Source organism: Leopardus geoffroyi, chromosome D3 (genome assembly GCF_018350155.1).
Source record: "Leopardus geoffroyi isolate Oge1 chromosome D3, O.geoffroyi_Oge1_pat1.0, whole genome shotgun sequence".
In the NCBI taxonomy this organism is placed as follows: Eukaryota; Metazoa; Chordata; class Mammalia; order Carnivora; family Felidae; genus Leopardus; species Leopardus geoffroyi.
In genome coordinates this window covers 5,549,225-5,828,683 of record NC_059339.1, presented here as the reverse complement: position 1 = coordinate 5,828,683, position 279,459 = coordinate 5,549,225, and the positions used below count along the sequence as shown (strand labels likewise).

The window sequence follows — 279,459 nt, the reverse complement described above, 5'->3', positions numbered from 1 at the left end:
TCCCCCATCGAGCAGTCAGGGCTGCTGAGCGGAGTAATTTCCACACGAGGCCTGTGCCACAGCAGGGCTTTGGAGCCCCTCCCCCCATGCCGAGCTCCCAGGGCAGGCGGGGTCACGTGTGGCCTGCCCTTGCCCACACGCTGGGGGCCACATGGGCTTTGCTCAAGTCCAAACGGGGACTGGGAGAGAATGGCCATGTGGGGATACCACCCTGCACCCCCAAACTCCTGCTACACCTCCCTTTCACTGGTACTGGAGATCTCAGGGTCCACCCTGTCACGGGTTGAAAAGAACCTTCTAGGGGCGCCTGGGTGGCGCAGTCGGTTGAGCGTCCGACTTCAGCCAGGTCACGATCTCGCGGTCCGTGAGTTCGAGCCCCGCGTCGGGCTCTAGGCTGATGGCTCAGAGCCTGGAGCCTGTTTCCGATTCTGTGTCTCCCTCTCTCTCTGCCCCTCCCCCATTCATGTTCTGTCTCCCTCTGTCCCAAAAATAAATAAACGTTGAAAAAAAAAAAAATTAAAAAAAAAAAAAAAAAAAAAAGAACCTTCTAGAAGGCATGCTCAGCATCCCCTCACCACTCGACCTGGAGCCAGGCGTGAAGAATGGTGGTGGTCAGAATGGAGGCTGCTGTTGAGCCGACTTTGAACTTGAACAATTTCGAAATCCAGCTCCTAGGCCTGCGGCTCGGCATATGGGGGACACGCCGTCAGGTCTGGGTGTGGAGCTCGCAGCAGAGGCCTGGGGTCTCTGGCACAATGCGGCATTTACAGAACTGTGTCGTGAGTGTGTGTGTGTGTGTGTGTGCACGCGCGTGTGTGTACCTGGGGACACAGTGCTCTGGCTGGTGCTGACGGGAGGGCGCCGTGCATCTGGAAAGTGTCAGGTTTAATGCCCAAGCCACGGGCCCGGGTCAGCTAAAAGTACATGTTTGCTCCGGGCTGCCGCTGTGCAAACTCCCGCCACTCGGGCTCTGCCGGGCTCATGTCAAGTTCCCTCAAAGACAGTGGCCCCTTTGTCAGATTCCATTCCAATCCGTGTTTCAAAGTCGCTGGCCTGCCACGGGGCCCCCCGCCTCAAACAGCTGCGGGCAGCATCTGTCTGAGGCTGCATTCATTCTGCAGCGAGAAGGAAAATATCGTAATTTAGGGCGCACGTCTACGGCTCGTCCGCCAGACTTCAGCCCTCCTCCCCGGCTCCAGAAAACTCCATGTCCCAGCTGATTGCGCACCCATCACCTCAGATGCTGTTAGGGTCGCAAGCAGCCCATAGTACGTCCGACTCTGTCCCTGGGGGCCTGGTTCCGCTTCATTTGGGTCTTCGTGGCTGTCACGTGGGAAATCCTTTCCGTGTCGATGGGGTTTGGTTTGTGTCCTGGAGGACGGTGGGAACACAACAGTGTGTGTGTGTGTGTGTGCATGCATTTGTGTGTAAGAGGCGGGGAGAGACTGGGGATCATACTATCTCAGCCTGGGTTCAGCCCTAAAGCAGAGCTTGAGATCGAGTCTTGCGTGCAGGGAGTCTGGGAATGTGGTCTCGGAGACCAGGAGTGTGGGGGAGGGGGAGCGGAAGCAGAGACAAAGGGGCACCAGTGAGGGTCCTTATGAACTGACGGGCCATCCTACAGGTCCTTCTGACAAGTCATGAAATGCAACCTCAGAACGGTCCCCCAGGAACATGGGACGGGCAAGCATTTCCATCAACAGCTGACCCCACTGGTGGTCCCGTGATGCTAACTCACCCACAGTCCTGGGGTTCACATGCACGAGGGCCAGAAGGTTTCCTGCATGGGCCCCCTGCACCCGCGCGCCGCTGGGCGAGGCCCCTGCAGTGCTGATCACTGCGGCGGCAGCTGGAGCAGGCACAGGGGCTGAGAAGGTTCTAGAAAAACCGGCGTGGGTCCCGAGCCCGAGCTTGCCTGCCCTGAGTCATCCCGGGGTTCTGCCCTTTGGGAACGTCGCTGTCGGCTGGCCAAGAGCGTGTCCCTCTTCAGCCAAAGGGAATGGGGTGCTGGGGCTTCCCCAGTCTTCAGCCCAGGAGGACCAAACAAGTTCCCATCTCTTGGGGAAGGGAACCAGAGAGCAGGTCTTAGTGGTTCCCCAGCCCTGGGAGCCTGGGGGGGCTCAGTCGGTTGAGTGTCAGACTCTTGATTTGGGCTCAGGTCATGATCCTCAGGTCATGGGATCGAGTTCTCCGCTGGGCATGGAGCCTGCTTCAGATTCTCTCTCTCCCCCTCTGCTCCTCTCCCCTGCTTGTGAGCGCTCTCTCTCAAATATAAATTAATTAATTAACTAATCAATTAAAGAGGAGAAGAGGAAAATTAAGGCTGTCCTGAAATCTCAAAAGATCCCTCAACCAGCTGGAGGAAGATGGGCTGGGGTCAGCAGGAGGGGAGACAAAGTCCATTAAGAAGTGATTTCATGAGTCCAGAGAAGGGGTGATTTGATTTTAAGCTCAGGCATTGCCACGGTGCTGGGGACAATGGGATAAAACTTTGAGATGTTTCAGAGAAAGTCTACGGGATCTGGGGGTCAGTTGAGGGAGGCAGCCAAGGGGGGAGTCTGAGGTCTCCGGTCTAGCCACTGGGTGGAAAAATGGAACACGATTCATCTGCCGTGAATGTCCCAGCAGGCCAGAGTCTCACATAAATATCCACATCATGCTGTGGGGTTCTCAGAATGTTGATGTATCACATGACCCAACTGTTGTGCGTTTGATAATTCCAGAAAAGTAAAGTAGTGGGGAAAACCCGATTTTCTACGGAGGCAGGAGGTGGGTTCCGCTCTTGACAGAGTCACGGATGGTATTATTGTTCGAGATAGCCCTGCCCATCCCTATGGCGCCTCACCCTATACCCCTTATGCCTTTGACCGCAGCTTGGCCACGTGACTTATTTCAGCCAATAGAGTATAAGCACAGGAAACAGAGTTTGCCCCTGGGTGAAAACCACTGCAAAGTCCTCCACTTTTCTTTCCTGTGCAGCACAAGCCTGGTTGCTCAGAATGAAGACTGCAGCCTCTGACGGACATGTAGTGTGATCAATAAAGCTCGTTGTAAGCCACCGAAATCTGCAGGCAGATGGTCCTGAAGCAGAGCTTAGCTTAAACTGACGGATACCGGAACTAACAGCACCGTTTCTGAACTTATAAAATAAATGAGTGAGCTCTGGAAGCGAACATGGGTTCACTTAGGACAAGTCCTATCTGACAAAGGTGTTTGAGTTATTTGCTAGGTTACTCTGGGTCGCTCGAGTGATACATCCGAGGAATTCTGTGGCTATAAGCGCACCTGCATTTCAGCAAGGTATTGCAAAGTCATTTCTCCTAGGCAAGATGGGGAACAGTGAGCTCGGTGAGAGCATGATTTGTTCCGTAACCATCAGACTGATGAGCCTGGGAGGTCTGATTTGATATGGCTGATGCCAACCCGCAGAAAGGTTGCCAGCGGTATGCCACGGCACTCTGCCTTTGTTCCATTCAGCTCAGCACTTTTGTCAGTGATTTCCCACAAGGCCTTCAAAGGTGTGCTGATTCCATTACACGCGGATCCAAAGCTGGGAAAAATAGGCTGATGAATGGTGAGCTATTTTTGGCCGAGAGCAACAAGATGAATCATAGGAGAGACCAAACCACATTTCAAAAAACCAGAAGGCCCAGAAAGGGGAGCTGTGACAGCATGTGCAGAAAGGACAGGACTTCGTTGGCCATGGGCTCAGTGTGAGTAGTTATTAATAAGTGCCAACCCGGGTTAAGCACTCGCGACGTACCAGACATTTTGTTAAGCAATCTACACGATTACCTCATTGTATTCTTCACAATGACCCTGGCTATTTCATGCCGTGCTTTGCAAAGAGTTGTTTTCATTGAATTACTGATAGAAAAAAAGTATATGGATGTGTGTGTGTGTATACACACATACACACACACACACACACACACACACACACACACATATATATATATGAGTTTGATATATATATATATAACCTTTTTTTGGAAAGAAATTCCCAGGAGGTAGGGTCCAATCCTTCTGGAATGCAACGTTTTCCATCATTTCTTTTTAAATATCTTTAAGTTAAGGATTCCATTTAATTCAACATTTACTGGGTACCTACTGTGTGTCCAACACTCTTCCAGATGCTGGGGATGGCTTGGTGATAAGATAAGTCAAGTTCATTCCTCTGTGGCGTTGCCTGCTACTGTGGGAGACACATCAAAGCTGAACCCCAAATTGTAGGCGGCAGTACATTCTGTGAAGCAGAGGCTGGGGAGGGAAGGATGGTCATCCTGAGGAGGTGACATCTGAGCAAAGCCCTAAACGGTGAGAAAAATCCAGCTGGTGGTTCCAAGTCAAACACTCCCTCACCCTCCACTTCCTCTTTGATTAGAAGCCAAGGCACCAAAAACGACAGCAGAAAATCCGCTTCCGGAGCCCAGGCAAGAGGAGAGATTCTAAGAAGCTTCCAGATGTCCAGCATTCTGACCAGCTGGCCTCTACTCAGTCTTCACCCGGCCCTCGTCACTGGCAGGTGCCAGGAGCCCCTGCCGTGGGCAAACGCCAGCGAAGGGGGCAGAAAGCAAATCTGGAACCGGGGCATTTTCTTTAGCTTGGATTATTTTTGTAGCTATCAGGTTTCTTGCACATTAAGGAGCCCCAGGAAATTATTTGCTTAAAAGGCTTTTTTTTTTTTTTTTTTTTTTTTTTTAATTTTTTTTTTTTTTTTTTTTTCAACGTTTATTTATTTTTGGGACAGAGAGAGACAAGCATGAACGGGGGAGGGGCTGAGAGAGAGGGAGACACAGAATCGGAAACAGGCTCCAGGCTCTGAGCCATCAGCCCAGAGCCCGACGCGGGGCTCGAACTCACGGACCGCGAGATCGTGACCTGGCTGAAGTCGGACGCCTAACCGACTGCGCCACCCAGGCGCCCCTAAAAGGCTTTTTTTATTTTTAACCTTCTTTCCCTTTGTTTTTCTTCTCTTTGTTTGGCTTTTGAGCAAAAACTTCCTACCCGCTGTGATATTTTCCCCCTGAAGAGCTAAGCAGGCTAGAAAAACAGTGGTAGGAAATACGGGTGCGTGGCCAGGAATCAGGGTAAACAGCAGCCTGGGAACCTCCCAGAAGAACCAGGGTCCGCTACACCAACCTCGGCTCGTGTCGGCAATTGCCTCCAAAGGCAGGGTGGCCACTTGGGCTCCACGGAAGGCCTCCCCCTCACAAGGTGCCCCTTCTTCATAGTCGCTCTGGTGGGACGAGGCAGTTGCAGAGGGCTTGGTCGGCGTGCCCCGGAAGGAACAAAGAGATACATTTCCGAGCCCATCTGTTGTGTGAAGGTGGCGACATAGCATCTCGTCTCTGGCGGTCACTCAAGGGACCTTGGCTGGTCTCAACTTCAGCCAGCAACACTAAATCTAGCCTATAAGACAATGACTTGAATTTAAAAAGATTAAGAGAAGGGGCACCTGGGTGGCTCCGTCTGTTATGCGTCCAACTTTGGCTCAGGTCACGATCTCGCGGTTCGTGAGTTCGAGCCCCGCGTCGGGCTCTGTGCTGACAGCTGGGAGCCTGGACCTGCTTCGGATTCTGTGTCTCCCTCTCTCTGCCCCTCCGCTGCTCGTTGCTGTCTCTCTCTGTCTCTCAAAAATAAAAATTTAAAATTGTTTAAAAAAAAAAGGATTAAGAGAAGCCCATGGAAACAGTGAGGAAGCCCTTGAACTTTTTACCAAAAAAAAAAAAAAAAATCATCTCTGAATCACAGAACTGCAAACAAGTCAAATTGAAGGGAAGGCTGTCAATCATCCCCATAGAAAATTTAGTGGGGAGAAAATATGGAAAGTAAAAGAAAAAACTCATTCCTTGTCATTTGTTCCAAGAGTTAAAGCGGAGTTACCACACTTGGTGAAATTAAGAAGAAAGGAAGAAAGTAGCTTTTTTTAAAAAAAAAAAAAAATATATATATATATATATATATTTTACCACTTTATTTTTCAAGATGAAGTTCCAATCAAACCTCTCTCTCTCTCTCCTTTTTTTGTCCTTTCATTTTTAAGATGTGGAGGGGGCGCCTGGGTGGCTCAGTTGGTTAAACGTCCAACTCTCAATTTTGACTCAGGTCACGATCTCACAGTTTGTGAGTTCGAGCCCCACGTCGGGCTCCGTGCTGACAGCTCAGAGCCTGCTTGGGATTCTCTCTCCCGCTCTCTCTGCCCCTTCCCTGCTCACATTTTTTCCTTCTCTGTCTCTCAAAATAAATAAGTAAACTTTTTAAAGATGTGGAATTTTGGGGGCGCCTGGGTGGCTCAGCTGGTTAAGCATCCGACTTTGGCTCAAATCATGATCTCGCCGTTCATGAGTTCGAGCCCCGCATCGGGCTCTCTGCTGTCAGCGCAGAGCCCTATTTGGATCCTCTGCCTCCCTCTCTTTCTCTGCCCCTCCCCTGCTCACGCTCTCTCTTTCTCTCTCAAAAAAATAAACATTAAAAAATAAACGAATAAATAAAATAAATAAAAAATGTGGCATTTTTAACCCCACATCAAGTGGCTTCACTCCGGGTGCCCTGGCTCTGGTCTCTTTCCCTCCTCTGCCCTTCCTTCCCCACGTGTGTCCACCAGGCTGGGGTCACGTCCCTGTCCCGGGCCCCACAAGTTGGCGCCTAGACTCCACGGGGTTGAGGCGTCCTTCTAGAATCTTCTGTATGAAGGAAGAGGCCCTACTTCCACCTGCCCCTTCTCTTCCGTATTGGGAGGGGTAGGTGGCTCGAGCGGCTGCCGCCGGGCAGCCCCCAGCCTCAGTGGCTGGTGAGTCGTCCCCCAGAGGGTCCTTCTCCACCCTCCTTTACGTCTACGCAGTCCTCTCCCTTCAGCTGGGGATGCAGAAGGGATTCAGGAGAAGCTTCTGTGGGCCAGGCTTAGGAGGAGCGCACGCCCACTCCACCCGCCCGCCGGGGGTCGGGGCTCAATCACGCGGCCACACTTAAGTGCCCAGAAGCCTGGGAAGCAGCTCGGTCCCGCAGGGTCCCCTAGAAGACCCAGTGGGCGCTGCCTGGCTCGCCACACGTCCTACACTTTGCCCTCCTCTGTGTGACATCACCTCCCCGTCCCTGTTCACCTCTGGGTCCCTGTGTCTACCTGGGGCACCCGTGTGCTGCCCTACAGAGCAGACAAGCCTTGCCTCTTACCAAACCTCCCAGAGGCAGTTTGCAAACCCGTTGCCCCTTGCTTTAGAAAAGCCCGGCTGTCAGGAACGTTTTCCAGTCAAGCGGGCGTGCACGCTCACTTCCGGGCCTCACGTGGCCGATGGCAGAGAGGCACGAGCCGGTCTGAGAATGTACCTCCCACCCATCCACCCGCCCATCTATCCGTCCCTTCGCTCAAGTGATGGTCAGTGAGCCCGCCGTGTTCAGAGCCCCGTGCAAACTGCTGTGCAGAACGAAGAAAGGGCGTAAGGCACGCGCTCTGCCCTTGAGAAGCTTATAATCCAGTCGGGGAAGGAAGAACTAAGCACACGCAGAGCGAGCAAAGACGCCAGGCCCAGGCACGTAGAGACGAGGAGGAAGCCCCCGGGAGCAAAGGCAACGAGGCCTGCTTTGCCCTCCTCCAGGTCCCTCCTCCCCCCGTGGGTGCACGGCCCGGCGGCCTCCCCGTCCTGTCCCTCCTCCAGCCCTGCACGAGCGGTGTCACCCATTTTCCCTTCCGTGTCCCTGCTCATCCTCCTTGGTCTATTTCCCCCACTCTGTTGTCCATGCCCCTGTCTACATTCTCCCCCGTATAAAGCAGACCGTGAGTCTGTGGCAGCCTCAGGGCCTTTGCACGTTCAGTGCCCTCTGCCAGGACCCTCAGGCTCTTCTCAGAGCTAGCCTCTTGCCACCACTCAAAAGCCAGCTGAGGGAGCCTCCTTGACTCTCCTCGCCCCCCACCCCCGTCTAAAGCAGGCCTGATTATTCTCTATCCCATCACCCCATTTTATTTGTATAGTGTAATAACTCTCTGAAATTCTCTTATTTAATTATTTTCTCCCCTCTCCCAGATTGGAAACGCCTTAAGAATGGGGCCTAGTTTGACTTCTCCGTGGCTGTATCCCCAACGCCAGGCATATAGTAGGTGTTCAATTAATAACTGTGGATTGAAGGGATGACAGAGAGCCCTTCTCCCTCTCCCTTGGCATCTCAGCACTGCAGGGCCTCGCCTCCCCCAAACCATGCCCCCTGCCGGAGTCTGGTGCCCAGTCTGTGCCCTTCCCGAAGCCCCCAGGGCATCACGCCAGGGGCTGGAGTCTTTCCTTCGCTCCCACTCGACACCCCTCGTCTTTACTTTCTGCTGAAAACCACAGTCAGAATACCCGCCCAGACTCGTGTCCTCCTTGCGGGATGAACAGAAATGTATCTGTCTGTCCCACTCTCTGGTGTGCTCACCCTGGGGCGCTTGCGAGGGCCCCGTGGGCCCCCGCTGCTGTGATCCCTCCCTCGCTCTCTCCGAGGCACCCAGAAAGAGCTCGCGCTTTGGCGGGGGCTGGGGAGGGGCCTGTTCACTCCCCTGCACGCCTCACGGTCACTCTGGTCTCTCCTTGGCTCTGACCAAGCTAGACTTGGTCTTAGGTTATTTTTACTGTGCACAGAGGCCCCGTCTGCCTCTTTATTCGGATGGAGCTCAAAACGACCGTTGAGTTACTGAGTGTAACTCGAAAAGCCACAGCAGTTTTTGGAGGACGCCTTGTCTTTCACTGTAACAACTCTCTCACCCCCCGAGCCTCCTAAATCAAGAAGTGATACTTTGGTATTATGGATTCGGGTAGACTTACTCACCAATTTACGTGGCATCACGGTTTCTAGCCAAAGAAAAGAATCCGGAATCAGTTTGGGTGGTGTCGCACGTTCGGACGACCCCAGGTTTTACCTTGTGCAGATTTGCCGAGCAAGGGGCGTGAAGAAGGGTGGCGTCCACAGTTTTTAGTCTGCTGCATCAGGTCCTAAAGAGGCTTGCGCTGACGTGCAGCTTAAGAGCAAGGGAACCCTAACCCCCTGAATGTTTGAAAAGTTGTAACGGAAGCGGTATGGAGAGGTGAATGTGTCAAAGGGGGCTTACCGAGGGTGACTCACAGATTCACCTGCTGCCCCCGTCACCCACCGCTCACCATCACAGGGCTCTGCAAACTCTTCCTGTAAAAGGCCAGCAGATGGAAAATAGTTCAGGCTGTGCAGGCCACGCAATCTCCGTTGCGGGAGGAAAACGTCATCATCGTAGGATCCGGGGCTGTCGCCCCGCACAACGCCCTTCGCAGGACGGATCAACCGGGGTTCGTGGAGGTGAACGCTCGTCAGAGAACAGGAGAGCCCTGTGGCCTCGAAAGATGTCCCCACAGGTTCCTGATAAATTGCAAAGGGAAAGATAACTTCACAATGAAGTAACGTGGCAGACGGCACCTCAATCAGGTGACGAGGTGTTAGCGGGCTCAGTCACGAGACAAGCTGACGTGACGTTCCTCCTGCTGTAGATGCCTCAACATCGACCCTGTAAAATTCTTGCCAAAATGTTTATCCTAAGTCTATCACGAGGAAGCAATCAGACAAATGCAGATCGCGGGACCTTGTACACAATTACTGGCCTGAATTCTTTAAAACTATCACTGTCTGGAGAGACAGAGGAAAGCATGGGACTATGCAAGATAAAAGGAAGCATAAGAGAAACGATGATTTGAGGTGTGAGGTGACTCATACCCTTGTCTGAAAATGACAATCAAAGATCGTAAAGAATCTGTGGTTTCGCTTTCCAGCTAAGAAGTCAGCCTGCTGCAGGGGTGGCTGGGTGGCTGGGTGGCTCAGTCGCTTAAGCGTCCAACTTCGGCTCAGGTCATAATCGCACTGGGTTCGAGCCCAGTGTCAGGCTCTGTGCTGACAGTTCAGAGCCTGCTTCCGATTCTATGTATCCCTCTCTCTCTGCTCCTATCCCCCCACCAAAAAATAAACATTAGAAAAAAAAAAAAAGCCTGCCGCAGATGCCTGAATCTGGCAGGAGACACGGGACTCCTGGATCAGAGACTAAAAAGATGTTATTACTCACAGCCATCTTCTTGTGCCGTTTCTCAAGCCCCAGTTCTGACGGGGCCACTCAAAGAAGGCCGAGCGACACCTGCGCACACAGTGCCTTGCATCACAGCAGAGGAAGCCTGACTTGAAGGAACCCAAATGTTTTATAACGGGCATAATAAGCCTGCCTGATCTTTTCACCAGAGAGAGACACTTTTTTTCTTATGCTGGCCCGTGAGCAGCACCTACCCTTTGCTGTGGAGGGAGACACTGTCTCCACCTTCTGAGGCCGTTCTCTGTACAAACATCCTCGAAATGACAGTCCAGAGGGAGAGCAGACAGGGCCTCTCCTCAAAAGATGTGCAGAAGCACAAGAGCCCCATGCGGAATTATCTCCCCATGGCCCTGGACTGACAAAGGAAGCAGCTTTCAGGGGCATTGTTGAAATCATTTGGGGGATTTTGCTATAAAACAGAGGTCCTATACGATCTTTGCCCCAGTGTTAGATTCCCTTGGTGGGGTCATACCACTGCGTTTATGTAAGCGATCATCTTTGCCCTCATAGATGCCGCTTATGGATCGGGGGATCAAGGGTCACAATGTCTGCCGCTAACTTTTATTTTATTTATTTATTTTTTTAATTTTTTTTAACGTTTACTTATTTTTGAGACAGAGAGAGACAGAGCATGAACGGGGGAGGGTCAGAGAGAGAGAGGGAGACACAGAATCTGAAACAGGCTCCAGGCTCTGAGCTGTCAGCCCAGAGCCCGATGCGGGGCTCGAACTCACGGACCGCGAGATCGTGACCTGAGCCAAAGTCAGACGCTTAAGCAACTGAGCCACCCAGGCGCCCCTGCCGCTAACTTTTAAATGGTTCAGAGAAACAGATGACAGCATAGGTATCTCGCACACACATGTGCAGATACGAGAGAGAGAGAGGGAGACTGAATGAGGCGAGACGGAGGTGAGCGGGCTTTGGGTCGTCAGTATTTTATTCATTCAACTTTACAAAACCCAAAGTGGGGGACCTGGCTTCCCCGGGGCCATGCAACTAACCTGGGGCGGCCCTCTCCTGACTTTCAGGACTGTGTTTTCACTATACCCTGTCACCGATGTTACCCCCGCCCCGCCTTAATGAAGTGCTCTGAGGACATAAATAGGTCTCTTGTTTACTCAACTGGGGAGAAACTGGCAAGAATAGGCCTTTTCAGCTACCAGCTCCTGAAACCCCGAAGGTGTGAGCTGGCGAGTCAGCAGCCGCGGAAGCCTTTTCGGCCGTGGACTCCTCTGCACGCGGCTGTGAAGCGATGCCATCCACCCTCTTCTGGAACAAGAACGGGGAAGAGCCGCGGGAACTGCAAGCCGGGAAGTTGGCCGCAGACCCCGAAAGCAGAGTTTTCATGATTTCGCTCAAAGCCTGGGGAATCCCGAGTCTGGGCCCAGACACGCACCGTTAGATGTCGGCAGAAGAACACGTTCCCGCCTCCAAAGGCACCTTGGATCCGTTTGGTTGCCACTTGCCTCCCTCCGGGGATGGGCAGGCCGTCAGGGCAGGCCTGCTCTTCGGACAGGACGCCAGGCTGTGGGCACAGGCCTGCGGGCGGCGAGGCCAGAAGCGGGCTCTGACCCCCAGACAGGCAGCTGCCCGGCAAAGACAGAGCCGCGGGCTCAGAGAGGACGCGTGCTAAAAATGAAGGCGTGAGTCATTATTGAAGCTATGTCCCGGCAGGGACGTGTGTGGCTCCCGCAGGGCACCGGGCGAGGGTGCTGCGGAAAAAGTCCCCGGGGCGAGACTGGCCACGGGGGAATGTCTGACTCTCCGTTCGGGCCGGGCGGGGACGGGCACCCGCTGGCCGGGCCCCGGAGCCGGGCCCCCAGCCCGAGCCCGGCATGTCCAGAAGCAGACTCCGGTTAGATTTAATCCCGGCATCTTCGATCCTAATTCAGTCCCTGTGTTTGAACCCCGCTTTATAGATGCGGACCCGTCGGCCCAGAGAGGGCCTTGCAAATTGTCCAAGTCACACAGCTGCCAAGTGTTAGAGACCGGGCCCTGCCGTGTGAGCGTAAGTGAGACCGTCGCCCCCTCTGAGCCTCCCCACCTTCTCATCTCTGAATATGATGCAACTCCGAACTCTGCTGGTCTTTCCAGATGGCGGGAGCGACACGAGCCTGATGAGACTAACCAGCCACACCTCCCCACTGCTATGCGGGGGGTGAGGACCCTCCTGGGTGTGAGCGGGAAGAGCTCTGTGAACAATCGCTGTGTCCCACGAGTCAGATCGTTGTTTCCAACCCGACCTGGGCCTTTGGGGGTCTTTGGCACGATCCCGAGATGGGCTTGTTTGCTGTGGAACCATCTCTGCGGGTGACAGGCACGCCTCATCGTCAGGCACTAGGACCTCCGTCCTCCTGCCTCACCTATTTCACGATGCGTCCGGACCCGCTGACAGCCTTCCCTGCACCCCCCCCACCCACCCCACCCTCGCCGCCCATCCTAGCAGCCTCCAGTCTGGCTTTCTATTTAGTAGCTGTGTGACCTCTGACAGGTCACTTAACCTCTCTGAGCCTCTATGGCTTGATCTGCTTTATTTTAAAATAGAAGGAATCCACATCCCTCTTGGGGGGCAGGGTAGTTTGCAGGGTGCGAGGGCAAGACAGTTCGTGCGTGGAGGCCTTTGTAAGCTGTCCGTGACCGCGCGGCCCCGCTTTTACGAGTGTTCTCCAATGCCGCTTGGAACAACTGGCTAGCGGCTCTCAGTGAAAAAGCCTTTATTTCTCGTGCCCTCCCCTTCCTCCTCTGGCATTTCTCGGAGCATTGAGCTTGCCTCTCCCAAAGCAGCCTGGGAAAGTCCCCTTGATGCTAGGGTGCTGGGCGAGCCCCCGGAGCTTGGGGCCACCCTACCATGCACTGTTCCCAGCAGGTGACTTCGCGAGTCCCTGGATGAATGTGTCCCTTTCCAGAGGCGTGCAGTATTGGGCTCTGCCTTTTCTCTAGCATGGGACAAACACTTTAGGACCCCTCGTAAGGTACCCCCATACCTCTTTTCCATGAACTAGGTACGTTTTTCTGTTAAACAGCCAATGGCTCTCTCCTCTCCTGTCTTTGATCTCACTTTGAAAGCAATTTGAATCAGATCATTCCTAAAACCTGCTTCAGAACCTCCTCGGGTCCCCCACCTCCTGGCAGATGAAGTCCCAATCCCTTAGCACCCCACCCGGGGCTCTGCAAACCTCGCCTCCTGCCCGCGCCTCTGCCCGCAGCACCTGGCCCAGAGCAAGCACTTAGATCTCGAAAGACCTCCCCTTCTTGTTCTTCGGGCTTCACAAGCCCCCTCTCCTCTCGAGACCGACCAAGAGAGCCACCCACCCTTGAGCCCTTGAGCCCTGGAGCCCTGGAGCCCTTGGCTCAAGCTAACTTATGGAAATGTTGGCCTTTCCTCCCCTCTTTGACATTTGCAGACCATCTGGCACCGTGAGAAACAGCAGCTCTTACAGTACAGGCTTTCAGCCCATGGGCAGCCCCAGTCTGCAGCAGGGGATCCGATTAGGTCAGAGGTCAAGGTCACTGGGGTCATTTGTTTGGGCCACTAATTGGGCCTTCCTTTCACATTTGCAGTGTGGGCAAGTTTTTCCCGCCCCTGGATGTGTACGCTTCTCCAACATCATTCCACCCAGGGGAGTCCATCCCAGGGGAAGTTGTGTGTGGGTGCAGGGAAACTTCCGGAACCTGGGTGGGCGTAGTCATAAAGGTACTCCTGATAAGTGTGAATGGCGCAAAGGGGGCCAGGATCGGGGTGAGGTGAGCGAGGCCCTCGCTAAGGCCACAACATTTAAGGAAATGTCCCAAATGTGGAAATCAGGGCAAATACGATTTTACGTTTGAAGGTCAAAACTGACACAAAAAAATTCCGTGTCACGCCTCACCCTGATTCCCCACCAGGCTGCCTGAGTGTCACTATTCACTTCTCCGTAGTCAGAAGTAATCAGTTGTTGGTCAAAGACTTTTCTCTGGGGCAGCCAGGCCATGGCCTCGGGCGAAGCAAGCCCTCTCCTGTGGGCTTGAGTGGGTGGGCATTTGGGGACAAGGTGAATCTTAACCTGTGCATGTTCAGGAGAGCACAGCCGCCCCGCCCCTCTTTCGCCCCCTGTGAGATGACATCCCCACACCTGGTCAAGTGGCCCAGGGAAGAAAGATCTGAAGCAGGTGGAGTCAGTTGTGGTTTTTTTCTCCAGAACGTTCCAGATGTCCAAACCTCTGGTTGATTCTGTTTGAGCAGCAGACATTCCCCTGTGCTTCCTGGGTGATGTGAAAATGCATCGTAAATTCACCTGAATACAGGGCCCTCTGTGTCCCCAGCACTCTCAGGAAGCTACCCAGCCCTTCTGGAATGCACCTTACCCCAACGGCGGCACCAAGGCCCTTGCTGTCTCCTGCACCTGTAGGTAAATTCTGCCTCCAGCCCGCTGCTTGGTGGTTGAGATCTCATCTTAAAATGTCACCTCAGAGGGGCGCCCGGGCGGCTCCGTCGGTGAAGCGCCTGACTCCGGCCCAGGTCGTGATCTCGCTGTTTGTGGGTTCGAGCCCCGCATCGGCCTCTCTGATGTCGGCGTGGAACCTGCTTCAAGATCCTCTGTCCTCCCCTCTCTCTGCCCCCTCCCTGCTCATGCTCTCTCTCTTTCTCTCAAAGATGAATAAATAAACTGAAGAAAAAAAAGTCACCCCAGAGCCCCCTTCCCTAACACCAGAGCCATAAACGGTCCCTCTGATTCTCGTCGGTCTCCCCCATTAAACTCGCCCTTTCGCCTCCCGGTGTGCTCACCACCCCCTCCCCAAACAGGGTGCCCCACGGCCAGGCTGTCTCACCCAAGGCTGAGGGCACAGCGGGGGCCTTGATCAGTCTTGACCCGAGGAACGTGCTTTAAGGGTGGTGACGAGCAGACCCTGGCACCCGGAGCCAGCACAAGGGTCCACACGTTCACCCCTTCCCTCTCGCCTCTGCTCCCCTCCGCCTTCCCCCCTTCCCCACAGGCCTGCCCTTTGCAAAGCCACGTGTGGGCCCCTGGGCTCTCTGCTCTCAGCACAGAAGGCTGGGTCCCTGGGAGCGGTGTGGGGGTGTCTGTGTGAATGTGAGTGTCTGGGAGCTGGGAGGAGCTGCTGAGGGTCCCCTGAAGACAAGGGAACCAGGCCCTTCTCTCTGGGGAGGAAGGGGGGGGGGATGGGAGGCCCCTGTCAGGGCGCCAGAATGTGCTTGGGCCGACTGTGGAAAGGGACAGATGCAGACAGGGTTCCAGGAAGGGTTTCTAGTCTCCCCCCGACGGCCCCCCGCCCCGTGTCCACCCAAGGCTTCCACCGCCAAAGGCCCAGGTAACCCGAAAACCGCCACCCGGGTCCCCAGGGGTAGACCACAAACGAAGGGCGGGCACTCCCTTTGGGAAGGGAGGCGCTGAAGGGCGGGTCTGGAAGGCTCATCCGCCTCGGTTGTAACTTACAGACCTTCTCAAATCTACAGGTTTTGTACTCTGACCTCGGCGACCCGGAGAAGGCCCCCAGGGGCCACATCAAACGTGACTACCGCCAGCCCTTGGGATGACTCGGGGGCGCCCCCCCCCCCCACACCCCAGCCGCTCGGGTGTGCAGGGAGGGGGGCACACGGAAACCGTGCAGGTCCCGGCCCGGCGGCGGCGGCGGTGGTGGCGGGCGGGGTGGGCCGGGGGAAGGGAGGGGAGGGGAGGGGAGGGGAGGAGGAGGCGCCTAGAAAAGGAGGCGCGGGCCGGGAAGGTGCGGAGCGGGCCGGCGGCGGAGCGCGGAGGCGAGGCCGGGCGGCGGGGGCGCAGGAGGCGGCGCGCACCGAGCGGCCGGGGCGCGGGGAGCCGGGCCTGACGCGCCGCCCGCGCGGCTCTGCCCGTAGGTTCCCGGGCGCGCGGCCCTCGGCCCGCCGCCCGGCCCGGGCCCCGGAGCGCGGTGGAGCGGCGCCCCGAGGAGCCGGGGGCCCGCGCCCCGCGCCCCCCAGACATGGTCGGCCACCTGCATCTGCAGGGCATGGAGGAGAGCCTCAAGGAGAAGAGCCGGGAGGGCTTGCTGGACAGCCCCGACTCCGGGCTGCCCCCCAGCCCCAGCCCCAGCCCGCCCTTCTACTCCCTGGCGCCCGGCGTCCCGGACGCCCGCGCGGGGGGCGCCGGCGCGCCCTCGGAGCCCCCGGGACCCGGCGAGGCCGGAGCGGTAAGCACGCGCCTTGGCGCCGAACCCGGAACCCGCAACCCGCGCCGGGGCCCCCGCCGCACCCCCGGCCCCGGGCCCAGAAGGGGGCCCCGGGTCGGCCGGTGCCGCGCCCCCGCCCCCCCGCCCCGTACCCCAACCCCGGCGGGACCGGGGCGCGAGGCGGAGGCGGTGCAGCCCGACCCCGGGGCCTGGAATTCTCTCCCGGGCGCTGGGCCCCCCCTACGGAGTGGTTGGCCTTGCCGCCGGCCGAGGAAGGGCAGGGGAGGGACGAGCCCGGAGTCCCCAAAGAAGCTGGCTCCAGGCGGGGCGGGCTGGAGCCCCAGGCTGAAGCCTGTTGGAGACCTCCGTTCCCCGGGTCCCTTCTGCTCCTGACCCCGTCCCCTGCCGACTGTTCCAGCGCTGCGGGCCCGAGAGCTTTTTTCTTTTTCTTTTTTCTTTTTTTTTAAACCCACCCCAGACGGTAACCCTTCCTTCTCTGGATGTTGAGGGATGTTGACGTGGAGCTGAGGCGTGCCCCGGGGGGGAGAGGCCGGAACCCCAGGTCAGGAGACCCAAGAGTCTTAGTGGATCCTGGCGGCCGGACTGAGACAGGGTGGCCCGGCGGCCCGGAGTGAAGGGGGTGGGATCCGGCACCTTCCGGGCCCGGAGGAGGGACAAGATGAAATTGGGAGGTCGCTAACAATGTCGGTGGCCCTTCCTCGTTCCCGCCCGCTCGCCGCGCGTCTTAAGGTCCTTTCTGCCAAGTGTGCATGCGGGCGTGGCTCCAGCCCCACTCCACTTTTCTGGGGCCCCCGCGATGCTCGCCTGGTGCAGGGCACAGATCGCCTCCCCCCCAGCCCCCAGCTGAAAATACTCCCAGCAGCAGAAAGGAATGCGCTCCTTGCCTCCAGCCTCATGACACGAATTTCGCTGGTGCCTCCCTTGCTCCTTAGTCCCGTGGGTCCCAAACTTGGCGGGGCGTGGGCCTCCCTCGGAGATCTTTAAACAATACCCGCGCCCACCCCCCGCCTCCCACCTCCAGGCGTTCTCGTGTGATTGGGGTAGGCTCTGACCTGAGCGTCAGGACTTTGAAAACTTCCCCGGATGATTCTGATGTGCTGCGGAGTTGGGGATCCGCCGCCCGAGACCAAAATCACACGGTGAATTTGAACTTTGGGCTGGGGCGGGAGGCGCGGGAGGGGCATGAAGGACTTCTGGGGGTTGACAGAGGTGACCGACCCGGGCTGTTTGCCGTAGAATGTCTCCATCCCGCTGTCTGAAGGGGAAGCTTTCCTGCAAGAGGGTCTCCGACTTGGGACAGCTGGTTGGAGGCGTTGCACCCTGGGGAGTAAAATCGCAGAGGTGTCTTACATGACAGGGCTCGGAAAGGGACAGGGAACCAGTCTTCCCCTTTCTTCTTTGGACGACCTGGAATCCTCCTTAAGGAGGGCTTTCTGGAAGCTTTCTCTGCCAGCCAGGCCGGCCAGCATGCCTGGTTTACTTGTCTTGGCTCTTCTGGTTGATTTTATGTGTTTTCTCCCCCCACTTCCTTGCTAACCAGACCCCAGGTATGGAACCGTGCTGTCCCTGATCTTTTAATTTGGCTCGAAGGGAAACCTGGGGCCATGTCTGGACAGGTAATGATTATCTGACGTTTAGGTAGCTCTTGCCACAGGCCAGAAACTCTCCTAACCCCTCGCCTTCCTGTGGCTCACTTGCTTTCCACGATACTCCAGTGAACCGTGCGCCCTTGTTAGCCCCATTTTCCAGAGGGACAAGCTGAAGCCACTTCCCCAAGGCCACCCAGTGGGTAAGTGGCCTTGCTGGGATGGAGCCCCAGGGAGTTTGGATGCGGAGGCTCTACACTCAAACCCTACATTATGCCGCTCTTCACTAGGTAGCTAATTAACTACCTGTGTGGGTGTGTTACCTTTATTATTTTCACTAAAAACGTAATGCTTGAGGACCAATGGGGTTTGGAGGTGCTGCTTTTAATAAAAAGAGAGGCGATGGGAGCCCCGGGCAGCCTCTTGTCAGCCCCGGGGCCTGCAGCCGGGGCCCCGCCCACCTCACCCACAGGGCACCCCAGCTCCCGGTCAGGGTCAGCTCCCGCGAGCGTTGCTAATCGGGTGTTTAACAGCACCCTGCGCGCTCTCAGCACCGAGGACGCTTTCCAGGAGCGGACGTAGGCAGGATCTCGGCCGCTGATCTCTGGGGAGGGGGACAGAAGCCCGTCCTGCCTCTCGGAGCTGACGGTTTCAAATGCGCCAGCGGGGGCAGGCGGCCAGCAGGGCCCGTTTTCCTCTGGTGGCCCCTCAGTGTCATGTGCCAGGCCACGTGGGTCTGGGTTTCAGCCTCTTGTGCACAGGGTGATTCTGACCCCCAGTGCCCGGTGCTGCTTCCCCAACGCTGGTGGCCCGTGTCCCAGCGGGGGGTGGGGGAGGGGTGGGTGGCGCGTGCTGGCCCCAGTCCCCGGTCCCTGAGGTCCTCAGCGCCTCGTCGCCCCGCTTCTTCTGCGGGACTCACGTGTTAAGTCCGCTCACGCTTCATTTCATCGGGAGGCCCCGTTCCCCACCCTTCGCTTTGTTTTAAGAGGCTGGACTCGCCGTCTGGACAACGGCCCATTCATGCTGGGTGTCCGGCTGGCTGGGAGACTGTCCTCACCCAAGACATCAGAGGCACTGGGGCCAGGCTGGGTGGGAACGCACCTCCCCACCCCTCCTTGACCTTGGGATTTTCCTGCTCCCTCTTTGGAGCAGATGGTAACGTTTCTGGTGATTGCCAAAGCACACAAAGATGTAGGAATCGGTCATTCACCAACCCCCGCCCCCCCCCCGGTACTTCCTGAGCACCTACTGTGTGTTGTGTGCCGTTCTGGAGACCTGGGCGACATAGCACCGAACAGGACGTTCAAGGCCCCTGCCCTCCTGGAACTGGCGTTCTCGTGGGCGAGACAGTCACCAACTTACATGTGGCTTGATACGTGTTGTTCGGGCAAAAGGCTGCGTAAGGGTGCAGTACCATCGACGGGGTGGTCAGGAAAGTGATGGTGAACAGAAACCAGAAAAAAAATGAGGGCGTGGACTTTGTGGTCACGGGGCTGAAGTGTGTGCCAGTCCGGGGGGATGGCACGTGCAAAGGTCCTGAGGTGGGAACCAGATAGGCGCATTCAAGGAGCAGCAAGGAGGCTGGCGGAGGCCAGAGCAGGGACTTGGGAGCCAAGCTGAGGTCAGAAAGTTAACATTCCGTCTGGTCTTTTAAAAACGCGCTTGTGGTTTTTTATTTGTATCTTTCAAAAGGCATCCCGAGCCCCCACAAGCCCTCAAATTAGAAACCCAAATCAGACTTGACTGCCTAGATCCTATGCCCTGAGGAATAGGATCCGTGCGGGGCTTGCCCCCACGCGGGTGCCCTGCTCTCCTGCAGGACACGGGGATGGCCAGGGCTGCCTGTGGGCCGGAGGGCTCGCCCGTCAGCTGCTCTCATCCGGCAGATGATTGAGCCAGGCCAGGCGAGGGACCCCGCGTGAGCAAGACACAGGCCGTCCGTTCATGCTTCCCTCGAACTCCCGGCACCTGGGCCTCCAGCCCGAGGTGGGGCAGACACCCCATGTCCTCTGTCCCTCCTCCCTGGCCTGCCCGGCTGAGCTGTGGGGATCGAGGGGCACTGGGGAGCGGGACGAGCTGTCTGTGGGGGTGAGGGGGGCTGTGCATCAGACGCCGTCTCCCCCCATCCCGTGAACACGGGGGGTTCAGGGAACCAGCCCTGAAAAGCCCATGCCCTCAGGGAGGCCACAGACAGCATCTGGGGTCTCGGGCCTTGCTCTGTGGGTGCACATTTGAGAGAACAGCCGCCACTGGGGTGAGTGAGATGTGGACAGGTCTCGAGTCTGGCGCATGAGGGACCCGGCCCGTCGTGTAGTGGTGACAGGAGGCGACAGGTCGGGGCTGTTTCCTACTCGGATAGGGTTCTCCTGCCCTGGGCTCCTTCACGCATGGCTCCTGGAGCCCCATCCCATCTCCCGACTCTGTTTCTACGTCGATTGTACTTCTGAGTGGCACGCCTGAGGATTTCCCTAAGGATGAGGTTCTGGTTCCCTGGACCAGACTCCGAAGGGAGCCCTGGGGGCCAGATGTAGGCAGAACCAGAGGTTGGGAGCGAGGTTCTGCGCCCCACCCGGGAAGCTTCCCGGGACTGCCCAGCCCTTGAAGAACACCCATCGTCACAGCCGCCTCAGGATGGTGGCTGGCACCCCTCCCTCCGTGCCTCCAGGAGTCCTGGCTCTTCTCATTTCTGTTTCTGGACCGTGATGGTGAAACCAAGGATAACGGAGGGAGGTAGGGATTTAGGGGGTTTGTGCCTGGGGTTGGGAAGGATGGAAGGGTGGAAAGACAGAGGGACAGACGAATGAATGCTTGCACAGATGGCTGGCTGGCTGGATGGATGGATAAATGGATGGATGGACGGATGGATGGATAAATGGATGGATGGATGGACAGATGGATGGATAAATGGATGGATGGATGGACAGATGGATGGATAAATGGATGGATGGATGGATGGACGGATGGATGGATAAATGGATGGATGGATGGACAGATGGATGGATAAATGGATGGATGGATGGATGGATGGTTGGATGGACAGATGGATGGACGGATGGATGGATAAATGGATGGATGGATGGACGGATGGATGGATAAATGGATGGATGGACGGATGGACGGATGGATGGATAAATGGATGGATGGATGGATGGATGGACGGATAAATGGATGGATGGATGGATGGATGGGTGGATGGATGGATGGGTGGATGGATGGACGGATGGACGCATGGATAAATGGATGGACGGATGGACAGATGGACAGATGGATGGATTAACAAGTCTACAGATGGATGGATGGATGGACAGGTGAACTGAGACAGAGGTCAGTCCCCACGGCCCCCTTGCGGGCTCATGGGTGTGTCCCCGACTAGTGACGGTGTGAGCAAACCCAGGTGGAAGAGGGCCAGGTGTGTGAGGCCAAGGTGGGAGGAGCCCATCTGCGGAAAGGGAGGTTGGGAGGAGGGAGGGGAGGAAGAGCCAGAAACACTGGGGCCTCTGTTCAGCCCCTGTCTGCTTAGCCCGGGATGAATCGGCCTCTGGCAAGGTCCCTGGCAGCCCCTCGTCTCAGCCTCAGCGGCAGGCCCACCTGTGTGAGAGGCTCTCTCGAGCTTTCGTCTGAAAAGGAGACAAAGCAGCCCACACCCCCCCAGGCGCTCCGGAGGGGAGGGGGGCCAGCAGGGAGCACCTTCTGGGGACAAATGGCTTTCACTGGCCGGCAGAACCTTCGGGTGCCTGTGCTGGCTTCCTGGGCCCGTGTGGCCAAGTCATAGCCCGGGGCTCAAAACGACAGCCATTCCCTCTCGCAGTTTCGGAGCCAGAGGTCCGAAGGCAGGTGTCAGCCGGGCCACACTCCCTCCAAAGGCTCCGGGGGCGGGCCGCTCTCGTGCGTCTGTCCTAGCTTTCGGCGGTGGCCGGCTGGTGTCCAAATCCTGCCCCGTCTCCACGTGGCTGTCCACCCTGTGTGTGCGTCCCGTGGTTTTCCTCGTACGAGGACACCCATCACTGGATTTGGGGCCCGGCCTTGTCCAGGAGGAGGAGCTCATCTTAACTTGATCGTATTTGCAAAGACCCTATTTTCCAAATAGGTCACATACTTTGTGGGGGTCACAAGCCAACCTGCCACCCACCCTGCTGCTGGCTCGGGTCTGGCCGGCTGTCCCAGGCACAGGCTGGGCCTTGAGCCCTGCCTCCAGCCTGCTGTTTGTGTTTGCTTAGTCTTGCTGCTCTGGGTATCAGACCCCGGGCCTGTGGGGGTCTGCGCTGGGCCCATGACGCTTCCTGACTCTCCAGGGAGTGCTCTGCTCCGTTCGGGGTCTCCTGGGCTCCCCCAGCCAGGCCCGTCCAACTCCTCTCTTGTGCCATGTGGCAGAAGGGCAGTGAGCCCAAGGAACCCCCTCCTCAACTGTCCTGGGGTTTGCCACGTTGCCCGAGGCCTTTCCTAAGGAGCGTGAGAACCCCTGAATGTCTCCTCCTTGGATCACTGTCCTCATGGGTGAAGGTTCAAGGGCAGCAAATCCCAAATGCACACCGAAGACGATCAGGTTTATTTCGAATAGCAACGAAAGCCATCACAGGCCGTTGAGGTCAGTGACCCGGAGACTGGGCCGTTTTAGCTGTTGCAAATGTTCCATGTGGCTTTGGTGAGGACACGTCTCCCCCGTGTCACCGGCCGAGGAGGGGGGATATCCCTGGTGGTCCCTCTCTCTCCAGGAGCAGTGGGGGGGGGGGGGCCCTGGACCCCTCCTGCTGTCACACGTGCTCCCCTGGTGGGGCTTGTAGCTCCCTGATGGAACCGAAAGCTCGTGGCCGCCGGGCGTCACCCGGGGCCGGGCACCAACACCGCTGAGCTGTCCCTGCGTGTCCCTGGCAGCCGGGCCGGGACCCCCGGTCGGGCTGGGCTGTCGCCGCATGGCACCGAGCTCTCACAACCCAGCAGTTATCTTTCTTGGCGGTGCCGTGGGCCGTGGCTGTAGGGCAGCCAGGAGAGGCGTGCCCCAAAGCCCCCGGGTGCGTCCGTACCTGGGCCAGCGAGCGTTTGCCCTCGCCCCGGCCGCTCCCGGGGAGGGCGCGTGAGTCACAGGCTGAGGCAGGTGGTGCCTCCGGCTCCTGCTCCCTCTGAGGCCCGCCCTGGTCCCCCCACCCGCCACCTGCCCGGGAGACCAGAGGGCCAGCCTGCTCCCCAGGCTACAGCGGGGGCCTCCCAGCTGGGGGCTGGACCAGCTGTGCCCATCCATCCATCCACCGGGGTGCAGGGGGCAGCATCCAGGGGGTCTGGGCTGGTCCTGTCTCATCCGTGCATGGGACTCCCTCGGTCCTCCCCTGCCTCCCAGAGCCGCAAAGGGACCTGAATCCCACCAGGTCCCTGGCCAGCCCTGTGGTGTAGGCCTCACAAATGGCACAGCCTCATTTTATAGGTGGACAGACTGAGGCACAGACAGCAGCCGGCTGAGGGGCTCCCAGTGGGTTCTCTTTAGGGTAGAACAAGAATTCAGGCTTCCGGGGGGAAAGATCTGGGGGGCGGGTGAGGGCAGTGGGCTGCCTGGGGGCTTCCTTTGCTCCAGGCAGGCCCATGGCTGGTCCAGGAGGCACAGCAGCTGCGGGCCCACCCCTTCCCCAGCCTCTCCCCGTCCCCCACTCCCAGTGACTCTCAGCAGAATGTGACCCGGTGTCCGAGGAGCCTTCTGGGGCCAGCGGCGTGCTTCCTTGGCCGTGAGACTTGCTTTCCTTGCCCCCGCTCCAGGCTGGCCAGATTCCGTGGGGCTGGCTGGCATTGCCATTTTGCTGTTCACATAACCCTGCATCCAGAAAGACTCAGCTTCGAGCTTCCGGACAGGCCGGTGGCGGCCGGGGAGGCCAAGGGCTGCGGGCTGCCGCTGTCTTCCCTTTGTGTCTGTCCCTGGAGCCCCGCAGGGCTGTCCTGGGGCCTCGGCGGTGACTTCTGGAGCCGTCTGGCCACCCAGGCCCGCTGGATGCCAGCCCGTGTCTGGGTTCTCGCTGGCTTCTCCGATCTCTTGTGCAGCACTTCCAGTTTGGGTCGGTTTTAGATGTTTTTCCACTGGGGCCCTTTGGAAAACCGTGCCCAGAGCTCCAGCCTCCCCGCCCAGCCTGTGAAGTGAGCCTTGTCTCCTCTCCTGGCAGCCAGTCGGGGAGCGAGATCCGGCCGGAATGGGGCTGCTCTCGCGGGGCGCTCGGGGAGCCACCAGAAGGTCCGGCAGGTTTCTTTATCCTGGGCCGACCCCAGGGGGATCGAACTGGTCCGCTCCGAGAGCGCGTCGAAGGCCCTGCCTCGCCGAGCTATCTTCCCTGCTCCCCAGCTCGGGAGTGAGTCTTTCCCACTCCCCCTCGTAGGGGAGGGGTGGGGAGAGCAGCGTGGAGTGATTGAAACCAGCCTCAGGCTTCCTCACTCTGTTTCCAGTCCTTCCACTGATCTGGACAGAAGAAACCCCTCCAGAAACCTTAGCGCCCGTGTTCCCATCCCCTCACACGCCTGCCTCATCTGTTTTCTTCCGTGGCCGCGTGTCATCCGCTCTTGAACAAGAAAGAGGCGCCCTGAGAGGCGCTGTGCCGCATCCAACCCACACCGGGTCTGGTACCCGGTAGGCGTTCGGCCCACTGTAGGTGCTCAGCAAACAGCGGGTGCTCAGCAGACACGTGTACACCTTTGCGAAAACGCCAGTCTGTAGATAGTGCCTTTGGGGAGAGAGCATTCTTTTTAAAAGCATCAAGTCACGGAGTTTCAGAGCCGGGTCAGTTGGCTCAACCAGAGGAGCCAGGGAGGATGCCAGAAGTGCCTCAAATCTTGTCACTGCCCCCCCCCCTTTAAATTCAGTCTGGAAGGTAGAAGCAACGTCAACTCAGAGCTGACAAGGGTGTGGCTTGTGCCCGTCTCCAGGGAGGACTCCCCACCCCGAACCTTCATGTGAGGGAGGACTCCTGATACAGCCAGTTTTTAAACAGTGCTTACTGGGTGCCAGGCACGGAGTCCGTGCTTGGACTCAGGCCTCACTGCGACCTGTCACCCACTTCAGGCACCAGGAGGCCGCTGGCCAGAGAGGGGGGTTGTCTGCCCCGAGTCACAAGGGGTATCGGCTTCCCATTGCTGCCGTGACAGACGGCCGCGTGGTGGCTTATAGCAACTGAAATGTATTCCTTCACGGTTCCAAAAAGTCAGACGTCTACAGTGGGTCTTACGGGCTAAAATCGAGGACTGGTTCCGCTCCTTTCTGGAAGGGCCCAGGGGAGAATTGTTCCTTGTCTTTTTCACCTTCCAGAGGCTGCCTGAATCCCTTGGCTGGCGGCCCCTTCCCCCCATCCTGAGGCAACAGTGCAGCATTTGCAATCTGACTCCGGCCCCCTGCCTCTCTTGGGTGAGGACACCCCCCCTGCCATCACCCCGGGCCGCCAGGTAGCCCAGGGGCCCCTCCCCATCTCAGGCCCCCTGACCTTAGCACATCACAGTTCTTGGGTACATTAGGGCATGCACATCTGTGGGGCGTTACTCCACCCGCCGTGCCCAGGAAGGGGCAGACGTTGGCCCTTTGTGGGCCGCTCACTCTGTAAATGCCAGCGAGGCATGGGGCACTCTGGAACACTGTGACGGGCCGGGGAGGGGCTTCGAGTACCCTGTCCACAGGCGGATACCCCACAGGCTTGGACCTGGCCTCGGGGCTAACAAGTCAGCGGGGCTTCTTGGCACGTGTGAGTTCTCAATTCTCAACGGCACAGGCGCTGGGGGGGTGCCCAGCCCTGGGTTAGACAGCCCCTCGGGTCCCGAACCTTACAGAGCCCCCGGCCTGGGGGTGACAGACACGCAAAGGGGTCACGGCAATGGAGGCAGCAGATGGGAGCCCCAGGGACCCCGGAGAGGGCGTGGGGAGGCAGGGAGGTGATGCCTGGGTTGAGCCGCACCGGACTGAGCGAGAAGGAACCAGAAAGACATTCCCAGTGCAGGAAGCAGCACGAACCAAGGCACAGAGGCAGCGGGAGCGTGGCCGAGGGATACGCGGGCGGAGGCCCGGGCAGGAAGTGCCCTGATCCTGTGTGCGAAGGGCAAAGCCTGCTCTGAGCGTCGTCACAGGGCAGGTCCTGGGGCCCCGGTGCCGGTCCCACGGGTGAGAGAGAGAGCCCGGGAGCAGGAGTGAGATCGTGGACCGTGGAGCCAGACCCCAGGGTTCGGACCCTCGTTCTGCCTCTTCCTGGCTGTATGGCCTCGAGCAAGTTCGTCACTCTGGGCCTCTGTTTCAGCATCTATAAAATGGGGGTCCAACGTAGCTCTCCTGTGGATGAGCGAACGCACGGAGAGCGCCCAGAGCTCGGAAAGCATCGGCGGGCCGCTGTGACTTATCCTCATCCAGGCGAGGGCCGGGAGGACCTGGGCGGGGCGGGGGGGGGGGGGGACGGGAGCAGGAAATCTCAAGCTGGTCCCGTCTTGTCCCCCGTAGGGGCGGGGGCTGGCCTGCGGGCTGAGCCCTCACTCCTGTGTACGAGGTCCCTCCAAACAGTAGGTAAACGAATACCCTTTAGAACGGTATGGTCCAAGAGAGCGTCCTGCCGTAGGGAGAATGTTCTAGATCTGCAACGGACCACGACCGCCTGTGCCTGGGAGCACTCGTAGGGCAGCCAGGGCAACCGAGGAACGGGATTTGTCATTTGCCGGTTTTTCATCAGGCTAAACCGCGGTCACCCCATGCAGCTAAGCGGCCACCGCCGCGGGCAGGGCAGCCCCAGAGCAGCGACCCCAGAGCGTGGGGGTTTTAGGAGGGGACTGAAAAGCTCCCTCCGAGTGGGTCAGGTGTAGGCACGCGATTTACACGTGACCCCAGGCTTCGAGGACAGACCCGCCTCGGGCGGGGCTCCGGCAGGCGTTGGAGCGAAAAGGAAGGCGAGTCAGTTCTGAAGACTGAGCCCAGGTGGAAAGGGGACACGGCAGGGGCCGGGGACTGGGCAGCGACGGACGGGCACCCGGGGGACTCGGCTCCCCCCGTCCCCCTCCCCGGTGGGTCCCAGCAGGCGGAGCGGGGCAGGAGGTGTGCTGGTGTCGGGCGCTGTGCGGGGCTGGGTCCCGGGACACGCGACCCGTGGGGCCAGGGTTCAACCCCGCTTCGTCCTTGAGATCCCATGTCAGGGGTCACTTCTGCGGGGAAGCCCTCCTCGATCTCCCGATGGTCAACGCCCCCTCTTCCCGGGGCCCTCGGAGCCCCAGTGACTGCCGCCCTCACCACAGTTGGGATGTTAGCCTGCGTGGGGGACCGTTTGCAGACTAGAGGAGGATCCAGGCGGCGAGCCCCATAGGAGCAAGGACACTGATCCTCTGTTCACCGTGGCAGCACAGCGCGGACCCCAGGACAGCACGTAGGCGCTCAGTACGTGAGCCGAAGGAAAGACCCACAGCCGTGTCCCCCGCCCGAGCTCACCGAGTGCTCGGCGTGGGCCCGTGGAGTCAGAGCAGACGCGGGCCGGGGGGTGGCCTGGCGTGGGGACGACGGCTACACGGCCTGGGCTACTTACACCGGGTAATGCTGTGTAACAAACATCCCCGAATGTGCAGTGGGACCCAGACGGCAGAGGTTTCCTTCTGGCCGTCCCTCCGTGTTCATCGCGGGCTGACCGTGATGTCGAGACCCCGGTGGTCTGCCTTTCAGAGGAACTGGGGGGTCTCAGGCGACACGGCCTCCATCTTGAGCCTTCTGCCAGAAGGCAAGGTCGGCCGCAGAGGCCCTCACGCTGGCGTGACATCCCGGGCCCGGAGGTGACATGTGTCACAGGCACCTGTGTGCGCCCCTCCCCCACAGGGGGCTGGGAAGCGTGGCTGCCCGCACACAGGGGGGGACGGCAGAGGGCTGCAGCTCGCTCACGGCCGGGCTGGTGTTTGAGCCTCGCTGGCCACGCTGGGAAGTAAACGAGGGAGGAGAGAGGGCTGAGTGCTGGCGTGCGGACATGTGCAGACCCCGGCTCCAGGCCCCCTCCCCCGCAGCCGGGGTCCCAACGTCTCTGACCTAAGGAATGGGGTGAAGTATGGCTTGAGGTTGTGGCCGAGCCCCGGGGGGACCGCCGTGAGCTACCTTAGAAGGTCCTAGGGGGAGCGGCTCCTGGTCCTTTATGAGTCAGGTTTCAGCCACTTCCTGAGGATGTTCCCACCTGCGTGTCCCTCCCAGCAGATGTATCACAGCCCCGGGGCGCAGGGGGCGGGTGCTGCCCTCAGCCTCGGGCTGCGCTAGGCAGGGCCAGGAGCGAGGACCACCCGGTTTCAGCGTCTCGCGAGCTCCCAGCTACGGCGTCACCAGAGGGCGGCCTGCGGGGCCCTGAGCTCAGACCCCTCCTGTGTGGTGTGAGCTGGGGGTTGCAGAAAGAGGCCCTTCCCACATCCCTACGTGTAGGTGTCTGGGAACCGGTGGGGGCGGGGGGCAGGCCAGTGGGTGGGGAGCCGTGGGCCGTGCCAGGGACCCCACAGGGCAGGCTTCTGGACCGACCCAGGGCTGGGGCGGCCCCCTTGTGCCCAGTGGGGAGCTGAGGCCACGGTCCCAAAGGGCTGCGTAACCCCGTGTCCGTGGCTCTCCCCGCAGCCCCCGGCCCTGCCCCCGAGTTCCCCAGCGCTCGAGATGAGGCCCCGGATGCTGCCTGTGTCCTTCGGGGAGAGCATTGAGGTGCATCCGGAGCCCACGCACGAGATCCGGTGAGTGGGGCTGCTGGGCGGGGTGGGGGCGCGGCAGGTGCCGTCTAGGGTGCGGGGACCGGCCTGCGGGCCCAGTAGGCTCCCCCCAACTCTGAGCGCTGCTCCCTGAGGAGGCAAGACCATGTACGTGGCCACAGACTGTGACCCGAGGGTCCCTTCTCTGTCCCCTGTGCTCCAGGTCTGCATCCGGCCACATCCCCACCACCCTTCTCCCCAAGTCTGGCTGATTTTATTTTAATCCAACCTTCCAGAATGTCTGCACCATGGCCAACACTCACACGCCCAACGTGCCTCCCTCCCTCCCTCCTCCCGCCCTGCCAGATTTCTCTGGTATCTGTGACTGAACCACACAGGCAACGCGAGACCCCCTTTTCAGCGCAGGCTGCCCCAGGGGTCACGTGAACGCGGGCTTCCTCTGTGTGCCTGGGACCGTAGCTCTCCTTTGTCTACTCAGGAGTCCTCGTACTGCACGTGGCTTAGGGGTGTCCCACGTGCAGGACATCCGGGTTAGGTGACCCCGCCGGGAGCTTTCCTCCACGGTTCTGCCCTCCTAAGAGGGCGTCTGAGGCTCAGCGTTCCAGAAGGTGGAGTCCAGGGGCCATGGGTCCCGCCCGCATAGCCACAGGACTCTCAGACGGATTTGTCCACGTCACCCTGGGCCAGCCAGGGAGACCCTGCCTCCTGCCCCTCCAGCTCTGGAAGTGGTCGCAGGAGACAGATGGCTCTACTCTACAGTTTGTTCTCCCCTCGTTATTTAAATGCCAACTGAGATTTTCAGCCGCCCCCTCGAGGGTGGATGAGGGCTGCCTTGTTCCCTTCTGGAACTGATCATCTGTGGGGGTGCGGTGGGGGACGGGGGGCTTATCATCTGTGGGGGTGCAGTGGGGGATGGGGAGTTTATCTGTGGGGGCGTGGTGGGGGTGGGGGGCTTATCTGTGGGGGTGCGGTGAGGATCGAGGGGAGCTGATCACCTGTAGGGGTGGGGTGGGGGACGAAGCTAAAACCCCCACCCTTGGGCGACTTTTGCTTCCAGTTTGGTTCTGGGAGTTCTGGAAGCACGGGCTGTGGGCCACTGACAGGGGCTGCTGGTCACTCATAGGGAGGGAGTCGCTCATCTAGGGGGTGCTGAGGCTGCTTTGGGGGAAACTTATTTTGATGTCATTTCCAACTTTCAGAAAAGTTGCAGGGAGGGGACGAGGAGCCCCCGTGTGCTCCGTTAAACGGATTCACTGGTTTGCGTTTTGGCCCGTTTGCTCCAACATCTGCAAACTCTCCCCTTCTACGTAGAAGAAACTTTTTTTCTGACCCATTTGAGAGGAAGTTGGTGGCATCCTAGATCTAGTGCCCTTCCTAAGAACAGGGACATCCTCTCACGTAGTGACAGAAGGCCGTCAAGCTCAGCACGGTCGAGGGCAGAACCCCACCGCCCTCCTCCTCCCTGCACAGTCACGTTTCATCCATTGTCCCCAAATGTCCTCTTAGGGCATACTTTTAGCCCAACTCGGCATCCAAGCGGGATCACCTGTTGCACTGAGCGGTCCCACCTCTTTCCAGCCCTTTCTCCAAGCTGGCAAGCCCCCTCTGCCCTTCTTTGGCCTGTGGCCTCGACATCTGGGAAGAGCCCGGTGGTGTGGAGGGTCCGGTTCACGGAGCTCCCGGCCCTGGACCGCGCGGGGGCGGGGGGACCGGGGGGGGGGGGGGGAGAGGCGGCCGGGGTGACGGGCCCGCCCCCGTCCCGGGCTCACCCTGCCTCTTCCGCCCGCCCCGCCCCAGCTGCAACTCCGAGGTCAAGTACGCCTCCGAGAGGCACTTCCGGGACAATGTCTTCTACGCGCCCGTGCCCACGGTCACGGCCTACAGCGAGACCATCGTGGCGGCGCCCAACTGCACGTGGCGCAACTACCGCAGCCAGCTGACCCTGGAGCCGCGGCCCCGCGCCCTGCACTTCCGCAGCACCACCATCATCTTCCCCAAGCGCGCCAGGAACACTTTCCGGACCACCCTGCACTGCAGCCTGGGCCGGCCCAGCCGCCGGTTCACGTCCAGCGTGCAGCTCCAGCTCCTCCTGGGGCCCGCGGCGCTCTGACGGGGCGGGGCCGCCCACCCCCGACCCCGCAGCGACCTTGGGCTGGGGGGGCCCCAAGGACGGACCGCGTGGCTCAGCCTGGAGCCGGGCGCGAGGGAGGTGGGGTGGACTCGGTGAACACATCTGTTCCGTGGGCACGACAGCGGGGGACGCGGCATGGGCGTGGCTCCCCGAAGCGCTCCGGGCCGGGGCGGGGGGAGGGGCTTGCGGTAGGTGGGGTGCCCCCCCCCCCCGGGGGGCCCCGAGAGAAGAAGGCGTGCGACCGCGGCGGGCCCTTAGGGCGGAGACCAGCCTCGGCCGGAGGGACTGGCGCCGCCCCCCGAGACCCCGGCCACCCCGTCTGACCGGGGCTGGTGGCCTGGCTCCCAGGCCACGTGCCGTCCAGACACCCCGGCGTCCTGGGAAGAGGGGTCTCCAGAGCGGGCCTTCCGCTGGGCGCGCAGCTCGGCTAGAGGGCCCGGGCCGAGCGCCCTCTGGTGGCGGCTGAGCCAGGAGGGCGGGCAAAGGCCAGCCGTGAGGCCAGGGCCGGCGCTGGTAGAGATCTTGCCGGAGCTGTTGGCCGTGTGCCGGGGCAGAGGCTTTCGGGCACGGCCCGCCTGAATTGAGGCCTTGGCGCTCCGCGTCGGGAGCCTCGCCCCCAGGGCGTCCCTGCTAACCTCTGTCCGCGCAACCTCTCCAGGATCAGGACTCTCGCGCCAGAGCCTTCCCGCCAGGCGCCAAGGGGAGGCATCGAAGCTCTCGGAACGTCCGCCGTCACCTGCGTGGGGCTCCGGGCCCAGCTGCTTAAAGAGATGCCGTGGCGGTGGCTGCCCTGAGTCAGGCCGCCCGGTTCCACACGCGGTGATTCCACAGGCGCTGTCCCCAGTGCTGCTGGGCCCCCGTCGCACGTGCTGCCAGGGCAGGCGGGGAGCCGGGGGCCACGGTCTGGTGCTGCCCCGGACGGGTGCCCCAGAAACTCCCCAGTGTGGCCTCGGAGGGGCCCTCTGGCCTGAATGGACCCAGTGGGTAAGGGGACTCCCCTCCCACTCCCTTGTTCATCCCCCCGACAGGGGCAGAAAGGCTCTCCCACATGGTGGGGGTGGGGGTGAGAGAACAATCCGGAGCCTACGTCCAAGAGAGGCAAGTGCCTGATCTATTTTTGTATATCTACACCCGGTGCATGTTCTCTCCAGAGAGTCCGATTAACAAAAATAACTTAAGAACTTGATTGATTATCTTAATAAAATGTGCAGACCCAGAGAGGCTCCCTGTTCTGTGTTCCCGAGCCCCTCGGATCCCATGGGGTGGGGCAGGTTTTCACAGGCCCCCGTGCTCTGCGGCCGCCCCCCTGTTCCCACCTGGCCGTAGCTTCCCCTTGGCTTCTCCTCTGCTCACGGGGAGCAGGGCGGTATACTCAGAAGGCACAGACCCCTGTGCCCAGCGTGCACTGGCTTCCCCCAAGGGCCAGTGCCAGGCCCCACCCTGGGACTTGGGTCTGGGGGCGGTTCTGGGGTGGGAGGCCTTGGGACTCTGCATTCGTTGGTGCCCAGGTGCTTTGTGTTCTGCGTCCCAGCCCCCTGCGCTGATGCCCCCGGAGAAGGGCCCCAGCCGCCTCTGCAAAGAAGCTGGTCCCAACCCACGTTAACACTTGTTTGTCTCCGTCTTGTCCATACCTCTGGAGGGGCCTCCGGGGCCCCGACTGTCCGTGCAGTTAGGGAGACACACGGCGGCCAAAGGACAGCGGCCTCTGGGAATCAGAACGTCAGACTGGAATGTGCCCCAGAGGGGCGCACAGCCTCAGAGAGCCCAGCCGGTGTCGGGTCGGGCTTCTGCGTGGACGCGCACGCTGGGGGCTGCTTTGTGCCTAACGAATTCAGATGTACAAGCTGGACTGCGATCCCAGCGCTGATCTGCCTCGCCACCTGAGGGGAAAATGGGGTGGGTTTCCTGACACGAGCAGTTGGGGGGGGCCCACGAATCCAGTGACCTTGGAGGTGCCCCTGGGGTGCCCTTCAAGATAGAACTTTCGACGCACGCGATTAGCGGACGGCCTCCGGCTGCAGCTTTCCAGCCGCGGGCAGGACCCTCTAGCAGGCGTCTTTGCCCTCGGGGGACTGAGACCGTCTCTCCCTTTCTCTTTCACCTGTCTCGGCGTGTCGCGGAAGACAGGCAAGACGCGCGCCTGGGAGACGAGAGCGAGCCCACACCTTGCACTCGTGTCTCCGAACGTCGTTTTGGCCACGTGGATAGCTTTTGCCTTTCCCTAATGACACCGGGAATCCCAGACTGCTCCTTGTATACAGGGGCTCAGTGAGGCCCAACCTGGGAGGAGGACAAAGTGGGGAGCAAGGCAGCTGCCCGTAAGGCCCCCGAGGGCTCCCCGGCTTTCCTGGGAACCCAGAGGACCTGGAGGTCAGGGGGAAAGTGTTACCAGTGTTGTCTAGATCCCTGGGATTTCCACCTCCAAAATAGAGACTGCAAAGGCCCTTCCACACCCCCCCCCCGCCCCCCACACGTCTCAGAGAGGCAGGTGTCACTCACGAAGTCCCCTGGGGAGCAGGAGACGACACCGGGGACGGACCCAGTGGCTGGAAAAAGAGCATATGTCACTTAATGTCTCTACCAAATGGGCACACGGTCTTACCTCCCAGGCTGCGGGAGATGAGAATTCGTGCTGGTCAGGCCTCTGCTGCAGCCGAACCAAGTTGGGACCCTTCTCGGGGGGGGCAGGGCAGGGCGTCCACTGCTCATGCTGGGGCGGGAACACTTCAAATGTCTGAGGGCCGGCTCCGGCCCCAAACGCCCCTCCTGACCTCTGCTGGGGTCACTCTTGCCAGTTCACGCTCACAAGCCTCAGATCAAACTCAGCAACCCCCTCCTCCAAACAGGCGTCCCCATCATCTGGATCGACGCCGTCCCGTCCCCTCCTCCCCAGAGTTAAGACTGACAAGCACAGCAGCCCAGGCAGCCAGCAAAGCCCTCGGAGCTGAGCCGCGCACTCTGTCTGCGGGCAGTGGGCCTGCTGTCAGCGTTCTAGCACATTCCATCCTCGCGGTGACCCTGAGAGGCAGCTGGCGAGAAGTCCCAATGAGGAAGCGGGGCCTGGCCTGCCTGCCTCTGGAGGAGGTGAGAAGGAAGGACCGTCTGTCACAGGGCCGCCAAAGCCTCCCGGCTTCCTGGATCAGAACGGTGGCCGTCCTTAGCCTTCTCAAGGACAGAATGGCCAGGGAGCCCCCCCGCCCCCGCCCGCTGCTGGCGATCCCCGTTTGCTCCTTTATCAGACCCATTTGGTCTGTTCCCTGCCGGGTCCCCTCATCCGACACCCGCACCGGTGAGTGAGCAGTGTTCTCTACAAGAGAACTAAGATGACACACTATCCCATTTTACAGAGGAGGAAACTGAGGCACAGCGGGTTCCAAATGACTTGGAGTCACACAGCCATGAAGTGCCAGGGGGAGGACGGAACGGGCCTCCTCGTGTGCCCTGCCCGCTCCCGGGGCCGGGGGGCTCTGTCTTGCCCTTCTCTGCTGCGCTGCCCCCGTCCTGGTCCCTCACGGGCCTGCCTCAGAGGCTTCTCCCTCTCAATCCACCCTTGCAAGCTCACTATCGCCCCAGTTGCAGAAAACCAGCGAATTACCTTGCTGGGTCTCCTTCCTTCTCAGAAAATCCTGGGTCCCCACACTGACCTATGTGTGGCCGCCCTGGGCTCCCAAAGGTCCCCGGCCGGGTCTCGCCTCCCAGCCTTTGCCCACACACGTTCCCTCCGTCCAGCCCACCCTCCCCCGGAGAGCTACCGCCTCCAGGAAGCCACCCTGACTGCTCCAGTTATCAGTGTCTGCGTCACCCAGCCCTGGGAGGGCTTGTCGTAAGCCAAGCCCCGTGCCCTGGGGACCAGTCTGTTCCTGTCCCCGCCGAGGGCGGCAGCTCTTTTGGCCGGGCGTCCTTCCATGGAGCTTCTTGGGCCTTGACTGGAGACTCCCTGGCCAAACAGAAGGTTCTAGGCACGGGTCAGGCTCCGGCCTCGGGCTCCCACTCCCGCGGGGGCTGCAGGCCACCCCATCAGAAACCCCTGTGTTGCTTGTTGAAAACACAGATTCTCGGGCCCCACCCCCGACCTACAGACTCATATTCATTTTCTCTAGCAGGGGGCCCAGGAATCTGCATTCAACCGACTTCCCAATGTCCTAAAACACGCAGACGTTTGCCAACAACTCCCCTTCCCTTTACAAATCACACTGTGGCTTTCTAGGACATCTGCTCCTCACAGAGTCCGTTCAGCTTAACACAGTCGCCAGGGAGGTTCGGTCAACAACTGGGCTGGAAAGGAAAGACATGAGCTCTGCCCTCGAGGGGTTCTGTCCAACTTGAGATGTGCAGTGTGTTATCAGAGAGCCGGGGGGACAAGAAAATGGAGAGGGATAATGAGTTCTTAGAGGAGGCAATGTCCCAGCTGGGTTCTAACGGGTGTGTAGGAGTTTTCCAGAGGGGTGAGGGTCAGGGGAACACCATAGGCCGCTGCCTTAAAGACGGAACAGTGAGAAAACCAAACAAGATGGGGGTGGAATGAACGCCGGGGGTCGAGGACTGGCCGGTAGGCTGGAGGTCAGGGCGGGTCCCCTGCAGGCACCAGGAGGCCACGAGTTCTCTCTACACCCTGCAGACACCCCGTGTTGGGTCCGGGCCACCGGTGCTCAGAGAAGACAGACGGGTGCCAGACGGTGTCAACTCTGAGGCCACAGAGACAGGGGGCTGGCGGAGAGGACCATGTGGGTGGAGACTTGAGCCCTCACCCCCGTATCACTCTGCGCGGCTGAGGGAGGTGCCATGGGATCCTGGGTAGCACCGGCATGCGTGGCCAAGCCCTGGTGGCTGGTGTGGCCAACACAAGCTGGCCCATCCTGGATTCCAGATGGGGGCAGGTCTACACCCGGAGTGGGGGAGGCCTGTGGTCAGGACAGGGCCCTTTGCTGGCTCGACACTGCCACCTGCCTGCCAGCCTCAGTACTGCAGCCCAAGTACCGAGAGCTGAAGCCTGGAGGGGCAGCCATGAGGCCCGCTGCCGCTGCGGGGGGAGGGGGGCACGCAGAACGTTCCGGAGGCTACACAGACGGTCACAACCGCACATCCACATCTTGCCTCGGGGCGCAGGCTTGCAGGATAGACAGGGAGACGCACAGGGCCGGGGAGGCTCGTGGGCAGTGTCCCCTGCGCACTCTGACCCCTCCTCCACCCCTACCCGCCACCCCTAAATCGTGGGACCTCCCAGGTACACACCCCGAGGAGGTGGGGTGCTGGCCACCAGGGAAACTGGGCACCACTCACGTGGAGGTTGGGCAGGGGACAGCACTTGCTGCGTCCAGCGTACCCGTGCCCGGCCCAAGTCCTGTGGGGGCCCCTCCGATGTGCTGAACGGGGACATCGGGCGTGGGGCAGGACCACCCCCCCGCCCCCCCAACTGGGCCCGCGGCCATGCTTGCTGGCAAGGCCCCATCAGAGTCCTGGAAGCCGGTTCCAAACTGAATAAACACCATCCCCTTGGCCAGACACGGCGGCCTGTTCACAAGTCCGCTGGGCCAGGGTGGCCCCTCTCTTGGGTATTCGGGGGGTGTCCGTCCCTGGATGGGCCAAGGGGCCGGCAGCCCCGGGCCGGGAAGCTGAGGGACGGGGACAGGGTGGGTTCCAGGACCACGACACCCAGGCTCGGCACGAGGGGCACCCGGGGGCCCACGTCACACACCCACACACGTGCCAGGCACACAGACAGGACGGTGGGCAGTGAGGACCCCCGAGTGCCCTTCCAGAGTCAGGCGCCCGGCCTGACGGGGCAGACGAGGTGCTGCGGAGAAGGGCGGGGGAGGGGCCCCCGCGAGGCTGCCCCCAGCATCCGCCACGGCGACGGATCGCAGCCTTTCCAGAACTCGGGCTCTGTTCGCGACACACACAGGAAGCCAGAGCGGGGACGCTCCGACCAAAACCACGAGCAGCGGCCCGGCAGCCGTTTCCGGACCCGAGAGGCCGAGGGCTGTCTCCCTTCTGCCTCGCATCGAAGACGGCGGTGACGGCAAAGGGTCCGTGTCCTCACGACACCGGCGGGAGTGACCGCAAGCGTATTTAGCAATGACAACCGACGACGGTCATCATGGATGCGCCCTGTGACCCCTCCCCAGGTGTGCACGCTCCACACTGTCCCCCCAGGAGTACGGACGCCGGATACCGTCCCTGCGGGCGTGGCTACTTGACGCCCTCACGGTGACATTCTCGCCACGGATGTAGCTATTCACCTGCCAAGGGGACGGGCCTGGTGACTTCAGGGGGGATGTGTCTTTGCCCCTCCGGGGTCACACTCGCACTGTCCCCCAAGCCCCCGGTCGCCTGCCCCGTGGCCGTGCAGTCCGAGGCAGAGAAGAAGCCTTCGTCGCTCGAGTATAATTCGCTTTTTAATGAGAACAACGTGTGTAAATGACAGAATGCCACCGCCGTGCGCAGATGGCGGTCACAGAATACCCATCAAATTCCTTCTGCCCAAGGAAGGGCGGGGGGGGAGGACGAAGGGGCGCCCGCGAGCTGGCAGCCCCCGGCCCCCTCAGGCCCGCGGACGATGGGGTCACCGATGGCGGCCTGCACACGCCTCCTGAACGGTAAGCAGAGATGGAAAAGCACAGCAGCAATAATACTGGGTCAAGTCCTTCCTCGCGTAAAACATCTGAACTAATTCATCAAAGGTATCAAAAATATACCCTGTAAACCAATACATCATGTACACCTGCCTTTCCTTCCCACCGCCGCGGCAACCATGTGTGAGAACAAACGGTCCGGTCCCTCCGAGCCTCCGCTCGCCCCAGACCCCACCTGGCCCTCTCGCCTGCCCATCTGGCCTCACTGGGTCGGCGGCAGTCTCGCTGACCGGGGACGAGAGCGCCGGGGGCTGGACAGCGCCTGTGTCCGTCTGTCCAGAGCGATAAGCGGAATGGGGACGGAGGGAGGGTGCTGCTAGCTCAGTTTAGACTTTGGTTCCAAATGCGTTAAGGGGGGAGGCAGTGGCATGGGAGGTGCGTGGTCATCCTGCTTTGGGTCCCTGGCCGCCCCGGCTGCGTGCGTGTGGCCGCCACACGCCGCCGCGCCCCCTCCCTGGCCCCTCCCCTCCCGAGCACCAGGTAAACATCCCCTGAGTAAGGTCACTGCACAGGGCCAGCCCGGGGCGGGAGTCGTAGTTAAGGCTTTAGACAGGCAAGGATGCCGGCTCTGGACGGACGGACGGACAGGCGCGCAGGCAGACTCAGGGGCTCCTTCCTCGGTGGGGGGGGGGGGGGGGGGGGGGGTCGGCAGCGGCCCCCTCCTTGCCCGGCTGCTCTGGCCGCTGGCTGGGCCCCGGCACCGCCCCCCAGCCCGTTCTGACGGTCACTCGCTGTCGGAGAGCGTCTCGTACTGTGAGCAGAGCAGCGGCTTGGGCTCCTCGTCCCAGGCGTGGTGGGGACCGGCAAGGGGCCCGCTGCCCGCGGGGAGGCCAGGCGGTGGTGGGGAGGCCATGACACCCGCCTGCAGCCGCATGATCAGGGGGTTGTAGGGAAACGGTGTGGAACCTGCCGGAAAGACCAAGGAGAGACGACCGGGAGGCCCCCTGTGAGCTGGGCACTGCCCGTGGGCCCGCCCGCCGACCTCGCTGGGGACTGGGCCTCGGCCTCCCACGTCTGGCCACGGTCCCGGCATGACTCCCGCGAGTGGCTCAAAGCTGCCCACCTCTCCCCACCGACACCACTTCCCCCACACCGTGCCCGGGGCCGGCTGTCGCCGGGACGGGGAGGGGCCTCCTTGCTGTTCCCGTGCCCTCGCCCCTCGGGTCTGTTCTCTTGCAGGCGCTTTCCACCTAGAACCTTCCAGGGGCTCCTTGTGCCCGTGAAGAAAACCCGGCTTCCCGCAACCTGCCAAGCCCATGGGATCGGCCTTCTCTATTCACTCCCCGAACCTTCCCGCCTCTCTGGTCGGGGCCGGAGGCCAGACCACGCACTCTGCACACAGTAGGTGCTCAGGCTGCTGGCCAGGCCCAGTGCAGACGCTCCCCCCCGACCCCACCCAGGTGACCTGCGCGCTGTGCTGGGGACAGCGACAGGCCTGCCCAAGCACCGCGCCCTGCCGCCCACCTGCGGACGAGGGCCGGTCCTCCCACACGCGGTTGGTGAGTGGGGTCCGGCGGTTGCAGTCCCCCTCCGAGTGCACCGAGGAGACGGAGGGCGGCCGGTCCCCGGACGCCAGGCCCGGGGCCGGGGACTTGGCTTTGCGGCTGCTGGGTCTGCCAGAGACTTTGGCCTTCCCGCCACCACCTGCAGGAGAACACACGGGAAGGGGCCACGTTGGACTGTGCAGACGGCACTCAGGGCGGGGGGCGGGGGGGGCCGGGGCGGGGGTGGGGGGGTGAGGCCCTGGACGCCTGCCTCCCAGGCCCCCACAGAGGAGAGAACAGCAGCTCAGCCCTGCTGAGAAGCCAAGGTCGACCAGATGGACAGACCCAGAACCGACTAGGGAAGTGAGCTGAACTACTTTCAAAGCCCCCTCGGGCCGCCCTGAGGCCCACCTACCCACCCAGGGGCTGATACCCCGAACACGAAGCCTCAGGCCTCTGACTTGCCCCTGACCATTGCCCCAGGGCCGTACCAGGGCCGGGAAGGCTGTAGACCTTCCACAAAGAAGCCAGGACCCCTGAGGCCAGGCCTGGGCCCCCATTAAATCCAGAATCTTCCTGGGACCAGACTGTCCAGGTCAGACAAACGGGCCTGAGGTCTCCTTGCACAGTCCTCGTTCAGATACGCGGAGTGTTGCTCAGGGACATGGGGCAGATGGGGAGCTGGCCCCTGTGCTCTCCCTGACTCATCTGAGTTTGGGGCTGGCACACAGACACTGGTCTCCTCCCCCTCAGGGCCCAGGCCAGCCAGGGACACACACGGTGGCCCCAGCAGATGCGGAGCCAATGGGCCTGGCTGCCAAGAGCCCAGGGGTCCCCTTGACCCACACAGAGGTGGGTCCTCGCTCTAGCCTGATCTCCCCAGGAGACACAAAGCTGGGCCCGGACGTGGGCCTCCCGGGGACCCGTGTCCAGCAGGGGAACAAGACAGGGCAGGGCTCGGACAGCAGGGAGTGTTTTTAGAAAAGCAGCAGCTCCTTCAGCCCCAGTGGGCAGGGGGGGTGGGGGGGGGCTGGGGCTGTGCCCGCCCAGCCTGGGATTAGCCGACTCCAGAACCACGTCAAACACACACAAAAACACAGTCACAAGCTCCAAAGCTGGATGGGGTTGGTCAGAGGAACGCGGAGGCGCGAGATTAATGACACCGGCGGGGGGCGGGGGGGGGGACGGACGGGGCGGGTGGGGCTGGAGGACCGAGGCGGGGGAGGCCTGCAGACCTGGCGAGGTGAGTGCGTGTTCGCTCCGTCCGTCAGCAGCGGTTATGGGCATAGCAGCGGGCAGGCTGGCACTGGCATTCAGAGGGTTAAAAGCGTTGGCGCTGAGCGGGGGCTCCTCCCACTGATCATATTTACCCATGAGCGCCTTTCTAATAATGGCCTCCAGCCCCATGTTGGTGCTGGCATGTTCCTGCACCGCCTGGCTTCTGCAGGTCATAAGGCCTGGGAGAGAGACACACACACACAGGGGCCAGGAGGGGCCAGGGGGACAACGGAGAGAGGGGGAGAGAAGCGGAGAGAGGGAGAGAGGGAGGAGAAGAGAGAATACACAGTGAGCACATTTCGGCAAAGCAACACGTTTATTGCCCTGTCCCCCCCTTATTTTCCTGCAGTGGTGATCGGGGGGCTCCCTCGGACTTGGGCCCCGGGGGGTTGGGGGGGTTGGGAGGCGAGATGACCACCCCCCCCCCAGTTTCTCCTACCCTGTCCTCTGGGAAATCGGAAGCCCCTTCTGCCCCCCGAATCCCAGCTGGGCCTGCATCTTTTTTAAAATTCCAAGTGGTTTGGGAGTGTGTGTGTGTGTGTGTGTGTGTGTGTGTGTGTGTGTGTTGGCAGCAGAAATTGGAGGGATGCCCCATCTGGGGACACACAGCTGGGAAACCAGGGCAAGCCAGAGCCTGGTCCTGGGTGTGAGGGGTCTGCTCGGGGTGCCCGGGGGCCGGCAGGGGCTGAGGAAGAGACTCTGGCAGGGAAGGTGACCCACGCGAGGCCTGGGACCCCCAGCCCCCCACCGCCCGCCCTCCCCTCTCCCCACACTGGGCCTAGCTCTCCACCCTCCCCACCCCTCCCTGCCTGGGAGCCACGAGGAGAGAGAGGTGCAGAGACGGACGGTGAGGTGGGGAGGTAGCCATGCAGTTATGTGCGTGCGGGGAACAGGGCAGAGCTGGAGACAAATGCACGACCGCCCCCAGCCCGGCCACCTGCTCACAAAGCGGTCGAATCAACAGACCGGTCCCAGACAGGCCCCTGCAGACGCCCACCGCTCGGCCACGTGAATGGAGTAAGCCTGTTTTCATCCACCAGGTATCCTGCCCCTTTCTCATCTTTCTAGTGAATCATTCCGGGGCCTCTCACAAGCCAGGGGCATGTGTCTCTTCCTCAGCATCTCTGTTAAGCCAGCAAAGCTCAAGCCCTCTCCGCCTGCCGGCCTTGGGCACTGTCTGCATGGATTTCAAAACTTCCACTCTGGTGAACCAGGGGACGAGTCTTTCTGACCCCCAGCTCATCAGCCAACTTCCCTGATGGCTTCTGTGAGGCTGGGAGGGACACAGGCTTTTAAAAATGTCTGAGGCGCCTGGGCGGCTCGGTCGGTTCAGCGTCTGACTCCGGCTCAGGTCATGATCTCGCAGTTTGTGGGTTTGAGCCCCGCGTCGGGCTCTGTGCGGACAGCTCAGAGCCTGGAGCCTGCTTCGGATTCTGCGTCTCCCTCTCTCTCTCTCTCTCTCTGTCCTTCCCTCACTTGTGTTCTCTCCTCTTTCTCTCTCAAAAGTAAATAAATAAACGTTAACAATTGTTTTTAAATAAAAATCACATTTCTGCGTAGCAACTGTTTGCCCCCTACATTTTCTTTTTCTTTTCTTCCTTTCTGCTTCAAACTTGTTCACAGCCAGGGACACCCTCTCCACCTTTTTAGCTGTGTCTTGGCCACATTTTCCTCAGCACTTCAAAAAAAAAAAAAAAAAAAAAAAAAAAGAGGTGGAAAAAAAGCCACGTTCTCCAAGAAAGAGCAGGATTTCCAGCAGGGGTGAGCAATCACAGATGTTCCCGAGCCTTCCACCCAGGGCCACGGGTCCCCGATCTGATGGCGCCAGGCAGACAGGAAGCCTGACCATCTCTGGTTACCAAGGCAAAGTCTGATGCAAGGGCTGAGCAGCAGAGACCGGGGTCTGGGGAAATTTTTGTGTGTGGACTAAACTGCTTAAAAAAAAAAAGCCAAATCGAATTTACGTAGAAGTCTTAGCTTCGCTGCACCGCTGCATGGATTTCTGCATATACATACACACCTACGCGTCTAGTGCCTGTGTCACGATTTGGAATGTTCCGGAAACATTCATTTCTAACCATATCGTTGGTTCGACCGAACCATCTCCTGCCTGTTGTCCGTGGCTCAGCGAAGCCCCCTGTGTCTAGTCTCTGGGTAGACGAGCGAGCCCCGGGCGAGTCCCCCACTTGGAGGCCCTGATGACCTCCAGTGAGGCAAAAATGCTGGCCTTTCGCTCACCACGTTCCCAGGGTTCGAGGCCCCCGATGGCCCCAGGGAAGGCCCCCCGTCTCCCCTCTGCTCCTCTGGCCTCAGGCTCCCACAGAGCCCAGAGGCCACAGCCCTGCAAACACCCCCGGCACCTCCAACCCCCCTAGACAGGGTCCTGCCCGTGGAGGCGCCAGTCCCCAGTGGGCTCTGGGCTCAGTCTCCTCTCACCAGACTTTCGAAGCCGATTCCACAAAGCCCCGCCATGAAGCAGTGGAAACACACACTGCGGCCCCACCAGGGGCTGGGGATCCGACCCCGGGGGCCCCCCAGCCGCAAACCATCAAAGCGGGCTGGACTTTTAAACACACGTGTGAGTTTTCACCCATCTCTGTCACCCGTCTTCGTTGTTCCCTCAGCTCCCCGGGGGGTTCAAATTTCTGAGTGAAGCCGATGCTCTCTCTCTGAAAACGCTCATGCGGACCCTGAGCGAGCCTGGGCACACCGAGCGCACTCCAGTCTCCCCCCCCGAGGCCCCGGCAGGGACTGGTGCTTCCACACGGCTGTGCGCCCCTAATCCTGAAATCCACACACCAGGGGGCCTTGCGGTGTAACTCCAGTGTAGACTCCCCGCAAAGCCTCGCCTTCCGTGTGAGTCTGCATCCCCACCGCCGGTTTGTGGAGTCCAGAGGGGGGGGACACAGCTGAACTAAGAGAGGCCCTCTGTCACCGTGACTGTGGCTGGGGCGAGGGCCCCAGCGGCCTCCGAGGCTGCGCCCGCTCCCCGAGTCTCCTTCCAGGTCCCGCACGCCCAGCCTGACCTCCCCAGCACGCAGCCATGACGGGGGGTGGCGGAGAGAGCAGGGAGGGGGCCGGTGGCCGTGTAGCCCGGGCCGGACGCTTACCTGCTCCGGTGATGGCGGGCATGTTGAAGATCTCCGTCCCGGGCTGGCCGATATCTGGAGAGGCAGGCAACAAGATGGGTAAGCCCTGCGGGCCCACGGGTCCGAGGAACGCACCCGCCCCCACACGGTCCCCTGTCTCGTGCAGGCAAGGCGCACTCTGTGGGAGCTTGCTCAATGTACACAGATTCAGCAGGTCTGGAGGCTGCAATTCTAACCAGCATTGTGCTAAGGGGCGGAGGCTAAGTTAGGATTTACTTCCAGTAACCGCGTAAGTGGGGAGAAAAAAATCACAAACACGATGAGTGCTGTGAACAGGGGATACACAGGGCCCTTGGGTGGGTAAGACCCCAATCCCTGGTTCCTAGTAGGGGCTCCGCACAGACCCGCCCATCTAAGCATTCGCCGAATGCCGGCCGTACCCAGGCACTGTTCTGTCCCGGCGGGTACCCGAGGCAGAGACGGAGACCGCCGGGCTCCCTGAATGTGTGGGGAAGGGCCAGAGGGGGAGCCGGGCAAGTACCCCGTGGGTTTCTAGCACCGTGCTGGCTCCCAGCCCCACGGGGGCCCCGGGTTCCCAGGGCAGCGGGCTCGCCGCTTACTGTATTCTGGCTCGTTCCGGTTGTGGGTGTTCAGCTTCTTGTTGATCTCCTGCTTCTTCGACTTGACCATGGCAGAGTTGCTCTCGGTCAGTTTGCTGAAGAAGGCCGGCGGCTGGCTGCTGTTGCCTGGAGATTTAGAGCCCATTCTGCTGCGAGGATCAGAGAACCTAGGTCAGTTTGTTCAGTGTGGAGCTTGCACACCTTTGACGATGGGGCGCTTACTACCTGACCTGCCTTAGAAATTCAGAACCGAGCCTCTCCTACCCCGTACCTACATCTTTCATCTCTTAGGGACCACGGCTCCTGGAATCTTCTCTGTAGTTTACCTATTCCTGGCCTCAGGGTGTCTCTGGAGAGCCCCAGCTGCTCTGGTGGGCCATCCCTGTCTACCTGCAACAGCCCCTGAAAAAACTAGACATGTGCCCAGGGACCTGGCTTTCTTCTCTGTCTCCACCCCCCCGACTGGTGCAGCACATTTAGCTCGTGGTTTCCCAGGTCCGCCAGCAGCAGGGGCCTGGCCTGAGCCAGGAGGTGCAGTCCACAGCACGGGAAGCTGCCGTGGATGCCCCTCCGGCCGTTAACCCCTGCTCCGCGGGTCTGAGATCTCTCGGCTGCACACAAGGCCCTGTGGAGCCCCAAGCGCACTGCGGTGGGCCAGAGGCTGAGTCACGAGCATCCCGGGGGCGGAGTGGGGTGCCACGGAGGTACCTGGGCTCTGCCTGGTCCCCGTCCCGGTACAGCAGCGGGTACATGGCGCTTCGGGGATGCCCAGGCTCTGCCATGCCCTCGGGTGGGGACACGGGCTCGATGGCATCCTCACTGCTGCCCAGGGCGGACGTCTTGCTGGGCTCTGGAGACCTGAGCAGAGAGAGGGTCTGTGGTCCGAGTTCAGCGCTCTCTCCCCCGCAATGACGTGGGGGACGTGTCCCTCTCCCGCCCCCTCCCAGCTCTGCCCTCCCCTGAATCTTTCTGCACGGGCTGGAGAGCCACTGTTTCGGGCGTGCGGGCCACTTGTGGGCTCTGCTGTGTTTCTTCTTTTATAGCCTTTTGAAAACGTAAAACCACCTGTAGCTCACGGGTTGTGGGCTGGATTTGGCCCACGGGCGGTAGTCAGTTGACCCCTGCTGCAGCGCATGCCCGGTGCCCCACTGTGCCCCAGAGATGCCCTTCCCGCCCTCGTGCCTCGCTCATGTGGTGCCCCCCTTCGAGTGGCTCCCTTCGTCCTAGAGTTGGGGGCCGCCCTCTCCTCTCCAAGCCCTAGTGCTCCCGGGGGAACCAGAAGCGAGTCGTGTGCCTGCAGGGAGGCTGTGCTCGCCACCCTCGGCTCTGGTTCAAATCCCGGCTCTGCCACTCACTGGCTGTGTCCCCGGAGATGAAGGAATTCGCTTCTCCGTACCTCAGTTCTTTCACCGGTGACATGGGGACAATACCGCCTACACTTCCTGGGGTTGTGGTGAGCATCCCGGTTAACACATGGCGCCTGGAGCCCACAGAGCGTGACGGACGCGTCAGCTATTATCTGTCCGCACCGTGGCCTTGAGCAAACCGCCCGCCGTCTCCCTGGGCCTCAGTTTCTCATCCGTGCAAGGACACCAGGCAGGCCTCGCACTTGGCCGAGCTCGGCCCTCCTACAGCAGGCCCCTGACAGAGGTGCCCCAGGAGCTAAACCGCAAGGGTCACCCGCCCCCGACGCTCACCTCTTGCCCCCTTCACTGTGGGGCGAGCCGCGAGCCGGGGCGCCATGGTCCGGGGGCGGGAGGTAGAGGTCACTGGGGGGGCGGCGCAGGTCCAGGACCGGGCAGCTGGCTCCAGGGAAGGAGTAGAGGGGGGCCGGGAGGGGTGCGTTGAGCTGCTGCGGGTGGTGCCGCGTGTAATCCTGTGTGATGACCTCCTGCGGGCCCGAGGTGGGGGGAGGGGTGCGGGGTCAGGCAGCAGCCATCCCTCCGGAAGCTTCTGGGCGTGCAAAGGCTAGGCTGCGCTTTGGGGACAGAGCCCGGCTCAGTTCCCGGCTCCCTGGGTGTTTCGGGCCTGCCCACGGCAGCCTCAGCGTCCCCGTGTGCATGGCATGGGGGGCTCCGTGTCAAAGCGGTGGGCCCTACACGGGTCAGGTTCCAATGGCCAGCACGCGGGAGACGCGGATCACGGGCTCACGCACCAGAGGCTCCCCAGCTGGGTGAGGGGGTGGCTTCTGCATCTGAGTCTGAGAGTCTGGAATCCCTGACCAGCCTGCCCGTGCCAGCCCTACCTCCCTGGTCCGGTCCGCCAGGACTCGGTTTACCCACCAGACCGAGAGGCTGCGTGTGACCCTCCCCCTCCCCCGGGACCTCATCCCCGCCCAGGGCCGGAGGCAGAGAAGGGGTAGTTACGCTGATGTGCTGTGCCAGGGTGACCACCCTCTGGTGACCTTTGACCCCGGGGGTGGTCTGGAGCAGCGGGCTGGACGAGGGCTGGCTCTCGGGCAGCGGCCGCAGGTGTGGGAGGTGCGCGGCCTCACCGCTGAGCTTTCCGGGGCCTGCGGGCAGAGCAGAGCTGGTCAGGCTGGGGGGCGGGGGCGGGGGGGGGTCGGGGTGGGGGGGGGGGGACCCGAGGCGTGAGCCTGGCTGGGGGCGCGGTCCCCGCATCCCGACTCTGCCCTCTGAGCATGGGGCTGGGCCAATTCCTCGGCCGCAGGGGGCCTGGGTTTTCCCGCCTGTGTGATGGGACAACGGCCGCCCCTGTCTCGCAGGACTGTGGCGAGGGGGGTGCCGGGGGGAGGCAGGGCGCTACCTGGCTGCTTGTGCCGCAGGTCCCCCTCCAGGTGGCTCTTGTCGAGCTCCTCGAGGTGCTTGGGGAGCCCCTTGTCATGGGTCAGGCTGGGCGAGCTCACGGGGCTGACGGGCTCCACCCCGTCGGGGCTGTAGCTGCCGCCGTGGTAACCTGCCGTGGGCGAGGCCCCGGGTCATGTCTGTGCCAGGACCTGGGGCCAGGGCCACCCCACCCGGCCCGCCCTCCCCCGCTGGCTCGGGCCCCCAGATCAGACGGGTGCCGCGGGCGGATGGATAGAGGAAGGGAGCCAGACCGGGGCTGCCGGCTGGCTGGGGTGGGGGGCGCATCGAGAAATGGGGGAGATGGGGTGGTGGGGTGAGAGAGAAAGGCCGTTGGAGGAAGAACGCAGACGGACACACAGGGAGACAGGCCAAGAGACGGACAATGACCTAGGGACAGGGGGAAACACAGACCCGGATGGTGGGGGCTGTGGGGAGGACGAGTCTCCAGGGAAGGCAGTGCAGGAGTGAGATCAGCGGGGGGGCGGGGGCCAGGGAGGGACACTAGGGTCCCAGGACCCGGTCTGGGCCACAGTCCCTGCAGCCCCCGGGCCAGCAAAGAGGAGCCCTGAGAAGGGGCCAGAGGTGGGAGACGGGGCCCGGGACTATTCTTCTCCCAGGGGCTGCAGGGTGGAGGTCAGCAAGGACATGTGGGGCCGGGGCATCCCCGAGAGCCCCTCACGGCCCTGGCAGAGTGCAGGGGTCATTTCCTCCTGGAGAGCAGTGCGCTCCCCTGCCCTCCCAGACAGTCTGCCTCGCGGGCGTCCTCCAAAGCAGACTCACCCACGCGGCAGCCGGCGGCAGCCTGAGCCCCTCTGCAGCCCCACTCCCTCTGCTCCCCAAACACAGGCGCAAAGGTTGGGACATGGGAGGCGCAGTTGAAGTCAAAATCACAGATCCATTCATTAAAGGAAAAAAAGCGAAAATCCAAAAAAAAAAAAATATATATATATATCATGATAAAACAATGTGAAATGATGAGGCGCCCCCAAATCAGAGGGGGTGGGCGGCAGCTTGAGGAATAGTCATCATAGCGTGCAATCGACGAGGACGCGTTTAAAAACAAAATACCAAAACCAACGTAAAATGGGGGGAAAAAAATAAAAAGCAGAGATCTGAAAATATCTTTAGGCCACAAGACGGGGTGGGCGGGCGGCGGGTCCGGAAGTCTTACCATCGCGAGGGGAGTCGTTGGCCAGCGAACCTCCTTCTCGCGGCCCTTTATCGTGAGCAATTTGACGCATGATTATCGCGTCTATGAAGGTGGCCGCTGTCAGGGTGGTCTTACCCAGAGAACGGAGCTCCAATTCCTGGATGGAAAAGGGTTTACTTTGAGTCTTTTCCCGGTGCGGGTCCGCGGCCGAGGCGGGCGGCGCAGGCTGGTCCGGGCTGGCGTGGTGGGGTGCGAGGCTCTTTGCTGGGGTGCGGGCGATGGCCGTGTGGCTGGAGCCGGGGGGCGCCAGGGGCCGCGGCTCGGAGCCTTTGCTGGGGGAGGAGGCGGGCTCCAGCCCAGAGCGGGCTGGGGGCTTGGCAAGGAAGGCGTGGCCAGCGTCCGCACGGGGCCGCTCGGGCCGGGCGACCCTTGGGGCCTCCTTGGGCAGCAAGACAGGCTCCATGAGGGTGGGGTAGACCCCGTCCAGGGTGCCACCCAGAGGACAGTGGGTGGTGGGTGGGAATGTGGCGGCCGGGCGGACAGGCGAGGAGGCAGAGGTGGACCTGGGGGAGGAGAGAAGGCGGTCAGGGGGCTGGAGCAGTGCCCCCACTAGGGGCCCAGGAGGCCGAGGCGGGGCCACTCCCTCACTCCAGCACCCTGATGAGTCCCCACTGCTCGCAGAATGAACCCGCCCTCCCAACATGGCCTTACCCACCCCACATGCCTTCACTCACTCGCTCACTCATGTATTCATTCATTCAGTCCGTCGTTCCAAGACTTCTTACTAAACACCTAGTACGTTGTCAGGCACTGTTCTAGACAGTGTTCTAGACCTTGAAGGATACGGCAGCGAATGAACCAGACAAAATCGCCTTACGTTCCGGTTGAGCAGACTATATACAAGTTAACAGAGAAGTTACCCACACCCAGAGCCTGGGAACCGGTCAACGACAAGTCAGGGTGACGGAGAATGGGAGGAGACTCTCGAGCTGGCAGGTGGGCGAGGGTCTGCTGGGGGCGCTCGAGGAAATGCACGCACCACAGCTACGTTGAGGAGTTGGAAAAACAGGGGCAAAGGTCCCGAGGGTAGGCGGCGTGGGCGGTTAGAGAACCACGGGAGAACAGCAAGGCTCTCCGGAACTCCGCCCCGGCCCTGCTCCTCTGGAGGGTCACTTGCCTCTTCCTCCAAGCAGCCTTCCCCAACTGCTACAGTCAAGGCTGTAAGCCCCAGGGGGGACCGGCTGGGGAGAAGGAATGCACAAATGTACACTCTGATCTTCACGGGGTAAACATAATTATCCCCACTTTGCAGATGAGGACACTGAGGCTTGGATGTGAACTGGCCCGACTCCAGCCCTGTGGCCTCTCCATCAAGCCCAGTGATGCCACGAGGCGGTGCCCTGCCCTTTGCTGACCCTCGCTCCAGCTGCCAGGGGGAAAGGCTCGATGCCCGCATGACAGTTTCTAACTGGCTTGTTGCCAGTGTGCACAAACCACTTTGTGCTGAGCCATGATCTTGCTCTAAGCAGCCAGGTGCTCCCGCTTCGTGTAGCTGCTGAGTAGTTGAGTCAGTGAGGACAAAGCCAGTGCTTCTGGGAAACGGGGTTGTCATTTTTCCCAACTGGAACTGTGGTTGGGGGGTGGGTATGACTTAGAACAGCCAAATGGCGGGGGCGGTACTCGTATGAATAGAAGCTTTACCTCGGAAGAAACGCCTGCCTCCAAACAGGACTCTGGGCAGGGAGGAGTACGGAGCCCCCACCCCCTCGCATCAGGCAGCTCTGCCCGCAGTCCTGGGGGTGGGTGTCATCAGAGGGGACCTGACCTGGGCCCCCTTATGAGAGTGACTGGACTCCGGGGAGGCACACATGGCCTAAAGAGCCTCTCTCATCTTAACAGAACCCCTAGGTTTTGTCCAGGCAAGAGGGACACCTCCCCCAAGTCTGGGGAGGACCAGAAGAGTCTCTTCCCACAGCCCGCTCTTATGTGTCCGTCTCCCTTCCACAGACTATTCCTGAACCTGACAACCTACTCACCTACTCATCCACCTGCCCACCCAACCTGCCACCCACCCACCCAACTCACCATCTACCATCCATCCATCCACCTGTTCATCCACCCACTCACCCAACTCACCATCTCCCCATCCTTCCACCTGCCTACTCATCCATCCATTCATCCAACTCACCATCCACCCACTCACCCAACTCACCATCCATCCATCCATCCATCCACTTACTCACCTACCCACCCACCCAACTCACCATCTTCCCATCCTTCCACCTGCCTACTCATCCATCCATCCATCCAACTCACCATCTACCCACTCACCCAACTCACCATCCATCCATCCATCCATCCATCCATCCATCCACTTACTCACCTACCCACCCACCCAACTCACCATCTTCCCATCCTTCCACCTGCCTACTCATCCATCCATCCATCCAACTCACCATCTACCCACTCACCCAACTCACCATCCATCCATCCATCCATCCACTTACTCACCTACCCACCCACCCAACTCACCATCTTCCCATCCTTCCACCTGCCTACTCATCCATCCATTCATCCAACTCACCATCCACCCACTCACCCAACTCACCATCCATCCATCCATCCATCCATCCATCCATCCATCCATCCACTTACTCACCTACCCACCCACCCAACTCACCATCTTCCCATCCTTCCACCTGCCTACTCATCCATCCATTCATCCAACTCACCATCCACCCACTCACCCAACTCACCATCCATCCATCCATCCATCCATCCACTTACTCACCTACCCACCCACCCAACTCACCATCTTCCCATCCTTCCACCTGCCTACTCATCCATCCATCCATCCAACTCACCATCCACCCACTCACCCAACTCACCATCCATCCATCCATCCATCCATCCACTTACTCACCTACCCACCCACCCAACTCACCATCTTCCCATCCTTCCACCTGCCTACTCATCCATCCATCCATCCAACTCACCATCTACCCACTCACCCAACTCACCATCCATCCATCCATCCATCCACTTACTCACCTACCCACCCACCCAACTCACCATCTTCCCATCCTTCCACCTGCCTACTCATCCATCCATTCATCCAACTCACCATCCACCCACTCACCCAACTCACCATCCATCCATCCATCCATCCATCCATCCATCCATCCATCCACTTACTCACCTACCCACCCACCCAACTCACCATCTTCCCATCCTTCCACCTGCCTACTCATCCATCCATTCATCCAACTCACCATCCACCCACTCACCCAACTCACCATCCATCCATCCATCCATCCATCCACTTACTCACCTACCCACCCACCCAACTCACCATCTTCCCATCCTTCCACCTGCCTACTCATCCATCCATCCATCCAACTCACCATCCACCCACTCACCCAACTCACCATCCATCCATCCATCCATCCATCCACTTACTCACCTACCCACCCACCCAACTCACCATCTTCCCATCCTTCCACCTGCCTACTCATCCATCCATCCATCCAACTCACCATCTACCCACTCACCCAACTCACCATCCATCCATCCATCCATCCATCCATCCATCCACTTACTCACCTACCCACCCACCCAACTCACCATCTTCCCATCCTTCCACCTGCCTACTCATCCATCCATTCATCCAACTCACCATCCACCCACTCACCCAACTCACCATCCATCCATCCATCCACTTACTCACCTACCCACCCACCCAACTCACCATCTTCCCATCCTTCCACCTGCCTACTCATCCATCCATCCATCCAACTCACCATCCACCCACTCACCCAACTCACCATCCATCCATCCATCCATCCACCTACTCATCCACCCACTCACCCAACTTACCCTCTACCCATGCTTCCACCTACTTACTCATCCATCCATCCATCCATCCACCTACTCACCTGTCTCACTCAACCTACGTCTATTCAGTTACCCATCCACCCATCTATTCATCCAGCTCCATCCGTCCGTTCACTCACCTGTCTAACCCAACCACCCTTCCATCCACCCAACTACCCACTTATCTAGTCCAGTCACCATCCACACACCACCCACCCACCTATCCATTTCTCTCTCCACGTGCCCATCCCAACCCAATCACCTATCCATTTCCCTCCCAAATACTCACCCATCTATCACCTTCACCTGCCCTTCTCTCCACCTACCCATGCATCATCCATTCACCCACCTGTCCATCTGCCGTCCTACCTCCTATTCATTTACCCACCATCCATCTCCCTACTCCCCCACCCATCATTCTCCTTCCCGTCTCTCTCCCACCAGTGCGCTTTTGCACCCACGGCCCGCCCGCCCGTCCCCTCCCTTGTGCCAACCTGGCCCACCTCAGGACCGTGGGCGTGCTGGGCTCCACGGAGGTGAGGATGCCCTTCATGCCCGTGTTGTGCAGCACGCTGGGTCTCTGCTGGACGGTGTCCTGGGCCCGGGGTGACATGGGCGAGTGCTGGTGGGAGTGGGGGGTGGGGCGGCCACTGCCGCTGCCGCCCCCACCCCCTCCGCCGCCGCTGCCGCCGCTGCTCTGCTCCGTACCTGGCAGGGACAGGCTGCGGGGTCAGGGGACAGGTCGCGTGGCCCACGAGGACCCCCAGAGGCCGGGGCAGGGACTTCCGCCGCCCTACCAGGTCTCCAGATGGGCGCGTGCTCCACGGTGGTGGTGGACGTGAGGACCGGCTTCTCGCGCTCCCGGTCACGCTCCCGGTCGCGCTCCCGGTCGCGCTCCCGCTCCCTCTCGGACGACGAGGTGGTGGCGGGTTTCGTCAAGTGAGTGGGACCCCCTGGAGACCAGAAGTCCTGTGGTTCAGCCCAGCGCTCAGGGAGGGCCGGGGCCTGTCCTCTGGGGAGGATGGGACAGGGGAGGGGTGTTACCTGGGGGGTGGATGGGACGGGGCAGGGGTGTTACCTGGGGAGAGCGGGGAGCTGCTGAGCCGGCTGCTGAAGTGCTGGGGCGCTGTGGGGAGGTAGGTAAGGCGGTCCATGGCGGCGGCGGCCGGTGTGCCCGGGGTCGGGGGCACCAGCACGGGGAGGTGTGGCACTTGGGACAGGTCGATGATGCCTGCGGGAGGAAGGAGGTGGGGCCGGGGGGTTGTGGGCAAAGGGCCGGAGGGACCGGGCGCCCCTTCCTGGTTCTGCACCGGTCCCCTCGGGCCCCTCTTCTGGATGCCAGGCTCTCCCAGTCCCACCTCCTTTGACCTCCAAACCCCAGAGGCGGTCGTGCCCTGTGGCGGGCATCCCCGCGCACTTGGCTGGCCCTTTCCGTTCTTCCAGCCTCCCACCCGCTCCGGTCAGCTCCCTGTATTCCGTCCCCACTGCCTGAAATACCTAGCGTGACTGCTTTTTCCAAACGGACCCTAACTGGTACTCGGTTGTTGAAAAGAACCTTCCAGAGATGTTTCCAGAGGACGACTTGAGCGCACTCACAAAGCAGCCACAGGCTGTTTATGAGTCAAGGGAGCCAGAAATTCACAGCCTCGTATTTTGATCTCTTTTGGTCAGGCCAAGGACCCCCATCTACGGAGAGTTGGCACAGGCACGCGCTCACCTCCTGCGTGTGCATCCGCAACGCACACGCTATCAGACACACCCCCACCCCCACGCTCGCGGCCCACACAGCTCTCAACCCCGCGCCAGGTCTGCGGGCGTTCTCAAGGCTGTTCCACTGCCCGGGCCTCTAAGGTGACCGCACCCCACGGCCTCAGCGAGAACACCCGCGTCCTTTGCACTCCCGAGGGGGCCAGGCGGACGAGGGACAGGGCCAGTTCTGGGGGCGCGGGATGGTGTCCGCCCACCCCCTTGCCCGCAAGTGCCTTCCCCACCCACCTCGAGGGCCAGCGGCATAGTTGAGTGCCAGAGAGGATTCGCGGGGCGAGAGGCCCCTCAGCATGTCAGCCCGCTGGGCCATGGCGGTCGCCGCGTTGTGGTGCATCTGCTGCGAGGTGATGTAGTCGTTGATGATTGTCTGGCGGTTCTCCAGCGCCGCCGTGTCGGGGTAGCCGCGGATGAGGTAAGGTGGGTACAGGTGCGGGTAGGTGGGGTTGGGGGCCAGGTGTCGGGGCAGGTAATAGGCCGCGGCTGTGGGGAGAAGGGGAGCGAGGTCAGGCTGGCTCACCCACCCGTCGTTCCGCCCCCCGCCCGCACACCTGACGACCTCCCCCAAACACCGGCCACAACCCAGGACTCAGGGGCTACGCGCAGAAAAACCTTGGCTCCCCAAGACAACGTGGGCTACTTTTTATCGATAACATTCTTTGGATCGAAGTTCCCCTAAAGGGCATCCACAGCGTAGACCGCTAAGATCCCCGAGGGATGCATCCTTTTCAACAGATTTTCAGACCACGTCCGTTTGAGAAACGCTCAGGCACTGCGGCCTCTTTTGATACGTTTGCAATTTTAAAGGCACTGGTAAGTTCCACAGGAAACTGGGGCTGACACGGACGAGGTCCTCGGCCCCGCGCTGTGGGGGTCTATGGGTCCCAGACAATCACCTGCATCGAGAGGGATCCCGCGGGGTATGGAGGTGGGATCGAAGGCCAGGGGGATGTGGCCGCGGTACAGGTCCACCCCGCTCACACCCCGAAGCAGGTGTTCGTAGGGCGAGATGGGGTGGGGGTGGTGCTCAGGCACGGCGCTGTGGGGGGACTTGGCGATCTCCCGGGGCGTGGACGTCAGCTTCCGGTCCTGGGATGCCTTGCTAGATGAGAGGCTGCCTGTGGGGACAGGCCAAGGGGGTGGCGTTGGACCTCTGTGCCACCGCTGTTACAGCCCCCAACACGGGGGCCACCGGGGCCAGCATTTAGGGGAGGCCACTTGGGGGGGGGGGCAGCTCTCGGGGACAGAAGGGCCAGACCTCCTCCTTCACCTGTCTCTTTGCCTCCGGTTCCTGTGTTCTTTCATTTACCCATTTGCTGCTGCGTTTGTGTTCTTTTTTAAAAAACTCATTCATTCGTGCTTTCATTTATTTGTTCTTTTGTTCATTCGTTCCTTCCTTCCTTTATTCAAGCAATCGAAAATATTTATGGAGCCTCTATTACAGGCCAAGCACTGTTGTAAGAAACGCAGCTGGCCCCGTCAACACAACAGGCAGGAAACCACACCGACGTGGCGCACTTAATGCTGGAGAGAAGCGACCCACTAGTCTTCAAGCGAAAATCTCCGCGAGATCAACGCTCCGGGGGACGTTCAAAATGTGACAGAATGTGACCAGAATAGTGGGGGAGGGTCATAAAAGCCTTCCCAAGAATGTGACATTTGAACAGAGACCCGAAGGACAAAAAGAAGCCACTTAGGTAACACTGCACGTGGGGGAGGCTTTAGGCAGCGGGGAGAGCAGGTGCAAAGGCCCCGCGCACACTCAGGAACAGAGAGGAGGAAGCCCGCTGGCCTGGCCTGTGGTGGATAAAGGAATGCGGTGACCGTGACGTGCAGAGCGCACCGGGCCAGGTCCTACGGGCTGCTCACGGCCGTGGCTAAAAGGTGGATTTTTTTTTTTTTCCCCCTAAATGCAGTGAGGAATCACTAGAAAGATTTAAGCATTAGAGTGGCGTGACGGGATGTGAATGTTTCAAAGGACGGCTCTGGCTGCATCTGGGATGCAGGATGCAGCAGGACAGGAGGGGAGTTGCGGTGGCCCCCCGGGTGGGGAATCACGGTGGTCTGGGGGTGGCAGGGAGACGAAGAGAAATCGAAGTGTACTTTGGGGGCGGAAGCCACAGGCCCGGCAGGTGGAAAGTACGCGCCGGCCCGAGGGTGCCCCTGGTTTCTAGCCTAAGCTGAGGGTGGGTGGGGAGGGAGGCCCCCGAGGCAGGAGCCCACCCGGTGCCCGCGCCCCACCCCCCCACCCCCCACGTACCCTCCTGCAGGCGTGGGGTGGGCTCCCGTGTGGTCACCGGCGAGCCGCGTGGGAGGTGGCCGGCGAAGGGCGCCCCGTGCTCCTCGTAGGCCAGGGGGCTTTGGCGCGGCTTGCCCAGCTCAGGCACGATGACCGGGGCCCCCCGGGTGATGGAGCCCCCCGAGCTGCCGGCTGCCCCCGGCCGGCCCTTCAGGCTCTCTTCGTAGCAGGCGCGCTCCAGCGCCCGGGCGTCGGCCATCACGTCCAGTGGGTGCACGGGTGGAAACGTGCGGCCGGGGCTGCCGATGATGGACCGCACGTCATGCTTTTTGGAGCCGGCAGAGGACGGGCCAGTGTCATACTTGAGCGGGGTGCCCTGGGGAGACAGGGGTGTGAGCACCGGCCGCAGGACGTCTCTGAGCCTCAGTTTCTCGGCCACGAAGCAGGAGCGACGGCTCACGCCTCCAGGGGCAGGGGGGACGAAGGGCTTTGCTGGGCCTGAGATGAACGCACGGGTCACCGCCCTGTCCGTCCCTGTCCTGGCCCCAGGGCCACCAAGCTCACAGGCCAGCCATGCCCGGAGCAAGCGGGGACCCTCCGTCGGCCCCTGGAGCCTCGACACCCCCACTCCTCCCACTGGTCTGGAACTCCCCCCTCCCCCCGCCGGCCCACTCGAGGTCACTCCAGGAAATTCAGCAGCAAAACCCAGTCCCACCGCCTGGTGCCCAAGGCTCAGAGGTCAGGGCTGAGATCTGTTTGCTCTCCGGCCAGAAGGGGCAGCTGAATAAACAGGGGGTCATGGACCACAGTGCAGGCTGGCCGCCCCGGAGAAGCCCCCGCTCTGTTGACACAGCCTTGGGAACCCGGGGTACGGCGGGGGCCGGCGTCTGTAAGCAACAGAACCCTGGGTCTACTCACGAACGTTTTCGTCACTTCCGTAAGAAAGGGAAAGAGATACCCTGCTTCTAACGAGGATACTGTAGAGTCAGACTGGCCTTCCTCCGGGGTCCACGGGCAAGTCTCACCCAGGCCCCTGGCGGTGGCTACCGTCCCCACTGCTTCTCCGGGCATCTTCCCCCCAAGGGAAGCTGGGTCGCCCTCCCGGGATACCCTTCCCAGCCCCGTCTGCCTCATGGCCACGCAGCCCCAGGGACGGTTCCCACCATCCGTCCTCCTTCCGTCTGGCCACCTCTGACCACGGGAAGGGACAGTGGTTTCCACTACTGGCTCCTTGCACAACGGGAGCTGATCGTGCCCTACTGGGCTGGGGCCTCCTGGGCAGCCGGGGCCGCGGGGGTGCAGCAGGCTGGTGGGGGAAACGGGACGCCGAGAAGCAAAGACGCTGCAGTTTAGGAATATCCGGGTTTCACCAACTGCCATTCACTTGCTGTGTGACCCTGGGCAAGTCACTTCACGTCTCTGACCCTCCATTTACGCAACGATAAAATGAGACCCTCAGAGCGTGGCTGCGGGGGCTAAACTGGGCACGACTCGAGGTGCTCAGGCGGCACCTGGCCCGTAATAAAAACCCAGACAGCAGCAGCCGTTCGTTTTCACGGTGAGCTCGGGGACTGTAGCGGGCTGCCTGGGCTCTCTGGGCCTCAGTCCTTCCACCTGAAGAATGGGGATGATGGCTACAGACCCCACAGGGCGTAAATACAATTCAATGAGGTCACGGATATAAAGCCCTCAGCACAGAATCCGGGACGCACACGGCAAAGGGTCAGCGGTGAGCAGCTGTGTAATCTCGGACAAGGTACCCACTGAGGCCGAGCCTCAGTTTCCCCGTTTGTAGAGGCCAGGGAAGCGGCTGTCCTGCCCAGCCGGCCCGTTACCTGCGTGATGGAGCCCTCCTTGAGCGGCCGCGGGGCCAGGGGCAGCTCGGGCGTGCGCCGCAACTCTTCCCGGGGAATCTCGTGGATGGAGCGGCCGGCCTCCTTCACCGTCGCCACCAGCCCCTCGTGGGCCGGCTTCAGCTTCAGGGGGCCCAGCGCCTCCAGGGGCCGGGCCTTGTAGGCCTCGGCCAGGTCCCGTGGGGGCGGGGGCGGGGGCGGCGTGCCCTCGCGTTTCAGGAGCTTGGCCTCCCGTCGGAGGTAGTCTTCCTGGGCCTCCACGTAGGACCGCGGGATCCCTGCCGAGGAGGACAGGGTGCTGGCCCTCGGCTCTGCGCCCCACCACGCCCCGTCCTACCCTGGGGTCTCCGCCCTCCAGCGATTCTGGAGCCAGACGACCTGGCTTCTAATCCGCACTGGCCGTGTGGCCTTGAGCACATGACCTGACCTCTCTGAGCCTCCGAGCCTCAGTCTCTTCACATACAGAACAGGACTACTAATCGAAACCCCTCACCGAGTCGCGCACGTTCAGTGAGACACCGCAGACGGAAAGCACGGGATGGGGCCCGTAGCAGGTGGCTGGCCACCGACCAGCCGAGACCACGTGGGTGACGTGATAACGGAAGCTGCCGGTGAGTGCCAGTAAGCGGTAACGCCGGCCTCACACGACAGCACCGAAGCGGCACGTGGTGAGTACCGAGCACGAAACAGAGGCTCAGTAAACCTAGCGAGGGCAGGGCGGCGGCTGGTAATCTGCTTTCCCTCTACGTTTCTAAGGAACAAGTGTCCCTGCTCTCCGTTTCAGCCCGTGTCCGTACAGCTCGCGTACGCGTGCACGGCTCCCCGCCCCCGCCCGTCCGGAGGGAACCCTCTGAGCGCTCGTTAGAGCTGCCCTGAGGGCAGCGGGTAGCTGGCTGGCACCTTGTGTGATGGAGCCTCGGATGTGGTGCTGCTCCTTGAGGTGGTGGGGGCTGTGTCGCTCCGGTGGGATGGCCCGGCCCATGAGACCTGGAGGGGGGCAACCGCGTCAGGGTTACGTGGGTCCCGTGACCACTTGAAAGCAGTCCCTACGATGATGGCGGGGGCGCTGGCACCGGACCCTCTTGGTGGGGGGAGGGGGGGGCCGTCACCGCCTCCAGAACGACCCTCAGCCAACCCCAGCCCCGGGTTTCCTCTCCGGAAAATCGGGCCAACCGTCCCCGCCCTCCCTCCAGGGGGCGCTCTAAGGCACCGAGTTGGGAAGCCCCTCCCCCCCCCCCCCCCCCAGGTCCCGGTGCCCACCTTCGATGCCGGCGGAGGAGATGGCCCTGCTGACGCGGCCCTCCATCATGTCGTAGGTGCGCTTGGGGGCGGCCGTCTCGTGCGGGGGTCCGGAGCTGCTCCTGCCGTCCTCCTTGGACACAGATATGCCACCTGGAAAGCAGACCGCGCTCGTGGCAGGGGGCTGGCGGCCCACAGGGCCCAGGGACAGGAGACGCAGCCCCGCCACGGGGCCCGGCTGAGCCTCGCGGGGAACCCCAGCGGGCAGTCCTGCCAGGGCCTGAGCCCCGACCCGCCGTCTCAGGGGCGTGCCTTCGGCCACACGTGGCCACGTGGGTGTGCACGCAAACACGTCCTCACACGGGTGCCAGCTTGGGACATGAACAGCAGCGCACACGCGTGTGTGAGCAGAGATCCAGCAGCAACCTGCGACCATTTGTGTGTGCACGTGTGGGCGTGTGCACGTACACACGCACGCCTGGCCGCCGAGAACGAAGTGAGGCCGTGCGCGCAAATGTACCTGTGTGCCTGTGTCCTTGTGCACACGTGTGTACAAGCGTGGACGCGCCTTACGAGTCCACGTGGGGAGAGTGTACAATCTGGGAGGGCTGGCCGTGGCACATGTGGCCTTGCTAAGCCGGGAGAAGCCCAGAGGGGCCCCCCAGACAGGCCCGGGGTCTGAGAAGACAGAGGCCCGGCCGCACCCAGCAGGCTGGAGCCCCGCCCACAGCCTCTCCCCCTCAGGGCGGCCGAGGCCGGGGTGTCGGAAGTAAGCTCCCCACGGCCCCAGGCCGCCCCCCGAGAACAAGCTCTGCCCCCTGTTCCTACACGGAGTCCGCTCCAGAGGCTACAGGCCGGCGGCCTACAGACATACTGGGCTGCTTTTCTTGAGAATTAATCGCTGATGTTTGAACACGGTGGTTTCAGACCAAAATGGGAAAAAAGTACGTGATATAAAAGGACAGATCAGCAGTGAGCTGGTGGCCTCCCATCCACGCGGGGCGACGTCCACCACTGTCGCACCAGTCGCCGTCCGGGCTGCCGGGGGGCCCGTCCCCACCCCCTGCCGCCTTCCACCCAGCCCGCCGCCCTCACTCGCCACGCAGCTCCAGGAAGCACGTCAGGGACTCGAAGGCCTCGTGTGCCCGCATTCTGCACATGACCACTCGAGAGCCACAGGGGCTCAAGAACCGGTCGGGGGACCCGAGCGGAGCCTGTGCCCTCCCTGCCCACATACACCTCGACCCCAGGCCCCCCTCAGCCCCTCCCCGGGCCCTCAGCCACACGCTGACACTGGCCCCAAATACGCAGCCGATGGCCCGTCCCGCGGCCACATGGCACCACCTCCACCCCTGGCCAGCACCGAGGGGGCGGGCGGGCACAGGCAGAAGCAGGCAGAGAGGAAAAGAGACGCCCGCTCGCCAGAGGAGAAGTAATTTAGGGCCCTGCAGTGCCAGGGACTGAGCAGAGAGGAGTGCTCAGTGCTGAGAGGGGCGCCCGTCAGCTGCGTTCTGCTCCGCCGCCCTGGGTGCCCGAGGCCGCCAGGAACCTCGTGTCCCGGCTCTGTACTCCCAAGTGCCCCCGTGCAGGCTGCCTTGGCTGTGGGCCCTTAACCCAGAAGGGGAGAGGGGGCGGAGGCAAGGGGAGGTCACTCTGGCCATCGCCTCCCACTGGCCCCCCGTGTGCTGCCGGTCAGAGCTCAGTGTTGGCCAGAACTGCCGGGCTTCCGCTCTCTGGCCTCAGTTTCCCCACTCTGCTCTGGCAAGACTGGCCACAGCCTTTAGTTTCCTAACCTGTAAAGAACTGAGCGGAGGTGAAAGGGAGACCAGCCCTCACCTGCTGCTGGCTTGCATCCTGCAGGGACAGGAGGGTCACCACCTCTCTGGTCACGCTTCATGCTGTCACCCAGCCCCGGCTCCCGGTGAAGCCACCTCAATGGGCCAAACACCCTGATCCCCCGATCCCAAGCCTCCCGGTCTGTCGAGGGGCCAGAGGGTGGCCAGAGAGAAGGACCGCTGTGACTGTACATCCGTAAAATGGGGATGAAATGCTTCTCCCTGGTTCTTGACCACGCAGGAAGGGCACCAACTCCCCAGATCTGTTTTCCAAAGGCATCTGGCTGCCTTTTTACCCCCACCACGTTTTTCTGGACCCTCCTCTCTTTTTTTTTTTTTTTTTTTTTTTTTAATTTTTTTTTCAACGTTTATTTATTTATTTTTTTTGGGACAGAGAGAGACAGAGCATGAACGGGGGAGGGGCAGAGAGAGAGGGAGACACAGAATCGGAAACAGGCTCCAGGCTCTGAGCCATCAGCCCAGAGCCTGACGCGGGGCTCGAACTCACGGACCGCGAGATCGTGACCTGGCTGAAGTCGGACGCTTAACCGACTGCGCCACCCAGGCGCCCCGGACCCTCCTCTCGAGTGGCTCTAGAAACACCAAAGCCTGGGGTCTGGTGGACAGGGCTGGAGGAGTAGGTTTCCAGCACTCACAATCTGCATCTCACGTGGTGTCCTGAGAGCTCTCTGAGCGGGGGGCTGCATCCGCTGGGCTCCCCATAAATACCACGTGGCCCCACTTTCCTCCAGCGCCCCCCTCGGCCCTCCGTCTCAAGGTTCTTTCCCAGCACTGATAAACTCCCACAGACGGGAAGGAAGGCCGAGGGCCTGGCTGGCCCCAGGCCGCCCCGCCAGCTCCTCGGGGCTGTTAACAACAGGACTCACCCTCGTAGGACAGGACGTGGCCCTTCTTGCCCTCGTAGATGACGTGGCCCTTAGGCAGGCTGTCCTCCCGGCTGCGGTCCAGACGACTCGGGCTGTCCTCGCCGATGATCCTGGTGATGGTGCCTTTGTACAGGACGTCGGCCGGGGTGCCCTGCGGGCACGGAGCGGGTGAGCCCCCAGCACGCTCCACACGGGGGTCTCTCGGGCTCGGAGGGCACGACGCGGGCACGTCCAGCGTGCACACACGTGTGCCCTTCCAGCGCACACACAGGTGCATGCACACACGTGCTGGGTCCACCAGCGCACACGTGTGTCCACCCGCGTGCTGCTCCCAAGGCGGAGACAAAGCCCGGCGGAACAGCACCACATCAGGAAGGTGAATCCTAAGTGTGCTTACTGAGCGCCCGCCGCGGAACGGAAACCATCCGGAGCCCCCTCTACCTACTAACTCGTTTAATCCTGGCAAAAATCCTACGGCAGGCACGGTCGTGATGCCTATTTCAGACGGGGAAACTGAGGCACTGAGCGGTTAGGTGACTTCACCGGGGTCACCAGCTAAGGAGGGGCAGGGCTGGGATTGGAACCCGTCTGGCCCTGGCGTCTGTGTTCCAACCTGAACTGTGTGGGTTTTACTTTCTCAGAGCCCTGACGTGTTAAGCACCGACAGTAACTAATGGGGGTGCTGAGATCCTGTCCCTGTACTGTGCCTGTGACCGTGGGCCAGGCACCCTGGTTTCCCAAAGCAGGGTCTGTCAAGCCCAGCACTATGACGTGTGGGGCCAGTGTCCTGGGTGTGTGAGATGGGTAGCAGGACCCCCAGTATCTATCCGCTAGATGCCAGAACAGCACCGAGCCTCCCCGATCTGCCCCTCTCCAAGGCGTAACAATCCGAGACGTCCCCAGACGTTGCCCAATGTCCCCTGGGAGGCAGAGCTGCCCACAAAGGAGAACCACGGCCGTAGAGTGAGCTCTCCACGAGGGGAGGTATCCAAGCAGAGAGAAGACAGCCACAGGGAGTGCCATCCTGCCCTGGGCAACCTCCGCGAACATGAGCGTGGGGATCAGGGTACGATCAGGTGAGCGTGGGGATCAGGTACTGACCCCCAACCGGGTCAGACTGTTGGATGTCAAACAGCAGCTGTACAAACGTGTTGCCGGGTGGCCTGGGTCAAGTCACTTTGCCTCTCTGAACCTCAGTCTGTACGTCCACAAAACGGGAACAACCTCCGCATCTGTAATTCTCAAAGGCTCTTGACACAGACAAGCTCGCCCTAAATCGGGACGTCTCTTTCCTCCTTTTCCTAAGATTACTGGAGCCATTTCACAGATGTGGGGGTCCTACTGAGTGCCAAGCCCCAGACCAGCGAGCCCCGAGCGTCCCCGGAGAAACTCGTCTGCTGAGACACATCCCCCCCTGCGGGCTAAGGGCACACGCTGGGCTTTTCCTGCAGGCCCTGCACAGTGAGGAGGGGACAGGAGGACGCTCTCGATGCGGACGAGCTCCCCAGGCTTCCCCCAGCAAAGGCTCTGGCCGGGGTCTCCCCGCCCCCCGGGAAGCATCTATGCGCAGCGCGGTAGAGCTGGGGGAGAACTGGGCGTCCCACCCGGGGCGCCCAACAGGGCCAAGCTGTCAGGACAGGCTCCTCCAGAGGCGGCTGCTGCCAGCACAGCCCTTAGCCGGGTGGGGGCGGGCGCCATCAGAACCGGGCCTGTGACCGGGCCCCTCTCGGGCAAAGCAGTGGCTGAGCAGACACCACAACGGATGGTGGGAAGGGGCTCTGCTGGAGGCACTGAAGGCGGTCCGGGCTTCAGCAGAGGACGGGACGCGAAGGGCTGCGGACGCCGCCCCTGGGGACGACACACGGGGCAGACCCGTGCGGGCGGGGAGACTGTTTGCCTACGGCCTGTTTCGGGGACGGGAGCCTGCAGCCTCCCGGAGCGGACCCCAGCGAACTTTGCTCCCGGGGGCGGGAGGAGCCCCAGGGAGGACAGCGCGCCAGGGCCTCCTCCAGCCTGTGAAGGGGCGTCACGCCCGCTGGGTTCACGGGCGCGTGCGCGTGGTCTGTGCCGGGTTTTCCCGCCGCCACCCGGAAGCGAGGCCGTGGGAGCCTCTGACTCCCACGTGTTCTGGCAGCTGTCACCCTCTGCGAAAAACAGCCGACGGGGTGTGAGTGACCGAGACAGCGTGGGTCACAGCTGCCGGGAAACCCGGGGCAGGTGGGCTCCGAGGGGACCCGGAATTCGCCCTTTAATCACAACCGGCCCCTTGAGAAAGACTCCGGGAGGAGTGCTTTTCCCCAGAGGGGAAACCGAGTCAGGAGGGGCCGTCCCCTGCTCGAGTGAGTGGGTGGGAGAGCGGGGACCTGAACACCCCGGCCTGACTTTTGCCCCGGGTGCTCGTTCTTTGCACTCAGCGAGGCTGCCTCCCGAAGCCTGTTATTTCAAAACCTACAGCTTTCCTTCCCCTCTGTGGTCTGATCTGAGGCCACCGGGGTCGAAAACGCCTCACTGCCGCTCAGCCTATGGCGGGACGCGGCGCCTCTAACGTGCGTGTGGGTGGGGCGGGGGGTGTCGCGCGAGCCCGTCTGTGAGCCCGCCTGTCCCGCCGTGTGTGTCCGTGCCTGTGCCCTGTATGCGAGCGTGTCTGCGCGTGTACCTAGGGGCACGCCCACACGTGTGTTCTGGCTCCTCGTTCTCCGGCACCGTGTTCTAGGGCCGGACGCGGCCGGGCACGAAACCCCGGGTCCGCTGCTCACTAGCCATGTGACCTCTGCTTTAATCTCTGGGCTTCAGTCTTCTCATCTATAAAATGGGCTATACTAGCATGGGCTCTGTGCCAGCATAAAGCATCTTGTCTGGACCTGGGCGGAAGGAAGGAAAATAAAGCCCGGGGAGCTAAGAACCCCAGGAGCCGGTGGTGCCACACTTCGTGCTCACTGGCCAGGGAGGGGAGGGTTCAACGTGTCCCGGATGCACAGGGAGCCCCCGGCCTTGGTCAGGTGGAGAACAGAGCCCCCCCACCGCCGCCCCCATCTGCATCACAGGACGGCCTCGTGAACGACTCCCCCCAGGGGTGGGGGCCGGCTCGGCCACAGTGCGGAGCACCTGTCCGCGAACAGCCTGAAGGCGGCCTCCCCTCCCTGCTCCAGGCACCGCGGCCCTCACTGGCCCTCGCCCGTGCGGAAACGCGCCCACTCGCTATTCCCAGACTCCTGCAGGAGGCTCCCCCCCGAGAAGTCTCCCCGACTTGCCCGTCCGTGTGGCCTCAGCAGTCCCGGGCATTCTGAATCATGGTATGTCACTCAGTTTGGAGCACCGGGCACTCTGAAGTCACCCGCCCCGTCCTCACGGCCTGTGAGCCCCGGCCTACGTCCTCCGGCTACCCAGCCGGCCCCCTGGGAGCAGCCACTTCTGGGTTTTGCTCAGCACCTGGGGTGCGTGGCTCCACACAGACAAGAGAAACGACCACGGAACGAGCTGCTGTGCCCAGGACATCATCACACCCACCGAGACAGGTGCCATGCGGTGGCACCAGGGGGAACAGAGGGGCCGGCCCACGGCTCTGCCTGCGGTCAGGGCCACCTCTGGAGCCGCGGCCCGCGGGTCCTCCACCCCCGCCCCTCGTGCGGTGCCCCGGGACACCTACGTGGGTGATGGAGCCACGGTACGTGATGGGGCTCTCAGAAGGCACCCGCGTGCCGGGGATGCCCTTGGTGATGCTTCCTCCCGGAACCGAGCCCAGAGACGTCCCTAAAAGACACGAGACACGGGGCATAAAGGGTGTCCACAACCCCTTCCCAGGTCCCGGCCCTAAAAGCCACCCAGCTGGGCTCCTGGTGACCGGCAAGTCCCCCCCTTGGGGTCTCCCCTGGGGCAGAAGGTCCCCCTGGCCCTAAATGGCAAGGTAAACAATCAGGAAGACGGGGTTCTGGACCCTGTGGGAGCTGACGATCCTCAGGTTTGGGATCAAAGTACCCGTTCCTGCCTCGACCCTCCTCCGAAGAGCAGAGGGGCACCCGCTAGGGACGCAGGGCAGGATCCGGGCCTCACGCCCACCCCTCACGCCCTCACCTCTCAGCACAGATGTCTCCTGGGCTGTGGGCACCCCCAGGTTCTCCGGGGGCCCAGCCTGGCCCCGCGGGGACAGCCGCTCCTGCTTCACTCCGCTGAAGGGCGCTGGGGACGGGTGAGAGCGGTGAGCCCCGCAGCACAGGTGCAGGGGCCTGGGGGGACGGCCCCCACCCAGCCCTACCCAGGGGCCGGGCTTCAGCACCCTCCCCTCGAGCCCCCAACGTGGACAGCTGGAGCCCCGCCCGGGCCATCGAGGTGGGGGGCCCAGATCCTTACCCAGCTTCTTGGGGTCCATGGCAAGGGGCAGCCCCATGGTGATGGGGCCCACAGGGGCCTTGGCGTGCTCTGAGTAAGGGACGTGAAGCTGCACCGACATTCCCTGTGGGGGGCAGAGGTCACGGGTTCACAGGCGCCTTCGCAGTCCCTCCACCACACGCCCACCAGAGCGTCCTGACGCCCCTTCTGCGAGAGCCCAAGGGGAGGGGCACGCCGGAATCACACGCAGGTGGGGAGCCGGGGGCTCAAGTCCCAGGCCGCTGCTCAGCTGAGTCACCACGGACAAGTCCCCAGCTCTCCTGGGCCTCGATCCCCTCACCTGCGAAGCGGCCATCAGGAGCCGGTGGGGCGTAAAGGAAACGGTGCGCACGTGTGGTCCGGGGCAAAGTGGACACCTGGCCCCACCCCTCCCCGCACAGGCGGATACGTCAGGGAGGCGAAGGGGCAGGCAGCCACAGACGGCTCACCACGCACTGTCGAGTGCATCCGACCTTCCGTTTCACAGAGGGGAAACCGAGGCACAGCAAGTTTAGGTAATTGGCCCAAGGCCACCCAGTCTGGCTGCAGAGTCCGTGCTCTTGACTGCCCGAGTCCCCAGGTCCTGGGGCAAACTCCAGCCCGCTTGGACTCTAGCAGTGAAGGGCACAGAGACGACCCTGGCCCCTCGGGTGCCCAGCCCCCACCGAGGCACCGTTGTTTCCAATGCCCCGCTTTACAGACGGAAAGCCTGAACCCCAAAAGAGGAAGGGGCTGTTCTCTGGGCACCAGGCCACACAGATGCTCCGGGGGGGTGCTGACTGTCCCGCCTCACCTGGGAGATGGCGTTCATTTGCCTCTCGAGGACGCTGGGGTGCTTAGAGGAGGAGATGAGGGGCGGCGGGTTGGAGATGGTGGGTGGGCGAGGCAGGACGGGCCGGGCGCTGTCATGGAGGCCCAGGGGCAGTGGGTGACCTGTAGGGCACACGCCTGTCCATCACAGGGCCCCTGCCAGACAGACCACCCCCCACAGGCGCCTGTCGACATGCGCCCTTCCCTCCCTAGGGAAGCCTCCCTCCACCCTGCCACAGCCCAGCCCCCGTCTAAGCCCCTCACCTCCAGCCCGGACCCCCTTTAACTGGTCTCCCCGTTCCCACTCTACCCCCTCCCCCGCCAACAGCAGCCCATTCCCCTCAAAAGAATTCTGAAAAGCCTACTGGTTCACATCCTCCCCTTGCTGTTTACCTTCCATGGCTCCCCACTGCCCCCAGGATGAACTCTTAAACTTTGACACGGCTTTCAGGTGCCCCCGACCTGGTGCCTGTGGTCTCCCCGGACCCACAGCTTGGGCACCAAGCTTCCACCAAGGCAGCCGGATTCTGTTTCTCAAGTTTCTCCCGCTCCTTCCTACCTCCGACCCTCTGCACGTGCAGTTCCTCTGCCTGGCCTGTCTCGCCCTGTTTTGCTCCTGGCTCACTTATCTCACTCATGCTTCGGGATCAGCTCTGCTTAGGATGGCCTTTGCTGACACCACAGCCCTTAGCAGTCCCCAGATGTACTACTTCTGTTGCTGGCGGGGCCCGGCAGGACTGGAGGACCCAAAAAGCAATCTCAACCCCCGGCTGAACGTATCTGTAAACCAAAGCAGGTCCCTCCCCTCCTCCCTTCCCCCCAGACTTTTCTTTCCACCTGCCCATTCTCTAGCTCTAAGTCACTGGTGGAAGACAGAGCCCCACTCTAGGGCTGCCCCCTCACCAGCTCAAGTACCTCACCAGCTCAAGTACCCCTCACCAGCTCAGTAGGGATGGCTCCCTACTGCCAGTGGCTTCGACTCTAATCCTGCACATTTCTCTAATCTCAAAAGACCCCCTTCTTTCCCTTCACCGACCAGACCATCCCTCTTGCTGGGTCCCATCAGATTCTAAGATCCCTCTGCATGCAGCTCCAAACCAGTGCCAAGAGTTGGCACCCAATGACTGCACTGGCCGACCGAGCTTGGGCCGAGCTACTCACCAGGCGGGGCGTAGGAGAAGGCCGAGGGGTCAGGGGCGTGCGGGGAGGCCTTGATCACCTCACGAGGGGGCACAGGGAAGGGCAGGCCCGACGTCCAGCACGGAGGCTCTGTGGGCAACTTCTGGCCGTCAGCTGCAAAGGCCGAGAAGAACACAGGCTTCTCTGCTGAGGGGATGAGGCAGGGCCGTCAGCCGTACTTGGCCAGCCCCGCCCAAACAAGGCTCTCCTGCGCCCACAGGACTGGCCTTGGGCAAGGATGGGGTCCCGGCCAATAGTAAGGGGGACTATGCTGGGAGCCCACCAAGTCTGCAGGCCAGCACCGCCCTGAGCCCCTGAGATCCCAGGGAGCTTCTAAGCCGCAGTGTGCCAAGCAAGCAAGGGACCCTGGACCAACCTCCAAAGCAGAGGCTGGAGCTGGTGGCCTGGGCCCTGCCGCCTGATTTTGTATGGACACTTGCTCTGGAGCATGGCCGCGTCCGCCCGTTTATTTACTGTCTACGGCACAGCTGAGTAGCTGCAGCAGAGACCGTCTGAAATACGGACTCTCCGGCTCTTTCTAGAACAAGCTCGCTGGCCTCTGCACAATGACGAAGGCTTGCTTCGATACGTATGCCCTGGCAGGAGGGCCGACTGGAGGTGCAGACCCTTGGGATAACAACGACCACCATGGCCGCCTGTTTGCTGAGCACGTACTGTGTGCCAGGCACTGTGCTAAGCATCCCGCCAGCATGGATCCAAGGAGCAAGCTTGCGGGAAGGAGACTGTTACCAGATCTGTTGCATGGAGGGGGAAACTGAGGTACAGACACATCAGTAGAGTTATCCAAGGTCACCATCAAATACGTGGCCAAGTCGGGATTTGAACCCTCAACCTCCTGGCCTCTGCAGCTACAGATAACAGAACAGGAGACTAAGGCCCTCCCACAGCCTCCCAGGAGCCGGCACTCGAAGCCCTGTTAGTGTACCGACTCGTTTATCCTCATTGCACCCTAAACGGAACTATCACCGTCTCCATTGTACAGCTGGGAAAACTGAGGCCAGGAGAGGCAAAGTCATCAGGTCAAAGGCCCACCGCTGGGAGGGGAAGCAGCTTCGAGCCCGGGCAGTCAGGCTACAGGCTGTGACCTTAACCTTCACTAGGCACTGTGCCCACAGGAAGATGAATGAAAGCTGGCCCCAGGTTCTCAGGCCTGGGGACACCCCGCAGCCATGGCCAGAGGCCAGGGGCCCAGGTCTGTGGTCACGGCATTCGCCCGCCCACCTCCTACTCTCCTGAAATCTGCCCCAAGCTCCAAACCTCTCCCTTGAGAACTGGCTCAGGGACTAGGGGAGGTGAGTGGCTGAGAAGCCAGGCAGGAGACACAACTGGGAAACCCCCAAACTCTCCACCCCTGGGGCAGGAACAGCGGGCAGGTGTCGTCTCTCGGGCCACCTCCGATGGCGCGGGGAGGTTCTGAAGGCCCACGGGGGCGTTAGCACGGAGCAGGGAGGCCTGCCATGGGCACAGCAGGTGGCAGCGCAGGTGGGCCCGCTCCGGATTCTCCACATCTCTCCCACGAGAGACCGAGCCCCCCGGGACCCGTGCCCTGGTGAGGCGGCCCCTGATGGAGGCACCCCCACAGGGCCTGGTCTGAACACCCGCCCTGGGCCTTGCTCGTCCAGCCACCCACCCCTGCCTCCTGCAGCTCAGCCTGGGCTGTGGTGGGCAGGGGTGGGGGCTGGGGGGCTCCTGGGGCCGGGCCAGCCTGGGCGGGAGGCCAGGGGCCTGGAGCGACAACCTGTTCCTCCAGCTGGCCCCAGGGGAGCCCACGCAGGAGCCAGGAAGCAGGGGAGCTCCCGAGAGACCAGAATGGTGCCTGAGGCCAGGGCGCTATCTGCCACGGGGAGCCGTTCCAGGAAAACAGCGCCGCCCCTCCCCCCCAACCCCCCCCCCCCCCCCCCGCCGTCCCACTGCAATCAGAAACCACCGGTGGTGGCACCCAGGACGCGCCCATGACCTGTCCCAGCAGGTCCTGGCTGGCCCCGGGTGATGCCCGGCCACCCGAGGGTGGCCTAGCCCTGCTCAGATCCGGCACGGGTCAGAGCTGCTTGGGGCCCTGGCCTTACCACGCAGCAAACCCCTGGGCTGGTGCCCCGAGCCTGGAATGTTCTCCAGAGCCAGGCCTGGCTCCTCCCCGTAGTGAGGCGTCCTGGTCCCAGCGTGGGGGGCTGGCAGGGTCCCGGGAGAAGGCAGACGCCCCGCGCCCTCATCCCCACTCGGGTCCCTCAGCAGGCCCGGCTGCCTTCTGCCTCTGAAACAAACTCCCCGCCTCCACGGTCACCCTGCAGTCCAGACTGCCACCACAGCTGGTCGGGAGCAGCACGGTGGCCTCCCCCATCTGCCCACAACTCCCTGTAGCCCTTCTTCCTCAACAATGGCCAGCGAGAGAGGGACATCCTTCCAAAATATAAATCAGATTACTCCCCACAGCACAGACACATCAAAATGCCTCCCCAAAAGGCCTCTCCTACACCCGAGACAGAATCCCTGTGGCACCATGGCCTACGAGGCCCTACATAATCCGGGCCCCAGTTTTCCTGCTCTGATCCTCTCTCCTACCCCCTCACCGCCCATATCCACCTTTTGGCAGCTCCCCAAACACACCAAGCTTGTCCCTACCCCAGGGCCTTTGCATGTGCTATTCCCTCTGCCTGGAATGAATGCTCTTTCCCCACATCTTCCCATGACCTCACCTCCACAGAGACCCCTCCTCTGAGCCTCCCCGACCCTGTTTCGTTCTTTAATTGCGTGAATGACTCCTTCTTTCTGTGTGTGTCCTGGCTTAACGTCCTTCTCAACCACAAAAAGAACCCTCGATCCCTTCACCTTGCTCACTGCCAACTCCCCGCCGCCTGGCACGGCACTCGGCCATCACAGGTGTTCAACAAGTGTCCCGACCCAGTGGCCAGCAGACAGCCTGCGTGCCGGCCAGGATGCACCCCCGCCTACCCGTGTGGGTGGCGTCTAAGACTTCGCGCAGCAGGGGAGAGCGGACGCAGGGAGGCGAGGGGGCAGGCTGACTACACGGGGCATGTCTGGCAGGCCCGTGTCACTAGTGGGAAGCGTGGAGCGGCCCTCCCTCAGGGACGGCCCTGCTTTTTGTTCTCACACAGGCGCACAGCAGCACCCTCAAGGGGGCCCAGGGCCAAGGGCCAATCCGGCTTCCTAGGGAAGGGCTCTGTACGCGAGAAGCGGGTGCGGGTGGCACCCACCCTCTGACCCCTCGAGCGGCCAGCGGGAGCCGAGGCTGGCCCGGCGCGGGGGGGGGGGGGGCCCTGGAGGAACTGCGCCCAGCACCTCTGATGCGCACCGACCCACCGCGCGCCAGGCTGAACGGGGAAGGGCGCCCCTTCGGGGACACGGGCCTGAAACTTCCCGGGCCCGATGGGGAGTGTGAGGTGGAGAGAAACCACCGAGCACAAGAAACCACGCCTGGCCCGTCTCCTGACCTTGAGCTTCCCGTGGCCACAACAAAGCGCGCCCCGGGCAGCTGCTGCAACACAGCTGCTCCAGGAATTACCCCACGGGCTCCCCGCCGGACCCGGCGACCTCGGCCTGGAGCGAGGTCAGGGTGAGCGCTGGAGTGGGGCAGCGCTTCCGGCCCGGGGCCCAGAGCCGCTGCCAGCTGGGCGCCGAGCCTCCTCTACGGCTCTAGAAGCTCACACGTGGGCGGAATCCCGTGGAATCAGGGGCTGCCCCACAGACGCGCTTACGTGCAGATACGGCGTCTTTGAACAACTTTTAACGTCGCCAGTGCCGAGAAACTAGATCTCACGTGAAAACACGCGTCCCTGGCTTCTCTGGAAGAACAGCGGCAGGCCCGCACCGCCACGGGGTGACTCGGCAGAAGCCAGCAGGTGCCCGCCTCAGACCAGGAGCTCCCGGCTCGCCACCGTTCCCGGCATGCCCCACTGCCTCGCCTCCACCCCTTCCGCTCGCCTACCCGGCTCGCCTGCCCCTACAGGCTCGGGGCCGCGACGGCCGGCCCACGCACACAGAGGGCCCTCATCCCCGTCCCCGTCGTGCCCCCCACGCCCCCCTACTCTCCACCACGGCCACGGGCACCCACTCACCCTCCTTCTCAGCAGGAGGCACGGGGCTCCTGCTTTTGCCTCGGGGGCTGTTGCCGGGCTGCTGGGGGGTGTCGTTCTCCGGCTGCAGGTGCTGTGGCGGCGGGGGGGCAGGGGGAGCCGCGTCCTCCCGGGGGGGCTCATGGACTTTGGTGACCTGCCGAGAGAAGCGAGGGGAAATGAGTATCTTGACAGGCCGTCCGCGGGCCGCAGAGATCGGGGAAAGCCTTCCAGGCCCCCCCAGGTGACAAGCCCGAAGGCCAAGGCGGCGAGGTGTTCAAAGGCGCGCAGCTCGGGGGCGGGAGGGTAGGTCTTTGCAGAAAGGGCGCGGGGTGTGGCCGTGGCCCCTGCCCCGAGTCTCCGCGGCTCTGGGAGGTCGGGACGGACGAGCAGGACCGCGCCCGGCCCCGGCAGCTGGCCATACAGCCTGGCCCGCCCCGTGCCCCTCAGCCCGCAGCCCCCCAGCCGCACACAGGGAGCCCGGGCACACCTCCTCAGAGAGGAGCGGCCTTGGCAGAGGCCGGGCCGTTGTGACGAGGGGGCTCCTCCAAGGGGCTGCCTGCGCAGCCTCGAGCCTCCCCACAGCCTCTCCTGGGGAGCCTCCCACGGGGTCTCTTGTTTAGAACAGGGGAGGCCCCACCTTTCTGCCCACGGTGCTGAGACAGCCGGGGGATGTCCTGCCCTCCCTGGTCTGGGGGAGCTCTGGAGAAGCCTCGGGGGGCAGGGCGGAGGTGGGCACGGTGGGCGCGGCCCCTGGGGCCGCAAGGGCCCGCGCGGGCACCGGGCCGGGAGGGCGGGGGGGGAGACCCGCAGGTCGCAAGCTCCCTGGTTCCTCCAGAGCCCCACCCTGCACGCCCGCCAGAGCCCTGGAGCTGTTCCCGCCTCATCTCCATGGGGATTTCTCCAGGAAACAGGAGGCTGCTGGGAAGGGCCGAGAAGAGCGAGAGGCTGCAGGTGCTGGCCCCCCCCCCGGCCCCCCCGGAGCTGGGCACCCGCCCTCCTGCGCTGCCTCCCTGAACCGGGGCTGAAGATGGGGGGCGTGGGGGGCTGCTGCCTTCCTCGCGGGAGTCCTGGGGTGCGGGAGGGACGCCCGGGCACTCACGATCGGGGGTATGGCGGCCGCCCGCTGCTTCAGCTGCTTCAGGTCCAGCGGCTTCTGGGGGGAGGCGTTGGCCCTGGTGTCACTGCTCGGGGTGAGGAGGCTGGGCCGTGGTGACAGCAGCCTGAGGGGGAGAGGAGCGTCAGCCCACAGGCTCACCGCTGGCCTCTCCGGGCTCCAGCCCTGCGGGACCCGGCCGGAGGGGGCCGCCAGAAGTGGGGCAAATGTCCAGGGTCACCCGGCCGAGGAGACCAACCAGGACTCGGCGGGGGGGGGGGGGGGGGGGGGGGACGGGGCCAGGCGACTCCTCCCTCCCTCCTCTGGTCCCGGCCGGGTCCGTGAGGAGCCAAGACCCGCTCCAAGCCCCAGCCCAGAGGCCCAGGCCAGGATTAAATACCCGCCCTGAGACAGCCCCAGGCAAGCAAAGTCCCAGGGAAGCCGAGACTCCGGGCCCGCGCCGCGCAAGGCTCTTCCAGAGCTGCGGCAAAGCCAAAGACTCAACCAGATTAAGGCTCGGCGAGCTTAAGAGATTCAGGGAGATTATTCATCACCCAGATAGGGGAGGCTCAGGTGCCCGGCGTGGAGCTGAGTGGACCCCACGTACTGGAGGCAGGAGCCGGGGAACCCACCCGCTGAACCAGAACTCGCACCTCACCGGCCCGCCGCTTCTGAGGCGCTGAAAGCAAGCAGGCTGCAGGCTTCGTGTGGAGGGCCCGGTCAGCACGCACCTGTCTGCCCGTCAGCCACAAGCACGGCCGCGAGCCGAACCGGGCCCGTAAGTGCCTCATTCTGCAGAGCGCGGTCGCCTCGTCTGCTGCTGACACGCACGCACGACCGGGAACCCGCACAGGGCACCTGGCAGGGCCCAAGTGGACGCCAGGGACAGGGCCCCGCCCGTGCAGGGGCACCCAGACACAGCCTGCCCGCTTCACGGGCGTCACCTCCTTCAGGAAGTCCTCAGGGATTTCCAGGAAACCCCAGACTACTGGGCACAGCGAGCTGCCACAACCCCTATCTGCCTCCCTCGTTGGCAAGGGGTCTCTGGGGTGGGATCTCAGTCTGCCCCAGCCTGACCCTCACCTACCCACCGGGGCTGCCAGGTCCCCGCCCAGCTCCTGACTCCCTCCCGAGACCTGCACTTGCTGAGCACACACCAGACCCAGCGCTGTGCCCGGGCAGCACGGAGAGACCCGGGATCCAATCTCTGCCTGAGGGACGCCACCGGTGACCCATCAGGGCGCGCGAGGGCACTGGCCCTGGGCCGGGACTCGCCCGGGGGCGGGCAAAGCTGAGGCCGGGTCCCCACGGCCAGAGGGCCCTGTCGGCACAGCCCCTCCTGTGTGCCGTGACCGGGTCAGGCGGCGCCACGTGCAGACCGTAAGCCACAGCCGCTGCCTTCCAGGCAAGAGCCGTGACAACGAGGACGTGGCTCGCGGCTCTCTGCGCCCAGCAGCCGGAGCCAGACGCCCAGCCTCCTTCCTGGGGACGGAACAGGGCGCACACCCGACTGGAGGCCTCGGCGCCTTCTGCGCTCTCCGTGGCGGCCGAGCCGCCGAGCCACGGCCACGACAGCCTGTCCTGCGGGTACCGCCTCCCGCCCGCGTCTGCCACACGCTCGGCTGAGCAGAGACAGACGCGGTGACGCCCGCCGGGGCTGCCCCTGGCGCGCGGGAGAAGGTCGTCCTGACTTCTCCGTGCTCCGCCGGCCTCCACGGTCCTCCCCGCCTGCTCCCCCGCCCGCCCGCCCTCACCTCTCTACCTGCCCTGCTCATGCTCCGAGGGCTTCGGGCCTCCCTCCCCTGTGGCCGCTGCCCCTCCCTGCCCCCCCCTGCACCAGGCACCCCGACGGGCGTGAGCACCCGCGCCATCAGCAGTCCTGATGTTCCCCACCTGCCTCAACTGCCCCCACACCCGGCCTCCCCTTCCCTCCGCCTCCCAGCATCCATTGAAACCAACGGGCCCTTGTTAACCTGAACTTAAGGACGAACACGCCGCAGCCGCTGCGGAAGAAGCCTGGCAGTTACTGCAAAGGCGAGACGGTTACCCTCTGACCTGGCGGTCCCACTCTGGGGGCGTCTGCCCAGGAGAACTGAGAACACGGGTCCATCCACACACGCACGCACAAGGTCGGTTTGCTAAGGTCGCAGAGGCACTGTCGCCACAGCCAACAGGTGAGAAACCACCCATGTGCCAAAATCGGCTTCAAGGATACACAAAGCGTGGTCCGGCCACACGGTGAAATAGCAATCGGCCACAAGAAGGAGAGAGTACCGGGACGATCTGGAAAACCACGTGCCAAGTGGAAGAAGCCAGACGCAAAAGGCCACACGCATGAATCCACCGGGATGAAATGCCCAGAGGAGGCAAATCCAGAGACAGAAGCTAGGGGAGTGGGGGGCCGGGGGCCGGGGGCGGCGCGGGGAGGGGGGCTGAGCACAGCGTTTCTCTGCGGGGGGGGGGGGGGGGGGGGGGGGTGGGGGGGGTGACGGAAACGTTCTGGGCTTCAACGGCCGTGATGGCCGCATGTCTCTGTGAACAGACTAAAACCCGCTCAGCTGTGCACGTTAACGGCTACGTAGTATGCTACGTGAATTATATCTCAATAAAGCTGTCACGAGAAAAAAGAAAAAAGAACAAAAAAAGAACGTACTGTATGCCAGCCGTAAAATCAAGAGTTTGGTTAACCGTATTGCTTCCAGGAACAGGAAGATGTCGTATTTGATGCATACACAAAAACACAGACGCAAGGATTAAAGTTGAGAAGTAACATTTTGTGTCTGCGTAAATGCTTTTAGAACACGCATAAAGCAAAGTGTCTGGTCCCCGCCAACTAGGCCGTGAACCAGGGCCTTCCCCTGGAGCCTGTGCCTGCCTTGGTTTCCCCACCTCCTCACCCAGGGAGGGGCAAGTCAGACTGGAGGGCGGAAGGACAGGGGCTGCCCCTCTAAGGCTCTCGACAAGCAAGTGCTGGGGCACCCACGGAGACCCGGACCCCTCTTGCCTGAGCACCCCCACAGAGTGAGGCAGGAGCTCAGTGGGGACTGGGGCCACGGGCGCCACGCTCCGCAGCCGGCCCCACCCCTCCCTGTAAGAGGGTGGCATCCCAGAGCAGGGGTCTGGGTTCAAGTCCTTCACAGGCCTCAGGGTCTGGAACCCCCAAAGGCACGGGAAGACGGGCGCTCCCACCGCTCCCAACCTCCCCTCGTTTCAGCAGCCACAGCGGCTGAGCACCGCCTCCAGGAGCCTCCTCAGGGGCGGCTGGGCCTCTGTTCTCTTTCCTTTGTTTTCTTGGAAGACAGCAGCTTTTATTTTCCTCTCGGGAGGCCCGGGTGGGGCGGGGCTCTCGGAGCCTGGCACCAGCCATGTGACCCGGGAGAGGCAGGGGAAGGCGGCAGCACGGCCGGGAGCAGTTCAGGGCTCATGCTCCCCGTTCGAATCCCACCTTCAGCCGTATGACTGAACCACTGTGCCTCAGTTTCCTCATCTGTAAAATGGGCAGGAGGACCGTCACCCCCTCCCCACCCCTGCCACCGGGAACTGTTCTCTGGGGGAACAAGGGAGCACACACACGGAATGCCGACAGCAGCACCCTGGGCTGAGCGGGACAGGGGATCTCCCAGTCACTGTGGGTTTCCTTCCCACGCTGGAGGGCCAGGGCTGGAGGGGGGTGCCGATGAGCAACAGGGGGCTGGGGACGCTCTGGGTCTGCGACAGGGCGCCCCTCTTCGCTAGTGCCCCCCTTGGCTTCCCCATTATCACCAGGCTGAGATCATCCTGGCTGCCACGCTGGGGCTGGAGAGGGAGGGAACCTGTCACCTCCTCTGTCACCTTCTGCCCTGCCCCTCTCCCTCGCTCCACCCCGCCGCAGGCCCCTTCGGCCTCCACCGAGCAGAAGCTCACGCGGCCACAGGGCCTTTCCACTGCCTGTTCCTGCCCACACCTCCCACCACCGGCTCTGATCGCCCTCCCACGCCACCTCCTCAGAGGCCTCCCTGACTGCTCCCCACACCCCGATCTTCCCATCACCCACTCATCACAGGAGCAGTCGTTCTGCCCCTTTAGTGTTCCCGTGCCTTGCTGGCCGCTCCCGCCAGAGCAGAAGCGCTCTGGAATCAGGGCTCACCTGTTCTGTTCCCAGCATCCCTCGCACCTAGAAGGGCGCCTGACGCGCACTGGTGCCCAGTGATTTACGGAATAAAGCGACGACAGGGAAACTGCTGGTAGGATTCTTGCAGAATTTCAGGGGCGCGGTGGAAGAGCCCACACTCCAGGGGCTCTTGGAGGAAACCTGCAGCGTTCCCGCAGCGGACCCACAGGCGGCAAGCTGTTCGCTGAGCGCCTAGCGTGTGTGAGCCTGGCACCAGGCCTGTCTGTGCCGCTCACGGTGAGCCCGCAGCGGGGACACTGAGGCCCAGGGGAAGGGGCTCTCCGAGGTCTCCAGCCCACGAGAAAGTGCCAAGGCACCTTCTCTGGAAACTGGGACAGAGGAGGGCAGGCGAGCTCGAGGCTTTGCAATCGGGGCCACTATCTCTGGTCGGCAGCCAAGAAAACTCCCGGCCAAGCTGCCGCAGAAGGTGACAGACAGCGAGAGCAGGGGCCAGAACCACACGCATCTTGGGCGCGTCCAGGGCCGCCAGGCGGGAAGGAGGGCGGGGGGCGGGCGGCCAGGACCTGGGGTCGTGCGGGGGCCCACCCGTCCCGCCAGCCCTTCCGGGAGGCCCTGGCTGGCAGGGCCTGCTCTGACGCATCTTGCCTGCGCGGCCGCGGCTGGGGAGGGGGGGGGGAGGGAGGGGTGGCAGGCGGCCAGCCAGGAAGAGGTCAGCGAGCTGGCCTCAGTCCAGCCTGGCTCTGAGGGCGGGGGCCCAGCCTCGGTCACACAGGGCGTGACTAAACCAGGTGTCCTGACTCCCAGCCCAGGGCTGCTGCTCCCCGGGGATTGAATGCTGGACGTCCAGGCAGGAAGAGGGGACAGAGCCAGACCCAGCAGGACGGGGCAGGGGGAGGACACGTTCCCCGGGTGGGGCTGTTCTGCTGGGGGTGCGGGGCCTTCAGGCCTGGCCAGAGGGATCCAGGGGGTGAGGGGGCCTGAGCCCAGCCTTCCCAGCTCCCCAGTCTGGGCAGGCCACGTGAGCCCAAACACACTCCGGGAGGCGGCTTATCAGCACGGCTGCCCCATGAGCTCAGCACTCTTCCCGCTAAGAGCAGAAACATATGTTTCCATGACTCCGTCCCCACGGCCAGCAGGAGCAGGGTGGGGAGCAGTCCGCCCTGACCCCATTACCCAGGCACAAAGAGCGAGCGGAGTGGCTGGACCCTGGCCGTGGGCCCCCGGAAGCTGGCCCGGCCTCTGCCTGTCACAGGGCCACCCACCAGACTGTCCTCCTCCTGACACAGGTGGGGTGAGGCTGCCGGTGGTGGCCCCCAGGGACCCCTGGAGACGGAAACCTGGGGACAACATGGCTCACCTCCTTTTGTGGAACGTGTGAAGACCCAACGAGCTTTGGATGAATCTGATTTCCCCATGGAATGTTCTAGAACTTGCCATTCTAACGTGCCCCAAGGTGAATCACGGGGCAGAGGAAAGGCTCCGAGTGAACTCGGCGATTTGAAAGTCAGATTTTCCTCCCTCTCGCTCTGCCCAGAACTTTTCCGAGAGATGGGAGAGGAGAGACAACAGACCGCACTGTTTTTAGTCAAAATAAAAATGACCCGCCTGCCTCACTAGAAAACATTCCTCCAGCGTCCAGATGTGGGTGGGAGTGGGCCTCTCTACCTCTGCCCTCAGCTGCCCGCAACCGGCCCCGAATCCGGGGTATGAGCTTCGCTTCTGGCCGAGGGTCTCAGGGTCCCCAAGCATCTGTGCCAAAAGTGGCTAAAATCCAGTGCTCCGGGGCTTGGGGTGAGAACCATCCTGTGCCAGGGGCAGAGACAAAAGTGAGAAAGGGAGGAACGCGTCTCCGAACCAGTGGCGTCCAAACAGAAATGGCACGGGGTCCCTCCAGGCCACCCCAGCAGGAGAGCGGCCTCAACAGCTCAATCCGTTGGGAGCCAGGACACGGGCCCCAAGTTCCTGCACCCAGACCCTTGGCGGACGGGACGGGAGCCGCCAGTGACCTCGGGATCCTGCGACCAGCAGCCTCAGGCAGACCCGCACCACTGTCCGCCGGGACGTGGCAGGCCTCTCTCACCCCCGCGCATCGCCCCGCGTTGGCAGCTGGCTGTTCTCAGAGCCTAAGTCACAGCCGGCTGAGCAGAGCATTCCCCTGAGAACGGGGCCAGGAGCTGGCACGGCCAGCTGACCCCCGCTGGGTCACTCCGGCACTCCACCCGCAGCACACGGGCTCCTTCCCACCCCCGGGCCTTGGCACTGACCCCCACCCCCAGCCCACCCCAAACACGTTCAAGTCCTAACAGCCAGGGACTTGTGAACGTGACCTAATTTGGAAAACGGGCTCTTTGCAGACGCGATCGAGTTCAGATGGGGTCATTCGGGTGGCCCCGAATCCCAGGACGATGCCCTCGCAAGGAAAAGAAACATGGGGCAAACGGCACACGGGCACGGAGGCAGCGGTGGGGGTGCAGAGCACCGAGCACGGCCAGCCGCCGGCACGGTGGCAGGGCCCCAGCTGCACCGGCACACCTCCGGCCACCCGGGTCGCGGAAGCCAGCCCCCCGCCCCCGCCCGGCGCGCTTCCCCCTCGACCGACCGCCCCCTCCTGCAGCCGGGCCGCGCTCCCCGAGGGCAGGCACAGGGGTTTTGCGGGGGACAGAAGCCGCCTCCCGGTGCGCCCACCGCTCACCTGTTCTTGTCGCCCCCCTCGGGCTCATCCACCTCGTCCGCACTGCAGGTGGCGCTGGAGTCGCTGTCCTGGGGGGCCCCTGCTCCCTTGGTCGTGGGGGCTTTGCCCCCAGGGCCGCCGCCCTCTTTCTTCTCCACCTTGAGGGCCCCCTCGGGGGCGGCCTCCACGCTGGCCTCGGGGCCTCCTTTGCCCTTGTGGGGCCCGTCCTCCGGGGCTTCCTCTTTGCATTCGCTCTTGATGGGCTCTGTGGGGGGGGCCTCGGCAGGCTCTTCTGGCTTGCCCACGTCCACGGACAGCTCCTGGGCCACGGGGGGCTTCTGCTCCTCCTCCTCTGCCACCAGGGGGGCCGTGGCAACCTCTTCTTCCTTCTCCTCCTTGGGGACCACAGGAGGGGGTGCGGTGGGCGATGGGGGTGCCGGTGGGGGCGTGGGCGGGCCGGTGGCTTCGGGGGCCGGGGCGGGCTCGGCGGGGGCCAGCGCATCCTCCGGCGGTGGTGTGGGCGGCTCAGGGGCTGGCACGTCGGCGCCTGGGGCAGGCGGGGGCTTGGGCCCGTTCTGCCCCGCGTCCTTGGCGGCCTCGGCGCGGGGGGAGGGGATGCTCTCGGTGTCAGAACTGTTGTTGACGGTGGCTGCGGGAGGGGTGGGGAGGAGGAAGAGTGAGTGGTGCGGGGGGCACAGGGGTAGAGGCAGGGGCGGCCTTCTTCAAGGCCAGACCTGCCCATCCCGGCTCCAGAGCACCATCTCAGGATGCAGTTGCCCCATCAAGGCTCCTACACACCTGGGCACCCTGCCCTGCCCCCCTGCCGACCCCAGAGCCCGGGCCCTGGGGTCGCCGGCACCCCGGTGTGGCCAGGGCTGCGGCCTTAGCGCTCCGTCCCTGTCTGCGTGCACGCCGGAAGCCCGGCCACGGTAATGCGCGTTACCTCTGGGCCTCGCTTTCCCCATCTGTAGAGTGGGGAGAGCGAATCCCAGCTCACAGGGAAAGTGAGCCAGGAGGTGTGGCAGCACAGGGTGCACGACAACGTAAAAGGGGCCCATGAACTCTGAGGAGCCTGAGGGGAGGGGGGGAAAGCCTCAGCACCCCCATCCCCATCCCACAGGGCCTGGCACACAGCAGGTGCGCAGCAACGTTCTTCGAGTGGCCGAATGTGGGTACAGACGAAAGGCGAGGACAGCTAGGCTCTGACTGGGCTCTTCAGCCTTAAAAAAACACACTCCTGCCACTTCTTTGGGTCTCGATTTCCCCCACTTTGTGTAAAACGGGGACATTTGAGAACCCCTGCACTTGCTGCTGGCGAATGAAACGACACAAAAGTCACGAATGAAAGCACCGGTGAAAGCCAACAAGACGATGGAACCGAGCGTACAGATGTGCACGAGTGTGTCAGGGAACAGCACAGGGAACAGACACCGAGCCGGGGAGGGGCACAGAGGCAGCAACAGCACAAATGGTGGCACTCACAGGGGCATGCTCACAGAACTGGGGCCCCTCGCCGAAGACGGGCGACCGCAGGATGCCCCGTACCCCCGGGCAGCCCTGACCCTATCCCACCCCCAGGCCGGATGGCTCCATTCGTACCTGGGCCACTGCATTCCCCTCTGGGCACCTCGTTCCCAGAGGCGTGTAAGGCTGGAAGGAAGGGAGAGAAGGGTTAGAAGCAAGGCGGCAGGAGAAGCAGGCGGGAGAGAGGAGGTGGCCAGGGAGGCGGGCCGGCAGTGGGCCTGGGGCCCGGCAGGCGGCAGGGAGGAGCCATGGCGGCTCTCGGCTTGGAGCGACGCACCCTCTCCCTTCAGCCCCGACGGTCCGCAGCGGCCCTGGCCCATGACGGGGTCCCGCCAGTCCCACCCACTCCTGGGTGTCTCTGGACGAGTCACTGGCCTCGTCTGGCTCTGGGTTCCCAGGACCCCGGGGGTGGGGGCGCTGGCCTCAGAGGCGGCCAGGACTGCAGGACGGGCCCCCCACCCCAGCGCCCAGCCACAGAGCCGGGCCGGCCGGGGCTGCCGTGGCCCCGGACAGAGGCCTTCGGCCTTCACGACCCCCACTGCCCCCAGCCTCTCCCACTTCTGACCTCCCTTCGAGGAGCTCCCTCCCTGCCGCTTCCAGAAACAGTAACCGAAGCAACAGCAACACAGGGCCTCTGTGGGTGCTGAGCTCTGCGCAAAGCCCTTCACGCCCGGGACTCACGTCCTCAGCAGCCACCAAGACCGGCACAAGCATCGTCCCCTTTGCAGATGAGGAAACTGAGGCACAGCGAGCCTGAGTCACGCGCCCCAGGCCACAGTGCAGGGGGGCAGGAGAGGGCTGGCCCCGGTGTCTGTGTGCCTGCCCCTGCCTGCTGACTCCAGCAACGTCACTCCTGTCCTCTGAGATAACACACGTCGGGGCGTAGGGGGCTAGGTCCCGGAATTCCCGGAGCATCAGTCTGCTCATCTACAAAATGGGCACTTACGGCCAGGCCCTCTGCCTCATCAAGAGGCTTCTGCCCACGAGGAGTCCTCGGGGGCGAGCGTGCGTGCGAGCACGGGGGCCGTGAAGATTCGGATGGCGGGGCCCGCCCTCAAAGTGCTGCCTAGTCAGTAGGTCCGGAAAGGGCCCGGGGGTCCAGACGTCCGACCAGTCTGAGCCCTGGTCCCCAAGCAGGCCCTGGGTGACCGCTCTGTGGCTCAGTTTCCTCATCTGTAAACGGGGTGACCAGAGCACCCATCCCACTGGGTCACTGTGACAGTTCAAGGGATTAACTCAAGGCTGCTACTCTGTTTACGACGGCGACACCATGATCGCTACAGAGACGCTGATCGGAGGCTGACTCCTCCCTCCCCAGACGGCTCATCTCTGCCTGGACGCTGCCTGCCCCCTGGAGAGGTCTGGCATGCTGCTGGGGCCGGCTGGTCTTTCTAGAAGGTTCCATCGGGGCAACCTCGGGCCCTGACCCAGAACCTACCTGACCTCCCCCATCCTGGTCACAAGGGACAGGGTTACACAGCAGATGCTGGCTGGATTGGCCGACTGCGAGTCTCCCAGTTACGTGACACCCCGTGAGAGTGGCTCTCCTCTCTCTGGGCCTCGGTTTCCGAGCTCATGAGATGGGACGGTCACCCCGCATCTTTGCGCGGGGTTTTCTACCCTGCTGCACGTGATCTGCTCAGAGCCACCAGACCGGCCCTACCCCCGCCCCCACCCTGATGGGGCAGGTAAGCCCTACAAGTGACGGGGAGTTCACTACCACACAGCTCTCTTATTGGGCACCGTCTGTTCTGCTCTTAATGCCGAGCCGAAGTCTGGCTTCCTTTTACTTTCCCACCGAGGCTGCATCCTGCCCGCACAGACAGCTAGCTGGCAGGATATTTAAATAGGGGATTGGGTTTCTGCTTCCTTTTTTCTTTCTGGCTGTAAAGCCAGGACCCAGAACACAAGGACCAGAGGGGTCTGCAGCCCTCCACCGGCCACTGGCCAGGCCTCTCACCAACTTGGCCCAGAGAGGCGCAGAGCCACCAGCACGGGGGCCAGACTCGGTCCCCAGACCCATGCCCAAGTGGAGACGACCACGGTCGTCTCCAGGAACCACCGAGCGCAATTCTCTGTTCTCAACCGGGAAGCAGGGTTCGGGCTGACGACTGCACTGTGGGCTGGGAGCGCCTGGATTGATCCGCGGGCCCGGCCTGAGGAGCCAAGAGGTGACTCACGCCTTCCCTCGCCATGTCGGCAGAAACCTGGGGGTCTGAATGCAGAGGCAGGCGGACAGGAGGGACAGGAAGGCATCCCAGGCGGGGGCAGGAGGACAAAAGGCTCCATTCGCCAGAAACGTGAGGACCCGCAACCGGGTCGGCTCTGGGCAGGAAGGCGATGGGTGAGGCGGAGACGTCCAGCTAAGCAGGGGTCGGGGCCTTCAGGGGCGTCGTGCCGGGGGGGGGGGGGGGGGGGGGGGGGCGCGGGAAGTTCATCTTACAAAGCGGGGCCCTTGGAAGCAACAGCATCCCCACCATCCCCGCGCTTCCCCTCCAAGGCAGGCCAAGCCTCTTCTCAGAAGAAGCCAGACAGTTGGAGGGCAGGTCAGTTTCTTCCCCTCACCTTCCGCCTCCTCTGCCACGTCCTCTTCGTTCCCGCTCCCTCCTGACACCTCCATCTCGTCGTCCTCCACCGCGGGCGGGAAGGCGGCCTCCTCACTGGCGGCAGCCGGGGCTTTCTTCTTCTTCCTCCGCGCATTCCTCTCCTTCTCCTAGGGCACAGGGACGGTGGCGGTGAGAGCCTGGCCCTCAGCTGTCAGCTCGGGGACTCCCTGTGCCTGAGGCCTTGCCACAGGTGCGACGGACAGCGATCCCGGCCACGTGGCCACCAGGCGACCCCCCCCCCCCGCCCCCGCCGGCCACATCTCACTGCGGCGGCCAAGCACGCCGATGGTTATTTTTCCCGAGGGCTCTAATCTTCCTTCAAGTCCTAGATGCACGTATGCCCGCTGCCCTGACATCCTTCTAGAAGAGGCGAGCAAGGACTGTCTGTGCCTCAAGATCCCCTGTGACTCTCCAGCCCCTCTGGCTAGTCCAGCTAAGCAGTGACCGTGCAGGGCACCCCACAGGACACCTGCCAGGCACGGCCACTACGTGTGGAGCGAAAGAACGAGGGAAACCTTTCCTTGCGTGTCACGTCTGCCCCTCACCGAGCCCCGCTTGGGAAGCCCATCATTTCACCCCACTGGCCTTTCCAGACACCCCTCCTGTGTGCCAGGCGCCGCGCGGAGGCCGAAGACCCACGGTGAGTGAGGCAGACCGGGACACCGCCCACAAAGACCTTCCGGTCAGGGAGAACGGCAAAGGGCCCATCCCTTCAGGAGAGACTCAGAGGTGGGGACACGGGGCGGATGGAATCAGACAGGGTGGGGGCCGCACGGAGGAGGTGCCTCGCGACCCGGGTCTGAGCACGGAGCGGGAGCTGGCCGGGCAAGGCCCTGGAGGATGGCGTTACAGGTGCAGCCCCCCGAGGTGGGACCCAGCCGAGCGTTCGAGGAACAGAGAGGAGGCTCTCGCCGCGGAGCCCCACACATCCCTCCACACGGCACCCCGGTCCCGGGAAGCCCGGCTCCTTTGCTCACGGAGCCAGATGGCCACCCCTCCACTCGGGCACCCACTCCTCACGCACTGCAGCCCGCGTCTGCACCTCGCTGGGCTGGGCGCCCCGGGAGGCCGTCTCTGCCTCCCACGCTGCGCCCCGCGGAGGCTCAGAGCACGTGCGTGGCCGACTTCCTGAGTGACTGAATGGGCACCGTCTGGGGCTTAAACACACAGCTGGCAGGGCTGGGGCACGTGTGGTGGCAGCGTGTGCTGGGGTCTCGGGGTGACCAGGGACCCCCAGAGGGGGTGGACTGGTTCCTAAGAGGGGACGGCTGTCCCCATACAGCTGGTGTGACAGGAGGGGAGGGTCCCAGCCTGAGCCCTTTGGGGTCTCCAAGGAAGGAAGGAGAACCAACCTGCCACTATCCCGGACATGCCCACGGCTCTCAGTGAAGCCCCCCAGGCCGGGCTGAGCACCGTGCCCCAGAATTCACGTCCACCCGAACCTCTGAACGTGACCTTATTTGGAAAGAAGCTCTTTGCACATGTAATTAGCTAAGATGAGGTCACACTAGATTAGGGTGGGCCCGGAGTCCAGTATGACTGGTGTCCGTACAAGGGGGGAATTTGGACACGGCCGCACGCCGGGGAGCCATGTGTCTACAAGCCAAAGGACGTCCCACACTGCCCCTCCTCACCCCCCGCCCCAGAGGCTGCAGGGGCCAGGCGGGCTTCTCCCTGGAGCCTTCGGAGGGAGCAGGGCCCTACGGACACCTCACTTTCGGACTTTCGCCTGCAGGGTTGTGACAGAATAGATTTCGATGGTTTCAAGTCACCTAGTTTGCGGTGCTTTGTTACAGGAAACAGGAAACTCATGCAACTCCCCTCCGCCGATCCCCCGGCCCCCAGCAGAAAGCCGCTCGCCCCAAAATGTGAACACGCAGCCCACCCTCGGGGCAAATGCCCCGCCACCTCCAGGCGCCAGCAGGGTCTGCTCGCCCTGGCCCCGCACCACGGCCCGGCTGGGAACGGGCCTCGGAGGGGTCCCCAGACCCCAGCCCCCAGCCCCGGCCTGGGAGTGGGCTCGCTTCCTGTCCTGCCTTCTTCCTGAGCGAACTGGGGTCCTCTGAGCGGAGCCGCTCGGAACGCGGGGAGGAAAAGGAAGACGTCCGTTTGCCCGTTGGTCACGGTTTCCGTCACCAAGAGGCCAGGGCCGTGGCCCCACCCTGCCGAGCGTCCCCTGGCCATCGTGGGAACGCCCAGCTCCACCATCCACCCGCCTCCGGGGGCTGGCCCGGCCCGGCCCCAAACCCCGAGCTTCTCCCCAAGGCGCGGCGGGAGCCCACGGAGGCACGAGAACGTTGTGTGGCATGTGGGTTCTGTGGGTGCGGCCGAGGGTTCCCCCTTCTTCCCCCATCTATTTTTAGCGGACAGCTACTCACTCATGAGCCTGGGCTGGGTGAGGCAGGCGACAGGCTGCCCGGGGGGAGGAGGGGTGGGGGGGAGGGGTGGGGTGGGGGGACCCTGCGACCCTGGGAGCCTCGCAGGGAACAGGGGCTCCCGGGGGTCTGGCCAGGATGCACGTCCTCCTGGGGACCCGAGGCCTCTCCGGGAGGGTTCGCCGGGCCCGGCAGCCTGGGACGCATTGGGCCAAGCGGGACGCGCGTGACACCAACACTCAAACGCCAGCACGGGGTCTGAGAGACGGGGGCTCACAGAGCGTCTGGGGGATACACCAAACCCTTCCACGCGTGGCCTCGTGCCCCAGAGTCAGGAGGCGCGTGTGCCGGAGGAGATGCTGCGTGGCGGAGCCGTATTAGCGAGTGCGGTCACCGTTCGTTAAGCACCTACTACGTGCCACGCGTCTTCCACGCGTCGAGTCACGGGATGCGCACGGCTGCTGCTCCGCAAGCCAGGACACGCTGCTCCCTGCTTCAGACTCTCCAGGGGCTCCTGAAACCCCTGAGAGAAAACCCCAGGTCTTCCTCACTCCACACAGCCCTGCGTGGTCTAGATCCGGACCCCACCCACCTCTCCAACGTGCTCATCCACCCCTGCCCTCCTCGGTCACCCTGAAACAAACACACTAGCCTCCTTGTGCAAACATACTTAGAGGGCCCCGGCCACAGGACCTTTGCACTGGTCGTTCCTCGACCCGGACACCCTTCTCCTAGATAGTGGCATGACTCACTTTCTCACCTCAAATCACGGCTTTACTCAGACATCACCTCCTCCGAGAGGCCTCCCCTAGTACCCTGTCAAAATCAGCTAATCCTTGCCCCTCCGCCATCAATCGCTCTCTAATGTGTCCGTCACCTTATCACCTTCAGACCGCAACCAGAAATCGTTCGTGTATTCCTCTGTGTCGCAAACTAGAATGAGTTCCTTAAGGCCAGCCTCTTTGTCCCCGGTCGCATCCAGGGCATACCTGGGACGGTGCCTAGCACCTACAGAACAGATGTTCTGGAACCGTTTCTTTAGATGAGCGAACCTGACAGACAAAGATACTGACTCAGAGCAGCAAAGACACTTTCCCAAGATCACACGGCTCATGAGTTGAGGGGCACAGATTGGAATGCGGGCCAGGTTGTAGCACTTGGTTGCCCGGGCCGTCTTCCTCCGCAGGCCTGTGCAGCCTCGGACAGAGCAGCCAACGGAGGAAAACAAGGCAAGGCGGGGCCTGGGCTGAGACAGACAGCCAGCCAGAAACACAGAAGCTGAGCCCCGGGGCCCGGATTCACAGATGGGAGAAAAGGGTAACCTTCGGCCAGAAGGAGGGGAGGGAAAACCTCGGAGAAGTCCCCGATGCCAAATGTTACATAACTCCGGGACACGCTCTGCCTGCCCGCCCCATCTTGCTTCCTGCTGACGTCGCCCCGTGGCCGTGCTCGGGCCAGGCCTGGTGTAAAGCGGGAGGGGACACCCACTGACCCCCTGCTTCCCCTGCTCCTTCCTGCACCGGCCAAGGGTGACATATCTTCCTGAGCTCCAGGCGGGGCCTGGCCGGTGGCCAGAGGCGGCTGCCGTTGCTTCGGGATCCAGGAGGCTGTATCCTCCTCCTGAGGCCCGGGGAGGGCCGGGAGGGCGGGAGGAAGAGGTCGCGGAGGTCAGCAGCATCTTGTGAGGCCTGCTTGCATACCACAGTGACAGGGAACTCACCCCTGCACCACGGGTGGCCACCGGCAGGATGGACGGACCCAGGCTGGGCCCCGCCTCCCGTGACGGGTCCCCGTATCGGCTTGCCGTGCTCCCTCCACTGCTCCCTCGAGGTCAGCTGGGAACGAGAGCCAGCCCCACATTCCCGAATCACCCTTCCTCACCAGTAAGTGGTCGGCAAGGCTCCCCATCGGCTGGCCTCAGCACACGGCCTGCTGACCCCCATCTACGGGTCCCACGTACTCGGTCCACTGCTCACCCAGCACGACCGCCCTCGGCTGAGTCCCGCGTGAGCCACGTCTGGTGGAGGACAGGCCCACGAAGGGAAGCTGACTCCTCCCCCCCCCCCCCCCCACCGGCCTGGCCTCCCGGCCCCATCTCCCTGGTGAGGCCCACCCGCCAGGGCGCAGGGTCGGGGGACAAGGCGGGCGGGCAGCCTCCTTGTTCAGCGGACTGCTGCAGCTACGCCTCACCCGCCTCGCGCCCAGGCCTGCCTCCCGCCGACCCCACGGAACCGCGCAGTTCCTTCGCCCGGCAGGGAAAGCCCACGCACGGCCTGCCTGGCACGCAGCGGGCGCTCAAGAAAGGCCCACTGAGCGCACGGACGCGGGATGCCCACGGCTCCCCGCGCCGACGGGGAGCGAGGTGCCGCCCTTGACCGAGAGCCCATCGCCCTAGGGTGGGGCCTAGTCTCCCCTCCGCTTTACGGAGGAGGAAACGGGGGCACGAGTGCTGAGGCTGCCGCGGGGCTGGGGTGTGGGCCCTCCCGCCCGGAGCCCTGCGCTGCGCCGGGCCACCAGCTGGCCTTGTCAGGTCGAGCGGCCAACCCGTGGGTCGGCCCGGGGGCAGCCGCACCTCACATCCAGCTGACGCCCAGGGAGACACAAGAGCCCAGCCACCGGACACCTGGCAGCCACGAGGGCCACCCCGGCTGCGGCTCTCACCTGCGGGGCGCCGGCCCCGTGCCAGGCCCCGTTCTGAGCCCTCAGGTCCGTTCACAGACGACTCTGCCACGACAGCCCTTCGGGGTGGGCGCGCGTTATGGCACCCATTGCAGACCCGGGAAAACCGAGCGCCGAGAGGACAAGCTGCTCGCCCGAGGTCACACGGCTGCTAAGCGGCGAGACGTGAATGAGAATGCAGCTCTCTGGGGCCGGAGCCCCTGCCATGGCTGCTCTGCACACACCGTTTGAGAGAGAGCACCCTCAAACGCCCCCGGGAAGGACAGAGGGTCGGCGACTTTAAAAGAAAAGGGGGTATTAATGCCACTAGTGGGACACAGGGCGGTCACCCTCACAGAGCAGGCACCCAGTTCTGCACAGGAGGTCACCCAGTCAGTCTTCACCCGAGTTCTCTGGGTAACGGCCGTTATTGCCCCACTTTACGGATGAGGAAACTGAGGTTCGGCGGGATGAGGCTGCCACCTAAGGTCACACGGGTACCAAGTCGTCAAGCTGGGACTTGACCCTATACGCTGCACCGTCCACCTTGCTGGGGTCTCTGGTCCTCCAACCGATGCTCTCAAGTCCTGGGGTCCCCGGGGTGCGGGGCGACCGTGCCCCGAGGACCTCTGGGAAGGGGGAGGCCTGTGACCCGACAGCCTGAGCTGTGGCTGGTTCTGTGTCCGTGCTGCTGGGAGGAGCAGGGGCTGGCCGAGGGGGCGGGGAAGGGGGAGGCGGGGGAGGGGAGGGAGCAGAAAGACATCTTTCTGTGCTTGGGAGATGCTGGGAACCACCCTCCCCCCGCACCCGTCCATCTCTAGCCGGTGGGCACAGAGGCTGCCCGCCACCCCGCCACCCCCCCCCCACCCAGCATGAGCCCCTCCAGGCTGTTCCGGCTCAGCCGCCCTCCGGGCCCCGAGGATTTCAGCAGGCGTCAGAGACAGGTGCTGTGTGGCCTCAGCCCTCCCGGAGTCTCCCTCCCTGCGGACACCAGAGTCCTGGAAACTCCAGGGAAAAGCAGAGCTGCTCCAGGACGAGGGCACTGCCAGTGGCTCAGGGAGCATCAGGGACCGTCTGAACAGGAGGTGGGGAAGGTGAGGGTGGCCTGGCCTCACCACAGGTGACCGGGAACAGGGGACGGACGAGAGCCCAACCGAAGACCGAGGGTCGGCCTCAGCCCTGCCCGCAGGGGCACGGACAGAGTCAGTCTCCTCCACACACTCAGTGCAGTAAAATCCCGTTCGAGGGGCCGGTGGGGGGGGGCCTTAAATTCCACACAGCGCTCACACACGGCTCAAATGGGGTGATTCCGTCCCCGACCTGCCCGCCACACTCTGCGATCTCGGCAGTCGGTTCACCTTCTGAACCCCAGTGGGCTGCAGGGGGAGCGGTTGAGTGCTGCCTCCCGGGACAGGCTGCCACACCTCATACCCAGCAAGAGGCACCTGACCCGCGGGTGGGAGGGCCGGCGAGGGCTCCCTGGGGAGGACAGCTGCGTGCCCCCCTTCTTACACCTTCGTATCTACGAGGAAATACACAGCCTGGTAATCACGAGCATGGGTCCCCAGATCATGCAGTTGTGGGTTCAAACCCCAAGTCAGCTGAGCCTCGGTCTCCCCAGATCGGAAATGGTGACGGTGTGTGGCATGTCAGGGAAAGAAAGGAAAAGAAGAAAAGACAGGACAGTTGGGAGAGCCGAAAGAAAGAAAGAAGAGAAAAGAAAAGAAAAGAAAAGAAAAGAAAAGAAAAGAAAGAAAGGAGGGAGGGAGGGAGGGAGGAAAGGAGAGAGAGAGAGAGAGAGAAGGAGGAAAAGAGCCTGCCCCCACCTGGCCCTCAGTTCAAAGTAACAGCTGTGGAGGAAGCAAGCCTCTCTGTAGAGACCACTTACCCGCTCAGCGAGGTGAGCCCGCCCCTTCTGTGCTCCTGGCCTCCCCTCGAGGCCTGAGGGCAGCAGGACGCCTAGAGGAGGGCAGGGCTGGGCCTGCTGCCACCCCCCCCCCCCCACCTGTCCTTCCCTCCCCGGGGGGCAGCCTGAAGGCCGTGAGGTCAAACGGGGGCGGGGGAGACGCTGGCTGGGGTCCTTCTGCCTCTGGGCCGCCATTCCAATGCACTGACAGTCGCAGTCCCTGGTGAGTCAGTGGCTGGACCCACACCCCCCAGCTGTCGGACCCGGGAGCCCAAGGCGGCGGAGGTGGGGCACCGCGAGGGCGCGCCGGGCACGTGGGGCCATCCCAGCGCCCAGACGGGGATTTACGGCACGGATCGTCCCTGCAGCCGTCCCACGGGTGCCACTAAGCATGAGGCGCAGGGGCCGTGTCCTAGGCAAGGCGGCCCTGGAGGCGGGCAGCGGGGGACCGGGGGGGGGGGGGGGGGGGCTCACCATCTTCAGCTTGTGCTGCTGCAGGATCTCGTCCAGGTTCTGCCTCTTCTTGTAGTTGAAGTAGAAGTTCTTACACTGAGACACGGTCTTGGAGCCCACCATCCGTGCGATGGCCGACCAGTTCCGGCCGTGTTCCAGAAGACCTGTGTGGCGGACGGAGGGCGGCAGGTGAGGGGGGCAGGGCGCCCGTGCCCATGGAGCCTGGAGCCCCAGGCAGAAAGTGCTCTGATTACCAGGCCTGAGGCTCCCTGCTTGGGTCTGAGACCCAGGCAGGGGACACGGTGGGGGCGGGGCTCCAGAGGGGCGGGGGTGGGGGGGCCCGGCCCCGGGAGGTGCACGTAGGTGCCCGCCCCGGGTGCACCCACGCCGAGGCCACCGTCAAGGGTCCTGGGGGCCGGGGCGCAGACCCCGCCCAGGCTCCCACCTCTCTTGCCTCCCCTGGCCGTTGTGACCCAGCGCTGACACTCCCTCACAGCTGCAGATGAGGCCTCAGGCCTCGGGAGACAGGGCTGTTTTCCGGCCGCGCCGGGCCAGGGCCAGGGAAAAGGAAGGAACGCGTGAGCAGGGGAGGGAGGGTGGGGTCACGGGGGGTGTGAGCTGGAGCCAGGAGCCTCTTGACCCGGGTTAACTGGGCACATCCGGGGCCCGAGGCCCAGCATGGACTTGGGGCCCGCAAGGCTGGTTCAGGGGCTAGGAGCAGACTTGCTCCCCAAACACGAGCCCCATCTCTGTGAGCTTGTCACAGCTGCACACACTCCTGATACGGGGAGAAGTCCCCAGGAACTGGCAGACTCCGCCCCAGAGCCACCTGGGTCCAGAAAGTTCTCTCCAGTCGCACAAACCCAGGCCAGAGCTGTACCTGCCCACCCCCCCCCCCCGCCACCAACCCCACACCCGCCTCTAGTTTCAACGCCGTCAGTACCAGACTCGGCAAAAAACGCGGCCCCCTCCCTGCTCGTGGGAGCCGCACCCAGGAAGCCTGGCCCCAGGTCTCAGTCCATCTGCCCACAGAGCTCCTGGCACACACGGACACGCCCCGTGCGGCCAGGTCAGCCTGGGCAGGGAGGGCAGGAGGCAGGCTGCGGACCCCCGAGGGCTGCAGGGCAGGACTGGGCCCCCACAAGGGCAGCAGGCAAGAAGCCTGACTCACGCTGCTGGGAGCACAGCAGCCTCTGAGCCCCGGAGCTAGGCTTTTAACGGCCAAAGAGCTCCCATAACGAAGTTTGAGGCCATTTTCCCTGAATCAAATCAAGCTGCAAGCAGGGAAGCGAAGATTGGAATTTTGCAGGGGTGCAGGAGCACGAGGAGCCAACAGGCTGTGTGCTGGCATTTTCCGTCATTCGTCCGTCCGTCTGTCCGTCCGTCCGTCCATCCATCCATCCATCCATCCACCCCAACAGGTGCCGACTGCTTGCTACGTGCAAGGCTCTAACGAAAATAAAACTGCAACAAAACAACATCAACAAACCACCACGTCACGTGGCCGAGTGACCCGGAGTTTGCAAAGCCCTTCAAAGACGCGGTTCCATGTCAGCCCCGCTGCCGAGGCCACGAGGCTCGAGGGGTCACGGCCACTCACGAGCTTCCGGGGACAGGCCAAGGGGCTGCGCGGGAGCGGGGACCCAGCAGGCTGGAGGTGGTGCCCGACCGACAGGCCACCTGCTTCGCCGCGGAGGCTATGGGCCACGTGGCCCCACGGCGGCTCCTCAGGGTTCCTCAAGGACAGGCGCGGAGGGGGGTGCTGGGGCATGGGATCAAATGTAACCCAGCCCCCTGACCTTTCCCTCTGCCTGCGCCAGCAGCAGCTGCCACTTCCACAGAACCTGGCGGAGGACGACGGGACGCGAGTTTATTTATATTTCCCCAGCCGGGGCCAAGAGAGCCCAGGCAGACATGTCGGGCCGGAACCCCGGGCGGGAGAGGGCGGGTCTCCCATCTGGGACTGCTGAGGTGGGATGGGGGGGGGGGGTGGACAGCGAGGGCCCAGGGGACAGCTGGACCCTAGCGAGGTGGACATTTCCAAACAGCACACAAGCAAAAAGGTGGCTCGGAGGCTGGCGGGGGTTCAGGGTCCTAATCAGGTCCACTTGTGGCAGCAGCAATAGTAGACGCTGACGAGGGTGGCGGGGTCACCCAGCCCTCCCCGAAGGCGGCGGTGGCTCACGAAGGAGCACTGGACCAGCTGTCCAGAAGCCCTGCCTCGAAAGTGCTGTGCGACATCAGCCACCCCCTCTGTTCTCCGGGCCTCGGTTTCCTGGCTGCTGTGTGAAAGGCTGGGGTGAGTGTCCTCATAGCACTGGCCAGGGGGCCCCCTTCTGGTTCCTGTTCCCCAGGTTGAGGGTGCCGGGCAGGGGGACAAGCACTTTAGACCTCACCGTGCCTTAGAGACCGCCGAAACCAGACCCAGCTGATAGCCCCCCACGACGCCCGTCCACCCACAGACAGCGCCTCTGAGCATGTGCCAACCAAGACCCCCCTCCCACCACCCCGGGCCTGCCCCAAGCATTCCGGGGTCCTGCCCTCCCTCCCCGAGAGCCTCAGCCTGACAACCAGAAAGGCAGGGGGGGAAGGGGCCCCAAGAGAAAGGGTGGGGACGGGGCCCCGCGGGTGCAAAACTCCCGAGTCCCCGGCCTCGTGGCCACAGCCAAGTCCCTGCCACCAGCACCCAAAGCCGCCCCCGAGCCCCTCCTGGGGCCTCACTCACATCCTCTCATCTGCGTCTCCCCCTCGGCCAAGTTTTCCGGAAACATCCGGCTTGGAGGATGCTCCAGGGAGGAGCTGGGAGCAGCAGGCCGGGCCGGGAGGCGGGAGGCGGGAGGCGGGAGGCCGGGCGGCCGCGGTGCCGGCTCCGCGAGGCTTGTGGCTGGAGCAGGCTTGTGGCTGGCGTCTGCTCCGGCTCAGCTCTGCCTCACATCCTTCTGTCCAACGGCGGCGGCGGTGGCGGGCGGGGGAGGGAGGGCGGAGGCTGGGAGGAGGGCGGGGAGAGCTGCTCCACACCGCCCGCCCCTGGTGGCCCGGGGCTCCTACCGGCGGTCCTGACACCGCCTCCCCCCTCCCGGCGGGCGGCTGAGGGTGCGCGAGGCGCCCTTCCCCACGGGGGCGGGCGGTGGGAAGCGGTCAGTTGTGTGCTCGCGCCCCGTGCCAGGCGTCACCAGGGCGCACGGTGCCCGAGGCTCCTCCGGGCACAAGTGCGCCCCGGACGGACGCTCGGCGAGGGGTGCGGGCCAGGGGGCCCCCGGTCCCCAGACGCCCCCGCTGGGCGGAATCCGAAGGGCCGGGCCTGACGGGGCAGCCTCACTGCGCGCCCGGGCGCGATCTTCCTGCTGCCTGACCCAGCGAGACGCGTCGTCAGGGCTGAATGTGACCTCCAGACGGAGGCTCGCGGGAGCGGGCGGGCGGGGGAGCGTGGCAGAAGCCCAGGTTCAGAAGGGGCGGGCCAACTTGGCACCCGCTTCCCCCCTCCCTCTCTCCCCATCCGTGGCGGTGGCGGCGTCAGCAGCGGTAAGAACAGATGAGGGTTCAGGAAAACAGAGCTTCTCCACCCCAGCAGCCGGGGAGCAAACAGCCCCTTCCGCTGTCATCCCCCTGCGCCAGCGCCACCTGCGGTCTCTGTCCCTCCCCTCCCCCCCCGCCCGGCCCGATGCTGCCACGGCCGGCCGGGCCCTCCGTGGGACCCCCTGGAGGCCCCGGGACGGCAGGAAGGGGGTTGCGCGCGCCTCCCAGCACCCGCTGGTCTGTGGGTGGGCGGGCCTGGCTCAGGATTCCGGGAGGAAGCTCGGGATCGGAGGAGATGAGATGAGACCTCCGACCACTGAGGATCAGGGGAAGGGCCGGGGTCCCTGAAAGGCGCTCGGCCGCCCAAGGGCCTCAGGACCACGGCTGCCTCTCCCTTCCCTCTCCCGGACGCCCCTGACAACCAGAGCAGTCCGCCCCCCCCCCCCCCCCGTACAAACACCTGCTGGAGGTGTCGTGGCTGGAGGTGTCGTGGGCGGCTCCTGGGAGGTTGAAAGTTAACGGGGTTGAACTTTGGAGCCAGATCCAGGTCGTGACCGATTTCTCCAACTCGAGGGTCAATGACCTGCCTGTCCCTTCAGCCCTCAGCCTCTACGTCCTGCCCACGGAAACCCAAGGAACAACGGGCAGCCCTGAAGCCCGTGTGCGCCCAGCCCTCCCTCATGCTGGGATCTCAACCGTGTCCGGGATCTAGGACGTTCTGCCAAAGCCCCTCGCTCCACACCCTGCAGGGAGGTCCCAGTGAGCCTTTTAAGAATGCCAATCCAGTCGTGTCCCTCCTCTACTTAAAAGTCTCCTGATGGCGATCCAGGCCTTTCAGAATAAAACCCAAAGTCCTCGGTGTGGCGCAAGGCCCCGCAGAGCCAGCCTCGCCCACCGGCTGGCCCGATTCCTACCTGTCCCCTTACTCGCTCCAGCCACCGGCACCTTTTATGCCCGGCCCTCGAGTGGGACCCAGAGCATTTGCACTAGCTATTTCCTCGACCTGCACGGCTTTTTCACAGCCCTGCCTCGTCTTCCTCTGCTCCAATGATACCTCCTCAGAGAAGCCTTCCTTGACCAGTCTGTCTAAGCCACTGTCCTAGCCGCCCTGTCATCACCAGACTTTGTTCCCTCCGGGGCACCTCTCTCCCGAAATTAGCTGCTTGGCTCCACTGCTCACTGACTGTCCTGTCTCTGCACCTGCAACTGTCGGGCATGTGGGAGGCACTTGGCAAACGAACACAGCTCCAGATACCTGGAGTGTCTGGGTGTGGGGGCCCACCAGATGTCCCACACCACCTCGGCCACCTCTCGCGGGCTCCCGGGAAGGAGCTCCTGAGAGGAGGGGACCGAACGTTTATCCCAGCAGCGTGCCCTGGACCCTCGCTAGACGAAGCCCGAGGCAGTGCCCACCTCCTACACCCAGGGCCATGCCCACAGGCCTGCGCCCCAAGGCTACATAGTACCCATGTCCCCTGCGGTCTGGATTCCCCGACCCCACTTCTAATTTCTAAGGAAAGAGTTTCGTTCTGAAAAGTCAGGAGGCAGGAACTAGGAAGTGAAATTGACCAAGACAGGAAGTCAAGCCAGGAGGTCTGAGTCACACACTTGGAGCTCCGAAAGAGACGAAGAACAGTGGGTGGCCGCAGGGCTCACTGCAGGAGAGGCGGCTCAGCATCATGGCTGGGGGGGGGGGGGGGCGCTGGCGATGGGGGGCTCGGCCGGGCCGCTGTCTGCTCTTGGCCAAGCTCGGGGGGAAGCTTCCCATGCACCTTGCAGGGGCCTGTGATGAACGGTTCTCACGGGAGCAGGGACTCAGCCCCCAGAGAGGCCCCTGTCCCTGTCATGTCCCTGCCCCGGCTCCCTCTGGAGGTCCCCACCACAGGCAGCACTCTCCCCTGAGGGTCTGTGAATCCCCAGCTCACCACCACCGGTGAGCTCCGATACCCAAGGCAGTGAGGGTTCTGGAAGTCCTCCTGGTCCCAGGGATGTCACAGCTGTTCCATCTGGAAGCTAGCCCCCCCTTCCAGGAAAGGCACAGGCTCCCCAACCCCAGCCAGCCCCTTCCTACCCTGAGGCTTTCTGTTCCCTCCATGGAGAGCACAGGGTGCCCGCAAGAGGGACACATCCACACCCCTCCTGCCAGCTGCCGTTTCCAAAAGAAACTCCGGTTCGTGAAACAAAATTTTCTGCCCAAAACACTGTCGAAGGAGAGGAAAAAACTCCCGGCAGGCTTCGTCCTGAGTCATAGCACTTCCTTCTTTCAGAAACCCCAAGCCCTGGGTGGGTTGGCTGTGGACTCAGCCACTCAGCTGGCAACCCTGTCGGGCACCGACTGCATGTCAGAGCTTCCAGAACTCTGGCCAGCCCTGAAATCCCATGAGGATCCTGGCTAGACAACTTCATACCTGAACTTTGACTTACCTACCTTTTCCTTTCCGCCTATGCTTTTAAGAATAAGCCCTGATGCCTACGTTAGCCCGTTTCATCACATCCGCGAGAGTCATCGGCAGAACGTCAAATAGCAACCTCTTCCCCTCACACACGATCAAACAGACACTTCGGATGAAAAGAAATCACCTGGGTGGGACCCCACGTCGCCTTGCCTACCACTCTGGGAAAATGCCACGTTAGGCGCTCAGCGCCCAGTCTTCCCACAGAGCAGGGTGGAGAGCTCACCCCCGGGGCTCATCACTCAGCTCTCCGGACCTCAGTTTTCTCATGTGCAAAGCAGAAGTCGCGTCTGTGTGCCTGTGCGGGCGTGCACACGTGGACGTTCACACCCGTGCAGAACTCGCCCGGTGGAACAATTCACGCGCAAACAGGCCTCATCGCGACTGTGCCCGCTGCCGCGCGTCTCTCTCCGCGAGGGGTCCCCGGCTCGGACGCGGCTGTGTGCCTCTCCCTCCCGGGGGTGAAGGTGGGCTGGCAGGGGCCTCACCGCGTCTTCAAGGGGGCCGACGAGGACCAACAGAGGCGTCCGGAGCCTCTGCCCCCTGAGCCCGCCCCCCCACCACGAGGTCACGCAGAAACCGGCTTTCTCCTCCTTCCGAACCGCCACGCGCCAGAAGCCTCCGAGTCGGGAGGCAACCGGCCCGAGACGCGGCACCTCCGCAGCGGCCCAAGGGCGTGCTGCTCGCCGGCGTGGGCCCTGGGGTGCCGCGCCGTCCGTCCCCTCCAACGGCCCTCGGCACCGCCATCCCTACGCGGCGACCCTCCTCAGGCACCCACTCGGAGGGGCGGCCCCGTCCCCGCCGGGCCCTCGCTCGCCCCGCCCCCAGAAGCGGCCCCTGTGCGCCAGCCGCCGCGCCACACTGCGTGTCACCCTGCGTGTCATGGGGCTCGCGGGCCACGCGCGCGGCGGTCGAGGCGGAGCACGCACGCCGCCCCTCGTCCGTGCTCCCCGCCGCGGGGCGCTTCGGCGATGGACACGCGTGGGGGGGGTGGGGGGAGGGCCTGCTTTCCCGAGCTCCGCGGCGGGGGGGCTCACGCGTCCCCTCCCCGAACCTCAGACTCTTCATCCGTAAAAACTAATTAAACCAGCCAGTGTGCACAACAAGCACTTTGGAGGTGCAAAGCCATTAGTGGTTTCTCCTTCGCTCTCCGTGAAAGTGGGGGGCGGGGCAGGGATCCAGTCCTGCGGGCAGAGCGGGCCGGGAGTTTCCGAAAGAGTTCCGGGGCCCGCCTCAGCTCCATCCGGCCCGCGGGCCTCGCCCGGGACCCCAGAGCCCCCGGCCGCTCGCTCACCGGGCCTCTCTCCCGTCGCCAGGCGGGCCACTTGAGGCCAGGGAGGGGCTGGCAGCGGGGAGCCAGGCCAGCGCCCACTGCTGGTCTGGAAAGGCGTGGCCAGGGGCTTCCCCGCCCCCTCCGCGGCTGGCGCCCCGCCCACCACCGAGGCGGCGACGACGCCGGAGGCCGGCGTGTGCCACTGCCAGCAGAGCCCCGGGCCTCCCGCACAGCTGGGTCGAGACTCCGAGCCAGGCCAGGCTGACCTTTCCCAGGGGAGCTAGAGCCTCCCGGCCCGGCCCAGCCCAGCGCCTGGCCTGCCCCTCCTGCCCAGCATGGCGCTGAGCCTGGGGGCAGGCAGCCAGCTCCCCGGAGCCGCCCGATCCCCGGGGAGGCCGCTTCCTCCACACGCTGGGTCCCTACTGTGTGTGAGCTCCGGGGCAGGCAGCCCGGACTGCACGCACATGAGAAGGGAAGGTGCCCACCTGCCCGCCTAGACCCCTGCAGCTGCCGTGTCCGCTGCCCCACTCCCTCCCCACGCTCTTAGAAAAACGGCCAAACTCTCCTCCACGGCTGCTAAGGCCCGGATCTCAGTGGCCTCTCCACCTCTTCCCTCTCTCCCCGTCACTCTGTGTGTCAACATCTTACTCGACCACGCTGCCTCTGCCACGGGGCCTTTGCGCATGCTGTGTTCCTTCGGCCGGGATGCTTTCCCTCCCTCGCTATCTTATTAATAGCAGCCGAGCCCCACGGACTAACTCATTCACACCTCACACCAGCCCCGTTCCTACTCTGTTACTAGAGTGTCTGGGTTCAACTTCCAGCTCCGCCAATTAATAGCTGTGTGGCCTTGGGCCGCTCGCTGAACCTCTGTGAGCCTCAGTGTCCAAATCTGAATAAAAGAAGTAGTAACAGCACCTGCTTCATAAAACTGGTCGGGATGACGTGACTTTAATACACGTAAAGCCTTTAGCGGCTCTTTGCACCCAGGAATGCTGAGAAGTACTTAACGGTGCCGCTCAATCTCGTGCTCTGGGTGCCAGCCCCAGGGCCCCTATTTCGGGGCACCCTCTCTGGCCCGGTGGAACCTCCTCCAAGCGCCATTCTGCACCTGCCTGGCAGGTCATTTGCCTCCAGCCCACTTCTGAGATGTGCACACAGGGAGCCAGGGCCCCGAGGGGAGCGGATGCTTGTTCAGGGCCACACCCCTAGGGGGCAGAGCCGGGACTTGAACTCGCAAGAAACGCTCCGAAGTGTCTGCATCAGACTGCAGGCCTACCACCTCTGAGCGCCTGCTGTATACGAAGACCCGCACATGTATGGTGTGGTGCCCCTGGGGGATGGCGTCCTAGCCACGTGGCCACAGCACAAGAGAAACGAGGCCAAGACAGAGATGGGCCAGGCCAAGGGCACACGGCTGAGGGGCCGGCTGTCAGGGAACTCGGCCTGCCTACGACATCACCGCCCTAAGCTCTTCTGTGCTTTGTCTGCTTGTTTCTTGCCCCAGCAGAACCACACTGGGGGCTGCACTGGCCTGAACAGTGTTCCCTCCGAATTTCATGTCCACCTGCTGCCTATAAAGGTGACCTTGCTGGTGAAAGACTCTCTACAGATACGACCAAATTAAGATGAGGTCATCCTGGATTGGGGGGGGGGGGGGGGGGGAGGGGTCCTTGTAAGAAGAGGGGAATGTGGACAGACACACAGGGAACACGGCTGCGTGAAGACAGAGGCAGAGCCGGAAGAGATGTGCTCACAAGCCAAGGAGCGCCAGGGATCAGGCGGCCCCCGGAGGCTGGAGCAGGCGAGGCACGACTCCTCCCTAGAGCCCTGAAAGGGAGCACGGCCCTCAACTTTGACCTCTGGCTTCCAGAGCTGCAAGAAGATGCACTTCTGTTGTGTTTAAGTCCCCACGTTTCTACGTTGTCATGGTAGAGCTCCAGGAAACTCACACAGTGGGCGACACTCGAGTTCTCACCATACCGATGAGGGAGCTACGGCACAGAGAGGTTGATGGACTTGCCTGAGGTCACAGAGCCAGAAGGTCTGGTTTCTCTCTAGGCACGGGGGGCCCTCTGCAGCTCAAGCTTTAAGGCCAGGCCGCTGGCAGTCTTCTGGGATGCTCTAGGCAGGCTCGGTGCCCTCAAGGCCCCGGGGGCAGCTGGCTTCTTACTTCCCGGGGCTCCCAGGGGAGGGTCCGGGCTGGCTGATCTCCGGGTACCCCTGCCCTGCGCTGGGTGAGGCACAGGGTCGATGGAAAGGACGGGCAGGAGGATGAGTGTGTGCCATCTGCCTGGGGCGCAGCTGTTTCTTGCGTCCCTTCCTGGGTTTCTGAGGTCCAGACAGGGGCGGGGAGGGGGCTCCACAACGTTCCTAGCCTCCTGCCCCCCCCCCGCCCCCACCCGTCGCAGAGAAAGATCCGCTGGAGCTGCCGGCACCTGCCTCCCTACCCCGCCCCTTCCCACCGCCGCCGGGAACACACAGCCATTAGCAGCCACCCTGAGCAGTAATTGTCCAGATTGCGGTAATTCACGGCAGACGAGCACGCCGGCGCTCATCGCATTATTACAAATGTCACTGAGCAGGGCCTCGGCGTGCGCGGTCCCCGGGGGGTTCTCGCGCCGCCGTCTCCGTGGGCAGGACCCAGGATGAGCTCACTGCCGCCGTGAGGACCCAACCTTGAGACAGTGGGGCACACTCCCGTCTCGGCTGGTGAGTCATCCCCGCCGACCTCCCTGTCCCCAGATCTGCCCTTCCCAGAGGGAGAGAGGACAGCCGCCCACTTGGCCGACTCCGGTTCCCAGGCAACAGGGAGGGGGCCGGGGCCGGGGCTGCCGTGACAACAGAAGACGCTGCGGGGGGTAAGGGGCTGTGGGAGCACGGGCTGGCGGTCCAGGCGCGTGCACGTGGAGCCCCTCACTCCTGGTGGGGGCGGGGGGGGGGGGGGAGCTGCCTGGGCACAGTCACTGCCAAAGGCAGAGACTCACGAACAATTGCAAACGTTCCCAGCAGCTCTGTTCACAGTAGCCAAGAGGTAGGAACAACCACGTGACCAGCGGCCGACGGATGAACGAACACGTCAACAGGATGCGGTCCGTCCGCACGGCGGGATAGAGCTCCGCCGTAAAAAGGAGCGAGGCCCCCACGCGACGGAGCGGACGGACCTCGGGAACACGACGCGAGTGAGAGGAGCCAGACGCAGAAGCACGTCCTGTAGGACGCCCCTCGTGCGAGAGCCCAGACCAGGCAAATCCACAGCGACGGAAAGGTCGGCGGACGCCAGAGGCTGCGTGTGACAAGCCGTGGGCACGGGGTTGCCGTCTGGGGTGATAAAACGCTCCGAACGAGACGGAGGGGACGGCTGCACAAGGCTGCGAATGTCCCTTGTGCCACTGAATCACACGCTTTCGAACAGTCAAAACAGCGAATTTTACATTCTGCGTATTTTGCCAGAATGAAACGCGGAGGAGAATAAAGAATAGATCGCGCGGTCTCCGTGAAAGGGAAGCCTCTTGCGCTCAGTGGTGCCGTCCGCACTGGGACCACAAAGCGCACGGAGGACAGACAAGAGCAACGGTGTGGCCCCCCGTGGGGCGAACGGCACCCCTGTGCCCGGCCCCCGTGCGCCCTGCTCTGACCTGCTCAGAAGCTCTCACCTCCCAGGGCAGCGCCTCTCCCGAGTGCCAGGAGTCTGGAAGGTGGGGGCCCAGACAGGAGCCAGCGGGGAGGGGCCTGCTCCTGGTAGGGTTCTGAACCTTCAGGGTGGCGCACGCAGGCCCCCTTCCCCGGGCGGGGGGTGGGGGGCACGGCAGACAGCCCCGTCTCGGCCTCCGTCCCGGCTCGGCCTGGAGGCCACACCGTCCTCAGACTCGCCTGCCCCTGTGTGCCCGGGGCCCTCGCTAGAAAGGCCATCCGTTGCTCTGTGAGTCACGTCCTGGAGCTCCGGGCGCCAGAAGCTGCACGTCAGTGGCAAGGCCTTGGTAGGGCCAGGAGGACGAGGGCCGGAGGCCCGGGCCTGCTCCCAGCCCCTCCACACATCAGCTCCGGGACCCTGGCCACCCTGGCCTCGCTCCTTACTCCGTCCTCTGTGAATCGGGATGGACAGGGGAGCCCCCCTGATCTCGGGGCTGAGATCAAAGCAAGTGAGAACAGGCAGGCACATGGGGCTCAGGCACCACCCGGCCTCAGCCTTCCTGTCGGCACTGGGCTCGGGCAGGGGAGGAGTGGGCCAGGGACAAGGGGGATCCACAGGATGCAGCCCGACAGTGCAGGGGCCACCCTCGGGACCCTCGATGCCTGCAATCTCTAGTCCCCCACGGTTAATCCGGAAGCCTCTCCTGTGTCACAGGTGGGGAAACTGAGGCACGGAGCTGGGTCACTGAGCCAAGAAGCGAAGGACCCGGCTATTCCGGCTCCACTGAACACACAGTTGGCTTCTAAGGCAGGACGTTAAGGTCGGCACCACAGCACGTGGCCACCAGCCCCCTGTAGCCCCGCCTCCCGGGGGAGAACGCCACCAGTGGGGGGCGGGGGGCTACAGCCTGACCCCGTGACCCCACCGTGGTGGCTGCGGGAAGCTCTGTGCCTCCCCTCCGCGAGGCCCACGTGTGCTGCCGCCACTCTGTCTACGGGGCCACAGTGCGCTGAGCCCAGAGGCAACAGAAGCCGCCTGCTGACCTCGTACACAGCATGAGCCGCACGGTTTCCGAGCCGCGCCTCGACACCGCCAAGGGACCCGCCGCGGAGCCCGGCGACGCAGCCACACGGACCCCTCCTCTGGAGGGCAAAACCGAGACTCCCGGGAAACGGCACAAGTCTGAGGACGCCCCAAAGCGGAGGCTGCCCCTCCGGATGGCACCAGAGGCCCCCGTTCAAGGCCCGGTGGGTCGCCCGCTCCCCAGCACGTGAGCTTCAGGACCCGGATGCAAACCGAGAGCGGTCAGAGCCGCGGAGGCGCTCACCTTTCTTGGCGGTCTCCATCTCCTCCTCCGTCCAGCGAGAACTCTCGTTCATCTCCATCGAAGCTAGAAAGGAAGGCGGGGCGCGTTGGCAGAGGCCCAGGGGGCGATCCCGCTGGGGTTGGGGCGCCGTAAGGAGCCCGTTTTGCAGGCGGAACTCACATTGAGATGGCCCTGGGCCTCCACTGTGAAAGTTGCATCTGCACGCACGAGGTCGGGGAGGGGGCGCCTCCCCCGAGAGCACGGCGACCGCACGAGGGGCACAGGGACCAAGAACGCCAGCTTCGGGTGGGCAGGGACCTCGTCTGAGCTCGGACTCATTGGGGGCCGGATGGGTCTTTGCCGTGACACCCCTGGTTGACACCCACCAGGTGTCCGTAGTCCCCACTCCAACCATGACAACCAAAGCTGGTTTTGGACACGGCCATTTGCCTCCTGGGGTTTAAAAGGCCCCTGGCCAAGCATGCTGCTCTGCGGGGTGAGTGACACGGTCCCCCCGGTTCCCCCCGTGCAAGGGTGAGGCTTTACAAGGGACTGCGACCCTGGACATCGGGCAGAGTCGGCCAGGCCTCTGCAGTGGCACTCTTTTCGGGTCTCTCCTCCAAGTTCCCCGAGACAGACGCCTGGGTCTTTCCCTGCAAATGGCTTAAGATCTCCTGAAGGGGGCAGACATGAGGGACCAGCTTCACGGACCCAGCGCCTGGAACAGCACCAGGCCAGCCTGGAACTACCAGGCTCGGTAGAGGCCAGCCGACCAGTGGAGGGGAGTTCCAGCAGGAGGGGAATGAGAGGGAGCAGCTCAAGGCAGGAGAGGGGAGACGGCCCCCACCCCCCTCCCTGGGCGGCTTCCCCCCTCCCTGCTACAACAGCCTGCAATCCCTTCCTTCCCAAGGGACCCTCAGAGGGAGGCTGTGAAGTCTGAGCTCAAGGTGTAAGTGCCGCTGGAGGGCCCAGGGAGGTGTTTTCCACCCAGCAATCTAGCCCCACCCAGCATCGGCCCGGGGACCCAGAGGAGCTTCCCAGAAGTTAGGCGGTGGAACCTGCTGCCCCCGGCCTCCAGGAACCAAGGCGTAGTCACAAAGGCCGGAGTGTGACAGGAGTCACGTGAAATTTGTGGCCAACGGGGCTAGTCTGAATTCCAGCTAACTCCATGAATATGGAGGTGACATCCTTTCTCTAAGCCTCAAACAACCCATCTATGAAATGGGTATGAATTACCTCCCACAGGAAGGAGGGACAGACCCTGGGTGTTGGGTAGGGGGCAACTGTGAGAAATGAAATGTCACCTCCATCAACTCAACTTCCACCCTAGGAAGGCACCCTGGTGCCTGGGGCCTGAACCTGAGCGCTCAGGGCCCAGGGTGGGGGCTCCCCCAGAGGCGGGAGGGGCGGGCCCCCCAACAGCCAAACACCACCACGGAGATAAAGGACACACGTTGGCTGCCCCCCTGTGGCTGAATGGGAGAACTGCTACTCAATTTGTCTCTCCCGCCCCCAACCCCAACTTGGGATGGGGGGTGAGGCTCAGACCCGCTGAGCAGGACAAACTGAGGCCCACGGGAGGGAAGTTGGAACCCGGGTGCCTACCAGGGCTGGGGGCGGGGACAGTCTACACCCAGGCCCTTCTAAAAAGAGGTTGCAGCTACGACAACTGCTCCCTGGCGCAGGTGGGGACCAAGCGTGGCCAGATTTTCCAATTAGAACACAGAACCTAAAGTGGCGATCTAAACTTCTACGTGAACCCTCCAGGCCCGGGGTCATCGGGGCTGATGGGCGCTGAGCCCTCCCCAGCCCCACCAGCCGTCGTAGGCTCTTCCCACACCTGGCCCCCACACGGCAAGCGCGTGTGCAGACGAGGGCCCTGGAGCACAGAGAGGGTCAGGAGCTGGCCCCGGGTCACACAGCGAGTTCGGAAGCCAAGGCCGGGCCTCGGAACCCACCGTCCTCCCTGGCCTGCAACTCACCCAGCTCGGCGCTCTGCTGTGGGGTGACGGCCTCCTCACTGTTGGCCTCGTTGGCCATGGAGCGGGTGATGCGGCCTTTGCGTCTCCCCTGGCTGTTGGCAGTTTTCCGGCCTTTAGAGGCCACTGCCTCCTTCTCATCGTTGTCCTCCCCAGAGGTGTCGTCCGTCTTCTCCCTGAAGGCCAGAGAACGAGACAGGGGTAGCCGCGCCTGAGCCGGGAAACCAGACGACGGCTGCAGGGGGCCTGCTTCCGTCAGCTCGATGGGCACGGGCCGCCAGGGACCTGTGCGGCTCAGACGCTGGGAAGCTCGGGCTGAGGGCCGGTGAGCAGCAGGCCGCAAGCCCTCCGCACTCGCTGGACGAGGGGCGTGGGCCGCCAGCTCCCTGCGGCGCCCCTGTATCCACGCAGGCGGAGGTGTGAGCTGGCGGCTGTCACGACCCGACTCCCCAGACGAGGGGCGTGGGCCAGCAGGTAACCGGGGGGCTCCGCGGGCACGCGCCGCTGTCCGCCTGCCAGACCAGCTCACGTGCCACACAGACGCGCTGCCGTCTGCCTGCAGGCCCGCTGGCTCAGCCGCATGGGGGGCGGCCAGGTCCCACCCACGAGGCCGCTCGACCCCCCGAAGGAGAGACGCCCTCGGTGGGGCTCGAGGCCCACAGCAGCTCTGCTTGCTTGCGGTACCGGGACGGGTCGCTGGGCCTCGCAGAATACTCAAGAGGGAAGGCTCCTGCTGGGCTTCTGCAGGCCGGGCCAGGCGCGGGGGCGTGTGCGGGTGACCTCGGGACCCGGGGCCGGGGCTTTCTCCGAAGCCGCCGCGGGACGCTCAGATTTACACCCCACCTCCCATTCGTCTTCCTGAAGGCCCCCCCTGCACGTCTGGGACACAGAGGGTAACGAAGCCAGATGTTCCCCGAAGCCACATGCCTGAGCCCATGCCAGGTACCTGGCACAAAGCCGTGCCCGCCCCCCTTTCTGGAGCGAATCTCCGGCTGGCTGTGCTCGGCACCCGCCCCTGGCAGGCACGGGAGGCTGTGCCTTGATCTGCAAGAACTCACGCTGACAGCGATAATTCTAAAGGTGAGGGCAGGGCCCGCCTGCATACCTAGTCCTTCCGCCAGCTCCTCTGATCGTCCCCCTTCCCCCGCCTGGCGTCTCAGGAGACACGGCGGAGGAGGGGGAGAAGATGAGGAGGCCAAGAGCTCCCAAGTCATTGCCTGGATTTATTAGCTCAGGAGTAGAGCTCAAATGAGCTATCAGTCTCAGAGGTCTCCAGAGGGTTGGAGGAGGCAAGGGCGGGCGGGGGGGGGGGGGGGGGGGAAGAGCAGGCTTCCGGAAGGGGGGCTGTCAGGTTCAGACGGAGCGGAAAATGCCTCCCTTCCCGGCAGGCAATCCGCAGCCGCCGCATGGCTCGCCTCAGGTGCTTCTACAGAGAGGGCCCCCCCCCCACCACCCCCGTCTCGAGCTGAGTCCAGGCCACCTCCCTGCCACCCGGGGGAGGGGGCCAGGCCACGGCGGGGCGACGGGGCGGCCTTACTTGGTCAGCTCCTCCTTGTCGTTCTCCACGTCGGGCTTCTCCTCCTCCTTCTCAGCCTCCTTGTCCTTCTCCTTCTCATCCTTCTCCTCCTGGTTGCTCCGGGGCATTTGCTGCTGCTGCTGCTGCTGTTGCTGCTGCTGCTGCTGCGGGGGCCCCGGGTGAGGCCGGGGGAGGGGGGAAAACGGCGAGGCAGGTGAGCCTTTGCGCCTGGGCTGAGTGCGCCCGCAGAGCAGGAACGGGACGCAGTCAGCCGCAGACGCCACAGCCGGGGGCACCGCAGCCCACGGGGTCCAGGGAGGCAGGAGCCCCAGGGCCAGGCGTAGACATCGGAAGCCTGGACGCCTCCAGGACTCCTCCTGACTCCTCCACTGGCAGGCTGTGTGACCCTGGATGAGGACCTTAACCTCTCTGTGCTCTGACTCCTCCCTTGCAAAGCAGGGCTGTTCTGCAGGCCCACCCTGGCCGGGGGCCGGGAGGCCGGAACAAGAGATCCCCGACACTAGTGGGGTCTGGCACGGCTGTTCAAGGGGGGCTGAAGCCACCACCGGCACGGGGAGGGCTGCCGGTCAGGCTTATTAGGCCAGAGCGGGGCGAGCACCGGAGAACCTGGGGACGCGTCCCTGACGAAGCTCGGGCCACCTCGCAGCCCATCGCCACACCCGTAAAATGGGCAGGCGGGGAGGGGAGGCCGGGGCCCGGCCCACGTGCAGGTGCGTGCTGCCGTGTCGAGGGTCCCCTGCCTGCTGCAGGCTTGCTCTGCTCGCGTCCAGGGCGAGGCCCTTTCACCTCCTCCCAGGCCTGTTTCCTCTGCTGCCCCCTCGCACCGGGCCGCGGGGCCTGCCCTCAGCAGGACGGGGGGGGGGGGGGGGGGGGGGGGGGGGCGCGGGGAGTGAGGGCGGCCGGCTCCTTCCCGGGAGGCTGCCCGACTTCCTCCTGCCCTGCTGGGTTTCTTTCAAAGCACCCGCTGCTTCGGGGCGCCCGGGTGGCTCAGTCGGTTAAGCGTCCGACTTCGGCTCCGGTCATGATCTCACGGTTTGTGGGTTCGAGCCCCACATCAGGCTATGAGCGGCCGGCTCAGAGCCCGGAGGCTGCTTCGGATTCTGTGTCTCCCCTGCTCTCACTCGGTCTCTCTCTCTCTCTCAAAACTAAGTAAACATTACAAAAACTACTTAAAAATTAAAAAAAAATAAATAAAGCATACGCTGAGGCCACCCCAAAGTTCTCCCTGTGGGCAACTGCCAGACCGGACCACCTTTCCATCCCAGTGAGCCAAGGGAGACGAAAACAAAGCCGTCGAAAAGCCTTTCGGTGTGGGGCAGGGGTACGGTCACCCAAGGAGAGAGAAACCCCAGCAGGTGGAGAAGGCGGGGGCAGGCGGGGTTTCCCTCCGTCCCTCCCTCCCTGCATCTTTCCTCCGCGTCAGGAACACACGGCCCTCCGACGCACGAGGCTGCCTCGGCCTGCGACCCCGTCCCCGGACGGACCCTCTTGCGCAGCTGTTGTTTACGAGGCGGCGGACCACAGCTGGGGGCGTTCTGTGCCACGGGGGCCCAGAGCGCGGAACCCCGGGCTCTCCAAAGCCACGCCAGGGGTCACCCCAGGAACCAGCTGCTTCAAGAACCCCCTGTGCTCTGCAAGAGGAGGTGAGGGGGGCTCAGAGCAGCCTCTCCGCCCCGACCGCATGGCTGCCAGTTCCCGGCGGCTGGCCTCGGTCCCTTCACCAGCCTGTCCCTCACCACCACCAAGACCCCTGAGACACCAAAGCACGCACTTACCACAGCCTGTGAGCCGTGGTCACCTCTCACACCCGAAAGGCAAAGCCTCCTTCGGAGCCGTCCCAGCAGGTGGCGGCAGGAACAGAGAGGTTTTCCGCTTTGTTCCGAGACGGGTGCCCTCTGTGCCCTCGCCTGAGGAGGGCAGAGGGGGCGAGCGGGGACCAAGGAGCAGGCTCCGGGGCCACAGGTGGCGTGGCTGATTGGGGAGGGGTGTCCTGTCGGCTTGGCCGACTTCTGCACACCTGGGAACCCGATGCCGGGGGCTGGGCAGGACAGGGGCTTTCCAACCGCAAGTAGCTTGGCATTCCCAACGCCGCCTTCGGCCGCTTCTCTACCCAGACTCCTGCCCGGGCAGCAGCCTCACCCCAAACCTTTTCTTCCGTCCCTCCCAGTGGCCACAAGGGCTCAACTCCGGGCCACCCACCAGGAAGCACCTGTCGTCATCCCCTGGGTCTGGGCTGGTGGGGCCTCAAAGCCCCGTGAGATCTCATCCCTGGGCCACAAAGCAGGCCACCGTCCAGCCCAGCATGGCCAGGAGGTGTGGCTCCCCACCCACAGAGGCCCAGCCCTGCACCCATGCGTCCTGACTAACAAGGGCTGAGGCCCAGGGGGGCGGGGGGGGGGGGTCTGTACCTGTGCTCGAAGTGAGCTAAGCGCCTTCCTGCCCACACCCCACCCCCTGCCTCAGAGCCCTGGAGAAGCCCCACTGGGAAGATGCCAGCATTTCCCAAGGGCTTACTGCCCAACACAGAGCTCTGCACCCCCCGCTCACCAGCTCCCGGCCCTCCCGAGTCCCAGTGGCGGCCAAGATGAAAACGGACACGAGGGGTGACCCAGGGTTCTGTCCCTGGCCCCACACCAAGCACCTCGTAGGCACCAACCCGCCTGAGGCCCTGAACCAACCTCCGACAGAAAGAGTGGCGACCACCATTCCCCTCCCGCACAGCAGGAAACTAGGTGCAGAGGCAAAGCCTCACGGGCTCCGAGGGAGGAAAGCGGATGGTCCAGGGGCAGCAGTCCCGCCGTCCCCAAAGCCCTGCTCAGAGTCTCCCCCTACTCCACCCTCCAACCAGAATCGGGGGCCTCAGTTGGGGGTGGGGCGGTCTTTGGGCATCCCTGGCCCTTGCCGCCTTGCCCAGCCCGTCCCCCATCAGGACTCCTCGAGCCCCCACCTGAGCCTGGGCCGGCCCCAAACCGCCCCCACCCCTGAATGATCATCCGCATCGCAGCAGGAATCCCCAGAACGGCCCAAAGTGCCATGTGCCGGGCACTGCACTACGGACCTCGACCATCTCCTTTACTAGCCCCTTGCCTCTCCCGCTTTACAGAAGAGGAAACTGAGGCACAGGGTGGCCGAGCGACAAACCTGGTCTACAGCAGTGCCAGGATTCCAACCGAGGCCCGACTTAACCCTGGCCGTGCCCAGCCCCCCTCCAGCCGCCCCCACCCACCCTGGCGTGCCGCCCACCCCTCTGCAGGCTCCCACGCCCGTGCCCCCTTGCGGGGAGGCTCGAAGTCCCAACAGACACTGCAGCCTGGCCATTACTCCCACCACTTCCCACCTAGGTCTGCAGTCCCAAAGCTAGCCACACCCCGACGGTTTATCAAGCCCCGAGGACAGGGGTGAGGGACGAGGGGGTGTGTGGCTACACCCACTAGTTCAGCACCTTCGAGGCTGCTCTGGAGTCAGCATGCAGCCCCCGTGGGCTCCCGGCGTCTCGTGACCCGACCGCCGTCTCCCTTGGGAGCGGAGCCCTGGTCCTGGCCTCAAACGTGTTTCCCAGTGGGAGAGACCCATCAGCACAATAACGACCATCTGCCTGACCTCCTGTTGCACCGAGGTCAACGGCTGATTTAGGGGTGCTCCATTCACTCCAGATCTATGCGGCAAGACGGGAGCCCCAACTCACAGCACCGCCCCCCTCACCACAGCCAGCTCAGTCTCTCAAAATCTGGAAGCCTCTGACGGTCTAGGGCAGCAACCACGAGGACTGCTAACACAGTGAGGATTAACACCGTCCAGGGCCCTGCTTCCCAAGGATCTCGCTGCCTGATGGCCGCACACACATGCCCCCTAGGGCGCTCTGGGGAGTCCCGAACCCCAAGACACGCCTGCACCAATGGTATCAGAATCTTGGGGGGAGACCCAGGCCTCGGCGTATTTAAATTCCCAGGTCATCCCAATGGGCATCCAGTCTTGAGAACTGGTGTTTTAGACAAGGAGGCAGCAAACTTTTTCCGTACAGCCACAGGTCCACTGGCTTCTGTCACAACGGCTCATACCAACATGGTTTGGGACTTGAGAGCAGCCAAGATGTAGACAAGTGGGCACGATTATGTGCCAATAAAACTTCATTTACAAAATAGGCAGTGGGCCAGATCTGGCCTGAGGGGGCCATAATTGGCCCAGCCCTGCTCCCAGACCAATGCTGCTCAATCTAGACCTGCACATGAATCAGCTGGGCATGGTGAGAAAATGCAGATTCCGTGGGTCTGGGGTGGGCCTGGGCCTGTGCATTTCGAGGCACCTTCCTGGGGAGGCTGACGCTGCTGGTTCCTGGGTCACGCCAAGGAGCGAGGCTTTCGGGGATCCTTGTTTCACAAAACGCACCCAGGACCTTTGCCACTGGCAGCCGGTGACGCCTATGGACCTGGAAGCCAGACTTCACCATCTAGAGCGACTCTGGAGCTCCTGACGGGGGCCTACCGCTGCGTCTGACACAACGGGCTTCGTGCCCAGCGCTGGGTCGGGAGCGCCCCCCCCCCCCCAAACCACAGCACAGCTTTGCAGAAACCCTGACCGGATCTACGGTTAGCCGGGGTCATCGGTTCAAGTGCCCGAGGGACCCCGCGCTGTGCCAAGGCCCCAGTCCAGGGCTGCACGGAAAACGGCACAAAACGCCGACAATTCCTGACCGCACACGGCAAATGTGGGACCAAGCCTTCTTCTCCCAGTCTCGAACCTGGTATAGTTAACCGAATCCCCCCGGCGACGCTGGCATCACCTCTGTTTTAGAGATGAGAACACGAGGACGCGGGAAGTCAAGGAGCTCGCCCAAGGTCACGCGGCATTTCCCAGCGGGATCCCAGGGGCGGGTGTGCTCAGGCTCCCCCCTTTCAAGCCAGACTGTGCCCCCACAGCCCACGCCCCACCGGGGGGACTCCACGCCACCAGAACCGCGGGCCCCAACCTTCCGGAGCTGGCGCCTCAGGTGACAGACAAGGAACGCCCGCCAGGGCAGCCGGCGGCTCGGTGCTGAGAAAACCTGAAAAGGCTCAGCAGGCCGCAGACGTGGTGGCAGTTCTTCCTGGTCCACGGGGACGAGGAAGGAGGCCTGTGAGCTGGGTCCCCGAAGGCTTTTGGTTGACAAGGACGAGAGGGGACACCGCAGGGAGGGGACCTGCGTGGGCAAAGGCACGGCGACGTGAAAACGCCCACCGTGCTCACCAAGCGACACACGGCGCCTGGCGGCAGGGCCCGGCCGGCTTCGACACCCACGCGCAGGCAGGCGGGTGGCGCCCTGGTGGCAGTGGGGGAGGGGCGTGGTGCCGAAGGGCAGCGCGGTGGCCAATCGAGGGAGGCGCGGCAGTCGGTTCCCGCCGATCCTGCCTAGCGGAAAGAAGTGCCGACAATCCAGGTGGGCGCGGTCGCATTCGATCCTCGGAGGATAGGTCCCCAAAAATGTGCCGGGACAGCTTCCCGAGACCCCACAGCCGGCGACCCCAGAGGCAGCACGGTCTCATCCACTCATTCTGCGGACGTGTCACCGGGCGCCTCCGGAGAGCGAACCCAGAGAGGGGCTCTGTCCTCGTGACACCTGCCACCTCTGGGCAGCAGGGAAGGGGGTCCCGGAGGCCGAGGCTGCGGTCGGGGTCAAACGTCGGGAGGCAAGACACAATGCAGGTTTCTGGTCCCAGCAGCAACCCGCCCCGCCGCCTCCCCGCCGACACTCGGCCCCCTACCCTCCTCATCCTGCCCGTCCGTCCGTCCCTCCTGGGAAATGCAGGTGGGGTTAGTCCGTGCGGGGCGTCTCCACACGGACAGAGGCGTGCGGGAGCTGGCTCAGACCAGCTCACAAGACCTCAACTTGCAGGGTTTTTGCAGGCGAGCTGCTATCAGACACAGCCGTTATTAAAAACTGAAACACATGACCTCACGGTTAAAGAAATCATAATAAAAACAAAGGTAACAAGTACTCCGAGGGCCTCGCTTCCCAATCATTCAGCTACGTGTGTCTGTCATCTGTGCTCTTGAGGACATTGCCGTCAACTGCACCCACACAGCGCAAGTGGAGCGGGATACGGCGCTGTGTGTGTCCCTCCCGCTCCCACCTCCCGTGACGTCACGCTGGTAGCTGAGATCGGGGCACGGCGGGAGGGTCTTAACCACAGCCGCCGGCACGTGCTGCAGATCAGGGCCTCGCCCCCCCAGAAGGCGGGTTGCTAAACACACCCCAGCATCCCCTGCAGACACACGTGCCAGCAAAGCCTGAGTTTCACACACGCACCCATGACGTCTGTTCTTGTTCTGCCTGCAGGGGAGGCTTTGGCGGCCAAAGCTCCGTTTTAAGCCGTCGGTCAGAGCCTGTCCCGCCACCGGGAATAAAATCAGCGGTCCGACACAGCAGAAGGCCTCGTGATCTAGCCCCTGCCCACCCCTACCCGCCTCACCCACTTCCCTCGCGGTTGCTCCCCCTTGCCTCCTGGAAGACGCCACATTTATTCCCACCTCGGGGCCTTTGCACTCGCTGTGCCTGCTGCCTGGGAGTCTCCCTCCAACTCTGCCTGGCCGGTTCCTTCTCATCACTCAGGTCTCAGCCCAAATGACACTTCAGCCAGGCCCTCGAGGTCTGCTCCCTAAAAGCTGCCCTCCCCCACGTCACTTGCCTCCTGACTCTGGCTCACGTTTTGCAGCCCTTCCCGCCACCTCACACGATCACGCTAATTCACTGTGCACCATCCACCTCCCACGTGGGCGTGTCAGCTCTGGGGACCTGGTCTGTCTTGTTCGCTGTGGAATCAGCTAGAACGGTGACTGTGTGAAGACACGACGACAAGGTCTCCAACACGGCCACCATCCACCCAGGACGCTCCTCGAGAGGTCAGGCCCACCACGGCCCCCCTGCCGTGGCCCACGCAGGCACCGACCCGCACAAATGCTGCTCTTCTGGTAACTATGTTCTGGCTCTTGGCAGCCCAGCTTGAGACGCCTGGATGTGGGGTGCGTCGGTCCCCAGCCTCTCACCCCCTGGAGTCCAAATGATCCGCGCTCACATCTTCTGGACGGGCTCCTGCCCTCCGTGTCCTTCTATGCCTTTGATGTGGTCTGCCTCGGACGGTGCTGGCGGGGAGCCAGGTCTCCCCTGCCACCACATCGCAGCCCGTGAGAAGGCCATGCCTGTGCTCTCCCGAAACGAGCCAGCTTGCTGGCTCCCTGGGGTACGGGCTCTCCTGAGAACGGCGGCTCCTGGAATGTGTCCGGGGACTGTGGGCCTGGAGGGGCCTCCCCAATGGCCTCCCCCATCTCGGGCAGGAATCAGGGACATCTGCTCCCTGGAGCCCTAGATCCGGACACGGTCTGGCCTCCAGCAGGGCGGAAGCATACCTCCCGCGGGCCTGGGCCGTCCAGGAAAGCCAGACAGACCCCCAGGCCGGAGGCCCATCTGGGCTCCGGGCAGCAGTCTGGCACACTCACGCTTACCCCGTGGCCCGGGAGAAACGCAGCCCAACCTGGAGGCGATGTGGCCATATCTGGCCTGCCACATGTCCCTGCCAGACCTCACTAGAGCAGGGACGGTGGTCAACGATTTCATCAGCCCAAGGTGGGGGGGGGGGGGGGCCGGAGGGGAGACATAACCAGGAACCAGCACGGGCTGCACAGCAGCTGCCCCTCCCCATGTGGACCACACTTGGCTGGGCCTGCCCGGGAACAGCCTTCCGGGTCACACTGTCCTCCGTGAGAGCTGCCCAGGCAAAGGAGCCTCAGGAGTGTCCCAGCAACCCGAACAAGGTCACATGCTCCCTGGCAAGGAGCTGGGAGAGGAGGCTCGGGGGGAGAAAAGACAGGGGAGGAAGGTGAGCGATGGGAGACAGAGGGGTATGGGTGTGGGGGCAGAGGGGGAGGGAGACAAACACAGAGGGAAACGGACACACAGAGACTCACACGTAGGGAAGAGAATCAGGGAAACAGGACACAGAGGCAGAAAAGGCGGTAAGAGACGGAGATCAACCCAGAAAACACAGGAGCCTGGGCTGAGCACCCGGTCAGAGGCGGAGCTGGACTGAGCCACAGAGAGGAGCCACGAGGGCAAGGATGTGCAGGCCGGGGAGCAGGAGAGGAGGTGGGGCCCCCAGCACATCCCCCCTCAGACGCCCCGGGGACAGGCCAGGAGGCTGGGCCTCAGCGGCCCAGGGGAGCACTCACCCTCGGGGACACGCCCCTCCGTAGCACGGGCCCCCCCATCACCTGGAGGGCCACAGGGGCCCCTGGGTCAGGGCTGCGGCAGGCCGGGCCTCACACTCCCGGCTCCCCGACGCTGGAGCCGACTACTGCATTCCTGGACTCTGGTTCTGCAATTAGCTGGCAGAATGTGGCCCCTCCGTCCATGAATCACGAACCATAAACCACCGCACCGTCACCCGCCTCGGCCGGTGACTCAGCTCGCAGAGAGGATGCTGTCTCTTCGGCCCAGCCTACAGCCCGCCCGCCGCTCACGGCGAGGTCCCAGGGGCCCGGGGCCAGCACCCGGGGGCTCAGCTCTCACCTGCCAAAGCTCGGGCGTGAGGGGACCGGTGGGGGTGGGCGTGAGGGGCCGCTGGGCCCGCCTCTCCCTCTGTCAGAATATGGAGAAGCTTCTGGAAGGTGGATGGCACCCTCTGTTAAACGCAAACGTGATCCTGATATGCTCCACGTGGCCAGCACACATCCCTTGCCTCCAGGGCCGAGCACCGGGGCCCCCGTGCGCCTCGCCTCTCTCAGGACGACGTGCCGACGGGCGACGCTTTCCATCAAGGAGTTGTACGTTCTTCTTTTGTAACCATCCAAGCTTTCAAAACGCAACCATCAAAATGATGAACAAACGGCTTGGCTCAGGGCGTGTGACGAGGGTGTGACAGGGCGGGGAGTCACCCGGGTGGATGCAGTGACATCTCACTCTACACGCTGCGGTTACGCATTCGAGAAGGTCACGGCCGCCATGAGATGTCGTTTGCAAATAGGAAAAGACGCAGGATTTGTCCGTCGCATGGACCGGCCAGGTCCCCTTCCCCTGAAGGGGCCTGCTGCCCCCGCTCAGCTGTCCGTGGCCCGGGGACCAAGACCTGGCCCTGTCAGCCCACCTCAGGACACCTGGGAAAGGCCACTTCAGCTCGACTCACCCACGGCATCATCCCATCGCCTCTCCCCCAGCCCCTCTCCTCACGGTCAGTCTAGGCTGCCGGTGAGCCCGTGCCGTGCCTCAGTTTCCCCTTCTGCCACGCTGCTCCCTCCCCACCCCCTCCGGGGGGCCCTCCCCAGTCAACGTCCCCCCCGCCCAGGCTGAAGCTCCGAGTGGCCCCAGACCGGCAGCCAGCGTTGCCGGGTCCGTGGCAGAGATGCAGGCTCCCTGGCCCCGCGGAGGAGACCCTCAGCTGGACGCCAGCTCCGTCTCGGGTTCGTGACTCAGTCCGGGACCCCCGCAGGGGCCCGCTGAGGGGACGGCCTGGCGCGGAGCGAACGTGACTACTGCAGTCAGTTTGGAGCAGAGGGCGGTGTCCACTGCGTTCTGGGGAGAATAACTTCCTGCCGTCAGCGCCGCAGACTCGAGCTCTCGTCCCCAGACGCCGGGATTTGCGCTGGGAACCCATTTCAGTCCCACCGACGCAGGAATGGCGAGGAGGGGGGCTCCGGCAAAGACATCGGGGGCATCCCCCCATCTCTGGGCCTGGGCTGTGCGCCAGCCAACTCGGGAAAGGCACCGGCCACCCAGCCTGGAGAAGGACCGCCAAGCCCGCTCGCCGACACCCTGAAGCACCGCCTCGCGCCCGCCTCACGGCCTTTCATCGGCACCGTCCGCGAGCTGTCAAGACAGCCGTGCCCGGCGGACGCCTTCCCTCCAGCTTCCTGAAAGATCACAGTCTGCTATTGCTCTGAAAGCAAAGCTTTTAGCCCTGGCATGCAGTAGGCACTCAATAGATGCCCTTGGATGAACATAATATTGTGCATCTGACACCGGGTGGGGAGGGCCCACCACGGGGCATCTGTTGGGCTGGAAAGCTGAGAGGCCCCTCGTGGCCATCCTTAGCCACCGCGTGGCCCCCAGCCACGGAAGCCACAGATAGGCACCACGGCCTCTGCGGTCACCGGCCACCCGGAAGAGGGAGGGGACGCGCGGGGGGCTGGGGGTGCTAAGGCAGACTGCAAGAGGGTAAGAGAGGGAGAGACAGACCAGGGAGAAAACAGCCCTCTAGGTCTCCCAGAGACACTCGTGGTCCAGGGAGCAGAGGAGAGTCGAGAGAGACAGGAAGAGCTTCCAGGAGCAGCTGCCCCACAAGCGGAGAGGGAGACCCAGGCAGGCTCGGTGGGGGGGGGAGAGGGGCGGTCCACCTGCTGCCTGGACCCAGCACAGCCTATACGCACAGCCCCCACGGGCGATGCGGTCGGCGAGGCGCGGCTTCCACGGACCCAGCCACATGGCCACAACGTGGCAGATGGGACCGCCGGGCCCCCCTCGGGCTCCCGTGGCCGATGGTGCCAGGTCTGACCTCCTCACCTGTAAACCGGGGATCATCGAGTACCCCCCCACCCCGTAAGTCCCGGAGTTAAAACGCGTCCCGCCCTCCGCACAGACCCCGGCCTCTCCGTCATCGGCCCCGTGCGGTCAGCCGCGGCGCTGGCCCATCACGCCACAAGGCCGGTCGGTGCCCGCGGATTCTGACAGGGCTCCCGTGTCTCGCCAACTCCCCCGGCCTCTCCCTGACAAGGCTGAGACCACCTAAGTCTCCGTCCGAAACCGAAGGGACCCGGCAAGGTGGGGCAGGCCTGACTCGCTCCCCTCAAGAAAGAAGCCCACCCCCGATGGCTCGGCCCCCATCCGCCTGGGGAAGAAGCCGGGACAGGGGAGGCACCACCTCCTGGCCGCCGTGGCCCCGCCCCAGAGGCGTCTACGTTTCATCTGCTGGAAGGACCTGATGTCTGTCCTCCTGTGGCTGCCCAGGGAGGCGAGGGGGGCCGTCTCCGGGGCGGACAGGAGGGTTGGGAGACAGAAGTGTGGGCAAAGGGAAGGGGCTGCAGGGTGGGACCCGCGGCCCAGGGGCGGGCTGCATGGCGCTCAGACACAAGGATGGGGCGGCAGGGGGTCATCTGGGCGCCTTCCGCTCCCCAGCCCGCGGTTGGGCACCTGCACGCTCAGCCTCCGGCAGCCCCTCATCCCTCCCGTCCGTTCCCTTCGTCCCACCATCAGCCCACGGGAGGCCACCGCCGCCTGCACCCATCCCATGCAGACGTGCCCTCGCCTACTCCAGGCCGGGCTGCGGGGACCCCGCCTCCCCACTGGCAGATTTATCGGCAGGATCACGGGGCTTATAAAACCGAGGAGAAACAGGGGGGCCCGGGCCCCACCAGTAACTGCATCTCAGATTAACGAGAGGGGCCGAGGGAACCGCGTCTGCCGTTTATGTCACTGTCACGGGGCAAAGAAAAGACTTACGGCCCCAAGGCCAACGCTCGGGTTTGACCCATTTATTCCATATTTATGAACAGGGCCGGTGTGCCTGGCACAGAAGTCCTTCCAGGATCGGCATATAAATCTCTGTCCCCGGGAGGGGCCCGGGCCACACTGGCACCCTAGCAGCCCCAGTGACCAGAGGGAGGGGAGAGCCACCAAGACGCGTCCCATCTCCCGGGAGACAGGGGCCTCCTGTCCTGCTTCCTTCCGCCCATTTGCAAGAGGCAGAGCGCAGAGGCATCCTTCCCCCATCCTGGGAGCCCCAGCCCGAGGCATCAGCTTGAGCAGAAGCCAAACCTCACCACAGAAGTGGCGCAGACGCTACGGCTGTTCCAAGACAACACAGACAAAAAGAGGAAACAGACGTTTCTCCTCTGCTGGAAAACACTCCCGGGCTCCCCAGGGCCCCGGGCTTGCCTGGTCTGGCCTGTCCCAAGTCACACAGTCCCTTAGGACGCGGCCTTACCATTCTCGAATCCAGAGGTCTGACGCTCGAGGCTGAGGGCAGATTGAGAGCAAATACGATTAAGAGGGTAGGGTGCTTATCGCGATGGGCACCGAGTGACGTATGAAAGAGCTGCTTCGCTGTATCACACACCTGAAACTAACCCAACGCGGCACACTATCTATTCTGGCGCTACAATTAAAACTTAATTTCAAAAAAAGAGCAAATGTGAGTTGCCTGGCCTACACAGTGTTTTGTTGTTGTTTTCCAGTTTACTTATTTGAGAGAGAGAACACGCACAGCATGAACAGGGAAGGGGCAGGGAGAGGGAGAGGGAGAGGGAGAGGGAGAGAGAGAGAGAGAGAGAGAGAGAGAGAGAATCCCAAGCAGGCCCCTCGCTGTCAGCACAGAGCCCGACCTGAGGCTCAATCCCACAAACCCTGGGGTCACGACCTGAGCCGAAATCAAGAGTCAGGCGCTCAACTGACTGAGCCCCCCAGGCGCCCCTTGGTGTTGCTTCTCATGCACCCTGAGAGTTAAAAATCAGGCAATTTCACATAAATCCCGATTTTCAGCTTATCGTCAAAAATCGGCTCTTGGAAATACGAGGCCATCTGGCCAAAGGTCAGCTGGAACGGACATGCGTGAGCTCTGTAAGTCGGCCACGGGCCTCAGCACTCCCTGTCGCCTCTTACGGACGCTGAGGTCAGGTGTGAGCCACCATTCACCATCACGTTTACGCTCCTGTTTTCCATAGAGAAGAGAAACGTCTCTACTCACTCAGCAAACATGAGGAGATACAGGGTCCCATGACCTTTCCCCAATCCTTCTTTCATTTAAGACCCTGGAAGGTGCTGCTGGGGCGCCTGGGTGGCTCAGTCAGTTTAGCATCCACCTTTGGCCCAGGTCACGATCTCACGGTTCTGGAGTTCGAGCCTCACGTCGGGCTCCAAGCTGACAGTGCAGAACCTGCTTGGGCTTCTCTCTCTCTCTTCCTCTGCCCCTCCCCCACTCTCTCTCTCTCAAAATAAATAAACCGTAAAATAAAATAAAATAGACCCGGGAAGGTGCTAAGACACCTGTTTCAAAGACTCGGAGGGCGCGGTGCCCACTCATGCCCCTGTGCCTTTGCACCAGCTGCTCTCTCTGCCCAGGACACCCTCACCTCTGTCCCTGTTCAGCCGAGGGGCCGCTCCTTACCCTCACTTTTGAGGGCCTCCGCGGTATGGGAGCTCACAGGCACGGGGCCAGCACGTGGCATCAGAACCACGTACGTGCACCGGTCCCTACAACGGCAAGGAGGTCCCGGTGCCCAGCACGAACACCACAAAGTCAAAGGCGTGGCGGCCAGGACCAGAGATGCGGGACACGGGCACCCCCAGCCCTCTCGGGCTTGTCCAGGGATACCCCCTCCCTAAATAACCCTCCCTCGGAGTCAGAACCCTCTCTCCTCTAGGGCCCCCCGCCGCGCCACCAGGAAGGGTTTCGTGAGCCCACCCACGGTGCCCCCACCAAGGCAGTGGCACGAGCGAGGGGGCATGTTCACCTATATCAGGTGCTCAGCAAACACCCCAAAGCAGGACTTATTTGTTTTAATCTTTTTAATGTTGATTTATGAGAATGACAGAAAGGAAGAGAGAGAGAGAGAGACAGCATGAGCGGGTAAGAGGCAGAGAGAGAGGGAGACACAGAATCCGAAGCAGGATCCAAGCTCCGAGCCGTCAGCACAGAGCCCGACGCCGGGCTCGAACCCACGAACCGTGAGATCATGACCTGAGCCGAAGTTGGATGCTTAACCGCCTGAGCCGCCCAGGTGCCCCGAAGTAGGACTTACTTTTAAATAAAAAAAAACCTTCATTAATTAATTTATTTTTACATAAACCTACAGGCCTCTATTTTGCCCCAGTCTTCACCGCTGTGCGCCTCCTGCCTCAGCACATTCGTGCCCCCTGCCTGGAATTTATGTGAGTTTGAGCCTCTCGGTCTAGAAAATTCCCGACGACACTTCAGTTTCTCTTGGCAGCGAAACGGCTCCAGGCCAGCAAGCCTTGGTTTTCCACATCTGTTAGATGGGCAAGCCGGCCGGGCAGCTGTGGCCACACAACACTGAAGGCAAAGCCCGTCCGCGGACCAAACGTCGCCACCCTTCAACGACCCAGCCGGTGAGAACCAAAGCTCGGGCCCGAGTGTGGCGGGGGGAGGGGGGAGGGGGCACTTAGTCTAACAACAAACTTGCTCCCCGGATCCCGTGTGGCTTGGCCAACAGGAAGGTGGGTCCGTGCCGCCGAAGCATACTTCCCAGAAGGCAAGAGAGGAGGAAAGGGACGTGGGCTGGGAACCCGTCTGGGGGAGTGGGGGTGTCGCAGAGGGCACCGGGCCCCCACTGCCGATGGCTGAGCGCGATGACTCAGGACCCTGTCCTGGGCGGCCCGGGGAAGGGAAGACGCCGCGTCAGGAAGCACCTGTCCCAGCCCCCACTACTCCCCGCCGTCACTGCTCTCCCCCAGGCGCCCCGGGCCAGAGGCCCCGGGGAGGCAACAGCTCCGCCTGCCCCTGGCTGCACCCAGCGGCCACACCCCCGAAGGCCTCCGCACGCACGTCCGGCCTGGAGCCCTCCTAGGGCAGCGCCAGCTGACTTCCTCCTGGAGCCGCGTGCTCCCAGCACCTGCCCTCGGCCGGCTGTCGACGGCCCAGCAGTGAAACAAATCCGTGCCGTCCCTCCGTTTCCCACACCATCACCTCGGAGCCCCCTTTCATACGTGTCCTACTGACCCCCACCGTCTTTACCATTATTTGCTGAACACGCCTTCAAACCCACTCCTCGTCTCTCTAACTCAGAGGTATTTTCCGGACCGGACCGGGCGGTACGGATCGTAGGCCTTGCGGTTTCTGTCGTGACTGCTCCCCTCTGCTGCTGCTAACAGGCGAGCTGCCACGGTAACAGGGAAACGGGCGGACGTGGCTGTGTGTCGATAAAACTTTACTCGCAGAGAGAGGTGGTGGGCCGGACGTAGCCTGCAAGCCATAGCTTGCCGAACCGTGCTTTAAGGTAAGTGATCCTTCGGTCTCCTCCCGACCAGTCACGTCTGACAGACTGGCTGCCTTTTGCTTTCAGATACGCAGAACGGTAAACACGAAAGAACCGTAATCGGTTTTCAAACGTGCTGTGTGTGAACCAGCCCGAGTCACCCGGACAACCCCGGCCTTGCTCGAGGGACGTGGCCCTTTTCACCACGGGGATCACGATTCACCGAGCCAGGAGTTCTAGAATTTTCCAAGCTAAGAAAGGGAAGCGGTCTTTCTCCTGGCGCTCCTCTCTGCCGCTGGGGCGGGCCGAACACCCCCAGACAGGGTCTCCCAGCCGCCCCCGAGGGGGCCCGAGCCCGCCGCAGCGACGGTCACGCCCCCCCCCCCGCCAACGGCCGCAGGGCACGCCGGGAACCAGCCCCCAGAGCCAACCCCTCCCGCCTCTCACCTGGCTCTTGCCGCGGCGCCGGTAGCTCCTCCGCACCAGGCTCTTGTAGTTCTCGTTCTTCTTGGTCAGGTAGTAATAGAGGACACACTCGGCCACGGTCTGTGGGACACAGAGGGAACACCGCGTACAGCGCGGGCGGCCAGAGCAGGCGGCCAGGAGCCAGAGGCCTGGGTTCAAATCCTGCCTCTTCCGCATCCGGCCGCTCACCTCACCTTCTCGGCGGCGTGAAGGGGATGCTGAGCGCGTGTCTGAGAGCGGCCGCGAGGACAGAGCCCTCAGGACGGCGCCCGGCACACGGTACACACCGCGGGCGTGTTACCCGGCCTGCCGACCGCCGCCGTCGAGGACGGGGACAACAAGGGGTCGCCTGCCTCCCCAGGCCCTCCGACTCCCAGCTGCACAAACTCAAAGCGTGCCCGGGTCGAGCCTGGGTCTCCCGTCTCTCAGCCCAGCCCCTTCTTCCCCAACCCCCGGGGCCCTGAGTGCCCCGTGCTGAGCCTCGTGACCCAGCCGGACTGTAACGTTCCCACGCGACCCTTCGCCTCTTGGGACGCCTTGGTCTTTTCCACACCACTCTGGGTCTGAACCCTGGTGCCACCTGCTGATTAAGCGACTGGCCCGCCCCGAACTCCTCCACCTCTTGCCCAAATGGGACCCGTAAGACGACGGGTCCTCAAAGCAAACAGAATCAGCACGGCCGTGCCTGCCACCTGTGACCACAGGCCAGCTCCAGGTGACAGCTGGCTGACGCTGGCAGCCGTGACGGACAGGACATCAGATGTCGCCGTGGTGCTCAGAGAGGGAGCCAAGACTGGGAGCCTCTGGAGGCCGTTCCCTGAGGTGAGGGCCGCTGGGTGCCGAGGCAGGCTGGGCCTCAAGCCCCGGGGCCTCTGCCCCTCCCAGAATACACGTGGGCAGAGGCTACTGCCCTGGTAAACCTGGCCCCCCAACGGGGGCCCGCGCGAGAGTGGAGAAAACCAATGAATCATCAGATGCCAGTATTTGCAAGTCGGGCGACAGGGGTGCCCGACGTGCCCTTGAACGGTTCAGGGGCGCGCCTTCCGCGCCGGACGACAGGGAGCCGGCCCTAAGCAGCAGCTGCCCCCGCAGACGGGCACAGGCTGGCCGGCCCACCGAGCCCCCGGCCGGCCATCGGCCTCGCTCAGAACACGCCTCTCCCCAAAGGCACGGAACACAGTTGGCAATCCCTGCTTCAGACCCTTCTGGAAGCTCTATTGAAGTTCCGTCCTGAGCAGCCTCTCAGCCAAAATACACCCTAAGGTCTACTCTCCAGTGTAGAGACTGATTCCCCGGTTCCCAAGCCATTCTGTTCAGCGACCGGCTTCTGAAACCCTCACCTCCATCCCCGAGGAGCCCTGACCTAGAGCCCCCCGGACTGTCCACACCCCCAGCACAGAGCCGTCACGAACTCAGAGGAAGGCTGTTTACAGGGCTTGCTTCCCCGCGCGCGTTTTTCAGGCACAGAGAGATTTCATCTCCCCGCGTTGCCTCGTCTGCCTCCTCCTATGGCTATCAGCTCATTAAGGGCAGACACTGGGAACAACTGTTCAACTTTAAAATAGCTGCGTGGCTCCTGCCCAGACGGCCCTCCCTCGACTGAAAAGCATGAGGCCTCCAGCAGCTGGGCATGTTGTAGGGCTGGGCGTGGGCAGGTGCCCCCGCCTCTGGAGAACCTGATTCAAGGGAGTGCGGCGTAAAACCCCCCCGGGGACAGCAGCCCAGAAGTGAGCCTTGCTGGACGCCCTTCCCGCTCCGCCCGACGGCACAGGGTCTCATCCAGACCCCGCCCAGCTTCTCCGGGCTCTGCCCAGCCCAGCGAAGGGTGCAGAGTGGCAGCCGGGAGTGAAAAGGGGCCCTGCCTTGGGCTGGCTTTGGGGGCGAGCTCGGGTTTGAGCAGCAGCTCTACGGAATGTTCGTCCCGGCGGGATGAGGACTTACTGGCCACACGCCTGGCTGGCATCCGGGGTGTCGGAAAGCACAGAGTGGCCCTCGGAGGGCCCAACCCCCTGGAAGAACGCCACCCTCGCCTATAAAGCCGTAACTGGGGCGCCAGGCACAGCATGGCTTCCAGAACCTGTGCCCAATCCGCAGGGACGCTCGCTGCCACGTCCGAGGCGCTGGCCGGGGAGGCCGGTGTGCACAGCTCTCCCGGGTTTCTGGGCCTGGTGCTCCGCCCCCTGGGCCAGCAGGGGCGGGGCCTGCGGCTGCTTCTCAGAGGAGGGAGCAGGAGGAGTGAGGGGGGAAGGAGGGGAGGAGGGACAGACAGAGCAAGGGGCAAGCTCTGCGGGCAGGGAGGGAGGGCCCTGGGCGCCAGGGCAAGGGGCCGCCCACCGGAGCGGACCCCGGAGAGGCGCGGAGCGGGCAGGGCGGCCGGGCCGGCGTCTGGGCGTGGGGGCAGCGACTCACCTTCCTCTCCAGGAACGATGCGATCAGGCCGAAGTTCTTGGGGTGCTGCATGAACCTGCGGAAGGAGAAGGGCGGGCGTGAGGCTCGGCCGCGGGGGGCTTCCCGGCTGGGCGGGCGCCGAGCACACGGGCGCCTGCCATCTCCGCGGGCCCGGCTGGGCGGGCGACGCCCCACTCGGAGCAATTAAGCCCAGGGGGGTGTGGGAAGGGCGGGCGGGCGAGGGTGAGAGAGGGCGTTCCTTGGAGTGAGTCACTGGTTTTAGCGCCTTTGAAAATATATTTGTTTGTCCTGCTGGAGGCGGCTTCCAGGAAAAATGAGGACACTGCACGCAGCTCTTTGGTGGGGTTCCCCCCCTTGTAAAAAATGCCTTTGTTTCTATCTCCGGCCGGGTCTGGGAAGCTGGGCCTCGCCCGGCCCACGCGGGCCCTCGCAGCCAGGCCACAGGTCAGGCCGAGAACCGCCAGCCTCCCCGGGAGAGCGGGGAGCTGGGGCTCTGCGTGCCCGCGGGGAGGCGGCAAGAAAGGGCTCACGCCGGAGGGGGTGCGGGGTGCTGGCACCCCACCAACGGGCTTCCCGCGAAGCCGGCAGAATTACTGGGAAAGACTCGGCAAGGCTGAAATGTCAGGGCCACGGGAGCAGGCGGGCAGCGGGGGCGGAGATGTGGGTCACGGCCGCGGGGGGCCCCAGGGATGCTGGGTGGGGTCCCTGGCCCCGGCCCAGCCTCGGCCTGCCGGTCCCCACGATGCGCCACTAGCCGCGCAGCCTCCTCCGGGGAGAGAAGGAGCCACTGGCGAGGCGGGGGGCCCCGGGTCCCACGAGGGAGCCCGGGCCAGCGCCTGGTGCTCTCCCGCCCGGCCCTCCAGATGGCTGGGCGGGAGGCCAGCGGGCCCCTCCCCTGCTCCCCAGCCAGACACCGGAGAATCCGGAACGGCCTCTTCTCTCTTCCAGGAGGAAGCCAAGAGTCAGAGTGGCAGGCTTCCCCGCCTGGGATCCTGCCTCAGGCAGCTTGCAAAGCTGGAGCCGGCCTAACGCCCTTCTTTTCCAGACAGAGTCCCCTTCCCCTCCCTCTCCCTGCCCCAGTGACATTTCCTTCCCACCTAGATCCCTTCCTCGGAGTTTCCCCTAGGAGAGACGGAGTCCCAGGAGATCAGGTGTCAATCCTGGGAACCCCCTAGCTCACCTCTCCCACCGCCCTCCAACCTGCACCTGTATCCGTATCTTCCCCCAACAATTACCGAGAACTTCCTGCACACTGGGCACCTCTCGGCAGCTAAACAAGGGAGGCGCCGTTGCTATACCCACTTTGCAGATGTGGAAACTGAGGCTCAGAGAAGCGGCGCGGCTGCTGGGGGTGACAAAGCCTGTCAGCGGTGGGGCTCTAGGCCACCGCGCGTGACTTCCGGAGGCCCGAGAGCCATCAGTCCTGCACTGACAACCTTGACCGCGACCACTCTCCCGGAAGGACACGTGGCACCAAGCTGAGGCTCAGCAGACAGCAGCCCAGCCCGGGTGCCCCACTCTTCTGAATTAACAACGAAATCGTTAGGTGAGATGAGCAAACGTGAACTCTCCAGAGAGAATGAAACACAGAAAACACCCCAGAAGCACCTCTCTTTTGTTTGTCTGTTCGTTTTAAACAAGGCGTAAATAAATAAGCACATCAAACGTGCCGGGGGAATTTAAACGCCTGACGCGGCGTAGGTGCCAGCATCCGTGCCTGTGGTCCGTCACTGGTTTAAAATGAGACGACAGGGTACCCGCGGGACCTGACTGTGGCACAGCCACATCTGTGGTTGTGAGGACTTAGAAACGAGCCACCGAGTCACGGGGTTTTCTGCCTCTGAGCCCTCAACCCCAAATGCCCCTGGGCCCTGCTCCCCACGGTGCTGAGGCTGTGCTAGGCACTCGGGCCCTCCTTCAACCGTCCCTCTAGTTTCACGGATGTTTTAGAATTTCCATCATCGAAAGCCAGTCCAGAAAATACAGTCTCCCGCCACGACCCTCATCAGTCGCTCCTCCTGCACCTCCCCGTTCCGGTGCGGCCACATCACCCCTGCATTGCCCACCACCCAGAATCATCCCTGCCCAGGGCCCCCCCCCCCAGGCACTTGGGGCCACCTGACCCCGCAAAAGGGCAGAGACAGCCCCAGGCCCCGGCCGGCCCCACGGCAGGTGGCTGCAGAACGTGGTCGCGTCCCCTGGCCACGAGGCCTTCTCCGGAGGCAGAATCTGTTTCCGACACCCCCTTCTGGCCAAGCGTGGAGCCCTCCGCCCGTGCCTGAGTTTCCCGCCCGCCCAGCTCACGGGGGTCTCTGCCCGGCACGTGGGTCCATGGGATACAACTTCTGAGTTTAGTTGAGGGGACGAGGATTTTATCCACCTACCAGCTCCTCACCCGTCTCCCCCAAACACTCGGGTCGTTCTGTTCTTTTCGTTTTAGAAACCCCAGGCCTCATCTCTTGGCACTCAACTTCTGCCTCTGCTTTCCAAAGCTCTCCGGCTCCCTGGCCCCCTCCCGCTCCCCAACGAGCCTCTTCACTGCAGCTGAGCCCTCGCCCTGGAGCTGGGGGAGTCTGAGTCCCTCTGTCCACCTTCCGTCCTCCACCGTTTGTGAGCTGTGTGGCCCTCCTTAAGTGTCTTACCCTCTCTGAGCCTCTGTTTCCTAACCTGTGTAATGAGGATGGCCTGATGATGCTCTTATGAGGCCTAAGAGGGTCAAACACACAAAACCCCTGAAAACACATCTGCACGGTGTCTGAGAAGGAACACGTGCTCAACGAACAGCCGCTTTCAAAATGACACCAAAGGGCCATCGGCCAGCCACACACCCCTACCCTCCGGCCCAACCTCCGAGATCCTCTGGCCTCGTCCTCCCCACCCACAGAGCCCCGTTTCACATAAGGCTGCCCTGGACACTTTGCACCGGGCTGAACAGCGTCCCCCGAATTTCACGTCCACCCAGACCCTCCCAATGTGACCGGATTTGGAAAGGAGTTCTCTAAGGAAGCAACCAGTTAAGACGGGTCACACGGGAGCAGGGTGGGCCCTGTATCCGACACGGCTGGGGTCTTTACAGAAAAGGCAGACACGGACACACACACGGGAAAGACCACGTGAAGACAGAGGCAGAGAGGGAGCGATGCGCGCACAAGCCACGGGAGGAGGAAGGTGGCCGGGAGCCCCCGAGGCCGGGGGAGGGGCAGGGGGCCCCCTCCCTCAGAGCCTCCGGGAGGAGCCAACCCTGATCAAGGACGCCTTGATCTTGGACTTGTGGCCTCCGGCGCTGGAGTGGGGACAAACTTCCTGTTGCCGCCAGCTACCCGGCCGTGGTCCCTCGTCACAGTGGCCCCAGGGAGCCTGTCCACGCCTCACCAGGGAGCGCTTCCCGGGACAAGAGAGGGAGGAGGGGTCCGCGGAGGCCCACAGCCGGCCAGGGGCCACTCACTTCTCCCGGAAGGTCTCCTTCTCCTGCTCGCTCCACATGTTCATGACCTGGCGGTCCTTGTACACCTTCATGGGGTCGTCCATGAGCCCGTTCATGTTGATGAACTTGATGCGCTGCTGGTCAGCGTCGTAGAGCATCGGCGGGATCACGGCCAGCTGGCGCATCTGCTTCTCCAGGTTCTGGAGGGAGGACAGGGCAGGGGGGCCCGGCTCAGAGGGCTCCAGGGGGCGGCCCGGGGACAGGGCGGGGGAGGGGCGGGAGGGGCCCTGCCAGCGAGGGGGGCCCGGGGCGGGGGGGGGGGGCCCAGGTGGGGGAGGGGGGCCCAGGTGACGGTGCCAGCGTCCCCAGCAAGGGCGGGGGAAGGCGGAGCCAGAGACAGAGGGAAGGATGAGTTAAAAATAATAACAGGCCATGCCGGCGGAGGGAGAATTTAAAGGCAGCCCCGGACAGGTTTATGGTGGACGGGGCTGTAAATTAAATGTGGAGCACAGCAGCCGCCTTATCTGCAGCGAGAGGGGGGCAATGAATCTTCTCTTTGGAAATGCAACTGCCATAAAACACGACAGGAAAGATGTTCAGCCAGCTGGGCAAACCAGCTCAGGAGACGGGCCTGGCCATCCAGGCTCCGAGGGCACATGGGACAGGGAGAGGGGCCGGGGGGGTGGCCACGGACCCACCCCCTGCCCACCACCCTCCCCAGCCCTGGCATCGGCTTGGGATCCAGCCCGCCAGCCCCGTGCGGGCAGGAGTCGGGCAGGCTCGCCCATGATGCATCGGGATGGCTGTTAAGAGGCTCCGAGCCACCACTCAGCTGGGCTCATTTCCCCAAATCTCTGCAGCCAGCCCATTACTGGCGATTAATTACCCATCTGAGGAGGCAGGCAAGGGCCCAGCACGGCCAAGGTCAGCGAGTTCAAAGGATCCGCTGCCCGGCATCCCACAGCCAACCTCTCCTTCAACATCTGGAATCCCAGCAGGGGCACACAGCCCTGTGCCCGACCCAGGAGGACCCCCCACCCCCCCCCGGAGGCCTGAGGCTGCCAGCACTTGGCACAGCCCTCCAGAACTACCATCTCGGCCGTCGTCCTCCCAGAGGGGCACTGATGGCAGACCACGGCATGGTCACTGCACACTGTGACTGTGGAAAGCTTCCCGAAGGATAGGGCGTCTCTCCTCCCACCCGGCCCCCTCCTTCCCGCCCTCCCAGGGAGTCTCTGCCCTGAATTCCCCCTCTGACCACCCACCCCAAAGGCCACCCCCTCAACAGCCTCAGGAGGCCGGCGGCCAGGACCTGGGGAAGCAGGCCTCTGGGCTGGGGGCTGGGGACGGGAACACTGCATCAAACTGCGATGCCCCTCGCCCTTGGCCTTCAGGCGGGAAACACTGGGGAGAGGGCCCCCCGCCCTCCTCTTGCTTCCGGGGCAAAGTGAACCCAGGTCCGCACCCCTGCGGGATGTGCACACAGCCACAGATAGCATCCGCGGGACGGGAGCCACAGCGAGCCCGCAGGCGTGACTGTGGACAAAGGCTCTCCGAGTTCTGCTTTCTGAGGACCGAATGGCGTCCGAAATAGGGACGTACCATGTGAAGGTACTTTTGTCACTTTTTCTTTAAGTTTTATTTATTTACTTAGACACAGGAAGAAAGAGCAGGGGCAGGGGAGAGGCAGAGAGAGGGGGAGGGCAGCGCGGAGCCCGACGCAGGAGCTCAAACTCTCAAACCGTGAGACCACGACCCGAGCCGAAGGTGGACGCTCAACCGAATGAGCCACTCCGGAGCCCCGCCCCCGCCCGCCACGTGAAGTTTTAAAAGGAAGGTCTCTCTTCGTGGCCAGACAGTGTGAATTACCCGCATCAGAATCATGTGGGTAACTTGGTAAAAGCTCAGAGTCCTGGGCTCCACCCCAGATCAGCTAAATCAGAGCCTCCGGGGGTAGGGCCTAGAAATCTCCAGTTTATACGGGGCGCCTGTCCCCCCAGGACTCCTAAGCCTTTGGCACAGGAGAATCGGCAGCCAGGGCAGAGCTGCCCAGAAGCCACCTGCCCCGTCCAGCGTGGGAGCGACCAACCCACGGAGCTGCCCGGCCCCAAACGTGTGGCGCATGTGACCAAGGAACCAAAGGTTCAGTTCTGTTTCCTTTTAGTTAACTTCGATGTAAACAGCCACGTGCCGCTGTTGGCTGCCACAATGAACCGCAGCCACGCTACTGGATCCAAGTCCCCCAGGGAAGAGAAACGCACTCCCCTCCTTCCACGACACGCCCTCGTGTCCACCGTGTTGTCGGGAACAAGCAGGGTGGGAGCCTGGTGCCTTAGAAGCTTGGCCCCCAAGACCCGGAAGGGACCAGGTGGCTTCCAACAACACTTCCCCAGGGCAAATGCCTCATCCCCCTGCTTCCTGACCATCTCTGGGCCCCCAGACCACAGCCGGGGTCACTCAGGCTGAGTTCGGGTTGTCCAGCGCCCCCCTCTTCCCCCCAGGGGACAAGGAGAGCGTGCTCACGCTGGCAGGGCTGGGGGTCCGGCCTGGTGGACGGTCAGCGTGCTGGGAACTGTCCACCCGCCCCCAGTGTGGGCACTGAGAGGCTGGCCTAGAAACCACAGTTTTCAGGCACCCCTGCCTCTGGCTTCCGGTTGGGCTCAGCCAGTGGGACGCACCGGGAGGCGCGAGAGGCAGGGGTACTCGTCCCCCAGCCACCCTCCGCTGTGGCCCTCCTGGCCACGTCCTGCCAGATGGCCACAGCCCAGCGACACGCCTTTCTCTGCTCGACCTTCAGGCGGGAGGCAGGCGATGGACGACCACTCCCGCCGGGCCTCAATGCCCTGCGCCGGTTGTGCCCACACTTCAGGGACAAGCCCCTCGATTTCAGCCACTGGGTGAGCTCTGCTTCCCGCCAGGACGCTCCCATGCGTGGGGGGCGGGGAAGTGAAGCCGAGGCCAGGGTCACGGCCACACTCTTACCTCCTGCTCGGAGAGGCCATCGATGATCTCGGACACCTCGTGCTCACTGCGGGCGGCCGACATGGAAAGCCCGCTGCCCCGCTGGCCCACCCTGCTGGAGACCAAAGGGACACCCTCAGGACCAGGCCGGCGACAGCGGGGGCCCGGCTGGCACCACGGTGCGGACCGAGCCCACAACTTCCCCAGGCGCAGGGCAGAGCGTAGGCGGCAGGGAGGGAGGCGGAAAGGGGCCAGGCCTCCCATGCCCACAGGGACCGCCCCAGGCTGGGGGCGTTCAGGAGCCCCAGCCCTGACCCAGGAATACCCGAGGCGCTCAGTCCCGCCCTCTCCTCAGATGCCCCCGAAGCCCAGCCCACAGATCCATGTGTGTGGACCTTTGCCTCAGTTCCCTCCCTTGTCACACCCGGCTCTCAGGCCTGGGGGGAGGCACCGGTGAGACGTGGACGCGAGCGTCCAGGAGGCCCGGAAGGGGCACTGTCACTGCGCGCTGCCCGTCACCTCTCTGCGTAACAGCAAAGCACAGCCACACGCCCCCAGGCAACCTACTGTGCGCCGGGCCCTCCCACGCAGCCCTCCCGACCACCAGGGGAGACCGGCATGCACCCTGGTCTGGCTGCAAAGCCAGGCGGGTGGTCCCCTGGCCTTTGATCCACACCCAGCGTCTCAGGCTCTGCTGCCCTCAGGGGCCACGTGGCCCACGTGAAGGAACACAGCTGGGTGGTACCAGCCCGTGGCACGCGGGAAGGACAGCTTGCTCCGCCAAAACGTGTCTCATTTTCTAATCAGCACAAGGCCAAGCAGGCTCCGAGCGACGCATCCAGGGGCCGGATACGGCCCCTGCCTCGCCGGTTTGAGCCCTTGCTGCGCTCGCTGTTTCACACCAGCCCGGGCTCTTCCTGACCCAGGCCCCTGAGATATCTTGAAGGAACAGAGGCGGTGGGCGGGGTGGGGGGAGGAGGGTCGGGCTCCGGCCCCGGCTCACCTCTGCATGCGCTCCTGCAGCTCGCGCTGCTTGCGGATCTCGGGGAACTGCTTCTCGTAGTACTCGCGCACCTTGCTCTCCTTGGCCCGCCGCCGGGGGTTGCTCTCGATGCGCTCCACCTTCTTCTCCCAGGCCTCCATGAGCTGGTCATAGCGCTGGCAGAACTTCTGCTCCTGGGGGAGCACAGCGCGGGAGCACCGCTTAGCGGCTAGTCCTCCCCTAGGCACCAGGCCCCGGCTCCCGGCCCCGTGCTCCTCGCCGGCGCTGCACGCAGGCACGCACGCTCACGCGGGCACACGGAGACGGACTGAGATGCAGACACACACAGTCACGCGCAGCAGCACGCACAGCAGGAGCACATGAAGACCCGGGCAGACCCTAACCCCAAGAAGACGCACAGGCTTCCCTGAGCGCCTGGCTGCCTCTTTCCCTGGGGGATGGGCCACCGGCCTGGCCTCCTTCTAGAAATGACTCGTCCGATGCAAAAGCCACCAGCTACAAGCGGCTAACTTCAAATCACATTACGTAGCACTTAAAATTCCGACCCCGGGTCCCCCAGACACGTTCGTCATGTGGCAAAGGGCTACAGCACGCGCAGGGACCACTCCCACCACGGAAGGAAGTTACATGGGACCGTGAGGCTCTGGGGGTGTCTGTCAGGTTTGGGGGGCAGCCCCTAGAAAGCATCCCCTTTCTGGAAAGTTCCCCATTCCCTGGCCTCAAGCTCAGCCGTGGTCCCGGGTCCAGGGAGTCATCGTGAAAGTCCTGAGCAGCATCCACGGAGGGGCCTCCGCTGTCTCTCCTAGACAAGGAAGTCCCTCTCTGCGTCTACCCACAGTGCCGCTCGCCGCGTGTCCTCAGAGAAAAGACCCCCGCCCAGGCAGGAGCATAGCTGCCCGGCTTCCACATCTCCAAGGTGACCTGGGTCTCGAGCAGGGGGGCAGCGATAAGCCGCCCGTAAGACCCCAACCTCCCGGTCTCTAACAGCTGTGCGGGACAGATGGCACCGTCCAGGAGTCTCGCCTGAACGCCCTCTCGATGCCTCCCTCGTCCTCGTGACCGGACACCTCGCCCCACCCCGTATTCCAGCCCGACTCAGACAACCCGCGATCTTGGTCTTTGGCAGACCCGGCAGCGCGGGAGCCCCCGGGCGGTGGTCAGGCCGGCTTCGAGGGGGGAGAGCCTGCCCCCGCCACCCCCCGCTCCCGGGGCCCCACGACCCCGCTGGAGAGGAGGACGCGGTTCCGGCGGCAGACGACGGCCACGCAGCTTGGGGCGCTGTGGTACGGACAGCCCCCGCGGGGCACGGGGAGCCACGCCTCCTGCCGGAGAGCCACGCCTCCTGCCAGAGAGCCTGTCCTCAGTCTGACGGAGCGGGGAGGCGGCACCGCGGAGACCCAGCCAGCAGAAGACCACGCAGTTACCGGGAAAGACGGGCAGGGTCTGGGCCCGCTCACGGGGGGCCTCGGGACCGTGCCCCGTGTGGGAGACGGCAGCACCCCGGACCCCGGGGACGCGACCGCTGCGTGGGGCCCCCGCGAGGTGGACCCGCCGCCCAGAGCAGGAACAAACTCGCCCCACGCTCGGGCTCAGGCTCACGGCGGAGAGGCCGGGGCAGAGCCGGGCACAAGTCTCTGCGGAGGCCCGGGAGCAGGGCTGCCTGGGATCCCGGCAGGAGCAGCGGAAGGTTACGCTGATGACGCCCGACGCCCCCGCCTTCCTCTTGCCGCGGGTGCGCTCGGTGTCGTGCCCAAGAACCCGCTGGCAAACCCGAGGTCACCGAGAGTCCCCGCCGTGTTTTTCCGGAGAAATCTTACAGTTTTGGCTCTTGCACCGGGGGGCCTTCAACGGACTGCGAATTAGCCTTTTTCCGTCGGGGCTGGGAGTGGGGTCCAGCCCCACCGTGTGTGAAGAGCCCACCCCCTCTCGCTGACTGCATCTGGCCTCCCGTCCAAAACCACCTGCCCACGGCGTGAGGCCTTCTTCCCTCCTGCTCCACTGCTCTCCGGGTCTGTCCTTGGGCCACGACCACACTGCTCTGATTGCTGTAACTTTGTGATGCGTTTTGAAACCCGAGGTGACTCCCGCGGTTGTTCCCGGCCGTGCTTTTTCAGGATCGTTCGGGCTCTTCAAGGCCCCGGCGGTCCCACGCGGGTCTCGTTCTGAGCACCCACCACCCGCCGTGCGCCACCCTGATGAGCACGCTGTGCGAAGCCTGTCGCTCAAGGGCCGGAGGAGGTGGGTGTTAATATCTTCACCGAACGGAGGAGTAAACTGAGGCCAGAAGCGAAGTGCTTTGCCCCAGATGATCAGCGGGGCCAAGTTTGAGACCCTCCTGCCCTGCCAGGCGGGGCTTGATGAGAAATGGAGTTCCCTGACAACCGGGGAACCCAGGCTTCGGCCACGGGACGGGGAAAGGAGGGTGCTGTCAGAGAAGGGCAGCTGGAGCCCGCTGCCCAGGGCAGCCGTGTCCCTCCGACCTCAGGGAGGGCACCTCCTCGCACAGGGCCCCCGCGGGGCTCAGCGGGACAGGTCGCAGAACCTGTAGAATGCTCTCCACACTGGCTGTGCTGAGCGCCGGGGCTCCCGCCCTCCCCGCCTCGTGTTGGTGAGGGTTGAGGGTGACGACAGCTGTTCCCCCACCCGACCCCGTCCTGCTCAGCCTCGGGCCGCGTAAGCAAGTCACGGATGCGGGGCGGCTCCAGGAAAAGCCCAGACTCAGAAAACGGGGAACTCAGAGGTGCAGGGACGTGGGAGAGGTGAGCAAACCTTCAGCCACGTAAATGACAAGGAGAGTGGGGACAAGTCGGGGGAAAGCGGAAAGGCAGACTGTGCGGAAAACAGGCCGGTGCCCTCTGTGGTGGCTGAATGGTGACCCCCAGAGTCTACACATAACTTGACCTTATTAAAAAAGGAACTTGAGACGAGTAGGTCAGGGAGAGCTCTAAATCACATAATCGGGTGTCCATGTGAGAGAAGGAAAGGAGACATGACCCTGTGGAAACAGAGGCAGAGACCGCAGGGACCTGGGCCCCCGAGGCTGGGAGAGGCAGCTGGGATCCACCCTAGGGCCCCCGGCCGGAACATGGTTCTGCCCACACCGTGACTTCGGACTCCTGGCCTCCAGAGCTGGGGGAGTACACAGTTCCGTTGTCTTCGGCTGCCTATCTGCGGGAGTCTGTTACAGCAGCCTGAGGACACAGGGCTCCCTCCACGCTGGGCCCACCTCCTGCCTGACCCATCCCGCACGGCCACCACACTGTCACACGCGCCCCCCCTTCGCCAGGAGCCACAAGCACGCACCTCAATCCTCCCTGCGCCCCGCCCCATTTCACAGAGCAGGAGGGGCGAGGCTCAGGGCGAGACCGCGCTCCCAGATACACGGCAGGCCCCGGTGGATGGGCTCGAACTCGGGGCCCTGTGCTGACAGCACAGACTCACCGCCACCCCACCCACCGGTCGGGCCTCCCACGGGGTCGCACTCAGCTTCCCAGGGAAGGGCAGCGTGGGCAGCTGACTCACGGTCCTTGGAACCTCTAAGGAGTGGGGGCTCCGTGATCTGAGAGGGGCCGGCTCACGGTGGGGGCGGGGCGTGCAGGTCAGAGGTCGGGGGGAGCCATCTGGACCAAACCCCTCCGCGTCCCCGCTGAAAACAATGCATCAGGGGCTCTGGGCTCCTTACAGAAGAACAGGAAAGGGGGCGGGGGGGAGGGGCAGGGGGCGCCCAGGCGACTCAGTCAGTTAAGCGTCCAACTCTTGGCATCAGCTCAGGTCATGATCTCAGGGTTCGTGGGATCGAGCCCTGCATCAGGCTCCTCTCTTGATAACATGGAGCCTGCCTGGGATTCTCTCTCCCCCCCTCTCTGCCCGTCCCCCCCCCCATTCTTGCTCTCAGAGTAGGTAAATAAATGTTGCCCAAAAAAGAACAGGCTCATTCCAAACGCCCTCCCGTTGAACACAGGGGCCTCTGGACATGGGCTCAGCCCGGCCTCAGAGCCACCCGAGTTTCTTACCAGTCTCCGGGGTCTATTTTTAAATAAGCACTCTCCCCACCCCACCGTCGAGGGGCCCCCAAGTGACCACAGCAAAAACTCTTCACCCCGTCCAAAACGAACCCCATCCCCAGACAGGGCGACTGGGGCTGTAAGTGTGGCCACGGCTGGAAGATCACAGGGAACCCTGTCCGTTCTTGGGGGTGGTGACGACAGAACTTCCTGTCCTTCAGGAGACAGATGTGGAGGTGCCCGGGAGAGGGGTCCAGGTGTCGGCACCTGCCTCCCACGCGTTCAACACAACTACGGTCAAGGTTCACACTCATGCGAACACGCACGCAGCAAAGGAACTGTGATCGATTCTACGTGGTGTTCGTTGTATTCGTCAGATCTCCTATTCGAAAATTCTCAAAATAAAGACTTCGTGTTGTTCACTATGTACTTAGAAGAGTAAATTAAGGGTCCCATTGGGTTTAGAATAAAATCTGAATGTTCCGTCCTGGCCGAAGGTGAGTGTTTCTAGGTGATCTGGCTCCCACACCATTTGCATCAACCACGGCCCCCAACTCACGAACTGCACTCCAGACTTACCTACTACATGCTGTCCCAGCCTACCCAAGCTGGTTCTGACCTCAGGGCCTTTGCACTTGCTGTGCCCTCTGCCTGACACTCCAGATTTCCACACAGCTGGTCCTTCCTAGTCATTCCCATTCAGTACTGAGGTCACCACCCAGGACATGCGGGCTATCCCCAACCCACCCCGTCCTTCCACGTGGCCCTTGTCTCTCCGTCTCCTCTGCCCACCCCTGTGCCAGGCTCTCAGCAGGTCCTCGCTGCACATTTAACTCAATGAGTAAGATGGGACACCCGTTTTCAAGAATCCCACCCACCCCCTGTCTGGTCACCATCCAGACAATCTGGGGATCTGAGGAACATGAGAAAGGAGAGGCTGGGAAGTCTCACCCCACGGACCCCTGGGGTCCAGAACGCAACCAGCCAGCTTCCCAGCCACCCAGCACCTGCGCCAGAAGGGTCTCCTCTCTTTGGGGACCTAACTGAGGTCTGGGGCCAGCGCAGGGTGGGTTCAGAAACTGGTTCAGAGGGACCATGCCATCAAGTGGTCCAATCAGAGCCTTGGTGAGATGGTCTGAGACGGGACAGCTCTCTCTCTGGGCTTAGAAAACTCACATCTGGGGCGCCTGGGTGGCGCAGTCGGTTAAGCGTCCGACTTCAGCCAGGTCACGATCTCGCGGTCCGTGAGTTCGAGCCCCGCGTCGGGCTCTGGGCTGATGGCTCAGAGCCTGGAGCCTGTTTCCGATTCTGTGTCTCCCTCTCTCTCTGCCCCTCCCCCGTTCATGCTCTGTCTCTCTCTGTCCCAAAAATAAATAAACGTTGAAAAAAAAAAAAAAAAAAAAAAGAAAACTCACATCTGCTGTAGGCATTCAGGTCCCACAAAGAAACCCGTCTGTCGATGTACTAACATACAGAGTTGGGGGGAAAAACCACCCAGAAGTGAAGGTGAAACTTGATCAACCCACTCCTGAACTCCACCCACAGCCTTTCTCAGCTACAAATTTCTGTGCCGTTTAAGCCCATGTGAGCCAGCTCTTCCCACACGGCAGAGTGACTCCCCCTCTGTCACTGCCCTCCCCGCCCCCGCCGTGCATCAGTGATGTAAACAGGAACCCAAACCACAACAGCATGTGTCCTCACACACACTCTCCCTGCCTTGGGCCTGCTTCCCAGAGGAGACCCCAGAGCGCGGTGTGATGCAGGGGTGGCGCCCCCGTCCGTTCTGATGCAGCCGCTGCCCGCCAGTACACAGCCCACCCCATCCCCACCCCCCCCCCCCCACCACCCCCAACAAGCCTCTCTCTTCCTGCCTGGAAAGGAGGGTCCTCTGACAAGGAACCGCTCTTCCGGGCCAACATGCTGCCTTCTCCCCTTCCAGGCTGGAAAAGGTGCGGCAGAATTCCCGGCCCCAGGCCTCCTTGGGCAGCTGAGCCCCGGGGCCCCGGCGTCACCAAAGCAGCTGCTCCCCTTTCCCGTGTCGCCACTGTCCCTGGCCTCTGTCCACGGCCCGGACACGCAGCGATGAGACAGCTGCAGACCAGGAGGTCCCGGTGGGCATGGCCTGAAGTGGCCCAGACTCTCCAGGAAGCCTGGCCCAGGGGAGCGACCGGGGAGATTCCAGGGATGGCTTACCCATTGTTTCCGAGCGTGGTTCCTCCTCTTGAAGTACAAGATTAACTTTTTCCGCATCGCCTGGTTTCTAGGCAGGAGCAAAACAGCAATGGTCAGTAACGCAGGGTTTCCGATATTTCGTCCTTCGCTGAGCTGTTTCCTGAAAGCAAGCCCTGAGTGTGCCCCTTTACTGGTCCTCAGGGGGCTAAGAGACACCTGCAGCCCCCCAGAGGGAGCCGCGCACTGCCAGAATGCATCCTCCCTCTCTCCCCGAGGTGCCCTCGTCCACCTTTAGGCTGAGTCCGGCATGCAGAAGGGTCCCGAGGGCGGGCAGGGTGTCAGCGCTCCCCGCCCCCCGCCACACGCACCCAGGATCCCTCCTGGAAAACCGGCCACAGAGAAACATCCACGGGCTCAGACTGGGAACGCGGGCAGGAGAGACCAGGACCCCAAGACCTGTGGCCACACAGAGACAGCCGTCCCCCGGGCTGGCTCCTGGGACAGTGGAGGTCACCCGAGCAGGGCGGCACAGGCTGGCGGCCACCGGAGAGGCAGGACCCCTCAGGAAGCCCCCTTCCTTCCGCCCCTCCCCACGGCCCCCCTACACAAGCGAGTGCTCCCGCGGACAGCCAGTGGGCCTGGGGCTCAGGCGGGCCTGGGGGCGACCCTGGACGTGCTCACCCCGATCTGGGTGTGGCAGCGGCCTCCCCGGGGAGGGCTGCTCCTTCCTCCTCGTGTTCCCAGGAGCGACCCAACCCCACGCAAAGGTTGCAAACAGTGCCCCCGCCGGCCTCCGGGAGATTCCCGAGCCACCCAGCACCCCAACCTCAGGAGAAGGAGCAAGGTGGTGGGAGTCCCCAGGCCCTGACGGACGGGCACAGCTCCCCGAACACACACCTCACGGGGGCCGAAGGGCCCGGAACGAATCGGACACAGGGACCCCAGGGAGGGTCACTCTCTGCCTCCAGGCCCCCGCCGCCCCAGAGGCCCCACCGCCAGGCCCAGCTGCCCTCAGGGTCTGCCACCATGCCTCTGTCCCAGGCCGAACAATGTCCCCCGTCCCCACGGCTCGACGCGGATCTCCAGCAGGAAGTCGGCATCCTCACTACCAGGGCTCAAGTCCAGGGCCCCTAACGTGCCTGCACGTTCCCTCTTAACAAGGACGGGGAGGCCACAGCGAGCATGTGGGAAGCACCCCCTGGCCAGAACCCCCACGGCCCCAGCAGCACTCAGAGCCCCCAGGGACCCTCGTGGAAGCAGCAGGGGTCCCTGGCTCCCAGGGTCACTCGCGCCTCACATCAGCCGGGGCCTCCCCGCCCCGAGGCCTTGCCGCTGACCTCAGCCTCCCCTGCCCTGTGCCCGTCAGGGTGGGCACTGGGGGGGCCTCAGTCACGCAGGCCGAGACCACAGCACTTCGTTCCGTGACGAGGAACGTAAGCGATCTCAGCCTCAACTTCCTCATCTGAAAAAGGGGCACAGGAAGATCACGTTCTCATCTCCTCGGTCACTCAGCAAGTGTTTACTGAGCACCCACTGCATGTAGGTCGTGTTCCGGGCACTGGGGACACAGCCTGGAGCAAGGCAGAGTCCCCAGACACCACAGAGGGGACGCTGAGAGGCGTCACACAGACAGTAAGCAAGATAATCCAGATAATCCTGATGCAGAAACCGAAACGGGGGGGGGGGGGGGGGGGGGGGGGTAGTGACTAGGTGGCAGGGGAGGGGACAGCTGTTTCAGATTCTGTGGTGCAGAAAAGTCTCTCGGGGACGGCCCCAAGCCGAGATCTAGAGCAGCAGAAGGACCCTGCGGTGGAAAGAACCAGAGGGCAGGGTGCTCCAGGCAGAGGGCGCTGCAAAGGCCCTGAGGTGGAAACAAATTCAGGGAACTTGAAGAACAGACAGAAGAAAGCCCGCGCGTGGCTGGAGAGCCCTGGGGAGGGAGGGAGGGGAAGGGGGGAGAGGAGCGGAGCCGACAAGGCCGAGAAGCAGGGAGAACCCAGAACAGTGAGCCGCGTAGCACGGAGGTCTCTGCTCCTAACACGATTCTCTAACAACAACAAAAAAGCCGTTTCTCTCTGGAGGGATGGCGGATTCCAGTGCTGGCACGGGAATACACAAGAGCCCAGAACACCTTGAAGCAAAGAAGTGCTAAAACGAAGAGGAAAAAATGAAAGTTAAAAGATCAGAAGGACCCAAGACTCCACCTGAGCTCCCGACCGCCAAAGCTGGGGGAACCTGAGCCGCCAGATAAACAATGCCGGTGCCAGATTATAACCCAAAGAGCAAAATAAATATCCGTGAGCCCGCGCTGATATAAATAAATGACTGAACAAATAAATAAGCGAGGAAGAAGGAACAAGCATTCCTTCACGGAATTCCAACTGATAACCGCAGAAGGAATGCGGGCAACGGGAGACCATCACGAGAACGTCCCAGCCCCAACCGCCGCAGGCAAGGTCCACGCGTGAATGTCACGGTAACGGGCAAAACCTGGAGAAAAACGGGACAGGTGCGTAGCCTCCAAGTATCTTCCCCCGAATGTTTACCAGTCGTTTGCCCTCCATGCTTTGATATTCCCCTGTGGGAGGTGAGCTCCCCTCCCCCTGACGGTAGCCTGGATCCAGGACGCGTCCTAAAGCGCCGAGCACAGGCGGACGAGACAGCCGCACACGGAGGTGCCCGCGCCCGTGACCTGCCGTGGTGGGAAGGGCGGCTGGTCACCTCCGTGGGACTCTTCCCCCAAATCCACGCCGGCCCCTCCGTGAGCAAACGCCAGGCAAACCCGAGTCAAGGGACACTCGACAAAATCGCCGACCGCAACCCTTCAGAGGTGTCAGGGGAGACGAGAAACCGTCACCCGGGGACCACGGAGACGCAAGGACAAGGCGCAGAAGGGGAACCGCGATCAGATCCCGGAGCAGAAAACGGACATTGGTGGAAACGCTGGAAAAGCCCAAGGAAAGCGGGTCGGCTCCGAGCACGGTCCCACCGTTACTTTCCGCATTTCGCACCCTCACTTCTGTAAGATTTCACACCAGGGGACGCTGGCTGGTGGGGATCCAGGAAGTTCTCTGTACTGTCTCTGCCAGCGATTTTAGAGTAAATACGGAAAAAAACAAAACCGGGTCATGATCTGTGTTGAAATGCCATGGTGAGGCCAAACACAACCTACTTTAGGGCCTGCAGGAGGCTCGGCGCATGTCACAAACTGACTCGTGTCCCCACTCCCCAGCCAGTGATGCCGGGGTCCCAACCCCCCGTACCTCAGAATAGGACCCTATGTGGAAACCGGCTCCTCACAGGGGTCATGAAGTTAGCGCCAGGCCATCAGGGTGGCCCTAATCCCACACGGCTGGCGTCCTTATAGAAAGGGGCAATGTGGACGCGGGAGACCGACAGACAGAGGCAGGGTGACGGGTGACACGAGAGGACAGAGAGAGGAGACAGGGAAGGGTCCACGAGGAAAGCACGTCCGGGAGGGCCGCCGACACCAGATGCTGGGAGAGGCACGGAGCGCTCCTCCCCCGAAGAGCTTGGGGCCCTGTCACCCCTGGACGGCTGGCCCCCCAGAACTGGGGGAGAAGAAGCCAGGGCGGCCTCCAGCCGCCCAGCTGGGGGCAACCTGCAGCCAAGGCCAGTCTGTGAGCGGCGGGGCTGAGCCTGCACCGGACAGGACTCGGTGAGTAGAAGCCTCCGTGGGGGCTGAGGTGACGCGTGCAGCCGCCCCTGTTCACCGCGGCTAGCGTAGGGCAGGCAGGGGTTCTCCCGGCCGATCCGAGGTTCCTTCCAAAGCAAGCACCGTGCCTGGCGCCCGGAGGCACCCGGGGACTGCCAAAGAGGACAAATGTTGAGGCGGCAGGTTGCGAACGGGAACGGTCCACCAAGTGGAGCCAGCCCGGGGGAGCGCTGTGTTTGGACAGCAGGGCTTTCTAAAACATCTGAGTTCGCTGCCAGTATTGAAAACCAGAAGCCGTTGCATAAAAAGCCGAACTTAAAGCTTCTCTTAAAAGATCAGGCGGTCTGGCACACCCCCTTGTGGCTGCAGCCCGGGGACCGAGGCCTGACGGCCCCTTCGAAAGGGGGATTGGCTCTCCCATTCGCCAGCGCCCCCCCCCTCCCTACTTCCTACTGCCTCCTGCCAGCCCTGTCCCCTCTACCTTTCCTTCCGGGCCCCCCGGCACACCTCTGGTCACAATCCCCCTTGCTCACCACCCTCCTGGCAACGTGTCTGGAGTGTTTATTTTGTCCCCAGAAGTGTTTTGGTATCGGAGATGCAAATCGCTTACTGCAGACTGATCTTCACTGCTAGGAATGTTTTCTGGCAAAAAAATAGGGAACACGACTGACGAGCAAGGCGATGAGTTTGCTGGGGGCGGGGGGGGGGGGGGGGTGGGGAGTTTGCATTCATGGGGTGCAAAGGATATCTATCATCTCTGGGGAAAGTCCGAGTTTATAAAAAGGCACAACCTGTAAGGAAACATCGGCCTCGTCGTCCGTCACTGCACCGGGCAGGAGAGACAAAAACTGGGAGGAAACGATAACAGTAGAGACACTCTGGAGGTTCAAGGAGCGTCCGGCCAGGCCCTGGGTGGGACGGGCCCTGGGCCCACAGGATTCTAAGACAAGAAAGCGTGGGGCAATCAGGGGAGGCTTCCTGGAGGAGGGGAGGTTCGAGCCGAGGCTTGGGAGAAGCAGAACACCAGGGGAGCAGAGGGAAATGAGAGCACTGAGTTGCAGGGAAATGAGGGTGATGGTGAATTGGGAGGGGATGAGGAGGGGCGTTCAGGCACAGCCAGACCCCCAACTGCAGGGGAAGAGTAAGAAGGAAAAAGTCTGCCTGCGCAGGGCCCTGAATGCCTCGAGAAGAGCCTGTCCAGTGGGGTGACGGAGGGTCTGAAACCTGCTTACTGACGAGCAAAGTGACGTGATGTGACGTGCTCAAGGTCACCAGGCTGTCGAGGGGCAGAGCTCAGACTGGAGACCCAGGAGAGGTATCGGTGTGGGCGTGCACATCCGTTTGGCCTAGAAGTTTGGCTGTGTGACCCTGGCGAAGTTACTTAACCTCTCTGAACTTCCAGAGCAAGTCCACAAAAACCTGTAACAGTAACCTGCGTCCCGATGCCCTTTCCACCTGCACAGCCCCGGGGCTGATGGCTCCAATCAGCCAACCCTCGAGTGAGGCAGTAGGAGGGAAGACATCGGACCTGAAGACAAGAAAAGGGGGGAAGGGAGAGAACACCAGGAACCGGCAGGCCTCCAGGCCCCGGGGAGAGACGAGGAACAAGGCCGGTGCCCGGGTTCTGCGCCAGGCAAGGGCAGGGCCGGGAAAGGCACGGCCACGACACAACACACGAGAGCAGTGACCGTGCCCGGGCATCAGTGCCCGCCCGTCCACAGAATCGCACTGGGGCTTCAGGAAGCCGGTGGGTTCCCCGGAGAGCCGTCCCGGCAGGTGCTGTGGAGGGGACCCCGGCCCCTCCGCGGCGTGCCCGTCAGGGCCGCTCTGGGCTCGCCCTGGCCCCTCCCCTGCTTCCCAGAGCCCGAGACCTGGGGCTGAGATCCCGCAGCAAGTGCCCCACGGAGCGCGGGCAGCCGCCCCCACACCGCCCGACGGTGCAGGTGGCGGAGGGAGAGCAGCGGAGGTGGGTGCAGGTGACTGGGACACGTCTGAGATTGCTGGTACAGCAGGAAGTCAAGCGTGAAATTAACTTTAACTGTGCAGCCCCAGCACGCAGGGAAATTAAAGTGACAGGGCAAGGTCCTTGGGGAGGGGCTAACCCCCCACCTGGCCCACTGACAGCAGCCGGAACGGGGGCGGGGGGAGGGGGGGGTGTCTCTGCTTGTCCTTATCAAGCTGTCACCAGATCGCAGAACGGCAGGCCCAGAACACAGCGAGCACTCAGAGTATCTGTTGGATGACCGGGCGACAGCAGCAGACGAACGAAGCAGGAAGAGAAACAAAGACCACAGAACACTCCCCACGTGCCTGATGCTGAGCTCAGCACCTCCCAGGACGGTCACTCACCGGATCCTCGGCAACCCTCGCAGGTAGAAGCCACTCTCATTCCCGCCTCGCCGATGGGGAAACTGAGGCACTGAGCGTCAGCGGCTGGCCACAAGGGCCAGATGCTCATCGGCCCCTCGCCACCGACCCCCATCTCAGGAAGCGGTTTCATGGTCCCCACAGTGGCCCGGGCCCCCGATCTTTGCCGCCACGGGACCTCCCTGTCCCCGGCCCTCCACACGGCACCGCTGGCGGCCGCCGCAGCACCCAGACCCACCGCTGCCTGCCCGCGTGGCTACGGCCACCTCCATCGAGGTCCCCCCACCCCTGGTCCTTTCTCTCGGCGGCCACGAGGGTGAGCTTTGAAGGCAAAAACTCGGCACCTCACTTCCCAGCATAAACCTCATTGCTGGCCTCCCTTCACACACAAATAATACGACCCGAACTCATCAGCCCTGGGTGAGCTGGCTGGCACCTTCTCTCCTCACCCAGCCCTCGCAGCCATGCTGGCCTTCCCTGGGACCTCACCAGCTCAGTCCTGCCCCAGGGCCTTTGCACTACCTGTTCCACTTGCCAGGGAGGCCCACACGGCTCACTGCTGCTCAACCCCACAGTGTCCCCTCTGCTGTCAGGCCCAGATCCCCTGGCTAAAGCCACCCCCACCCCGTTTCTCTCCCGTCCCCTTGTCCAACTTCGTCTCATTCTTTAAAGTAAGTGACTGCACTAATTCACCGACGATCGTACTGAAATTAAAAATACAGCTCATTTTGATCTTCGTGGAAAACTAGGAACGACGTCAAAATTCTAAGGACAAATCGGTTCGAATAATTTGCTTACGGGTATGTTTTTCTAACACAGAATTCACCACTTACGTAAGAAATCTTAAATTTACTCATCTCTACGTTTTAAACTTAGATGTGTCCATCTGTGATTTGGATTTGGAACAAATTTGACTAGGCAGTCACCTACTTAGCCGGAATGTACCCCAACGGACCGGAGCCATTCTCTGATGAAGATGGGGAGGGGCCAGAAATAGTCCCATTTTTTTTTTTGTTTCCGTAAATCTATAGCTTTATCCTTAAACAGAGACATGGCGGCACCTTATCCGCTAATATTATTTGTACCTTTCTCCTTTCCTGTTTGGACTTTATGGTTATTTTCATAAATGGAAATCACATTCAGCTTAAAACATTACTCATTTTTTGGGGGCGCCTGGGTGGCTCAGTCGGTTGAGCGTCTGCCTTCGGCTCAGGTCATGATCTCACAGTCCGTGGGTTCGAGCCCCGCGTCGGGCTCTGTGCTGACAGCTCAGAGCCTGGAGCCTGTTTCCGATTCTCTCTGCCCCTCCCCCACTCACGCTCTGTCTCTCTCTCTCTCTCTCTGTCTCAGAAATGAACATTAAAAAAAAGTTACTCATTTTTAGTGAAGACCTTATGTAAGATTTCAGTACGATATTACTATAAAAATTGGTACGTCAAAAGGAAAAACACAGCTGGGTGAGCGACGTACAAAGAGCTTAACACAGCTGTGTGAGCACAGTACTTTCTTTCTACAATTTTTTAAAGTATCTTTGAGAGGGCAAGCCGGGGAGAGGCAGAGGGACAGGGGGACAGGGGATCCGAAGCAGGCTCCAGGCTCCACTCCGACAGCAGAGAGCCCGATGCGGGCCGCGAACTCAAGAACTGTGAGATCACGACCTGAGCTCAAGCCGGATGCTCCGCCGACTGAGCCACCCAGGGGCCCCCCACGGTACTTTTTACTAGCGGAATATTTTCTCGCTTATTTAACTCACTTTCTCACTACTAGACAAAGCCTGACAAAAAGCATGGCTCTTCGTTCTTTGCTCGCAGCTGAAGCCCCAGGTCCTAGAAGAGGGCCTGGCACGTAGTAGGTGTTTGATAAATGCGTGCTGAGTGAATACAGGAACAAATACTCCCAGCAGCCCTGCTCAGAAGGAAACACCCCACTGTCGCACCCTAAACCAGCAAGGACGGCCCTAGAGGCCCCCCGTGCCCTCACCCACCCTCCCTCTAGCAGTGGACCCAGGGAGAAGCAGGTCCCGGGAAGCACAGAAGGGACTGGGGTGACCCGAGTGGAAAATCAATGGTGTTGTGTCAAGAGGCACACACCCACAAGGCCACACGAAAGCACAGCCTCAGCAGACACGGCCCCGGCCAGCCCCAGGCCGAGAGGGACCCCCCGACAGTGCCGGTGAGGCCTCCTCGGCAGGTGCTCCTGAGCCCAAACGCGCCAAGGACCTCGCCGGCCACAAGAGATTTTCTAGGCTGCTCCGTCAGTTACTGGGAACTGTAAGGGGGTGGCCGTTTTAGTGACCAGAACTCGGACCAGTCACGCAAGTCCCGAAACTAGAAAGAAGGGACTCCCCTGTCAACTGGACCAACACCAGTGGATATTTAAAGACCACCGGGAGGTTTGCATGCCTCCAGGGACGGGAAGCTCACTACTGCCCCGTACACCCTGCAGTTCCACCCCAGGGGAGCTTGGGACAATCAGACCAGGCTGGCCTGCCCACTGGACAAGCTAAGGGCTGCCCTCGGAGGTCACGCAAAAACGTCTGCACCCTCTCACAATAAAGAACAGCCAGAAGACATGCCAAAGAGCTGCCTCCAACCTAACATCACCGAGTGTTCACAGCCACGTGCTCTTCAAGGAGCCAGGTCTGCGGCCCCTTTCGCCTTTTGGGCTCCTGGATAACGACATGAGGTGATATCCCCTCCTCTGCCAAACGGACTATGTTCCCATTAATACATCCCCCCCCCCCCCCAAAGAAGCCAACCGTCTTCTGCCACCATACTTCTGATGCTTCCCTCCCGGCTTGAAGACGGGAAGCCACCAGCCTCCAGCGTGGTCCCGTTGCCCCAGGATGCCAGGTCAGCCCCCACCCACGACAGGTGGCACTTAACCGGGATTCCCTCACCCCTAGCATCCATCTGGGAAAAGGCCCCATCACCGAGAGCTACCACGTTGGCCAGCCCCTGAGCCTCCGGGTCTGGAGTAGCGCTCCCGGCTGTGGCACACCGGGCCGCGGCACCCGAGGGCCCCCGGAGCAGACCCCAGGACACTCCCAGACGTGCTTACATCAGAGCCCAAACCACGGGCCCCGCTGGCCCCGGGCCACCTGCCATCCTCTCCAGCTCGCTCTCCATCGGGAACAGCCCGTCCGCACGCCATGGGGCCCCGCAGCCCCCCGCCTCTGTCTCGCCAGGGCTGTGCCTGCAGGGTCCTCACCCGGCCTCCCCAGCTCAAGGTCTGTGTCCCTGCGCTTCGTGGGGCCACCCTGCCCCTCCTGACCCGGGCCTGCCCCGACCCCGACCTCGGCCTTAACCCGGCCCCAAACCCTTGCCCAAACGGCCCTCTTCCGCGCCCTCCTCGAGCACCCGGCCCCGTGTGGGAGGGAGTCCTCCGGGGAACTGAGAGCCCACATCCCAGCCCAGAGCTCCGAGGCCAGACCTCCCATCCCCTCCAGCCACCGGGTGTCCACAAGGCTGCCTGCGAGTACTCACATTTTGATGTTCTCATGATACTGCCTGGTGTCGGACGGCTGGTTGTACAGGGGCTGCAGAGGGAGAGACAGGGAGAGGGAGACACTTCAGAGCCAGGCCGGGCGCCGCGTTCCTCCACCACAGCGCCCGGGCCCCGGCTCCGGGACGGGCAGGCACGAACCAGAGCACGGGGAGACCCGGGCCGCGGCCCCAGCCGGGAGCGGCCTGTGACCCTCGGGGCACGGCCACCGTGGCTGCCCTGCAGGGGCATTGGGCCGTGCCGGCCTGAGCGTGCTCAGCACTGGGGGCCCCACAGGGCAGCTGCTCTTGTCCGGGGCCCCCAGACCGCCGCGAGGGACCACCGCCCCCGCCGCCCCGCAGAGGACAAGGGCCCAACGCTGCCAGGAGCCTGGGAGGGCGAGGGGAGGGCAGGCAGACGCGCGACCCCACATCCGCTGCACGCGCTCCAGAGGGCACGGGGACGACGCGTGTTGGGGAGCGAGACGTGTGCGCCCTCCGGCCCCTCCCCTCCTGCGGGTGCCCGGGGACGTGCGGCTCCGCGTTCCACGAGGAGACGACGCGGGAGCGTCCGTGCGGTAGCGGGGATGCGTCGGAACCGACCAAACGGGCCCCGCGGGAAAGCTGAAGGGGGAAAGGAGGGCTCGTGAACGGCAGGGACCTGCAGGGCGGAGAGGAGGGCCCCGGGCCCACACCCGGCAGCGAGTGCGTGCGGGGAGAGCCGCCACGGAGAGTGCAGGGCCAGCTGCTGCGCGCCTCCCTCACGGACGCCGGCGCCGTGCGCAGGGGCCGGGGGCACAGCCCGGGGACACAGACTGGAGCTGCCGCTCGCTGGCCGCTCGTCTCTGGTGAGTTACATAGGCCACCTGTGCCCCGCAAGTTCAGCCGCAGATGGGGTTAAACTCATGGCCGTCGTGAAGGTCAAACGGGCCCATGCGTGCACAGCTCTCGGCCCCGCGCCTGGCAGGCAGAGAGGCCCAAGAGGGAACCGTGTCGCCGTCACCACGTCAGGGCGCAACGAGGGTGCCAGCGTTTCCTGCCTCCCGTATCCAGCCACGCCCTTGCTCTGGCCAACGAGACGCTTGCAAACTTGATGAAAGCAGAGGCTGGAAAACGCACATCTGCGTTTCACCTTGCCCTCCTGTTCGCCTGCCCCTGGTGAGAAACCACACCTGGCCTGCCGGAGGCAGACAGACCACGGCCGCACCCTCCCGGCCGAGGCCCAGCTGCTCGCGGAGCAGCAGAAATGCTCAGCTGACTTCTGTGCTCACAGGAAACAGAAACGGTGGCTGTCTCAGGCCACTAAATCTGGACCCGGTTTGTTACACGGCACGAGCTAACGGATACAAGTATCATCCCCACTTTACGGAGGAGAAGACCCAGTCCCTGCGAGGTCGAAATCTGTGCCCACAGCTGGTCAGAAATGAGCTGCAACGAGAATCCGGTCTCAGCTCTGGCGCTGGAGGCAGGGCCCTGCTCTCCGCCTCTGCCTGCACCCTCTCTGGGGGTCTTCCCGTGTGTGCATGTGTGCGTCACCCTCTCCCTTGCCATCCGCCCCCACGCGCAGCGGGAGCCTCCCAGGGCAGCCACGGGTGACTGCGGGGGAAGAAGCCCACAGCGTGAGGGCAGGCAGGCCAGCGGCAGCCCCAGGACAGGGCCCCAGGGGAGGGAAGAGGGCACGACCGTCTCCGCCCTAGAACTTCTCCCTGGGGAGGCAGCTGGACACGCCTCCCGATCGGCCCCGGCCCACGGGGACCAACCACAGGCAGCACAGCACGGCCACGGGGCACGACCTGCCCGTCCCCAGGAACAGGCCTCCTGTCCTCCGTAAGCGGGGCCGGTCCTCCACGCTTCTGGACATCCCAGCCCTCGGACGGCACTGCAGGCAGCCGTGGCTGATGACAAGGTCACCTCCCCCCCTCCCCGTGTGCCTCGCATTCCCCCCGCGACAAGTCAGCACTGGGCTTGGCCAGTTCCAGGCTCCCAGCTCAGCTGCCCCACCCCCACCCCCGGCTGGTACAAGCCCTCTCTCCCCACCCCGGGTCAGGCTGCGCTAACAAGGCGCTCAGCTGGAGAGGGGGCTGCGAGCCCCACTCTGGGTTTGAACCGGAGGGCAACTGCAGAGCCCCCAGTGAGGCTCACCGCAGAGTCCCAGCTGAGCGGGGTGAGGCGTCACGGCGGGAGGCAGACGGCCCTCGCGACAGCAAGGGGCCCTGCGAGGACTCCTGCACCACGTTTCAAAGCATCAAACGTGCGCCTTTAGCCCCGGGTTTCCACGTGCCCATAAAACACAGGCCGGTAGGGGTGGGTGTGGCCATCTGTTCAGGTTCCAAACAGATGCCTCGATGCCTCGATGTACAAAGCGGCACCTCCCTTGCTAGCCGTGCGCCCTCGGGCACATGGGGTCAACACATTGGGCCTCGGTTTTCTCATCTGGAAAATGGGCACGGAGCAAACAGCAACTACTTCACAGGGCTTTCGAGGAACCCAGGAAATGTCAGACTTGGTGACTGATCTGTGTTGTTTTGGCTTGAAGACGGCAAACAGCCATGTCTCCACAGCCTAAAGAGACCAGGACGGGCTGAAGGACCACACACGGAGACCCCGGGAGCGAGCGACGGGCAGGGAGAGGGGGCTCTGCTTCTCCGTAACAAGATGGGCCAGAAGCGGGGAGATGGGCTTCGGAGAGGGCAGGAGGGGCACAGTCAGCCCGTGACCAGCCAAACCGCCTTCACCTGTGGCCGCCTGCCCGGCCAGGTAAGGACAGAGCAACCTGGCCCCAGAGGCGGCCCTCGGTAGCGGGTCTCCACGGAAGAGCTGGGAGAACACTGCGGGCTTGCTGCCTCCAGCCACGGGGGCTGTCCCCGAAGGAGTCACTCACTGAGCACTCTTCGAGGTAAACAGTCCTGGGAAGGAAGGGAAGTGTCTGGGCCGAGTCCTGGGAGGCTGCTCGTTACCATGGTGACAGGCTCCCTGGGACAGCCACTCTGGAAGGCCCGAGTGGGACGGGGGGGGGGGGGGGGGGGGGTATGGGGGTCGGACAGGCAGGCCATGGCCCCTCCAAGGCAGGTGCATGGCTGTGGGGGAGGGCAGGGCCCAAGTTGGGGGGCCTCCTGGCCACCTGCAGAGGGGCCTGTGCAAGGCCAGGCAAAGCCTCCTTGTGTCCCAAGAGACAAGTTCCAATATGGCGGCTCCAACCGCCTGTCAAGGGGACACCGCACCTAAGAGGGAAGCCCTCTCCCCCCAGCAGAGCACAAGGGTACCACTGGGAAGGCCCACCCTCCTGGTTGGAGGCCCTGGGCCCGTCTCTCCCCCGCCCCGTCCCTCCATCCCCTCTAAAAGTGGGGGCGCCGCCCAAACAATCCAGAGGGCAGAAAGACAGCGCAAGGCAGGGGACGTGTAAGGCTGTAAAGCCGAAATGACAAGGACAGCAGAGCTGGTCTCTGGGAGAAGGAAGGGGGTCCCCCCTCGGGCCTGACTTCAGCCAGCTGGCAGGGTGACCGAGAGCAGCCAGCAACCCCAGGTGGACTGAGCTGCTAAGAAACGAAGTGTCAGCCCTGGCCCTCAACCCTCTGGTGACACCACATTCTTAAAATAGCACCTCTGAACAGGAAGGAAACCAATGACTCAAAGCCGCGGGGAGAGGGGGCGGGGGCCACGGTGGCCCACACCCTCCCTCCGGCACCCCTCCGCCAGGCCGGGCCTGGACCCCCCAATCCCAGGGATGCTGGAGGGAGGGGGCGGTGCATACTCAGCCCGGCCTACGCTACCTTCTTCCTTTCCAGAGCAAACTTCTCCTAGGCCCAGGCCTCCCCCCTCCCACCCCAGCGAGGTCGGACAGCACCATCCCGGTCCCTGAGGCCCAGCAGCCTCTCCCTGGGCTAGGGGCTCCCTGGCCACAGATGAGAGAGCCCCTCCCCCGCCCCCCGGAAATGGATCCCACAGTGGTACAGCCCAGTGACCACAGGCCGAGGGTCCGCAGCATCGGGCCCTCCAGGAAGGAGCCCGGGCACAGGGTACATACGCCTCTGAGCTGCCTCTCCTTGGAGCACACCTCCGGCCACTGGGGCCTTTCGGGGACCAGACAGAGCGCAGACCCGTGCAGATGCGCTGGCCGCAGCCCCACAGGCTCAGCTCACCTCCCTGCCTCAACTCTGGCTGAAGGCACTGGTGTGAGCCTCATCTAGAGAATGGACAGGCCTAACACCAGCAGGCCCCCTGTCTGTGGGAGTCTCCTCCTCGGCCCCACCGAGAGCCACCGAGTCAAGAACCCACTGACTTCCAGAGGGCTCCAGGGACGACCACACGGCCCACCAGGCAGACACTCCAGACCGCGGCCTCCTGTGCCTCTAGCCTTGAGGAAGTCTCCGCTCTGAGACCCCCAAGCAGAGAGCGACCCCCTCACCCACGGAGACCCAAAAAAGAATCACACGGACTGAGCCCAGCAGATGCCCTGCCCCACTCACAGGGAGACCGTCACGGGGAGACCGACCCTGCCTCCCTCACTGGCGCTCCTCGGGCATCCGGACACAGCGACCTTCATCCGCCGCCCCCCCGCCCCCCCTCAGGAGGCCCCTGGGACTAATCAGGTCAGGAAAGGGAAGGGGAGAGCCGCCAGGTCCGGAAACGGCTGGGCACCACCTCTGGTCCCGCCATCCTCATTGCCAAGAAGGGGAAACTGAGGCAAGAAGCAGCTTACCGGTGGGAACGGAAGACGGGGCACAATTCACAAAGCGGTCTGGCAATTCCTCAAGAGGCTAAACAGAATGAACATGGCCCACCAATTCCAGTCCCAGGTGTACACGAGAGGGCAAAGAAAACCTGTCCATACACAAACTTGCGTCCTGGGGCACCTGAGGGGCTCAGTCGGTTGAGCCTCCGACTTCGGCTCAGGTCATGAGCTCGCAGTTCGTGGGTTCGAGCCCCGCGTCGGGTTCTGTGCTGACAGCTCGGGGCCTGGAGCCCGCTTCGGATTCTGCGTCTCCCTCTCTCTCTCTGCCCCTCCCCTGCTCAGGCCCCGGCTCACTCGCTCTCTCAAAATAAAAAATAAAAATAAAAATGAAACTTGTGCATTGATGTCCGCGGCCCCTGTAATAGCCAAAAGCAAGCACAGCATAAGGCCTGCCAGTGCATAAATGGCCCAACAGATGGGGTCTATCCGTACAATGGAATATCATTCAGCCGTCGACAGGAACGAGGCATAGACACCCTGCTACAACCCGGACCAACCTCGGGGGCGTGATGGGGAGTGAAAGAGGCCAGTCACAAGAGGCCACACAGTGTGTGAGTCCATTGATACGAGCTCTCCAGCAGACAAGCCCGTAGGGACAGAAAGTAAGTTAGCGGTGGGAGGCGGGGACAGGAGAGGAACAGAAAGATAAGGAGGTGATAGCTAAGGACACTAAGTTCTTTCTCGGACGGGGAAACGTTCTGAAATGGATGGTAGAGATGTCACACACACCCACGAATATCCTAGAAAGTACTGAACTGCACACTTTTCAGAGAGAGAGAGAGGGGGGGGGGTGGGGGGGGGGAGAGGGGGAATCTTAAGCAGTCTCCACGCTCAGGCCAGAGCCCAAAGCAGGGCTCCATCTGGAGACCCCGGGATCATGACCTGAGCTGAAATCAAGAGTTGGATGCATAACCGACTGAGCTGCCCGGGCGCCCCTGTATACGTTAAACTGATGAATCGTATAGCACGTGAACACCTCAGTAAGGCTATTTTTTAAAAAACGAGGGTCTTCGGGCGCCTGGGTGGCTCAGTCGGTTGAGCGTCCGACCTCGGCTCAGGTCATGATTTCACAGTTTGTGGGTTCGAGCCCGGCATTGGGCTCTGTGCCGACAGCTCGGAGCCTGGAGCCTGCTTCTGATCCTGTGTCTCCCTCTCTCTCTGCCCCTCCCCTGCTCTCACATTGTCTCACTCTCTCTCTCAAAAATAAATAAATGTAAAAAAAAAAAAACAAAAAAAAAAACACAAAACACAAGGGTCCTAGAGACACCCCAGAAATCACACCCAACAGGGAAAGCAAGCCCCCCGAATGGAAGGGGAGCCTGCCACCCATCCCAGAGGGGCCCTAGGCCCTGCCCCCCTGGCCTCGGGAGCGCCCTACTGCCTGCCTGGCCCTGCCCTCTGGGAGGACCTGAGGACCTGGGGCCGCTCCCCGTTTCGCAGTGGCCTGAGCGCAAGGACTCCAGGCCAGAGAGCAGCGGCCACCGAAGAAAAAACCCCAGGAGCAAAGAGTTCAACCCTCTACGTGTTCACGGCCGCCGACTGCAGGGCAAGGGTGTGCTATGTGAGCCTCACGGGGCATCATTTCACTGAACCGCACCCCCCCCCCCCAAAGATCCTGGTGTTCCCATTTCACAGAAAAGAAAACCGAGTCCTCTCCCCAAGGCCACTCAGCAAACACACGGTGGAGCGGAGTTTAAAATTAGGCTCCAAATGCGTAAGACCGTATCAGGCATGAGCGTCCGCGTGCACGGGGACCCTCACGGCCATCTTGTGTGCGTGCGTGTGTCCCTACACGCCGCCCCAGTGGGGCGCCGACTGGGCCTGGGCAGCTGGGGCTCTGACCATTCCTCCTGGGCTGAGGTTTCCCACCAGCTGAGAGTGCCCACGTTCCCTCCATGTGTCTCTCTGGTGACACACGAAGGTGACAGAGGGCTTGAGAGAGGCGAGGCCCGGGGCCGGCTTCCCAGCCCTGCCACCCACATGGCATCTTCCCACCGGGCAAAGGCCACCGACACCCATCACACGGGTACGAATACCAGCGAATGCTCAGCACTCACTGTCCACCGGGCACCCACGCTAAGCGCTTCGCAAAAGCTAATCTGGCCGATCTGCACTACAACCCCAGGGGACAGAGAATACTTATTCCCATCTCACAGATGGGGAAACCGAGCTTGGGTCCACACAGCGATGAGCTGGCAGAGATCACCCGGCCCAGAGCAAGGCTTCCCACGCTGAGCTAGCCCGACTGGGGGACGGGGGGGCTCCAGTGGGTCCTGGCCGCGGGACAGCCAGCTCCCCGCCTCCCCACCCCCCACCCGCCCCGCTATCGGCCAGTCCCCCTTATCAGAAGCGTCTATTTCCTGCCTCCCCAGAGGACCGGGCCGCCTTGGCAACAGCCGACTTCCTCCTTCCCCTCCACGCCCACCTGCCTCCCTGCCCACCTCTCCGGCCACCCCTGCCCAGAGCTGCCCCCCCACCCCGCCCCCACCCCTCCCCAGCTCACCAGCTCCACCTGAGGCCCCAGGCCTTCCAGAATCCGATGGGCGGCTTCAGCCTTCTTCTGCAGGGTGACGGGGAGGAGGAGAAATTAAAAAAAAAAAAAAAAAAAAAAAACAGAACAGATTATAAATAGAGGTCTCCGGAACAGCAGGCAGCTGCCCAGCCCAGCAGCCAATCCACGGCCCCGGGGTAAGGGGGTGGGGGGGGAGGGGGCGCCAGGGTCCCCCTGCAAGCCCTCCCCACGCTGGAGACAAACAGAGGGGCCTCAATACCCCTGCGGCGTCCCTGGCAAGCCGGCCAAGTTTCGATTCCAACAAACGCACGGTGTTCTCCGTTGCCTGGCCCCCCCCAAACCCTCAGGCCCAACCCCCGCCCCCCCCCCCCCGGCCGGGGCACAGCGTTGTGGGCACGGCTCCCCGCCAGCAGGCCACTCCGCCAGGCCCAAGATGCCTTCCTTCACTTGGAAGCTGGCTGGGTGTCTGCAATTACCTCAGAGCTAGTGCGCCAGCCAGGGAGTGGGGGGGCGGGGGGGACACAGAGGCTCTCAGAGATACCCTTTCTAGGATTCTTGCATTTCACAATCATGTGACTATTTCTGAGCTGCCCTGGGGCCTCCCCGCCTCCCTCCCCACTCACAACCCAGGACTTATTAGGAAAACAGGAACATGTGGCAGAAAGTGCTCAGTGGCTGTGAATGCAGCAGGCAGGACCTCCGGCCCAGCCATGAAGGCGGACATCGTGCCTCCGCCAGGCCCCGCGGGCCCCCGGCCCGGGACCACCAGGGCCTGCTCTCGGGAGGCCCAGAGGATGGCCCGGGGCCAGCTGGGGGAAGGGGTGCGCAGAGAACCGCGGACGGCGGCTTCGGCGGGGTTTTCGTCGGATCCGGGCCACTGCGTGCCACGCGAAGCGGGGTGCCCACAGCACGCACGTGGGAGACCTAAGTCCTCTCGCGGCCGGGCAAGGCCGGTGCTCCCGACTCAGCCAAACTCAGGGAGACCATCCGGTATCCGGAGGGAGCCGGGCGGCCGAGCAAGTTACCTCTGACGATCCCCAAATCCAGACCCAGCCCTGGGGAACGTGGCTGACAACAGAATTCGAGGCGCAGGCTCCCGGTGTCGCGGCAGGGAGGAGGGGGGCCGGGAGCCAGCCGGCCGGCTCCCCCTCTCCTGGCTCCCCGTGACAGACAGACAGTGGGTGTGTAGGTGGGCTCAAGCTGGCACCTAGAACGAGCTCCGCCTAGAGCCCTGGGCCCAGCCCACCCATGAACAAGCCATGCTCTCAGCCCCCTTTGTGCACAGCCAAAACCCCGAGACCAGCAGCCTCGGCGTGTGGCTGGGGGCCAACATATCAGGGGGCGATCTATCACTGTAACGACGGCCACTTTATCAGGGACCTGACACGTCCCCGTTTAACATACTACGAAACTGAGGCACAGAAAAATCGCGCAAGGAAAAGGTCTTTCTCATCTCCGGACTCCGAGAGGAAAGAAAGACAAAGGCCAGGTCCCACACAGGGCCACCCCTAAGCTTGGGACCAGTATGTCTGATGCTGGGGGACAGGTGTCCCTGCCCTGGCCGTACCTCAAAGCAAGGGAAAGTGTCACCATGCGGCTGAAGACGGGAGACTTCCTGAAGCAGGTCAAGTGAAGAAATGGGTAGGGGGTGGGGGAGGGATACATCAGCCCCCCAAACGCTTCCTGAGGGCCCACTCTGTATTAAGCCCTGCGGCAGGGGCACCCGGGGGGCTCAGTCGGTTGAGCACCTGACTCCCGGCTTCAGCTCAGATCATGACCTCACATTCCGTGGGCTTGAGCCGCACATCGGTCGGGCTCCGCGCAGGCAGTGCAGAGCCTGCTGGGGATTCTCTCTCTCCCTCTCTCTGCCCCTCCCTGCTTGCTTGCTCTCTCTCGAAATGAAGAAATAAACTTGAAAAAAAAAAAATACAGAAAGAAAAATAAAGCACAGGGGCAAAACATGGAATGAATGAGACCCAGCCCCTGCCTGCAATAAACCGAAGTCTAACATTAGAGCAGCTGGTCAAGGACAGTGAGGACAGGGCTAGTCTGCTCGGGCAGAGAGAGGTATGTATGGTGCACAGGCAAGGCACAGCTTCTCCAGAAAGGTAACAGGAGGGATACATGAGGTGGGTTTTGACGGATGAATAGGAGTTTCTGTGCATTCCCGAGGTTCTGTGGGGATCAGCGGCAACTTCTCATCTAGATAAAAAAAAGAAATGCCAAGAGCAGGAAGGGCACGGCTGGAGGGGCCAGGCCACTAGAAACTGCCACATCACACAGGTAAGCAGGGGTCTTGGATCTGGGCCCAGCGCCCACGGCGGGAGCTCCAGAAGCCTGCGTCCTATGAACCATAGCAGATTCCAGCTTCGACCACATTCTCACTCTCAGGAACGCGGGCACCTAGACAGGGGGGCTTCCGGCAGCCCCTGGAGAAGAGAGCAGGGAAGAGTCCCCTCCTAACCTGCCAAAGCCGCAGGGAACGCGCGCGAGCAGGCAGCGCGTGCCTGCCGTGAGAGTCCCCCTGCTCCCAACACTCCCCCGGGCCCCACTGCTCGGCCCTCGGCAACCCTGGGGCCCTTTAAGGCACGACTCGGTCTCCAGAGGAGGGCACGCCCACGGCTTACCCGAAGAAACCCTCCGTGAAACCGTCCCAGAGATGCCGCGGCACCGGAAAGGCTGGATAGCGCGGTGCCCCAGAGCAAGCGCGTCACAGCCAGCTGGCCTGGGTTCAAGTCCGCTAACTGCGCGGCCTCGGGCGAGTCCCTCCACCTCCCTGAGCCTCAGCTTCCTCCTCTACAAGACGGGTCACAACGGCACCGCCTCAGGCAGCTGGAACGCTCCGAAACCAGGATCTGGCACACAGTAGGTGCCACATAAGGGCTAGCTACGGACAGGAAGCACAGGGCCTCGGCTCGCACTCGGTGGCCCCGACACGCGCCAGGCAGAGGCTGCGACCCGGCAGGCCCTGAACCAGCACCCCCACCTCCTCGTGCCTCGCTGGGGGCGCTTCCTCTCCTCCCGCCACCACACCCCTGCTCCTGCTCCGGCCCAACCCCGCTTCTTGGCTCAGCCTGCAGGGGTGGAGTGGGAGGAATCGCTGGCCAGTTCACGGCGGGGGGGGGGGGGGGGGGGGGGGCCGGGGGGAGGTCCTGCCTCTTGGGCTCTCCCGCCACAACCTGGCCACCGGTGGCAACGTCTAGGAGTCAGCTCTACGCTACACTCAGCGAGCCGCTCCACTGACCTGGGCCTTAGTCTCCCCATCTGCAAAACGGCCACACTCACTCAAGGCACCAACCCCCCAGGACTTTTACAAGGACGTCCTGCAAGGAATGAAGTCTCTCTTAACGGACCCCTTCAAATGGGCCTTCCCCCCCACCCCCCAGCAAGGAGCACGGTGGGGAGCACAGGTGCGGGCCGTGGACTCAGCACCGCGCCAGAAACTCCCTCCCGCCCCCTCGGCAGACAGCCTCTCGCCACCTTGACGACCGAAGCCAAACCCCTCAGAGGGTCCATGGGGCCCCCGCTGCGCCTTTGGGAGGCCACTGCCGGCGGCTCCCGTGCGGAGGACAAACCCAGAAGCTCGGGCCAACAGGAAGGGAGGGGCAGGGGCTCTCACCAGACGTGGGGGCTCAGGTGAGGGTCTCGCTCGAGACCCTGCACTCCTGCAGGGGGCCCCGGGGTCCACGTGGCCACAGAGCCTGGGGGCTGTGCCTGGGTCACCTGCACAGAGAAGTGCACGCGAGCCCCGCCCACGTGGCCAACACCGCGCCTCGCAGACGTGCGCACACGTGGGTGCCACACAAGCCGACTCACACCCACGCCCACGGCCACACGCGCTAGGTGCGGGCACGTGCGTATCCGTGAAGTGTAAACGACCAACCACACACGCGCCCCAAGCACACCCACTTGCGCACATCGGTACAGGTCGCACAAGGGTGCCTGCGGACGCGCGGGTGTGGAAATGCACAAAAAAAACGCGATAACGTCCCGTACGTGCACACGAGTCACAGCGACGCACACGCACGCACACCCCTCCTCTCGGGCAGGGGCTCGGAGCCTCACCCCACCACCCCCCTGCCACAGATCCCTGTTCTAGGTCCTCAGCTCCCAGTGGGGCCTGAGCTCCAGGCCCCAACCCCTTCCTCCACAGTGGGGGCAGCGCCACACACCCACCCGCCCAGAAAGCCCGAGACCCCGGCGCCCCTCCCCCAGGCCCCGGCCACAGCACCCCTCTCCCCCCCGCCCACGGGCCCACGTGCCACGCACGGCAGCGTTTCAGACCAGCACTTACCCGGGAAGTTGAGCACACACATCTGTACGCGGGGCCTCGACACGCTGCCCAGAGCGTTCACGGGGCGTGATGGCGGAGACGTGGCGGGGAGGCAGAATCCGTCCTAACGTACTCGTTAGGCCGACATTCTCTACGTGCAGAAGAGGGAGTGGCAGAGATGGCCCTTCACAGGCACGGCTCACAGAGGCGGAGCCCGGCGCAGGGGCCCGTGCTGGCGACTGGACCAGAGCCAGCGCTCTGAAAGCCCTGAATCCCAACGCAGGATGGGCTGGGGGAGTCTGAAGCTGGGCATCGGGGCGCCTGGACCCCCAAAGTGCTCTACAAAATGCTTCCTGGTCGCAGCTACTGATAACTCTCATCAGCATCACGACCGACGGCATTATCCGTTTCTGTCCTGCTCACCCCTGATCGTATTCGATGTTTATTTTCTTTATTTCTTTATTTTTAAAGTAGCCCGATGTGGGGCTTGAACTCACGACCCCGAGATCAAGAGTCACGTGCTCTGCCGACTAAGCCAGCGAGGCGCCCCTAATCACATTACATAAAAACCTTACTACTAAGACGCCGGAAACGGGAGACGCGAGAAGATGTGGCTCTTACTCTCTGGCTTCCTCGTCGCTCAGCAACGCACAGAGAACGCACACACTCGCATTCGTGCACGTGCAGTCACCCAGAGGGGTCCACCCAAACACGCGTGTGCACCTATATGCGTGCATGTGCTTGCCCCCATAAGTTCGGCCTCCCCACCATGTTCGGAACAGGTGGGGGTCGTCCGCCCTGGAAATATCCTTCCGGCTTGTGGCGATAGCGCCCGTTTCTGCACACCTAGTTCAAGTCCTGCTTCCGCCGGGAAGCCTGCCTCAATTGCCCAGGGCCCCAAGTTCCTCTAGAGTCAGCACCAGGCAAACTGGCGTTTATTTGTACACCTCATGTGTTTGCTTTACCAGAACCCCGAAGCGTGGACATGATCCTAGACCCGTAGGCCTTACCTCCCGCCCCTCACACACTCCCCTTGAAGATCAAAGGAGACCCTGTCCCTTCGCTGAGCCTTGGCTTGTGCTGGGACCCCCACACACCCGAACGCCCTCCTCCTCAGGGGTGAGGGCCCACCCACTGCTTGGAAGAAGCCTTTCCCAATCCTGGCCCACCACCCTCCCCCCCCTCCCCGCCTAGTCCTGCCCCCAGGGGCCTGCAGAAACACTGCCTCCTGCTCGGCATCTGTGTGCACCTGCCCGGCCCCGCCCACACAGGCAGCTCCTGGGAGGCAGGAAAAGCCTTGCTCAGCTGGCTCCCGCTGTGCGTGCTGGGCGCCTCATCCATGTGCCCCGAATGGATAATGAGCCAGAGTCCAAGATGCAGAAAAGCCAGGCAGGCCGTGCCCGGCAGGGAAGCTGCGTTTTCCAGCCGGCAAGGCATTTAGAGACAGACCCTTGTCATCCACCTCTCAGAGGAACCAGCAGGAAAGGAAGGAGGATTAAAATTTAATCCTATTGATCCCCCAAGGGGCGGGAAGTTCTGGCTGCTCCTGCCGAAGGCAGCTGAGGGGCTTCCTGCCCACCCAGCCTCCAGGCCCTGAGGCTCAGCCCGCAGGGAGGGACCCCCCCACCTCCACGCTAACCTCCACTGGGGCCAGGGACCAACCTCGGCACCCCCAAAACCAGACGACCCTTCCAGGGGGAAGTGTCTCCCCTCCCCTCTATCATCCTGCATTTATTCAAAAAATGTTTACTGAGTACCTACTATGTGCCAGGCACCGTTCCAGGTGCTGGGAAGACAAAGATCCCTGCCCTCACAGAACTTCTGCTTACGATAAACAAATGAACAATAAAACACGAGCCACGCCCAGAGGAGGGGGAGCAAGGGCAAAAGAGAAGATCAAAGCCAGAAGAGGAGACCCGACTCTTGAAGCTTTTCAGGATTAAACAGAGGGAAAAATTGGGCCTTGCTGAAAAGGGGAGGTTTGAGCAAACTGCTGAAGGAGCAAGTGAGCCTAGTGGGGAAAAGGAGCTCCAGGCAGAGGGCACAGCCAGTGCAAAGGCCCTGAGGCAGGAAGAACAAAGGCAGGTGGGGCTGGGGCAGAGTGGGGGCATAAATGAAGGGAGAAAGAGGGGAATCAGCGACAACGAGGGGCAAAATTCTGGGATCCACGGTGTGATGTGTGGGTGTGATTCTGTCTCCCAGACCACAGAGTTAATGCCAGTGGGCCAAGGTCACCGCTGTGCATCGCTGCCTGGAACGGCGGTGGGCACAGAGCAAGTGTTCAATTACAGGGCTACCGAATGGATGAATAAATGAACGAATGAAGAGAATGTGTCTAATGCCCCCAGGGAACCTGAACTTACCCGGCAGCGGCCTGCTCTCAGCCCCCCCGGGAGCTGGGGAGCCAGGGTTCAAGTCCTAAGCGGCCGCTCACTAGCTATGAGGCCTCGGGGAAATCATGGAGCGTCATGTAACCTAACCCAGCCACTGCTACACCACGGGGACATCGGAATGAAATCGCGAATGTGGGCAGAAAGCCCCCGGCCTGGGGTGCGGGAACAGACAGGGCAATGCCAGCACCCTGGGGCCCCATCGTGGTAATCACCAGCCCGGGGTAGGGGGCACAGGCTGCAAGTGCCTGCAAGTCCCAAGCTCTTCTTGGGAGAATCCCCCTCCCTGCATCTAGCCCTGGGGGTGGGGCAGCGGTCAGTCTCCAAGGGCAGGGCTGAGTCCCAGCCCTGACCACTCAGTATAGTCGGACACCCCCCCCCCAACGCTGGGTATTGGCTGAGAAACGAGCATGTGACTCCAGCCAGCCAGTGAGCCCCAGCCCTGGGACTGTTTCCTAAGTGCCCTGGGAGGTGGGGGCATCTAGAGCTGCAGCAGGCTTTCCGGCATGCGGGGAAAGTGGGGATGGGGACACAGAGCTCCCCGACATCTTATTTGAGGGCCTGGATTCACCCCTACCTGAAATAACCAATTTCACGGTAATTTCATTACAAGACTCAATAGACCCCGTTCAGCCTCAACCAATCTGAGCTGAGTTTTTGTCTCTTGTATCCAAGAGTCTTGACTCACCGGACCCTTCCTGGTACGGCACTTTACAGTTTACAAAGCCCCCCCAGCCACGATCTCGGTCACATCCAACCCTGTGACTTCAAGAACGCGGCCGAGACCCAGAGCAGCCAAAGACCCGAGACTAAAACAAATGGCCCAGCTCATCCGGGTGGCGGCCGGCCTGGGATCCAAGCCCCCCCTCCTCTCCTCCCCCCGCCCCCCCACTCACACAGAAGCTGCAGAAAACCTGGACCCTGGACAGAAGGAGGCGGCAATTCTGGCAGGGAGACCATCCTGGCTAAGAACCGGGAGGGGGTGTGTGAACTGCTCTTGGGGGAGGGGAGTGCTGAGCCAAGGAGCCAAAGACCCATGGGATCTGCAGCCACAGCTCTTTGGGGAGAACCTGGTGCGACCTGAAGGACAAAGCCCAGGGAAAGGCGGGCCAGGCTTCCCACGGGGGCACCAAAGGCCTGTGCCTCTGCGTTCACCCGGTCCCGGAGGGCTCGGGGCTGCAGCCTGCTGGAGTGCCAGCCCCTGGCAAGGACCAAGGGCAGTGTGGTGACATCCTGAGCAGAGCCACCAACTTGCCTCCACAGCTGCTGGAGAGAAGCACGCCTGCCCTGTCACCCGAGGCTCGGAGGGCGGGGGGGCGGCGGTAGGCAGGGGAGCCGCCTGGGACGACACGCGGGAGTGCCCTCCACCACAGGCTCCTGGAGTCGGCTCACTCCTGACTCCGATTCCCAGCCACAACGCTCACTTGCCATGCGACCTCAAGCAGTTCACCTTCCCTCTCTGGGCCCCGATTTCTTAATGAGTAAAACGGAGAGAGTACCTGTTTGGTACAGATCTGGAGGGAATTAAGTGAAATCCTGCAAAACATAAACAATCCCCAGAAAAGAAGCATGGCCACAACAAACACCAAATAGCAGTCGCTCACCGCCAGGCGTTGCTCTAAGGGCGCTACATGAGGGGCTCATTCAATTCTCACACCGCCGTGCAAGGAAGGGGCCAGAACCATCATCGCTTTGCAGTGAGCCACAGGGAGGTTTAAGTAACTTGCCCAAGGTCGCCCGGCCAAGGCGTGATAAAGATGCGACGTGAACCCACGGGCACCCAGCTAAAGCATACGTGACCCCTCAGCGCCCCTATCGTCTTGTGACGGGGCCAGGGTACGGGAGGGCGACCGGCCCAGCAAGGCCCAGCACGCAGCTCTGGGCCCCCGGCAGGCTCAGTCTCGGCCCGTATCTGTTGCTGCCTCAACAGGCGGAAGCATAGCCAATCCAACTGATCCAGGGGTTCCTGCCCTGGAGCTACGGCCACGGGCACCAGGCACAGGCTCCCAGGCCCCAGTACCCTCCCGGCCCCCACCCGCGCCGTGAACACTGGCCCAGCACCCGGGCAGAGCCTATCGCACAGACAGCTGGGAAAGATGGCCAGGACCCCTGGGCGGGAGTGGGGGCCCAGAGGAGACGAGGTACCCCATCTGTCACACTTCCCTCTGTAACCTCAAGACAAGGAACGGGTCCCTCTCTGGGCCTCAGGTTCCTCATCTGCAAAATAAGGGAGGCAACTCACATCCACAGGCCCCGAGTACACGTGCAAAGAGTCGACTCTAAATCGTGGAAGCTGAGCTCTCGCTGGCTTGATTGGGATGACAATGAGCTCAGCACCTCACCAGACACCGGGTTCCACTTCAGGGCACCTCGGGCCCCGCAGACACTCTGCTCTGGTGCCCTAAGCCACTCCCCCAAGACTGGGCCCCCTCCCGTCACCAAGCACCGGCCCTCCACATCCCCAGGAGCCCCCACAGCCTGCCACAGACCCTGTGTTCAACGATGCCAAAGGCGCCTTCCAGGCCTCAACGTCCGCAGAGGCCAGCGCTCACGATCTAGGACCTGATGGCCCCCAGGTTCAAGTCCCAGGCCCACCACTTTCTAGCTGTGTGGCTCTGGACAAGTCACCTAGTGTCTCTGGGCCTCAGTTTCTCCCTCTGTTACATGGAAACGGTCGCTGTACCCAGCCTCCCAGGACTGCTACGTAAAGAACCTGGCCCACTGCACGTAGGAGCCGTTCGCTTAACGTTTGCCATTATCGTCCGCAACAATAACATCAGTATCGTCTTCCCCGCGACAGGAATTCCTCCGGCACGAATGCCAAGCCGCTTGCCCGATCCTTCCCACCTCAACCTTCCAATCAACTGGCCCCTGAGGCCCTCCCCCAACCTGGCGCCTACACTTCCACACCGCATCCCACAGGCCAGCCGCGGTCCACGCCGGGCCGCCCCGTCCGCTCCCGCTCAGGCCCGTGTGCGTGCGTGGCAGACGGCAGAGGTCCCCGTTTCTCAGACGGGAACGCTGAGGCCCGGGGAGAGAGCCAGGCCCCTCGCGGCGACACCCGCACCCCACCCGGAGGCCGGCCCAGGGCGGGCAGGAGAGCAGGGAGTCGGGGCGCCTCGGGCCGGGGCAGGGCGTACCCGGTTCTCGTCGTAGATGATCTGCACCAGGCTGCGATGCTTCGACTCGATGGGCGGCGGCGACACGGGCTTCTCAGGCTCCGGGGGCTTGGCGGCCTCCTCCTCCAGCTGTTGCTGTGGCAAAGGGGAGAGCGCAGCGGTGAGCGGCCTGCCAGGCGGAAGGCGCACTGCAGCACCCCCATGGCGGAGGGCGGCCCCGCGGCCCCGGCAGGCAACGGGCCCCGCGGACTCGCACAGGAAGTCAGGCTGCTAACCACTTCCTCTGAGTCACCCACCAGGGGACTCCGGGCCCTGGAGAGGCCCCCAGCTCAGCAGGGAAGGGCCCCCCCCAGGCTCTGGGCTGTGTGGCCGGCCTTCCTGCGTTCGAATCCCACTCTGTCGACTTACGAGCCAGGTGAGCAAAAGCGAGCAGCTCCTGGACCTTGATGCGCTGCGGTCTCCTTCTCTGTAAAACGGGGCTCAGCGCCAGGCCTCCCAGACAAGTTACCGCATGGGCGAGCATGGATGGTTTGGGGGGGGGGGGCCACGAAAAGCCGGCGGCTACCCTCCATTATCCGCCCTACAAGTACCATTGGCATCAGGAGAGGCCGTGCGGACTCCAGAGCCAAAGTGTGCAGCCTGGAGCCCTATGTCTACACTTGCTGAGTCGGTAACTGCTGAACTTCTCTGTTCAGCGGGGAAAATGAAACCTCCACCCTAGAGGGCTGGTACGAGGGTTCAAGGCCCCCAGCAACGCACCCAGCACCTAACAGGCAGCTTCTGACCCTCATCTGCCTCGCGGCCTCTGTACTCGACCATCCTCCTCCAAACACCATAAAGAGCGTCCCTTCGTGCCGCTGTCTGCTTTGTACCGAAAAGGAAAAGTAAAGACCAGAGAGCCTAAGACACCGGCCCAGGGTCACACAGAAGACCGATGCCCAGGTGTGTGCCATCTGAGAACATGCCGAGTGAGAACAGACACGCTCCCCGCTCATGACGCACGGCCTGCCCACGACCACGGAGCAAACCGCCGTGAAGTCAAAAAGGCAGCCAAGAGAAGAGCACGCGGAAAGAGCCGGAAAATCCAGTCCTGGCTTCTGCCAGCACCAAGGCCTGGCTGGTAGAGCCACGCTGCCTTAGCCCCACAGTGACCCCTGGCAGTAGCTTCCAGAAGGGCAGTCAGCATCAGAACAGAGAAATCCCCCTGCAAAAAGTGCAAAAAAACAAAACAAAACAAAAAACAACGAAGCAAAGAAATGGAAGAAGCACACAGCCAGAAAGGGCAGGCGGAAGGCAGACTGTCCCCCGTTCGCGAAGCTGGTCCTCCCTGAGGCACCGATGAGAAACACCACCTGAGACGCGCAGAGACCCTGGCGATGCAGAGCTCCACCGGGGCCGGGGTTCAAACCTCGCTCCAACACCAGCTCTGTGGCCTTGGGTAAGTCACCACACCTCTCTGACCCTCAGTGTCTTCCTCAGAGAGGGAGGGGGGAGCACGGGGGAACACCCCCGGAAGGCTGCTCGAGGATCAAAGAGGATGCGCATAAAGAGGGCTTTGTCTACACAGCCTGATAAACACCGGCTACCGAAGGCAAACCAAACCACAGCGAGAGACCCCTTCTGCCCATCGGGATGGCGTGAACGCCAACAGAAACGCGGAGAGGAACAAGCACCGGTGAGGACATAAAAAGACGGGGACCTCCGTGCACCGGGGGCCAGAAGGTAAAAGGGAGCAGGTGCTCAAAATGTCACACGCGGGGCTACCAGGCGCCCCAGCAATTGCGCCCCTGCGCACAGAGCCGAGAGAACGGACAGAGCAGCTCACACAGAAACGTGAACACGAGCGGTCACGGCAGCTCTATTCGCAGCAGCCAAGAGGTGCGAACAGCCCCACGTCCATCAACACGTGACCGGATGCACAGAACGCGGTCCATCCACACAGTGGATGCGACTTAGCCTTGAAAAGGAACGAAAGGGCGCTGGGCTGGCTCGGTGGGCAGAGCGTGTGACACCATCTCGGAGTCACGACTTCAAGCCGCGTGTTGGACTTGGAAATTACTTTAAAAAAAAAAAAGAGGAAGAAAGGAAGGCAGCACAGACACCTGCTATGTGTTACAGGATTCCGCTAATACGAAATACCGAGAACGGGCAAACCCGTAAAGACAGGAACACAGATCAGAGGCCGGTGGGAGGAGGGAATACGGGATGACAGCTAACGGGCACAGGGCCTCCTTGAGAGGAGATGGAAATGTCCCGAAACCAGACAGAAGGGTGGTGGCCCAACACCGTGGAGGTGCTAAATGACAGTGAATTGTTCACTTTAAAACGTTTTGTGGATTTCAGTTAAAAAAAAAAAAAAAAAAACCCCGTCAAGGGCTGCGCTGGGCTGCCTGGCTTCCAGCCACAGTCACAGACGCGTGCACATGACCCGCAGCTATAGCCCCGTCCCAAAGCCAGGCCGGGAGGGACCAAAGGTGCCCATACTCTCCCCTGGCCTATGCAAATGCTGCCTGACCCCGACCAGGGCCCGGCCCCCTCTCGGGACGCCTGAGCCACCATCTTGCAGACCCACGTACTGTCCCCGCAGGTCAGGGACAGCTGGCTCGACCTTAATGAGCAGCCCAGCCTCAGGACCGTCCCCCAGTCCCAGCTCTTCCGTGTAAGCACCAGTCCTGACGCCCTTGGGAATCCGTCAACAGCCCATACAGTCATCCGACCCTGCTTACGCGGCCCCGAACTGGCCTGACTCACGGCCCGTGGTGGCCAGGGCAGCCCTTGACCCTACCTGGAGCCCAGACTTCCCTACCTAGAGGGCATGAAGTGTGACCCTGCTTCTCCCAGGGGAAACCCGGATGCTTCTCGGGGTCAAGCCGGTGTCACAGCGGCCCAATCAGCAGTTTCTAACGAGCACCCACGATGCACCAGCACTGCCAGGAGCACAGCAGGGAGCGGGGAGACAAGGACCCTGCTCACACCGCCGTGGCGGGGAGCCCACGGTGTAACAAAGCAGGAAAGGTCATCAAGAAGGGCGCCGGGGCACAACGGGGGTGGCAAACTTCTCCAGGGAAGGCCCCGGGAGTAGAGGCTTCATCCCCCAGCCAGCCGGTGTCTGTCCTGACCACTCAGCTCTGACAGCCTATCTCGAAAGCAGCCACTGACAACGTGTGACTCTCAGTAAAACTTTATTTACGAAAACAGGCATCAAGCCAGACTTTGGATTTGCCGGCCCCGGGAGAGAGGGTGGCTGGGGACGAGAGCTCCTACAAAGGCCTCCGCGGAGGGGACGTCTGAGCAGAGACCGGAAGATACCAAAGGGAAGCACGGGAGGAGCAGGGAAAAGGCGGATCGTCAACTAAGCGCACAGCAGTTACTGTTAAAACTAAACTCTACAATTAACATCCCAGATCTCTGTGCTAACTTTTCTTTGGTCTCCAGAGTTCCCGCGAGGATCGGTTTTCACGGCACGAGCCCGTCCCCTCCTCACAACCCTGCCACGTGCTGGCACGTCTGGGCCCATTTCACAGACAGGAAACCGAGGCTGGGGGACGCGACTGTTCCGAGGCAGGGCTGGGAGGCCCCGCCCGTCCCGATCCCAGAGCCCCGGCGAGAGGCAGGTTGCGAATGAGGAAAGAGAAGCTCAGAGCGGTTAACTGCCCGCCCGGGCATCGCGCATCACTGGGAAGCGGCAGAAAGGAGATCAGGCCTCAGAGAGCCTGGCTGTGAATCCTGACCTCGCCCCCACCCCCGTGCTGGCCGGTACAAAGCCCGAGGCTTCTTTGCTTCAAACTACACTAAGCTAAAAGTTCAGCTCCTTAACCGCACCAACACGCGTCACACGTGACCAGCGGCTACCTTTGCGGACGGGGCAGACCGAGAACATTTCCGCCATCGCAGAAAGTCCCGTGGACGGCAGCGCGCCCCTTGAAACGGCACTCTCACCCGGGGAACGGAAGGGCAAGGACACGAGCCGGCAGGTGGGCGGGCTCAGCACACGCTCCCACGCCTGTGCCCGGTGCTCCCGGGGGGCCACCCTCCCCAAGCGCCCGCACCTGCTTCTTCTTCAGCTTGGAGATCTGCTGCTCCACCATGGTGATCTCGCGGTCCACCCGGTCCATGTTCTGGATCAGCTCCTCCTTGGAGAGCCGCGGAGGTACGAGCTCCAACTCAGGGTCGGCGTGCGGCGGGCTGGGGGGAGACACGGGCTCCAGCTTGCCCGCCAGGCTGCGGTCCTGCGGCAGAGAGGAGAGGAGCGCGGGGTCAGCACAGAGGGCACCCCGGCCGGCGCCCCCCGCCTCGCTCCCCAGGTTCCCAGCCACAGCGGACACCCGTCGCGACGGTCCCCACGTCCCAGACGCAGGGTTGCTGACCACTCCCACCGGTGCACCCTGTCAGATCCCATGTCCTCCTGTAGGCCAGTTTTCACCACCCCCTCTTCCCAGAAGACGCCCCCTCTCTTGCCCCACCTGCCTGCCGGTGTCCTCCCACCGAACCAGACTCCCCAAGGGTGAGCACCGGGACCCGCACGTCGAGACCCGCACGTCGGATCCCTGAAGGCGAGGCCTCAGCGGACCCTCCGTGGACGGTTATTCACAATGCTCTGTCCGAACTGGCAACTTCACAGAAAGTTACATAGAGGGCAAGACTGGTTTTGTACCCCCTACCCACCCCCGCCCCCACCTCCGCGAAAACCACAGGACAAGAGGCAGAGAGATCAGAGTCACTGTCCGCAGTGGGGGACACTGTCTTACTTTCACTGACTAGTATTTTCCTGCTTTTCCTTCTTTGAGAGTTACTCTTTGTGTACTAAAGCTGTTTTTAAAAAAAAAAAATTTTTAACGTTTATTTATTTCTGAGACAGAGAGAGACAGAGCACGAACGGGGGTGGGTCAGAGAGAGAGGGAGACACAGAATCGGAAACAGGCTCCAGGCTCTGAGCTGTCAGCACAGAGCCTGACGCGGGGCTTGAACTCACAGACCGCAAAATCACGACCTGAGCCATCCAGGCACCCCTAAAGCTGTTTTTAAAATTGGGTTAAACAAACGAGGGGATCCTTCATTGGGCTATTTGTCTGACGCTTCGTTCCACCAGCTGAAGTTTACTGAGCACCCAGTGTGCTGGGAGCATATGGGGGCGCGGGGGGGGGGGGGGAGGTTTAAAAAACAAAACAAAACAAAACAAAACGCAGTCCTGACTCGAGCACTCACCTGCATGGCCCCAGGTTCAAATCCCAGCCCACTCGGCCCCCTCCCAGCCTTGTGACCACAGGCAGATCAAGTCTGCTTCTAGCCTCTCCTTCCTCATCTGTACAATGGGACAATTTCCACCTCCCAGGCTGTTGTGAGACTGGGACCAGCGAAGAAGCACAAAGGGCTCAGCTCAGGCCCTGGCACACAAGCGCCTCCTGTGCGGTGGCTGAGACCGTCCTGCCCCACAATCTGGGCTCCGGGCCCGTCGGCACAGGCGGAACCCAGCCCGCGCCCGGAGCCAGCCGCAAGGCCAAGCCGGCAGCTGCTGGCAGAGGAGGCCCCGGGAGGAGCTCCAGGCGGCTGCCTCCCCGCCCCCAGGCAGCTGCACCGGAGGACAGAGGACACATTATTCCCCAGGACAACTGCAGCCCCAGGGACTGCCAAGTGCTCCCCATCTCGGGACTAGCAGAGGCCGCTCTATCCTACATCCACGCCTCTCCCCCCTACAGACCCCCTTGGGCAAGGTCCACGGCCCAAGGTTCTCAGGATGTCACTGGGTTTGCCTTCTGCCCCCGTTGTTCCCAACTGAGACATGGGGACAGCTGGCATCAGGACTCCCAGGCCTTCCACGCTCAGAACCTTCATGGGAAATGCAGAAAAGGCCCCAAGTCCCTCAACCACCTGGCCCCCACGCTGCTCAGGCCACCTCCACAGGGAAACCCCAGAAAGCAAACCAGGCACCGCTCCTGACTCGGCCCATCCCAGTTCTCAGCACAACTTACCCACCAGACTCCCACGGCAGCCCTCCAGGGACCTGCTACTTTGTCCCCATTGCACAGATGAGGAAACTGAGAACCTGAAGGCACCTGCCTGGTGCTGTTCTAAGCCAGTGGCCAGCAGGCTTTTCTGTAAAAGGCTAGGTAGAAAATATTTCAGGTTTGCATCTTGGACTCTGCCCAATTACTCACCCATCACTGTACTGGGAAAGCAGCCACCGACAAGATACAAACAAATGAACATGGCTGTGTGCCAATAAAACTTTATTTACAAGAACGGGCTGAGCACTAAGTTTGAAACTTACTAAGTTTGCCAACCTCTGCTCTTCGCAATTCGCAAGTCTTAACTCAGGTCGTTGTCGCAAATACCCTAAGAAGTAGGAATAAATAGCGTTTTCCCCATTTCCCAGATGAAGAAACGGAGACCCAGTAAGGTTCAGCGACATGCCTGAGGTCACCAGCCACAATGCAATGGAACCCTGGCTCAGAGGGCACCAGAGGCCGAGGTCGGGCCTCAATCATACCCTCTGGAGGTGGGCGGACCACGAGACCAGGCTGCAGGGTGTTCCACAGCAGAAGCAGGGTCCAGAGCATGCATTTATTTACCTCAAAGAACGGCATGGCTAGGCAAGCACGAGCAAGATCTCTTCTAGAGTCCAGGACCCCTGAAATTTGTGGCAAAACTGTGTGATGAAAAATTCCCTAGAAAAACACTCGCTGGGCTTGGGGACCTAACTACTCCCCAACAGGAGGCCCATGCTGGTGGACACGAGTGCCACGGGCACCTGGCCCCACACATACCAAACCAGAATCAGCTCACGTCCTCTGGCACCTGAGGGCCTTTGCACAGGCCATCCTCTCTGCCCACAGGGCCCAACTCCACCTCCTGGGCCAGCTGAAATCCGCTCTGCCTTCTCATGCCACCTCCCCCAGCCCCTAACTGAGTTCTGCCCCTTCCTCTATGCGGCCAGGGCACTCGGCTGGTCTCTGCCCGCAGACTCCGTCACTTCCCAGGGTTCTTGAGATACGAGGTGGCAGGGGAGGCGGTTCCCGGCACCGAGCAGCATTATCCGCTGTAAGAAACATTTCCCTCCCCTCCCCTCCCCTCCCCTCTCGGACCTTCCGCCAGGACCAAGAAAGGAAGATCAACGGAATCCCAGCCCAGGAATAGATCTCAAAAGCAACATTAGCAAAAAGAAGGCCTCCATGCCTAAAGCTGGCAAGGTCAGTGCAAGGGTCAGACGAAGCAAGTGGCAACGGCTGGGAACTGCTGACAAGGTTGCTGGAAAACTTCTCCTTAAATTCTCGATGAATAAAAGCGGGTCTTCTTCAATGGCTTCTTATCGCTCGAAGCTCAGGCTTAGCTTTTATGATCAGCAAAAATGCAGTAGGTCCGTCAATGGCTGAACAGACAAACAAAACGTGGATCGTCCTACAACGGAACGTGACTCAGCCAGAAAAAGGAACAAAGCCCTGGGCCGCGCCACAACGTGGCTGAACCTTGAGAACACGATGCTGGCTGAAAGACACCAGACAGCGAAGGCCACGGATTACATGACTCCACGTACAGGAAATGTCAACAGGCAAATTCAGAAAGACAGAGCGCAGACTGGTGGTCACCAGGCGCTGGGGAGGGAGGAATGGGGAGTGGCTGCTAATGGGTGTGGGATCTCCTTTCGGGGTGATGAGAATGTTCTGGGACTAGTGGAAGCGAGTGGTTGCCCAGCGTTGAGAATGCACTAAACGCCACTGAATTGTTCGCTTTATGTGGTTAATTGCAGGTTATGTAAATTTCACCTCGACTTAAAAGGAAAAGGCACACCCAGAGGGCAAAGGGCGCTTTCTCCAGGACCAGGTTTTCCAGGACTGGGACCCAGGAAGCCTGGCTAGTGGACCTCCAGACGGTTCTCCCGATGGCTGCTGGCCTGATTCACTTCAGCCCAAAGCCCCAGGAGCAACACAACAAACCCACACCCCAGCCGGTCGCCAGGTAGGCAGCTGGCACCATTTTTGCCATCAGATGCCCCTGGTGTAAAATTCGGGCCAACACAGAAGAGAAAAACGCGTTATGCAAAAGTAAAGACACAGGCAGCAAAAGACCTGTGGCTGGGGAGGCCCCCCTCGTCCCAACTTCAGGAAGGGGCAGGGCTGGCCTCCGACCCTCTGAGTCTACCCCCTTGTGGCAATCACAACAATGGGTTCCAAGACAGGCAAGGACCCCACACACAGGCAAGGAGGGAAACAGCTGTGGGCAGGAAACGTGGAGATGGGAGGGAAATCTCTCCCTTTTCGCTGGCCTTGAACATGGGAAGAGGAAGGCCCGGAGTCTCAAACTGCCTTCTTGTTAACACAAGACCACGGGAAAAATGGCAGACCAAGAGATGGGGACCTGGTGACATTCACGTCACCTGAATCAAGCTGTGCCTGAAGCCCACCAACCCTGGATTTCAGTCGTATGAGCCAAGACCCATGCTGAAGTGAGTCTGACATGGGTTTTCTGTCCCTTTCAGCCAACAGAGCCCCACCACACAAAGGGACTTTCAGAAGTGGTTCTGTGCGTGATGGCTCTAAAGTCCCCTAAAGCAAAGTTTGGTGAATTCCAAAGGAAGCCCAATACCACAAAACTCCAGCGGCTCAAGGGCAGGGAAGCGTTAGAAAACAGAACATTTTTATATGAAAAAGGAACACAGCTGGCAGGGGGCGGGGCTGTAAAAAAAAAAAAAAATTGCACTGAATTCCTGTCTCATGCGTCCGGCTAAATTCCACACGGCAGACGCAAAAAACATCTGAACACTTGCAGAGCTGTGTTCCCTCCTGGCTTCTTCTCTTGCCCAAATCTGCTCGAACTTTCCAAATGCTCTCAGCAGCCTGGGGCAAGAACAGGGTCCAGGTGGCCCCTGTGCGTGGGCCCATCGCTCCCCTGACCCCCAGGGTCCAGGAAGACAGACACAGAGAAACAGAAACAGACACAAAGACTAAGGCTCACAGAGGGAGAGGGAGCCCACCAGGGAGCTTCAAGAAGAGAGACAAGCAGGGGATCACAGCTACTGAGAGGCACGGAGACCCTCAGGAGGTTCCAAGCCACCATTCCGGAGAGCCAGGCTGGGCAGGCAGCTGGCCAGAGACAACTGGCAGCCTGTTCTCTGGGCAGAACCGGACAGAAGCTCGGGCCACAGCCCACTGGGGGCCCCAGTCCCTAGGGAGGAAATCAGACCTCCCTGGCGTGGCCTTTGGCCGGGCCACTGACCTGGCCCTCTGCCCCTCCACACATACCCCTCTCCCCTAGCCGTCCAAGGCTCTCTTCGGGAAACAGCTTTTCTAACGGCAACATCCCTCCCCCGGCGGAGGAGACAGACTCAGGTGCCCACGGCGGGGGGCGTGGCGGGCACTGGGAGGAGGGAGGCCGATGGCCGGCTAGCGGGACCAGATGGAAAGCCTGAGGACCAGGGCAGCCTGGTGGGCAGGGATGGGCTGCAGACCCAGGCTGCCTGGCCTTCAGCGACGTGGGCGAGTCGCTCCCGCTCGCTCAGCCTGGGGCCCGGGGCTCCTTTTCAAAAGGAGATCGCAGATCACGGGAGTGGGGCCGAGATGATGCAACAGCACGACACTCGCTTGGCACAGGACCCGGCTCGCCCGCTTAGCGCCGACTTGCCGTCGTCAGCGCCCCGAGAGCCCTCCTCTCGCGCCAGCCCCCCGGCGAAGGCCCTGCACCGGCCAGAAATCCCACCGATCCATCCTATCCGGCATCAGGCAGGGAAGAGGACCCACAGGCCCGAGTGGGCCACGTCCACCCCCTCGCCTGCTCCCACCCCCACCAGGGCCGCAGTAAGAGCTGACCTCACCCACCAGGCGGGAGGCTGCTAACGAGCTAGCTGTGAAGAAACACTCAGCGTGTGCAGCCGGCCAAGGACGGGCATGTCACCTGGCCGCGGTCCCTGCCCCATCCCAGGCAGTGACAGTAAAACTACAGCTTCGGGGGCAGTTAGGTGACCCTGATGGACAGTCCGGGCCACTGGCTGCGATCCCTCCATTAGCACCTCCGTCAGCTTCCTCTGTGTGAAATGGACACCAAAGAAGCTTCCAGCCTCCACTGTCCTGAGGTTTACTGAAACAGCAGGACCACCTCCCAAACCAGCACACCGTAGGCACTTAATCTGTGCACATTCGCCCCCACCAGCTCCGCTCGACTTTCCGTTTAAAAATTTTTTTTTACATTTTTATTTCATTTTTGAGAGAGAGAGACAGAGAGCCAGCGGGGGAGGGGCAGAGAGAGAGAGGGAGACACAGAATCCGAAGCGGGCTCCACGCTCCGAGCCGTGAGCACAGAGCCCGACGCGGGGTTTTCGAACTCACAGACCACGAGATCAGGACCTGAGCCGAAGTCAGACGCCCAACCGACCGAGCCACCCAGGCGCCCCTCGACTTTCCATTTTGAAGAGGAGTAAAGTGAAAGAGGTCTCCGGGGCACGGTGGCCCCGCAGGCCGGACGCGTTCAGGTAGGAGCGGGCCTCCCTCCGGCCAGGAAGCGGCCTGCGAGCCAACCTCGGTCCCGGCCCCTCCTCTCGCTGCCCACCCTCGGCCCGCGCTGTGCCCCACCTGGCACGCCCACCGCCCCCACCCCTTGCCTTGCACCCAGTGCGGCTGCAGAAGCACCCAGGTCCTCAGGGGCTCCCAGCCAGGGCCGGGCCTTACCTTGGACGGGTCCTCCGAGCCCCCAGGCTGGCCCGCAGCCAGCAGGGGTGAGGGCCGCAGCAGGGGGTCCGGCAGCAGCTCCAGGCGAGGGCGTTTGCTCTCAATGAATTCCATCTCTGACTTGCCCAGCTCGGGCAGGTAGGAGTGGGACTCGGGTCGCAGGTGGAGCTCCTGGGACCTGCGGAGGCAAGGACACAGGGCCTCGCGGCTGCCGCCCTCCCGCCGAGCACCTGCCGTGTGCCCCGCCCTCCGCGACCCTGAGGGAGACGTGCCCATCTGGCCAAGGGCACACAGCGAGGCCAGCTTCAATCCCAGACTCGTCCTCCCACGAGTCAGCACTCGCTATGTTAACAGGAAGAGAACGTACTGGTGATTCCCCACCCCCGCGCTGCCTAGAGCGGCCCACGGCCAGCAGCATCAGCCCCGCCTGGAGCCGGCTACAAACGCACAGCCTTGAGTCCCACCCCAGACCTACAGAGTCAGACTGTGCATGTAAACAAGAACCCCGGGTGATTCATGGGCACGGTCGAATCCAAAAAGCCTTGTGGGTCCAACACAGGCAGTAACACACATGCTGTTCTTTGCACATCCCCCACCCGGGGCAGACATCACTAGCCAACCACAGCACTCTGGCTGCTAAAGCTGGCCTTGCGTCCTTCCCAGCTCAGCCAGCCGCCTGGGGCAGAGACGGGAGCTGTCCAGCCTCACACTCCCTACCGGCTCTCCTCGACCCTGCTCCCCAGTCTGCAGAGGTCAAAACTGGGCCAGAGAGGACATGGCCTTGCCTGAACACACACAGCACGGCCAGGACTCACAGACTCCGCCCCCGGCTACTGCTCCCGACCGGACAGCCTAAATATCCCTTCTGCTAAAATGCGTTTCAAGTTGATGCCTGCCCGAAACACTCCAAGAACATGCTCACCTCCGGGCCTTTGCACATGCTGTTCCCTCTGTCTGGAAGGCCTTTACCAGCTCTCTGAATGGTCGGCTACACATCGGACAAACGTCCCTCCCCTGAGAGGCCTTTCTGGCCACCCCAGCCAGAGAGCTAATATCTTGCTCACCCTGTAGCTAATAAATGGGTCACCTGCCTCATTCTGGAGTCATCTTGTGGGTGTCTGTGAGGCATCTGCCCTGGAGGCAGGGTCGCCTACCGTCGTGCGCCCACAGCCTAGAATGGGCCAGCACATGACATCTGAGGTTAGGACTCTTAGCGGTCAGTGCCGTTATGATCTCCGGCATCTCGAGGCCCCGCTCTGGCCTCGGCCCTCCCCTCACTGGGGTCCCCGTCCCGCTGCACGGGCTCATCCCCTTCCCCCCAGATTTAAGGACAGGCAGGCCCAGCCACAGGCAGACACCAGAGGGCCTTGGCTGGTAGCTGAGGGACAGAGAGGGACTGGGAGAAAAGGGGAAGACAACAGGAGGGAGGAAGGGGCAGCCCGGGTGCACCCAGGCGGGACTTGTCCCTCTCACCGGCACCCCAGCCCCGCCCCTCCGCATTTTGGCGGTCGACCCCTCCTGCCTAGGACTACCCCCCCTCCCCAGAGACCACTGAAGGCCCACGCTGCGAAGTCGGAGGGCCACGTGGCCCTTCCCTGCTCCCCCGCAACCGCGCCCCAAGTCACAGCTGCACCGGGACAAGGGCAGGCACACAGCTCGGCAGCCCCCCGACTTAACACCAGCCCTGCACGCTCCTGCCTCCTCCCCCGGCCTGAGGACCGACCCCGCGGCTCCCAGCTAGGCGGCGTGTAAGCCTCTCCTCACCTCTCGTTCCCAGGCTGAAATTCGGACAGCAGGGAGGGCCTCCTCCTCTGGGGCTGGAGGATGGAACCGGGCGACAGGTGCGAGGCGTAGTCACGGGGGTGGTGCTGGTACTCGAGCAGCCCGACGTCCTGCAGCGAGAGGCCGAGGAAGCGGGTGAGCCCAGGCGGCCCCGCTCCACGGTCACGGGCGCAGCCGGGCGCTCGCTCCTGCGCGGGGCCACGTCCGCGTCCACGCGTGGCTCCGGACGCCCGGGGTGGCCAGAGGGCGTGCCCGGGGCCAGTCGCCGGCTAACATGCACCCTGTGCCGTGCCGCCGCGGTCCCTCACCCGGCCCCACACTGGCACCTGCAGCACGTGCGATTACGCCCTCCTCCCCGATGAGACCACCGAGCCCGCCTGGGAGCGGGCGGCTGGAAAGGGCACAGCCCGCGTGTCTAGCGGGGCACTGAGGGGAAAGGGTGTGTGCGTGAGACTGCAGGGCACAGGTCTGTGAGGCTCGAAGACCAGCTTCCAAAACAAGGGGCCACCTTGGGGTTCCCCTGTCTTGTCTGTGAAAAGAAAACCCACCCACGTGTGTCCGGCCAAAGTCAGAAGGGGAAATGAGCTTCAGACAAAACCCTCCTTCTTCAGTAACGTGCCATCCATCACCCCTTCTCATCTGGGGAAAAAACCAAACGCTAACAAATTACAAGTATCCTGATTATCAACTACACTCTGATTCGAGACACGTTAAAAAAGGTTTTTAAAACGGCATAGAAACGAGCATTTCGAAAGAGAAAACAGGGCCGGCTTCCCACTGTACCAATCCAAATCGATTCGCTCTGTCTGCCTAGAACACTCAGTTACACTGTGTGCGGCAATCAATTAGCGATGTCTGGCACAGGTAAGGCTTAGGCAGAGGGGTACCGTGTGTGATTTATCTTCTTCTGGGCACCTCTCTTAATTCTCCCAAGTTTCCGTTAAAAAAGTCTAGTCAGTCTTCTCATGCTCCTGTTGTCCGGCTTTTTTTTTTTTTTTTTTTTAAGCAGTTATTCCTGCAAAGACGATCAGATGCTATCAGGTGCTGGGAGTGTGTGAGTTTCAGACCCTCCAAAGCAAGCATGTAAGAGGCTGGGACGCCAAAGGCTGGAGAAGACGAGTAAATGGAATGAATGGGGACCCCGGCGACTTCGGAGGCTGGAAACGCTGAGGAGGCCCAATGTGGGGAAGAAAGGTTGCAGGGCCTCGGGCTGGGGGAACTGTCCGTCACTCCAACCCTCTGAGCCTCAGTTTCCTCATCTTTGAAACGGGTGCCTGACCGGATGGAAGGAGGTCCCTGTGCTTCCTACCACAAACCCTCCGTAACTCTCCAAAGACCTGCCTCGAGATGACAGGTGGCTTCCGGAAGGCAGAGAAGGGCTCAGCCGTCCCCCCCGCCCCCTCCCACTCTGTGATGTCTAGCACGAGGCCCCAGGTGCTCGCAAATGGAGGCGGGTGGGAAGGAGGAGGAAGGGGGAAGGCCCTGGGGGAGGGAGGGAGGGAGGGAGGGAGCGAGGCCTCTGGGATCACACTGGCAAGGCTGCCAGGCCCAGATCACACGCACGTGCAGAGGTGTGAGAAGGAATCGGCAGCCGCTGCCGTCTGCCAGGGGGAAGGTTTTCCCCGCCCGGCTCTCTCGCACAAAAGCAAAATGAGCAAAGCGGCAAGAGACCGACAGTCCGATCCCTCAGGAGACAGACAAGCCAACGCCTCGGCGAGACAGCACCTACGTCCGCCAACGGAGGTGGGAAGAGGCACGGGGCACACGGGGCCCTGGGCAGGGGCGGGGGGGTGGGCGGAGAGGCCACTTCACGAACTTTCTGGCCTCAGTTTCCCAGTTTAGGAGCCAAGCGGGAGACGCTCGTCAGCAAAGCCCCTCCGAGGGGCATCTCGGGGGCCATTCCTGCGGTGTCCTCACTAAACCCCACCCTAGGCCCCGAAGCTGGTCTCCAGGGCTGAGCCGGGGACTCCCCCCCCCCCCGAGGGGGGTCTGGAAGCTCCACAGGAAGCCCAGAATCGGGGACGTCCCAAGAGAGAAGCTGACCCGAGGTGGGGCGCACCAGGCCCTCAGGCTCCAAGCCTCCCGGCCACGTCTCAGAGCCCACGAACTCTACGTGATGTAACAAAATAATAACAACACCCAACGTTCGTGAACTGCCCGTGTCTGCCCGCCGACAAAAGCTTTAAACGTGTCTTTCATTTAATTCCCACGGCGACGCCATGAGGCGGATCTCATGCACGGTCCCACACAAACATGAGACCTCGGGCACAGAGAAGGTAAGTGACTCGCCTAGGTGACACAGCAAGGAGGGGAGGTTCTGAGATGCAGGACTGAGGCCAGGCTGGCTTCCTGCTGAGGGACGGGGAGGGGCAGACTGCAGGTTCTGAACGTACCCCCAAAAGGTGACAGCAACAAACCAGACTTGGGGGGCAGGGGCCTGCCCTGCCCTTGCCACATGCTCGCAGAGCTGCTTGCCCCCCACCCCCGCCTCTGCCAGCCTCTCCTCAGCCGTGGTGCCTCTGACACTAGAAATCGGGACTTGCCGATAAACTATGCCCCTCAAACTCCCCAGGAAGGGGACAGGCGCTGTGGAAAATCAACTTAACCAGGAGAGAACCCCATCTGGCACGTCCCTGGCTAGATCCTAAGGAGCCACAAGGACAAAGGGGCTGAGGCATCTGGGCCTCGGGTCAAATCCAAACTGGGTCTGGATTCTGGGAGATGTTGGAGGGAGGGGCCGGGAGAAAGGTTTTCTTTGCAGCTGTGCTACGAGAAGATGAGCTCCTCGCTGGCTCCTGGGACAGGGTTTCTCACCCAGGGGGTGCTGAGGAAACGTCTGGAGCCGCACATGGCAGGCAAAGGACTCGTGGGCCCCTCCTGGAGAGGTGGGGCTCCCACCTCAGGGCCTTTGCACGTGCTGTTTCCTCTGCCTGGAACATTCCTTAACCACATTTCCCCGTGCCCGGCCCTCCAGTTCCTTTCAGGTTTTGATCCCAATGTCAGCTTCCCAGTGAGGCCTCCCGCCCTGGCGCCTGACTTCAATTAGGAACCCCACAACCTCCGCCTTCCCTCGCCCCTCCTTCCCTGCTCATTGCTGCCCCATGAGAACACCGGCTGCCTGAGGCAGGGATGCTTCTGGTTTGCTCACAGCTCCGTTCCCAGGGCCTACGAAAGTACTGGCAGACGAGGCGCCTACTGAGTGCTAAATGAATGAACAAAGCTCCCAGCACGGGGGCTCCCGAGAGGCCTTTCTGGGGAGCCGTCCCCCAGCACCCAGAACTGGGGTGGGGGGGGGGGGGAGCAGGAAGGGCCACAAAGCTGAGGCGGAGAAACCCCGGGCAGCATTCAGGACACGAGCAACCCACCAGCGCGCCCACACGCGCCCGCGGCCCCCTCTGGCCCAGGCAGTCCCCCGGGTCCCTGACCTTTCACCCAAGGCAGCGCTGCTCCACGTGGGGCCCACCCCGTTGCCCGCGACGAGTGGGTACAGAAGACACGCGTCTTCGTGCGCCAGCCGGCCTCGCCACGGCCAGCGCCCGCACCGGACGGGCGGGGGTTCCGTGCAGTTTGGCTTTGGGGCAAAATGCAGCTGAAACGGACCGGTCCTCCCCACAGAGCTTTCGGGAAGCACCGATCCGGGGCAGGAGTCCGAAACGGGGCCCAAGGCCCAAGCTGGGCTCGGCCCTCGGCCATTCCTCTGCCTCTCGGTTGCAGCTCCGGAGCTATGAGGGCAGCGGGGCTGAGCAGTCGTGACACAGGCCGCACGGCCCGAGAGGCCCGACACGTTTACGGAGGTTTGCCGAGGTGTCCTCTAGAGGAAAAGCCCACAGGCGACGTGGAAGAGGACACTCACGCTACGTTGTCGTCACAAGAACGGCGTCACCAAAGTCATCAGCAGCGTCCCGTGATATCCATGGGAGCTAACGCTGCACAGGCATCACGCGAAGGCCTCTGCCCACGTCCACTAACCTGAGCCTCAGAACCCCGCAGTTACCGCCATCAAATGACGGGGAAACCGAGGCACAGGGCGGTAAGGCCCCTCGTCCAAAATTCCACAGCCAAGGTATCACTAAGGCAGCGCAGAAACGCAATCGGTCTGGCTCCAGAGCCTGTGCTCTTAGCTACCCCTCTACACGGAGGCACAGAGAGGTTGAGTAACTTGCCAGGGTCCACACAGCAGAAAGCGGCAGCGCTAGAAGTCAGACCTTGCACCTTTTGACTCGAAGACATCCGTTCAGCACAAGAACTACAAGAGCTCAGGCAAGTCCAGAAGGCCCCGGGGGACTCGGAGAAGTCCCTAGGAAGCCTGACAAAAGGCGAGGCAGGGAAGGTACGTCGGGACCCCCAATCCCGGGAGACGCACAGGGAAAGATGTGGGGTCCTGATTCCGTGAGGGAGGGAAGCCAAAACCACAGAGGTGGAGAGGGCAGGGCACAGAGGGGTTCTGTGGGATTCCCCAGGCAACGCGCACGGTGTCCAGAAAGGCCGAGAGGATGCCAGAAGCAGGCAGGGGAACGGCCAGGCCTCTGCCCGAGAGCACACCTGGAATCACGCCTTCCGCCCGCACCGTGAACCTCACAGCAGGCAGCCTGGAGGTGGCGGGCCAGCAGACGGGACGGCTCCCACGGCCCCTGAGTCCAGGGTCCTGCCACCCCAAAGGACAGGGGCTCCCGTCACCCCGCCAGGAGGAAAGACGGGACCACCGCAAACCCGCCCAGGCACCTTCCACGGAGGCTCAGACCCACAACTCCATACTTCAGATAGGAAAACCGAGGCTGCCCCCCCCACAGGGCCAAGGGGGCAGCCCAGTGTCACTCAGCAGGTGGGAAGGACCGGAGATTCAAGGCCAGAGGTGGAGGTTCTTCTGGGCTCCAGGGACTCGCCATCCAAGCAGCCCTGGGCCCAGGGCACATGGAAAGAAGCCTCTGGAACCAAGAGGTGCTACTCCTGAAGATAAGCCTGTGTGTGTGTGTGTGTGTGTGTGTGTGTGTGTGTGTGAGAGAGAGAGAGAGAGAGAGAGAGAGAGAGAGAGAGAGAAGACTGAGTCTCAGGAAGGTCACAGGTCACCAGGTCCAGGCCCCTCCCCTTCCTCCCAGCTTCCTGCCTTAGCTACTATGCAAGGAGCCAGGACCCTGGGCTCCCACCTGGCTCCTGGATGGGGCATTTTTCTCCCTGTGCCTCGATTTCCCCTTTCTTCCACCCTCTGTCTTCTAGACTCAGAAAAGCGGGGCACCTCACCCCACCTGTAAAATCGGGTAATGGGAACATGTTAGAGAGCACGGGCTGCAGTGGGGAGGGAGGGCCTCCAGACTACAGACCCAATGCTGACCCCCCACCAGCCAAGGGAAAGTGGCTCCAGCCAGGACACATGCCCAGGACAGCAAGACCCACCCCCAACCCGGGGTGCCCAGAATTCTTGCTCCTGCCTTTTAGGTGACAAGCAGGGTTGGACCGCCCCACACAAAGCAGGGACCGGGGCCCCACTGCTGCCACCACACAGGACAGGAATGCCCCACCCCATAGCTGCCCCAGGGCCCTGCTCACCCCTGGCCTCAGCCTCCTGCCTGGAGTGGGTGGTGACTGCTGGGGCCTGTCCAGCCACATCCTGCGTCACTGACAGCCCGGTGGGGGCAGAACAGGAGACATTATGGGTCAGCCAGTGACCCCAAATGACCGGGAGAGGGCCCAGCTGGGGCAAAGGGCAAGAAGGAAGGCGGGAGAGTGGGGCAGCGGGGGGTGGAGGGGGGAGGCTCTAGGGACAGGAGGACTTTCCAAAGCTGTGCCCACAGAGAAGGGGTGGGAGAGGGGTGGGAACCCAGCAGGAGGGGCCCAGCAACAAGAGAGAAGCCAGAGGCATCGGCCAGTGGCCCCCAGGAGAGGCAGCCCCTGCAGGCAGCTGCGGTAACAGTGAGGTAACAAGGAATAACGACAGCGAACGGACACGTCCGTCAGAGCGGGTGCCAGGCGCTGCCATGAGGATTTCATGCAGATCGTTATGCTTAATCCCCACGAGAACGCAGGAGACGGGTGCTGCCGTGACACCATTTTATAGATGAAAAAACCGAGGCTCAGAACGGTTAAGAACGTGGACCTTTCTCCTCGCCTACGAAACATTCCCGATCCACAAATAGCGTTCGAGACCCTCTCCGGGGTGATTCAGAGCAGCGAGTGAACGGTCCGCGTAGAAGGTTCTAAACAGAACGTTTGCCCTGTGGCAAGGGCTCGGTAATCGAGGGTTTGCTGTTGCTGTTGCTGGGGACCCCGACACAGAAGGTGACGCTACGTAACAACATGCGCCCCCAGGAGCACACTCCTGTGGCCCTGGGCACACCGTAGGTGCCCAGCAGGCAGTGGTGTCTGTGACCGGGGCTCAGAACCCCGAGGCTGAAGCGGACTGCCTCCCAGCAGCGATCTCACCTGAGGCCTGCGGTTTAGTCTCCTGGCCTCAGTCCCCTCGAGTGCAAAGTGGGGTACTGACGCCAAACACTCTTTCACTGGGCCGGACGGAGGATCTGAAGACCACCCACAGGCAAGCTCTCGTCACAGGGCTCGATACGTGCCCGTTCAGCCCGGCTGGCTCTGAAAAGCATCCTGGTGGCCAAAATCCTCAAGAGGCCGCCGCGTCTGGGACACCCTCCCCGCGGGGCCAGTGGGTTCACACGCTCACTGATGGAAATGCCCTCCCACACCACTTCCTTTCTTCTCATGAAGAGGAACCACGCCAAGCAGTCCACACGCATGCATGCGCGCGCGCACACACACACACACACACACACACACACACACGGGCCAGCAGAGCCAGCCTCTTGCCCAGTTACGACCGCAAGGCCCCACACCCCCCCGCCGAGCAGCCAGTTGGTCAAACAGGGGGGCCCCAGACCCCGGGAGCCCTCCGGCAAGGCCCAAGGACACGGTACCCGGTAGGGTCACTGCGAGGAGAAACAAGGGTGCAGCTTAGGAGAGCCGGTCAAGGGCGCACGCGTGTGCGGGCCAGCACGTAGACAGCACTCCTCTTTCCCCGCAGTCAGGTCGCCCCCGAGAGGCGGGGCGGCTCCTCGGTGAGAGGAACCGACACCCTGGATCCCCAAATCAGGGCTCCAGACACGCGTTCCGAGCGTCTTCATCTCAGAGCCTCCAGTGCACGAGCTCCGGGGCCACGGCTCAGGGAGGCAAGGGGCTGTCAGTCAGCACCCGGGAGACCCCAGTAAAGCCAAAAGGAGTCCAGGGGAGGCTGGGCTGCCAGCAAAGCGTATACAGCAGGCGTCCCGTGTCCGTACACAAATTCCACAGCTGACTCTGAGAGGCAGCGATCCCAGCTCAGCCTGGCCCCGGTCTCCATCACCCCCCCCCCCTTTAGAGCGGGAGCTAAGAGATTTTACCAGAACGTCCAGAGGCCAGTGGTCCCTGCCGTGACACCCCAACTCCCCTCAGGGGACCCAGTGAGCCCTGGCTGGACCCCGTCAGAGCCACACCAGCCCTCACGGGGACTCGGTGAGAGAAGGCCCCAAAGGTGGCCCCGGGCATACACCCCCCCCCCTTACTCACCGTGTGGGGCCGGGCGATCTGCACAGGGTAAGAAATGCCATGGGGCGGGTAGCGGGGCTCGGTGGCCCTCCACGTCTGCGCCACAGGCTGCGTGGACCCCGACATGGCGGCGAGCGTCTGGGGGCTCTTGGGCCCCAATAATCTCCCTCTCGATGGCCACCAAGGTTAAAAGCCAGTCCTCCTCATCTGCTCACGGGCCGCCCTGTCACAGGAACCTGAAAAAAAACCAGAAAAGAAACAAGATCAGCCACGGGACAGTGTCCCCTCCAAGGACCCTGGTGGGGCCCCCTAATAGTTCCTTTGGTCCCTGAGGAAAAGCAAGCACACAGGTCCTCCTGACCCTCCTCCTCCTCCAAGCTGCTGGGCGCTTCCTGCCTACCGACAGCAGGAGGTGGCAACATGGCATCTGGGGGACCCCCGAGCCACAGACCAGGCCAGACACGCCCCCCCCCACCCACGACCAAGGCCCTGGCTCAGCAGGCACAGGAACCCCAACCCTGTGAACACTGCCCCACCATTCCCCGAAGGGTCCCGAGCCCCCACGGCCCACCCGGCCTCACCCCACAACCCCTGCAGATTTCCGAGTCACCAGGGCAAAGTTCTCGGAAAGCACCCAGTTCAGGCAGGCAGCTGGGGGCCTGTCCTGAGAGGCGCCGCCAGGGTGAGGCGCACGGTTGCGTCCCTGGCCACGGTGGGCAGGGTCAGCTCGGGCAGGACACGGGTCACAGCGTGACCCCGGGCAAGGCCGGGCCTGCCTGGGCCTCCGCATGACCCCGTGCAGGAGCAGAGCTGGGAGTGGGGGGACTGGGCAGCCGGGGGCCGCGTTGGGGAAACAGCTAAGGACCCAGACAAGAGCCGGGGCGGGGGGAACGGATAAACTGTACCTTCCATGGGACAGAAAACACCCATGTCCAGGCTGGAAAAAAATCTCAAGAAGCAGTCCCGTGCTTTTAGAGCTGGGGAAACTGAGTCTCGGGAGGAAGAAAGGACTCAAGGGCGCCAGGAGGCCCTTAGTCAGAAGCTGCCTTTGCCCAGAAATCTCTGGGGGGGGGCCTCCATCCCCCCACCCCTGGGCCGCCTGCCCTCGCCCACGGTGAGAGCCGGCACGGCCTCTCCCCTGCCCCGTCCCCCCCCCCCCCCCCCCCCCCGGCTCCGCACGTGCAGCCCCGCCCCCCGCTAGAAAAATCCAAGATGGCGCAGGGGCCTGGCAGCTGGACGCCCCGGTGCGCTGGGCAAGGCTGGGGCTGCATCTCACGACGCCCCTCCTCGCCCTGCCCCGGGTTCACAACTGTCCTTCTCCACGGGAAGACGCCGGGCCCCTCCCCTGGCGATGGGCCCCGTGGCCGGCTCGAACTGGGACGGAGGGCTGAGGTCGCGGTGGTCAGAGGAGGAACGAGACCCTCCTCTGAGGCTCTGGTGGCGTCCCCCTCCCCATCCCCATCTTTCCCGCCACTGTAGGTAGACATGACCTTCCTTTCTGGAACCATCCTCCGGCCTCCCACGGGCGCTCGGGAAGTAGTCACGTGACCCGGGCCTGGCCAATCCAAGTCCTGCATCCCCCGGGCCAGGGATTGGTCGAGGGATGCGCCCGCGGCCCAAACTAGGCCAATGAGAGGCAGTCTTGAGACCCTGGCTGGAGGAACCAGCTTGGCCCGGAACCAGGAGCGCGAAAGCCTGCGGTTCTGGGGGCCACCTCATGGCAGGTGCCCGCCGAGCAACGACGCCGGCCGGTAGGAAGCCAGAGCGGAAGGGCGGAGGGAGCGCGGCGGGGTCCTGATGACAGCCAGGCCTGAAGGCGAAGCCTGCTCGCTCGCTTAGGAGAGCGGAGACGGCCGCGTGCTTGGCCTTCGCCAGCCCAACCTGGGTTTCTGTCGCTTGCCACCAGAAGTCTGACTCGGCCAGGGAAGGAAGGAGTCACAGATCAATGCACCTACGGGCACCTCAGCAAGTTGCCCACGTGGGCTTTTCCCAGCCACCGAGACAGGATGTGCCCTGTAATTTTTATAAACACGGGACCAAATCCTGTTCAGCTAACAGACGCTGTTAGTATCACTTCCCCTAGTACTGTCTCTGCAGTCGCTCCAGCCTAGTGACAGTGACGCTCTGATGGGGGGGCGGGGGGGGGGGGGGCGCTGCCCTGCCGGTTCCCACCGAGGGCAACGTGACATCTGTCCCATAGCCCAGAGACAAGAAACCGGCCTGGGGAGAGGGGCAGGTGTGGCCACTTCCGGACCCCGTTCCAGAATTCCCATTGCTCCCATCCATCTCGGAGCCCAGTGGATCCTGGTCACGCAACGCAGGGACGCTAATTCCGTTCTGCTTTCTCTCTGGGCTCTCCGAGGAGCTGAGGCCAGCACCTCGGCAGCGAGAGGCTCCCACTGGTCGCCCCTCCTCCAAGCGCAGTGGGGGAGCTTCCAAATGGCTGTTTGATTTTGCATTGCATAAGGCGGCAAAGAAGTCTGATTTACCCACAGCTTTTCTAACTTCCTTTGCCTAACAAGACGCCAACTGGAGATCAGATGCTCACGCGCGCACTGCACGTGGGCTCCAGAAGCCGGGGAGGTGACACCTTTCCAAACCAGCCCCGGAGGACCCTCAGCGGCACCCCACCCTCCTCACACCAAGGCCAGGGTCTGGCCGGGTTCCCATTCCCTCAAGACTCACGGTGTGTCGGCTGCCAAGCTCGAGGGGCCTCAGCCATCAACAGGTCACCCTGGCACTCCCTGGCCCCGTGTCCTCACATCTAGTTTGTCCCCAAAGTCAAGGGACTCTGGTTGCCCCCTCCATTCACCACGAGCTGGTTTAATAAACCCAATTTCCACCCCTCCCGACCTCAGTCACATTTCTTGCCAGCTCAAAAAAAAAAAAAAAAAAAATTTTTTTTTTTTTTTTTTTTTTTTTTTTTTTAGGAAAACAATTTTGGTGGTTCCTCCAAAAGTTAAACACAGAATTACCCAATGACCCAGCAATTCCAGTCCCGGGCACGTTCCCAAAAGAACTCAAAACGGGGACTCGAACAAATACATGTATACGAACGTTCAGAGCTGCACTATTCACAACAGCCAAGGGGTGGACACTGCCCAAGAGTCCATCAACAGACGAACGGATAAACAAACTGTGGTCCATCCACACGGTGGAACGCGACTGAGTCACAAAAAGAAATGAACTACTGACACAGCCACACCGCGGGTGTGAAAACATCACGCCGCGTGAAAGGAGGCGGTCACAAAAGGCCGGCTGGTGTGGGAGTCCCCTTACAGGAAGTATCCGGAATAGGCAACCCCATAGAGACCCGAAACGGACTGGTGGCCGCCAGGGCCGAGGGCGTGGGCAGTGACTGCTCACGGGCACCCGGGCTCTCCACGCGGGGATGGAAATGTGTTCAAATTAGACACAGGTAGTATTTGCATCACACTGTCAATGGAAAACCAAATGTCTTCCTCAAGGTTTGAATGTGAATGACAAGGAACACTAGGATGCACCTCCATCAAAGACCAAAGACCAAAGACGGCGGGGGGGGGGGGGGGGGACACACACACACACACACACACACACCCGGGGGGACTCAGCAGCGTGCCCCGGATCTGGTCTGGGCTGGAAGGCCTTCTGAAGACCAATCGAGGCTGCAGCCAGTCTCGGCACAGCGGCCCCAATACCACCGCGGATCTGGTGGCTTCGGGGTCAAGAGAGGGTAGCACGCATCCATTTATGGACAGAAACTTCGGGGTCCCCGCTGCGCGCGGAGCCCCACGAGTGAATGAGGCGGAGCCCAGCTGCCGAGCGTCTCGGCGCCCCGACCGGGTGGGAGTGGGGTGCAGCAGGGAGCAGAAAGCAAACAGTGACCTCGGAGATGGACGCTCAGGCTACTCCAGCCTCGGGGAGGGTGAGGGGGTCTCGGGGAGAAGGGGGAGAAGGGAGAAGTTCCCGGAGCGGAGCGGGCACAAGACAGCCAGGGGGGAGTCAGGGGGAGGAGGCCACCTGAACAGGAGCCCAGAGGTGAGACCAGGCACCACGTGCTTGAGTAACTGATTGAGTGAGCACGAGGCAGGTGGGGGGGACACTCAAGGCCCACGGGCCACGGCAAGGATGGGTTCTGTTCTAAGGGCTCTGAGGAGCCACAGACGGTGGTTGGGGAAATGAAGAGTCAGTGTGTTTTGTTTTATTTTTTTTTAATTTTTTAACATTTATTTATTTTTGAGAGACAGAGGCAGAGCATGAGTGGGGGAGGGGCAGAGAGAGAGGGAGACCCAGAATCCGAAGCAGGCTCCAGGCTCCGAGCTGTCCGCGCGGAGCCCAACGCGGGGCTCGAACTCACGGACCGCGAGATCGCGACCTGGGCCGAAGTCAGTGTGTTTTATAAGCAGGCGCCACAGACAGCCGGGAGACCTCGGGGCTCCTGCGGGCATCCGAGCAAGAGACGACGCTGGCCGGATCGGAGCGGCAGCACCAGAGAAGGAGAAGCAGGCACAACCCAGGGAAGTCGGGAAGGAGCTCCCACCCTGGGGTGGGAGAGGCCAAGTGGCCTCCCAGGGACGGGGACCCTCTGTCCCCTCGTCAGGCAGGAAGCCTCACACCTCTGAGCCTCAGTTTCCTCGGGTACACGTCCAGAATTCCGGCTCCACCAGCCTGCCAGCAGGACGGCATGCTTGGGAAGCGATGCCATCACGCCTGGTAAACAGCAGGCGCTCAATGAGGCCAACTCAGCAAGGGCAGGGCTCCGAGGAGACGAGACGGCCCTCAAGCGGGGCTAAGAAATGGCTGAGCCAGGTAGCGTGGGATACTTCCGAGCCCCAAAGCCCCAGTCCGGGCCTCGCACGTCCAAGCCACAAACCAGGGCACTAGGGCCGCCGAGCCAGGCAGAGGAGGGCCAAGAACTCCAGCCCTGCACGGGGCCCGGCACGAATGGTCCACAGTGGGGACCACCCACAAACAGCACAGGGGCCCCAGGGTGGCCCTCTACTGCACCTGCCCCAGAGGCAGCACCCAGCAGGGGCCACTCAGTGGCCCGCCAGAGAGCCCTGCGGGCCCCACGGGGCAGCTCCCCACAATCCTGACCTCACAGCCCGTGTTCCATCCACCGAGTGGCTTTCCGTCCAAACCTGCAGGAGGAAGCTCACCGCTGTGGGTTTTGTCTGCCTTGCCCCCCCTGCATCCCACGAGCCTACCGGTGCGCCTGGCACACAGCAGGTGCTCACCAAGGGAACCTGTCCAGGCAGGTGCCAGTAACGCCAGGTGAGGCCAGAGCCCTCCTGCCCCCACATTCCTCCCCGGCCCCAGGCAGGACGCTGAGGCCCCACTGAGGCACATTCCATAGATTTTCCGTGCCGCGTGCGGCCCGCTTCAGCTCGGGGAGGGCGGATTACAGCAGGTCGGGGCCGGGACGGCTCCGAGAGCGGGCGGGGGACGGACGTGCAGGGTGCTCGTTAAGGTGCCTGGGAGCCTTCCGACCTGAGCCCAGCCTCTGGAGAAGACGAAAGGCCAGCTGTCTGCGCCACCCAATGCCTGAGACTTTCCCGTAACTAGTGGGCACCGACGTCAGAACCCGTGGCAGGTGGGGGAGCCTCAGAATGAAAACTCAGCTGTCAGCCCGAGAGAAGCCCCCAGCACGTGCACACACATGCGCGCTCGCCAGAACCCTCCAGAACCCTCCAGGGTGCTCGGAGAAGCCACAGGCCCCACACAGGGGACCTGGTCTCTCGTACCCCCGCCCCCGCCGGCCTGTCCGGGCTGGAGAGACAGTGATGCACTGGGAACGCCGTGGCCTTCCTCGCCACGGCCCTTCAGCCTCTAGAAGGGCGTGGGACCGCTCAGCAGCTACTGGACAAATGTTTGTTTGGATCCACTGGCGATTCCCCTGCAAGGGCCTGGCACACAGAGGTGCACTAGCTTCCCGGAACCTGGGTGAACAATGCACCACAAACAGGATGGTGGAGAGGCGCCTGGGGGGGCTCGGTCGGCTGCGCATCCGCCTTCGGCTCAGGTCATGATCTCGTGGTCTGTGGGTTCGAGCCCCGCGTCAGGCTCTGTGCGGACAGCTCGGAGCCTGGAGCCTGCTTCAGATTCTCGGTCTCCCTCTCTCTCTGCCCCTCCCCCGCTCACGCTCGGTCTCTCAAAAATAATTAAATGTTTAAAAAAAAAAAGGAAGGGCTGAAAACAACAGAAATGCATTCTCTCACCGTTCTGGAAGCCGGAAGTCCCAAATCAAGGTGTGGGTCAGGGCCACGCTCCTCCCCCGAGGCTCCGGGTCAGGGTGGGGGGGGATCCTTCCGGACTCGTCCAGCAGCGAGTAGCCCCGGGCATCCCTTGGCTTGCGGCCACCTCTCTGCTGGTCCTCCCCCGAGAAGGACCCCAGTCATTGGATTCAGGGCCCACCCTCATCGAGTTGTGACCTCATCTTAACTGATCACATCTGCCAAGACCCGCTTTCCAAATAAGATCATGTTCCCAGCTTCCGGCTGGACACGAATTACGGGGGGAGACGCGCATTTAACCCGATACGGTAGGTGCTCGATGCATATTGGCTCGGCCCACTGCCACAATCCGGAGCCTGGCACACAGGAGGATCCGACAGATATGTACCGAGCAGAAACAGCCTGGCCCCGGGAGCACGGAGCCCCGGAAGTCAGCACGGGGGACGTGAGCACCGAGGCTGTTCTGGGATGTGACGTTAAGAGGTGGCAGAAACGCCAGCTAGAACGAAGCGGACTGTTTACGCCTTGAGTTTCTAGTTTCTGGCGTGCCGGGAAAATGGGGAGCCGGCCAAGCACCAGCTCCACCTTCCAGAGGGCCTCCTTGCTCAGGGATCCGGCTCTCAGCTGAGCCCTGGGACACAGAGAGCCCCGTGGGAGGCGGCCCCGGTGAGCCCAGAGGAGCCTGCCCGGCCCATGAGGGCAAGGGGGTGAAGCCAGAGTCCCTGCCCCCTCCCAGGCAGCTCCCCGCCGTCAACCACGATTACAGGAACCTTCGTGGGCAGGTTCTGAGACGCGGGCGCGAGTAGAAGACCCCAGACCCCTGCCTTCACAGAGCTGCCATGCCAGCAGGCCAGACCGGAGTAACTACAGGAATGTTGGGAGGTGTCTGCGGTGTGGGGAAAACGAGAAGCATGAGGAGGGTAGACAGGGGATGGCTGGCGGCGGGGCGGGGCATGGAGAAGGAGAGAGAGGGGAGAAAGGAAGCATGCGGATGTCTAGGGAAGCTGCTCCAGGCAGACGGAACAGACAGTGCAAAGGCCCTGAGGTGGGGAGGGAACGGCCAGGGGGCCCGGATGGCAAGAGTGGAGTGAGCAAGGCCCCTGTGAGGTCACACAGGCTTTCACTCTGAACGAGAAAGGAAGGCGTCACCCTCTGGGCAGGGGTGATGCTCGGGGTCTCCTGTAGCAAGCCTGCTCCTTGTGCCCCTGTGTTAAAGGAAACTTCAGCTGTGCCCTCCGTCAGGGAGTAACCCACCTGGAATCCTAACGCGATTAAAGCCACCATTCAGGGTCCCCTAGAACACAGGTCCCTATCCAGCAGGAGTAAAACTGGCCTCCTTGCCCCTGACACGACCTCTCCGCCCCAAGGAGGAGCCAGGGACCCAACCACGGCCTGCTCACGGCTCTGCCCAAAGAGCAGCACCCCTGAGTGGCCCAAAGTCACGTACGGCTCAGCTCAGAGCCCTGCCCTCAGAAAGGCCACCCGCCCACCCCTAAATGGAGACCAGCCAAGACAAGCCCATCCCAAACGGGGTCTCTGCCTCATTCTGGCCAATGAGGCACTGGGGGCGGGCGGCGGTCACAGCAGTGGACCAGCTGGACAAAAACTCCTGCCAACCAGTGACAGGCCTGTCCCAACACAGAAAGCAGCTCTTCACCCCAGGTACTCAACAGAAGACGGATGGAGGGGGAAGGAGGAGTGGGTGGGTGGGTAGAAGAAGGAGGGAGGGAGGAAGAGGAGAGCGAGGGGGGAGCATGGATGGAGGAATGACGGACGGACAGATGGACAGAAATCAACAGATGGACGTCAATTTTATTTTCTTTAGTGTTTATTTTTGAGAGAGAGAGTGCGAGTCGGGGAGGGGCAGAGAGCAAGGGAGACACAGAACCCGAAGCAGGCTCCAGCCTCCGAGCTGTCAGCACAGAACCCGACGCGGGGCTCGAACTCACGGACCGCGAGATCATGACCTGAGCCGAAGTCGGACGCTTAACTGACGGGGCCACCCAGGCGCCCCAGATGGACATCAATTTAACTGTGCCACTGTCCACAGAGCCCAGCGTGCCTTTATTCCACACATACGCCCACATCAGGCTCCCCGCCAGCCACTGTGGGAGACACACACGAGCACCACCCCCCCCAGAATCCCCAAGCCTGCACAACTGCCCCCCAAGTACCAGACTGCTGGGCACAGAGGACCCTGGGGAAAACCGCCTCCAGTCTCCAACTCCAGAATCAGAACAGGGAGGGACAGGTGCAAAGATTAATCGAGAAGAGATCTCTCAAAAGCTCAACACCCACAGAAGAGTCCCCAAAATGAGGGCTATGGCTCAAGTACTCTCGGCTACTAGAAACACGGGGTGGGGACGAGTTAGCCATAATGACGATGGCAATATTAGTCACCGGGCAGGTACTGTTACGATCCCCATGCTGCAGATGAGCAAATCGAGGCTGGGTGAAGTGAACTGACCAAACGGCAGAGCAAGGCCCTAGTTAGGAGGGTATGCAGGACTGGGGGGACCCGCACCCAAACACAGAGCAGACAGAGAGCTTCTCGAGGGGGGATGAGCATGGGGTCCAGGCACCCGGTGAGATGGGCAGTGGCCTGAGCTGAGCCCACTTCTGACAATCCAGGGGAACAACAGCGAGGGTCGTGGGGACAAAAGCTGCCGCCGGTCCACACGGGGGACCAGGTCCAAGGACAGAGAGCCCTGGACTGGCCACAGCCCGCGCCAACCTTCCAGGGAAAACCAGAAGCCTGGTACCGAACACACCCCAGGCAACCTACGCCAGCTCGCACGTGCCCTAAAAGGGATCCCCAGCCTCGGCTAGAATTTCCACCGCCCCCAGATGCTGCCTGGTGCCCTCCCGGGGTCCTCAGACCCGCCTGAGAGTCTGTGGTTCTACAGGTGGCATTCTTCGGGCACCCGCACAGAGGAAGGCCCCGATTTCCCTCACCGAACATGACTGCCCCATTCAACAGATCAGGAAACCGAGGCTCAGAGAGGTGAACTCACTCACCCAAGGTCATGCAGCCAGAAGGCACCCTGGTCCAGCCCCACACACCCTCCGAAGCGAGCAGAAGAGTGCCACCGAGGAGGCCCGTTTCGGTCTCTGATTTAGTTGGTACATTCGTGTCCACTGGGCTGTGGCCAGCTCGGCCGCCCAGCCCTGCTCCCCCGCCATAGCCAGATCTGCTCAAAATCGCTTCCTCCTGGACTGCCTTCCCCCTCCCCCTCTTAATTTTAAAAGGAAGAGAGAGAGAGAGAGAAGCCACAGTCACGACAAACCCTCCCGCACGCCAGGTCACAGGGTCCCCTACGAGAACCCTTGCCTCGAGACGCGCCCTCCCTCTTGGGTATTTCACAAACATTACGCTGGATTTTTCCTGGCTCTTCCTCATTAGGTTCTGAGCGCCCCGGGAGGGACGTGTTTTCCATCTGGCCTTCCAAACAGCAATTTTTTCTGCAGAGGGGGAAGAGGGGGAAACCAGAGAAGAAGCTGGTGTCTGGGCAGTGGGGGGGAGGGGGGCGGGGGGGGACGCTGGCACCAGCTGTGCGACTGGGCAAAGCGCTCGACCCTCTGCCCCGGGGGCTTGGAACAGAGCGGACCGCAGAGTGGGAAGCAGGGACCTGACTCGGCGAGCCGTGTCGGGGCTCAGCGTGGTACCCGCTCGCAGTGAGCGCTCGGCCACACAGGGGGCGGGGCGACCACATACGGATCCAGGGCGCCGGGATCGCAAAGGCTGCGGGGCTCGGGGTCCCAGATCCGTCCACATCGCTGCCTGGACGGCGACGAACCAACAACCAAGGAGTCAATGGACCACAGATCACCGCTCTGGACATTCTGCTGAATGAAGTGAGCCAGACACACAAAAGGGCAAAAACGCTGTACAACTGCACTTACGGGAGGCGCCCAGCCTAGTCCTCTCCTAGGGACAGAGAGTAGAGGGGTGATGGCTAGGGCCTGGAGGAAGGGGTATGGGGAGTAATGGCCCCTTTAAAAATGCCCGAGACCTGAACGTTTTTGTGATGTGTATTTTACCACAACTTAAAAATTAAGTAATAAAAAAACAAAACAAGCAAAGCGCACACCTCCTCCAGGGAGGCCTCCCTGGTTGCTAGCCAAGGCAACCAGCTGGGCTGGTATCCTCTGTGGTGGCTTCCACTGCCCTGGGGGCCCCCGTGGAAGAGCCGGTGCCGCCCAAGGCCCTGCCAGGGGTCCCGGCACAGGGCAGCAGCCCCTCGCGGCCAGGCACGGAGGGGGACCACAGTCAAGGCCTCGTTGTCTGTAGCCCACGTCGCCCCCAACCCAGGCAGCGTCAGGAGAGGGTTGAAAGGCCCCCCGAAAGCCACGGGGACACAGGGAGGGGCTGACCGTCTGCCGGCTCCGCCCATCACTCACCAGGACCCGGAGGGTGGAGGGGGCCGCGGCGAGGGGGCGCGCGCGGCAGACTCCGGGTTCCCACAAACTTCCCTGCGCAACATCTGGCAAACGTGTCCGCAGCCGCGCAGCTGCCGGAAACGCCTCCTCCCGTCCCGCCTCCACGCACGCTGGGCCCCCCAGGACGGCTTTCTGAGGAATTTATGGGGTCGTCCTGAGTATTTCGGGGCAGATCTCTGGGGGACGTCCTCCACCACGTGTGAAGGAGGACAAATGTTCCCGCTGCTAAGAATAGCTTCACCAGCAGCGGCGCCCGGGGCTGGGAGCCCACCCCCCCCCCCAGCAGCTCCCCCCTCGCATCATCCCCCCTCCCCACCTTCCACCAATGCCACCCAGGTGCCAGGCCGCGGGGGAAGGGCCCATTTCGACCAGCTCCCTCCAAGCCTCAAATGTGGATCACAGCAGCCCCAGCGATTTCCCCGAGGGCTTTCGCTGATCAGTGAGTGTCAAGGATCAAGAACCCAAAAGGCCCTCCGGGCCCTGCAGCCAGGAGCCCGCAGAAGAGCCAGCACACAGGCCTCAGGGCCCGGAGCGGGAGCACGCTTCTGGGATCCGATCACCAGTCCGCGGAGGGAGCAAGATTAACCAGGCTCCGGTGGGGGGAGAGGTCCCAGGCCGGAAATAGGGAGGGGGAAACAGTGAGGAGGGCTGAGGATACCAAGCCAGGCCGGAGTCTCACGGAGGAGAGGGGCAGGTGGGGGCTGCCTCTGTCAGGGGGTGGCCGCAGCTCAACCCCAGCCGGGCATCCTGGCCCCTGGAGAACGGGGCCCAGGGGATCACAGCGTCCAATTCTTTCGGGCAAAGAAAGTCTGACTTTGAGACATCCCTCAATTTACAGTTTTTATTTCAAAAACATGGACCATAAACCCAACCCAATAAATCAGTCTGACATCCAAATACAGCCCGTGGGCTGCCAGGATGTGACCTGTGGCTTCTGACATGTGGTCAGCTGGAAACCACAAGAGAGGGCCCAGCAAAGCCCAGGGGAGCTTGGGGAGCGGGGAGGCCGGTGACAGGCAGGAATGTCCTCCCACATGGCTTGGAGGGGGACCTGAGAGGCCCCTAATTAAAACAGGGAGTGGGAGGGGCTGGGCCCACTTACCCAGTGAGTCTTAAATAACACCCCCCCTCCCCAAAGGACACACACTGGCCGTGAAAGGGGGGCTGGGCAGGGACCCCGAGCTGGCTCATGTCCAACACTTGGAGTGAGCCGGCCGTGGCCAGCAGCTGTTGTCTTCGCCCACCCAGCACCCGCTGCTTGCAAACTGTACCCTTATGTCCTTGGGGCTACGACCCCTCGATTCTGGGCTCTGAAGGAGGCTGACTCTGCCTCCCGGGTCTGGCCAATGAGCACAGTCTCAGGAGCACCACCAGGGCCACCACCAGAACCACAGCCGCCGTCACTGGTTTGGGGAAGGGCTTAACTCTCAAGCTGAGCCCGTAAAGTTCACTCCCACGATTTCTGTTGTAACAGTGGGGACAACAAGGCTTACCTTCCACTGGGCTAAATTGTGATCATTAGTCTTAGGCTACCAGGGATTGGACACGGGGAGCACCTTGTCACCTGAGCTCCTGGATCCAACCCTGCCTGAAGCTCACCCTGATATCCTTTTGTGCTAAATGCAGGAGGAGCAGAGAGTCTGCCAATTGCAACCAACACACCTAAGACAGTGACCCCCTGAAAACCCCAGCTAGAAGCCATGGATCTCCCTGGAACCAGATCTGCAGTCTCTGGTCCCCTCACCTGTACAGGTAGGGAGATCTCCCCAGCCAGCCAGAAGGAAGCAAGAGGAATTAGATGGGAGCCCCGGACAAATTCAGCCTAGGAGGAAGGGGCCGGACAGGAGCCTGGGATAGGCCTACGCGGTCCCTCACCCTGAAGAAACAGAGTCTCCTGGCCAGGCCTGAGCTATCAGTGGCCCTAACGGGGGAGCCGGCAGGCAGCCACTTTGCGGACAGAGGCTGCCCCTTCCTAGCTGACTCAGATCTGGGTCACTCCCCAGCAGCAGGCACGCCCCTACCCACAATGTCCTCTGGCCTCTGGCCTCAGCTTCTGGAGGAATATCCCGAGGTGGAGAGCTGCCGTGGCCCCTCTTTCAGACAGGGGCATTGTCCAAAGCCAGGAGGCCTTGCAGACTGCACCCACAGACACACCTTGGGCCCCGTCCCTGCTGGAGCCTGTTTCCCGGCCTGGGGGGTGGCCAAGGCTCAAACCAGGAGCAGGCAGAGACCCTGACCCCTCGGCCCTGGCCCCACGGGCGCTGACTTCTCCCACCATCCTCTTTTCTCTCCGACCTCCATGTAGCCACAAGTTGGTTACAGCTCCCATTTCACAGATGGGGAGACTGAGGCTCTGGGGGCAAAGAGGGCTCTTCGGTGTCCCACAGGCAGGAACAGGACCATGGAAAGATGAGCCAACTCCACCTCCAGATCCCAGGTCCTGAGCAGTCATGATAACAGACCCAAGGTGAGCGCCGTGCACTCATCACCGTGGCTAAGCTCTCATCAGTTTATTTCATCGTCACCATATCCCTGGAAGCAAGACTGAGGCACAGAGAGCTTAAGTCACTTGCCTGCCAGGCTAGCCCTCTCCAGCACCCACCGCTTATCCAGCCTCCCAGCTCAGGCTGGGGGACACCTCTGCCTCTCCCTGATCAGGCTGCGGTTGGGGCCTCACAGGCCTTGTACCCAACATCACCGCTTACGGGTCCAGGCCAAGTGCTGCCAGCTGGAGGCAACCACAAGTCGCTACAGATGGGCCGTGGCCATCTCCATGTGAACCTGGCCGGCCCCCCCCGCGGGCCAGCCGCAAAGCACCACCCCGGGGTCCCGGAAGGAAAAGGGAGCAGCATCTTCAACCCCGCCCCAGCCCCCTGGCTCTGCTACGTCCCTCATCGGGACCCGGAATCCTCATTCCCAGGGTCCCCGCTGCTTACTTCCCACCTCCCCACAACCCCAAAGGTAAGGCCTGCTGTGTCCACCCCGGAGTCCCAGCTCAGGGCACGCCGCGGGCCCTCCAAAAATGCTCACTGAATCCATGAGCCCTCTGACAACATCCCTGCAGACTCTGAGCCGAAGCTCGAAGGCCGCTTTGGAAATGGAGAAACTGAGGCCGAGGAGGGGTCGACTTACAGTCAGATCCTGGGGTGTCGCCTACAGCAGGCCAGCACGCCCCAAGAACTCATCCACGTTTATACCGGTAGCCTGCTCCCCCACCGCTCTCACTGTGGCCCGGGGCCCTGATCCCTTCCTCCCGGAAGCTGCGATGCCGGCCCATCCATCAGCCGTGGCTGGGACTCTGGAGGCCGTCACCACCAAGGGGCCGCGGCGTGCCCGCTCTGGGCCTCGGGGTCTCCCCCTGTCAAGGGCACCCGGCAAATAAGGCAGCTTGCGGGGGAGGGGGATGACTGCGACCCAGGTGCTGGGTGAGTGGCCAGGCATGTGGGGAATGAGTGTTCGGGGCTTGGGGGGGGGGAGGGCCCAGCACGGAATCCGGGGAGCCTCCGGCCTCCTGGGTCACGTCCTCCTTAGCAGGGACGCCTGAGCGGGAAGGACGGCTGGCAGCAGGCAACAGGCAGGTTCCGGGATCTGTGATTTGGGTTCTGGGCGAGGGAGGCGGGTTCCGGACTCCTCCGACAGGGAGGAGACCTCACGAGGTCCTGGCCCCTCGGCCTGGGACGCGGAAGGGTGGGGGTCCCTGGCCCTATGAGCTTCTAGGGCTGCTGTGACAAATGACCACAATCCAGGTGGCTTACAACAACGGAAATTTATTCTCTCCCAGCTCCGGAGGCCCGGTGTCCAACATCAAGGTGTGGGCAGGCCATGCTCCCTCCGAAGGCGCCCGGGGAGGATCCCTCCGGCCTCCTCCAGCTTCTGGCCACATCACTGCGGTCTCTGCCTGTCTTCACACAGCCATCCTCTGTGCTCTCTCTTCCGTCCCTCACAAGGACACTGGTCACTGACACAGGGCTCGCTCGGGGAATCCAAATGACCTCATCTCAAGACACGTCTGCAAAGACCCTTTTTCCGAAGCAGGTCCCATTTAGAGGAGACGGGCATGAACGCATGCGAATCTCTTTTTTGGGGGGGGGGGGGCTGCCATTCAGCCCACTGCGCAGGCCCCGGCCTTTCCTGACGTTGCCCACCGATGGCGAGCTCGCTCCCTGCCGGGCCCCGGGCCCGGGGTTCGGGCCCACTTTCTCTGAGCGGTCCTGCCACGGGGCCGCTGGGCACAAGGGCCTCCCTCACGTTTACAGGAAGCAAGGGACTCTCACACCTACGCCTCCGAGAGAGGGCCAGCCACAGATGACTCACCCCCATTTCACAGGCCAAGACGAGGCGCACAGTGGTTCAGCCGGGGAGCTGAACAAACGCAATCTGTTTGCTTCTGTGTCAAATGGAAACAAATCCCACTCCCGAAGGATGTCACAAGGTCCTGCGAGGAGAGTGCGTCCGCCACCCCCCCCCCCCATAATCACGACTCTATTTATTACCGGCGGGGCCCAGCCCACACAGCTGCCCACCCAGCCTCCAGCCCCAGCAGAAAGGGCCCATTATGACATCATAGGCCGAGAATTATGTTATTAGCCTGGGAAGGAGGCTGGACCCAGGGACAAAGGGCTCATTGTCATGCAAATACCCAACTAGGAGGAAGGGGGTGGGGGGGGGGTGGCTCCTCTAGTCTTCTAGCTTGTGAGCCACACTGAGAAACCAACGCCAGGCCTTCCAGAAGACTTTGGGCATCTCCGGGCCTCACATCTCGAAGAGGAGGGAGGGGGCCCCTTCCCACGGCTGCAATACAAAATGCCATTTACCAGTTAATACTGTGTGCCTGCAGCTGTGTGTCTTTGGGCAAGGTGCTTACCCTCTCTGTGCCTCAGAGGATCGTTAGAAGAACTCCACAAAGTGTGCTCGAGGGTCGCCCTGCCCCGTCAGCCGTCAGGACTTGAAACTGATGCCGTCAACACCCCTCCCCTGCACCCCAATGCCGTCAGGCCCCCCCACTTTCCTGGCTCACGACCTCCACCTCTCTGACCTAGGAGGTCCAGACCTTCTGGAGGTGCCCGATGTGTTCCTGTGGAGCCCTCTCGAACACAAACACCAGAACTGCTTTTCAAAGGCCCCTAGTTTCCCATGAATCCCCAAAAGGCATTCTCAACCCCCAGATACAGAACTCCAGGGGCGAAGGGAGGTGAACTCAAGTGAATTCCAGCCCCTGGGCCTGAGTCTCCCTAGCCAGAGCCCTGGGGGGGGGGGGGGGGGGGTGACATACCCGGAGACACAGTTGAAGCATATCCATCCATCCCCAGAAAGGCCTCATTCACCGCCAGGGGACGGGCCCACATCCACAGCCTGTGGGGGACACTGAGTCAGGCACGAGTGTCTGCTGAGCACCTAAGATGTGCCCAGTGCTGGGGACACAGTAGTGACCAAGATGAACAGATCCTGGGTGAAGGGGTCGGTGGGGGGCGGGGGGGGCACGGCGATGAATATACAACAAATCCCAAGTGATGATGGCACAAAGCGATGGCAGTGACTTTGGGGAGGTCGGGGCCCCACTCTGAAGGGTGAGGGTACAGGAAATACAAAGGTCCAGAGGCAGGAGCATGATTGGAGCTTCCAAGAAACAGCCAAGAGGCTCATGAGACCGTAAGGCCCCCTACTCAGCCCCCCTCCCTGGCCTCCAGGCTCTGCCCAGCAAAGCCCAGAAGCTGAGACCCTAAGAAGCCGTGACTGGTGCCCCCGAGCCCCAGACACCGCCTCCACCGCTTGACATGACCGTGGATGCCCCTCTCAGTTCAGGCCCTGCCGGTTGCCCCCTGGTCCCCAGCCCGGGATGGTCGGGACCGCTCCCAATCCTTAGGCAGAAAAGCAAGCCGTCCCTGGCACTCCCGGGACGCCCGAAGGCCCAAGTCACCAGTCAGCTGTGAGGGAGACAAAAAACCTCCAAGCCCCCCCTCAGGCACCTCTGGAGCCCCGTCTAGCCTTGGATTAGCTTTGGCTGAACAGCAACGCATTTCTCATGCTTAAGCACCATCCCTCTAGGGTGGGCGGGCTACACCCCGAAGGCCCTCTCAGCACTGCGGGAGGCGGGAAGGGCTCCAAGAGAAACCAGCACCTACCGCAGGGAACAGCAAGAAAGGAAACCATGCTGCCGGAGGACAGAGCAAGGAGGAGAGAGTTACTCAGAGAGGAAGTGAGTTTGGCTGTCACAGGAGTGACCCACAGGCCTCAGAGGTGGCTGAGAGGGGGCAGGCTCCGGGAGGGCCCAGGAAGTGAGAGAAGGACCCAGAGGTCAGGGCTCTCTGGCTTCCACAGTTCATGAGCCCAGCCACCATCCCCTATCCCAACCTCCAAGCCCAGCCTGCAGGTGAGGAGGGAAGGAGGAGGGGATCAGGGCTCAGAGAGGGCAAGGAACATCCCTGGGGCCACTCAGCCAAAGAACCTCCACACCCGGGCTCTGGCCGGGGTGAGTCCCAGCTCCAGCCCTTACGAACTCTGTGCCCTTGGGTGGGTCCCCTGGCCTGAGCCTCAGTTTCCTCATCTGAGAAGTGGGGATCACACAGCGGCCTCCCATCCCACGGCTGATCCGGGCACGGAACAAGCTAGCACGGGGCGACCCCGTCAGGGATGATCACATGGCGACAGCACGTGCTGCTGGCACCTTTCTAGGCACCCGGCGCACATCACCTCACCTCACCGTCACTCAAGCCCTCCGAAGCACCAAACGCTACGGGGAAACTGAGGCCTGGAGGGGCTACGTCCCTTGCCCTAATTCACAGAGCTGCCGACAGGATTCGAACCCAGGACGGCCTGGCCCCGGCCTACGCTGCTTATCTCTTTAGATCACTGGAGGTTCGTGCGCAGCCATAAGAAACGATGCAGCGCGACCCCGTGCACCCTTCAGCCAGCCTCCCCCAGTGGTGTCGCCCCGACAGAACAGCCGTTCGAGACCGGCAGCATCACCAGGAAACGGACTATTCAGATCTCACAGGTTCTACACACACTCATCTGGGTGCATGTGAGTGTGTGTTTAGCTCCATGCACCTGCACCTCAGGGCAAGTGGGAGGGGGGTCAAGTGTCTGAGACCCTCAGGGCAGGGCGGCTGCAGCGGACCCAAGTAGGTGCAGAGGGCTTTGGGGGCAGCAAGGGGACACTGGTGGGGCCCCCTGCTACCGGGGCCTTGGCTGAGGTCCCCAGGAGAGGCCTGAGGACAACCGGACGGCGGGCAGCTGGCCTGGACACCCGGGGAACTCCCCGCCGGCTCCTGCTGGCCCGGGAGGAGAGGCCCCGAGCCAGCCACCGGCCCAGCATCCGGTGTCACTTACACACACAGGATGACTGCCACCCTCGGCGGGAGAGCCAGTCCTGCCCGCCCAACCCCCAGGCCACACGGGGCAGTTGGGGTGCTTGGCCCACACTTGGGGCGGGACGGGGCGGAACGCGCTGGGACAGCCCCGGGGACCCCAGCCCAGGCCCAAATGCGAGCAGAGCCTAGGGCTGAGGACCGTAGTTTCCAAGTCTACAAAACAGACGCGTTCTCGACAAGGAAGAAGAGAAAACTCAGTGGAGACCAAGGTGGAGATAACTTAAATCCAAGTTTGTGGTCTAGGCTAACGGAGCCCCCCTCCCCGACTCCAGCCCACAGGGGCCCCGCGCAGGCCGGTCCTGGCTTTTTCCCAGCCCCCTGCCCCCCGCAAGGCACTCACACCGTATGGACAAGACAACGGGGTTCAACAACCTGCACACTGTCACAGCTTCCACGGGGGTGTGGCCCAGGGACCACTTATTAGCCCCCCCTCCATAAGCCACACACGACCACTTCTGGGGTAGAGACAGACGCAGCGTCCGTTTGCCATGAGAAAACCGAGCCTCACAGCCAGGAAGTGTTCAACAGGGACGTGAACCCTGGCGGCCCGCCCCCCCCCCCCTCCCCGAAGAAACCAGGAGGCCACAGATCTCCCTCAGCTCAGCCCAATGCCCGTCCGACCCCCTCGACCGCCCCATTTTACAAACAAGGAAACGGAGGCTCGCACAGGTGAGGCAAGGCCACCCGGCGTTAAGAGAGGATAGAACCGGGAGTGAGCGTCGAGTCAGTGGCAAGACGAGCGATGCCGTCTGGGAAGCCAGCCCACCCCGGCCTCAGCTCCGGCCCCCCGACGAGACGTGCCACTGCCTCCCGACAGCCCTGGCTCACCCAGACCTCAGGACAAATCGCTCCCTCATCCCCTGTGCCTGCAACTGAGGGCTCCTTGTGAGCTCAGGAAGCCCTTCCAACTTTCCAGTGTTTATGCCGGCTCCTCGCTGCCAGGTCCCTGGGCAAGCCTGGGCCGGTGGCGCTGATTTCAAACCAGACGTGGGCACCCGGCCAAGCGCCACCGCGGTGGGAGCCGGGCGCCGGGACAGCCGCAGCGCTGCCTGCACCTGGCTCCCCTCCCCTGTCCCCTGCCCGCGGGGGAGCCCCCCCCCCAGATCCCGAGCCCCCCCCCCAGCCCCAGCAGCCACAGCACCGGGAGCAACCGAGCACAGGCTCTGCCGCTCTCCCCCAAAGACGCGTGCACCCCTGCTCCGCAAGAGCGGCCGGGGCCCCACCACACCGCACACTCACACACACACACACACACACACACACACACACACGCGTCCACCCCCTCGGACACACAGCGGCCAGAAGCCCTTCCCGTCCCACAGCCCGCCTCTCGGCCCAGAGCGACTCCCGACCACTGTGACCGCCGGCTCTTCGTCCTCCGGAGCGCCACCCCCGGGCCACCACGGCCGGGGCGCGACCGAGTTCCATCCGGCGAGCCCCGCGGCCCCCCAGACGACGGCTCCCGCTCTTCGCCCGCCCCCCCTTCCTCCGCCGTGACCCGGCCGCACCGCGTCTCCCTGCCCACCCACCGCCAAGCCCAGAAACTTCTCTTACCCGAGCACATGACCAGCCTTTCACTCACGTCAGCTCCAAACACAACTTGAAGTAACTCTCCCACGGAAGAAAAAAAAAAAAAAAAAAAAAAGGAAAAGAAAAGAAAAAGGGAAAGAAAGAAGTAAAATGTGCCAGCAAGTGGGTCAGTGGAGTCCACACACACAGACTGTTCTGCTGGCTTCCAGAAGATACTCCGCGTCCAACATCAAAGCCATCCTGCCTCCAGGACTGACACGGGGAGCGGCCGCCCGCCTTCCCGCGAGACTACGGGCGCCCCCCCCCTCCCCGGGGCTGGGGAGGCCCCAAGGCCAGGCCCGGCCCCCCACCCCGGCCCCCCCTGGCCCGCCGCCACCCCCCCCCCCCCAGGCCCACCAGAGGCCCCACCGCCCGACCCCCGGGCCGGGGCCAAAACTCGGTGTCGGGGCCTCCGCCGTCCCTCCTCGCCTCCCGCCGCTCCGGGCCTATAAACACAGAGAATTACATAAGGTCCACTCCTCTTGTTTGCAAGCCAAAAGTACGAGCTTTTTCTCCCAGCCTTGGCAGTAAGTAATAATTCCTCATCGCCATGGTAACCCTGGCGGGCTTCCAGCCGACACTCAGGAGCTGAAACGCCGGGAGGCCTTTTTATAGCTCGGTAGAAAAACCTCTTCACTATTCCCTCCTCGGTGGCGAAAGCGAGCTCCAGGCCCGAATTCTCCTACTTTAACCCGCTTCCTCCCAGCCCGACCGGCCGCCGCCTCCTCCTCCTCCCCGGGCCCCCGGGGGTGACACGGTGGCCGCGGGGCAGGCTCTGCCCTGTGTGTAATCTCAGGAAAAGCAAACACGACCCCCTCGCGTTGGTATCCCCAACGAGGGGCATCTCGGTGACCACCCTGGAGGGTGAGAAAAGACAGCCAACCGCACGCACACGCACGCACACACACGCACACGCCAAAGTGGATGCTCTGGTGGCCAGCCAGGGCTCTGACCCTTGGCTGCAACCGGCCGCGTGAGTCAGACACAAGTCTGAGCTCCTCTGGATGTCAACTTCCCATCTGCAGCAGGGGCAGGCTCAGCTCTGCTTCCCACAGGGCTCCGAGCCGCAGGATCCCCCCCACCCCCACCCCGGGGTCTCCAGATTCACGCCCCTGCCCCCAGCCACCAGGACTCCGGCATCCCGAGTGACGACAAGGGGTCCCCCGGGGATGCAGGGCAGGGGGCACGGACTGGAGGCCGGACCACGTTCGATGCGTCGCAGAGGCAGAGAGGAGGCTTGTGTGGAGCGAGGCAGAGTCAGAAGATGAGGTCAGGGGGTAACAGGAGTGGAAGAGGAAGTGGGTCACAGAGACTCCGGGCAAGTCACTCCATTCCCAAGACTGGAAAGGCTCCCGAGAGTAATCACGGCAAGAAAATGCTAGTACTCATCGTGCCATGCGCCCAGCGCCGTGAAAATGCACTTCACCTGTGAACCCGTCTGTCCCCACGGGGGCGCGATAAAAGGCAGGTGTGCTTTTGAACCCCGGAATACAGAGGAGGAAAGGAGCCCAGAGAGGTTAAGCAGCTTGCCCCAGATCACACAGCTGGAACGTGGCCGAGCCCGGCCCGCATTCACCCTGCCACGTGGTACAAGGAGCCACAAGAGGGTCTGGGGCAGATCAGATTTGCAGGCGACGAAGGTCCGTGGCCACTGGACCAGGCTGGGGACCAGAGCGGCTGCCAGGAGACCAGGGAGGAGGCCCCACAGAGGCCATATGTTGTTGACTTTTGTCCACTCACCCTCCCGCCTTTCCCAAGGAAACACCCCGAAGAGTATTTCCGAAGCTGCCGGGACCTGTCCTGAAAGCCCCGGTGGGGAAGCCTTACAGATGGGGAAACTGAGCCCCAGAGAAAAGCAGGCGGCACCAAGCCGCACTTTTAGCCCCCAGATCTGGGTGCCGTCGCCTGCCTACTGGCTCTTCTCACTCCAACAGTCCGACCACAAGACTCAGGAACGGGAGAAACCAGCCCCAACAAAGCGGGGCCAGGAAGCAGAGTTTGAAGCAGCAAAGGCAGGACTCAGGGTGCCTTTTGTTCTTTTCTGTTTGTTTTGGACACAGACCTGCGTCCAGACCTTCGCAGAAGCTGGCCTGGAACCAGGAGGGACTTATCCACACCCCCACCAGAGCTATTCATGCTTGGGGCAGGTTCAACGCTGGGCTGTGTCATTCCACGGTCACTTCCTTTTTTCTTTTCTTTTTTTTTTTTTAAGGTTTATTTATTTTTGAGAGACACAGAGAGACAGAGAACGAGCAGCGGAGGAAGAGAGAGCGAGGGAGACACGGAATCCGAAACAGGCTCCGGGCTCCGAGCCGTCCGCACAGAGCCCTAAGCGGGGCTTGAACCCACGAACCGCGCCCTCATGACCTGAGCCGAAGTCAGCTGCTTAACTGACTGAGCCACCCAGGCACCCCCCCCACGGTCACTTCTTGGATGTCCCCACTCCCCCACCCCCAAGAAGCTGGGCCGCGGACGGTTTGTTGAGTGACTTCACAAACGCGGAAAATCATCAAAAACCAGCAAGGGGGACATGCGGCTCCTTCTAGGAGTTCAGAATAGGGCGGCATGAGGTCGACTACCCCGCAAAGGAGCGCCTCGCCCTCCAAGCCTCCGGCCGAGACCATCTCCGGGAACTTGTCTGCCGGGCAAAGTCTGTACATCGGGAAAGATCAATGAAGGCTTTACGGGGTCACGCTTTGGTGGAGACCACGGAGGCATGGGTTGAGAGCCAGAGGGGTCCCCGAGTGCAGGCAGGAGGGGCCCTCAGCCTGAGGCAAGGCTCCTGCTTCTGCAGGCATCAGCGTGCTCAGCTGTGAAATGGGGGCACTCTGCCTGCTGCCTCTCTCAGGGTCAAGAGAAACCACACCCTTTGGGGGGCTCAGAGAACCACGGGGTCCAGCCCCAGTGAAAGGGACCCTCACCCCCTCCCTCCCCATTGGGGCAGGGTTGGGGAAAGAGAAAGAAAGAGCATGAGCTAGCAACGGGAGCCTGTTTCCACCTCCCTCTGCTATCCCACACCCCAGCGCCCCAAGACCCAGGCGGTAAGTGACTACGCCTCCCCGGGCGGCCTCGGTCCCTCATCTGAGCAGCCACTTACAAGACGGTCTCGTCAACGAGCATCCACACAGCGCGATACGATGCGGCCATAAAAAAGGAACGAGGCACCGACACCCTGCTCCGGCACCGATGAGCCTCGAAAACATGACGCTGAGTGTGCGAAGCCAGGCGCCAAAGGTCACACGTTGTGGGATTCCATTGATAGGAAATTTCCAGAACAGACAGATCCGCAGAGACGGAGAGCAGGTGGTCGCCAAGGGCTGCGGGGAGGGGACAGAGGGGGTGACTGCTAATGGGTTCTGGGTCTCCTTTGGGGAGATGAAAATATTTTAGAACTAGACGGAGGTGTGGGTTGTAAGGCACTGCTTGTGAATGAAAAACTAACGAACGGTGCACTTGAAAGCGGTTAATTTCACAGGATGTGAATGTTGCCTCAGTTCAAACTAAATCAAAAAAGATGGCTTGGTTGAACGACCGCCATTCCGGCCCAGCTTACTAACTTTGAGCGTCAAGAGTCCCTGACCCCAGGCCTGGGGCCGTCCCCCATCCAACAAACATTTATTAAGCCCCTACTGTCTGCAGTGGTCACTGGGGACACAGCAGGGTTGAAGACAAGGATCCCCGCCCTCGTGGGGCTGACGCGGGAAGAGATCAGGAGTCAACGGCAGATAAAGACACGATACAATTCAAGTTAACGGCAGCTGCCGTGGACGGGCTGGTGTGTCTGATGTGGTGACACTTCGACAGTGGCCTGGCTGGAGAAGAAAGCCGCATGTGGAAGCGTCTCAGGAAACAGTGTGCCAGGCAGAGGAGACAGCCAGGGCAAAGGCCCTGGGGCCAGGAGGCCAGCGTGGCGGTGGCGGTCAGCTGTGTCAAAGGGGACAGGCTGTGCAAGGCCTTGAAGGCCACAAACGGGTCTTTAAATGTTAGGAGGGATGAAAATAAAATTCGCAAAACCGCATCACTTTCCCAGGGCCGCCGAACCAAATTACTCCAAACCAGGGAGAGGACTCTCAAAGCAAAAGCAATTTCTTCTCTCTCGGCTCTGGAGCCTGGCAGCCAGAAATCAAGGTGTCAGCAGCGATTTGTCCCCGCTGAAGGCTCCAGGGAGGATGCTACCTTGCCTCGTCCGGCTTCCGGTGGCCCCAGGCGATCCCCGGCCTGTGTTCTCTGCTCATCTACACGCGGCCCTCTTCTCCGTGCGTCTTCTCTTAAACCCGGAACTTTGGTCATCATCCTAATCTAGGACGATCTCATCTACAGATGCTTAATTTTTCTTCTAATTTTTTTTACAATTTATTTACTTTGATGGGGGTGGGGGCGCACAGAGAGAGGGGGAGCAAGAATCCCAAGCAGGCTCCGCCCCATCGGCACGGAGCCCATCGCAGGGCTCAATCCCACAAACCATGAGATCACGACCTGAGCCGATATCAAGAGTCGGATGCTTCACCGACCGAACCACCCAGGCGCCCCAAAGATGCTTAACTCGATTGCAACTGCCAAGACCCTCTGGCCAAACGAGGTCACGGTCACGGGTTCCAAATGGACACAACTCAACCCCCTACATCATCAAGACTCAATGCGGCTGCATCAAGTGCTTAGTACCATGCTGGGCCTCTGCTTCCCTTTCTGCTCTCAGTCCAGACCATCAGGCTGGAAGCCGTGGGGACGGGCACGTGGGCATCTCGAGGAAACCGTCCCCACGGGGACCCCGCGGCCAGCCCTCTCCCGGCCTAAAAACAGACCGCGAGCAACCGTGACCCCCCTTCCCTGAGACGGGTACCTATCAGTCACTCACAGGAGGCTGGCAGGAAAGGGACCTCCTTGACGGGCCACAACAGGCCCGGACCCTCCTTCGCCCATCCCTTCAGCCAAGCGCAGAAGCTACGTCGGCTACAAGCACCAAACTGTCCTCTACGGCTCTTCTCCCGATTTGATTTGATTTTCCTGTGTGCGGCCACCCCTCTACCCGCAGCGGCTGGGAGCTGGCGGTGGGCAGGGCTCCAGACTCACGTCCGAACGCAGTGCCATCCTGCAGCAGAGGGCACAGGGCAACTGGCAGGGACGGCTGGGGCAGGGGCAGGAGGCAGGAGGCAGATGGCCGCCTGCGCTGGGGCCCCGGGAGCCCACGCCCCGGGCGGCAGAGGAAGGAGGAGGTGTCCAGGAATGCTCCCGGCCACCGCCAGCTGGATCGCAGGACCCAAACTGGGAAGGACAGATAATACCAGCCCAGGAGGACACGTGCTCCCGGCACGCCAGGCGTTGGGCGAACAGGCTTCAGGGTGCTCCTTTACGTCTCACAGCAATCCTAGGGCAAACCACTGACCCGTTACGGCCGGGGAAACCCAGGGACAGGGGGGAAGAGACCTGCCCCAGGGCGCGAAGCTACAAGCGGCAAAGCCTATAACACGGGGAATGCAGTGCCCGAGTCTAGGTCACTAACCGCTAAGATTTCCGTCTCTCCGAACATGGCAACTCCACCGGAGGGCTCCGGGGGAGACTGCCGTGGCCTTGGGCCCCGACTGTTGGAAATGGGATCTCCAGAGGCGTTAAACGTGACTTCCCAAGCCCCGGGACCTCCTGTTACATTCCACAGGGATATTCCGCCCAGATCACAGAGGGCAAAATACTTTGAGATAAAAGTCATCGCTGAGAACAGAGGCCACGAAATGACGACAGCCAGCTGTGGCCAACAGGGAAGCTCTTTCTGGCACACACGATGTTTTTTAAAAAATTGGGACACTGCTTGTAAAATCCAGATTTCTAGCTTCTCTGAGGGGAACAAGGAGAATGTCCGCGTGCCCGTTAGCCACAATCCCCACCCCTCCCTGTCGCCTCTTGCCCTTCTTTGACCCTATCTGAGTTTGGGGCGCCCCTCGCCCCCACCTCGACCACCTCCCCGATGCTGTTGAAAATAACTGAATGAGTGTCGAAGGTCTCACGTGGCAAGGATAATGAGCAAGAGACAGGAGGGACGCTCCGGGGGCTTCGGGTGACTCCTTCCCCTTGGCTGGCTGTGCTGGTGGCATAAACCTGCCTGTAAACAAGGCCCACGCAGGAGGAAGCAGAAACGGAGACAGAGTCCACCTCCCAAGCATGGCTTGAGGCGCTGGATCCAGCCATGCCTGAACTTGTCCTACCCTGAACTTTGCCATTATGAGTACCCATCAACTCTCCCTGTGGCCCAAACCAGCCAGAGTGTGGCCCCACCACGACTCAGGAGCCCTAATGAATTACCTTCAGGTCTCCTCTCCATTGACCCTTGTCCAAGAAGGCCTGTCCTGATCACAGACACGTTCAGACCTCCTTAAACCCCAGGGATAACCTGACCTCCACCTGACCCTTACTACCCTCGGTGCCACCTTTTAACGGACACCCTCCCTCTGGACACTAAACTCCGCAAAGGCATGGACGATGCCTGACCTTCCCATCGTTTTGATCCCAGTGGCCTACAAACGTCCGGAACATTCCATGTGCCCAGTAAATATAAATTAATCGATGAGCAAAAGAACAAAAAGGGAGACACAAAAGCCATTAAACTTGATTTCTGCCTTAAACGTGAAAAGCACCCCACCCCCACGGTCTGTAGAACAGCCTCAGATCCAGAGAACTGTTCTGGTGCCCCTGGCTCTGTTCCAGCCGTGCAGGCCTCCTCAGCCTTCTTGAAACATCACGGCCTCAGGGCCTTTGCACAAGCCACCCAGACATTCCCAGCTACATTCCCCCTGCCTAGAACACCCATCCCTCTTCTTTTCACACGTCTGGTTCCTTCTCGTCGTCTAGGTTTCGGCTCCAACGCCACCTCCTTAAAGACCACCCTTGATTCCTTTACCTAAAGTGAGCCCCCCCCCCAAAAAACCAGAGCTGTCCCACCCTCCCCAGCCCTGCATTATTCCACAGTCAGCATACCCCCGCCTTGCAACACCGTGTTTGCTTTGCGCACCGCCCGTCTCCCCTCAGCCCACGGGATCCCACAAGGCAGGGGCCCGGCGTGACGTCTGCGGATATGTATCTCCCCACCCTGCCCCAGGAGGCCGTGGGGACACCAGGCTGGCTGCAGGGAGGCATAAAGCAGACCCCTCGTGTCCCGACCAGTCCCGCCCGGCCCAGAGCAGCTGCCGCATGCCTGAGAGCCCTACGTGGCTGGTGGAGCCTGGCCCGCGGCCGGCCCAGCCTTGCCAAGAGGTCCAGCCCGACTGCGGGCTCAGGGATGGTTGCAGGTGACGCCTGCACAAGCCCCACGTTGACAGCAGGTGCGTGGAGTCCATCTGCCCGGGTTCGAATCCCAGTTCTGCCGGCTGCCCGCCGCATGACCTTGGGCAGGTCACTTACCTTCTCCGTGCCCCAGCCTCCCCCCCTCCCCCACCTACAAAACAGAGCTGATAACGACAGTCCTATCCCAGGGCCGCCACAGGAGTAGATGAGTCAGCGTATCCGGCACACTCAGATCACAGCCTGGCATGGGACAAATGCTCAGGAATCACTCCAAGTGAAGTCAGTGTCGGGGCGCCTGGGTGGCTCAGTCGGTTACGCGTCCGACTCCCGATTTCGGCTCCGGTCGCGATCTCGCAGTGGGGAGATCGAGCCCCGCGTTGGGCTCCACACTGAGCGCGGAGCCTGCTGGGGATCCTCTCTCTCTCCGTCTTTCTCTCTCTGCCCCACCCCCGCGCACACTCTCTCTGTCACTTAAAAAAAACAATTTTTTTAAGGGAATCAATGTCAACGATGGTGATAATGGCAAACTCACTAAGGCAAAGCCAGTGGTCAGGAAACGTCAGCTTCGGTCCTAAATACGGTACCTGCTCTGTGCTAGGCCCTGTTCGGAATGCTTGACTCATCCTGATTCCTACGAGCTAAGTTTCTCATTGCTCCATGGGCTTGTTCCAGGTCCTCCAGGCAGCCCTCCCAGATTGCTCTAACGCCCAGGAGCACCCTGAAGACGCGCAATGCCTCCCGTGAGTCTGTCCTCAATTCCTCTGCATCCCAGGCGGCAGCGAGGGGCAGGGAGAGCACCCAAACCCCACGACCTCGAAGTCAGCAGCGGGGAATGCGTGCCCCACGCCGGAGCCTCTGCCAGAAACGCAGGCCCTGTCTGGCTGCACGAGCCCACCCCGGAAGTGAAGGGCGCTCCCGCCCTGCAGTCTGCGGGTCAATTCCTCCAGGGAGGCCGGGCATCTCAAGGGCACCGAAGGTCAGATGTCCCAAGACACAGGGCGCAGCGTGAAAGAACAGGTGTCGACTGTGGCTGGGGGTCTCGGGCCCGCACGGACGGCACGTGAGAACAGCACCGCTCCCCAGCCAGCCCCAGCCTCCCCGTCCCCAAAATGAGTTGGGCACAGCCGCTCTCCTCTTCCCACCAGACAGATGGCTGGCCGGGCTCGCCTGGGGCACGCACGGAGCATGGCAGCCCCCCTCCGGTGGTCTCCGTTCCCCGAACCAGGCGGGAAAAGCAGGTTAGCACGTCCCCACCAGTGACCTCGCTCGAGTCCGGCCACCCCCCCCCCCCACCGGAACCTCGGTTTCCTCATCTGGAAAATGGGTCTCACGGTCATCAACACAGTCCCACAGGCAGGACGGGGAGCGCCCAGAGCGCCAGGACACCAAAGCCGCCAGAAGGGAAACAGAAGATCTAGAAAGAAGAAGCTATTTTAATTTCAGCAAGGGGCTTGCTTGGTCTCTAAGCGAAACACAATTTTATCGTATGGTTCAGAAAAATGGTTTCTGTTCGGATTTATAGCGATCGCGGAAGGCAGGCCATAATCTTTTCAGCATGCGAGCCTCTCGAGGTCTCGAGCCACCCTAAATTAGCATCTCCCTCAAAGGGACGTGCCAAGGAGACATCAGTAAACGCACAAAGCCTTAACACAGGGCTCAGCCCGGGACGGACTGGCCTAAGTCCCACGCAGGACGACCGGGAGGCTGAGGCAGGAGAACGGGAAGGATGTGGGCGCCGGGGCAGACAGCCTGGGTTCGAATCTCACTGGCTGTGTGACCTCAGGCAGGCCGCCTAACCTCTCTGTTCCTCAGTTTCCTCATCTGTAAAGTGGGGACAATAATAATCTCTGCTCTCCAGGGGATTTTGGAAGATGAAATTACGACCTATAAAGTACAACACAATTACGATTATAAACTCTGCTGTGATTACTGTCAGTTTCAACAGTTTCAAAACCTGCGTAGGTTATAAACCCGACTGCGGGAGGCAGACAAGCCGGCCTGGATCCTGGGCGCCAGGGGGGCCCCATCACCAGGCTCAGTGGGAGCCCCTGCAAGGCAGAGCCTCCCCCCTGCCTCCAGCTGGGGCAGGGATTACCGTCAGATGGAAGGAGACGCACGTCGGAGCCAAAGATTAAAAACAAGTACAATTATCGGGCAGGCATCCATCCATAATTATAAATTTGATGTAATTAGGCACCCCACTAACTTCATTACTTATTTATTTACGGGATTGCTTATTTAATTTACGGGCCTCCTTCCCCGAAAAGTCATCTTGGCTAACACCCCTCAGGCGAGGGAGGAGGAGGAGAAGGCTCCCCTCTTTGTCCCCACCTCCATTCCTGGGCTTCCGTATGTCAGGCTCCTGCCTGGCCCCAAAAATAGCTCCCCAGAAGGCCTGCGTGACTTTGCCCAAGACGACGGGCTCGCACCAGGCCTGACATTCACTCAGCGGTGCCGACAGACAGAACTTGACCCGGAAGGAGTGATAAGCTCACCAAGCCCCCCCTCTCCAGCAGAGGAAGCCCTGGAGGGCTGGGGCGGGGCGGGGGGGGGGGGGGTTGTGGCCCTGCCCGGCCACCAATTCCTGGCACGACCCTCTGGACCAGCAAAGACCATCAGCTGGCACTTTCCAGCTTCAAGGAGGAGAAAAAGCACTCAGCCCTTGCAGAAGAACTTTAGATAAGTCACCTGACCTCTTCGAGCCTCCGCTTCCTCATCTGTAAAATGGGAGCGTTAAGAACAACACCCACAGCTAGCTAACCCCCAAAGCCCAACTGCTGATGCCCAGCATACCCCTGGGTCTCAGCCACGGCAACGAGGCAAGAAAAAGCAGGAAGAGGCACAGACTTTCTAGCTTTGTATCTAAAAGCCCCAAACTGGGGCGCCTGGGTGGCGCAGTCGGTTAAACGTCCAACTTCAGCTCAGGTCACGATCTCGCGGTCCGTGAGTTCGAGCCCCGCGTCAGGCTCTGGGCTGATGGCTCAGAGCCTGGAGCCTGTTTCCCATTCTGTGTCTCCCTCTCTCTCTGCCCCTCCCCCGTTCATGCTCTGCCTCTCTCTGTCCCAAAAAAAATAAATAAACGTTGAAAAAAAAATTTTTTTTTAAATAAAAATAAAAAAAATAAATAAAAGCCCCAAACTGCCAATGACCGACATGCACCAAACTCAAGGATGGATAAATGAACCGTGTGGCACATTCATACGTGGAATATTACTCGGCGATTAAAAAGGAGTTACTGACACATCCCAAGACACGAACACCTGCCAAAAACATGCACAAAGAGGCCAAACACACAAAAACGCACTCTGCAAAATTTTGTTACGAAAACCTAGAAGATTCTAGAATTTCCGTGGTGGCAGATCAGTGGGTGCGTCTGGTGGGGGGGAGGGGGGTTCTTTTGGAGTAGATGGAGACACTCCGTTATCTAGATTGTTCTCGTCGTTACGTGAGTGGTTTCAATTGTCCACACCCATAGAACGGAACTCTCAAAATGGGTAAGTCTTGCTACAGGTGAATCACATCTCAATAAGGCTGATTTTTGTTAACCGCGAAGGAAAACGCATACATACGTGCCAGCACCACTAACCCCACTCGGGTGCCCGGAGAGTGCTTCCCCGCTTCCGGGTCAGGTCTGCCATTTCCTGCACTGTCCTCCCCAGTTCTCCCAAGCCCCTGATTTATGAGCCTTGGACAAGGAAGGTCAGGGTTGCATCCCAGATTTATCCCTTCCTTGCTGGGTCATTTAGGGCAAATCACTTTGCCTCTCTGCCTGTCAGGCTCCCCATCTACAAAAGCAGGGTTATAAATAGCACTCTCCTCGGAGAGTTATTGTAGAATAAAATGAACCGAGGTGAAAAGCACCAGCTGCGGGCCGTGGCATACAGCAGGGGCCTCATTATTGCTGCTGCAAAATGATGAGCGGGCAAGCACCATGCCCGGCGTGGCCAGGACTGGCCAGGATTCTGGTCCCCCCCCCGCCCCGACCCAAGACACACGAGACCCCCACCAGACAAGACTCCAGGCCCGGGCGGCGACCCCCATCACTGACAGCTCCCGGCTGCCGGGGCTCCAGGCTGGTGTCCGGAACAGGACAAGGCTCCCTGACTCCACCCAGGAGGGCAGACACAAAAGGCGGGGGGGGGGGGTCCTGCGGCGAGGGGCTGGCCCTGAGGGCAGGACAGGACCCGGGAGGTCATTTGGGGACAGGAGGTGGCCAGGGGAGAGGGTATCCCGGTGGAGAAGGACACCTCAGTGGCCTGGCCATCGCACGCACGCTAACTGAGGTAGGACAAGGGTCAGCCTGAGCCCCCCGCTTAGGAAAGAGAAAAGGGATGACAGGGACCAGGGGACAGCTTCTGCGCCGGCTCACATGGGCCCGCCTGCCCAGGGCGGCTCCTGCTTCCCTGTGAGTGATGGAGCGGGCAGGCAGCACCTGGGAGCCATGGCAGGAAGGGGCGTCCCCCGGGCCCGATTAGAGGGCCAGCCGCAGGCAGACATGCTCAACTGTCAGCCCCGTCCTCCCAGCCTGCCATCAGAGGCCCCATTAATTGCTGTCATTTGAGGGTGGCCTGTGGGGAGAAGGAGGGGGGCTGCGGGAAGGGGGTTACAGGGAGGAGGGCGGGCAGTAAAGAGGGGAAGGAGACGGGGGGGAGGGGGGCAGCAGGGTCAGGGGGAGGAGGGGGGAGGAAGGAAAGGACGGGGAGGGACAGCTCGCCCAGGGCTGAGAACCCCCCCGGGCGCTCACCTCCTCCGCCCCGCGGAGGGAGCCGAGCACCGCCCAAGCGGGGACAAAGCCAGCGGACCCACTGCCCAGGTGGCACAAATGGAGTGCAGAGGGGGGCGACTCTGCAGGGCCAAGGCCCACGAGTCTTCCCCCCTCCCCGCCCCCCCCCAACATAGCCACCCGAGCACCTGTCTGCCTCCAGGTTGGCTGGTCCCCATCTGCTCTCCCCAGGGTAGCAGAAAGCCTGGCCACCCCAGTCCCCATCCACTCGCAGCCTCCACCCTGCCCCGACCCCTCACCCCGCACCTGTGCACCACACGGGAGAGGCCCGAGGCACAGGCAGAGCCCCCCTGCCCGCCTGCGATGCCAGGAGACCCCCCCGCCCCCCGCCACACGGGTCGAAACCTCCGTCTGGCTCAGGGGCCCCCACACCAAACACCATCTCCTCCGGCACCAAGATTCCAGGGCCGGGCGGCCTGAGCTCAAATCGTCCCCCTGCCACCTGCCCTCTTGGTGCCATCACGTCCCCTCCCTGTGCCTCGGTTTCCTCACCTACAGAACAGGGCGACATGAATCCCCATCTCGTGGGGTCGCTCCAAGGATTAAATGAGATAATTCCACAAGGCGCTGAGAAGGGGGCGTCGGGCAACGTGAGGGTCGTGAGCGTTTGCTGCTGCTGTTACATTATCGCCCTGGACGCCGGTCCCCCTTGGCCTTCACACGCGTCCCCTGTGACCTGTGTACCGTGGTTCCTTCTCAGAAACGCCTGCTCCCCCACGCCCGGCTCTGGCCCCCCACACCCCCCCAGGTGAGGTCCCAGACAGGCCTTCAAGCTGCCATCCAGGAGCCCCTCCGTCTATACATCCGCCCTGCCCCCGTGCCCACCCCCGGCGACCCCCCTCCCAGCCGCCCCTGCCTGTCCCCAGACGGGCCTTGTCTCTGGGCTAAGGAGCCACTTGGGTCCCACCAGGGGCTCCTGGGACCCCCTCTGCCCCCTCCCCCATCTGTCTGCCTCGCTCCTTCCTCAGACGTGATGGATCGCCCCAGAGGAGGAAGCTAAGTGCTTGCAGACAAAAAGCCCTTTTATCGTCCTCGGGTGGGCCACGGCATGACAAGCAGATAACTCAGCCATGGGAGGAAGGCTCCCCATTAGGCCAGGGAGGCAGATTGATGGAGGACCGAGGGGCAGAGGAGGAGGAGGAGGAGGAAGAGAAACCACCCCCAGCCAGACTGCCTTCCTTCAACTTCAAAGACACCCAAAGCTGGCGGGGCTCCTCACTTTGGGGGGACTGAGTGTGGCCCGTACCTCCCCGCCTGCAAGAGGAGACCCGCTGCTGGGGGCCCAGGGCCCGGCCCAGGAAGCAGGCAACCCACCTCCCTGTCTCCTGGGGGAGGGGGGCGGGGGGAGCGCAAAGGCTCAGGAACTAAGGAGAGAAGCCCACCCAGATCTCACACGGCCTCCTGCAAACCCAGAGGCCCGTCCCACACTGCCTCAGGGCCTTTGCACGAGCTGTTCCCTCTTCCTCCAGAGACCCACACGCCCCCTTCCTCCCCTCCAGCAGGTCTTGGCTCAAATGTCACCTTCTCCAGTGGGACCGTCCTGACCACCCCGATTTGAAGCAGCCCCCAGCCCGCCCACACACTTCCCCGCCCCTTCTCTGCTGGCTCCTGGCACCAACGCCCCCCGCCACGGGACACCCTGGGTATGTGACTTGCTCGCTATCTGTCTCCACCCTACCCAGAGCTCCGTCTCTACCCGCTGGAACAGTGCCTGGCACACAGTAGGTGCTTCAGAAATAACGGTTCTGTCTTCCGAAGGGAATAACACACACCTCTTGGGAGCAGCCAGCTCTGCCCGCCGAGCCCAGCTGTGTGCCCAGCCGTGCCTCGACGGCCCCCGTAGGACACCCATTTGACAGACGAGGAAACTGAGGCACAGAAGCAGAGGCGCACCCAGGTCTGCGGGAGGCCCACCCGCTGCAGGACCGAGGACAGCAGCCTGGGGCTGGGTATCAGGGAAAAGGACCGAAGCTCCAGCGTTGCGGCCTCAGGGAGACCCTGTCCCACCTCTCAGCCTCAGTTTCCCCCTATGCAGAATGGAGCTGCACAGGGGACCCCCGCCGTCCCTCCTAGGTCCCCGCTCTGACGGGAGGCGCTTGGGAGCCCAGAGGAGTAGAAAGCACCAGATCGCAGCCCTGTCGGGTCAGCCTGGGGGCCCTGCCAGCTGCCCAGACGCCCTCAAACCCTCCTGGGGGCCAGGCCCGGCCGGCACCCCCTGCCTGCCCCCAGAGGAACAGCTCTGTCAGTAAGAGGGAAAGACACGGGGAGCAGGGAACGAGTGCTAAGCCCCACAGGCTCACGAAAGCCCAGGAGCCCGGGCGGACGGGTGCTCAGTGTCACAGAGGCCCAGAGACAGGAAGGGACCCAGCTGCCACCTCCAGGAGGCCGCACCCACTGACCGCCCCCTCCGCAGGGGCTCACCTCGAGACCCGGGAGCCCCCTCCCCACCACCCCTCTGGGAGGCATGTCCCTCTAGTCCCCCGAATCCCCCAAGTCTTGGGGATGTCGTGTCCCTGTCACGCCCACCAGGGTCTCCTGGGATGTGGCCTGTCTCTGCCAGGCCTGGGTCAGCGGTCTGTCCTCCCCCAGCCAAGCCCCACGACCCCAGGGATGGGGACCGGGCACAGGGAGAGGGGGCCGTGGATTCCTCTCCCTCGGCTGCAAAGCCTCCCAGCTGCTTAAGAAAAATACAAAACCGCTGAAATCTTAGCAACAGCCCCCTCATCACCAATCCTGGGGGGGACTTGATTGATCGAGGCACAGGGTAGTGTTGCCCAGGGTCACGCAGATAATAAGTGGCTGAGGGAGATCTGCACTCAGGCAGCCAGACTGCAGAGTCCCCGCTCAGGAGCCCTGTGCCTCTCAGGTAAAACTCAGTAAATAGAGGGGCGCCTGGGGGGGGCTGGGCTGGTTAAGTGTCCAACTCTTGATTTCAGCTCAGGTCATGATCTCACGGTCCAGGGGTGGGAGCCCCGCGTCGGGGGCTCTGTGATGACCGTGGGAAGCCCGCCTGGGATCCTCTCTCTCCCTCTCTCTCTGCCCTCCCCTGCTCATGCTCTGTCTCTCTCTCGAAATAAATAAATAAACCTAAAAACGTTCTTTTTTTTCTAATCCGCGTAATAGCAAAGACGCTGTGTGCCAGCCAGGCCCGTGTCCGAATTCCCAGCTCCACACACGACCCACTGCCGGGACTGCCTTCCCACTCCCCTGACATCCCAAACCCTGCCCGCGCCCCGGTCCCCCCCGGTGCGGGAGAGGCCCTGCCATCCAAGGGACCAGGTGGAGGGGCGGGCAGTTTTCACAGACCTGCCGCATCCGGGCCCCAGTCTGCCTGCTGCCATATGAGCAGGTTGGGGCAGGACCCGCCAGGTTCCCTGGGAGGCTCAACAAAGGTTTGAGTCCCGGCTCTTAGCTCCCAGCCGCGATCTGGGACAGGCGACCTACCTGTGCCTCGGCTTCCCTGCTTGTAAAACGAGGCCGAACGTCCGTTCTGGCACCTGTGCAGCCCTGTGCATCAGCTGCTGCCCCAACCCCTTCCACGGGCCCCACCCTCCCCAAGCCTGCAGCCACCTTCGGAGCACGGACGCGATGGGCCCTGAACCCCAAGACAGAGAAAGCCCACCACCCCACATCCACACTGCCAGGGACTGCCCCTTCTCTCGGCCGTCATGCGCCATCCCCAGGGGACCCCCCCAACCCCCCCAAGGTGTTCCCCACCCTGAGCAACCCTGGGGTGCCAGGTCCCACCCCACAAGGCCACACCAAGCCCCCAACCCCATCCACCAGGAGGAGCCTGGCTTCCCCGGCGACTCCCGACCCCGCGCATGAGGAGGTCCCGGCGATGCGAATCTGCTAGGGACACAGTGAGAGGGGACAGACGTGAACCTACCAGAAACGGCCTCTGGTGACGCTGAGTCCTCAAAGAGCCCGGGAGACCTGCAGGAGAAAAGAGAAGCCTTGTTAGTGAAGAGTCAGCGGCCCCTACCACACGCAGGCCGCGGATGGCACGGCCACGTCGGCGTGTGGGCAGGGGCGGCAAAGCCCGTGGTCCACGCCCGATGCCCTGCACGGTCGGGCCGAGCACTCTGCCACCAGCACCCCGTGGGCCGCGTGGCGGGCAGGGCCACCCCACTTGACGGAGAGGGACACCGGGCCTCCGAGAATCAAAGTCTCACGCCCCCGGTCCCACCACTAGGAAGTCACCGAGCTGGGGTCCCAACCCGGGCCGTGTGGTTATAAGGCAGCCTCTACCCTGGCAGGGCCACCGAGGAGCTGCGGGCCCCGATCACGGTGAACCCTCCCCCCCATCCCGAGTGTCCCGAATAGATAAAGGACACCCACGAAGAAACAAGAAAGAGACAGCGAACCCAAGACACTTCACAAAAGTTGATACACAGACGGCCCAGAAGCTTATGAAAAGGTGCCCGATGTCACTGGTCGTTCGGGAAAGCGCAAGTTAAAACTGAGAGCCCACGACACGGCCACCTGGATGGCTGAGATCACAGACAGACAGGCACCAAGTGTCTCGCGACCACGGGACCCAGCAATCCCACCCCTGGGCCTTTACACGTGACCAAGGAAACCACGGCTCCTCACAAAGACTCCAGGCCCCTGTCCATAACAGCTTTATAATCACAAAAAAACCGGGGCGCCTGGGTGGCTCGGTCGGTTAAGCATCCTGACTCTTGGTTTCGGCTCAGGTCATGATCTCGGGGTTCATGGGATCGAGCCGCACGTCGGGCTCTGTGCTGATGGTGCGGGACTTGCCGGGGATTCTCTCTCTCTCTCTCTCTCTCTCTCTCTCTCTCTCTGCCCCTCCCCCACGCCCACACTTGCTCTGTCTCAAAAATAAATAAATAAACATTAAAAAGAAAAAACTGACGACAAGCCAGCTGCCCAGCAACAGGTGCACCCCGGAATATCTCCTCCACAATACAACATGACAAGCTACGGGTGCACACAACCGGAAGGGGGAACCGCAGGCTAACGGGCTGAGCACAGCCAGGTTCAAAGGGCAGCAAACGGTCCCCGCAGATGATTCCGAGAAAGGCCACGCTCGACTTGCGCAGGGAGAGAGAGGTCCACAGAGGTGGTCACACCAGCACGGGATGAAGGGGCCTCCCACAGAAGCTAGGACGCTGATCACCGCCGGGGAGAAGGCAGGTGGCCACGTGGTGTCCCCTTTACGATTATTCACTAATTTGCAACCATGGGTGTTTGCGTTCTTTATCGCGTTAGCTTCTGCACGGAGCAAAAAAAATAAAAAATAAAAAAATAGGCTAATGGGCAGAGCACTGGGGAGGGAGTCCAGAAACCTCGTTCTGTTCCCACTAACGGCTGTGACCTTGGGCAAACCCCGGGCACTCTCTGAGCTCAGTCTTCCCATCCAGAAAGTGGGCCCTCTCCCCACGACGGCCCTCTGGCCCACTCATGCGCAAACATCTCGGTATCCAGGGGGCCATAAGGAGCCTCTTCTCCACCTGTGCTGCCCCCCAGGGATCAGAGGCAAGTGGCACCAGGGACGCCTGCTCTCACAATGCTGGGGACAGCTCCACGCAGTGCTTGGGCTCCGCAGCCAAGCTCCCCGGGTTCCAACCAGGGGCTCTGCCCCTTCTAGCTGGAGATGAGTGGCTTCACCTCCCGTGCCTCAGTTTCCCCATCTCTAAAGTGGGAACGGTGGTTAAGTTCACTGGCCTCAGAGTGGATCCCTGCAGGCACTCAATTACCGCTGGGTGCTACCATTACCCACGGGCTGGTGGCGACGCCCCAAGAGCCTGTCTGCCCAGGCAGGCCCTTCAGATCCCAAAGACCCCTAAAAGGGGACCCCTTCTCTCCAATGCCTTCTTTTTTTGTTAAGTTGTTTTGTTTTGTTTTTTTACGATGCCCCCAGGCTTGGCACTTGGCTCTGCCTTCTGCCGCCGCTCCAGAGACAGGCCTCAAAGGAAAGCTGGGAAGGGCGAGGGCCCAGGCACGTCCCCATGGCCACCTTGATCTGGGCTCCCAAGGGTCCCGTAAAGGGCTCAAGCAAGGTCAGGCCCAGCGGGCGCTCCCTCCAAGCGACAGCTGGGGGCCCTGACCCCCCTCCTTCCTACCTTCTGCCTTCTCCTCCCGTCTCCAGCCGGCTCCTTCTCCAGCCCCCAGCCAGACACACAGCCCCGGGCAGCGTGGGGTCAAGACCAGCCCGGCCAGCCCCAGGGTCACACGGCCCCGGGGGGAGACACTGAGCATCATGACTGAGCAACAAGAGAGTGGATCCCAACCTAGAGGATTCACCGGGGCTTCCCAGGAGAGGACGCAAGGTGCAGCGGGGGAGGCCGGGGGCAGAGAACGCAGGACAAGGCGCTGGGGTGGGAAGGACCCCGGAGCCGCGGCTGGAACAGACTGAACGCGCGGACGCAGGGAGACACGGCTGGTCACAAAGAGCCCTGCAGACAGTGGCTTCAGCCCCAGGGCAGTGAGACCCCCTCGAGGCTTCTGCAAGCCGTGCAGTGGAGAGTGCGTGGGGGTGGAAGCAGGTGGCCCGGAGAGGCTCCTGGGCCCGTCTAGGCGGGCCACCCGCGGAGGCGGGAGAGGTGGACGGGGTGGAGAACAGAACGCACCGGGCGGGAATGGGGGGAGCCTGGCTTCCCATTTCGGACGGGGGAGCAGACGGGGAGCCCCGGTCAGCTCTGGGCAGGGGAGGGAAGAAGAGAGACAGCCTGCCTCCTGCGCCCTGTCTGCGTTCCAACTGCCTCCCGAGCGGCGCCTCGTGTGATCCTCACGACCAGCCGGGGCCTCCGTTTTCCGGCCCGGGCAGCTGAGGCTCAGAGACTGGAGGTAACTGCCCCAAGGTCACACAGCCGCAAAGCGAACGGGCTGGGATTCGAAACCAGGCCCACGTTCCCTGGCTGGTGGGGGCCAGGGCGCGAGGCCGGGCACAGATGGCCGTGGGGGAGCTCCCACAGCAGGGACAGGGCTCGCACCTCCCCGGACAGAGCCGCACCCCGGGAACGCCCTCAGCCGGGGTCCTCTCCGGGAGGGGACGCCACGAAGCCCCATGCCCGACAGGCCAGGGCGCAGCCAGCGGGGCCCGGCCGCACCCCACACCCCTCGCCCTCACCCACGCCGGTGCTCACACTCATGCAGTTGTGCCCGCCCGTGCACACCCTCGGCCGCTCGCCCGCCGGCTCGGTGCCCCGTCCACTCACGTGTGCTCCCCCCGGCCACGCTCACGGGCACCTCCCTCTCGCTCACACCACGCAGGCTTCACTCGCTGGGCAACGGGGGACCGGGCGCCCTTCCCCATCCACCCCCCACCCCCACCCCCACCCCGGACAGTCCCGGCCCGGCCCAGGCCACACAGGCTGAACTCCAGCCCCTCCCTGTCCCCCTCCTCTCCCAGGGGCTGACCAGATTTATCTCCCAGCAAAGCCGATCCAGGGAGGGCTCCCTCTCCCCAACCGACCGCAACCCTAGCTCACGTATTTCACCGGCCCCCAGGGCCCAGGGGCTGAGACCTGCCCCTCCCCCCGCAGCCCCCCAAAAGCCCCCTCAGGCCTCTGCCAAATGCACCCTCGCCCTCCTCCTCTGCCTTCCCAGACCTAGCACAAACGCCGGCTCTTCCTCCTCCAGGAAGCCTGCCCAGATCACCCTAGCTACAGAGGCCAGCCCGAAGTGTCCATCCGCTCTGCTCAGAGACAGGGAGCCACAAGGCCCGAGGCCACAGAGCTGGGAGAGGAGAGCAGCCAGGGCTCAAACCCCAAGGTGGATACTCTGCTTGGACCAGGACACCATCACCCCCTTCGGCTTGACAAGGGGACACAGCCATGAGTACAAAAGACGACGGTTCTGGGTGGACACAGCCACAGGCACCCACACCCACACGTGACCAGGATGGCTTCGGAGGGCAGGGACGGACAGAAACCAGAGCGAACCTGCAATAATGACGGGGCGGGGGAGGGGGCAGGGAAGTCGGGGAAGGTCTCCCCAGGAGGGGCCACAGGAGACCAGGGCTGAAGGTCAGGGGGCAGCTGGGCCCGCAGAGACAAGCAGGAAGGGCACCCAGGAGGAAGGTACAGTTACATGCAAAGGCCTAGAGGTGGGAACCAGCTAAGCTGGAAGCAGCCAGCAGGGCCGGAAGGTGGAGAAGAGAACCTGGGCTTTATCTCCAGGGCAAGGCCACGGGACTGGAGTGGCACACTCTGACCTAACCCAACACTGGGTAGGAGCAGCGTGAGGCAGGGCCAGCGAGGACACCGCCAGGTCAATCCCTGAGGGCTTCCTGGAGGCAGGGGCCTCCTGCCCAGGCCCAGCCTGCTAGCCCCTCAAGGTCCTGGTGATGCCAGGCTTTTACCTCCACCTGCTCCAGGGGCAGGCTGCCAAAAGCAGCCCCCGGCCCCCACGAATGCACAGAAGAAATCCTTCCTCCCAGCCCAGCCCCCTCCCAGCCCCCAGGCACGGCGGGCAGCACCCTGGGCAGGGCCCCAGGAGACACGCTTCCTAGGTGTCCTGTGAAGGACAGCAGGTGTCGATGGAGCACCCGCAGGGCCTGCAGACGATGGGCAAGCTGGGGCTGGGGGGCGAGCCTGGGTTCCTTCCAGTCCCGGCTCAAGCCACTTCTGCACTGGGTACCCAAGTCACTTCATCTCCCTGCGCCTCGGACTCCCCGTCTGTATCCTGAGGGGTGGTGACAGCGCCCCCCACGCAGGGCGCGGTGCCCACTGAATAAGCCAACGCAGGACAGCGCCCAGCATGGCGCAGGTGCCCAAGAAACTTACTGTCACGACAAACACTTTCAACTTGTCACCACGCAGGGCCCTCAGAGCAGTGCTCCCGAGAGAGGGGGAGAGATGAAGCATGGGACGGTCGCTCACCCGTCCCAAGGGTCTCAGCTGGAAGCAAGTCAAAAGCGAGAACCCTCTCTTGACTCTCCTAGGAGCCCTGCAAATCCCTCCCTGACGTGCTCGTTTCACAGTGAGGCAGACTGAGGCCCGAATCAGACAGGCCTGTGCCCACAGCTTGCCCGGGAACACCTGACAGCAAGTGGTCTCTCCAGAGAACTCCTACATATGCCTCAAAGCCCAGCCCCATCATGTCCTCTCCCATGGAGTCGGAGAGTGGGGAAGTCAGGACGGGAGCCCAAGCGGACTTCAGCCCTGCACGGGGCGGGGGAGGGCTGAGAGTGAGGGATGTCACCGTCGGGGGCGCCCTCTCCCCGTGTTAGCTCAGGCTCTGGGCCAGGCATTGGTGATCCGATCCAATGTAACCCTTCCTGCGGCCTCTGCAGCTGCTCCCACCCTTCCCCCCGGTGGACAGACTGAGGTTCCAAGAGGGGACCGTACGGCCGGCTGCCACATACCTCAGGGGTCCCCCCCCCAGAGGGCAGGGTGCCCTCGATGCTCCCCACAGGCAGTGCAGAGGCACAGACCGGGGCCCTACAAGGAGCAGGTGCCACGACTCACCCGCGGCATCCCTGCTCCCCGGGATGACTCCCAGTCATCACCTCCTGCCCAGGGCCGCCCGCGGGCAGGGCTGGGACCAGGTCCCCCTGCCCAGCTCTGCTGCTCCGGGGCAGGGCCCTCAGCCCCCAGCCCTCAGAGGGGGGTGCTCCGGCTACAGCCCACACCTGCCCACTTCAAACCCGCTCAGCAGGTCAAGTCCTACAAAACCGCCTGAAGCCCAGGGGCCACTGCAGTGCCCGCCCCTTTGAGAAAGGGAAAGGGAGGGCCACGAGAGCCTCCTCATGGCCACAACAGCCAGCAGAGCCAGCCGCGCCAGAGAGCTCTACAGAGGCCCTGTGCTGGACCCCAGGGGCCCCCAGATCCGGGCACCGGCCCCCAAGGGACCCCAAGTGCGCCCTGCAGGTTGGATCTCAGGGATTTCAGGCACAATATGATCCAGGCTCCAGGCTGGAAGCAGGCCAGGGCCCCGAGGCGTCTGGGGGTGGGAGGAGGCCGAGGAGGACCGAGGGAGGGCCGCCTGGGCCACCCGGCACATCTTTTCACATCAGGTCAACAGGGGCCAGGGGTGGCCCATCCCCTTCACTGTGGTGGCCAGCAGCCCAGACAGCCGGGGCGGGAGGCAGGCTCCGCAGCCCTTCCATTTAGAAGCCACTGGGACATTTTATTTTCCTTCTCAAGTGACAGCTGAGGCGTGCCGGCCCGCGCCGGCTCTCCTAGAAGCTGCAGAGAGGCAATCACCGGGAGTTCACCGGGTCTCTGATTCCCCACCGGACTGCGGCAGCCAGCAGCTGCTGGGGGGGCCGGAGGCGGGGGCACGCGGGCCACACTGAGCTCTCTCCTCCCCATCCCTCCCCCACCTCCCAGGACAGGGGGCAGCCACATCAAGGCCAGGGGAGCGGATGTAAGTGGACGGGGCCTTGGGTAGGACAAAGGAGGGAAGGGGCGGCAGGGAGGGGGACACACGGCCCTCTCCAAAGGGGCATGTGGCTCAACCAAGGGGGGCGGAGGCCACTCAAGGGGACCCAAGGTCCAGGCAAGGAGGGGGCTCAAGGGGTCAGGGAGAGAAGGGAGGACACTGCCGGAGCACCTCCCCCCTGCCCCCAAGTGCACACAACCACACCGGCCAGCCCACTGCCAGGCCCTGGGCCATCCCCACGGCCCAGCAAGGGGGACACTGTCCTGACCTCATTTCCAAGATGGGGAAACCGAGGCCCAGAGAGGTTCAGCAGGCCACGAGATGGCACAGCCCTCGAGGGGAGGGGAGACTGGAACCTGGACTGGAACCAGTCCTCCACCCTCCGCATCCCCAACTGAGCCCCAGACATGCTTCTCCAAAGCCTCCTGCCCATCTCCTCGCCTGGGGCACGGGGCCATCTACGGAGACGGCAACCAACAGGAGAAATCAGACGCCAGGAAGGAGCCGGGGTAGCGACTGTTTCTGGAGGGAAGGGGGGCGGCCGGGGGCCCAGGCGCAGAGCTCCGGCAGCCTGGCTTCTGGCCCAGCGCAGGCCAAGGCAGGGCAGGCCAGGCCAGGAGGGCCAGGGGCTTCCCTCCGGGTCTGCGGAGGCGGCAGCACGGAGAAGCCATCTGTCCGTCCATCTGTCTGTCCTCCACCAGCACCGATGGCCCACGGGGACCAGGAGCTGCCCCCCCCCCCACCCACCCGAGGGTTACACTGTGCCAGGCACACCACCCAGCCCTTTGTGCTTATTAACGGGCTAATTCTTACAACAGCCCTACGACCCTCCCCACTTTACAGACGGAGGCGATGAGGCACAAGCAGGAAAACTCAGCCAGGCTCCCCACAGCTGCGCCCGGGCATCCCTGTAACCACACAACTTTGCCTCGGCAGGAGCCCCCTGTGGGGCGGGAGCCAAGAGAGCAGGCTCTCGGGGCGTGGTGCCCCGGGACTGCCTGGGTTGGAAACTTCCAGAAGCCTCTGGATGCCTGTCAGCGGCCCCCCCCCCCCCCCTCAGAGGCTCTCTGTAGAGATAATTCAGTCTCTGCACCCTCGGGAGGCACAAAGCAAGCATCCCAAGAGGTTAGCAGCTGAGTTTCCCACAAAGAGGCGGTTTCAGCCACTGGATCCTGCTGGTCGGCTGAGAGGCAGACCACGGCCGAGCCTTCTGGGTCTCCGCCCCGCCCCGCCCCCCCCCCCAGCAGGGTCTCGGCCATTAGTGGCTGCAGGGCGGGGCTGGGGGCTGCCTGGGAGAGCAGGGGGGCCATCGATCGCCAGAAGCAATTAATTGTCCAGGTCAAGAGACGGTGAAAGAGATTTGTCACCCGAGGCCCAGGGGATATTCCAGGGACTCCAGCAGCCCAGGGCAGACAGGATGGTTCCCACTGACCTGGTCCGGAGAGGGATCAGGTCCTTGCACCCTTGCTACGTCGTCCTTTCCTCCCCCTCCCTCTCCTGGCCTCATGCTCCCCCACTGGCTGGGCTCAACCCTCCACCGACGACTTCCCCATCCTCAACACCAGCCCTGGCCCCGGCCCCCGCCCCGGCTCCTGCCTGCGTGACCTGTGCATGGGGAGGGGCCACACAGACGGGGACAGTAAGGCCCAGTAAGGGAGCCCAACAGAGTCCCCGAAGCCCAGGACCCGGCCTGAGCCCCGGATTCAATCCAAGTGCCCCATGCTCTAGCTGGGCGACTGCCCCACACCTGTTGCCGAACTTCGCTGAGGCTGTTTCTTCTGCTGTAAAAAGGTAATAACCAGACTGGCTACAATCAGGCCGGCTGGGGCTCAAACTTCAGCTCTGAAAAGGCTGAGGGGTCACCTCGCTTCTCTGAACCTCAGTTTCCCCATCTATAAAACGGGGATGATGCTGCGGGCTATTTTGTAGGCCGGCACGCACAGCACCATTCAAGCTCAGTTCAGGGGCTCAGCTCAAACTTGCCATTGGGGTTGGTCAGGCCAGCTCCCCAGGAGCCAGAGCTCCGCCCCCAACCCCATTCAGATGTCTGTCGACTCTCCTAGCACCTCGGACACCCACACTCAGCCCCTGAGCCGGGCTGGGATGAGAAGACACAGGCTCCCGTCCCAGCCTCCACAGCGGGAGCCGGTGGGAGAATAAGGCTTCAGTGGCCACCATTCATTCACCCACTGGGCTTGGCAGCCGGTCGTCCTGGAGAATAGAAGGGCCCTGACCTACACGCACTCCATCCGGGATCTGGGAGGAGGGAGGGGTTGGTGCAGGGCATGGGCCTCCCCCATCAGCCTCCACTGGCTTTTAGCCCCTTGTTTCTGCACCAAATCCCTCCACGCACACCCAGACACGTGCGGCCGCCCCGTCACATCCACTGACCCATGTGCAAAACATCAATAAACACGTCCTTCCGTGCCCCCGGTCCACAGATGGGAAAACTGAGGCCCAAGGAAACCAGCAAGGGGGCAGCCTCAAACCTGGTTCTTTCTGATGGCTCATATGAGCATGAACTCGGCTCAGCAGGTGTTCAGAAGCCAGGTCACTGGGGCCAGAGGCAGCACTGAGTCAGAGCGAGAAACTCAGCGGAAACCGAAAACAGCCCAGGGCCCCCCTCCCCCGTCCCCCGTCCCTTCCCCCACCCCGTGCTCCCCAGAGTGAGCCTCGCTGAATCACAGCACCATGCCCTGTGTTGGAAAGTTCCTGCTACTGTAGACAGGTGGGGGTGGGGGACAAGGGGCGGCGAAAAGCTCACTGTGCCCGGGGCCCTCTCGGGGCGCAAGAAAGCGAGCAGCGCTCCATGCACCCTGCACGTGAACTGGCCCCAGAGCTGCTGGATCCCACCCACGCTCACCCCCAACACAGTGCCCGCCCCCACCCCCACCCCGCCCCGGGGGCCCATCAGCCCCAGAGGAGCGCTGCCCCTCAGGGGTGTCCACGGCTGGAGGGCAAGCTGGCAGGAGAGCGAGAGCAGGCACAGACTGCCACCAGATCTCTGGCTGGGCTTAGCCCACGGGGGAGGCCACAGACCACACACGTGGGGGGCCTCAGGGTCCAGCCCCACGCCCTGCTTCAAGTCCTGGTTCCGCTGCTTCCTAGCTGTGTGACACTGGGCATTTGCTTCACATCTCTGAGCCACAGAGACGTGGGCACAGCATGAAAAGGGGACCTCGGTTGGCCCCGCCCCCCCTGCCCAGAGCACAACCCAGATGCTGGGTTCCTGGGGCCCCGATGCCAGGTTCTTGCACTTGGACGCTCGGGCCGGATGGTTCTTCCCCGTGGGGGCCCCTTGCCTGTGAAATGGAAACTCTCGCCTCCTGGGGACTGACGAACAGAATCGGTGAGCAAACGCATAGGGGCGCCTGGCAGACGGGAGGAGCTCAGCAAGCACCTATCTTTTTCAGTTCCCGAATTGTGTGTGTTTCTCTCTTGAGGTGACATGCACGGAACGTCAAAGCGAACAATTCAGTGCCACCGATGACATTCACGATGTGGTGCAACCACAACCCCCATCTAGTTCCAAAACACTTCCCGGACCTCAAAGGAAAGGAAAGCCCCGACCCGTGAGCCGTCACACGTTCCCCAGCCCCCCACAACCACTCCTCGGCCCCTCTCTCTACAAGTCGGCTCGTTCTGGACATTTCCTATCAACGAAATCACACACTACGTGGCCTTTTGTGTCCGGCTTCTCTCATGTAGACGTTTTCAAGATTTGTCCGCATTAGACACGCCTCAGCACTCCATTCCCTGTGATGACTGAATAGTATTCATCGTATGGATAGACCGAGAATGTACTTCTTTAAGTTTATTTATCTTGGAGGGAGAGAGAGAGAGTGAGAGCAGGGGAGGGGCAGAGAGAGAGAGGGAGAGAGGGAGATAGAATCCCAAGCAGGCTCTGCACTGCCCGAGTGGAGCCCGACCCCGGGCTTGAACTCCCGAACTGTGAGATCATGACGTGGGCCAAAATCAAGAGTCGGATGCTTCACCAACTGAGCTACCCAGGCGCCCCAATAATATAGTTTTAAAACAAGAAAAATAAACGCTATAACACAGAAATGCAACATAAGGTACGTAAACACACACACACACACACACACACGTAGACATGAAATATTTAAAACTTCGTAAAATTATAAAATAAATAACCATAATGACTGTGGTGATGTAGAATCTGGTCAGTGGGAGGAGCCAGCTGGCAGGAGGGGAAGGGACCTCGGGGCCCCAGAGCTGACATCCCCTCCCTTTGGGGCCTTCCCTGCTCAAACTTCAGGCCTTCCTGGCCCAGGCCCGACGGTGTTGTGCAACCATGAGCCAACTCCTCACCTGCTCTGGGCCTCGGCCTTCCCATCTGTAAACAGGGGCCACTGGACAGGATGCTCTCAGCCCCGGGGAGAGAAAAGGCTACAGGAGCCAGACTACGGGCACCCTACAGGTGTGGGACATGTCACCCGGGAAGGCAGACGGCCACCCTGTGCTGGTGACACAAACGACAAGCGGCTCTGGGATGCCTAGGCACCCTGCCCAGGGACACACTCTGGGCCACAGAGACGTGGGCACGGCATGAAAAGGGGACCTCGGTTGGCCCCGCCCCTCCCCCCCCTCCCCCCTCGCCCAGAGCACAACCCAGATGCTGGGTTCCTGGGGCCCCGATGCCAGGTTCTCGCACTTGGACGCTCGGGCCGGATGGCTGTTCCCCGCGGGGGCTGCTCTGTGTGCAGCATCTCCAGCCCCTGCCCACGATGCCTGCGGCCCTCCCCCAGCCGCTGCCCCGCGGGCTTAACAACCGGAAGTACCTTCAGACATTGCCAAATGAACCCTGGAGCCAACATCACCCCGCTGACCCCCATCCGCACCCTGACTCCTTACGAGCCTCCCTCCCTGGGCAGGAAGCAGCAGGCACTGGTCTGGCCGGTTCCAGACACAGTGGAAGGCGCTGAGGGACAAGGGCCCTGTGTCCAGCCCCCACCCTCCCCCCTTCCCCCAGGCCAGGCCCCATCTCGCTGCCAAGGGACCCATCCGGCCACCCACACAAACTGACCGAGCCCCTACAATGGGCGCCCGGCAGCGGACAAGACAGACACAGCTCCTGCTGGCTGCAAAGTGACCTTTGGTGTGGGAAGGCCACCAAAACACAGGGGAATCAATCCACTGGGGGACTTCACACAGCAAGTGGGGTGTGAGCAAGGAGGGAGCATGCCAGGGGGGCGAGAAGGGCGGTGAAGGCAGCAGGACCCATGCAGGCCTTGGGGCCCCTGGGTTTATTCTCCAAGGAGGAGGCAGGGCCCGGACCGCCGGACACCGAAGAGTGTCCTCCTTCAGACAGGGTCCCTCTGGCCGCAGCACAGGGGACAGACCTCAGGGACAAGAATGGATTCAGAGCCCAGGAAGAGGCTAGAGCACACATCCAAGCCAGATGGCGGCAGAGGGGGGCAGATCACAGCGCCCCGTCTGGCGTCACTGTCTTTTGTTTGTTTGTTTGTTTTTAAGTTCATTTCTTTATTTTGAGAGAGAGGAAAAAAAAAAAAAAAAGAGTGAGCTTGTGTGAGCAGGGGAGGGGCGCAGAGAGAAGGAGAGAGAGAGAGAATCCCAAGCAGGCTTCATGCTGTCAGTCACAGAGCCCGATGTGGGGCTCGATCCCACGAACTGTGGGACCATGACCTGAGCTGAACTCACGAGTCGGACGCTTAACCGACTGAGCCACCCGGGCGCCCCTGTTTTTGTCGTCACTGATACGAAAGCAGAGAGGGTCTCCAGGGCAATTAGCATCGTTACCATTATTGCAGAAAGAGCCCGGAACAAAGTGGCCCAGGCAACAACAGCACGGGACTGCTCTGACTGTCACCGTCTTTGTGCTGTTAGGGCTGAGGGGGTCTCGGAGGCACCGTCCCCACCGGGAACGTCTCAGAAACGTACAGGGAGGATGCTGGGTGTCCTTGGTCGGGCCCTCGGCCAGCGAAATGGGCCCACGCCATGAAAGTCACCCTCCCCACTCAATTTTCAAATGACCTGGCCATTTAAAACACCTACCAGAACCAATCCAAATACTAGCTGTTTAAAAAAAAAAAAAGTCACGGGGCGCCTGGGTGGCGCAGTCGGTTAAGCGTCCGACTTCAGCCAGGTCACGATCTCGTGGTCTGTGAGTTCAAGCCCCGCGTCGGGCTCCGGGCTGATGGCTCAGAGCCTGGAGCCTGTTTCCGATTCTGTGTCTCCCTCTCTCTCTGCCCCTCCCCCGTTCATGCTCTGTCTCTCTCTGTCCCCAAAATAAATAAACGTTGAAAAAAAAAAATTTTTTTTTTAATAAATAAATAAATAAATAAAATAAAAAAGTCACTTTCATGTGTTTCCAGTACTGAAACCCTTCTGATCTCACTTCTCTCCAATCTCTACTTAGTCATTCTGAGAGGGACACAGCAGTTCCTTACTTTCATTTCCCTTTATACTACAATTGGGGCGTCAGACTGATTTTTCGTGTTGTTGTTGTTAAACTCTGTGTAAAGTCAAGGCTGTACGAAGGAGGCATTTCAGTGCCTAAGAGCAAAAGGGAATTTTTCCGTGGACATGCTGTAAATATTGTTGCGGGGGGGGGGGGGGGGGAGGCGGGGAGGTGGGGTGCTGTGTGGCCCTGGGAAAGTTAACTGACCTCTCTGAGCTGTAGCTGCTTGCCTGTAACTGGGGGAAAGTGATCATCACCGCTAGCTCATGAGATTGAAAGGGTCAAATGAAAGGCTGTGGCGTGTGCTTTGCCACACACAGTCCTAACCCGCAGCTGAAGGGGGCTGAAGGCAGGTGAGGGCAAAAGCCCCCAGCGCAGGCCCCGGCTGGGCAAAGAGTGGCGGATAAAATCCTGAACTCCCTGCCTGGGCCAGGTGGCTCCTCGCCTGGCTTTCATGTCTAGGAGATAAGCTGCCTGCTCAAGTTCACGTTCGGATCAAATGAACCCACTTAATCGCCTTAGGGATCTCCACTGAGCCGGCTCCTTATAGGCCTGGGGGGGAGGGCGGCCGAGCTCCCTTCCACCGAAACCCCCACCCACGTGGCCAGGCACAGAGGGGACGCCGTGGACGCTCCACCCGCACACCCCACTCCTGCCCAGCTGGCTGCGATGACCCAAGGGCAGATGCCTGCACGCTGGCCTGCAGCGTCCGTGCTCCCCGTCACAAAGCACACGCTGTGTGCGTGTGCCTGAGCAAAGAACTCGCTAATCCCCATGGCAACCCACGAGGTTAACTGCTACCACAAACACCACTCTCCAGATGGGGAAACTGAGAGCTAGAAAGGAAACAGCCAGCCCGAGGTGACGGGGCTCCTCAGAGGGTCACCTGCAACCCTCAGGACAACCTTGGCCCCATTTCACAGAGGGGGAGACCAAGGGAGGAACGGGCCTTGAGTCACCACCATGTCCCAATGCCAAGCAGGGGCGAGAAGGGGGCCACATGCCCGCCTTGTTCCCGGACGAGTCCCAGCACCTAGGACAGCTCCCAGCACACAGTAGGTATGTCACGAAAGCATCCGAATGAGGAAAAACTACACGTTGGACACAGACGCCAAGGAAAACTCTCCTGGGGCCTCTGTGCCTTCCAGACAGTCCTCTCTGAGGCCCCGTCACGTGCCACAGGGGTCCTGGGGGGAGGGGGTGACTGTGCCCCCCAGAAGTCATTTCCGGCAGCCCCAATGGGTGGAGAGTATCACCGACTGCCTGGGTAGAGACCAAGGATGCTGTTAGACACCTTCTGATGAACAGGACAGCCCCTGTAGGTCAGAACCCCACCGTACCGCATGCCTTCAAGCATCAATTGAGCACCTGCTGTGTACCGGGCTGCACAAAAACCCTGCAAGGAGGCAAGGCCACAGGGCTCTGAGGGGAGAGGTTCCACGGGCCGTGTCACACGGCTACGGCAGGGCAGCGGCGGGACCCAGATCCGGCTGATATAAAGCCCCACCCTGAGCCGCCAAATCCCTGCCCGACCCATGAGGATTCTGGCCTCTAAGAGTAGGGGCCACAGAGCCCAAATATTTCACCGCTCTCTCGCCCCACGGTCGCTTCAGGGCAGCAGAGATCAGAGCTGGCCCTTTCCATCAAAACCCACATACACCAAAATGCCGACGCTCTCTCTCCGGGGTGGTGGCAATGCAGTCAAGATTTTTTTATGTGCAGGCTTTTTGTGTTTTTAATTCTCCAACTCAGAGAGGACACATTTGTTCTGCTTCTAAAAATCAAAAGTCTTTTTTGCAAGGCAGCTATTAAACCACATGCCCCACCCAAGGGCGTGGCCGTAGGGGGGGGCCCACACCCCAAAGCAGAGAGGGTCGGCCAGTGCAGCCCCCGGGGCAGAGCCTGCTGGCAACGTCGGGAGGAGCCACCGGCCAGTGATTTCCCTCCCGGGAATACACAGAGGAGACAAGACGCACGTAAGCACCCAGAGGCCCTCGGAGAAGGTTCAAACTCGGCAATCACCCCCAGCGGCATCTCCGGAGAATACACACCAGTCGTATGTCATGTATCCCCAAGACAAAATACTATCCGTACAGAAGTTGAAATCCATCACCTAGATCTAACTGCAGCAACACAGTACAAAATCATAATTTTAAAAGATTATAGTAAGAGGAACCTGGGTGTCTCAGTCAGTTGAGCGTCCGACTCTTGATTTCAGCTCAGGTCATGATCTCACAGCTTGTGAGTTCAAGGCCCGCATCAGGCTCTGCGTGGACAGCATGGAACCTGCTTGGGATTCTCCCTGCCCCTCCTCTGCTCGTGCTCTCTCTCTCTCTCTCTCTCTCTCTCTCTCTCTCAAAATAAAGAAACATCAGGGCACCTGGGTGGCTCAGTTGGTTAAGCATCCAACTTCAACTCAGGTCATGATCTCGCAGTTTGTGGGTTCGAGCCCCGCGTCGGGCTCTGTGCTGACAGCTCAGAGCCTGGAGCCTGCTTCGGATTCTGTGTCTGTCTGTCTCTCTCTCTCTCCGCCCCTCCCCCGCTCACACTCTGTCTCTCTACCTCCCTCTCTTCCCGCTCTCAAAAATAAACATTAAACATAAATAAGAAAAAACATTTAAAAACATAAATACAATAAACATCAAAAAATTAATCATAATAATAGTAACAATAATTACGGCTATAAGGCTTTCAATGCCTTGTACGTTACACTTCTGAGCCTCAAAACACTTCTAGAATGCAGGTCGTGTTTTGACCCCCATTTTACATATAGGGAAACTAAGGCACAGAGGGCTGCAATACGATGCCCGAAGCCTCACAGCTGGTAACAGGTCCTGGGGGGATGGGAACCCACACCACCAAAATCCCTGCTTGCAGCCACACGCTCTGCCGCCTGTCTAAGCAAGGACAGGAAATTACTAGGTGCAATTCTATAAAAACTGTCGATATTCGACCGCTTTTGACCTACAAAACTGGCAGAGTCCACACCTTAATAGCAAACTGCAGACACAGCGCGCACACAGAGAGACACATCCGCGTGCATTTTTCCAGCCCAGAGACGAGCTAGGGCCCCAGGCCGTGCAGGGATCCACACAGAGGCCAGCAGAAGCATGAGTGAATGTCTAGTCGAGAAGTGGTGGCCTCCAGGGAGAGGACTCGGGTGACCAGAAAGTCACCTGCAATTTTTTTTTTTTCTTTTTTTTTTTAAGAAAAGGCAGCCAGCCACCTTAGCCAGCAGCCCTGAGCCCGGCCTCTTCAACCAAGGCTGGCTGGCACATTCCCACCCTCTCCCCTTTCCCTGACAGCTTCTCTGCCCCCTCGACCCCACACAGCCCATCCGCGAGCAGCAGGTCCCCAGGGCCTGCTCTCTGGAGCCACTGCGGGCAGGAGAAGCTCTCCCCACCTAAGGATCTAGTTTCATTTAATTGCAGGCTTCAGGTTTCTGGACGCAGGCCCAGAGGCCTTCAGGGCCAGAGGTGTGGGCCATTTTCTTCCTCTTTTCAATAAAGCCGGGAAGGAAGCAGCGTGTGGTGTCACTTGTCTGCTCCGAGAATCTGAAACACCTGTCCCTTGGGAGACCCCACCCAGAAGAATCGTCCACAGCTCGTCACGGGTTGGCAGACAGGCTGGGGACCTATTTTTTTTCTGGCCATCACTGGGGCCAAATACCCTCACTGGATTTGAAGGAATTAAGAAACACACACACACACACACACAAGCCAGCAAACCTGGCCTCCCCCGCCCCAAAGCTTCCGAAGGGCCATGTCTCTGCCTCCAGTCCTGTTTTGCATTCCATTTTTTCCCTAGCATGGCGCTTGGCAGTTTGCAGTCCCCTCTCCTGGTGCCAAGCCCCTCACCCATGGCCCCGGGTCAAGGCCCAGACCCTGAGCAGTCACCCGACTCCCAAGGTCACTGGCTGCAGCAGTGGGGACACAGCAGCATCGAAACGAGCACGATGCTCCCGGCTGCTGGTCCTCAGGGCAGATGCAAGGCTATGTATGAGTTTCCTCCTGCTGCTGTAGTCGATGGCCACGGACGGGGCCGGCTCCAGACAGCATGCAATTTATTATCACAGTTCTGGAGGTCAGCAGTCCGACCCGGATCTGACAGGAGCTAAAAGCCAAGGAAGGTGTGGGCAGGGCTGTGCTCCTCCCGGAGGCTCCGCGGGAGAGTTCGTTCCCGCATTCCTTGGCTCCGTGCCCCCTCCTTCGACCTCAAAGCCAGGAGGACGGCGTCCGCAAACCTCTGTGACTCTGACCTCCTGCTTCCTCCACATAAGGACCCTTGCGATTAGTTAGAGCCCACCAGGATTATCGGGGATAACTTCCCATCCCAAGGTCAGCTGCTTACTAGCCCTTAATCTCAGCCACATCCTTAATTCCCCTTCGCGGGGTGACGAGTCGCCGTTCCCAGGACACGGGCAACTTCGGGAGGAGCCCTCATTCTCCTTACCACAGGCCCCCAATACCTCTGAGCTTCGAGGAGACTGCTCCTACAGCCCACCCCCACAAACCCTGAACTCCAAAAGGCAACTGCCGGGGCCTCGTGACTCAGTCTCTCCGCTCCCGCAGCATGAGCAGGCGTATGCCCAGCTCCGGTCACCGGTACGGTGAACACACGCAGGGTGTGGAGTCCAGCCTCTGATGAAAATGTGAACCAGGCAGAGTCCTGTGGCTTATCAGCAGACACTTCCCTGTCTGAGATGACAGCAAATAATGCAAATAATTTGGCAATCGATATGCCTAGGCAAGGTTTATTTCTCTTTTTTTGGACCGGTCACCAGCGGCCCCATTGCACATCCCACAATCCAGCAAGATCGCTCGCAGGGAAGCTTCCCTGCGGAAACCTATACTTATCCACGTTCAGGCTCTCTAGGCCAAGAACGGTGGGGGCACCAACAAGGCACGTGACCTCCGTGGAAGGGGAAGGCTTCCCAAGGTCCAGCTGACCCGCAGCAGGGCACTTGTGCTGGGAAAAACGTCCAGGGGATCCAGCCGTCTTGGCCTTCACCACGCAGCTGGCGTCGGCCAGAACCCGGGGTAGGGTGGTCAGCGGGGGCTGTGTCCAGCAGCCAAGCCACTCAGGACATCCCCGGTGCGGGTCAGCACCCTCCCCCCGACGGCTGCCACCCCCTGTCCAGCAGCCAGGGCCCCCCGGGGACCTGACGGTCCAGAGAAGGACCAGATGAGCCCCACCCCCTAACAACATTAACAATATTAACCGTGAAAACACAAAAGGTGAAAGAGGGCAGGATGAAATGGCTCTTTCTTGCTTGAAAGCCTTGCGCGTCTCTCTCCTGCCAGGAAATCCGAGGAGTTATACAGAGGCCCAGAGAGGCGGTGCAAAACCCACACGGGAACCCAGCAGCCGAGATGGGTCTCAAATGCCCAGTGCCCACCCCACGGCCCGTGTCCCAGTCCAGGATCCTCGGGGCAGCCCCGTCTCCTCACGTCCCCCCACACCCAGCTAGACAGGTCCCGCGTCCCCTCCCCAGATTCCCCGGATATCCCCCCCCCCCACTAGCCTCCCCCACCTCCAAGGCAAAACCCATCCGCAGCCCCCTTCAATGTCAAAGCACCCACCCTGCCCTCCGCCCCTCCCCGGCCGCCATCCTGACACCCTGAAGACACTCTTTACAGCACAGGAAGCACAGAGGCGTCCTGAACACACGGCCAGGGGGCTCAGGGGCACAGAGAGGGCAACGAGGGCCCAAAGGTCACACAGCAGACCTGCAGCACAAGGCTTGGGGTGCACACACGCCTCCGCCCTGGTGTGCCCAACGGGAGAGGGATGGTTCTGTGGCGAGGGGGCAGCGGCTGGGCCCAGGTGCCACGGGATGCAGCTTCCTGCCCACTGCTGTGCTGCGGCTGCCATTTATAGTCCACACGGCGGGCTCAGCTTCCTGCACGGCAGAGCCGGCCACGGCCCAGGAGCCTGCAAGGGTGACCCCGAGGGGGACAGGGCGGGTGGGGGCAGAGAGGGGACACGGACCCACAGTCCAAGGGAAAGGGAGGCCCAGGGAAAGGCCGGCCCCCGCCTGTGACGACCGCCCACCGAGGAAGGCACTTACGAGCTGTGTGCCCTGAACCAAAGACACTACCACCCTGTGCCTCAGTTTCCCCATCATGAAACGGGGGAAGAACGGTTCTGGCCACGTGGAGTTAACATGGGGTTTAAATGATCTACCATAACATGGGCGCTCGGTGAGCACGCCCGTCTCGCCAGCCAGCTCAGGGCCTTTTCCCCGAGCACCCCGGCCCGGCCCAGCCCTGCCCAGAGACCAGACGCAGACGGTGGGGAGGGAGCTGACGTGCACACTTGTCCACAACAGGTCATCAGAGGTCACCCCCAACACCCTAACTCACCCCACTCCCCCATGAGGCAGGAAATATAGCTACCCCCATTTTATAGATGCAGCAACTGAGGCACCAGGGCAAAAGAAGAACTCTGCTCAAGAGAAGGAGGAGGAGTCCGCAGGTCCTGGGTTTCCTGGAGTTAATGAGTCTCTCTCCTCACTCACCAGACAGCAGGTATGTCCCAAAGGTCCCAGAATCCCCCTAAAGGCTGCCTGTGCCTAGTCTGTGCCCCTGCAGAGCTCCCTTCCTGGGAAGGGGGCGTGGCAGGGCGCACCAGCCAGAAAGGAACCACCTCAGGCCACAGTAGTACCCAGAGGCCACCTACTCATGGAACACAGGCTTTAGGTACCCCAGGCACCTGGGGTCGTCTGGCTGTGATGTCCCAACCTTGCTCCAAAAACATGGCACAGAGAATATCCATTCAGCAAACCGAAAATGCCAACAGCACACGTGCTGAGCTGGCCGAGGTCTTTCTCTGCGCTCTCACCAACCAAGAGAAGGCGGCAAGCCCTCGCAAGGATGACCTCGCTCAACCCCTCAGCAGCTTCCAGGGACAAGTCGCCGGACTGTGCCCATTTAATGGATGGGGAAACTGAGGCTTGACTCCTTATTATCCCCAACCCCAGGCACCTAGCTCTGCTCTGCAGAACTCACAGTTGTGCAGATATCAGCAGGGTGGTTCCCTCCAGAGACAAGGGGCGGAGTGGGGGGGGGGGGGGGCGGTGTCGGCTCCATGAATCTCCCAGCCCATAATCCTCAGCCCTCTAGGCTCAGAGACCCATCACTCCAATCTCTGCCCCGTCTTCACGAGGCCTGCTCCTCTCTCCCATCAGGGCTCCTGGGCGGCTCAGTCGGTTAAGCATCCGACTCTTGACCTCGGCTCAGGTCGTCATCTCACAGTTCGTGGGTTCAAGCCCTACGTCAGTCTCTGAGCTGACTGTGGAGCCTGCTTGGGATCTTCTCTCTGCCCCACCCCCATGCGCTCCCGTGTGTGTGTGTGTGTGTGTGTGTGTGTGCGCGCGTCTCACTAAAAAAATGACACCCATCATGTTAGATTTGGGGCCCACCCGTCTCCAGCATGGCCTCATCCTACGTTATTACACCTGCAACAACCCTATTTCCACACGAGGCCCCATCCTGAAGTTCTGGCGGAACATGACTTTGGGGGACACCATTCGACCCAGTACGATGGCCTCGATGGGGTGCAGGGAGCAGAGACGGGGAAAGTGAAAATACCTAAACTGTCCCGTAGGAGAGAGGGAGGGCCGGGGGGCGGGTGAAAGTGGGCAGCTGCCCGCCCCCTGCTTACACGCCCCCCGACACCGGGTCACAGGAACCACCCACGAGCCACCCGCACAGCCACTGCCCGCCAGAACCCCACCAGGTGAGCCTGGCCCCAGGCCTCGGGACCCTGAAGGGGGCCCCTGATTCCTGCCGGGCCCGGCTCCAGGCCAGCGGCCTGGGGGACAAGCCACGTGGAGCCCTGGGTAGTGCGTCCCCGGCTCCCCACCTCGGCCAGCAGGCTTGCCTCCTCGTTAGCCTAATGAGCAGGGCCCGTGCCAGGCAGTTGCCATGGCCACCGAGACACCACCGCGGCACCGGGCGATGCTCCCAGAGGGTCCGCGGCGGGCACAGGGGTTCAGCGTGAGGACAAGCAGGGGCCTCCAGGGCAAACCCTCTCCGTGGGGCCCGCTGCACCCCCTCCGGGCCTGGCCTCCAGGCCTTCTGACTGCCAGCGTCTCCCAGAGAGGCCCCCGGGGCCACAAAGAAAAATCCACACCCCCCCCCCAAATCCACACCCCTCCCCCGCAAGCCCTCCAGCCCTGCCTGGCCAGAGCGCCCCCCCCACCACCACCATGCAGCACACAGCGACGCTGGAGGCCCGCCCGGGGGAGGTCGGAGGTCCGCAGGCGCCTGGGCAGACAGGCCTCCAAGGCAGTGAAGCGTGCTGGGAAGTCCTTCTGGGCTCTGAGTAAGGTCAGGGCACAGTACCGCTGGGGCCCCCTGCAGCTGCGTGCGGAGCGGGGGGCAGGACGGCCGCCGGGGGACCAGGGAGGAAGCTGCTGCCAACGTGACAGGTGGGCCGCCAAACGAGAGGGCAGCCTGGGAGACCTCGGGGTCTCCGGCCCATGCCCCACACCCCAGGAGGAAACCCAGGAGGAGGGTCTGAATGAGGAAGGACCTGGGCCCAGTTTGGGACATCTTGGGTCTGAGGCCCCTTAGGGACATCTATGAGCCACTGGCAGGAAGCCGCTGGATCCACCTGCCTGGTCGCAGGCTCCCTGGGTGCACGAGCCGTGGACAGGAGGGAGAGGGCAGGCCTCGGCCTCAGATGGCCCCTCAGCCCCACTCTGCTTTACCACCTTCGGCGACGATGTGTGTCATTCGTCACCCCATTTCGCTGGTGGGTAAACTGAGGAGCTGTGCGCACAGGCTCCGTTTCTCGTCCAAGTCACATCACATAGCCAGCAAGAGGCACACGGGGGGGCCAGTCCCGGGAGATGGGAGGCAGAGAGGCTCGGCCACTGGACCCACAGGAGGGACGGAGCCCCCGGGGAGCCTCCGACCCTCCCAGTCCCCCCCCCCCCAACCCCGCAGGCGCCTGGCCACCCGGTCTCATCTAATCCCTACAACCCACCCTCCAGTTTACTCTTTGCCCCACTCCTTTCTCCAGCACCAAGAAACATCCCAGGGTCAGCAGGAGAAAGCAGGGGCGTCCGAAAGGGTCAGCAGGGCCAGGAGGCTGGAACCAATGCCCTAGGGGACGGGACGGCCACACCAACATTCTGAGACCCCTGGGTCCCGGGGCGCCAGATCCGGAAGAGACAGAAGTGACACTCGACCCTGGGGTTGTGAGCAGGGTATCTGCTCCGCTCCGGGGCCTTCCCTGGGGCATCCAGGGAGGACCCCTGTTGTCACCTTCCCAAATCCAACCCAACATGCACATCCAAAGATCCTGGTTATCATCACCCAGGGTCTGATCTTAGTTAAGACACTCCACAGGGCCAGGCCTTGGTCTCCTCTTGGGACCGTGAGTCAGGAGGCTGCAGGGTGTCATCTCCCCAGGTGGGGGACCCAGCACCCCCCAGACACACACGGGGGCCCAGGCATGAAAGTATCTCGTAGAGAGTTTTCCTTGTCTTCACGCCCCCTGCCTGCCCCAGCGCACCCCTCAAGAGCTGAGACAACTTTCAGGAATGCGTATGGTTAAGATGATATCACAGAGCAAGGTCAGGGCAGAGAGCAAAAGCAGGGAGAAACTACTAAACTCAGGATGAGGCGGGTGAAACAAAAATACAGACCAGACCAGACTGCTGAACGCAGGCTGCAAATCTGGCTCCGAGTTTCCTGACGGCCAAAGCAAAGAGGGAAACAAGATGGGGAGTAAGTGGCTTTCCCAAAATTGTGAAAACGATACGGCACCACACAAAAGGAGCTCCAGCAACCAGCCAGCACTGCCACGGCCACGATTACGGTCTCAGGCATCACCTGCATCAGTCCAGGCTGCCCGCTGCCTTAACGGCCCCCCTTTCCCGCCGAGTCCTACAACCGCAAATTATGACCATGAGTATCAGCATCACTTGGCCGGTGACCCGGGCCAACAGGAGGGGTTTTAGGGCCTGCATGGTAGGACTCTTAAACTCCTCTCTGGGCCCCAGTTTCAAAACCAGTCAAAACCCCAGAAGGTCAAGGCTGACGTGAAAAAGAACAAAGCAGCTCTCTACCAGGGGTGAGGCCTTGCACGCCTTCAGGCCTCTGTCACAAAGCCTGGACTTTTCCCTTGCAGCCTGAAAACAGCCTCAGACAACACATTAATGAACGGGCATGGCGGGTTCCAATAAAACTTTCTTATGGACACGGAAATTCGGATTCCATACAATTCTACAGGTCACAAAACATTATCCTCTTTTTATTTTTTTTTTTTCAGCCATTAAAAAACGCAAACACCCTTCTTAGCTAGCTTGCACACCATATAAAGACAGGAGGCAGGCTCGCTTTGGCCTGCGGGCCTCCGGAACAAGCTCCAAGATATGTTATAATTGAGGGGAAGAAAGCAAAATGCGAATAGGGTTCATTGAAGGCAGGCAGAGGGCCAGACTCTCTCTGAGGGGAAACTTTACCTATCTGCCTGCCTCAGGGGACAGAAGCTGTGAACTGTTTTAACTGTTTCTCTTAATGAAATTACTTTCTTTTTTTTAAAAGATTTTATTGTTCAAAGTAACCTCTACAGGGGCGCCTGGGTGGCTCAGTCGGTTAAGCGGCCGACTTCGGCTCAGGTCATGATCTCACGGTCTGTGAGTTCGAGGCCCGCATCGGGCTCTGGGCTGACAGCTCAGAGCCTGGAGCCTGTTTCAGATTCTGTGTCTCCCTCTCTCTGACCCTCCCCCGTTCATGCTCTGTCTCTCTCTGTCTCAAAAATAAACAAAAGTTAAAAAAATAAAAAATTAAAATTAAAAAAAAAAAAAAGTAACCTCTACAGCCAAAGTGGGGCTCGAACTCACAACCATGAGACCAAGAGTCCTATGTTGCCTGGACTGAGCCAGCCAAGTGCCCCAAAATTACTTTTTTTTTTTAATGTTTGTTTGTTTGTTTGTTTGGAGAGAGAGCACGCAGGGGAGGGGGGGGGGGAGAGAGAGAGAGAGAGAGAGAGAGAGAGAGAGAGAGAGAGAGAATCCCAAGCAGGCTCTGAGCTGCGGAGCCCAAACTCTCAAACTGTGAGATCAGGACCTGGGCCAAGGTGAACGGTCAGAAGTTCAGCGGACTGAGCCACCCAGGCGCTCTCCCAAAATTACCTTTTATAAAGCGCAAAGTGGGTGGCAAAGAGTCTTGAGTGCCTCACTTTTTAGTTTCCCATATTTTTCAACTGACAACAGAAAGCAACATATGCGCCCCAAAAGGTCTTCTAGTTGTTACAGAATGCGTTAATTCTTCGAAAAAAGTACGGACCGGGGACGCTTATGGACAGCAGGCCTCTGTGTCTCTGCACCGGTGAAAACAAAGGAGGCCGGACCATCCCGTCCGCGAGCCCAGCCAGGTCTGAGGCCCAAGCCGCCCCGCTCAGCCCTCAGGAGGGAGGACTGCACCCTGATCTGCACAGACCTGCAGCTGGCTCGTGGGCTCGAGAAGGGGCAGCCAGGGAAGGAAGTGGGGCAGGGGCACCAGGCTCACTGCCTGTCGGCCCAGAAGAAGAGGTCTGAAAACTGGCGTTGGGCCCGGAGTCCACAGAGAAGGCAAGACACGGAAACCACGCAGCCCAAAGGGCCCAGCGGCGACGGGCCACACGAGGCTGTTTGAATTTATTAAAATTAGGTAAAAAGTGGAATATTCCATTCCTCGGGTAGGGTCACATCAAGGGCTTGGTGCCGCGTGCGGCTACAGCTATGGTGTCGGGACAGGGCAGATCTAGAACGAGCCCCCCCATTTCAGAAAGGCTGACTGGCCGGAGCCACCCCCCAGGCCGGTGGGGACAGGAAGGGGGACGGCGAGATCAGGAGCACGGGCGGGAGGAGGAGGATGGAGGTGGAGGGGCTGGGGTCGGCACTAGGGTCAGTCCTGGGCTGTCCGGGAAACAGGGCCGAAGAAGGGGGGCTGGGTGCCCCAAGATCTGACAGCGGCACGCTGGCACCAGCCAGAGAGACAAGATACGCGGACAAGGGAAAAATCGGATGCTAAGACCCAAGCCCTGCTCCCAGGCGCGGACTCTGACTCGATCATCCAGCCCCGAGCCGTCCGATTAGGCAGCCATCAGCCACAGCCACATGTGCCTATTTAAATTTAAGTTAATTAAAATGAAATAAAATTACCCGTTCGGTCGAGCGCTCGCCACATTTCAGGAGCTCAAGGGCCACATGTGCCCGCTGGCTACAGGCCGTGCGGGCCTAGAACACTCTCCTCCATGGCAGGAAGTTGGCTGGACAGTGCGGTTCCACGCTATCCTCAGCCGTGGGCGTTATTTCCTACCCACGCTGCCCTTCGGGATAAGGAAACTGAGGCCAGAAGGCCAGAGACTTCACTCAAGTTATTAGGTGACGGAAGCAGGATTCGAACCCACGTCTGACTTCAAAGGAGCCCTTTCTGGAACTTGCCCCCCCACCCTGTGAAGAGGAAGCCCAGCCCTCCCCCAGGGGACCCCCCCCACCCCGATCCCCTGTGCCAGCCCTCCCCACCCCCCAACTCTCCAGGCTGCCCAAGCCCTCCAAAACCACCCTGGCACTGGGTGATCTCAGGCAGAATGGAAAACCTCAACCTCCGGGGGCAGAGCACATCTGTCAATCACATCAACCGGTCAACCCGAGTCTCTGGAAAGCCAGGCTCAGGGCTCTACAGGGAAGCATTCACACTCCAGCCGGGTGAGCCAACATAGCAATAGGTCTCGTGACACCATCGGGTCCTCGCAGCACGAAAGTCAGAAGTATCACCACCACCACCACCACCATCGTCATCATGCCCATCTTACAGATGAGCCAACTGAGGCCCAGAGAAGTTAAGCGACTTGCCCAGAGTCAGGCGGCTGAAAAGCCGCAGAGCCGAACATCAAACCCAATGCTCACGCTTCCTGCCCCTCAGTCCTCTCCACTCCCCCAACCGGCAGTCAGCGATGTGCCCATTTTTCAGACCAGAGCACCCACACTCTGAGAGCCAGGACCAGCCCCTGGGCACACTGCCTGCACACGGCTGAGTCGGGATTTGAACTCCCCCGAACCTGCAGTGCTGAACCGGCTGCCGCAGTGAGGCATCGAGGACCAAAGGCGGCCGGTCTGTCCCTCTACTGTTCGCTTAAGAGGATTCTTTACGGATCTATGAACGCAAAGAGCCTTCCTCCCAGGGCTTGCCTGAGCCCAAACGGGTGAACAACGATGACGGTTTTGGTCACTGTAAGCAAAAGTCACGCACCTGTGTGACCTTGGGCTGGGCTGGCCCCTCTGGCCTGTGCAGCAAGGGGGAAAGTTGCCATCCACACCCAGACCTCTCCAAGCCTCCTGCCACAAAAAGACGCCAGCCACCAGCCGGCGTGCGCCAGCGTGCGGAAACTCCAGGCCACCGCCCTCCTCTGCCGCCACTTTCTGAAGCCCCGTTATCCGCCCTGCTAAATAATTCAAAGGCATGTTTTCGTTTCGAAATAAACACAGCCGCCAAAGCGAATGCCAAATTTGCATGAATGTTTAAGTTAAAATGAGACTTCAAAGAAATGCCAGGCCTGCCCCAGGCACTCCCCCCCTCCCCAAATCTTGGGGAGAACAAGTTACTCAAGTCTCCGGCCCCCCTGGGGCAAAGATCTATAGGTGCCGCTCCAAGAAGTAACAGAATTTCTTTCTTGCTAACGTGGGCGCCAGCTCCACACCTCAGGTCTGCAGCCCTTGCATGATGGTGAGTAATCAATCCCGGGTCTTAACGCTCGGTTCCACATCCAAAAGCGTGTGACCTTGGGCAAGTCACCAAACCTCTCTGTGCCTCAATTTCACCACCTATAAAATGGGATAATAACAGCACTGACCTCACCGGGGGGTCACCCAGAGGGAATGAGCGGCTTCCTGTCGAGCAGAGCCTGGCACGCTGTGCTGGCGGCTTTGTTACTGCGTTAAAATACAGCTTCTCCAAGAGCAGGAGCCCACTTGACGGGATAAAATCCCTTCCGGGCCCCCAAGGATCCTCAAAGGATGCCAGCTGACCTTTCCTAAGCACCTCGTGGGTCCCTGGGGACCACACACACACACACACACACACACACACACACACACACACACCCTTGGGTCAAGGCCTTCTAAGATGACAGCCCTCCCCAGCTCCCCTCCTGGCACCTTCCCCTGGGTGCCTGGGGCAGGAATTACCAGCTCCAGCAAGCTGTTCCCTTCAGAGGTGTCACCTGGGGAGGCTGCTGTTGGCGTCTGAGACATGAAAAGGAAACAGAGGAGGAGGGAAAAACAGACACACAAATAAAAGCTCTCAACCCTCTCTTGTTCAGAGGCGGTGAGGGCCATGGGGGGGTTTCATTCAGAGGGCTGAACCAAGGAGAGACCCCAGCTCTCCTGCCTGGAGCATTTCTGCTTCTCAGAGACAGGAGCCCCTGAGGCTGGGTCATGTGTAGGTGGGACCCCCCCCCCCAAATCTCAAAGTGAACCACCAAGCTCACCCACGGGCCTCAGGTGGGGGGTGGGAACACAGAACACAGAACATGTGCCTGAATGGCAAGCCACTGTGGGGGGGGGGGGGGGCGGGGAGGGGGGGGGTGGGCAGGACTCCTGGGGCGGCTTTCCAGCATGCCAGCGGGTCATACCAGCCTGGCCAACCCCCCACCCCCACGGCCTGGAGAACAATCACGCCCTCCCGGCTCGGGGCTTTCATGCAGCTAAATGCGTGTTTGCAGAGCTCTCAAAAATCTTTAGGAGGTGGTACGAGCATTATTAATTGGGGGAAAAGAACGGATTATGCCAAATAAATCCTTCCCACGTGGCCGAACCCTGGCCGGAGGAGGGAGGGGGCGCGCGCAGCCCCACGAGGGGTCTCCATCCCTCACGGGGACCTGACAGCCACATTACCATTTACATGGATTTATCAATAGTATTGATCCCCGAGCAAGCATAAATAGCTCGGTGGGAAGAGGCCAGGGCTGGGGCCCCGCTGGGCTCCCGCCCCCACGTCTGGGCACCGCAGACTCCCCGGGCACCCGGCAGCAGCGGCGGTAAATTTCCAAGCAGGGACCAGGCTGGCGGGGAAGCCAGACAGCGCCGGGGACGCCCTCGCGGCTCCGCGCCTGCTCCGGGACCTGCGCGCGCCCCACCGCCGGCTGGGTCCGTGCATCCGCTCAATGGGTTGAAGGCACCACCTGGCTTTCCCCATCCGCACCGGGCGAAACACGGAGGGAGGGGGTGGAAAGAAGGCGCCCTCCCTCCACCAGATCCCCCCTTCCCCAGCAAAAGGCAAGTCGGCCGGTCTCTCAAAATTTCCAGACCATCGGATTAAAGGTCAAGTTTCAGAACCTGGCAATAACAACAACAACAATAACAACAAAACAGTGGTCACAGTAACATACACACAAATACCTTCTTTGTATTACCTCTCTCAGTTCTCACAACCACCCCGGGAGCTTGGGACTATTACTACCCCACTTTGCCGATGAGAAGCCTGAGGCACAGAGAGGTCAAGTAATTTGTCCCGGGTCATGCTGCCAGTAAACTGCCAAAAGAAAGATTCGAACCCAAGGAGTTGAGTTGCAGAGTTGGCAATGAAAGGCTCGGCTGGCTATCCCAGCTCACTTCTCTTCCTTTCTGGTTGCTTCCCCCAACCCAGCAAAAAAAAAAAAAAAAAAAAAAAAACCAGACCACCCACGACGAGACACACAACAATGCCCTGGGACGCCCTCCCAGCTCACGCCTGGCCCTGAGAGCCCCTTATATCAAAGCAGCCGCGAGGACCCAGATCTGGTTTAAAAAGGGCAAAGTCAAGGCCACCGATAACACATCCCAACGTGCCCAGAACTCCCCCATCCAGCCCACAGGGATCCTCTCCCCCTCCCCCGCCCTCCCTCACACATCCTTCCTCCAAATCTGCAAAAGGGAAAAAAAATAATCATAATAAAACCAGTTCTCACCAACGGGGGGGGGGGGGGGGGGAGGGGGGCGGGGAGGAAGGGAGGAGGCTGAGCCGACAGAACAGATCCGCCTCCGCTGCCTGCACCAGACCCTTGGAGAGCCGGAGCGCGCGACAGGCGGCGGGAGGACACTAGCTTCCAAAAAAATAAAGCTACAATGTAAAAATAACGCCGGGCGCCCCACGCTAATTGGGCCCCGGCGACGGCAGCTCACAGGTACAGCCTGTCTCTCCCTCCCTCCCTCCCGCCTTGCCCTCTCTCTCCCTCCCTCGGGCTTTTTCCTGCAAGCGCCTGGGGTGAGGTAGGCGCGCCCCACGAGTACCCCCCCTCCCCTCCCCCGCCCCGCAGGTCTCTGGGGATGCACCCCCAGCACTAGGGCCTGGGGCCTCCGGGTCCAGCCCAAGTGGGATCAGCTCTGAATTCCAACTTCCCAAACTAGTGGCATCCCAAGTATCCGCACAGCCCGGGGGAGGGACCAGGAGGCGGCCCAATGAGGCGTCACCAGCCGCGGGAGGCAGGCCCAGACAGCAGGAACACCGGCCCGCGGGGGAGGGGGGACCAAGGGGCGCCTCTCCCGGGGGGACCCCCCCACACGGTGCCCTCCGCTCCCTCGCTCAGGAGCGACCCCCGCCGGCCCCCGCCCCCAGCTGGCGGGAACCCGCCACGCGCCCTTCCACGGCAACCAGGCCGGGGAGCACCGGGTGCCATCTCCAGGGGCTCCCCAAACCCGCGCTGCCTGCTGGAAAATAAGACGCAGTGTCACCCCCCCCCCCAGCCTGGGGCTACTTGGGCAGGAGGCAGGCGCATGGCGGCCATGCCCACAGGTCTGGGGCGCACCGTGGGGGGCTGCCCTGCGCATTTGCAGGGCGTCCCCCCGCCCGTCCACCCCCACGCCACTTCCCTCCTTCCCGCCCCCTCTCAGGGTAGCTGGAGTTCCCCTAAGTTCCCCAGCGCCCCCACGCACGCGGGCCGCAGTGTCTATGGGGCGCCTCTCTCGCCAGCAGGCCACCCCCCGAGAGCGCCAACTCAGGAGTGCAGGGGCCCCGCCAACTCCGCCGCGTGCGCCGCCCGATCTTCCCCTGATCCCCCGGAAGCGCGACCCGCGCCTCCCCCCGGCCCTCCGCGGGGACCCCCGGCCCCAACTCACCTCGCTGAGGCGGCGGCGGCGGCGCCCGGGCTCGGGGCGCGCTCGGGCCGCCCGGGCGCTCAGGCAAGTGGCGGTGCCGAACGGGCTGGGGGCGCGCAGCAGGCCCGGCCTCCAGCCGGGGCGCGATCCTCCCGCCGCCGCCTCCTAGGGCGCCTGCCCAGGGTCCCCGGCCCGCAACTTGGAGCGCATCTCCGGGCGCACGGCGCGGGCGCACGGCTCGGGCGGGGCGCGGGCGGACGCGGGGCTCCGGTGCGGCCCGGCCTGCCCGCAGCTCCGCTCCCCGGCGGCGGCGGCGGCGGCGGCGGCGGCGGCGGCGGTAGCGGCGGTGGCGGCGGCGGCGGCGGCGGCGGCGGCGGCGGCGGCGGCGGGAGGGGGAGGAGGGGGCGGGGCGGGAGCCCGGGAGGCGGTGGCTCGGCCTCCCCGCTCCCGGCTCCCCGCCCGCACCGACGCGCCCCGGCCCGGCCCCCTCGGGCTCCTTAAAGGGCCCGCGTCGCCTCCCCTGGCCCTGAGCGCACCCACTCGCGCGCGCACTCGTTGCCACACTTGCGCGCGCGCGCGCACACACACACACCCTTACACTTGGGCGCGACGCCGTTTCTTTTTAGCAGCATCCCGGAGGAGGAGGGGGTGGGGGGGAAGCGCCTCCCCATCCCGCCCCCTCCTCCTCCTCCGGTGGGGCTTCGCGCCATCCCTCTCCACCCTAGCCCCAGATACTTAACTGGAATCGCGTTTCAGCTATTAAATTATAACTCAAGAGTGGCGGGTGGATAGGGAGGGGGCGTGCGGGGAGGGCCACACACAGATGCGCAAGGACCCGCGTGGTGGAGCTCACTCTGGGGCTGCAGCACACAGTAGGGAGCTTAACCCTCACCAGCAGACCGCGGGGCAGCAGATGTGGCCCAGGCGAACTCAGCGCACCGCACACGTGTGCGTAGCCCGGCCATAGGCTCAAATGTAAGATCACCCGCAGATAAACACGGGACACACACACACACACACACACACACACACACACAAGTTCCGTAGACGGGCAGGCACGCACACTCGAACGTCCAGTTCATTAGGTCGGGATTTCTGGCTGTTTCCACACACAGTAGGGACTCAATAACGTGTTGCTGCGTGAACGCCCATTTGGGGACATCCGAGGACACAAATGCACAGACTAGATGCTGCAAGCCTGTGGTCGGATACACACACACCCAGGAGCACACCCTCCTCACAAGCCCAGACCGCACAAGCGTGCAGGGTCACAGACAAGCACACACGTGGACGCTGGGAGACAGGCACAAGAACCGCCCCCCCCAGCCGTCCTGACCATTGTGCGCCCCGGTTTACCCCCTCCCAGGGGGCCCCCCCAAGCTAGGGGAGATCTTTTCAAACAGCAGAGGGCAGTGGGAGCCCCAGGCCTGGAGCCTCCCTCCTCCTCTCCTTTCCCCTAAGATGCTGGAGAGTTTGAATTTTTGTTTTCAGTTCAGCTTTCCTTTTTTGGAGCGACGTCTCAGCAGATTCAGTCCTGCCATCTGCCAACATCTGAGAACCCCCCGGGGGAGTGGGGGGTGGCTGCGGTGGGGAGGCGGCCGCGGGCGGTTTCCAGGGGCCCGGGGGCGGGCGGTTTCCAGGGGCCCGGGCGTGTCCCCTGCCAGCAGGCAAGGGTTGCCTGACTCCCTGGTAGCAGTTTGTCCTTCTCTGCCCCCTCTGGCTGCTAGTTTTCCTTTTACTGGGGGCGGGGGGGGGGGGGGGGGGGGCGGAGCACCTGGGGCTGACAAAATCTGGGGAAAAGGGAAGTGCATACAGAGGAACAGTTCAGAGTTTGGAACCAGAGGGGGATGTGGGTCACCGGCCCCCGCCCTCCCCGTCCTGGCCCCACCGGCTCCCACTGCTGCCAGACCGTGGGAATCCACAGGCAAAAAGCCAGACCTGCAGAGGAAAGGCCTAGCCCTCCCGAGGGGCCTGGGGAAGGGAGGGCAGGGAGGGCACCGAGGCAACTGGGAAGCCCTCCTCAGCCACCCTCCCTGCCCCCCAGTGTCACCTGGGAACGCTCCCGAGATTTGCATCTCAATGAGATCTGCTCCGGGATTTGGCAACGGAGGCGAGGGTTTGGGGTATCTTCGGGGGTTCCTCCTCCCAGCTTCTGCCTCCCGAGGTTGCCCCCCTAGGGGGCTTCGGCTGAGGCTGTGGGCAAAGGAGGGGGTCAGGCAGGCAGGGGGACTGTCAGCCTTGTAACGTCCCAGGGATCACTTGGAAACCCCTCAAAGGGAGCCTATAGTAGAGACCCAAAGGTCAGTGTCCTGGGACCAACCGTGTTACAGATGGAAAAACTGAGGCCAGGAGAAGGGAGATGTTTTTCTGAATGGGGTTTGTTCTCTTTCTTGCCCTCTCCGGTCGCTCTGTTATTCCCATCCTCATGGGCTACAGGGAATAATATTGGTACATGTCCGCAGGATCTCACAATTTCCTCCCCTCCCTTCAGATGGGGGGCTCCTAGGATTGACCGCACGGATGGGGAAACAGACCCAGAGAGATTAAGAACCTAGCTGCCGGACTCACTCAGCTAGTGGTTCCAGATGGGCGTTCCAGGCCCTGGCTCTGAAGAGATGCGCTGGAAGGGGTCTCAGCTGCGCCCCTGCCCACCCAGAGTCCCCCACAGATCAGCACCCAGCACCTTGGTGGCTATTCTGCAGCGACTGGGCTCTGAGAGCAGCCCCAGGGATCCTCGTGTAACTCATGGGAGCAGCAGCTTTGAAAAATTGCCGGAGAAAATTCCTACCCTGGCCCCCAAACAGCCTCCCAGGGGGGCCCTTAGACGCCTGAGGACCTTGGGCCTGAAGGGGAGTTAATAATGATGCTAGCTAAGAACTTGCCAGACATCTCATTGTCGTGAAGGAAAGACTCTCAATATACCCATTTTATAGGTGAGGAGACTAAGATCAAGGGAAGTCGCTCAAGGACGTTGGGCAGCACTCAGTACATGAGTCCTGACCAGATGGGAACAGGGTGAGATGTCCCACACATCCAGGGGGCTTTGTCATCCAAGGGCCAAATTCTGCCTCTAGGCTCGGTTCCCCCTCTCCTTCGAATCCTTCAACCCGTCCCTCCTAAATAATTAGCAAACTTTGGTCAGACTCATTCCTGCCTCAGGACCTTTGCATTTGCTGTTCCTCTGCCTGCGATAGCCATCTTCTATCTTCTGGTCCCAGCTCAAGGTCACCTCCTTAGAGAGGTTCTCCCTGATCCTCTGTGAAAACCGCCAAGGCACTAGCCCTCACCCTCTACATTTTCTTCACCATTTATCACCACCTAAAATTATTCTGGGCGTTTGTCACTTATATATTGTCTTTTGTCACCAGAATGTCAGCTCCATGAGAGCAGAGACCTCATCTGTCTAGCCCACTGCTCTATCACCAGCACACGATAGACCGCAGTTAAAAAGTGGTGACAGTGAGGCCAGCAAGTGAATAATGAACGCGTGCAAACTGGAGGGTGCTGGCTGGGGATCGGGCTTGGCCTTGCAGGATCTGGACCCAAGGGGGGAACGGCCAGCCCCAGCATCCCTATTTCCTGGCACTTGTCCCTCTGGCATACTTCAGAGCTGAGCCTTCACCTCTCTCCATCATCTCAACCTCTACGCAAGTGGGGGGATGTGCCAACACCACGCCAGGAGATGCCCATTCAGGCTAACATTCCCTATGGGCAACCGTGATGTCGGGTCAAGCTTCCCGACCCCCCAAAAATGCCCCCCTGGGCCGGCCTGGAGAAGAACCCAGGCTGGGGGCATGAGGATCTGAGCCCCCTTGACCCCAGCCACCCCCGAAACCCTGGCCATCAGAGCACGTGCAGAGGAATGCCCTCGCTCTCTGGGCCTCTTATCGGTGACAACCCAAAAGACACCCCGATGAACATCCCCGGGGCAAGCCTTGCGCACAGCACAACCATGGGCGCGTGGGAAATCTCACGTGGAGTTTTCAGACTTTGGTTTTTTGTTTTGTTTTGTTTTTTTTAATTTTTTTAACGTTTATTTTATTTATTTTTGAGACAGAGAGAGACAGAGCATGAACGGGGGAGGGGCAGAGAGAGAGGGAGACACAGAATCCGAAGCAGGCTCCGGGCTCTGAGCCATCAGCCCAGAGCCCGACGCGGGGCTCGAATTCACGGACCGTGAGATCATGACCTGAGCCGAAGTCGGACGCTTAACCGACCGAGCCACCCAGGCGCCCCTTAGACTTTGGACATGCTCTCACCCAGGGGTTGCAGGGGCACCTGGGTGGCTCGGTCGGTTAAGCGCCCGACTCCTGATTGCAGCTCAGCCCACGTTCTCGCAGTTGTGAGATCGAGCCCCTCGTCAGGCTCACTCAGCTTGGAGCCTGCTTGGGATCCTTTCTCTCCCTCTCTCTCTCTGCCCCTCCCCCGCTCGCTCTCCCTCTCGCTCTCTCAAAATAAATAAAGATTTAAAAAATGGGGGGGGGGGGGCGCCTGGGTGGCTCTGCCAGTTAAGCGTCCGACTTCGGCTCAGGTCATGCTCTCACGGTTCGTGAGTTCGAGCCCCGCGTCGGGCTCTGTGTTGACGGCTTGGAGCCTGGAGCCCGCTTCGGATTCTGTGTCTCCTTCTCTCTCTGCCCATCCCCCGCTTGTGCTCTGTCTCTTAAAAATAAATAAATAAATAAATGTAAAAAAAAATGTTTTTTTAATTTTTCAGCATAGGCAGGAGGAGGGAGCCTGCTTTCAACAAACGCATCCTAGCTCTGTTCACTTAATACATAGTTAGTGAGTGCCTACTGAGGGCTGGGCATTGTAGGATAGCACAGACAAGAAGATCAAGCCCACCCCTCAGGACCGGGCATCGAGTGAGGGAGTTAACATTCCAAATACGAAATGGCATCACGCCTGTGTGCTAAAATCCCTTTAAAGGGTAAGAAAAACACCCTGGTGTTCAAAGAACAGTTACATTTCAGAACACAGAGGATTTTGAAGGGTCAGGAACTCCCCAGATGCCCATCTTTCCAGAATAAAGGAGTCTGGAGGTGCCTTCCAATCTCACAGTCCTGCAAAAGCATCCCTGAGGACGCCACTCAGAGCAACCCCCCCCCACCCCCGCCACCCCACGCCCCTTGCTGCCAGAAACTGCCATCTCACCCAGCTTCCTCTGATGTCTGCACCTTTATTTACGACGCCGCGTGCATTTCAGAAAGAAGGAAGCAGAGGACGAGATCTAGCCCCTGTCTGATAGGCCCGATCGTCTCTGAAGATAAACATCTCCCAGGGCTGCATTTCTCTGGCGTGTGCCTCTGCCCCTGGGCATGTGAGTCTGCTCTCAGGCGCCAGCCGGATGGGACCAGAGAAGCACAGCATCAAAGGGAAACATCCAGCGAGGATCACGGTCCCTGCAGCCAGAGGCTGGGGTCGCCTGAGCGGACGTCAGTGGGGCTGGCTGCGTGCTCCCGGGCATCTGTCCAAGGCAGCAGTCAGGCAGCTGTGGACAAGCATGAGAACAGACTGTTCGTTCTGATGGGGGAGGAGCTCCAAGATACATTGTTGAGCACAGAAGCGGGTGCAGATGGGGGTATGCAGCCTAGTACCTTCCGTGCAAAAAAAAAAAAAAAAAAAAAAAAGGAGGCGGAGTAAATGTGCATGTATGTGCTTGTCCGGGAGGCAAGGCAAATGTTCACGTGCACGCTTGTCCTTGCGTGGATACTTCAGAAGGGTCATCACTAAGGCAGGAGTACCCACTGTGTGCCAAGACACCACGCTTGGTGGAAGGAATTCGGCAGCGGCCAAGATGGGCATGGAGCTCCAAGGGGGAGGGGGTGGTGCATAAGGAAAACGACATGAGAATATTATACGATGTATTAGAAGGTGGTGAGCGCGCTGCGAAAAAATAAATCGGGAAAGGAAGACTGTGCACAGGGTAGGGAGGTCAGGGCTGTCCTCGTGCCGGAATGTGACCAATGAGGGAGGGAACCACGCGGTATCTGGGGCGGAGGGCACGGCCCGTGCAAAGGCCCTGCCGTGGGAACGCTCTTGGCCTACTCGAGGAACAAGAAGGAGGCCAGTCTGAGGAGGACGGACGCAGTGGGAGGTGAGGAGGGCGGGGTGCCCTTGGAGCCTGAAGGAGGGACAGGACACTTGAGAGATGCTACCAGGGGGTGCCTCTGGGCGGAGGGGGTGCCTGGGAGCTGAGGTTGAGGTTGGGGGTGGGCGACTTGCTTTGACCATGTCCCATGGGGACGGTTTAAAGTTGCAAATGAAAGTTTTCTTTCTTTCTTTTTCTTTCTTTCTTTCTTTCTTTCTTTCTTTCTTGCCTTTCTTCCTTCCTTTCTCTTTTTCTTTCTTTCTCTTTTTCTTCCTTCCTTCCTTCTATTCATTCTTTATTTCTTTCTTTCCTTCCTCCCTTCCTTTCTCTTTTTATTTCTCTTTTTCTTCCTTCCTTCCTTCCTTCTGTTCATTCTTTCTTTCCTTCCTTCCTTTCTCTTTTTCTTTCCTTCCCTCTTTCTTTCTTTCTTTCTTTCTTTCTTTCTTTTTCTTTCTTTCAAGCGTGGACATCTGGTTTTGGACATCCCTGTGAACGCTTCTGGTTTTTTTTCTTGAGATTCAAGGAGGTGTCCTTTCCAGCATCTTTGCACCATATTTGCTATGTCTCAGCCTCCTGGAGAATGTCAGGAATTAGCCCCTGGGTGGCCTGACCTCCCAGTAAGGCCTGGGAAGCCGACAAAGGCCCCAGGAAGTACGAGTGGCTAGAGAGAATCTGGCCACTCCACCTGCTTCTGAAAGCAGGCCTGGCCTGACCCGTCCTGCCGATGGACCCGAAGCTCGGCGCCCCTGATCGAGGCGAGATCAGAGCCGCGGTCTTGCAGCTGAGCACGTGCGTCCCTCCTGGGTCCCTGCTGCCTTCTGCCCAACGGAGTCGATCGGAATTCTCATTTTAAAAATCTCAGCCTTTCTGGGGTGCCGGGCTGGCTCTGTCCATAGAGCCTGTGACCCTTGATCTCCGGGCGGTGAGTTCGAGCCCCATGTTGGGTGTGGAGTCTGCTTAAAAAATAACATCACTGTGACTGGGGAGACCCCTCCAGACCTCTCAGCCCCCTCGGGAGTTATTGAACGTCCAGGACTGCCTGCACCAAGTGTCCAGGGCTCTCAAACCCCAAGGGACGGCCCCACTAGCAAGAGAGAGCAAGTTAAAAATGGAAAAGATCCGGAGTTTTGAATCAGATAGATCCGGGTCCGGCCCCCCAACTCTGACACCTCATTCAGTCCCTCAAGGGCATCAGGCTGGCCCCGGACCCGGCAGTGAACAGGGCTCATGCGGGGAGCCAGCTCTCCGGCCGTGCCGTGCAGGGCCGCCGTGGCTGGCCGGGTTCACCCCCCCCCCCCCCCCCCGTGCCTCCCTCTTGCTGGCTTGCCTTCCCGATGGCAGCAGACCACGAGCGCGTTTTCCAGGCTTCCTCGGCAGGGAAGGAAAGGTTCTGTGTAGATTCCGGTTCCGGGAACCCGTGCGCAATAACAGAACTCGGAGGCTTCCCGCACCGGGATAGGGCGGCAACTTTCCGGCCGCCCCGTTCGGCGGTGTGCCAAGCCTGGAAGGGCTGTCTCAAGGGCATCGGCCACTTAATCCCTCCACCCACACAGAGCCCACCCACTCTCTTCCGTGAGGGACTTAGGGAGTCGGAAAGGAAAGAAAGTATGATTAACATGGGTGGCGATTGCCACAAAGCAAACAATGGGAGGACCGAGAGAGCTGGCTGGAGGCAAGAGGGAGAACAGGTTTGAGATTCGGCGATTAGGGACGGAAGGTCTCCTTAAGGAGGTGACGTTTAAGATGGCATCCAAAGGTTGGGAAGGAGGCAGCCAGAAGGTGAGGGAATTGCATTCCAGGTGGAAGGAACAGCGGATGCAAAGACCATCCCATGGAAAGTGGACTCGGTGTCTTCAAAGAGAGAACGGACAGAAGACCCGTGTGGCTGGTACAAGGGGAAGCTCCTTTTCCCTCCCTGAGCCTCAGTGTTCCCATCTGTAAAATGGGCTGGACCCCCTGCCTGGCCAACTTTACTGGTTTCAGGAATTCAGTCCTGAATTCCTAAATTCAGTCCTAAATTATTAATACAACTGATTATCCTTGGAAACCCCAAAGAGCTGGCACACTTCAAAATCTAAAGAGCTCTGGGGCACCTGGGTGGCGCAGTCGGTTAGGCGTCCGACTTCAGCCAGGTCACGATCTCGCGGTCCGTGAGTTCGAGCCCCGCATCAGGCTCTGGGCTGATGGCTCAGAGCCTGGAGCCTGTTTCTGATTCTGTGTCTCCCTCTCTCTCTGCCCCTCCCCCGTTCATGCTCTGTCTCTCTCTGTCCCAAAAATGAATAAACGTTGAAAAAAAAAAAAATTCAAAATCTAAAGAGCTCTTTCCTTTCTGTCTTTAAATTTTTAAAATATTTTTAATGTTTATTTATTTTTGAGAGAGAGAGAGAGCACGAGCGGGGAAGGGCAGGGAGAGAGGGAGACACAGAGTCCAAAGCAGGCTCCAGGCTCTGAGCTGTCAGCACGGAGCCCGACGCGGGACTCGAACTCGTGAACCGCGAGATCGCGACCTGAGCCGAAGTCGGAGGCTTCACCGACGGAGCCACCCAGGCGCCCCTAAAGAGCTCTTTCTATAATGGACCCTGGGCTAGCTGAGCATTTCCAGGGATTATTGGCCTGGATGGGCTGTGTGGGCTCGGAGCCAGGCACAGATATCCTGGAGCCACACTGCCTGGTTGGGTGACTTTGGGTAAGTTACTCAATCTTTCTGAGTTTATTTCCTAATCTGTAAAATGGGGAACAGCCACAGCCTGCTGCGTAGGATTACAGTGTCAATGAAGCGAATTAATGGGAGTCAAGCAGGCCGTGCCTGGCACGTAAAAGCGCTTTATAAGCATAAACCATTTCTTGTACCTCCCGGAACCTCATGCCAACCCGAACGAGTACCATCCCCACTGTACAGGTGAAGAAACGAAGCCTCGGAGAGGTTAATCGTCAGCCCAAGGCCACCACTGGGAAGCGATTCGCATTTAAGCCCGGCTCTGTCTGGCTGTCTAGTCTTCCCTGCACTACCCCACGAGATCCAGCTGGGTCGTTGTTTTGTCTATAATTTCCACTGCTCAGAGGCTACAGAGGGTGCAGGGTTGATGTCCCCCTACCCAAACATATGGCCCACGGGCCCCGCCATGGCCGGTGCGCTGGAACAGAACTCAGAATCTGGCTGGTGTCAATCACCACTGTCATAGCACCTGGCAGCCCGAGGCGGTCAGTTCTGCTGGACTATGCGTGTTGCGATTTCAGCTAGTGTCGGAGGAAGAAGAATAAAGCGGAGGGTGACAGAGGGTGGCTGGGGAAACCCTCTTTGGGGAGGTGACAGTGGGGCACAGACGTGACCGAAGAGGGAGAGCCAGCTGCACGGATATCCGTGGCGATGGCATTTCAGCCAGGGGGGAGCAAATGCAAAGGTCCTGAGGCAGGTTGGGTGAGCCCAGCAAACGTGAATGCCTTCACGCGCCGCAACAAGGAGTCCGGACTTGGCCTGCAAGTGCTGGAGACACCCCGAGGGTGTTTTCGGCAGGACCCCGCTCCGGCCTGAGTCATGTTTCAGAACACGAAACATGTTGTCAAAGGTTATACCCCTCTGAGCCACACGGAGTAGGAAAGAACCGCTGTGTCAGGACAGGGACGGGGCAGCGGGGAGGAGGGGACGGGTCCTGGAGAGGCTCGGAAGGCAGTGGGTAAGGGACCCAACCCCCAGCGTCCCGGCACAGAGGCGACACCCGCAGGGCTGGGTGTGGAGACAAGTCTGGGCCAGGCGAAGGGAGTGGAGCCCGTCTGTACCCGCAAGACAGCTTGCTTTGGCAGGGGCGTGCAGGGACATTTTCGGTTCACGCTCCCGGTCATTCCTTTGAAGCTATTTATGGAAAGGCACACACGGGGGCTGCAAGGCCCGCGCGTCCACCCGAGGCCAAGCCACGCCCCTAAAAGCCGTGTGGCCCAGGTGGACCGGGCCTCCTTTTTCGGAACCTCTCCGGGCCTCTGTTTCTCCTCGGTGACGTGACACCAGCATAAAGCCTCCAGCAGGGTGTTGGGGCCGCAGAAATGTCCGCTGTGCTCCTTCTACTCGCGGTAACCAGGAAGGGGCGGTGGGCGCGAGCTGGAGGAATCAGGGGCGACTTCCTGGCGGAGGCGTGGCTGCAGCTGGAACTGGCAGGTCACAGCTCAGGCTAGCCTAGCGGGCCTCCCCCAACGTGCGAAATCCCTGCTTGCGCTTCCGGAATCCCTGCCAGAACCCTCGGGAGCAGACACGAAACCAGCCTCAGGGTACAAATCCCCTGCCACTGCTGTGACAGATTGCCACAAATTCGATGGCTTCGGGTGACACAAAGCTGCTCCTTTAGAGCTGGGGACGTCGGAAGTCCGAAATGAGTCCTGCGGGGCTAGACTCGAGGTGCCCGCAAGGCCGTCGTTCTGGAGGCCCCGACCACAATCCACCTCCTTGTTTTTTCCAGGGTTTAGAGCGCGATGGCCCCGCATGCCCCCAGCCTCCCCCTCTGCCCTCGCGTCTGTCTCCTCCCTGACTCTGAACCTCCTGCCCCCCTCTCGTACAGACCCCAGTGTTCACCCTGGGCCACCTGGGTAATCCAGGCTAATCTCTCCACCTCAAGATCCTTAATCACAACTACAAAGCCCCTCTGCCACGTAAGGTCACAGAGTCAGAGGCTCCAGGGATTAGGATGTGGACCCCTTCGGGGAAGGCGTTATTCTGCCTCCCAGATGGATCTAATGCACAGGACCACCGAGGGGGGAGAAGTTGCCCTGAGTCCCGTGGCTCAAAATCAGAGCTCCGGGCCCCGAGCCCTGTCTGTCAGACTGCAAAGCCCACAGTCGCCACCGTCTCGGGATTCGGGCTTTCGCTGTGTTTATCGTGCGAACCTGCATTTGCGTGCTTCAGCCGCTCTGCTGCGTTAATTCATTTAACAAATACCAACTGGGGGCGCCTGGGTGGCTCCGTCGGTTGGGCGTCCGACTTCGGCTCAGGTCACGATCTCGCGGTTCGTGGGTTCGAGCCCCGCGTCCGGCTCTGTGCTGACAGCTCGGAGCCTGGGGCCCGCCTCGGATTCTGTGTCTCCCTCTCTCTCTGCCCCTCCCCTGCTCATGCTCTGTCTCTCTCTGTCTCAAAGATAAATTAAAAAAAAAATCCTAATTGAGCACCTATTGTGTGCCAGGCAGTGTTCCGGGCACTGGAGATACAGCGGCCACCGCCACAAGAGAACATCCCAGTCGGCACAAAGCCGACGATCACTCGCTCATATCCATTTCGAAGCAAGTAAGAGAACCCCCAGCTCAAATCAGCTTGCCCAGCGAGATGGTTGGCTCCTACGGGACGTAGCAAGAAATCAGCAGGAAGAGGAGTTCTCAGCCCGGTTGAAAGAGCCCTCGTCATGGTCCCAGGTTCTTCCCGCCCTCAGCTTTGCTCTCGTTCCAAATTCGCTCGCGGCCACAAACCGGTGCATGGAGAACGAGAGACTTTCCCCAAAGCCTGCTGCAAGCTTTTGCTCACGTCTCCTCGGCTAGATGCGGGTGCCACGTCCATGGCTTAACCAGTCTCCAGGAAGGGAAATGGGGTCACGGCGATTACCCAAGACCCGTCCAGATACCCCTTCCCGCTGCCCAGAGCTGGAGGAGTGTTGCACTTTCTTAACCGCGCACCGATGCAGGGTCTCCCCGCAAGAAAGAAGGGGATAATTGCTCTGGCATCAGATGGCTTGGGTTCAAATCGTGGCTCGGCCACATTCCCTCTGAGTAACTCTCTGGGCCTCAGTGTCCCCATCTGTAAAACGGGCACAGTCACGGGACCTAGTTTCGCAGGGTTATGACCATAGAATGAGTCAACCAGGCAAAGCCCGGCTCTCAACAAGCCTCAGCCACCGTTAACTTTTTTTTCCGCTTTGAGACCCATCCTAGAAGCTGGGGGTGGGGTGAGGGAAGGACTCGTGTGATCACTCTGCCCAGAACACGCAAGGATTTGAGAGGTACTTACTGAGAGGGAGGTGTTGGGCTAAGTGTTTGGCACAAGGGGCCTGTCTCGCTTTTGCCTTTATCAGCTGCCCCTGGCAGGTGAGGAGACGGAGGGTCCAGGAAGGACAGCAGAGTGGCTCGGGTTACCCAGAGCAGAAGCGGAGAAGCAGGGTCTCCTGCGGGTAGATTCTCGGGCCCCCACGACGGTGGGAGCGTCCTATTGGCCGGAATCCGGTCACGGGCGCCCTGCTGAATCCATCGCGGGAGAAGGAGATTGGACAGCCCACAGACCCACCGAGACCTTCTCTGGGGCGGATGGTGGGCTCGGCGACCCCCAGGCTCCCTGTCGGTGGAGGGTCTTAGGACCCCAATACAGCCGGGCTTTTTCCTGCTGGCTAAGAACCAACCGTGACTCCTTTATCAGTCTTTCCAGAAGGGTAGCATCCATACCGCTGATGGCGCGCGAGGTAATTTTAGGTGGTGAACTTTTTAATAGGTTTTAGATGAAGCTTTCTAATCGTTATTAGTCTTTATAATAGCTATTATAACCTTTTATTTGTGGCCGGTGATAGTGATTTTTCTTTTATGATAGCTGTACAATTTCCTGTTTAAAATAAGCTGACATGGCACTATTCTGACCTTTGAAGTAATTACGCCCAAAAATAAAAATCACCTACTAACATAATAAAACAAAGTAAAATAAAACAAAGTAAAATAAAATAAAATAAAATAAAATAAAATAAAATAAAATGTATAGGCAAATTCTCAACCATTCAGGCAAATTCTCAACTATTCAAATGGTTCGACCAGTTTGGAGAACGCTATCCGCTATAAACTGCTAAACCCTAAAACACAGGCCTGCCCCATGACCCAGCATCTATCCCGGGTGTATACCCTTTAGAAATGTGTCCGTGTGAAGGGGCGCCTGGGTGGCGCAGTCGGTTAAGCGTCCGACTTCAGCCAGGTCACGATCTCGCAGTCCGTGAGTTCGAGCCCCGCGTCGGGCTCTGGGCTGATGGCTCAGAGCCTGGAGCCTGCTTTGGATTCTCTGTCTCCCTCTCTCTCTGCCCCTCCCCTGCTCATGCTCTGTCTCTCTCTCCCTGGCTCTCAATAAATAAATAAAAATTTAAAAAAAAAAAAAAAGAATAAAAACGACCCTGAACGCCCATGAACCCGGATCGGGTAAATGCATCGTTTATACCACGGAAGACCTCCTCTACATATAACAAGATGAAGAAAACCAGACACAACAGAGTCCCAGCTGCAAGATTCTCTTAATGTAAAGTCTCAAAACTAGCCTGTAGTTAGAAGTCACCCTCGGGAGTTGTGATAGAAAAACCGTCTGGGCAGGGGGCAGTCCCGGGGAAGCTGGGAATGTGGTATTTCTTGAAGTTAGTGCTGGTTAGACGGGTATGCTCCCTTCGTGAATTCTTTAAGCTGTATGCTAAAGACTTGTGCCTTTTCTGTATGTGTAATATACCTCAATAAAAAGTTCCAGGAAGCAAAGCACGGCGGCACCCTGGCTTATGAATATGTGCAGGTTTCCAGAAACGACTGGGGTCTGGGAACCTGTCTTCCATCATCATTGTTATCACGCCTGTTTTTAGTGGGTGGAGTCGAACGAACAGCAAACACCCGTTGTGACCACGTAGCCAAAGAGAAGAGGCTTAGAACAGGCCGTACTTAAAAAGTACTATTTGCTTAGAGGTTATTTCCTTTAGCGCTTGATGGAAATAAACCCGCCTTCAGTTGCTGGGGTGGCCTCTTAATACCCCGTCTCCCTGGAATTACCTAGGGAAGGCCTGGCCCAGTCACGGCAAACATGAGGTGTGCCTACTATTCCTTCACAGGCCATGACCAGGGCAGGCATTGCTAATCAACCCCAGATAAAGCCTTTAGTCCTTCACAAGGCAACAATTGCAGCTCGCCCTTCGGCGACATCCACCCGGCATCCCGGATTCCAACATCTGCCCCGCCTTAATCAGGAGGAGCCTAAGCCACAGGTCCCACCTCTGCCAGGGGCACACCCAGGAGCTTGCCATGCAGGAGAGGTGGACGGCTTCTACCTGGGACTAGCTCACACTGCCTGATGCCTGGACCCCACGTCTCTGCTCTCAGCCCTGCCCGCCTTCCCGCCACCAGGTCCCTTCCTCTCCTGTGTAGCCTTCACCTGCAGGCAGAGGGGCCTCACCTGTGTTCACCTGTGCGACCCATGTCCTAGCCACAAAAGCACGACCTTGTTCTCACCGGCCGCAGGGCTACCGATTCGTTTTCTGTGTTAATGGAGGGTTGGAAGACGGGGAGACAACAGCAGATTCATTTTGACTCTGGGATGCCTTTGAGGACTGTCCTCCACGCATGCTATTTGCATAACTAACCATAATTTGATTAGGCTGGGTTTCTGCCTGACCAGTATCTGTTCGTCCTTTTCCCAACCACGGCATCTCGACTTTCCTTGAGGAAACTTTTCCTCCCCTGCTGCTAAATGAAATCATCTTTCATGTGATCTGCGTGGAGGACACGGACCAACCAAGGCAGTCATGGTGATTGGCTCAGGAATGGGTAAAGACCCAGCCACGCCAATCAGAGCTGGCCCAGATACCGGAGCTGCTCAGGTTACCAAGGTGATAAGAGGTAATCCAACAGCTCTTGGCCCCAGTCTTAACACCATTTGAGGAAATCCAATCTTAGAATGAAACCAAATACCGGGGAAAGCAGATCCAGCACAGGGCAGGATTCAGCTGCCCTATGACATCCTTTAAACACCTGGATCGAGCCATACCTGAAACTGGAACCACTCCAGACATTTCTGCTGAAGACCCTTTGAATTGGATTTCTTTCCCCTGTAACCAAAAGATTCTTGATTAATACAGGTTATCGAAATAAAATAAGTCTGGGTAGCTCACAAATGGACAAGTACTCCCGGAAATGACCTGAAAACGTGTGGGAGAGGAACAGTCTCGCCAGACAAAGCGGATGCAGAAAGCACAAGGCAGATAATCCAGGAACTGATAATAATTCCTGCCATAAGATAACGAAACCACTACTGTACAGATCCTTTAGGAGGGCAGGGTCCCAGGTGGCCATCCGCTCTACTAGGGTGGTCTCCCCATGAAAATAGGAAGTTGACATTAGTCTACACAAGGTGGCTTTAGTGACCCTGTGTTAGCTTCTCGTGATTATCATATTTTCTTCCAAACAGTCGCAAGCCATCTGTGTAAAGCTCTGTTCCAGAATTCTGCTAAGAGCTCTTGCTGTCAGACCTACCCCATCTGGGGTTTCCAGAATCCATATCATCTCCCCTTTTAGAAAATGGGGTCCTCACCCATCTTCAGGCTCCACTTTCCGTCTAGTGGCTTCTTTGGGGCCCCTTCTGTCTCCTGGGGAGCCGTGAATTCAAGTCTCTCTTCAGAACACATCTCCCTCCCGTGGGATTTGAAAGAACATGTGTCCTCAGCGGGAAAGGCAGAGCTGAACCCAAGGCGAGTGATTCCTGTCGCTGTCTGACCACACGACTCATCTCCTCCCACAGGAGACCCGTCTCTGACACCTCGTTTTTGCCTCTGAGCTTCTTACATTATTTTTCTCATAAAATTCACCTGGAGACCTTATTACGTCTTAAAGGCAACACGCACGCGTACGATAAAATGAGTTCGACAGACCTGAAGGACGTGCAGTTAAAAGTACGCCTCCTCCCTGCTCCCCCCAGCCCCCCGATTCGGATCCCCAGGAACACCCACGTCTATCAGTGTTTCCTCCCAGAGATATTTGTGCGTACGTCAGGACGTACGTTTGCACGTGTATGTGCGTGTTGGCATATATCATCCCCCTGCCTTTTAATGTTTATTTTTGAGGGGGGTGGGGAGAGAGAGCGGGAGTGGGGGAGGGGCAGAGAGAGAGGGGGAGACAGAGGATCTGAAGCAGGGTCCGTGCTGACGGCAGAGAGCCCGATGCAGGGCTTGAACTCACGAGCCTCGAGATCATGCCCCGAGCCGGAGTCAGATGCTTAATCGACGGAGCCACCCAGGTGCCCCCTGCTTTTTTTTTTTTTTTTTTTAAAGTGACCTCTACACCCGACGTGGGGCCCGAACTCACAACCCTGACGTCGAGAGTTTCACGCTCCGCAGACTGAGTCAGCCAGGCCTCGCCTCTTGCCTTTGTGTGTGTGTGTGCGCGGTGAACGATGCACACAGCACAAAGTTTACCAGCGGTGACGTTTGAGTACATTCACGACCACCGCTACTATCTAGTTCCAGAACATTCTTATCACTCCGGAAGGAAACTCACACCCAGTTATCAATCGCTCCTTGCTCCTCCCCGCCCGGCTCCCGGCAGCCTTGCTGAGTTAAATGCCTTCGACGCTTTGGACTGTCCTCCCCAGAGGCCGCCCTCGTTTATGTTCCCGCCAACGCTGCAGGAAGGTTCCAGTCTCTCGACATGTCACCGATACTTGTTCTCTGTTTTTCTTTTTTCTTCTAGCCATCCTGATGGATGTGAGGTGGTGTCTCATTGTGCTTTTGTGGGGCTTTTTAAATGTTTATTTACTTTGGGGGGGGAGGGGCAGAGAGCGAGGGGGACAGAGGATCTGAAGCGGCTTCTGCGCTGACAGCAGAGAGCCCGACGCGGGGCTGAGGGTCACCAATCGTGTGCGATCGTGACCTGAGCCGAAGTCGGATGCTCAACCGACCGAACCGCCCAGACGCCCCTCCTGTGGTTTGGACTTACAGTCCCCTAACGACTAACGATACCCTTCGTTTTCCCATAAAGATGGCCTACTGTATACGCCTTTTGGCCTCCTGAATACTCACGGGACAATCTAGCATTGGAACCGATCCCTTATCAGTTTCACGTCCACTCTGCGTCCTTCTCAGAGCGGCAGCCTAATCCACGGTCGTGGCTGATCCTGAGTCACCAGCCAGCCCCCTTCTGGCTCCTCACCTCGCGTGACCCTGGAGCAGACGCCCCTGGGTGAGCGTCCGTCTGGTTTCCTTAATGTTCTTCCCTGAAGCCGAGGGCGGCCCCATCCCTACTAAGTTCCACCCGTAAAAGCCCTTCATCCTGGCCTCCCAACGACACAATCATCTCCCCGACGTCAACAAAAATCATGTTTCAGACCTCGCTCCTTTCCGGACCCTGAATTTTTTCTTTATATTCACTTCCCCCAGTGTTCTTTGAGGTCACTCATTCTGTTTTTCAGGAAGCAGATGGGGGCACGGGAGGGTCCCCGGAGCCACGTTTTACAACATCAGGGGTAGAAGCCCCATTCAGCCCCACGCCCAGGGCCGTGCCCTTGACCTCCAGGCGGTTCCCTTGCTTAAGGCGCCTGGAATAGGGTGAACAATCCCGGAGACGGAGGGGTTTCCCAGGACGGGGACCTTTAGTACTTAAAACCCAGAAAGTCCCAGACAAACCAGGGCGGGCTGGCCCCTGCGGTCTGGACAGCCTCCCAGCTTCTGGGCTGGGGGCACATGGCCCATGAGTCACCGATGCCTTCCCTGCTCTCTGCCGGCGTCGGCAGAATCACGGTAATCGGCAGTAAGAATCACAGCTCCTGGGCCTTGCTGGGTCTGAAACCCAGAGCCTCGACCCTTCGTTTCCCTCCCCCACACCGTCCCAAATCTCCCCTTTCCTCCCACGCAGCCCCAGAGAGGCAGTCAGATGACAACCGGCAGCGAGGCCGGCCGAGGGCCCGTCCGTCGGCAGAGAGAAAGCAAATCCCGGGCCTTGCCGACAAGGTTACTGAGTCAAGGGAAGTGGAGACAAACTCGGCCTTGGCTCTCCTCTGGCGTCTGCGTTTTCCACAGTCCCCTGGGCTTTCGCCACACCTCCCCTTGGGATGGAAGAGGGGTGCAGGGCCCCCCAGGAGTTCAAAGCTATCTGTCTGGGGATCCCCCCCGCCCGGGCAGATTTAACGCGCCAGGCGCATAACGCAGCTCCGCAGCACGGCAAGCTGGCCACGGCTTTGTCGCATCCGTCATCACTCAGAACCGCTCGCTCAGAGGAGACTCAGGGCACCGACCCGGCCTCCTCACGCCCCTGATCTGCCAGCACCGTAATTAGCTTATTACCAGCCACCTTGAGCTAATAACCTCTCCCTTTATTCCCGAGAACGGACTTAAAGGACTAATAGACCAAGGCCAGTAATCCTTGCGTGACCTTGCATGTTTTCTCCCGGGTGCCCAGCGGAGACAGAAGTCAGGGGGATTTCCGCCCCCACCCCCTCGGGGCCCCTGCGTCTTCTTGGACGGTTCCATGGTGTGGTAATAACTACAGAGTTTCCCTTTTCAGTGGGCGCATCTCGGGTTCTGCCGGCCGTTAGGCTGGAAGGAACCGAGGGTGCTGAGTGGGCAGCGGTGGGGTCTGGGGGCGGGGGGGGGGGCTCCCCCAGAGGATGGGAAGGGTGGGGAAAGGGGACCTGGCCGACCCCCGGCCTGCTGTGGCCACCCGCCTCCCCTTGGCCCGAGCGCGGTGGCCAGCGATGGTCATCCAGGGACTCAGTCGTCCGGCAGGAGCTGTCGTGTCTCCCCACCCAGTGGCCATTCTCTCCTGACTTGTTCTCGGTGGGAGCGGCCGCCCCCTCCAGCGGGGACTGAACCTTCCCCTCCCTGCTTCCCCGGGGCAGGGGGTGGGACCCTGTTGGTGTCCTGCCCTGAACCCTCAGAGACGCTGATGGAACCTGTGCCTTCCCCCCCACCCCAGGTTCTGCTGACGGCTGGCTCGAAGTTTCCAGGGGGCTGACTTTGGGCTGCCGGAAGCTCCTCACCTCCCTGCCCAGAGCTGACGTCCCCTGGTGCAGCCGTCTGGCACCATCAGCTGGCACGGGGACAAAAGCCTGGCTCCCTCGTCTCGAGGCGGTGCCCCCGGAGCCCCCCAGCTCCCTGCGGGACCAGGCCAAGGCCAAGTCCTAAACCGAAACTGCCCCTTCGCCCGATTTCTGCCTCCTTTCCCGTCTCGCTTCCCCACTCCCTCCCCGGTTGCCCACAGGAGCTCGTCCTTGGCGATAAATCACCCAGACAGAAATGTCACCCCAGAGCCTGCTTCTGAGGAGACCGACCCAAGACACCCGCGCCGAGCTGGGAGAGGCCCCGTGACCCAGTTTGGCCAGCCGGCCTGCAGGAAGGCTGGGGAAGGTTTTCCCTGCCCGGTGAAGACTGAGACCAGGTGGGGGGGAGCTCCCAGCCTTCTCCCATTTTGGACACAACCGCGTGGAGAAGTGTGGCCGTGGCAGCCGTTTTGAGCTCAGGAGGGCCGTGGGGCTGACACTCCAGAGGACCGCGGGGTGGACGGAGGGAGGGAAAGGTCTTGGGTCCCCGCTGAGGCCATCGAGCTGGCAACCAATCCCGCGGCTGCCTCTGTCTCCGCCTCTGTTTCTGTGAGATCACGCTAACCCCTTCTTGTGGAATGTTCTGGTCACTGACAGCGACCCCTTCCGGGTGAGCGAGTCAGGCTTGTTGGGGACACATTCCCCCTCCTTCTGACCAACGGCAGGGGAAGGGACATCTCCTAGGGGCCTCCTGGGGAAAAGGTCGGACTGCAATGCCCACACGTGGGATGGCCTCCTGGCCCCAGGGAATGCCACCCCCAGCCTCCCCAGGGGATGGAGCCAGAGTCTGCCTGCCATGCTGGGACCCGCGGTGGGGAGGGGGCAGACTTCCTGTCATGCGTGACGGAAACTTTTCTTTTTTAATTTTTTTTAATGTTTTTATTTATTTTTGAGACCGAGAGAGACAGAGCGTGAGCAGGGGAGGGGCAGAGAGAGAGAGGGAGACGCGGAATCCAAAGCAGGCTCCAGGCTCTGAGCGGTCAGCACAGAGCCCGATGCGGGGCTCGAACCCACGGACCGCGAGCTCATGACCTGAGCCCCAGTCGGCCGCCCCACGGACGGGGTCCGCCCAGGCGCCCCTGACCGGCTCCTTCTCAGTCTTGTCCGGTTTCCCCAGGGTTTAGCAATCCTTTCCCTGCTTGATCCATTTGGCTTATTATTATCAATATTTCAAACACCCACGGCCTAAGAATAAAGGATTCTATCATGAACTCCCGCGTGCGCAGCCCAGATTTACCGAAGGCCTGCCTTTGCCCGAATTGCTTCTACGCCAATCAAACCTTACAGAAGCAGACAAAGCTCATGGGGTGGGGGGTGGGGGGCTTTCCCGCCTGTATGCCCCTCCCCAGGGGTGACCGCCCCCCTGCAGTACCCTGTGAATCCACTTAACAGCTGTGGGTACTTCCCTCCTCTGGAACGCGGCCGTGCGCTGGATACGGTAAGACGCCGCGTATTCCAAAACTTTGCCCAGAAGGCATACGATCGCGTGAATTATTCTGCGATGCCATTTCCTACCCCTTACTATGTTTTTGCAGTAAGCCGCGCTGACACAGTCGGGTCGAGTTCATTCGCTTCCACGGCCTTGGCCTACCCCGCTAACGGGCCAGCTACGACTCACTTTTCCAACCCTCTAGATCTCGGCGCGCCCCTTTAAACCAAATGTTTGGACTGACTCCTCGACGATCCTGAAACGTGGCTCATGACTGATAGGAGCTCCTTACCGAAAATAAAATATACACGCGCAGCACGCCCTGTCTGAGATATCACGGAAAGTGGTTCCTGTTCAAATAATACGTATTTCTGGGGCGCCTGGGTGGCTCGGGCAGATGAGCGTCCGACTCTGGCGCAAATTCAGCGGCTGCAAATTCAGGGGCCTGGGACGTTTGTCCAGAGCCCCGGGGAGAGGCCGATGTTCATCGTAAGGGCCAGAAAGAGTCCTGGGCTTTGACTCCTCAGGATGCACTACCGACCCGTGCCAAGACCGACCAGGCCCTCACAGGGCCGGGGCCGGGACTCCAGGACCTCACAGAATGGGGCCATTTTTCAAGGCACTTATGTATTGAGGACCATTCTGTGAAGTACAAATGAGCTAGACACTTTTAAGAGTCTTTTTTTTTTTTTTTAACATTTATTTATTTTTGAGAGAGACACAGAGGGGGAGCAGGGGAGGGGCAGAGAGAGAGAGAGAGAGAGAGAGAGAGACACGGAATCCGAAGCAGGCTCCAGGCTCTGAGCTGTCAACAACACAGACCCCGACGCGGGGCTCGAACTCAGGAATGGCAAGATTGTGACCTGAGCCGAAGTCGGACACTCGACCGACTCAGCCACCCAGGCGCCCCAGCCACTCAATGTCTTCTTAATGTAAGGCTCTGAGGGAGCCCCCAGCCCACCTTGGGCTCCCCTGCCTGGGCTTAGGCTGGCAAGGCCTTCCCATTCCGCAAGCCCCCTGGGGTCAGACAAGGGTCCCTTCAGGCAGCAGGGGCCTGGGCCAGGATATCCTGCACATTTTTCCGGGTGGAGGAGGCCACAGCCTGGGGGGCCAGGGGAACTGACCCCAGGACCTCAGCCCCCGCAGTAGACAGGTGTCATGCAAACAGCAAGGGTTTGGGGACTTGAACTACAACGGAGCCACTTCCCAAATATGGGACTTCGGGCAAAGAATTTCCTCTTGAACCTCAGTTTCCTTGTCTATAAAGTGGGCATAATAGCAGACCCGTCGGGCTGGGGCATCGTGCCAAGCATCTCCCCCCGTGCCTGGCACCCAGAGGATGCGCAGGACATCGAAGGGACACGGAGTCCTCTGATCCCTCAACAAATAGAATAGCCACCCTTCAAAACAACAGGAGTGGCCTGATATCGGAGTCCTTACAAAGCCTGGCCCTTCTTGATTTCTGTCTCATTAACTTCTGTTTTGTTTTGTTCTACATCCAAGCCTGGTCCGGAACAGCAGTTCCCCAGTTTTAAGCACGAGGATCCCCTGGAGGACCTTGCTGGGCCCCGCCCCCAAACGTCTGATTCGGCAGGTGTGGGCTGGGGCCGAGAAGCTGCCGTTCTAGCAAGTTCCCAGGAGGTACTGACGCTGGGGAACCGATGGTCTGTCGTATCGAAAGGAGCCCCATGGGTCTCGGTCTGGCCAGAGACTAGGGTCGCCTGGGGAGTTTTCAGAACTGCACGTGCCCATCCCCCGACCCGGGATTTCGGTTCCATTGGTTCAGGGACGGAACCCAGAACCCGGGAACACCCATGTATGTGAAATGCTCCCCGAGGTGATTCTGAACAAGCTGCCAGGTGAGAACCAGAGCCTCAGCTCAACACCATCTTAAGCTGTGTGTGTTGCTTGGGATTCTTTTTTTTTTTTTTTTTAATGTTTTTATTTATTTTTGAGAGAGAGAGAGAGTGAGCGTGAGCAGGAGACAGGCAGAGAGAGAGGGAGACACAGAATCTGAAACGGGCTCCGAGCTGTCAGCACAGAGCCCGATGCGGGGCTCGAACTCATGCAGCGCGAGATCGTGACCTGAGCCGCAGTCGGACGCTCGACCGACTGAGCCACCCGGGTGCCCCTGCTCGGGATTCTTACACGCCGCATCCTCGAATCCTTTATCCAGAGAGAGCCCCGAGAAATCGAAACAGACCCCGCCCTTATTCTGGGGGCAGGACTTGGCATTCGTAGGCACTGAATGTCACAAGAAATAAACCTTTTGAAGATCCCTTTTAAAAAGCAGTACCGTAAGCAGTTACTTGCTGGGACTCATCAATAATGTACACCCACGAAGCAAATGAAACAACCAATGTCCTAATTTATGCAAAAGGGTATTTGTGGCCTGGGATAACATTTCCAGGGGCTGCGTCACAGGCAGACTCAAAAAAACACCACGTCTGAAAAGTTCTAGACATAAGGAGAACAAATGTGATCAGCCAAGCCCCGTTGCATGACTCAAACCACCATGTCAGAGGCACGGGCACATCACAGCGTTTCATGAATGCAAGCATGGAACAAAAAGAAGTCTTTCCGAACGTATTATACCCCTTACAGAACACGTGACTCTTCGTAGACGTCAATAGGCGTGTGCAGCTCTCTCACTAGTAGGCAAGGACAGGCGAACATTCGCCTGCTCGATTTACACGTCCAAACTTTTATACTGGAGTTTGTCAAAAACATTTGGGACAAGCGCCCCTCTCACTGGGAGGACGAGGAGCTGCCCTACGTTGGTGCATATATTAGCTTTTTTTTTTTTTTGCAGCACGATGGTAAGCAAGACAGAAGAGTCTCTGCTTCCAGGAAGAGGCGGACTTCAGAAGGAGAGAGACAACAAACAAATACGATGTTCTGAGGAGTGCCCCGCTGGAAAGGGGAAGAGGGACGGCGAGGGGTGCTGCCACCTTTGAACAGAAAGAGAACAAAGAGGAATTGACCCTTGCAAAGATCTGAGGGAGGAGAATAGCTGGCGGCCAGAACTGCATGTGCAAAGGCCCTGAGGTGGCATTGCACCTGCAATATTCAGGGAGCAGTAAGGCAGCCAGAGCATCGTGGGAGCAGGGAGAGTGGACAGGCCAGATCTTCTAGGGCCCAGTGGACCATGGAGGGAGTCTGTGATGCCTGGTTCCTTTGGGGCTGAACGGGGCGGAACCTCTCATCTTTCTAGATCTAGGGTCTCTGTCCACAGATGGGTCCGGTCATTGTGCCTGCGCAGCATTCTCAGGGCCTCCAGGATGGAAGTATTCATGCTGCCGACTTCCCCATCTGCCTCCTACCCGCCTCTCCTCCCTGATGGAGCCGCCAAGCGCAGGAAGGAGCCACAGCAAACACGAGATGGTAAGAAAGGGCTTCCCAGCTCCGTCCGTGGGATGCAACTCAAGTCTGGGAGCCAGCACTTATTTGGCACCAGTTGGATGCAAGGCGCTGACCTCAGCTTGGCACCACGTACCCACTCGGCACTCCACAACAGTCGCTATTGAGGCCAAAGCTAAGCGCCCGCACAATCACCCTTTGTATTTTGGGGCCCTTGAGAGTTTACTTTGTTCTCCAGCCAGGCCTGCATCCCCCTGGGGCGGGGGGGGGGGGGGGGAGGGCAGGAAGACAGGACGACAGTACCCACCCGGTAGGTTAGAAAACTGAAAGGGAGGCAGAGAAATTGAGGCCCCAGACTCCAGCTCTCCTGGTCCCCAGCCCACGTCCAGCCAACTCACACGTGGAAGGATCCAGGCGCATCTGACCGTCCACACTCTGCTGGGTGCTTCTACCCTGTGGGGGTCGATGGGGACAGCTTCCTGGGAGTCCCGCTTGTACATTCACGGGGGGGCGGGGACCCACGCTCAGAAGATCTCGTGACCTGGTTTGACACTGCGCTGCCGCCATCTTGGACTTCTTCCTCGTGTTTGAACAAAGGCCCCTCTGTGTTTATTTATCCCCAGGCCCCACAAATCAGAGGGTCGGCCTGGACAGGGACCCCATTCTAGAGGCAGGGACGGGGATCTAGAAGGCTGGCTCCCTGACAGCCAGTGGAGATCCGACACGTAGCCTGGACTCAAGGCTCCAAATGCTGTGGCCTGCGGATCCCCACCTCTTGGGCAGAAGCCGCTGGAAAACTTCCGGGCCCCTCTCCCTGTGGAAGAACCTCTCCAGAGGTCGGGGCTGCTCGCAGCAGACATCTGTGAGGCAGCGCCTGGTTTTGATTAAATATCCAGAGTCACACATTAACTCGCCCCCCAGATCGACTCGGAAGTCCTCTCGATATAAAACCCTCCTCACCATGGCCGCCGGGCCTCACCCCTGCTTCCTACAGTTCCTGCCGGGAGCCAGGAGGCCTGGGTTCAGGGGCTGAGGACACGGAGGCAGGGGGATGGCCTGGAGTGCAGCGATTGTGGGAGGGCTCCCTTGTCTCCTGACTGGGGTCAGAGGCCATCATCAACCCGTATTTAAAAGGGTCCAGGGTGGGGCGCCTGGGTGGCTCAGTTGGTTAAGCGTCCGACTTCAGCTCAGGTCACGATCTCGCGGTCCGTGGGTTCGAGCCCCGCGTCGGGCTCTGGGCTGACGGCTCGGAGCCTGGAGCCTGCTTTGGATTCTGTGTCTCCTTCTCTCTCTGCCCATCCCCCGTTCATGCTCTGTCTCTCTCTGTCTCAAAAATAAAATGTTAAAAAAAAAATTTTTTTTTTTTTTTTTAAATAAAAGGGTCCGGGAGGGCATCCTGCTCTCAGAGCCCTTCCCTCCCTTGGCCGCTGGGTCTGCGACTCCACTAAAGCCAGTCCTTCTCCCTTCGGGCGAAACCCGCATCTTGAACTGTTTTGCATTTCCTGTTGCAATGTTTTGCACTGATTTATTTACCCGTCTCTCTCCTCTGCAGGCTGGAGCCTGAAGGGCAAATTCGGTGCCCTGTTCATTCATTCCTCAGGAAAGCTGTTCCCTGGCCCCCTCTCTGGTTGGAGCACGGGCTGGTACAGGGACTCCAGCACCGCCTTGGAATTTTTTATGTGTGTTTATTTCCGGGGGGGGGGGGGCAGAGACCGAAGAAGAGAGAGAATCAGTGCAGAGCCCGACGTGGGGCTTGATCTCGAGGACCGTGCGATCATGACCTGAGCCGACATCAGGAGTCGGAGGCTTAACCCGCCGAGCCCCCCAGGCGCCCCTGGATTTTTAACACTATGCTGAGGGCTTCTACCGGTAGGGGCCTTCTAAGTATTCGCTAAATGAGTGAATGAACAAACGAATGAACAAATGAAAGAGAGAAAATTAAAGTTTACATTTCCTGAATGCATACTAGGTGGTAGGCACTGTATTTCCTCATTTAACTGTCCTAACAGCGCTGAAGCGAGAGCTTTTCTTTTCTTTCTTTTTTTATGTTTTTATTTTATTGTTGAGAGAGAGACAGAGCACAAGCAGGGGAGGGGCAGAGAGAGAGGGAGACACAGAATGGGAAGCAGGCTCCAGGCTCTGAGCTGTCAGCACAGAGCCCGACATGGGGCTCAAACGCAGGAGTGTGAGATCATGACCTGAGTCGTCTGAGCCACCCGGGCGCCCCCTAGCGCTTTGCTTTTCTTGTCCCCATTTTACAGCTGAGGAGACTGAGGCACTAAGGGAAGACACTCGAGGGCTTGCAACATGCATGCACATCCACCTGCGTGCACACACACACACACACACACACCTCAGCAAGCCAGAAACCGGCCGATTCGCAGGCTGGCAGAATGCAGGGCCAAATCAGCACAGTATCTTGAGATGGTGTTTATTTCCCTTCTAGTTCTCGAGTTTTAATGACTGTTTATTCTCACAAACCTCTAATTCGTGCGCTCAGCCTCCCTGTCAGAGCCCAGTGCCAAGTGGCTCGGATGTTTGCTCTCTGGTGGGATATCATACCCCCCTCCCTGTTGGTTTTTTTTGGGTTTTTTTTTTTCTTAATTTTTTTTTTAACGTTTATTTATTTTTGAGACAGAGAGAGACAGAGCATGAACGGGGGAGGGGCAGAGAGAGAGGGAGACACAGAATCGGAAGCAGGCTCCAGGCTCCGAGCCATCAGCCCAGAGCCCGACGCGGGGCTCGAACTCACGGACTGTCAGATCGTGACCTGAGCTGAAGTCGGACCGACTGAGCCACCCAGGCGCCCCGGTTTTTTTTTTTTTATAAAACAAGACTCCTCGCCCCTGCATCTCGCTAGCGTCTCACAGAGGAGAGGGGCTGTCCTCCGAAGCCTCTGAGACCTTGCAGGCCAGCTGGAAGCGGGCTGCAGGGGAGCGAGGGCTCTCCGCAAAGGCGGCCATCGGCACATCTCACGCCTCTCCTGTCTGCGTGTGCCCCGAAGCTCCTCCCACCAGGGGGCGGAGTCTCCCCAAAGTGGGTGGGCTCCTTGACTGCTTTGGCCAATAGGAAGCAGCGGGAGTGATTTCACGCCAGTTTGGGACTAAGCCTTAAGAGGCTCGGCAGCGTCTGCTCTCCTTCACTTGGGATCCAGCTTCCTCTGCGAATAGAAGCTCAGGCCAGTTTCCGGAAGGACGCGCGCAAGCCGGTGAGCAGAGAGAAGCCTGAGGAAAGGAGAGACGACAAATGCAGAGATGGGGCCCGCCTGCCCCAGCCCTTCCAGCCAGCCTAGCTGCCGTGCCCACCCTTGTGGGTAAAGCCATGCGGATCGTCCAGCCCCAGCCAGCACCCTGAGGAGTCCCGAGGCTCAGCCCTGCAAACAGGCTCCCCAAGTACTTCCCCCCTCCCCAGGAGAGCGCCTGCTTGTTTTCCCAGCAGGTGTGAAAATAACGACCTTCCGCCTAAAAAGGAAGCTGTGCGCGTGGGTGATAAGAGGGTCTGGCTGCCTGAACCGGAAGGAGGGAGGCAGGCAAGAGAGGTGGAGACAGAGTCTGGGGAGAGTTGGTAAATTTCGAGGGGGCTACGGACGGGACTGGGGCGGGCGGCACAGAGTTTCTTCCCCCACTGTCCCCACCTCAGAATTCATGGGGCGCCTGGGTGTGTCAGTCGGTTAAACGTCCAACTTCAGCTCGGGTCGTGATCCCCCGGTTTGCGGGTTCGAGCCCCGCTTAGGGCTCTGTGCTGACAGCTCGGAGCCTGGAGCCTGTTTCGGATTCTGTGTCTCCCTCTCTCTCTCTGTCCTCGAGAACTTGAAAGAATAAATTTCTGTTGCTTTCAGCCCAGTTTGCGGCACTCTGATGGCGTCCCTACAAAAACTAACATACTATGTTGTGCCCTAAGCTAGTAACCTTGGACTTCAGCAAGCACCGTCAGCTCTGCCTTCAAAATACACCCCAAATCTGCCCCTTCTCCCCACCTACAGTGAACACCCTGGTCCACCAAGTTCTCCAGCCTGGACTCTTGCAGTAGCCCCCTCCCTGCTCTCCTGACATCCACCCTGCCCCCTCTCCCTCCAAGCAGCCAGAGGGATCCTCGTAAAACCGACATCGGGCCGGTCACCCTCCCTTCAAATGTTCCCGTCCGGCTCACGATCCAATCCCAGTTCCTGCCAGTGGCTGAATCAGGTCCCCAGGAGCTGGCTCCTTGCAGTGTCTGTGATCTTCTGTCCCCCCACCCACTTTGCCCCACCTGCTGTCCTCCTCACTGCTCCTGAAACACACCGGAAATGGTCCCACCCCAGGGCCTTTGCGTGTGCTGTTTCCCCTGCCCGGAACCCTCTTCTCGGCACACATACACGGCTGCACCTGTCTTTTCGTTCCTGTCTTTGCTCAAGTGTCTCCTCCTCGGACAGAGCTTCCCTGACCACCCTCTGTAATATAGCTAAGCCCCCTCCTCCTATCTGTCCCCATCTTTTTGGGAAAGACCCCTGCCAGGCATCAAAACCCAAGCTCTTCATGCAGACACTCTTTGAAGCAACTGTTCCATTTCTGGGAGGTGACCCCGCAGAGATGCTGGAGCGAGGCATGGAACCAGGGACGGACAGAAGTGTGCGTGGCCGGGTGCCGATGGGAGCAAAAGCCTGAAAGCTAGCCCGGGGCCCACCAACAGGGGACCCAGTACGTCAGTTACGGGACATCCAGCCGGTGGGACCCCACACGGCCATCACAAAGGGTGAGGCTGTCCCACAGCCGGGGCACAGAGCCACCTCGAAGACCTATGCTTCCCGCATCGTTTCTGTTTCGTATTTTTTTCGCCCAGAGATAAAACGCACAATAGGGCACGCACCGCATTACCCTCGCGTGTGCTTGCCGGGTTTTTAAAAAATAAACTGTTTCACAGAACGGTTTCAGAGCTACAGACAAATTGCCAAGGTAGGACATCTGGCGCCCAGCTTCCCTTTATTAACATCTTACACTTGCAGGTGACGTTTGCCACGAGGAACAAACCAGTATGGGTGCGTTATTATTAACTAAAGCCCACACTCCAGTCGGAGTTTCTGCTTTTCCCTAACGTCCTCCTCCTCTCCGGGACCCTGGCCAGGACGCCACGTGACATTCAGGGGTCATATCTCCTTAGGCACCTCGACCGTGATGGCGTCGCAGACTTTCCTTGTTTTCGATGGCCCGGGACGCTTCCGAGGAGGCCCTGGTCAGGGATCGTGCAGGAGGCTCCCCAGTGGGGGCTGGGCTGAGGTTTCTCTTGTGCTGAGACTTGATGGACTTTTTTTTTTCTTAATGTTTATTTATTTTTTGAGAGACGGAGCATGAGCAGGGGAGGGGCAGAGAGAGAGAGGGAGACACAGAATCGGAAGCAGGCTCCAGGCTCTATGCCCTCAGCCCAGAGCCCGACGCGGGGCTCGAACTCATGGACCGCGAGATCGTGACCTGAGCCGAAGTCAGAGGCTTCACCAACGGAGCCACCCAGGCG

General features: G+C 61.5%; 2 protein-coding genes and 2 long non-coding RNA genes across 46 annotated transcripts in view; 2 read left to right on the top strand and 2 right to left on the bottom strand.

Moving 5' to 3' along the window:
• LOC123587751 overlaps positions 1-2,151 on the bottom strand; it is a 9,058-nt gene extending 6,907 nt beyond the window's left edge. The window contains exon 1 of the long non-coding RNA XR_006707500.1: positions 576-2,151. This is a non-coding gene — a long non-coding RNA (uncharacterized LOC123587751). The remainder of the gene's footprint in view (positions 1-575) is intronic.
• A 13,659-nt stretch (positions 2,152-15,810) lies between these two features.
• On the top strand, positions 15,811-31,820 carry LOC123587456 (refilin-A-like). The gene is made up of 3 exons (XM_045457262.1): positions 15,811-16,237; positions 28,388-28,497; positions 30,271-31,820. The coding sequence occupies exons 1-3, from the start codon at positions 16,031-16,033 to the stop codon at positions 30,581-30,583; spliced, it is 630 nt and encodes a 209-aa protein (XP_045313218.1). The 5' UTR covers positions 15,811-16,030; the 3' UTR covers positions 30,584-31,820.
• A 5,161-nt stretch (positions 31,821-36,981) lies between these two features.
• On the bottom strand, positions 36,982-250,604 carry NCOR2 (nuclear receptor corepressor 2). 43 transcript variants are annotated; one of them, XM_045457218.1, is made up of 50 exons: positions 250,336-250,604; positions 220,335-220,381; positions 184,821-185,035; positions 177,258-177,385; positions 175,494-175,671; positions 168,888-169,067; positions 164,860-164,973; positions 155,048-155,104; positions 147,816-147,868; positions 138,309-138,375; positions 132,112-132,284; positions 131,130-131,223; positions 128,169-128,347; positions 124,724-124,778; positions 122,298-122,395; positions 106,898-107,044; positions 105,364-105,536; positions 103,403-103,465; positions 91,221-91,363; positions 83,767-83,914; positions 81,277-81,327; positions 79,699-80,326; positions 72,902-73,022; positions 71,803-71,959; positions 67,691-67,855; positions 66,513-66,652; positions 65,702-65,804; positions 65,426-65,530; positions 65,001-65,104; positions 61,355-61,505; positions 58,654-58,785; positions 58,294-58,380; positions 57,376-57,671; positions 55,562-55,916; positions 54,198-54,419; positions 53,533-53,784; positions 52,616-52,768; positions 52,335-52,490; positions 52,032-52,245; positions 47,686-48,227; positions 46,474-46,623; positions 46,074-46,219; positions 45,405-45,598; positions 45,104-45,187; positions 44,416-44,565; positions 43,708-43,856; positions 43,109-43,162; positions 39,956-40,177; positions 38,701-38,880; positions 36,982-38,142 (listed from the first exon to the last, which is right to left on the bottom strand). In XM_045457218.1, exons 3-50 carry the CDS (start codon positions 184,923-184,925, stop codon positions 37,961-37,963), a joined length of 7,800 nt encoding a protein of 2,599 aa, XP_045313174.1. In that variant the 5' UTR covers positions 184,926-185,035; positions 220,335-220,381; positions 250,336-250,604; the 3' UTR covers positions 36,982-37,960. The 43 variants fall into 43 exon arrangements, with proteins under 43 accessions (XP_045313174.1, XP_045313180.1, XP_045313172.1 ...); XM_045457224.1 differs by lacking the exon at positions 250,336-250,604 and adding an exon at positions 228,561-228,571 and having other exon boundaries at positions 106,898-107,037; positions 122,297-122,395; XM_045457216.1 differs by lacking the exon at positions 250,336-250,604 and adding an exon at positions 228,561-228,571.
• A 21,208-nt stretch (positions 250,605-271,812) lies between these two features.
• Positions 271,813-275,682, top strand: LOC123587413. Its single transcript, XR_006707289.1, has 3 exons — positions 271,813-272,471; positions 273,425-273,996; positions 275,525-275,682. It is a non-coding gene; the product is annotated as an uncharacterized LOC123587413 (long non-coding RNA).
• The last annotated feature ends 3,777 nt before the right edge of the window (positions 275,683-279,459 follow it).

Coding starts and splice junctions, on each gene's coding strand:
- LOC123587456 (XM_045457262.1), top strand. CDS start 16,031: ATGGTCGGCCACCTGCATCTGCAGGGCATGGAGGAGAGCCTCAAGGAG. Junction 16,238..28,387: donor GACCCGGCGAGGCCGGAGCG/GTAAGCACGCGC, acceptor CTCTCCCCGCAG/CCCCCGGCCCTGCCCCCGAG. Junction 28,498..30,270: donor GAGCCCACGCACGAGATCCG/GTGAGTGGGGCT, acceptor GCCCCGCCCCAG/CTGCAACTCCGAGGTCAAGT.
- NCOR2 (XM_045457218.1), bottom strand. CDS start 184,925: ATGTCGGGGTCCACGCAGCCTGTGGCGCAGACGTGGAGGGCCACCGAG. Junction 67,856..71,802: donor GCCTCCTGCTGAGAAGGAGG/GTGAGTGGGTGC, acceptor TCATCCCCTCAG/CAGAGAAGCCTGTGTTCTTC. Junction 43,163..43,707: donor CCGGAACGAGCCAGAATACA/GTAAGCGGCGAG, acceptor CTGCCTCTCCAG/ATATCGGCCAGCCCGGGACG.